The 243,793-nt window shown below is 37.7% G+C and overlaps 4 protein-coding genes and 1 pseudogene across 48 annotated transcripts; 4 read left to right on the top strand and 1 right to left on the bottom strand.

Moving 5' to 3' along the window:
• Positions 1-472: 472 nt before the first annotated feature.
• On the bottom strand, positions 473-118,788 carry ZNF382 (zinc finger protein 382). Of its 22 annotated transcripts, XR_007410704.1 has the most exons (10): positions 118,648-118,788; positions 100,165-100,244; positions 91,693-91,830; positions 86,130-86,461; positions 84,528-84,671; positions 62,120-62,182; positions 61,381-61,497; positions 60,020-60,145; positions 51,513-54,133; positions 49,578-50,756 (listed from the first exon to the last, which is right to left on the bottom strand). XR_007410704.1 is itself a non-coding variant. In XM_035703605.2 (5 exons), exons 3-5 carry the CDS (start codon positions 20,297-20,299, stop codon positions 1,003-1,005), a joined length of 1,662 nt encoding a protein of 553 aa, XP_035559498.1. In that variant the 5' UTR covers positions 20,300-20,312; positions 22,513-22,586; positions 51,513-51,640; the 3' UTR covers positions 473-1,002. The 22 variants fall into 22 exon arrangements, 18 of the variants coding, with proteins under 18 accessions (XP_035559498.1, XP_025277344.1, XP_025277350.1 ...); XR_007410707.1 differs by lacking the exons at positions 49,578-50,756; positions 51,513-54,133 and adding an exon at positions 36,189-36,374; XR_007410706.1 differs by lacking the exons at positions 49,578-50,756; positions 51,513-54,133 and adding an exon at positions 56,563-57,508.
• On the top strand, positions 52,063-140,734 carry ZNF260 (zinc finger protein 260). 10 transcript variants are annotated; one of them, XM_049110205.1, is made up of 8 exons: positions 52,069-52,144; positions 53,185-53,244; positions 55,867-56,090; positions 77,363-77,488; positions 79,905-79,999; positions 80,933-81,059; positions 86,867-88,254; positions 134,705-140,734. In XM_049110205.1, the coding sequence occupies exons 3-8, from the start codon at positions 56,051-56,053 to the stop codon at positions 135,824-135,826; spliced, it is 2,898 nt and encodes a 965-aa protein (XP_048966162.1). In that variant the 5' UTR covers positions 52,069-52,144; positions 53,185-53,244; positions 55,867-56,050; the 3' UTR covers positions 135,827-140,734. The 10 variants fall into 10 exon arrangements, with proteins under 10 accessions (XP_025277424.1, XP_035559779.1, XP_035559777.1 ...); XM_035703884.2 differs by lacking the exons at positions 55,867-56,090; positions 134,705-140,734 and adding an exon at positions 60,285-60,917 and having other exon boundaries at positions 52,066-52,144; positions 86,867-88,728; XM_025421641.3 differs by lacking the exons at positions 55,867-56,090; positions 134,705-140,734 and adding an exon at positions 60,762-60,917 and having other exon boundaries at positions 52,077-52,144; positions 86,867-88,728.
• A 14,212-nt stretch (positions 140,735-154,946) lies between these two features.
• On the top strand, positions 154,947-239,059 carry ZFP82 (ZFP82 zinc finger protein). Of its 10 annotated transcripts, XM_049110286.1 has the most exons (8): positions 216,357-216,483; positions 217,745-217,933; positions 221,557-221,803; positions 223,378-223,463; positions 224,538-224,616; positions 224,777-224,903; positions 226,403-226,495; positions 237,367-239,059. In XM_049110286.1, the coding sequence occupies exons 6-8, from the start codon at positions 224,786-224,788 to the stop codon at positions 238,722-238,724; spliced, it is 1,569 nt and encodes a 522-aa protein (XP_048966243.1). In that variant the 5' UTR covers positions 216,357-216,483; positions 217,745-217,933; positions 221,557-221,803; positions 223,378-223,463; positions 224,538-224,616; positions 224,777-224,785; the 3' UTR covers positions 238,725-239,059. The 10 variants fall into 10 exon arrangements, with proteins under 10 accessions (XP_048966226.1, XP_048966223.1, XP_035559695.1 ...); XM_049110293.1 differs by lacking the exon at positions 221,557-221,803; XM_049110262.1 differs by lacking the exon at positions 224,538-224,616.
• On the top strand, positions 155,113-187,264 carry ZNF566 (zinc finger protein 566). 6 transcript variants are annotated; one of them, XM_035703976.2, is made up of 5 exons: positions 155,113-155,178; positions 164,921-164,990; positions 167,781-167,907; positions 168,224-168,298; positions 181,790-187,264. In XM_035703976.2, exons 2-5 carry the CDS (start codon positions 164,982-164,984, stop codon positions 182,812-182,814), a joined length of 1,236 nt encoding a protein of 411 aa, XP_035559869.1. In that variant the 5' UTR covers positions 155,113-155,178; positions 164,921-164,981; the 3' UTR covers positions 182,815-187,264. The 6 variants fall into 6 exon arrangements, with proteins under 6 accessions (XP_035559869.1, XP_035559860.1, XP_035559855.1 ...); XM_035703967.2 differs by having other exon boundaries at positions 168,203-168,298; XM_035703962.2 differs by having other exon boundaries at positions 168,200-168,298.
• Positions 239,060-241,039: 1,980 nt separating the features above from the next.
• The window catches only part of LOC112643612 (ATP synthase F(0) complex subunit C1, mitochondrial-like), a 5,966-nt pseudogene continuing 3,212 nt past the window's right edge, over positions 241,040-243,793 (top strand).

Raw genomic sequence — 243,793 nt, 5'->3', positions numbered from 1 at the left:
TCAAAGCTATTATTCCCTGTTCCCTTTACTATACTCATAGAGTTTTTCTGCAATTAGAACTCTCTAATGCAAGGAAGCATACTAGGAGCCTTCCTTTCCTTAGTATGACTTTTGGATTTCAAATATGACATTATTGTGGCTAGATGCAATCACATATTTATTACATTTGTTTGGTATTACATTACAGTATGGGCTGGGGCTAAAAGCCTTTGTACATGCATTATAATTGGATTTTTAGTTTTCATATTTGCAGAGTTTCTCTCTTGCATGAATGCTCTGGTTGGAACCATCACCATATCACTAATATTCATAATTGTTTTCCTTCAGAGTAAATTATCTCATGCTATGAAAGTTCTGAGTTATTTGGTAGTATCTACCAAAACTGACCAAACACATATGCTCTAGAACCCAGCAATTCCACTCCTAATATATACACAAGAGAAACGAATGTATGTACACCAAAAGACAAATGTTAACAGAAGCATTATTTATTATGACCCTAAGCTGTAAACAATTAAAAAGTCCATCAAGAGTAGATTGGATAAATTGTAATTTAATCATATGATGGAATTCTATATAGAATAGAAATAAATGAACTTCTGCTGCATGCACTAATGATGAGTTTTACAGACATAATGATGAATGAACAAGCCATATATAAAAGAATACATGATGTATAATCCAATTTATATAAAGGTTCATAATATGCAAAACCTAATTTATAATGTTAGACATCAGAACTGTGGAAAATTTTAAGGAGGTAACAATTAATTTTTCTTTCATATTTGCAATGAGAAATACAGTTCACACTTCTTTTAAAACACTTCTGCTCAGTGTGGTCCACAGACCACTGCCTGTTGGTCAACTGTTTATTACTGGGTCACAAATAGTAGGTAAACTTGTGGAATAAAACCGTAAATGGTTGAATATTATTACACTTGCAAATTACATCATGTACAAGGCTTATGACTTTAAAAGTTTTTACCAAAAAAGTCATATCCTTTATTGAATTCCCATAGTTTCTACCTTGTGAGTTTTTTGATGTACAATGAGGTTTGACTTACAACTGAAGAACTTTCCACATTCTTTACATTCATACGGTTTCTCTCCTGTGTGAGTTTTCTGGTGGCGAATGAGATTTGATTTCCTACTAAAGGCTTTCCCACACTGAGGACATCCATTGGATTTCTCTCCTGTATGTATTCTCTGATGAACAGTGAGGATTGCCTTCTGGCGGAAGGACTTCCCACATTCATTACAAATATAGGGTTTTTCCCCTGTATGAATTCTTTGATGGAGAGTGAGGGTTGTCTTTTGGCAGAAGGACTTCCCACATTCACTGCAAATATAGGGTTTCTCTCCTGTATGAGTTCTCTGATGTACAGTGAGGGTTGTCTTCTGGATAAATGCCTTCCCACATTCATTACACTGATATGGTTTCTCTCCTGTGTGAGTTCTCTGATGATCAATGAGGTATGACTTCTTTCTAAAAGCACTTCCACATTGAGTACATTCATAGGCTTTCTCCCCTGTATGTGTTTTGTGATGTCTAGTGAGAGTTGCCTTCTGCCGGAAGGATTTCCCACAATCTATACAGATGTAGGGCTTCCCTTCTATATGTGTTTTCTCATGAAGAGTGAGGGCTGTCTTTTGACGGAAAGCTTTCCCACATTGATTACAAACATAAGGTTTCTCACCTGTGTGAATTCGTTGATGTTCAATGAGATATGACTTCCGTCTAAAGCTATTCCCACAGTAAGGACACTGAAAGGGTTTTTCTTCTGTTTGAGATCTTTGATGCATGATAAAAATAGACTTCCTGCAGAGGAACTTTCCATATTTGCTGTATGCATGGGGTTTCTTCTCAATAAGAGTTTGTGAGTGGGCATTGAGATTTGACTTTTCAATTAAGGCTATTCCATCTTTATTGTATTCAAAGGGTTTTTCTCCTCTGTGAGCTCTAGTATGTGTAAATAACATTCCTTTCATAAGGAAGGATTTTTCACATTCATTATCATCTAACGATTGCTCAGAAGTTGGAACCTTCTGATGCTGAATAAGCTCTTGTTTACTACTCAGACTCCTTTCTGTTTGTTTATAGAGGTTCACTGTAGAATGAATTTTCTCATTCTTAGTATTGATGAATGATTTCTCCCATCCATTACTTTCACCAGCAAATTTGTCTCTTACAGGGCTTATATTTCTACTGACTAATTCTGAAATATTTTTTAAAACCTTTCCATCAGACTTATATTCTCGTAGTGTTGTTTTTGAAATAATACGGTTCTTGCCTACAGTAAATGTTTTTCCAAAAATATTACTTCTTTCCTTAATTAGTCTTTTGTGGTTGATGAATATGACTGATCTAGAGTGCCTGTCTTGATATTCTTTGAACTTCACTAAAACATCTTCAGTTTTCCCATCTTCTTCTAGAAAAGAATAACAACACTGTAAGTTTTCACATAAATGTTATGAATTGGGTGTATATACAAACAACAAACAACCCATTGTGCAACTGTCTGCCTACTATTATGGTCTACACAAAGGCCAAATAAACTACCTCTGGGTAGGGAAAATTCATATGACATAAACACAAATCCTGCTACATAGTTAAAATGAGGAAAAATTGGAATAAGAAAACAACACTCATATCTTTGGCATATTGTAAATATGAGCTACATTGAGCAAATATAAAACACAAGGACAAGTAAACAGAAGCCAAAGGATGATGAGAGTGGGATTGTTCTGGGAATGGGCAGATTCAGAAATAATGGAGTGAGTGAGCCTATTAAGGGTACTAACCAGTAAGCAAGGAAAATGTTCAAGTAGAAATGAAAGCCTAAGTATTATTCTCTCATGACTAAATATGTGTTATAAAATATTTCTATTTGTTTCTTCCTCACTTGGTTGTAACCCATCCATGGCAAATGAACCTTCTCAAGCACTCATTTCCTAGTGTTGAGAGAAACACTGTTTATAGCCTAGGCCCTAACACACAACTTATTTTCTCTGGAAAGGGAAGACTTTGGGAAACCTATTTCCATTAGGAATGGTAAAATAAACCAGAGAACAAAGCATACATGAAACATGAATATAATCATTGTTGTATTCTGACTGCTACCATCAATTTATTCTTCCAGAGATGGTCAATAACTAAATTCTCCTGACCCTCAATTCTAACTTTTCCTCCTTTTTTTTAAAAAAGATTTTATTTATTTGAGAGAGAGAGAAAAAAAATGTAAACACAAGCAGGGGGAGAGGCAGAGGGAGAGGGAGAAGCTGACTTCCCACTGAGCAGGGAGCCTAACACGGGGCTTGATCCCAGGACCTGAGATCATGACCTAAGCCAAAGGCAGCCACCTAACCAACTAAGCCACAATGGCACCCTACTTTTCCTCCTTTCATTTGCTGAATTAATTTTTCAGTTTTCAGAAAGGATGGATTTAAGTTTTCTTCCAAATGCAGTAACATACCTTAACTCTGCTATTCCCTATGGTGGATGTGAAGGAGTAGATTCTTCAGCTGTATGCTTACAGCACTGATTGACCCTAATTATTATTTTTTAAAATAAATTCTTGGCTATGTCCGATTATGGCTACCTTACTACCACCCATGTCTAGTAGGACAATTTTAAATATGGATTCATCTTACCCTTGACGTGTGTCTTATTTACAATAGCCCTTAACTGGTAACTGCCCAAGTATCCATCAAAAGTTAAATGGTAATATTGTGTCATATGTGTATACAATGTAATACCAGTCATCAATTATAAAGAAAAAAATCTGATACACAATGAAAAGAGATGAATCTCCTTTTTCAGAGTGAAAGCTTTATGCAAAAGAATATATATTATACAATTCCATGTATGTTCAGTTCTAGAACACAATAAAATCAATCTGTATCAGTAACTAGAGTTACATCATCTTCCTAAGAACCTCAACCACTTTTAAGGACATATCCAAAAGCCTTCATACATTATTTCTATCCTTTAATGCCTATTTTGTCTGAAATTAGATTATAATGATAGTCTGGACCATTCATTTCAAAAACTCTTTCAACCACCTCCTATTTTAACATGAATATTATATGTAAAATTCTCAATTTGATAATATTGCCTTCCCAAATAAAACTTATGCTCTTGGATGTCAACATTTTATAGACTATCTTCTGAATATATGTTAACATGTGGTTATTTGAGATAAAGGGATGTGATCTTGGAATTTATATTTAAAATAACTTTTTAAAAAAATATTTTATTTATTTATTCATGAGAGACACACAGAGAGAGGTAGAGACATAGGCAGAGGGAGTCCCTGTGGGGAGCCTTCTATGGAACTTGATCCCAGGACCCTGGGATCACAACCTCAGCCATAGGCAGATGCTTAGCCACTGAGCCACCCAGGTGTCCTATATTTAAAATAACTTATCATTAAATTATTTCTCAATGGATGAGAAAGATGTCTTCCTTGCAGGATATCAAAGATAGGTAACTATTGAATGTGTAGCTTCTGTTGCAAGCTACAATAAGGAAAAGTAAAAGAGAGAAACTTATTTGGGGGCACTGTTAATAAGATGGGGAAAAATGGGGATCCCTGGGTGGTGCAGCGGTTTAGCGCCTGCCTTTGGCCCGGGGCGCGATCCTGGAGACCCGGGATCGAATCCCACATCGGGCTCCCGGTGCATGGAGCCTGCTTCTCCCTCTGCCTATGTCTCTGCCTCTCTCTCTCTCTGTGTGTGTGACTATCATAAATAAATAAAACTTAAAAAAAAAAGTTAAAAAAAAAAAAAGATGGGGAAAAATGTTTGATGATACCAGAGGACGTGGTGCAGCCCAGGTGGCTCAGCAGTTTAGCGCCGCCTTCAGCCCAGGGCATGATCCTAGAGACCCGGGATCGAGTCCCACGTCAGGCTCCCTGCGTGGAGCGTGCTTCTCTCTCTGCCTGTGTCTCTGCCTCTCTGTCTCTCATGAATAAATAAAATCTTAAAAAAATACCAGAGGATGTGTCTGCTTACAATTTACAGACATAAGTAGAGTATGAATGCAGCAAAAAAGGAACTGACATGATCTGGAGTAGTCAAGAAACATTTCACAGAGAAAGTAAAACTTGGATCTTTTAACTAAATAATATGTAGGTATTGTATAGCAGAGAATATAACCTTGCCCAAATAGGCATCTACATTTGCCTTTGGCTTCTGTGAGGTAATCTCTAAGCCCTTGGAATATGTATTTGTTTGCCTGGGAGGATTTGGCCAGCCAGAAAGTCACAATATAATTAATTTAGGGTGAGGTCTTTGGGCCACAGCAACAGTGCAATTTAGGGTGGGGGCTTTGGGTTATACAGTATCAGCTTTACCTCTTGAGGGGCTGAAAACTAAAATTGGCTACATGTATGGTTGGTTTATCATGCCTATGTCATAGAGCCCCAATATAAACTCTAGACAGTGGGCTCACGTGATGCTTCCCTGATTGGCAGTATTCTGTATGTATTGTCATACCAGCAAGGTAATGCTGTCCATGATTTTACAGAGAGAAGTCTACTAGAAGCTTCATGTTTGGTACTTTTCTAGACTCTGCCCTTTGTGCTTGGCTGATTCTAATCTGTATTTTTCTTCTATAATAAACCATAACTGAGTATTATAGTTTTTAGTAATTTCCATGAGTTCTTATAGCATATTATTGATACTAGCAGTAGTCGTGGGGACCCTTGAACTTACAATTGGTGTCAGAAGTGAGGGAGGTCTTGTGTATACTACTGTACATAAGCCAACCTGTAGTTGGCTAACTTTGCAAGTATCTATATGGGAATGTATTAGCAATTATATAATAAAAGGTCCAGTTGTGAGGAATAAAATCAATTGTATGGAGTACATCTGGGAGATCACAACAAAGAGAGATGAGTAAGAATTCTCAGTCACAGAGAGAAATAAATTTGGAATGATCAGATGGGATACTTTTCTGTCAGCCCTTAAAGGGATTTAAATTTCATATAATAAAGTGGTATCTTTTTGGTATATTGACAATATAAGCTGAAATAACTGAGTAAAATCATGGCAAATTCAAATTGTAATTAGAGCAGTTACTGCAATAATATGCTCTTATTTTGGAAGAGGTCAGTAGCAAATGGGGATATGAGAGGATGTAAAGATATTTCACAAAGTGAAATAACACAAATTGTGGATATATTATTAAGTATAGTAGAGATGATGGAATCAACCTGATACTAAAAGGGGCTGACTATGGGGAAAAATGGAAATAAAAATAAGTAAGGATGAGGTAAAGACAATGACTATTATTTCTGACAAATCAATATATCAAAAGGATGAGACAATTAGACAACTGGTTGTTGTATTGCTATAGGCAGATCAAAATATACACAATTGGGAGAAGTGGGCTGAAAATGTCTATTTGAAAGCCATTCACATAAAACAAGAAAATCACAACTTGAGAATGGATCAAATTATAACAGCTTATAGGACTTTTTTTTTCTTGTGTGAGAGAGAGAGAGCACACAGATATGCAAGCAGTGGTGATGGGGGTGGTCCAGAGGAGAGGGCGAGAGAATCTCAACCAGACTTTGCACTGAGTGCAGAGCCTGACACAAGGCTTGACTCCATGACCGGAGACCAAAACCTGAGTGACCTGAGTTGAAAACAAGAGTCAGATGCTTAACCAACTGCATCACCCAGGTGCCCCAACTTATAGGACTTTTATAAAGACAAGATCTGAGGTTGAAGAAAGAGCCTTGAAGGATACCAACAAGAGACCACTGAAATAAAATCCATTTATCCAATATTTATTTTCCTAAGCAATAAAGAAGGAGGGAGAAAAAACAATGAAGATATGAAAAGGCACTCAGGGAAATAGGATTAAAATGAGTTAGTGTTTTTTACCCAAATCAAGGTGGGTAGGTATCAGGAATCTGAACACTATGATATGGAACACAGAGACTTATTGGAAAGAAATTTATTGAAAAATGATACTAAAATTATCACTTGGGTCCAAGGCATATGGATTTTGATGAAACCTGATGGCAGGTGTCATGGTGAGAAGAGGATGTGAGTCTAACTGAAAGAAACAGTTAAGACTTGCGCATGGAAAGAAAGGAAAGAAAATGAAAACTAAGATGAAGGTAAATACTAGACAATGATTTCTCTATTTTTTGGATAGATTTAAGAATCTATTTAGAATAGATTTAGTCGCCTATAAATAGACTAAAAAAAGAAGAAAAGTAGATGACTAAAATGTTAAAGACACAAAAAACAAGAAGAAAGGCCTAAACCAGCAAAGTGTGATTCATGGACCTTAGTAAATGAAATCCTTATGTGGGGTCAGGGAGGGGGAGAGGTAGTTCACAAAATCAAAGCTATTTTTGTTAATAACAACACTCAATTTGTCTTTTTAAGGTATTTCATTTCTACTTATGGAATTTTAATTTATGAAGGTGACTAACTGATGATGTAGGCTAATGCCATTAAAAGAAGATTTTCATTGGGGCACCTGGGTGGCTCAGTGGTGGAACATCTGTCTTTGGCTCACATTGTGATCCCAGGATCCTGGGATCGAGTCCCACATCAGGCTCCCCGTGGGAAGCTTGCCTCTCCCTCTGCTTATGTCTCTGCCTTTCTGTGTCTCTCATGAATAAACAAATAAAATCTTTAAAAAAAGGTTTTCATTTCCTTTTTAGGCCACATGTAGGAGCAGCAGGCTCGGTCAGGAGGCAGAAAGAAAAGAGGGGAAGGCATAGGCCAGAGCCTTTTTTGGGACTTGCTTGCATGTGAAAGGCAAGGCATGGAAGGGGAAACAGTTTAGTATTGGCTTTTTTGAACAGTGTTAGAGGCTATGGGTTTTAGGGTGGTCTTTAGTTTTATGGTACCTGGCCTTAGGTGATTGAGGGCACGGGAAGTGTTGGTTTGGTGTGTGAGACCTAAGTAAAGGAGGTAGTTGAAGGTGGACTTGGGATTGGTTGGTTTTTATATGAAATGTGGGCTTACCAATAAGTTGTTTACTGTCTCTACAAATTAGCTAGCTCTGGGAAGAGCAATCTCTCTCCAGCTAGCAAGGCCCTCCAAAGTTTTCAAAACATCATAAAATATAGAATATAAAAAATATGATTAATACAGTGAGCAAAATGCTGGCACATCAGCATAAATGAAAGCACGGGCACCAATCTATAATAGTAATCACTACATTTCTAATCCATAAGAAAAAAGGTTTCATGTAAGACTGTTTTTGATAGAGCAGGAAAAAAACATTAATTTTATTAGATCTTCACCCTTCACCCATATTTTCAATATTCTGTGTGATAGTTAAAGACACATGCATAAGGGATTTCTGTTGAATACCAGAGTATAATGTTTTTTGTGAGAAAAAGTGCTGGTATAATTATTTGAGTTGAGAACTGAATACAGGACCCTCCACCCCCTCCTGCTACATCCACAAATAGAATGTTCCTGTGAACCCTTTCATAAGCTGAAATGGCATAAAGTAAAGAAGCAATTACCATTAATTTATACAGAAAAAATTTTGAGCCTTCACAGATCCAGAAAATAACCTCTCTTCAGCTTTTCTGACACATATTGCGGAGGGATGTGCAAAATAAATTGAGATAAAGCACAGATGCTCAAAGCTATGGCAGCTTGATGCTTAGATGCTTAGTGTAGTTCCAGGGAAAGAGCTTGGCAGTGCCTCTACAGCTTGCACCAAACACTAAGGGCTATTTTTGCTCTTCACCTTGTTTTGTAAAAGCAAACGTCGTCTTTGGATTTCTTTTGGTTAGTGAAAACAACTAATGGAAGTCTTTAGTAAAAACAAAGTAGCATAACATAAACTTTCCAAAAGCAGAGGAAATTTATTTTTTGTGGAACAGCATTTTTACTTGAGAGTATAATTGATTATTATTCAGATGTGGGTTATCTGGTAGACATTTTCTTGAACAATGTGAGCATGTTAATTTAAGGAAAATATCTGCTAATATTTGTAACCAATGATAAAATTCAAGCTTTAGAGTAAAGATCATTACGTTGGAAAGCTTGTATTTGTACTGTGAGCTTGTTATCTCCTCAATACTTATCCTTTCCTGAGGATATTTCGGATGATATTAACAAATGTGGGCTTTGGTGGGTTTTTTTAAAATTAATATTGTAGATGGGAATATGTCAAAATTTAGAAGATGTTAGATGTCAATAAACTGTTACTTTCTAAATGATTAATACAAAATATTACCCAAAACATGCATGGGTAAAATAGCCATTTAAATAGACCACTGGATTTTATGTAACAGTGTATAAAAGATCATAGTTTTCAGATTCTATATTGCAACTAACTGTTCAGGAACGACCAATTGTTATATTAGGTGTAGTATTAATGAAGAATATCTATGACAATCTAAAAAGATTTTAAAAATACTTCTCATTCGGGCAGCCCGAGTGGCTCAGTGGTTTAGTGCCGCCTTCAGCCCAGGGTGTGATGCTGGAGACCCGGGATCGAGTCCCATGTCAGGCTCCCTATATGGAGCTTGCTTCTCCCTCTGCCTGTGTCTCTGCCTCTCTCTCTGATGAATAAATAAATAAAATCTTTAAAAAAATAAAATACTTCTCATTCAAACTACATATAAAGCATGAAGGAAGGTTTTCTTTATATATTTCAATTCAAACAACATTTTGCAACAAACGGAATACAGAATCAGATGTGAAAATCAGCTATTTATTAATCAAGACATTAAATAAATTTCAATTACGTAACAATTCCACTTTTTTTCACTATTGTTTTTCTTTGGGGAAATAGTTATTTTTTGTAAAAATATGATTTTATGTCAACATGTAATAAATTTATTATTTTTATATTGTTTTAAAATGAATTAATAAGTGAGTAGTAAACATTTTAAAACTTCTAATAGGGTACACATACACTTATGCACAAAGTTCTCTTACTCCTTAAGAGTTTTAAGAATATTAAGAAGTCCCAAAATTAAAAAGTTTGAAAAACTGGACATCCAGATTCTGATAATGGCAAAGAAATTAGTATCAAAACAACCTTCCAGCTGATAACAATGATAAACTATGGCCAACTTGCTTGAAAGCACTAAAGAGTGATCAAAAGCAAGCAGAAACTGAAGTGGATATAACATTTGAAAATAAAGAAACCACACTACATAAGATCTGTATTTATCCAGGTTTTCCATTGTGGGCCCTAGTAATTTGTGCAGCATGCAGGGGAAAGATCTCTGGGAGAAAGCAGGAGCCATTCTGTGCAGAAAAATCTGAGATCAAGTGCAAGACTACTAGAGCAAACTGAGGAAAAAGTCTAAGAATGGAAAAGTCATAGAAGAAAAACCCCAGAGTTAGCGTAAACCCCTCCTCAAAACCTTGGCTGGTTAACTGCATCTGCAGGGCAAAGACTGCAAGAGGCAAAAAGAGAAAAAAAAAAGCTGGAGCACTGAAAGAATTGATTAAAGATTTCAGGAGCTGTTTAGCTCTGGAAAAATAGGTTTTTTTTTTTTTAAGATTTTATTTATTTATTAGAGATACAGAGAGAGAGAGGCAGAGACACAGGCAGAGGGAGAAGCAGGCTCCATGGGAGCCCGACATGGGACTCCATCCCGGGTCTCCAGGATCCTGTCCTGGACCAAAGGTGGCGCTAAACCGCTGAGCCACCAGGGCTGCCCAAGGAAAAATAGTCTTAGTATCAGTCCTGTGCCATGTCAGAGGAACCTGGTAAGAGGAACCTTTAGTCTTTCTACTGAAACCCCAGAATGACCAAATATAGGAGAAAAGGCTATATCCCAAGACTAAGAGAAACACCATAAAACTAAAGGCAAAATTGAAACAAATAGAAATCACCTAAAAAACCATAAAACCAATATTAAAAAGGAATCAACATGAGCCACCAGTAACTTAATTTCCTTCTAGATAAAAACTCAGCAATCTTCAGAGGAAGATAAAGAATCCAGCATCCTGACAACATATTATCTACAAGGTTTTTCTGAGAAGAAACAGGAAAATGTGACCAATAAAGAAGATTTTAAAAAAAGTAAACAGAATCAGACTGATAAATGTCCTCTATGTTGAAATTACAAGGTAAGGAATTTAAAATAATTATGATAAATATGTTTACAGAATCTACAAGAAAAGATGGAAGTACGGGTGAAGAGAGAGAATCAGAAGAGATGAGGAAATGCAAACTTTAAAAACTTTGTATCTTAAATGCAATACTCACTGGATGGGTTTAACAGCATAGGAACATAAGAAAATAAAGAATCAGTACTCTGGTAGTCTGGTTAATAGAAATTACCACCACCACCCCCGCCGAAATTAAACTACTTAATAAACTCTACAGAGAATAATAGGTTAAAATGATTTAAAATATAATTGAGAATAACGAAGAAAAATAATTGTAGAAATACTGGCCAACATTTTTTGAAATTTGCTCTGAAACAAGAACTGTGAATGTACTAATTTACTTATTACTTCTAACAGTTCTTTTTAGATTCCTTAGGATTTATTAGGTACACAATCATGTCATCTACAAATGAAGATGATTACTTTTTTTTTTTTTAAAGATAGTTCCCTTTCTAATTGGTAGTCTTTTAGTTTCTTTTTCTTGCCTTATTGTATTGACTTGTGTGTAGTACAATGTTTAATCGAAGTGGTGGTAGTGGGCATCCTTTCTGGTTTTGATCTTAGAGGAAAAGCATTCAGGCTTTCTACCTTGAGTGTGATGGTGGCTATAAGTTTTCAAAGATATCCTTAATGAAGCTGAGGAAATTTCCTTTGATTGCTAATCTGTTCTAAGGCTTTATAATAGGAACTGAATTTAATTATTGTCCCATGTCTATTGAGATACTTCTATGGTTTTTCTCCTTAATTTTTTTTTCTAGTTACTTTGACACCTTAGATCCTTGATTTTATACCCATTTTCACATTTATATGGAAAATTACATAGATGGATTTTTTTAAAGGATTTATTTATTTATTTTGGGAAGAGAGAGAGAGAGAATATGACAGAGAGAGGGTATATGGGGCAGAGAGAGAATCTCAAGCAGACTCCACCTTGATCACAGAACCTGACGGGGGCTCAGTCTCACAACCCTGAGATCATGACCTGAGTCAAAAACAAGAGTTGGACACAAATGACTGTGCCACCCAGGCACCCCTGATTTTGGAATACCAAATTATCTTTGCTTTCCTGGGATAAACTCTTTTTTTTTTTAAGATTTATTTATTTATTCATGAGAGACACAGAGAAAGAGAGAGAGGCAGAGACATAGGCAGACGGGAAGCAGGCTTCTCACAGGGAGCCCGATGTGGGACTCGATCCCAGATCCCAGGATCATGACCTGGGCTGAAGGCAGGTGCCCAACCACTGAGCCACCCAGGCATCCCGGGGATAAACACTTTTTAGTCATGAGGTTTTATCCTTTTAAAATATTGCTAGATTCTGTTTTATATTATTTTATTATAGGTTCTTTTTCCTAGCTTCATGAAGGATGTTAGTGTGTAGTTTTTTATTTTTATAGTGCCTTTGGTTGTGGATAATGCTGGCCTTATAAAATGAGTTGGGAAGTGTTCTCTCCTACTCTATTTGTTGACATAAAATTGTTTATTCCTTAATTGTCCTTCTAATGTCTGTAGGACATGTAGTGATATAGCCTCTTTAATTTTTAATATTGGTAATTGGTGTCTTCTACTTTTTATTAGTATATATAGCTATGGTTTATTAATTTTATCAATTATTTTAATGAATCAGCTTTTGGCTTCATTCATTTTCTCTATTGTTCTTCAATTATGTATTTCATTAATTTCTGCTTTAGTCTTTATTTTTTCCTTTTACTAACTTAAAAAAAGCTTTTCTTTTAAGTTCACTTATTTAGTAAATAATTTAACTTAATCTCTTTAACTTAATGTCCCCCATCCAACATGGGGTTTGTACTCATGACCCCGAGATCAGAGGTGCATGCTCTTCTGACTGAGCCAGCCAGGTACCCCTCCTTTTACCAGTGTTTGAGTTTAATTTATTTATCTTTTTCTAGTTACTTAGGGTGACAGTTTAGATCCCTGATTTAATAGGATAAAAATTTAAAAATGCTGCTTTAGTTGCATCCTATACATTCTGATATATTGTTTTAATTATCATGCAGTTCAAAGTATCTATAAATTGACTTTAGGATTTCTTCTCTGATTCCTGTTACTTGGAAATGTGATGATTAATTTCTTAATGTTTGGGAAATTTAGAGATCTGTTTTTAACTTTTTTTAAAAGATTTTATTTATTCATGAGAGGCACAGAGAGAGAGAGAGAGAGAGAGAGGCAAAGACACAGGCAGAGGGAAAAGCAGGCTCCATGCAGGGAGCCTGACGTGGGACTCGATCCTGGAACTCCAGGATCATGCCTTGAGTGGAAGGCAGATGCTTAACCACTGACCCACCCAGGGGCCCCTGAGATATGTTTTTTAAAAATTGAAGTATAGTTGACACACAATGTTACATTAGTTTTACATAGAGATATTTTTTATTGAATTATGGTTGACCCTTGAACAATGTGGATTTGGGGCACTAACCCCCCACACAGTTGAAAATCCATAAATTACATTTGACTCCCCCCAAAACTTAACTGCCAATAGCCTACTGTCGACCAGAAGACTTACCAATAACATAGCACATATTTTGTATGTTAAATGTATTACGTACTGTATTCTTAGAATAAAGTTAGCTAAAGAAAATCTTATTTAAAAAATCTTAAGGAGGGGATCCCCGGGTGGCTCAGTGGTTTAGCGCCTGCGTTCGGCCCAGGGCGTGATCCTGGAGTCCCGGGATCGGGATCAAGTCCCACATCAGGCTCCCTGCATGGAGCCTGCTTCTCCCTCTGCCTGTGTCTTTGCCCCTCTCTCTCTCTGTGTCTCTCATGAATAAATAAAATCTTTAAAAAAATAATAAAATATGTTTACAGTACTGTACTGTATTTATATATATAAATCCATGTATAAGTGGACCTGCACTATTCAAACTTATATTGTTCAAGGCTCAAATATAATTCTGTTGTTGTCAGAGTCCACTATGATTCTAGTTTTTTTCAATTTGTTGATACTTGTTTTATGACCTAGCATATAAGGTGCATCTTGGTGAATATTCCATGTAAAATACTCTATAATGATGAACTAGATACAAATGATTGATAGTGTTGACAAACATTCCATAGCCTTACCGTTTTCTTTATTCTCTCAATTACTGAGTGAGGGGCGTTTATATCTCAGGCTATAATTATAATGCTCCTTTCAGGTCTATCAGTTTTGTTTCATGTATTTCATGCATTCTCAATGGGGGTTTCTCCGAAGGATGCAAAACTTATTCTGGAGAAATGAAAAAAAGTTTCTCAGATGTTACAGTAGTTTGTGGCCCTCCAAATGGCAAAAGAATATAAATTATGGTATTAAAATTCATTGGGGGGAAATTAGAAAAAATATCTAAAAAGACTCCTTAGGGGAGTGATAATGATAAAAAGCTGAGAAATAATGATTTATTTTAAAGCTGTTAGGATTTTTATGACCTGATGAAGAGTCTCTCTTTACCACTGTACTGAAATATACTTGGGTGTATAGCTACTCCCATTTTCTTATGCTTAGTGTTTGCATGTGTCCTAGAATCTGATTCCATTTTTGAGATCTTACTGCTGACAACTTCCTAGTCCTGCCCCTATTTTTTCCCACCTGGGCAAGGCAATAAGAGAGCTTGTATGCGGGATCCCTGGGTGGCGCAGCGGTTTGGCGCCTGCCTTTGGCCCAGGGCACGATCCTGGAGACCCGGGATTGAATCCCACATCGGGCTCCCGGTGCATGGAGCCTGCTTCTCCCTCTGCCTGTGTCTCTGCCTCTCTCTCTCTCTGTGTGTGACTATCATAAATAAATAAAAAAATAAAAAAAAGAGAGCTTGTATGCTCACTCTGTTGGTGCTGGCAGGAAGTTTAAACTGCAATCACTGGCCCACATGTAGAACCCTCACCTGACCTACCTCCCAACCACAATAAACAAGAACTCCAGACACTCCCCCTTGCGCTCACAAGCCATTTTAGGACCAGCCTGGGAAACTTCCTTGCTCTCCCAGAAAGCCTCATTATATCAAATTTTAGTCTTGACATCTGAAATCAAATTTTGGATAAGTAGGGTAGGGTGTTAATCTCATCCTTCCATTGGGCAACTACCAGACAGTATAATATATTTTTTTCATCTTTTTATGTTTCACTCTCCTGTGTCTTTATATTTAATAGTTTTTATACACATCACATAGTTAGGGCTTCTTTTTCATTTCAGATATTAAATAATTGTCTTTAGAGGTTTCATTTGGTTATTTCTATCTTTGCTATCTTGCCTCATTATGTTCATTTTTGCTTTACATCCTTTATGATATTGAGATAATTTATAATGACTCTTAGAATCATTGTCTTCAAATTCTATCACCTCTACTTTTTTAGGGCTGATTTTATTGACTAGTTTTTTTGTTTTGTTTTGTTTTGTTTTAATTGACTGATTTCTCCCTATTTATGGGTCATATTTTCCTTTGTCTTCAGATGTTTAATAGCTTTTGGTTGGATATCAGACATTATCAGTTTAATGTTGTTGAGTTTAAGACATGGCTGTATTTTCACAAACAGTATTGACCTTTTTCCTGGCTTTCTGTGGCAGCCAGAAGAGTTGCCCACAGGACCTTACCTAAGGAAAGAACTTGCCATTCATGTGCAAGAAGTGTAGTTACCTGACAGCCTGCAATTGTTTGCATCTTCAGGATACTCTTCAGATGATGAATCAAACTAGAATTTCCCCCAGGAAGTTCCCATCCAAAGACTGGACACTAAGGGGGTACTAGAGGCTGGCTATTTCTCTCCATGGAGGATTCTTCAACAGTCTTTGCTTCAGAGTAGCTAGGTTGGTTGAGACTTTGCCAGGTTTGCCCAATGGTCTGAGACTCTCCCTGCCCAAAAGTGCTAGCCTCTCCCTTTTTCCATCCACAGGTACCAGATCTGTGTCATGATAATGGCTTTCTATGTTTAATCTTACTTTCTTCTCCTTTAGCTCTCAGATGTACCTCTAAGAAATCTATTACACTCCTAACTATCTCAGCATCTCCATCCTACAGGACCCAACAGACACAAAGAAATTATATTTGGGTTGGTTTAATCCTTTTGATGCTTTTGTTTAAGTTATTTTATGGCAAATCTTGCAAAGTCTTTAACCTATGGCTAATCCAGTCCTATTTATTAGGTATAGCCCTTCTAGGATGTCTATCTACCATCCTGTTTATCAACAAGTTCTCCCCATTCTGGCTAGAGAGAAATAAAATGATTCTTTGTGCAACAGGCTATGGAAATTGGGATCCCTGGGTGGCGCAGCGGTTTAGCGCCTGCCTTTGGCCCAGGGCGCGATCCTGGAGACTCAGGATCGAATCCCACGTCTGGCTCCTGGTGCATGGAGCCTGCTTCTCCCTCTGCCTGTGTCTCTGCCTCTCTCTCTCTCTCTCTCTCTGTGACTATCATAAATAAATAAAAAATTAAAAAAAAACAGGCTATGGAAATTGTTCATCTTACAATACCATGGTAGTTGTATTTTCCTCAGAACATGTCTTTGTCTAGTCTCACAGGGTTTCACCTATATAAGTGCAGGCTTATATTTAGCCAAAGACTCAAGGATAACCTCTTCCAGATTTGGGGAACTCTTTCTCCACAGCTCACTTCTTTTGGGAAGTATGTCCTCGAAATTTTAGCAACCTCAATCTCCTTGCATGCCAACATCAGTCCCCTCAAGTCAGTAAAATTGCCAGGTTCTTTTTGGATTCCTTTCTCTGTACTGTAGTCTGGAAGTTGCCTTCAGATGAAAGCCTGGAATGAGGTAGGGCTCATCTTATTTCTTTATCTTTTCTCAGGAATCCAGGCCTGTGCTCCCTGTTGTTCAACATCTGAAAATAGTTTTGTCCAGTTTTCTCGTTTCCTGTAGGAGTGTAATTCCAGACTCTGTTACTTTCTCAGGGCTGGAAGTAGTGGTCTTGATTTATAAAAATGCAGGCCCAGATAGCCTTAAATGTTCATCAAACATTTAAAGAAGTGGTAATGCCAATATTACACAAATCCTATAAGAAAATAGATGAAGAGGAAACACCCCGCTTGATACCGCTGACACAATTCTGATACAAAAACTTTTCAAGGACATTACAAGAAAACTACAGGCCACTATCCTTGGTAAAATCATGCATAAAAACTTAAAACTAAAAAGTTAGCAAACCAATTTTAGTAATCTAGAAGAAGGATAATACATCTTGTCCAACTGGGGTTCATCCCAGGAGTCCAAATTTGGTTTAAAATTCAAATAAATTTATGTCATACATATAGTAATAGATTAAAGAAGAAACATCATATGATCATCTCAATGCAGAAAAAGCATGTTAAAATCAACATTCATAATTAAAACATCAGAAAACTAGGAAAAATTTTTAGAATTTAATAAAGAGCACTTAAGAAAAGCCTATGTTAATATTAGGCTCAATAATGAAATATTAAATATCTTCCTTCTAAATTTAGTGAACTGATAAGAACGTTCACTCTATCCACTTCTATTCAACATTGTACTGTAGATCCTAGTCAGTACAACAGAGTAATAACAGGGTAGGAAAAAGAAATGAAAGCAATAACATATACAAATGTAGAAGTGAGATATCTTTTTTCTAGAAGGCATGTTTTGTATACAAAAAACTAAAGGAATATACCAATACAAACAAAAGACAACAGCAACAACAATAAAACTTAATAGTAGAAAACAATACAATAAGTTATGCAAAATCAATGTATAAGAATCAATTGTGGGTACATACATTAACAACAAACTGGAAAAAAATTTTAAATACCCTATTAAAATGTTAAAAGATTAGGCATAATAAAATATGTATAAAACCTCTATACTAAAAATAATAAAACATTACTGACAGGAAGTAGAGAAGCTAACTAAAATAGATATAGTGATGATCTGGAAGACTCAATATTGCTAAGATGTTATTTCTCACCAATAAAAATCCCAGCTCATTTGTTTAAGGAAATGAAGAAGTTGATTCTAAAATGTATCTGAAAAAGAAAATGACCCAGAATAGCTAAAACAATTTTTAAAAGAAGAAAGTTAGAAGACTTACTGTGACTTTTAAGACTTATTAGAAAATTCCAATAATCAAAGACTAGAATGGCAATGGGACTTAAAACATAGCAAAGGAAAGAATAGTCTAAAAATTTTTATAAGATCACCAAGCAATTCAACGTAACAAGTGGTGGGAGGAATTGACATCCATAAGGAAGAAAGACCTTCAGCCCTTAACTCACATCATAAGGCAAACTTAATGTGAGATGGTCTGCAGAATTAATAAAAATAGCAAAATACTCATGACATTTTTAGAAGAAAATATAGAAAACTATCATCACAACCTAGTATAAGGCAAATATTTGAGAGGTCAAAGAAGTAATAATAAAGAAAAATAATGATAAACTGGATTTCGTCAGAGTTAAAAATTTGTGCTTATTGAAAGACACTACTAAAATAAATAGGCAAGCTGAGGAATAGACAGACCTGAGGAAATATTCAGAATACCTTTATCAAACAAAAGACTTCTATCCAGAATATGTAAAGAATTCCTACTACTTGAGGAAAAAATATAGTACCCAATAAAAATGGGCAGAACATTTGAATAGGCACCTTGAAGAAGCACTTGAAAAAGTTCTCAACATCATCAATCATAAGAGATATCTAAATTAAAGCTGCAAAGATATACTACCATGCCCTTCGGTATGACCAAAATGAAAATACTGATAACATCAAATTTAGAAGAGAATGTGGGACAATCAAAACTCTGGTAAAAGTTTAAAATGGTACAGTAACTTTTAAAAACTGACAATATCTCTAAAAGGAAATATACACCTGCCTAATACCACCTGCTACGTGTTTACTGAGGAGAAATAAAAACATATGTCCAGTGCAGCCCAGGTGGCTCAGCGGTTTAGCGCCGCCTTCAGCCCAGGGCCTGATCCTGGAGACCCGGGATTGAGTCCCATGTTGGGCTCCCTACATGGAGCCTGCTTCTCCCTCTGCCTGTGTCTCTGCCTCTCTCTCTCTCTCTCTGTCTCTCATGAGTAAATAAATAAAATCTTAAAAAAAAAACATACGTCCACAAAAAGATGTTTACAGGAATGTTCACAATAGGTTTATTCATAATGGCCCCAAATTAGAATATTTCAAATGTCTGTGAACTGGAGATGTATAAACAATCTGGCATATTCATACAACCAATGCTATTCTGTAATTAAAATAAACTACTTGTGTATGCAAAAAAATATATTTGACATATTGAGTTAAAGTGGATATGAAAAAGGTCTAGAATAGACAAAACTAATATATGCTGGTATTAATCACACATGTGATTGTCCTAGTGGGAGGGACTGACTTAGAAGAGGCCTAAAGGAACTTAATGGGTTAATGGAAATGTGCTTTATATTGGGTGTGATATACATGGGTTTTTGCTTCTGTCAGAATTCAAAGGACTTCAAACTTAAGATCTCCACGTACACTGGGGCACCTGGGTTGCTCAGTGGTTGAACATCTATCTGGATGGTGGTGATAGCTGCACAATGTAAATGTACTTGATGACAGTGAGCTATATGGTTGAAAGTGGTTAAGATAATAAGTTTTATCTGATGTGTATTTTACCACAATTTTAAAAAGAGCCCTCAAAACAATCAAAGGTGTCTACCTGAGTCCACTGGATTTTATCTGTACAGACTCACCAAGGTAGCTTTGACTTGGAAAAATTCTTTCCGTTGTCCATAGTTCTTCTCCTTGTTCCAACTTGCGGATCATATCAGGCTTAGTCATGTGAAACCCTGGTAATAAAAAATGAGACTTGATCTAAGCTGCTTGGGCTTCAAAACTATTGAAGGAAGAAAAAGATATAGCTCTAAGGCAACAGACAAGGTATACATTAACATCTTACCAAGTTAATATTTTGCATTAGGCAAGTGAGGACATAATCACATTATCTGCTAACAGAAAGGGATTCATGATCTCTAAAATTCAAAGCTCCATATGCTTTAGAAATTCTTGAAAGGAGATGTATGATGCTGAAAGATTCAAGGAAGTGTCCTTACCAACAGAGATTAGGTGGCAATAGTTTTCCAGCATGACATCCCTGTAGAGGGCCTTCTGTGCAGGATCCAGTTGCTGCCACTCCTCCTGGGTGAAGTCCACAGTCACATCCTTGAATGACACTGATCCCTGTAAGGGCATACTCTAGTTCATCCTAAAGTGATTGGAACTAGTAAGAACTAGATATTGGAGACCATATTCAGTGGTCAGACTTGCAGAAGATTCTCTCTGATAATACATTTTATATTTACTTACTAGCTCATGCTAAAAATATATAAGATCATACTATTTGCCTTAAATATAACTGGTTGCCTGGTAGACCAAAATGAATAAAACCCTTTGTCGTGAGAAATTACCGATTGAGAGGCATACATATAAATACATATACCTAACAGATATTACAGAGGCAATGACAGAAATATGTACAAGGGAAAGTGCTACAAAGTGAAGAAAATTTTAATTTTGTATCCCAAGGCTTCACTGAGGACATCAAAATTTTGTACTCAAAATGAATGTTTTGTACAGGGCATCAGCTTTTAAAATTCATGGGGATAAGAAAATTAGTTAATAAACTTGAGGAAACCATAAAAGATACAGTATGTTAGGCAAGTCTCTGAGTTCTAAGAAGAAAAATGCCTATGGAGGTAGGCAGTGGGCATGTTTATTGAATAATACTAGATATTTTCCTATAGAGCAGTGGTTTTAAAAATGTACCGAGAACACTCTCTACATATTTATATTTATATCATTAGCATTAATGGCAATCCATAGAGTTAACAATCTGCTCTTGAATGCAATGTTAGTATTTTCTTCCCTTTCAATATACTGTCTTGTACATTCCATTCTAATGCATACTCCACTTTGCTTGGTCAGCTGCTTTATGGAATATAAAGAAATGTTAAAAAGCACATGTTATTTGATAAAATTTATACTTCAGAGGCAATTCTCCTGAAGACTAGAGAAGGCTTGAATAGATAAATAACCATTGTTAGAGATGTTTCCTAGATTAAGGTGGTATTAGTGATCTAGACAGGGGAGAACTGGTTAGTACATAATGGGTTGCAACCAAATTGGTCATAAATTGGTTGTAGAGTGGAAAAAAGATGTGTGGCTCTTGGGTTACCTGCATAGGCAACTGGGATGTGCTGAGACTAGAAAATGGAAATGGAAAACAGGAGAAAGAATAAGCTGGACCAAAGGAGGAAATGAAGTAAACCTTAAAAATGTACTTTAAGTGTCTATGGGACATTCAGGTGGCTATGACTTTTGGGGATTGGATATATGGTTCTGACACTCTGAATAGAAGTCTAGGATGGAGAAAGGTATTTGAGAGTCACTAGAATTAGATCAGTATAACCTTTAGAGTGGATCTGTGCATAAAGAAAAAGAGACCATGAAGAGAAGAGAACCACTTGGCATCTGGGGGAAAACCAATACTTTGAAGATGGGTAGATGAAGAAGAATTTTCTGAAAGACATGAAAACAGGAAAAAGTACTATGTCTGATTCAAAGTAGGATGTTTCCAGAATGGACTAGTATATGCATTTCATTCTGCTGTACCTACATATAAAAAATTAGAAGAAACTAAAAAGATAAGAATAAATCTGTAACAGGATTGAAATACTGGAAAGGTTTTCATGAGCTGACCACCATTTGTAAGAACTGGATACAATGGATAGGAAGATCACAGAGGGAAAATACAAAATCTCAGTTTTCTGTACAAGCTTACAAGCAGATCTCTACCTTGGAAACCTCCCAAAACAAGACATCTTACCACAAACTAATAATGTGATTTACCAACTCTACCTCCTGTTGTATCATTGCAAAACCTAGGGCAGTGGAGATGATCAAAGTTTTTCCATGTCTGCTCCTTGACTCCCCCAACTTAGATCTCAAATCAGTGTCTAGGCAAGATAGATTCATTAAAGATGAATAGATTCATTAAACTAATATATTCCCTTTTAAATCAAAATAACACATTTCTGTTCCAGCAGTACTTGTGTGAGAAAACTAAGAAAGGAGATGATGAATAATATACCGAGTCAAAATGTAAACACTGTCTACAATTAGAAGGTACACATGGGGAAGTCTTATGTTTATCTGGTTGGAATAAGAAAATCTGGGAACAGGGCTACAACTAGGTAGGACACGTGAGGAATGTAGGGTGCAAAATTTGGGGATGCACAACCCTGAAAGTACTCCTTACATTTTGCACTTAGGCCACTTGCTTGCCCCACTGGAGATCAGTTTCATGGAAGCAAATGCCAACATCTAGGAAATTTAAGAATAGGGAAGCAAATGTTTACATCACCTGAAAACAACTTATTTCAGAAAGAGAGGAAATATCATCTCACCTGAGGCATGGCTTTGAGATTTGCAAGAGATGAACCTTCTCTTTTGAGCCTTTCTTTTGGAAAAGGGAAGAATCCTGAGAAAGCAGAGATGGGAGGATAGAAAGAGCCATGTGAAATCATATTTGACTTAGATCTCCCAGAATAATTCCGTTAACTCTGCATCAATTTTCACTGTTTCAGCACTTGCCCACTATGTGCACCCACATATATCCAAGGTGGAGATTAGTGGGAAAAAGGACAAATCCTGCTCCCTCACCACCAGAAACCTAGTCTCTTTGTGTTATAATGAATCTGGGCAATCTGTTGTTGCTGGAGAGAGGGAACATTGTGCTTTTCTCTCTGCAGCTCTACCTTCCATCTCGTATGGAAGACAGGTTTATCATAGATTTCCAAATAGTTCTTCATGGACTTTCTACCAATTTACACTATTAGCATCAGTACATGGGAATACCTCCCCACACCCTGATGAATGCAGTTGACAAACATTTTTAATCCCTGCCTATCAGATATATATTGTAGTTCTAGTTTACACATTTCTTTTTTTATTTTTTTATTTTTTTTATTTTTATTTTTTTTTAATTTTATTTATTTATGATAGTCACATAGAGAGAGAGAGAGAGAGGCAGAGACATAGGCAGAGGGAGAAGCAGGCTCCATGCACCCGGAGCCTGACGTGGGATTCGATCCGGGGTCTCCAGGATCGCACCCTGGGCCAAAGGCAGGCGCCAAACCGCTGCGCCACCCAGGGATCCCTACACATTTCTTTTTTTAAAAAGATTTATTTATTTATCCATGATAGAGAGAGAGAGAGAGAGAGAGAGAGAGAGAGAGAGGCAGAGACACAGGCAGAGGGAGAAGCAGGCTCCATGCCGGGAGCCCGACACGGGACTCAATCCCGGGACTCCAGGATCACACCCCGGCCAAAGGCAGGCGCTAAACCACTGAGCCACCCAGGGATCCCCTACACTATTTCTTATTATGAGAGAATAAGCTCCTTTTATGTCTTTTCTATGATGGCATCTTAGTACAGTATGTCTATTTTTCTCATATGTTTTAATTTCCTAATTGCTTGATATTATCTTCTTTTATTTAGTAAACTAACCCCTTTTTAAAAATTGCAAATAATTTTTTAGTTGCTCATATGACTATTAAAGTGTTTTTACCAGGATGCCTGGGTGGCTCAGCAGTTGAGTGTCTGTCTTCAGCTCAGGGAGTGATCCGGGGGGCTCGGGATCAAGTCTGGCATCTGGCTCCTTGCAGGGAGCCTGCTTCTCCCTCTGCCTATGTCTCTGCCTCTCTCTCTGTTTCTCATGAATAAATAAAATCTTTAAAAAGTGTTTTTACCTTGTGAAGGTTTTTTCCTTGTACGTTTTCTTGTTTAACAATAGTGTATATTACATAACCCATATTTTTTTCAATTGGTGTGAAATGCCATCTCTATATCACATATCCCTACATGCTTGAGAATATCTGAACTTTAATTTCTTCTACTTAATCTTTGATTAATCTGTATCAACTAATATGCACAGTTATTGAAAATTAACTTATTTGTTATTAATTTACTAAGTTAATTTAAAGATTATCTATTGAACAACACTTTTTAGTTGTACAGTTATAGAACTAGAAAAGAAATTGATCATTCCACTCTGTAGGCTTCCTGGGAAGAAGAGGATATTGCGCTAAATGAAGTCTAAAGTACTGACTGCTACAGTGATATTTTAATTAGCAAACTATTTTAACTATAAAATGAGACTGGCCTTGTGATTAAAAGTATACTAAATACTTTTTTATTATCTTGGAGTGCCTGAAGAAGCTATTGACCATGCCACTAATTTCATCCAGAAGTAGGAAAACTCACTCATATATCAGTGTTGAAAGTGCTAGTTATGGGCAAAAATTGTTTACTGCTTGCTATTCATGGAACACTATTAATTTCAACACATTGGTTTTGCTTCACATAGTGTTTCCTTGTAATGAATCTTACCATCTAGGAAATGAAATCTTACCTCTTCCTTTCTAATACTATACTTCTATTTGCTTAATTGCTATTGAGGTACAATTTTGGAGGCAGGCTTAATGACGGCTCTTCAGATAATCACATCTTCAATGCCCAACTAGACAGTGATCATGCAGTTTCTCAATCACAAAACCATTACAAATAGTAACAGTAGGTTATAAACACATGCATACTTACATTCAATCAAACTTTTCAGAAAACCACCGTCTCACAGTATCCATATGTCATTTACAACCTCAGACAGCACATTACAAAATTCCAGGCAAAGTCACAAAATCACTTTCGCTTCTCTATAGTCGTCTACAGTGTCTAGGACTCACACCTAGTCCGAAATTAGACACAGGAGGAGGAAACCCCAAGCAGCAACACAACTCCGTCCACTTTTCACACACAATCGGTCGCAACATCTCAGAGTAGTAGGCACCCAAAACGCAGCAGGTTGGGCACCGGAGGCCGCCTCAATTCGGTACACACACACACACACACACACACACACACCGCTCGCTGTATGAGGCCCCGCTCCCACCGAAGGAGCTTCCTCGGGGTGCAAACCGTCAACTTCCCTCCCCCTCGCCCCTCCGCGCGGAGCTCGCTTTAGGTCAAACTCGATTGTCACCCTCAGGGTCACGCCCACGGGCCACGCCCGAGGCCCCGCTAGCACAGATCCGAGGGTCTGGTTACCGTGGGCTCGGCTCCGGTTCCCTCCTCAGAATTACCAGGTCCGGCTTGAACTCCTGTTTCCTCCCTGGCCTCCCCACCGGGACCCGCTCCCCAGTCTGCCCTCTCGGCGGGAGCCCCGGGTTCCCGCCTCCTCGGAGCCCCTAAGACCTACCAACCTCTCCCCCGGCCAAGGATCAGCCGTCTGCGCCTGCGCACTCCCGCGTGGGCCGGCGCTCCCAGGAGTCTACGGGGCGGCGCGTTAGCCGCCTAGCTGACCAGGCTACCGGCTCCCAGGACTGTGTCAGCGTCCGCGCTCTACCAGAGAGGACTGCGTTTCTCACTGGCCCTGGGGGGGCGGGGGGGGCGAGTGAACCTCACCCTCCGATTCATTTTCCGCTAGGCTTGCCGTCTCCGTTTTCCGTGTGGTGAGTTGAAGTGCGCCGGGTCTGGGTACGGGAGGAGCTGACCGCAGGAGGCTCGGAGTTTCCCAGGCGCGTGTGGAGCAGGTGCAGGCAGGCCTGCGGGGAGAAGGTGACTGTGGGTGTGTGCGATAGTGTGACCGCTTCGGCGTGGGAGTCATGATGAGAGTGTGTGAGTGTGTCAGAGTGTGTGTGTATGTGTGCGCGCGCGTCGTGGGGAGGACCTGGATGGTCCAGATTAGGCTCCAGGGACTGAGTGGGGGCGGAGCCTTTTTCATGACCATGGTCAGTTGTGACTGTGAGGTGTGTTGTACTGTGACCGAGGGATTCCATAACAGCGCTGTTGTGACCAACTGGAGGCTAATCAGAATTGGCCTAGTGTAGCTTTTTTATTTTTAGGTAAGGTAGAGCTTCATTTTTTGAAGTTTTGGTGCTGAAGAATCTGTGGACGAGATCCCGTGTGACTCAAATTGTGCTGTGAAAGACTTCGAGGCCCTAGTTAACCAACGAGGCCCCCTGTTCTTTTTTTTTTTTTTTTTTTTTTTGAGGCCCCCTGTTCTAAAGGATGGCTTCTTGTTGCCTTCATGCTTTCATCATTACACCCTGTATGTATTGTACAGTCCAGTGCTTAATGTATTGAAGGAATAGAGTACATTAAGTGTAGCCTATTCTGGATCCAATTGTAAGTTACACTTGGAATTTTTTTGTACTGGGTCTTCTTTTTTTAAAAATATTTTATTTTTATTTTTTAAAAATATTTTGTTTATTCATGAAAGATACACACAGAGAGAGAGAGAGAGAGGCAGAAACACAGGCAGAGGGAGAAGCAGGCCCCATGCAGAGAGCCGGATGTGGGACTCAATCCTGCGACCCCAGGACCACGCCCCGTGCCGAAGGCAGGCGCTAAACCGCTGAGCCACCCAGGGATTCCCTAAACATATTTTATTTATTATTTATTTGAGAAGGAGAGAGTGATAGTGAGTGCGTGCACAGCAAGGGGAGGGAAAGGGAGAAGCAGAGTCCTCTCTGAGCAGGGAGCCCAATGCGGGGTCCGTTGGAGATGATGAGCTGAGCCCAAGGCAGATGCTTCATCAACTGAGCTACCCAGGCAACCGGTGAAGTTGAACATTTGAGACCTAGAATGAAGGTTCTACACAACTAAAAAAGTACAGCCGGTGTTCATTATGGCGATTTTGGAGCTGGAATTGCCCCCAAGGCAGGGTGCTGGGAAGACCAGATACTGAGACACCAAGAGAAGGATTACTTCCTGGGAAGATTTCTGTTGGCTGCTCCCTGGGGGCCGGTTGCTTATTGCAGATCCACAGCATTTTTACAGCTCTGTTGATAGGAAACTGCTGTGAATATAGAAATAGATTCCAGTCCCAGGCTTCAGTGAACCTGGGTTTTCTGTATGATACAGGGAAGTCAGCAGTATTCCATTCTTTCTCATACTTCATTTAGTGTATGTTTAATATGTACCATGGGGGCCTGCTAGTGATGAGGAGATGTGTTCTTGTTTAGCTTGTCTGGGTTCCAGGAAAGGCCTGGTATGTTATGCTTCTCTTTTTCTTCCAATTTTTGTTTTATTCCAAAAGAAGAACAATAAGAGGAGAACACTGTTAAAGTTACACATCTCATAGCCAAGCTAGAAGTCATTTTGAGCTTTCTCTTTGTTCTATGAAATTTCATTTTTTTCAGGATATAGAATAACTTCATCTGAAATGTGCCTTGCCAAATAGTGACTTATACATTTGCCTGGTCTCTAAGCCTTCTTTTCCCAGTTAATGATGGTACCATGAAGATGAATCTCCTTTCCCAGTTCCTCATCAAATGCTCTCCCTACAGTTAATTTTCATATAACCACTTGCCAACACCTCCCCTTGTATGCTTTTGTCTAAATGTTTTCGTGATGCAGAAATAGTCCTTTTTTACTTTACAGAGTGACTTGTTAAGGAAGAGACCAATGCTTAGGTGGAAATACACATTAGATACTTCAGATATTCTTCAGACACATGAGTGGAAAAATGGCAAGGTAGATGGTTTGGATTGATTTCAGTGTACTATATAATGGTTTCTGGTCTTGAGCAGAGGTCAGATTCTGTCCCATTTTGGGAGTCCTGTGAACTGAGACTGGTTTTAATATTTTTCAATAATTAAAAACATCAAAGGTGAGTCATATTTCATGACATGTGAAAATTATATGAAATTCAAATTTCATTGTTCACAAAGTTTTGAATTTGGTCAATAAAAAAATTTGTGGAAATTTGTTATCTCTCTTGTTAAATAAGCATCTACATAATACCCTTGATTTTGCTTTTAGGCCCACAAAGCCTAACATATTTATTATCTTGTCCTTTACAGAAGTTTACTGACCCCTAGTCTACAGTATCTAAATTAAAATCTTAGCTTTGCCATTTAGTATTTGTGAGCTTTTTACTATTGAACATGTTTTGAATTTTTTATATTTTCCTCCAGTTTTATTAGATATAATTGATCATATTTTAAATTCTATTTTTTATAACTTTGCTTTGAATACCTTACTAATCAAGAATGTCAAGAATAGGGATTCCTGGGAGGCTCAGTGGTTAAGCGTCTGCCTTCGGCTCAGGGCGTGATCCTGGAGTCCCAGAGCGAGTCCCGGGATTGAGTCCCACATTGGGCTCCCTGTGAGGAGCCTGCTTCTCCCTCTGCCTATGTCTTTGCCTCTCTCTCTCTGTGTCTCTCATGAATAAATAAAATCTTTAAAAAAATCTCAATAACATAATTTATTTTAAACCAATCAACTATTGCTAAATCTGAATTTTACCTGGGCAATTCCTGCTACTTGATGTGTAACTCCTGTATCTTGACCAACTCTACCTCCCCTTCCAGTACCATCTGGGAATTTTTTTTATTTTTTAAATTAAAAAAAAATTTTTTTATTTATGATAGTCACACAGAGAGAGAGGCAGAGACACAGGCAGAGGGAGAAGCAGGCTCCATGCTCCGGGAGCCCGATGTGGGATTCGATCCTGGGTCTCCAGGATCGCACCCTGGGCCAAAGACAGGCGCTAAACTGCTGCGCAACCCAGGGATCCCCATCTGGGAATTTTTATGTGTGTCATTCAACAATGTAGCATTGGTTTCTACTGGGTAAATGCAGATGACAGCAACCTGGATAGATGTATTTATTCAAGGGAATAATGTTGGAACTGGATAGTTTGCCCTGTCAATGGGGTCTCACTGAATAAAAATGTCTTCTCTATGTACCTCTGCATTCAAAATCTGTTTTGAACTTCACATAAGTAAATTCATTTTTTTCCAACATCTTTATGAGATTCATATTGTTGCGTGTAATAGGCACCTTATTTCTGTGGTGTATTCCATGATAGGATGTAGCACAAATTATTTATCTGTTCTTCTGTTACTGGAAGTTGGGGCTGTTTCTAATTTTTTCTTTAGAGTTACTGCTGCTATGAACATTATTATACATGTACTTTGTGGACATAAGCATTCTTTTTTCCCATGGATATCCACAGAGGTAGGATTGCTGGGTTATATAATACATCTGTGTTTAGTTTTGTACATTTCCAGTGTGTCATGTTCTCACAAGCACTGCATGAGAATTCGACTTGTACTAGGTTAAGCATAATATTGCAGTCTTTATGCTAATCACTAAAAGAATAAGTTATGACAGTATAAATTAGTGGGGAAAAGTAGAATAAAATGACTAATACAACAGAAGGTAAGGATAGTGGAATAAAAGAACAAGGAAATCGAAGGGGACATAAGGCAAATGTTGATGTACTCAAAATTATTAGTAATTTAATCCAATTAAAGTGGGCTAAACACTCTAATAAAAAGAAAGCTGTCAGACTGGATGAAAAGAACAAAATCAACCACACTATATGAATTTAGCAGCTGGTACACTAAGTGTAATGACAGAAAAGTTGAAAATAGGAATATTAAAGATATAATAATGCAAATACTAACTAAAGGAAAGTTGATGTCTCTATATTAAGACTTTAAGGTGGGCAGCCCCGGTGGCGCAGCGGCTTAGCGCCGCCTGCAGCCCGGGGTGTGATCCTGGAGACCCGGGATCTAGTCCCACGTCAGGCTTCCTGCGTACAGCCTGCTTATCTCTCTCTGCCTGTGTCTCTGCCTCTCTTTCGCTCTCTCTGAATAAATAAATAAATAAATAAATCTTTAAAAAAAAGACTTTAAGGCAAGAAACATGAGAGATAACAGGGAGATATTTCATAATGATGAATGTTTAAATCTAAAAAGATGACATAGTAATCACAAATTTATGAATACCTAATAACGGGGCAGCTCGGGTGGCTCAGCGGCTTAGCGCCGCCTTCAGGCCAGGGCGTGATCCTGGAGACCTGGGATCAAGTCCCGCGTTGGGCTCCTTGCATGGAGGCTGCTTCTCCCTCTGCCTGTGTCTCTGCCTCTCTGTGTGTCTCTCATGAAAAAATAAATAAAATCTTTTTTAAAATCCCCTAATAACAGTTTCAGGATGTGCAAATCAAAGATTAACAAAAGTAAAAGTATGAATTAGGGACAGTCACATGTTGAATATCTTAGCATACCTTTCAGTAATGGTTAGAACAAGGAGATTAATGATAGAAATTAGCAAATGACTTTATTGACATGTATAAAATAGTATATCCAATAACTGGTGAAAACATATACAGTCACCTCCACTTAACTGAAATTTGCCTTTGCTTGACTTAATTTTTGTGTTCTGTTGAATGGAAAGACTAAAATTATGGAGCACTGATGAGAATTACACACTTAGATTTACAAAGCATCTATTACATAGAGTTTCAGTAAATAAATTTATATATATATTTTCATGCTGCGAGGGGCATGAATTTACTTTTCCGGGGGAAAGTAAAAGTGACAGATGATGTTACTGAAGAAATCCAGTGTAATTGGTTGGGATTAAGTAGGAAGTGCTAAATTTGAGATTCTGGGACTGGTGCTAGCTGCAGGCTAGGCTCCAAGAACAGCATTGTTTTTTTGCTTTTGTGTGTGAGATGAGCAGGCATGCCTAGTTTTTGCATAACAAACCATCCCAAAACTTAGTGGCTGAGCCTTATAAGGAATAATTATAAATAACATTTATTTTAATCTTTTCATTGGGCAGAGCTAGTCTTTGCTCTATTTGACTCCATCTGGGGTCAAATAGGTTGAAAGTTTGGGGCTGGAATCACCTGAAGGCTTGCTCACTTACAGTTGATGCTGGCAGTCAGAATCTCAGCTGGACTGGTGTTAGAATATCTAGCTGTGGCCTTTCTGTGTAGCTGGTTGGATGCTTCATGGCTAAATGGCTGGGTTTTAGGGTGAGCATCTTTAGAGGTCCTCTATTGCCTTTCCTAACCTAGCCATGAAGATACACAATATCATTTCCACAGCATTCTTTTTTTCTTTTATATTTTATTTATTCATGAGAGACATACACACAGAGAGAGGCAGAGACACAGGCAGAGGGAGAAGCAGGTTCCTCGCAGGGAGCCCAACGTGGGACTCGATCCTGGATCCTGGGATCACACCCTGAGCTCAACCACTGAGCCACCCAGGCATCCCCATAGCATTCTTTTCATCAAAAGAAGCACAAAGACCTGCTCTGTTTTAAGAGGAAGAGAAATAAACTAGTTCTTCATGAATGAGTAGCAAAGTTCTGGAAGAACATGGGGGACCTGAAATGTTCTGGGCCTTACTGCAATTTACAATATGTGATAGCCCCTGAGGCCGCAGAGGAGATTTTTGATGGCAGATGCTGCCATACCTTTGCAGCCCTGAAAAATAGAATAGAGGGAGGCGGGTGTGCTCAAGACGTGCTCAATCTCAGGTCCAGGCCTGCACCAGTAGAATCAAAGATGGTCCAGAAACTGCCTACTGAAGGGACAGATACGACTTTCAGACAGAAGGACCTCTGGTTGGTGTTTTATGCCTGTCTGTTGGATTCCCTGATATGGAAAGTTCCGATTTTTCCAGAATTTCCCTTACCTACTTCATTTTGCACATGTTCATAAGGTATTGTTTGCAGGTAGGAAGACGTAAGAAGAAAAGCTCACATTAATGTACATCATTATGTGAGCTCTATTATGGAAGCTAGAGATTTAATACTATATTAGAAAAGAAATTCCATGAATTACATTTTTTTCTTAGTCTGTAATGGAGAAAAGGATGTAAGAGGGGATTCCTGGGTGGCTCAGCGGTTTCGCGCCTGCCTTTAGCCCAGGGCGCGATCCTGGAGTCCCGGGATCGAGTGCCGCGTCGGGCTCCCGGCATGGAGCCTGCTTCTCCCTCTGCCTGTGTCTCTGCCTCTCTCTCTCTCTCTCTCATAAATAAATAAAAATAAAAATAAATCTTTAAAAAAAAAGGATGTAAGAATTCACATTTACTGATAATTTATGAGGTAGGTATATGGCATACACTTTGCTTATATATAAGCACTATAATATATTCACTATTTCACTTAATTGGCAAATTGTGGTTATTTAGTTCATTTCTAGACATGATTCTAGATATATTTGGATAATTAAGGAATCACATTATACATAGGAACTTTGGAGGTGCCTGGGTGGCTCAGTTGGTTAAGTGTCTTGGCTCAGGTTATAATCTCAGGATCATGAGATTGAACCATGTCAGGCTCCATGCTTAGCAGAAAGGCTGCTTGAAATTCTCGTTCTCTTTTTTCCTCTCTCTCTACCCCTCCCCCTACTCATGCATGCATGTGCACTCTCTCTAAAAAATAAATAAAAAAATAAAATAAAAAATAAATCTTTTAAAAAATACATAAGGGGACGCCTGGGTGGCTTGACCGTCTGCCTTCAACTCAGGGCGTGATCCTGGGGTCCCAGGATCGAGTCCTGTGTCGGGCTCCCTGCATGGAGGCTGCTTCTCCCTCTGCCTGTGTCTCTGACTCTTTCTCTGTGTCTCTGATGAATAAATAAATAAAATCTTAAAAAAAATACATAGGAACTTTTGTCTAAAACAACTAGATTTCTTAAAAATATGTAGAGAATCTATTTCTGAAATCCTAATTTCTATAACTCTTCTTACTATATTTCTAGTCACAGTGTATTTGCTCTCTATGTAATAGCCCCTTTTTGAATCTCAAACCTTTATCTACTTACTTTCTATTTTGAGAACATTTTTAAAATTTCACCAGTAATACCTGGGTTTGTGCTTTTAAAATTTATGCTCTCTGGAATATCAAGGCTATCTTTTAAGAAGCTAAGTGAATTTTTTACCCTGTTTTCAAAGGAATGGGTTAAGCTTTATATTGCAGATAACACCTCCTTTAAACACCTTCATTGTTGTTCATGATACTCAGATCTTTCTTAGGCCCATCATATAATTTCTATGTTCCTTGATTCTTAGGGAGCTAGATGTGACTTGTGGAATAACTAAGGCATATCCATTGTCAAGTAAACCAAGTGTTATACTGTGTTTGAACTCCAAATTGGTAAAGATGTTCTATGTTATTTTCAGACCCACCTTTAAAGAGAACAGCTGGATGAAAAAATTCTTCATTTGTACTGATTATTACAATAGTCTCTGCAATTTACATGGTCATAGATCGGAACAAAATGATTTATTTAAAAATAAAATGAACATATTCATTTCCTGAAACTAAAATTGTTTTATATCTACTCTGTCATTGAAAGTTATAATCCATAAATTTTGCATTTCTCAACATTTATTTAGCATTCTAGAAAGGACCTGTGAATGTTTCAAAAAGCTCTGTTTTTCCTCTTCGGAATTAACAAATATATAATAATCATAGCTAACATAGTTCTCCTTATACTTAACTTTATACTGTATTGCCTCTTAGGAAAAAGAACCAGGCTGGGTCTAATTAAAGTATGATCTTTTTTAACCCCTCTCATTTCCCTATTCTTTGTGATTCTGTGGTCACTGTAAAATTGCCCTACAATTCTTTTAATCCTCATACCTTTCTCTGAAGTATTTCATTTTTGCCTATAGGTCATTAGAAATGTAACTAATTTTCAAAGCATTTTATAGAATTTATTATCTTATAAGTATTTATATATCATTTCTTATTTACTTTTTTTTTTTTTTAAGATTTTATTCACCAATTCATGAGAGACATAGAGAGAGAAAGGCAGAGACACAGGCAGAGGGAGAAGCAGGCTCCATGCAGGGAGCCCGATGCGGGACTCAATCCTGGGGCTCCAGGATCATGCCCCAGGCCAAAGGCAGGCACCAAACCGCTAAGCCACCCAGGGATCCCCTTATTTACTTCTTATGTACCATTGTGGCCACCTTATTGGAACAAGGGAAGAAGGCTAGGAAGTTTGTCAAGAAGACAGCTCAGTTGAGTGAGGGCTGACCAGGCAGGGAACTTTAATTATATCTGTTATGCCTTTTTTTTTTTCTTTATTTATTTATGATAGTCACAGAGAGAGAGAGAGAGAGAGGCAGAAACACAGGCAGAGAGAGAAGCAGGCTCCATGCACCGGGAGCCCGACGTGGGATTCGATCCCGGGTCTCCAGGATCCCGCCCTGGGCCAAAGGCAGGCGCCAAACCGCTGCGCCACCCAGGGATCCCTGTTATGCCTTTTTAAAAAAAATTTTCACTTTTCAATTGTTATCTACTAGTATATCAAATTAGTTTATTATTTTGTAATAACTTTGTATCCAGAAATTTTACTAAATCTACTCTAAGTGCTAGTTCCTGTTTTACAGATTCTTTAGGATTTTGTAAGCAAACAATTGCCATCTATAAATTTTTTCCTCTTCTCAGCCAGTGTTTATATCCTTCATTTATTTTTATTGCCCCACTGTAATTGCTAGAACTTCCACTACAGTGTTGAGTAAAAGTAGTAAGAGTAGACATTGTTGGTTTTTTTTTTTTGATCATAGAAAGATAGTGTTCAATATATCATTATACATAGCTGGAAGATTTTCATAGATGCTCTATCAAATTTGGCAAATTCTCTTCTATTCCTAGCTTGCTGAGAGTTTTTATCATGAAGGGATATTATATTTTGTAAGATAATTTTTCTGAATCTATTGTAGTGATATGTCTTTTCTCCTTTATTCCACTAATATGATGAATAAAATTGGCTCTTGAATGTGTTAAATCAACTCTGAATTTGTGGGTCATGCTGTATTTCCTTATATATATTTCTAGGCTAAATTTGCATGAAGTAGAAAAATATATATTGGTTTCTGCCCCCTAGTTCCTGGTACAGAGCTTCTAAAACCCTTGTAATCGTCTAAGTAATGAGTACTAGGAGCATCTTTTGTTCTAATATTTGGTCTTTGACCCTGGTTTCTGAGACAGGGTTTCTAATGATCCCTGGATGGGGGTGGTCACCATAAATATCAAGATCTGACTAGAAGCTTGGAATTTTCAGCCCTATCCTTCCATGAGAAGGAGAGAAAGGCTAGAGATTGAGTTAATGATTGATTATGCTCATGCTGAAGCCTCATAAAAGTCCCCAAAATACAAGATTTGGAGAGTAGTTGGTGAATACATCCAGGTACTGGGAAGGTGGTGCACCCCAGCAACATGGGTACAGAAGCTCTTTGGCTCAGGACCCTTCCAAACTCTGCCTTATGTTACTCCTCATCTGGCTGTTCATTGGTATCTTTTATGATATCCTTTATTTTATAATAAATCGGTAAACATAATTGTTTCTCGGAGTTCTGCGAGCTGTCCTAGCAAATGCTCAGGAGGGGACATCGGAACCCAGATTTATGTCTGATCAATCAAAAGTACAGGCAATAACCTGGGACTCAGGATTAACATGTGAAAATGTGGGGGAGGATAGTCTTGTGGGACTGAGCCCTTAACCTCTGAGGCCTGATGCTACCTCCAGGTACATAGCATCAGAATTGAGTTAAATGGTAGGATGCGCAACTGATGTAAAGAATTACTTGGCGGGGTGAAATTCTCAAACATTTGGTGACCAGGAGTGAAATGTTGTAGTAGTGTAAGAGTAAAGAAGCACAGGAAGAGTATTTTTCCTACCCGATTTCTTTCTATTTTTTAAGTAAGCTCTAAGCCCAGCGTGGAGCTTGAATTCACAACCCCAAGATCAAGAGTCACATGTTCCACTGATTGAGCCAGAAAGGTGTGTCTCTTAAAAAAAAAATTCCAGTATAATTAACATACAGTGTTGTATTAGTTTCAGGTGTACAATATAGTGATTCAACAATTCTATACATTACTCAGTGCTCATCATGATTAAGTATACTCTTAATCCCCCTCACCTATTTTACCCATCCCCCCGCCCATCTCCCCGCCCCCCGTAACCATACCATGTTCTCTATATTTAAAAGTCTGTTAATTTGTCTTTCTTTTCTTTTCTTTTTTTTTTTAAAGATTTATTTATTTATTCATGATATATATAGAGAGAGGCAGAGACAGGCAGAGGGAGAAGCAGGCTCCATGCCGGGAGCCCTACAGGGGACTCAATCCGGGGACTCTAGGATTGTGCCCTGGGCTAAAGGCAGGTGCTAAACCGCTGAGCCACCCAGGGATCCCCTGTCTTTTTTTCTTTGTTTTGTTTCTTAAATTCCACATGAGTCAAATCATATGGTATTTGCTTTTCTCTGACTCATTTCACTTAGTATTATATCCTGCAGATCCATCCTTATTGTTGCACGTGGCAAGATTTCATTCTTTTTTTTTATAGCTGAGTAATATTCCATTGTGTATATATACCACATCTTCTTCATCCATTCATCTGTTGATGGACACCTGGGGTGCTCCCACATCTTGGCTATTGTGAATAATGCTGCAAGAAACATAGGGGTGCATATATCTTTTCAAATTAGTGTTTTTATAATCTTTGTGTAAATACCCAGTAGTGGAATTACTGGATCATATGGCAATCCTATTTCTAAAATTTCAAGGAATCTTTATACTGTTTTCCACAGTGGCCACACCAGTATGCATTCCCACCAACAGGGCAGGAATATTCTTTGTTTCCACATCCTACTAATACTTCTTGTTTCTTGTGTTTTTTATTTTAGCCATTCTGACAGGTGTGAGGTCCATTGTGGTCTTTTTAAAATATATACACATATTTTTATTGAAGTTCGATTTGCCAGCATATAGTATAACACCCAGTGCTCAACACTTCAAGTGCCCCCCTCAGTGCCCGTCACCCATTCACCCCATCCCTCTCGCCCACCTCCCCTTCCATTACCCCATTGTGGTTTTGATTTGCATTCCCTTGGTGATTAGTGTTGTTGAACATCTTTTCATGTGTCTGTTGGCCATCTGTATGTCTTCTTTGGAGAAATGTCTGTTCATGTCTTCTGCCCAGTTTTTAACTGGATTATTTGTATCTGGGATGTTGAGTTCTTTATATATTTTAGATACTAACCCTTTATCAGATATGTACGAAAATATGATTGATTTTGTGTGACCTTCTGTCCTGCAACCTTGCTTAATCACTTATTAGTTATAGAAGTCTTTTGTAGAGTCTTTGGGATTTTGTATAATGACAATCATGTCATCTGTGAATAAGGATAGTTTATTTCTTCCTTTCCAATCTACATGCCTTGTATTTTTTTTTTCATTGCATTACTGTGGATTTCCAGTATTACATTGAATAGGTTGAGGAGACAGATATTTTGGGGAAATTTTAACAGTATTAGTTATTCTGATCAGTGAACGTGGAATATCTTTCCATTTATTTGTGTCTTAAGTTTCTTTCAGTGTCTTATAATTTTCATTTAAAGATCTTTTACCTCCTTGGTAAAGTTTATTTCTAAATATTTTATTCTTTTTGCTGCTATGTAAATATAATTGTTTTCTTAATTTCTTTTTCAGATAGTTTGTTGTGAGTGTATAGAAACTGATTTCTTTATGTTGATTTTTAATTTTGCAACTTTACTGAATGCATTCATTGGGTCTAACAGTTTTTTTGTGGACTCCTTAGCATTTTTCTATATATAAGATCATGTCATCTGAAAATAGGTCCAATTTTACTTCCTTTCTAGATGCCATATATATGTGTGTGTATATATATGTGTGTACATATGTACATATGTATATATACCTACATATATATATATATACACACACACACACACACACACACACACATTGACCTAATTTCTCTGGCTCAGACTTCAGTACTATGTTGAATATAAGTGGTGAGAATGAGTATTCTCTTGTTACCGTTCTTAGATGAAAAGCTTTCAAAAAAAAGAAAAAAGAAAAGCTTTCAGCTTCTCAACACTGGGTATAATATTAGCTATGGCTTGTCACATATGGCCTTATGTTACATATCACTATAATAGCAGTTTTTCCAGGAGACTGTCCCTTGCTGGCTTTGATGAATCAAGTGGCCAAATTGGAGAGGTCCATGTATCAAAATACTGAAGATGGCCTCTGGGCAAGAGCCAGCAAAAAAACCAGGAGGCCCTCAGTCCAACAGTCTGCAAAATACTGAATGCTGCCAACAAGAATGTGTGCTTAGAAGTGCATCCTTCCCCAGTTAAGCCTTCAGATGAGACCCAGTCCTGAACCACACCTTGATTTCAGAACTGTGAAAGACCTGAAAGCAGAAGACCTAGGTAACCATTCTGACCCTGAGAAATAGCTCTAATATGCTTATTCTATTCCATCTTACCCAGGAGCAGCACCTCCACATATTCCACCACAATGTTTCTGTTTTTGAGCATTGGCTAGTTGAATGCTTTAAACTGATTCCTGTGGACATTTGATTTAATATTGTAATCTTTAAAATAATTCTTGCTTTCTCAAGATATGCCAGACTTATACCTTATACCTGCCCTACACATGGGCAGACACTTGAATTGAGACAGCTGCATTTTTCTGCATCCTTTTTCAGTATCATTAGATATTATTCTTTGTTTAAAATGTTTATTAAAAACATTTAAAATTTTTATTCTTGTGACTTAAAATACTGACTTGTTATAACTATTTCAAATGGTTCTGTAGCCTATTAACATGATCAATTAGTATTTGAAAGCTTCTTCCTTGCACAAAATGTTCTGGGCTCATCTTGTATTTTCCTTGCCAGAGATTCAGATATTTTCCCAGAGAGTTCATAAAATGGGCATTGGTATTTAGTAACTACAGTATGAGCAAAAAGAGGTGCTTATAGCTTTTTTTGGCTTAATTTTGTCTTTTTTTTCTCTTTCTTGAAATTTATCTCTTTCAACCTTTTATGTTTTCTGGGGCTTAGATTATTATTTTTTTATTTTTTTTATTTTTATTTTTATTATTATTTTTTTTAATAAATAAGATCTTTTTTATTTTTTTTACTTTTTATTTTTTTTAAAGATTTTATTTATTTATTCATGATAGTCACAGAGAGAGAGGCAGAGACACAGGCAGAGGGAGAAGCAGGCTCCATGCACCGGGAGCCCGATGTGGGATTCGATCCCGGGTCTCCAGGATCGCGCCCTGGGCCAAAAGCAGGCGCCAAACCGCTGTGCCACCCAGGGATCCCTGGGGCTTAGATTATTTACTAGAATTCACCTACATTTTCAAATTGATTGGCATAGGAATTATCATTTAAATGGAAATACATGGTCTGTGGTGGTTATTTCTCCTCTAATTTTATTCCTTTTAAATATTTCCCAACTCAGTACATTATGCCTCTATGTTTATTAATTCCTTCAACTTTTCTTTACTTATTTATCCCTAACTTGTTGAAGGGATGCTTCATTTATTTATCTTTATTATTTTATTTATTTATATTAATATAAGCATTTAAGTTCATGATTTCTTCTCTGACCACTGTAGTTGTATGCTCTAGGTACTAGTCAAAATTATTGAATGTTTTTAACACTGTGGTTTTCTAGAGGTTATTTATTTATTCATAAGTTTTTATTTATTCAATCCCAGTTAGTGAAAATACAGTGTTATATTATTTTCAGGTATACAATATACTGATTTAACAATTCGATACATCACTCAGTGCTCACCACTTAATACATATAGCTGGTCCAGCCAGCATCCATGATGTTTTCATGGTTTATGACCCCACAGTGGGGTAGCATTTTCTCTAAGGTATGTATATAAGGTAGCCATAAATCTGGAAACATGTGAATATATACAGTAAATGGTTTATTGATGTTACAATAAAATATATACTTGGTGACATTACATATACTTCATGTGTTATTTTTCACCATCAATATGTAGTTCCAGGTGCTGTACAAAACTACAGTATAACTTAATATGCTATTTCCATCAATCCCTTCATGTACATCTATGGTGTTTGTTACATTGTCATGGATGATTTGTGGATCTGATTTTCACTGAGCAAACCTGTACCTTTAGCATATCAGAGAAGTTAAGGGTGCAGTTCAGTTTCCAAAAATTACCTGGTTTTTTTTCCTTATTGCCATTCTTTACATAGAAGTAGAGTTACCTAGTCATGGGGAATAGGTACATTTAACTATACATCTATCTGTATCATTCCACTGCTGGTTGGGACTGTGATTTTATCTGGAGATAGAGATTTCCTTCCAAGATTACCCAAATTTACTTGGGTTGGTGGCACAATTCAGTTCCCTGAAGGTGTGTGACTGAGATTCTGGTTTTTTGCTTGCTGTTGGCTGAGGGTCACTTTCATCTCCTAGAGGCCACTCTCAGGTACTAGCCCCATGCCCCAAACTCTAGTTTACAACATGGTTGTATTGCTTTTTTCTAGGCCAGCAGTAGTGTATCTGCTACTGCTGCTTGTCTCTTTTTAAAAACCTCTCCATTTAGGTGAGACTCACTGGGATAGTGTTGACATGGTTGGATTCATGTCTGCCATTGTAAATGTGGTTTTCTATGTGTGACAAGTCCTTTTTCTTCCTCTGTTCCTAATTTACCACATCGTTTTATGTGAATATTTTCTAATATTTCAATGTATCTGATGACTTCTTACTATATTGTTTTAGTTTTTAGTTTTGAGTTACTTCCTTAAATCTTATTCTGGGGCTTATCAGAAATAGCTTCAGATTTATGTTAACTTAAATCCAGTAAGAACAATTTTACTCTTATATAGGCTTATTCCCTTTTCTCCTTTTTGAGGTATTACTGTTATACATACTCCATTTATATTATAAACTCTACAGTACTTTGCTGTGATTGTTACTTTTTTTTAAAGCTTTTTATTTATTTATTCATGAGAGACACAGAAAGAGAGAGGCAGAGACACAGGCAGAGAGAGAAGCAGGCTCCATGGAGGGAGCCCGATGTGGGACTCGATCCTGGATCTTGGGATCATGCCCTGAGCCGAAGGCAGACGCTCAACTGCTAAGCCACCAGGCATCCCTCCCTGATTGTTACTTTCTATAACTGGATGTTTTTTAAGATTTTATTTATTTAGTCATGAGAAACAGAGAGAGATGCAGAGACACAGGCAGACGGAGAAGCAGGCTCCATGCAGGGAGCCTGATGTGGGACTCGATTCCGGGACCCCAGTATCATGCCCTAAGCCAAAGGCAGATGCTCAACCGCTGAACTACCCAGGCATCCCTATAACTGGATGTGTTTTAAAGCTGATAGAATAAGTATATATAGATTTTGTTATATTAATTTTCTTACTATTCTGGTTCTCATTTGTTCCTATAGTTTTGAGTGACCATCTCGAGTCGTTTCCTTATCTCCCTACAATATTGCAGTATTGTTTCCTCCCACAGCTTTTGTTCTTTGTGCTGTTACTAGTATGGTAATATTACATATTAACATTTTACATTATTTTCCCAGCACATTATATACATGTTTTATACAGCTGCTTTTAAAATAGGACTATAAAGTAGAAAAATGTAATTTGTACTGTATTTTATACAGTAATTACATAATTTTATAAAGTAATTATATAATTACTTTTACAGGTGCTCTTTGTTTTAATGTAGATCAAAATTACAATTAGGAGTCATTTGCTTTCAGCTTGAAACAATTACTTTGGTAGTCTCCTAAAGTGGATTTGCTGGCTACAGATTCAGTTGTTGTTTATCTTGGAATGTCTTTCTTTAATCTTCCTTTTTAAAAAAGATTTTATTTATGTATTTATTTATTCAGAGTGCAGGTGGGGGGAGGGGCTGAGGGAGAAGGGGAGAGAGAATCTTAAGTAGACTTCCACCGAGTGCAGAGCCAGATGTGGGGCCTAATCTCCTGACCTTTGAGATCATGACCTGTGCAAAAATCAAGAGCCAGGCACTTAACCAACTGAGCCACTAGGTGCTGCCCCTAGCCTTCATTTTTGAAAGCTACTCTTGCTGGGTATAGGATTCATGGTTAAAAGATTTTTCTTTCAGGACTTTTAATGTTTCCCCACTCCCTTCTGGCCTCCATTGTTTCTGATATGAAGTCACTTGTTAATCTAATTGGGGCTTGGTGCTTCCAAGATGTTCTCCTTCCCTTTGTTTTCAGCATTTTTACCCTGATGTGTCTATGGATTTCTTTGTTTCTACTACTTTGAATTTGTTGAACTTCCTGGATGCATAAGTTATTTGTTAAAACTGTTAAATTAACATTTGTTAGTTGGAACACCAAGTGCTGGATGGTGAGTCATGGTTCAACAACAAAACACAAGAGAAATTGAAATAGAGAAGTATATTACATACAAGTCCTGGAGGAAGTACACAGCATATCCTGAGAGGCCAGATGGGAAGGTCAAGGCAGAGTGCAGACACAGAGAGGTAGCACCTAGGGCACATGACTTTATTAGAGTCTGGATGGAGAGCTTTAGGGTTCCTGGGCTGGGGCTGGACTGGTCAATACAAACCAAGAGTGGTATTTTAGTAAGCCCCACGAGGGTCATATCTAAGGAACACATAGGGATACAGATGCTGGGAGGCAGGGGAGACTTGATCAGAAAACTTTTGGGAAAGTCGTATCAGGAAATTTGACTTACTGTGACTCTGCAGGCTACCATGTAGGGCATGTGCTTATATGAGGGGGTTAGTGTCAGTTTAAGATTTTGGCAAGCCACTTAGAGAAACTGTATGCCAAAGCAGCAATACCACAGAGTAGTTTATCCAGACTCTCATCATTGTAAATAAATTTGGGAAGTTTGAAGTTTTTTAATCCTTCTTTCTCCCTCTCCCCTTATTCTGGTAGTCCCATTACACATATGGTGGCACACTTCACTGGTGCCCCACATTTCTCTGAAGCTCATTTTTCTTCATTATTTTTTCTGTCCTCAACTGGATACTTTAATTGCCTATCTTCAAGTTTGCTAATTCTTTCTTCTGCTAGTTCAAATATATTGTGAGCTCTTCTTTTTTTTTTTTTTTAAGATTTTATTTATTCATGAGAGACACAGATAGAGAGAGAGGCAGAGACACAGAGGAGAAGCAGGCTCCATGCAGGAAGCCCGATGTGGGACTCGATCCTGGGGCTCCAGGATCATGCCCTGGGCCGAAGGCAGGCGCCAAACTGCTGAGCCACCCAGGGATCCCCTATTGTGAGCTCTTCTAATGAAAATTTCATTTCTAGGATTTCCATTTGATTTTTTTAAAGATTTTATTTATTTATTCATGAGAGACACACACAGAGAGAGAGAGTGAGAGAGAGAATGGCAGAGGCACAGGCAGAGGGAGAAGCAGGCTCCATGCAGGGAGCCTGATGTGGGACTTGATCCCAGGACTCCAGGATCATGCCCTGGGCCAAAGGCAGGCGCCAAACCGCTGAGCCACCCAGGGATCCCCATTACATTCTTTACAAGAATTTCTATCTTTATTGATATACCTTATTTGATATAGCACTGTCATCATACTTTTATTTCTTTAATCATTATTCCTTTTAGTTCTTCGAATATATTTGTAATGGCTTCTTTGAAGTCTTTTTTAAACCTGACATGTTTGTTTTCATAGGCAGTTTCTTTTTCTTTTTGCCACTGTATGGATCATACCCTCCAGTTTCTTTGCATGTCTTACAAATTTTCTGTTGGCAAATAGATAATTTTTTTAATTTTTTTTAAGATTTTATTTATTTGACAGAGAGAGCACAAGCACAAGCAGGGGGAGTGGTAGGCAGAGGGAAAGACAGAAGCAGGCTCTCTACAGAGTAGGTAGCCAAATGCAGAACTCGATCCCAGGACCCTGGGGTCATGGCCTGAGCCAAAGGCAGATCTTTAACTACTGGAGCCACCCAGGCACCCCACAAATAGACATTTTAGATAATATATTATTTCTGCATGCACCAGCTTAGGAAAATGTCAGAGGAGAATGATGTTCTCAAGGAAAGATGGAAGTAGGGCCTGAACTGTTGTTCCATGGCTACAAAGACCAGTTAAGGGTGTTATATATAAATGGACCCAAACCAAACCAAACAAAAAAATAAAAGAGAGATTTTTTTTTTTTTTTTACAAAGTAAAATGGATACAAAGTTTGAGTCTGGGAAACGGTTTGGTTTCATGGCTTAAAACTTGCTCAAAAGAACAACATTCATTTGAGCTTTATAATAGAGTATTTGGTGTATATTGCATCACTTTCTGACCTCAACATGGAAATTAAAAAGGGAGGAATAGGCAAGCCAGGAATATAGAAGAGCTGACCTCTGCAGCTCCAGACACTGTCACCCCTAGCTGATGGGAAACAAGAACCAGAGAAGGAAAAATAGTTGTAAATGTTTGGTCTTATGTCTCTTTTGTAACCTCTCATTATTTTACTGTATTTTAGGGCTTTTTGATATAAAATGTGGATATACTGTATACATAGGTATGAAAAATATCAACTGACCATATTAAGTACCCCTCAATATGCTCCAGCCATAGGCAAACTTTAATTCACTTTGTCTATATATTTGCCTTTTCTGGATATCTCATGTAGGTGGAATTATACAACGTGTGGTCTTTTGTGACTAGCTTTTTTAATTTAACATAGAATTTTGAAGGTTCATGTTGTAACATGTATCAGTATTAATTTCTTTTTATTGTTGAGTAATGTATAGATATGCCACATTTTGTCTATCCCTTCATCAGCTGATGGACATTTGAGTTGTTTCTAGTTTGGGGCTATTATGAATAATGCTATCCTGAACATTCATTTACAAGGTTTTCATTGAGTACATGCTTTTTTTTTTTTTAAATTTTATTTATTCATGAGACACAGAGAGAGAGAGGCAGAGACACGGGCAGAGGGAGAAGCAGGCTCCATGCAGGGAGCCCGATGTGGGACTCAATCCCGGGTCTCCAGGATAACGCCCTGGGCCGAAGGCAGTGCTAAACCACTGAGCCACCTGGGCTGCCCTTGAGTACATGCTTTTAATTCTCTTGGATATATATGGAGAAGTTGAATTGGTGGGTCATATGGTAAATTGAACACGTTTTGAGGAGTTGTTATGAATAATGTTGCAATGAATATAACTGCATGTTTTTTATAGACAAATAATTTTCATTTCTCTTGAATATATACATGGAAGTGGAACTGTGGATCTATGTTTAACCATTTGACGACTGGCTAGATTATTTTCCACAGTAACTAACCATTTTATATTCTGTCCAGCAGTGTATGAGTTTTGCTATCCCCATGTCCTTGATAATATTCATTATCTTTATTTTTTATTATAGCCATCCTGGTGGTGGGTGTGTAGTATCTCATTATTATTTTGCTTTGCATTTCTCTCCTGGCTAAAGGAGGTCACAGGAATTTATTGTACCTTTATGCATAAAGAAATTAAACAATTCCCTTAACATAAAATCTTATGAGTATTTATAGGTTTCAGTAAAACACAGATGACAGTTTAAACATTATCACCAGGGTAGCAAATAGTGAAATAACTAATTAGATTTACAGATTTAGAAGGTACGGGACAGGAGAAAATATTCTCAATTGAACATCTTATTATATCAGGTTCTTTGAAATAAATTTTATGACAAAAATGGTATTAATTCCTCTGCAGTTCCAGAGGGAGAGGGAAGATATTTTTCTTTCTTTTTTTTTTTTTAAAGATTTTGTTTATTTATTCATGAGACAGAAAGAGAGAGAGAGAGAGAGAGAGAGAGAGAGGCAGAGACACAGGCAGAGGGAGAAGCAGGCTTTATGCAGGGAGCCCGACATGGGACTCAGTCCCGGGTCTCAGATCACGCCCTGGGCTGAAGACAGTGCTAAACCGCTGCCCAAGATATTTTCTTCATATTTCCTAAGATTTACTACTGTTCATTAGGTAGATCTGCACCCTTAGGCTAAGAGGTTTACTTGTTTGCATTTTAAGATGAAACAGGACTGAAAAGCTCAAAATATAAGAAAATGGAAAATCCAGAAGATAATTCTTTAAAGACACAATGTAATATAGAGCATATAATGTTCTACCCTAAGGATGAGCTTTCATGTTCCATCTCGCACAATCCTCTTTGCCTGATTTCTCACTGTTATCTCTTCTGCCTTATGACGAACATCTGAGCCACCTAAACAATGTGGCACGTAAATCAAGAAGCCACATATACTAATACTCAGACAAAGGTAACTGTAAGATGTTGCTTACAGATCCATAGTTACTGACCCAGTTGGCAACTGAGCTATGTGTTATAATTAACCATCACATTCAATGATGGATTCAGTCAGGATCCAGGCTGTCATTACCTCCTAACCCACTAAAACTCAACCTCTCATTTTGTCACTGCTGAAGAATAAAGGAAAGGGAGCATGTCAATGTGATTTAAAGTAGTTAATCTATTAACGAGAATTCATAGTGTGCATGGTGAGCCTCTGGTGTGCATAGTTCCTTATGTTATAGAATTTTCCAGGTATTTTTATGCCACGGAGCCAGGATAGTTGGAGGCAATGATATGAAGTAAAACTCGGAGTCTCGCTGACTTTTAATCTGGGGACGGGGGGACCGAGACTCAGACTTGGACTCAGACCAGACTCTGACCCCAAGGCTTTGTATCCTCCAATTTTTATTAAGAGAGCTAGCAGATTAGCTACAGGAATGATTAACTTTGGAAGCAGAGAAAAAACATGTTTACTTCAAAAGGTAAAAGAATAAGCTATTGACTCAAGGAGTGAGGGATTGGAGGAGCTGTATCTGGAGAAAAATGTGGTCAAGAGTCAGTGTGCTGACTCAGGACCTCCCGTATCCCCAGTGTGCCCAGGACTACAAGATTTAGTTCTCAAATAGGCTCTACAGCTGGTTCCCCACATTTTTAACTCTAGTTTTGTGACACACAAGTGGAAAAACACTAATTTACTGAATGACTACATTACAGGCACTTTATATTCTTTATAAAGTCCTTTATATACTTTGTAAATATCCTTTATAGAGGATAGGTAGAGTAGCAGCACGTCTGTCTTAGTATTTTTTATCTGAAGAGAATGAGTCGCAGTGATATTAAAAGATATATACAATTAAAAATGGTACAGGTAGGGACTGGATCTACATCTGTTTGACCCCAGAACTCATGAACATTATCCTGCAACTGATTGTCTCTACATGAGCTTGGGACTACCTGCAGGTCACGAGGCAGCCCATTTCTATATCAAATTATATAAAAACTTCACACTCATCCTTTAGCCCCCATTAACCTCTAAATTGGGAGTAATGGGAGGGCAGGAAGTGGAAAGTGACAGCCCTGAATCTTTAGCCAATTCTTTTCTCTTCTGCAGTCAGCATTGGGTTCATTTGCCCAAATACATAGACTAAGAAGGGCAACGACACTGCACTTTGGCCATAACAACCCTTCATCTTCCAAGAGTTGTTGCCCAAGTCTCCTTTTAGCTCCATATCCCATCTCCCTAGTCTCTCTCTCTCTCTTTCTTTTCTTTTCTTTTTTTTTTTTTTAATTTTTATTTATTTATGATAGTCACACACAGAGAGAGAGAGGCAGAGACACAGGCAGAGGGAGAAGCAGGCTCCATGCACCCGGAGCCCAACGTGGGATTCGATCCTGAGTCTCCAGGATCGCGCCCTGGGCCAAAGGCAGGCACCAAACCGCTGCGCCACCCAGGGATCCCGCTCTCTCTTTCTTTTTTAAAAGATTTTATTTATTCATGAGAGACACACAGAAACACACACTGGCAGAAGGAGAAGCAGGCTCCATGCAGGGAGCTTGATGTGGGACTCTATCCCGGGTCTCCAGGATCATGCCCTGGGCCGAAGGCAGGCACTAAACCGCTGAGCCATCCAGGGATCCCTCCCTAGTGTCTTTTAAATCAGGCTTATACTTGCTTTTTCTGTTACACTTCGAATTCTACTGCATCTATCAGATTTTCTTTATTCTTTTCCCTCTCCTAGATTAAAAACCATTCTATTGCTTTTAGAGGTTACCCTTAAATTTTTAACTTGTATCTTTGATTTATAATTAGTTGGCATCTCAAGAAACACCTTAGAATGCTTTAAGTATTGGGTGACCAGTTAAGCATTCAACTCTTGGTTTTGGTTCAGGCCGTGATCTCAGTGGTCCTGGGATGGGGCCCACATTGGCTTAGTGCTCAGCGTGGCCTCTGCTTGAGACTTCCCTCCCTTTCCCTCCCTCTGCCCTTCCCCACTGTGCTTGTGCTCTCTCTCTTTCAAATAAACAAAATCTTTAAAAAAGAGAATGCTTTAAGTACATTCTTACTATTGTTATCTGGTGATTCTAATCTGGTTTGAAATACCATTAAAAATAATCATTATTACTTAGTATATGCTTAGACTTCCCAACATATTTACCATTTTTATCTCATTCTATCTTTCCCGTTTTTTTATTTTTTTAATTATTTGTTTATTCATGAGAGACACAGAGAGAAAGAGAGGCAGAGGGAGATGCAGGATCCATGCAGGGAGCCTGACGCGGGACTCGATCCCGAGTACCGGGGATCACGCCCTGGACTGAAGGTGGCGCTAAACCGCTGAGCCACCAGGGCTGCCCTATCTTTCCCGTTTTAATTTACTTCTTGCTAATGCACATTCTTTAGAAACTCTCCAGTGAATCTATGAGAGAAAAAGAGTGGATAGTATTGAATTTATGTCCAAAATAAGGCTTAGGACACCATTTATTCTCTTACTGAGATTTAAGGCCTACTCTATTCCTAGGCACTTTGTGATCATGGACCCACTCCTCTTGTCCTTTCTCTTCAGTGCTTTGTGTATAGAAAGTAGGCTTTCCCATCTGATCTTTTCAGCCACAGATTACTTCCATGCCTTTGGTGCCTATTACTGAGTGGAGTGATATAAACAGGACAAGGCATTCCTTGGATATAACCAAGGGAGAGATGCAGAAACATGATCTAGAAGGATGAGTTGAGAAAAGAAGGAAGGGAAGGACATTGTAATATGGACTCCCTTATTGCCATATGCTAATATTGTAATCTGATTTTACCTCTACCTTTACTTAACTAGACAATCAAGTTCTGTGGACATGATGAAATCTTGCCTTTGTATGGGTTCTCCTAAGCACTCACTACTTAGACATCAAATCACTCTCTAGACGAGACAGGTTCATTCAAGGAATATAGAGTTATTTAATTAAAGAGAGTGTATTTATGTTTTGGGGCATGAGAAAGGAGATGCTAAGTGAAATACCCAATTCATTAAGTTAACATTATTTTAAACTAGAAGAACCTGGAGAAGGCACAGATTTATCTGGTGAGAATAAAAAAAAGTGACCAGTTTCATGAAAAGGAATCATATCTCCAGGGAGTTTCAAGATGGGAAAATGCTCATATATGCTAGAGAGAAAAAGAATATTTTAGAAAAGAGAGAAGAAATGTCATCTCACCTGAGGCATGGCTTTAAGATTTGCAGGAGAGCACCTTTTGCTTTTTTGGATTCTTTGTTAGAAAAGTGACCAAGGGAGAGAGAGGAGAGTTGAAAGAAGCCATGTTAAACCCCAATTACTGTAAGAGTTTCCATAATAACTTGGTTAAATCTGCCTAGGTAAGTAGTAAACATTTACTATTAAGTATTAATTAAGAATCATTATGTTAAATATTAGCTATTAAGTAATACAGGTTCAAGAAACAGATTATGTACTTTTCTGCACTTGTGGGCTCCAATCACATGGAAGAAATTTTTTCTTTAATGAAGTTCCAAAGAATTGAGTTTTACAGTAAATATTTTTATTAAAGAATAAGGCTGTGATTAGAAAGAAGTATTTTAGATACTCTTCCTTGACTTAGAGTGTCTGAAAAAGTTATTATTTCCATGATTTCATCTAGAAAAAGGGGGGAAACCTCTCAAATCTGTTAAAAGTACATAGAGATAAAAAGTATTTTTCTTGTGGGCTGATTGAATCCTGGTAATTTCTTTTTAAAAGATTTTTCCTGATGAGTTCAACACATTAGAATTAATTAATATGGTGTTCCAAGTATGTAATCCTATCTGTTATTTTACCTGCTACTTTCCAGTTCTTTTAAAAAAAATAACATGCATATGTTTAATGTGTACAATGTGATGATTTGAAACATAAATATTATGAAATGAAATGATTACCACCATAAGGTTAGTTAACACCTCCATCCTTTCATATGTTTCCTTTCATATGTTTCTTTTATGTTTTTCTGGTGATAACATTTAAGATCTAATCTCTTTACAACTTTCAAATACATAATACACAGTGTGTTAATTTTAGTTATACGGTACACTAGATTCTCTAGAACTTAGCATCTTTTATTTTTTTAAATTTTTATTTATTTATGATAGTCACACACACAGAGAGAGCGGCAGAGACATAGGCAGAGGGAGAAGCAGGCTCCATGCACCGGGATCCCGACGTGGGACTCGATCCCAGGTCTCCAGGATTGCGCCCTGGGCCAAAAGCAGGCGCCAAACCGCTGCGCCACCCAGGGATCCCGAGCATCTTTTATATCCTTTGACCAATACTCTCCATTTCTCCCACCCTCCCAACCCCTTGGTAACTACCATTCTCTATTTCAAGGAGTTTGGTTTTTTAGATTCCACATACAAAGGAAGATCATACAATATTTGTCTTTTCTCTGACTTATTTTACTTAGCATATGCCCTCGATGTCCATCCATGTTGTTACAAATGGTAGGGTGTACTTCATTTTAAAGGCTGAGTAATAGTCCGTTGGAGATATATATATCACATTTTGTTCGTTCATCCATCCATCAATAGACACTTAGGTTGTTTCCATGTCTTGGCTATTGTAAAAAATGCTGCAGGGAGTATGGGAGTGCAGATATGTCTTTGATACTGTTTTCGTTTCCTTTGGATATCTCTATTGGTATTTTCTTGATTAGAAACAGTCATAATTCTGCCAGCAGAATCAAAATGACACATAACTAGACACAGCGTTTCTCAATTCATTAATATCACTTACATAGTGATTTAATTTCAGTCACCATGAATAAATACACAAAATCATGATAAGAGTTTACATAGATACATTCAGTTTTCTGTATCTCGTCCACTTCACAAAGCCACAATACCATGGACATTGCATGATAACATTGCTAATTCCACTAAGCCTATCTCATAATTCCATGCAATACCAAATCAGTCTTAAAAACCACTTACTCCATTGTCCCATTGAGCCTCAAACACATGACTAACAACTAATACTGCAAGGTTTATCAACTTCTTAGAAAGTTAAATATAAGCTGACCTATTACCCAACATTTTTTTCTTCTAGGTATTTCCCCAGGAGAAATGGAAACATGCCAGCTTTATTTATAATATATAAAATCTGGAAATACAACAGATGTTCACCAAGAGAAAAAGAAATAAATTGGGTCATATTCACACAATTGAATGCTGTCCATAAATAAAAAAGAATGAACTACACATTAATAAACCTTATGAAACTCGGATGTGCAAAAGGAGGTATGTGTAATTGCAGTACAGACAAAACTAAATTACAGCGAGTATCTCAGAATTATGGTTGTCTCTGTCGTGAGACTGACTGGAAAAGGATACCAGACAGGCGTACACAGAATGAGAATCTGCTGCGTGCCAGATGCCATTATGGGTGCTGGGGCTTTTTCAAGGGGCAAAACTGAAAACTCCTCACCTTCTGGTTCACGACCACCGATCTGGGATCCCGCACATACAGGCCTGAGTGAAGAGAAGACTCGACGGGCACCGGCTCCCAGGTCTCGCTGCGGCCATTTCCGCCCAAACTACGGTTTCCTCTTCAGCCCTTCTTGGCTCGACCTCCCTCAGCAGGGAATTCCCGATTCCCTCCCAGGTTTCCTCGACCAGGTTCCTGATTCCCTCTTTTCTCCTCAACGCTCCTGGGTCTGGGATTCCGGTTCTCCCCCGGTCCTCCCGGACACAAGCTGCTTCCGTCTTCCCGCCCCGCCCCCAGCAGGCTTCCGCTTCCTTGTTTCCCTTTCTCCCGCCCAGGTTTGCGATCACTTCCTCGGCTTGGGCTCTAGGTCCGCCCGAGACTCCTCGCTTCCAAGAAACCATCACCCGGCCCTTCGGCTGCTGACGAAGCGCCAGCTGCAAGCCCCCGCCGCCGAGGAGGAGCGATCCGCGCACCCTGGGACTCCCAGGAGTCTCCGTCCGTTGCCCCACGGGCTGCCCTCGAAGACCTGGACATTTTCAGTGTTAGGTTACGTTTCCCACAGCTCCCAGGGCCACGAATGAACTTTGACTTTGGGTTCCCCTTCCGGCATCGTGGTTATTGGGTTATGCTTGGTGAGTTGAAGCGACCCAGGTGGGGTTGCGGGGGAGGCTCGCGGTGTGGAGGCCCTAAACTCAGGGGGCGCGAGGTGGAGCCAGGAGGCTCGTCCCAGGGTTTGCGTGAACCCGGACGAAGGTGGTTTCCGGTGCTATTGTCTGCGACGAGTTCATTGTGGCGTGTTAGTGTGTGTGCGTGTGCGTGTGCGATGGGCCCTGGAGTGCCCAGACTGGTGTACGATTGGACTAGCAGGACTATCAGTACAGTACACGGTGATGTGGGTATCCAATGCTGTGACCGAGTGATCCTGTGACAGCTCGGCTGTACCGATTTTAAGTTTGAATGAAATGGGTGGAGAGTTTTTGTTTTCCCCAGTAAACACATAGGAGTTTGAAGTTGTTTTTTTTTTTTTTCCAATGGGCTTATGAGTGTGTGAAAAACTTTTTTTTCACATGTAAATATATATATCGTCTTGTCCCCAGGGCCCAGACTGGTATTTAACATAGAAGGGACATTGGTAAAGTGAGCGTTGCCCACCCAGGGCCCACTGTAGGTTGCATGGAACGTGTTTCCCTGGATTCTCCTCTGTTGTTACAGCCTAGGGCCAGTTTGATCTAACTGTAGAGAAATAGACGTTAGAGGAGAAGTCCTTGATTTCACCTGAAAGTTGCAAGTAGGAAAGTACATCCTAAGTAACTCATGGAATGAGAATTTAGGTTTACACTTCACTTCAAGACAGATGTCTGGGAAGACAAGAGGTAGGGCATACAGTGAAGGATTCCTTCCTGGGTAAACCTCTTCTGGATACACTTTGGAGGGCATTTACGTATTTCAGAACCACAGCTGTGCTCCCTAGAAACTGTTTTGAACTTAGATTCCAGCACTGGTTATAGGTGATGCTGACCTTTTTCTCTGATACTGGTAAAAGTCAACAGTTTTCTAGTTAACTCTTCCATCAGAATGTATTTGTGATGGGTAATGCATTATGCCTGATGGTGGACAGTGTGGTCTTATTTAGCTTGTCCAGAGTCTCAAGAGTCTCTTCTTGGTCCTGTAGTTCTGCAAGAGAAGCCCCCTGAAGTGGAGGAGAGTGTTGCTACTTAAAAGCCCATTCAAGGTCAGTTCCTATTTACTTTTTATTGTCATATGTTTTACAGAACATAAAATATTTGCTTTCTTTCTAAATCATATGACCTAATTGTGACCTCGTCCCAGGTTACCCCTTCCCAATTAATAACAAGACCATAGGGATGGGTCCCCTTCTCTTCCAATGCCTTTCCAAATACCCTTTTTCTTCCCAATTAATATTCACGTACTTATTGGTAATTATTCAGCCTCCCCATGTTCTCTTTTCTTTCCAAAGTCTGGTACAGAAATAGAACTAGTTGAATTCTTCAAGAATAAACTAAGGACTTATGTTAGAATGTGTTTTGTCAAGGAAGAGACTGGTGGTTAGGTAGACTAAAACACATCAAATACCTTTGATTTTTTATTCAAAGACTTGATTTTCAATCAAAGCAAGGCAGGAAATGGTTCCATTGATTTCAGTCAGTAAGACATTTTAGAAGTAGGAATATGGTTGGAGTTTTGTGAATAGAGGTCTGTGAACAAGGGCAGGTTGTTTTCCTGAGAGTCCATGAGGAGATTTGAGCAGTGATAACTGTCTTGAGATCTGGCAGTGTGACTCTTTCAGACCACACAGTGGTATAGACCATGAGAGGCAGCATGATATGGTATTTGAGTCTAAAGCAGTACCCTCTGATGGAAATACAATGCAAGCCACTTGTGTAATTTAAAAATTTCTTTTGCATATATTTTATTTTATTATTTTCATTTTTATTTTTATTTATGATAGTCACAGAGAGAGAGAGAGAGAGACAGAGACATAGGCAGAGGGAGAAGCAGGCTCCATGCACCGGGAGCCCGATGTGGGATTCGATCCCAGGTCTCCAGGATCGTGCCCTGGGCCAAAGGCAGGCGCCAAACCGCTGTGCCACCCAGGATCCCTGCATACATTTTAGAAAGTTAAACAGTTGAAATTCAGTTGGATAAATACAACTTATCTTAACCAGTACATCTAAAATATCATTTCAACATCTAATAATATAAATAAGTTGAAATATTTTACATTCCTATCTTCATACTAAGTTTTCAAAATTTGATACATATTTTACTGTTACAGCACTTCTCAGTTTGGATGCTAAATTTCAGTGGTTATGGTGAAATATAACCAAACAATAAAGTTTTTTTTTTTTTTAAGATTTTATTTATTCATTCATGAGAGACACAGAGAGAGAGGCAGAGACATAGGCCAAAAGAGAAGCAGACTCCATGCAGGGAGCCCGATGCGGAAATCCATCCAGGGTCTCCAGGCAGGGGCTCAACTGCTGAGCCACTCAGGCGTCCCTAAAGTTGTGTGTGTGTGTGTTTGTTTGTTTGTTTGTTTGTTTGTTTGTTTGTTTGTTTTTAAAAGATTTTTACTTTATTCACGAGAGACACAGAGACAGGCAGAGGGAGAAACGCTCCATGCAGGGAGCCTGACGTGGGACTCGATCCCGGGTCTCCAGGATCACGCCCTGGGCCAAAGGCAACGCCAAACTGCTGAGCCACCTGGGCTGCCCTAAAGTTGTGTTTAATTGAAAAACATTTTATATTGCTTTTTTATTTAAATTAGAAGTTAAAATAATTTCAGTTCCTCGTTCACTCTGGTCACATTTCAAGGATGTGAATAGCTATTAATCTTTGTTTTACAATTTTATGTTGTAAAATGTAGATAATGATTATATTAATGCCTACAGTTTGTATAAGTATTGGATGGATACATTAATCTGGGTGCAACTCTAGAGCACTTAATAACACCCTTGCACTTAACAAGACCTCAAGAAAAAGGGGAACCTGGGTGCTCAGTGGTTGAGTGTCTGCCTTCAGCTCAAGTGGTAATCCCAGGGTTCTGGGATCGAGTCCTGCATTGGGCTCCCCATGGTGGGGGAGCCTGCTTCTCCTACTGCCTAGGTTTCTGCCTCTCTCTGTGTGTCTCTCATGAATAAATAAATAAAATCTTAAAAAAAAAAAACCCACAAGTCCTCTAGTAACAAATAAAACTGTTGTTATATGAAGATTCTAAGTATTCACCATAAATTTTCTATGAATCAAAAACAATGAAACTATAAAATTAATTTTCATGAGCATTTAAAAGCAATCTTTGAAAATCAGATTTGCTTACTGGGTGTTATACTATATGTTGGCAAATTGAACTCCAATAAAAAAAAATATACAAAAAAACATCAGATTTGCTAATGTCCTAGGATAGAACTTCTTAACCTAGGGGTGCCTGGGTGGCTCATTTCCCACCTTTGTTTCAAGGTTATGATTCTGGGGTCTTGAATTTGTTGAGACATGTTTTGTGTCCTAATATGTGATCTTCTTTGGAGAATGTTCTATGTCCACTTGAATGGAATGTTCTGAATACATTTGTTAAAACCATCCAGTATCTAGTGTGTAAGTCCAAGTTCCTTTATGTTTGTCTTTAACTTTTCAGGGAATTTGGGTGCTCATATGTTGGGTGCATAAATATTTACAATTGTTATATCCTCTTGTTGGATGGTTCCCTTTATTATTATATAGTGTCTTTTTTTGTCTCTTGTTACAGTCTTTGTTTTAAAGTCTGTTTGTTTTCTCTGATACAAGTATTTGTACCTCAGCCTTTTTTTTTTTTTTTTTTTTTATTTATTTATGATAGTCACACAGAGAGAGGAGAGAGGCTGAGACACAGGCAGAGGGAGAAGCAGGCTCCATGCACCGGAAGCCCGACGTGGGATTCGATCCCGGGTCTCCAGGATCGTGCCCTGGGCCAAAGGCAGGCGCCAAACCGCTGCGCCACCCAGGGATCCCTGTACCTCAGCTTTTTGTTGACATCCATTTGCATGATAAATATTTCTCCATCCCCTCACTTTCAATCTGCAGGTGATTTTCGGTTTGAAATGAGTCTCTTGTAGGCAGCATATAGATGGGTCTTGTTTTTTTTATCCATTCCATCACCCTATGTCTTTTGATTGGAGTATTTACTCCATTTACATTCAAAGTAATTACTGGGATCCCTGGGTGGCGCAGCGGTTTGGCGCCTGCCTTTGGCCCAGGGCGCGATCCCGGAGACCAGGGATCGAATACCACATCGGGTTCCCGGTGCATGGAGCCTGCTTCTCCCTCTGCCTGTGTCTCTGCCTCTCTCTCTCTCTCTGTGTGTGACTATCATAAATAAATAAAAATTAAGAAAAAAAATTTAAAAAAAAAGTAATTACTGATAGGTATGTATTTATTGCTATTTTGTTACTTGTTTTGTGGTTGTTTTTGTAGTTTTTCTTGGTCCTTCTTTCTCTTTTGTGCTTTGCTGGCTTTAGTGATATACTTGGATTCCTTTCTCTTTATTCCCGGTGTATTTGTTACTGTTTTTTTTTTTTTTAAAGAAAGTTTTTTTATTTTTTATTTTTTATTTATTTATGATAGTCGCAGAGAGAGAGAGAGAGAGAGAGAGAGAGGCAGAGACCTAGGCAGAGGGAGAAGCAGGCTCCATGCACCGGGAGCCCGACGTGGGACTCGATCCCGGGTCCCCAGGATCGCGCCCTGGACCAAAGGCAGGCGCTAAACCGGGGCGCCACCCAGGGATCCCTGTTACTGGTTTTTGATTTGTGGTTATCATTTGGTTTATATATAACATTTGCAGAGAGTAGTCTACATAAAGTAGATAATCACTTAGGCTTGAATTCATTGTTTACTCCTCTTTCATTATTCCCCACATTTTATATATATATAATGTTTTACATTCTTTTATTTTATGAATCCCTTGACTGATTTTTATAGATACATTTATTTTTATTGCTTTTCTGCTTCCTGATTTTCCTATTCTCACTTAAAGTCTTTCCTCTCCACTCAGAGATTTTCTTTAATATTTCTTGCAAGGCTGGTTTAGCGGTCATGAACTCCTTTTGTTTTTGTTTGCTGAGAAATTCCTTATCTCTTCTTTAGTTTTGAATGATAGTCTTGCTATGTAGAGTATTCATGGCTGCAGATTTTTCTCTTTTAGCATGTTGAATATCATCATGCTACTCCCTTCTGGCCTGCGTTGTTTCTGCTGAAAAATCTGATAGCCTTATGGGGTTTTCTTTGTATATAACTGTCTTTTCTCTTGCTGCTTCTGAAATTTTTTATTTATCACTATTTGTTGCCATTTTAATTACTTTGTGTCTTGGTGTGACTCTTCTTGTGGTGATTTTGTTGGGGGATCTCTGTGCCTCCTGGATCTGGATTTCTGTTTTGAGGTTAGGGAAGTTTTCAGCTTTTGTTTCTTCAATAAATCTTCTGCCCCCTTTTCTTTTCTCGGATTCCTGTAATGCAGATATTATTACGCTTGGTGGAGTTGCTGAATTCCCTTTGTTCTCATTTTGCATAATTTTTTCCTCTCTTGCTTAGCTTGATTTCTTTCCATTAGCCTGTCTTCCAGGTCATTAATTTGTTTCTCTGCTTCCTCTAGCCTACTATTCCATCAAGTGTATTTTTAATTTCAATTATTGGGTTTTTCATCTCTGTTTGGTTCTTTTTTTATCTCTGTATTCAGAGTCTCATTGAGGTTCTGCATTCTTCTCAAGTCCAATGAGTTTTTATGATCATTATGTTAAATTCTGTCAGGCATATTACTTATCTCCATTTTGCTTAGATTTATTGCTATAATTTTTTTTTTTTTGTTCTTTCATTTGGGACATATTCTTCTGTCTGCTCATTTTGCCTAACTCTCTGTGTCTCTTTTGTGTGTTATGAAAGTCAGCTGTGTTGCTTGCTCTTGAAAGTAGTGGGTGAAGCATGCACTTTTAATAAATTGGGGCTGGTTCCCTTCCACAGTTGGACTCATAGCCACGGTAGAGACCAGGGCAACCAGACCACTCTGCAAAGTCACTCAGGTCAGGGGTACAGTTGTACCAAGATGCCCACATCCTCCACAGGAGATCAGGATAGGCAGTATGGGCAAGGTCTGCACCATTCTTCTTGGGGAGGGGACCCACAGTACAGGGACTGAGACAGGCCCAGCTGGAGGGGGCAGGATGTCATGTAAACAAAGTAGGTAGTGAATGCCTGCAATTCCCAGGTTCCCACAATACTGGGGCCAGCGGAGAGAAATGGCATCTGCCAGCTTATGTTCCTGGAAAAGTTCCTCAGTATACTCAGATTAGTTACTTACTCTCCCTCATGTTTTGCCCAGGTGTTTCTCAAAATGCATCTCAGTGGGCTGTCTGTTGCGCTGACTCTTTAAGGGCAGGGACTTAGCTTCATGTCACCCTCTGGCTTCTGCCAAACCTGAGTTTGCTGAGTTTTAAAGTTCGAGACTTTAAGTACTACTGATTTTAAGAACTCATAAAATTTGCCCCCTCTGATTTTCAAAGCCAAATGTGGGGATTCATCTTCCTTGCGCAGGCTCCCCAGTTTGATAGTCTGTTCCCTCCCTACAGCATCCATCCTGCAGGGGTTAGCTTCCCACTGTTCTCTGCCCTTCCTGCCCTCTTCAGTGTGACCTCTTCTCTAGGTTAAGCTGTGGAGTTTGTTTTGCCAATCTTAAGGTTTTCTGGGTTATTTGTACTGATGTGTTATCTAGTATCAATGGGATGAGGTGAGATTAGGATCCTCCTACTTCTCCATTTTCCCTAGAAGTCTTCCCCAAGCTATTACTTTTTTGTTGACAGATTTTGTAAGAGATAATATGCACTTACTTGGCTAGTAAACTAGTAAACAAAATTTGTATATTTAATCCTAACTCTAAAGGCATGCCTGTTTTAATTAGACATCAACCTTAAAGTAGCTTGCATATGGAATATTTCCCCGATAACATAAACTTGAAAAACATTTGGGTTAGTTTCTGTCTTTCTGAGAGTTACAGAATGCCACATACTTTCAAGTGCGTCAATTGAATAGGGTTTTTACAAATTAATTTTAGTGATATCATCTGGAGATAGAATATCTCCTATATATCCATATACAACTGTATATGGACATAAGACATAAACACACAGATGTGAAGACCTTATAGTTATTAATATTTATGGAGAAGATTTTCTTTTTTAAGATTTTTTATTTATTTATTCAGGAGAGACACAGAGCGAGAGAGAGAAAGGCAGAGACACAGGCAGAGGGAGAAGCAGGCTCCATGCAGGGAGTCTGACGTGGGACTCTATCCCTGGTCTCCAGGATCACAACCAGGGCTGAAGGTGGCGCTAAACCGCTGAGCCACCTGGGCTGCCCCTGTGAAGATTTTTAAGATTGGTTTTCGTCCCTGGAATTAAACCTTAAAGAGATTGTGCTGGAGTTTGGGTAAAAGAGCCCTTTCAGCAGTTTGTATTTTTATTTTTTATTTTATTTTATTTTTTATTTTTTGTTTTTTTAGTTTGTTTTTAGTTTGTATTTTTAAAAGGCCTCTTTCCTTTTTCTTTCATTCAATCTCAGGTTTACATTTCAAAGACATGATAAGAGGTTTAACTTCTAGGGACAAAGAAAGAATAAAAGTGCTTCAAAGAAGGACTTTGGTTTCCTAAGGCCAATAGCCTTTATTTATTAGCCTTTTGAGATAAACAAGGGAAGTTTTGGAATTGGTAAAGGATTGGGTGAATTTTGAACTGCCTTTAAAGCTGACTTCTGTTGTGCAAAAAGATTTGTAAGGATAGTTCTCAATTCCTCAAAGAATTGGGGGGTAGCTTAAATTGACATCAGTTGATCCACCTATTCAACTATAGTATTCTCAATTTTCTTCTTTCCTTATGGGTAAATACTTCTAATTTTAAATATTTCTGGCAGTATTGAATAACCTGCTTGGGTCTAAAAAGGGTCCCCAAAGAGCATGCAAAGGATATTACCTTCCCAAAATCCAGGGCTGCTCCCAAAGATAGCCAGTACTAAGAACCAACAACCTGCGCATCCCAGGGAGGTAGAAAGCCAGGCCCAGTCACACAGTTAGGTAAACAAGAAGGCAGTAGCTATCCCTGGAAGACAAGGGATCAACACAATGGATTTAGGTTTGGAAAGGGAGACACGATGTGAAATTTTCTGGACATTGCAGAGATTCAGAAGAACTGATTCTGATAAGAATTTTCCTCCTTTACTGACTTCTGCTTTTTCTAGGATCCACTCTGCATGTTCTGATACCTACCGGATACCTACCTTGACCATTTAAAGGAAAATGTAAATGTTTACCAGAAAATCCTTCAGTTTTGTCAACCCTGGGAAGGGTCCTTTGAAGATAGAGATGGGGCGTCTGTAAGGCTGTTAACTTGGCAGACTTTTGTTTACAGTTATTATTCTTCAGAGTGGATAAACATTTCAGAGGATTGGGAGAATGAGTACTCAAAGGAGGATAGAGGGGAGCAGTAGGAGTTATGTCAGTCTTACAGTCTTTTGTTGTAGGTACCTCTTACATACTTAATTTTCCTGCAGCCTTTTGCAGGGAATCTTTTAATAACACTGTTTTGGTATTTTTAAACCTTTTGGAGGCTTCTCCTTGCCAATTCTGTTTAATTTGGGAAGCCTTGCATTCAGGTGCACTTAAATGATCTTACACAATTGCATTGTTCCCATCATGGCCATTGTATTTCCCATAAGGGTTGGCAGCAGTTCAACAGGACCCTAGCCACAAATGGAATTGACCCACGTGTCTGCCCAGCCATAGGTGCAAATGAACGTGTTTGTCCAGCCTTATTCTTGGGTTCCCAACCTGATGGTTACCAAGCCAAGTTCTTTAGGACACAAAACTGGCAGGTAGGTTTTTATACCTTCTAGGACCATAGATCTTAGATATAAATTAAATGTGCCAGAAGGTGGAATGCTTAACTCTTTGGAATTTAAAGATCCCTTTAGCTAAGCCTTTATTTACATGAACACAACAAACAAGTCCGCACCTTAACATATCAGCAGTAGCCAAGAGATGTCACTGTGAGCTGGCTATGTGTACCACCAGCAATTTCCAGTGTGGACTAAACTAGCAGACTCCTTTAATGGAGACTGCATATTAGAAATGGAGAAAGGTAGTGAATGGGGACTGTGGACTGGAACTGAGGAAGGGATTCCAACATGGAATTGAGGATTGAACCAAGGGCTAAGGAATAGTGCTGTTAGAGCCTCCTGTCAGTCCAGCCTGACCTGTTCAACCTGGACTCTAATGCCAATTAGATTGGTAGCTCAAATGCAAAAAGAGCAGAGCTCAAACTAAGAGAGGGCTTACCAACAGGCCTTGGAAATGGCAAGACAGTGAACTTAGAAGTGTTCAAGGGCTGCCACACTTTGTTCATTTTCCCCAAATGCCAGTAGTTCTCTTTGAATTCTACTGCTGCCACCAAATCTGTTAAAAAAACGAAATTCAAATAAATAAACTTGAAGATTTCACTGGTTTTGTTGAACAATTCATGAATCCATGCGAGGAATGTATTGCTTATGTAAGGTTGTGTTCTAAAGAGTGCAGAAGGGGTTTCTTAGTAAATTTCCTAGTATTGGCCAGGAAGTTCCATGTTGACTGATTAAAGTTCATCTAACAGTCTGAAAATGCCACCTCCCTGAATTTTGTTAATTCAGATATGTGAATAATGAATGTGCCCTATTACATTGTTGAGATACATACAGCAAAGGATGTTCACAAGTTTACAGGAGTAATTTCAATTACAGATATCTTTGATGATCCCATTCATTTTAGAGATATTTTTGCTCACAGGGTTCTTAATAGAAAGAAACTAGCCTCCAACTATTAAATCTTTTTTTTTTTTTTTTTTAAGATTTATTCATGAGAGACACAGAGAGAGAGAGGCAGAGACACAGGCAGAGGGAGAAGCAGACTCCATGCAGGGAGCCCGATGTGGGACTTGATCCCGGGATTCCAGGATCACACCCTGGGCCAAATGTAGGCGGCTAAACCGCTGAGCCACCCAGGCGTCTCCCAACTATTGAATCTGTTAAGTGGAAATAGCTACCTTATATATTTTTGATGATGAATTAATGCATGTTTGTTGCAAAATATTCAGTATTTAAGGAACCTGTAAAGAACAAACATAATAATTAGCCATAGTTCTGCCATCCAGAAATAGCCACTTTTTATAATTTCATGTACCTTCTTCTAAACTTTTTCTCCCTGGGTGGCGCAGCGGTTTGGCGCCTGCCTTTGGCCCAGGGCGCGATCCTGGAGACCCGGGATCGAATCCCACGTCAGGCTCCCGGTGCATGGAGCCTGCTTCTCCCTCTGCCTGTGTCTCTGCCTCTCTCTCACTGTGTGCCTATCATAAATTAAAAAAAAAAAAAAAAGAAAAGAAATAAACTTTTTCTCTCTGGGTATGTGGTTTTATTTTGTTTTGGAGATACAACTGATATGTTCTATGGAACCTCCACACTATTTTCCATACTGGCTGCACCCAATTTACATTTCTACCAGCAGTGCAAAAGGAAAGATTTCCTTTTCTCTTCATCCTTCTCAATGCTTGTTATTTCTTGTCTTTGGATAGTAGCCATTCTAAAGAGGTGTGAAGTGATATGTCATTATGGTTTTGATTTGCATTTCTCTGATGATTAGTGGTGTTGAGCAACTTTTCGTTTACTTATTGGCAATCTGCATGTCTTCTTTGGAAAATGTTTATTCAGACTCTACCCATTTTTTTTTTTTAAGATGTTATTTATTCATGAGACACACAGAGGCAGAGACATAGGCAGAAAGAGAAGCAGGCTCCCTGCAGGGCTCAATCCTAGGACCCCAGGATCATGCCCTGAGCCAAAGACAGATGCTCAACCACTAAGCCACCCAGGCGTCTCAAACTACCCATTTTTATTAAGATTGGTTTTTGGCTATTGAGTTATGGGACTTCTGTTCTGTTTTGTTTCTTTTAAATATTTTACTTATTTATATGAGAAAGAATGAGCCGGGGTAGGGGTGGTAGAAGGAGAGGGAGAAGCAGACTCCCACTGAGCAGGGTGCCCAACTTGGGGCTTGATCCCAGTACCCTAGGATCATGACCTGAGCTGAAGGCAGACACTTATAAGACCAACTGAGCCACCCATGCACCCCAAGTTGTAAGACTTCTTTATATATTTTGGATATTAACCCCTTATCAAATCTATGATTTGCAAATATTTTTTCCCATTCAGTAGGTTACCTTTTCATTTTGTTGATGGTTTCCTTTGCTGTGCAGAGGCATTTAAATTTGCTGTAGTCCCACTTATTTTTCTTTTTGTTGCTTTGCTTTTGGTGTCAGATCCAAAAAATCATTGCCCAGTCCAATGTCAAGGAGCTTGCCCTCTGTTTTCTTTTAGGAACTTTATTATTTCTTTTTTTTTTTAATATTTTATTTATTTATTCATAGAGATGCAGAGAGAGAGAGAGAGAGGCAGAGACACAGGCAGAGGGAGAAGCAGGCTCCGTGGGCCTTGATCCCGGGACTCCAGGATCACGCCCTGGGCTGCAGGCGGCGCTAAACCGCTGCGCCACTGGGGCTGCCCTTCAAGTCATATATTCAACTCCTTAATCCACTTTGAGTTGATTTTTGTGTATACTATAAAATATATTCCAATTTCATTTCTTTGCATGTGGTGGTTCAGTTTTCCCAACACCATGTCTTGAAGAGACTGTCATTGTCCCAGTGTATATTCTTGGCTCCTTTGTCATAAATTGACCATATGTATGTGAGTTCCTTTCTGGGCTCTTTGTTCTAGTCCATTGACTAATGTATTTTATGTTAATATATTGTTTCTTTTATCATATTACTGTAACTTTGTTTCTCAAGATTCTTTTGGCTCTTTAGGGTCATTTGTGATTCTATACATTTTTTAGAATTGTTTGTTGTATTTCTGTGAAAAATGTCATTAGAATTTTGATAGGGATATACTGAATATGTTTTATGATAGTCTAGATATTTTAGCAGTATTAATTCTTCCAATCCATGACTATGGATTACCTTTCCATTTATCTGTGTCTCCCTCAATTTCTTTTCACCAATGTCTTATAGTTTTCAGTGTACAGTTCCTTCACCAGTTTGATTAAATTTATCCCTAGGTATTTTATTATTTTTGATGCAATTATAAATAGGGTTTTAAAAATACCTTTCTGGGGATCCCTGGGTGGCGCAGCGGTTTGGCGCCTGCCTTTGGCCCAGGGCGCGATCCTGGAGACCCAGGATCGAATCCCACGTCGGGCTCCCGGTGCATGGAGCCTGCTTCTCCCTCTGCCTGTGTCTCTGCCTCTCTCTCTCTGTGACTATCATAAATAAATAAAAATTAAAAAAAATACCTTTCTGATCATTCATTATTAGCATATAGAAATGAAACCAGTTATGTCCACTGATTATGTATCCTGCACCTTAACTGAACCTAAGAGGGTTGTGGTTTCTGTTTGTTTTGGTGTAGTCTTTATAGAGTTTTCTATATATAGTCTCATGTTATCTGCAAATAGTGACAGTTTGACATCTTCCTTTCTGATTTGGGTAACTAATTGCTCTGGTTAGGTCTTCTAATACTGAATAAAAGTGGCAAGTGTGGGCATCATATCTTGTTCCTGATCTTGAAGGAAAAGCTTTCACCATTAAGTATGATGATCTTAGCTATGTGTTTGTCATATATGATATTTATTATGTTGAAGTGTGTTCCCTCAGTACCCGCTTTGTGAGTTTTTAACAAATCAATGTTGAATTTTGTCAGATGCTTTTTCTGCATCTATTGAGATGATCCTTAATTTTTTATCCACATTAATTTTTTATCCACATTAATTTTTTGCCACATAGAAGAGACAAAGGTAGAGTTTTATCATACTTCTAGGGATGTAGTTATTAGATAGTAGCAGTGGTCACCATGTGATTTGACACATCTAAGAATTCAAAACTTGGAATTTCAATTATCAGGGAACAAAGTATGAATTAAGACTGCTATTCAGAATTTCATATTTTTTAGAGATTGTGTTTTTTTTCATAGAACATAGGAATGATCTGGGCGATCCAAGTATCATACACACATCATTATTCACATTATATTTGAAAGGACAGATTAATAGAAACAAATAAATATGCACGTAACTCCTGTGTTGGACATAGGAACAAGACTGAGCCTTTTCTTATTATGCTCAAGTTGTGACTTATTAGATCAATTCTTTGAGCTAGTTTTATGTGTGCAGATCTATGTAGAGGACAAGAATATATATCTTCCTTTGCTTTTTGAGAATCTTTGTGACAAATATCATTAATGAGGAAGAACTGAAATCTGAAGATTGGGTCCTGAAATGAGGTAACATTACATGGAAATATAGACTTAAGAATGTCAAATTTTACTGTAAGAAAAAGGAGAAGCACAAAGGAAATTTAAAAAAATAATAAACAAGGGACCTTAATTATTCTTTATAAGTTCATTAATTAATAGGCGGTTTTTACTTGGTGTCATTAGGTGTTTATTATATGCCACTGAAAGTCCTTTATGTTTTATTTCATTTGGTACATATAGCAACTTTGAGGTAGGTCACTGTTGCTTTCCCATTTTACTGATGAGGAAATAAATCAGTTAAGTAATGTAGTAAAAAGTTACACAGTAACAACTAACGGTAAAGTTAATAACCTGAATTTTGGATGATGGATCCTATGTTCTTTATAATGACAGTATACAATCTCCAATCACTTTTAAAACCTGATTGTCAAAAAAATAAATAAATAAAATTAAATAAAATAAATAAATAAATAAATAAAATAAAAAATAAAACCTGATTGTCTAATTCATCAAAAAAATTTTTTTTTAATTTTTATTTATTTATGATAGTCACAGTTAAGTAATGTAGTAAAAAGTTACACAGTAACAACTAAAGGTAAAGTTAATAACCTGAATTTTGGATGATGGATCTTATGTTCTTTATAATGACAGTATACAACCTCCAATCACTTTTAAAACCTGATTGTCAAAAAATAAATAAATAAATAAAATAAAATAAAAAATAAAACCTGATTGTCTCACTAATTCATCAAAAAAAATTTTTTTAAATTTTTATTTATTTATGATAGTCACACAGAGAGAGAGAGAGAGAGAGAGAGAGAGGGACAGAGACACAGGCAGAGGGAGAAGCAGGCTCCATGCACCGGGAGCCCGATGTGGGATTCGATCCCGGGTCTCCAGGATCGTGCCCTGGGCCAAAGGCAGGTGCTAAACCACTGCGCCACCCAGGGATCCCCCAAAAATATTTTTCATCAACATTTAATATGAATCAATGTCAAATACTGCAGATATTGATAACATATAGCTTACCATACTTTAACCTATTGGCTACTCTTAGAGATACTTAGAATTATCATAAACTACTTTATAATATATATAGATCATTATAATAGAATTTTATCTGCTTTCATATCTGTTTCTTAGGAATTTCTAGAAGTTACATATAAGCCAAACATCAGATATTTATTAAGTGCCTACATTATGCCAATATTGTTCATGTAACTAGTGGAGATACTAGCATTAAAGAGACATAGCTTCTATCTCTTGTTTATAATTGATCATGTAAATATAAACTATGAATAGGACTAAAACTATGGTAGGTTATGGTAAAGACTATTTTTTAAAAATCAGACAATGCACCTTTGTAGTTGTTGAGAAGAGATATTACGGAGACAAACCTAAAGCTTAAGGTTTTGACTAACTTACACTAAAGCCATGGTTTGTCAAAGTTCTGCAAAACAACCTCAAATTGATGATGTTCCAGGACTACAGAATTAGGAAAAATGGTAGTTTAATCAGCGAGGAGGAAAGTCACATAGTGTGAATAGCATGAAAAACTAGATGTGAGCTTCTGGTTGAGTCACACAGTCAATGCTTAATTCTCCTAGCAGCAATTAGTAAAAACATATGTGAAGGTCACCTGACTTCTGGTGTCCAGGGTTTTTAGTGAGGGTCAGAAACATTGGCACAGGGCAACTATGCAGTTTACTTGAGCTACTCAGTTTCAAGCCCCTCCAGAGGTCAGATTGACACATTCATTCTGCCCGGGGCCCCTGGCAAACAAAACAGTTTACTGTAAGTCACATTGTTAGCATAAACTATCTGGTATAGCTCTGAAAAGGTTTTAAAAGGAGGATATTGTAAGGGCTCCCAGCTTATCTCACAGGAGCTAGTTAAGGGCCATTCCTTTCTTTGGAAAGTGCAGTTTGTGTACTTTAAGCCCACAAAGTTAATTTTTACTGTATCCATGAGATATCCATGGAGGTGAATTTATTTAATAATAACCCTTATGATTCTGTGTATTTTGGTAGGTTGTAAATTATTTCTAACTTTCCAGCAAGTTACTTATACTCAGATTTCACTCCATAATGAAATAATTCTGAACTGCACAAGCAATAACCAGAGTTACAACTTGCTTTTTAGTAAGAATATGGATTCTGTGGCACCTGGGTAGCTCAGTCGGTTAAGTGTCTGCCTTTGGCTCAGGTCATGATCCCAGGGTCCTGGAATCAAGCCACAAGTTGGGCTCCCTGCTCAGTGGCGGCGGGGGGAGTCTGCTTCTCCCTTTCCCTCTGCCCTGTTCACTCATATGCATGCTCTTTTGCAAATAAAATCTTAAAAAAAAAAAAAAAGAATATGGATTCAAAAGTCACCTCTGCCACCTTATCGTTACATGTTTTACATTTTTTCCTAATTGAAACATTAATATACACTATGCAAAAGATATTTGTTTTTAACATGTATATATTTATACCCATTTAACCATCACATACATAAGATAAAGCATATTTTTAACACAGCAGGGTGTTCTCTTCTGTTTCCTTCCAGTAATTACCAACTTGCCCCTACCCTCAACAAAGTTAACTACTGTTCTTACCACTATTATGATAGGTTAGTTTTAATTAGTAGATTCATATAAGAGTTCATATAAATGTTATTTTATATAATGTACTTTTTTTTTAAAGATTTTTATTTATTCATGAGAGGCACAGAGAGAAAGAGGCAGAGACACAGGCAGAGGGAGAAGCAGGCTCCATTCAGGGAGCCCAACGTGGGACTCTATCCGGGGTCTCCAGGATCACACCCTGGGCTGCAGGTGGCGCTAAACCGCTGCACCACCGGGGCTGCCCAATATATAATGTACATTCTTATCTGGATTCTTTTGCTCAATCTCACATTTATGAGAATTATCTGTTTATGCTATTTTATTATTAGGTAATATTCTGTAATTAGAATAAATTCCATTATATTTTGCCCTGTTCTTTTTTTTTTTTTTTTTTAATTTCTATGACCAATGTGGGGCTTGAAATCAATGACCCCAAGATCAAGAGTCACATGCTCTACTGACTGAGCCAGAAATAGGCCTCTGCCCTATTTCTTTCGATAGACATTTGTGTTAACAGTTTTAGGATAGTGTTGGAAGATGCAGCGAAAATAATTCTGTGTTTTGATGGACACAAATGATTGTTTCTACTCGGCATATATACAAGAGTGGAAGTGCTAAGTCAAAATGTATATACTGCTTTCATAGATCCTGTCAAATAGTTACCAGAAGTGGTTGAATAGTTCACATTCAACACCAGTAACCTTACTTTTGTACAGTTGTAACAAGTAAAAAAAAAAAAGTACAAATAAACTCTTAGGGCAAGGGTCAAGAAGCTTTATTTGTAAATGGGTAGATATTTAACTATTTTAGGTTTTATGGATTATACATTCTATCATAACTAGTTAGCTCTGCAGTTGTAGCACTCAACAGCTATAGATCATGTCCAAGTGAATATGTGCACTATATTTGGATAAAACTATTTACAAAAACAGCCAGATATGTTGGTCTTTGGGCTATAGTTTGCTAATTCTTTCTCTAGCACGTTTCTAGACATTTTTTCCTTACAGTCCTTCAGAGGAAACATTTTGAGACTTTTTTTTCCCCTGAGTACCCTGCTGTGACAATTTAGAACCACAGATGTACACATAAAGAAATATGTGCTTTGTGTATATTTGTCTTTATACATAAAAGCAGTAAGAGGGGATCCCTGGGTGGCTCAGCTGTTTAGTGCCTGCCTTTGGCCCAGGGCGTGATCCTGGAGTCCCAGGATCGAGTCCCATGTCAGGCTCCCTGCAGGGGAGTCTGTCTCTCTCTGTCTCTCGCTCTCTCTGTCTCTCATGAATAAATAAATAAAATCTTAAAAAAAAAAAAAAAAAAAAAAACAAAAGCAGTAAGACTCTCTCCCTCCTCCATCAATTTTCACTTATTTGGGGGAATTTTATTCTGATTGAGACTACATGCTTCAGTGTAAGTAACCACTAAAAGAATTATATGAGGATGTATAACAGAAATTTTAAAAGAGGAGTAGAATGGGATAATAAATATGATTAATCCCAAAAAAGTTGAGAAAAGAGGAAGAGAGTACTAAGTACAGATGGGACAGGTAGAAAACCAAAAGGGTAACAGGATTATTAAATCCTGTAAAAAGTACTTTAAAGGTAAAAGGATTAAACACTCCAAACTAAAGACAGTGTGAGCTTGGAATTAAAAAAAAAAAAAAAAAAAAAAAAGCCATTGCTGTTTACAATGAGAGACATATTTTATTTTTATTTTTATTTTTTTTATTTAATTTTTTTTTTAAATTTTATTTATTTATGATAGTCACATAGAGAGAGAGAGAGAGAGGCAGAGACACAGGCAGAGGGAGAAGCAGGCTCCATGCACCGGGAGCCCAATGTGGGATTCGATCCCGGGTCTCCAGGATCGCGCCCTGGGCCAAAGGCAGGCGCCAAACCGCTGCGCCACCCAGGGATCCCGAGAGACATATTTTAAATAAAAGGACCCTGATATATTGAAGTTTTAAAAATGCAAAGAGATATTGTACACTAATACTATGAGAAAGTTGATAAAAGCTATATTGGTATCTCTAAAGTACATTTGAGGGGATCCCTGGGTGGCTCAGCGGTTTGGCGCCTGCTTTTGGCCCCGGGTGCGATCCTGGAGTCCCTGGATCGAGTTCCCCGTCAGGCTCCCGGCATGGAGCCTGCTTCTCCCTCCTCCTGTGTCTCTGCCTCTCTCTCTCTCTCTCTCTCTATGTCTATCATGAATGAATAAATGGATAAATCTTTAAAAATAAAATAAAATTAAAATAAAATAAAATAAAATAAAATAAAATAAAAAAAATAAAGTACATTTGAAACCAGAGTATTGGGGCAGTGGTTGAGCATCTGCCTTTGGCTCAGGTCTTGATCCTAGGATCCTGGGATCCAGCCCGGCATCAGGCTCCCTGCAGAGAGCCTGCTTCTCCCTCTGCCTAGATCTCTGCCTTTCTCTGTGTGTCTGTCATGAATAAAGAAATAAATCTTAAAAAAAAAAAGTAAAGCAGAGTATTACAAATGATAAAGGAGCATATTTCATAATAAAGAGATTAATTTTAGAGTAAAATATTTTGTTTTGACAAAAGTATATAGCTTCAAAGTATATAAAACACATTAATAAAATTAAGAAGAAAAAATACAAATCCATTATCATGCTTAAAGATTGATCACACCTCTTTTAGCAGTATTTACAACAATGAGTCGAAAACTCTGTGTGGGTAGGTCTAAGTACAGGTATCAGTGTAGAGGCTTGCTAGTAGGCTTTGTTAGTTCTATTTTCTACTTTCTGACCATGGTAGCCAGGCAGGAGGGTCTAGTGTGGATGAGCTCTAGAAGGTGTGGATGGGGGGGTGGGGAAGATCATCTCCCTAGGGTATGTATGACTGTCATAATCCCACATCCAATCTATATCAACCAAATGGTGGACTGGCTAGAAACCTTTTTGCTACATTGTCTCTTCCCTCTATCAATGCAGATGTTCTCTGCTCTGAATCCATTATTGGAGAGCTCTGTTCCCTGATGTTTGTCCCTCTTGTTGAGTATACTTCGTGTGTGAGTTCAGCAAGAGGTGTTTGAAAGCAGAAGGACAGAAAAAAGTGGTGTCAACTCAAGTCATTTTAGTGGCTGTAAGCCACATCTAATCTAATAGTCTCCTTTATCTCTCCTAGACCTGGCTTCTTTGGAGTCTGCTTTTCCTGTCAATGAACCACCAATCGACTTTTTTCCCCTGCTGCCTTTTTTTTTTTTTATAACCGCTTTATTGATGTGTAATTGACATGCCATACAGTTCACCCATTCAAAGTATACTACTGTATTCTTTAGTATAATCAGATATGTGCACATATCACCATGACCAAAATTAGAACATTTCATCACCCCTGTATTTCCTTACCCCTGTATTTTCTACTTCACATCTCAGCCCTCAGAAAACACCAATTTAGTTTCGGTCTCTAGTTTTCCTTTTCTAGACTTTTCGTATAAATGGAATCATCTAATATGTTGTCTTTTGTGTCCGAGGTCTTTCACTTAAAATGTTTTCAAGGTTCATGCATGTTATGAAATATCAATCAGTGCTTCCCTCCTTTTCATGGCCAAATAACATTCGACTGTACAGATATACCATATTTTTTTTTAAGATTTATTTATTTATGATAGACATAGAGAGAGAGGCAGAGACACAGGCAGAGGGAGAAGCAGGTTCCATGCCGGGAGCCCGACGCGGGACTCGATCCTGGGACTTCAGGATTACGCCCTGGGCCAAAGGCAGGCGCGTAACCACTGAGGCACCCAGGGATTCCCAGATATACCATATTTATCTATTCATGCTATTAAGGACATCTGGGTGTTTTCCACCTTTTGATGATTATGAACAATTCTGTGAAGAATATTGTGTTCAAGTTTTTGTGTAGATGTACATTTTTGTTTCTCTTTTCTCTATGCCTACCAGTTGAATTGCTGTCATATGGTAACTCTATTTCGAACATTTTTAAAAACTGCCAGACTATTTTCCAAAGTGACCACACTACTTTTAATTCCAATCAACAGTGTATGAGGGTTCTGATTTATCCACATCCTCCCAACACTTATATCTGACCTTTTCTTTGTAGATATCCTAGTAGGTATAAAGTTGTATCTCACTGTAGTATTTTACCCTGCAAAATATATTTAAGTAAGTTTATCATATTAATAATTTTTAAGGTTACAATTCAGTGGCACCAAGTACACTTACATTGTTATGCAACCATCATCACACATCTCCAGAACTTTCTCACCTTCCTAAACTGTGAATCTCTGTACTCATAGTGATACTTTTTGACTCCCTCTTATTTTCCTTTATGTTTTATAGATATCTTGGTTGTGGTTACCATGGGAAGAACATACAATAAAAATCTATTTTAAATTGACATCAACTTTGATCACATACAAGACCTCTACTCCTTTTCAGTTCCACTTTAGATTAATGAAGTCATGAATTATATTTTTATGTATTGTGTACATATTGTAAATATATAACTTTTTTACTCATGTATCATTTATATTCTGTAGAAAACAAAAAGTGGAGTCAGAAACCAAAATTACAAATATACTGGCTTTTATATTTTCTTCATGTACTTTCCTCTGCTGTTTTTCTTTATATTTCCATATAGCTTGAGTTACTGTCTAGCTTCTTTTCATTTCAGCCTGAAAGTCTCCCTTTGGCATTTCTTGTACAGAATGTCTAGTGATAATGAACTCCCTCAGTTTTTCTTTATCTGGGAAAAGTCTTAATTTCTCCCTCAGTTTTTGAAGAACAGTTTTGCCACATATAAATTTTTCAGTTGACAGTTTCTTTTAGCATTTTAATTTTTTTAAAAGATTTTATTTGGGGATCCCTGGGTGGCTCAGCAGGTTTAGCGCCTGCCTTCAGCCTAGGGTGTGATCCTGGAGACCCGGGATCAAGTCCCACACCGGCTCCCCACGTGGAGCCTGCTTCTCCCTCTGCCTATGTCTCTGCCTCTCTCTCTGTGTGTCTGTCATAAATAAATAAATAAAATCTTTAAAAAAAAAGGTTTTAACTGACAGCACAAGTGAGGTGAAAGGCAGAGAGAGAAGCAGACTCCCCACTGAGCAGGGAACACAACATAAGGCTTGATTCCAGGACCCTGGGATCATGACCCAAATGGAAGGCAGATGCTTAACTAACTGAACTACCCAGACACCCCTGATTTTTTTTTTTTTTTAAGTAGGATCCAGACCTGAACTGAGATGGAGTAAAAAACTTTAATTAACTGAGCCACCCAGGTGCTCTTTTTTTTTTTTTTTTGTCTATGTCTATGTCTATGCCCAGTGTGGAGCTTGAACTCACAACCCCAAGATCAAGATATTCTACAAATTGAGCCAACTGGTGCTCCTCTTTTAGCATTTTAAATATATCATCCCACTGCCTTCTAGACTTCAGAGTTTCTACTGCAAAATTTGATAATCTTATGGAGGATCCCTCATACATGATGAGTGTCTTTTTCTCTTGCTTTTTAAACATTCTTTGTCTTTCAACATATTGATGTTAATGTATTTTGTGTGGGTCTCTTGGGGTTTATGGTTCATTGAGCTTCTTGGATCTGTAAATCCTTGTTGTTCCTCACATCTGGGAAGTTACTGGTATTATTTCTTCAAATAATCATACTGTTTCTTTTTCCTTTTGTGACTTCCATATTGCAGGTATTAATCTGCTTGATGTTGTCCTATAAGTCCCTTATGCTTCATTGGCTTTTAATCATTTTTTTCTTTTCACTTCTCAGACTTGATAATTTCCAACAAGCTGTTTTCAAGTGTGCTGACTTGTTCATCATCCTTTTAAAGTCATCTCTGGAACCCCTTTATAGAATTTTAAAATTCAGTTACTGAATTTATCAGGTCCAGAATTTCTTTGGTTCTTGTTTTTTAATTTGTTTCTTTGGGGATATTCTCATTTTGTTCATGCCTTTTTTCTAATTTCCTTTACTCCTTGTCTATTTTCCTTTAGTACTTTGAGCATATTTAAGACATGCATTTTAGACTCGTTGTCTAGTGATGCTAATGTTGATTTCTTCAGGAGATTTATTTTGTTCTATTGATTGGACCATGTTTTCCTGTTTCTTTGCATTCTTTATGAATTTTGTTGAAAACTGGGAATTTGATAGAACAGCCACCTCTCCCAGTCTTTGCAGACTGGTGGTATAAACCTTCATTTATTAGTAGGGCATGTTCTGAGCCTTGAATCAGCCCAGGATGAAAACACATGGTCTTCGTTTTTTTTTTTTTTGCTAGGTATATACTATGCCTGTGCCTGCATATGTGCTTTTTGCTCGGTGTTCCTTATACACCACTTGCTTAATTTCTATGGATGCCTGGGTGGTGCAATTGGTTAGGCGTCCAACTTGGTTTCGGTTTAGGTGGTAATCTCCAGGTCCTGGGATTGAGCCCCGCATTTGGCTCTGTGCTCAGTGGAGAAGTCTGCTAAAGTTTCTCTCTCCCTCTGTCTGTCTGCCTCCTCCTCCCCTGCCCATGCTCACTCTCTCTCAAATTTTTAAAAAGAATAATGTCTTAATTTCTAAAAAAAAAATCTCACCACAGGGCACCTGAATGGCTCAGTGGCTACGCATCTGCCTTTGACTCAGGTCATGATCTCAGAGTCCTCAGATCAAGTCCCACATCAGGCTCCCTGGAGGGAGCCTGCTTCTTCTTCTGCCTATGTCTCTGCCTCTTTGTGTCTCTCATGAATAAATAAAATCTTTTAATAAAAAAAAGAAATCTCACCACATCTTCTGTGGGCCTTACAGGTTCTATTGTGTTTTTTTCCCTGTAATCTCCTGCCCCAGGCATCCATAGGTCTGTAGTCCCCCTGCAGATTTTGTGAACCATGGTGACTGCCACAAAATTCTGTGGCTCTTTACAGCAAAACATCTGAGCTATGCCATCATTACCTGTCTGAACTCCAACTCAGGTAAAAGAGAGAAAAGTCCATTGAGCAGCCCAAAGACCAATTGGAATATTACAAATGAGGTGTGTTACTACTTCCAGCCGAAAGGAGGGAACTATGAAATAGAACAATTCTTCCAAATTGTGCCAGCACTAGGGTAAGGGGAAGTAAAAGCCTCACAAAGATTTCCTACTGTTTTCACTGTGGTTTTTACTTGATTGAGCATTTCCTTGTTGCCATAGGTCTAAGATTTCTAAAATCTGTATGAAAATATTTTAGGGATCCCTGGGTGGCTCAGCGGTTTGGCACCTGCCTTCAGCCTAGGGTGTGATCCTGGAGTCCCGGGATCGAGTCCCACATCAGGCTCCTTGCGTGGAGCCTGTTTCTTCCTCTGCCTCTCTCTGTATCTCTCATGAATAAATGAATAAAATCTTAAAAATTTTTTTAAAATTTTAGCCAGTTCTAGAATGTAATTTTTAGTTTTTAGTTTTATTCTTTGATTCTGAAGGGCCTGGAGCTTCCAAGTCTGACATCTTGCTGCTTTCACTTTCTCATTGTGGTTCTGATACTTATTTCCCTCCCTGATCAAGACTTTTAGAATTTTTTTCCATGTGCTTATAACATTTGTATATCTTCTGAGAAATGTCTACTGAAATCTTTTGCCAGCTTTTTTGTTCTTGAGTTGTAGGAGTCTTTATATAATGTGGCTATTAAACCCTTATCGAGTGTATCATTTACAAATACTTTCTATCCTGTAGATTGTCTTTTTAGTTTTTCCAGTAATTTTCTTTGATACACAGAAGATTTCAATTTTTATGAAGCTTAATCTGTCCATTTTTTTCTTTTCTGCTTTGGTGTCTTAAGCACCCACTGCCGAATTTAAGGTCATGATGATTATTCCTATAGTTTCTTATATGAATTTTATATTTTTAGGTCTTATACTTAGGTTGTTGATCGATTTTCTTTTAAATTTATTTATTCATGAGAGACACACAACACACACACAGAGGCAGAGACACAGGCAGAGGGAGAAGCAGGCTCCTTGCAGGAAGCCCGATGTGGGACTCGATCCCCAGGACTCCAGGATCACACCCTGAGCCAAAGATAGTCAACCGCTGAGCCACCCAGGCGTCCCTGTTGATCAATTTTTAGTTCATTTATGTATATATATTGTATATATTGTAAGGAAAGGGTCTATTTTCATTCTTTTGTATGTGGATATCCAGTTTTCCTAGCACCATTTTTTTTTCATTTTTTAAAAATTTTATTTATTTGACAGGACAAGCAGGGGGAGCAGCAGGCAGAGGGAGAGGGAGAAAGCAGGCTCCCTCCTGAGCAAGGAGCCCTATTCAGGGCTCAGTCCCAGGGCCCTGCAATCATGACCTGAGCTGAAGGCAGACACATAACCAACTGAGCCACCTAGGCGCCCCTTCCTAGCACTCTTTGTTGAAAAGACTGTCCTTTACCCATTGAAAGGTTTTTGCAACTCTTGTCAGAAATCAGTTGCAGGGGCAGCCCCGGTGGCGCAGCGGTTTAGCGCCACCGGCAGCCAAGGGTGTGATCCTGGAGACCCGGGATCGAGTCCCACGTCGGGCTCCTTGCATGGAGCCTGCTTCTCCCTCTGCCTGTGTCTCTGCCTCTCTCTCTCTCTCTCTCTGTGTTTCTCATGAATAAATAAATAAATAAATCTTTAAAAAAGAAAAAAAGAAAGAAATCAGTTGCAGTGGGATGCCCGGGTGGCTCAGCGGTTGGGTGTCTGTCTTTCGGTCGGGGCGGGATCCTGGAGTTCCCGGATCAAGTCCTGCATTGGGCTCCCTGCACGGAGCCTGTTTCTCCTCTGCGTGGGTCTCTACCTCTCTCCCTCTGTCTTTCTCATTAATAAATAGATAAAATCTTAAAAAAAAAAATCAGTTGCAGTGCCTAGGGTAGCTGAGTCAGTTAGGCATCTGACCCTGATTTTGGCTCAGGTCATGATCTCACCGTCCAGCCCTGTGGCATGGAGATCCCCACTCAAGTGGGAGTCTGCTTTAGATTCCTGCTCTGCCTGTCCCTCTGGCCCTACCCCCACTCCCTCAAAAGTAAATAAATAAATCTTTAAAAAGTCAATTGACTAGAGATATGTGGGTTTAATTTCTGTTCAGTTCCATTCTGTTTATCAATATATCTAATACGGCAATGTTCAATTGGTTTGATTATTGTAGATTTGTAACTTTTGGACTGGGAAATGCTAGTCTTAATAATTTATTTTCCAGACTTTTGGTTATTCCGAATCTCTTGCAGTTTCATACGAATTTAAAAGCATGTCAGTTTCTACAAAGAAGCCAGCTGGGACTCTGACGGGTTGCATTTAATATGTAGATTGTTTTGAGGAATATTGCGATCTTATGGTCTAGTAGTCCAGTTCATAAACCTGGGATAACTTTCAACTTAAGTTCTTTCACTAGTGTTTTGTCTTGTCCCCAAGATTGTGAATCCGAGAAACCACCATTGAGCCGACACCAATGTAAGCACACGAGGGTGCTCAAGCTTAGCAAGCTCGAGCTTGGTCCAAGTATACCCATCACAGCGGAGCAGGAACTTGGACCCAGAGGTGGGTTACAGCTGGATTTTTATAGGCTGGTCTAGGGGATTTCCAGTAAGGGTTGGGGGGTTTCTCAAGCCCTTGTTTCCTCATCCCGATATGGAACTTCCCATTAAGGGCATGCTGTGCGGTTTTTCTTGGAATTGACTTGGGCTAGAGGCCACAGTTGTTACTCATCTAGGGGCCAGGGGTGGGGGACATTTTCTGAATTTCTTGGGTCCCACATTTTGTATTTTTTAAGGTACACAGTTTGCATTTTTGTTAAATATTTTATTCTTTTGGACTGTTACAAATGGAATTCTTTTTCTTTAGAGAGAGAACATATGCATGCAAATACAGGTGGGGTGGGGGTGGGGGATGACAGTGGAATCTGAGTGCAGGGGCCTGAGGCAGGGCTCAGTTTCATGACCTGAAGATCATGACCTGAGCCAAAATCAAGAGTCAGACACTTAACTGACTGAGCCATTCAGGTGCCCCAATAAATAAATAAATCTTAAAAAACAAAACAACCTTTCTTTCCTCAATCATGTCATTTGTTTTGGGGCTTTAAGGATATATCTTCCGAGTCTTATCTTCTTGATAGGCTGACCTTTATCAACATATGAGAGGTTTCTTATCTTATAAAAAGATTTTATCTTTTTGTATCTTTAGATATAAAAGTTTAAGTACATTTGTATCATATTTTCATTCTTTCAATCTCTTTTAGTTGAAGAGTCTAATCGATTTGCATTTAATGTAATTACTGAGGACTTGCTCTTCTACCATTTTTCTACTTGTTTTCTATTTATACTGTATCTTCTTTGCTTTCTATCCCTAATCAATGACTTACTCTTTGTTCCATTGATTTTTTTTGTAGTATACCATTTCATTCCTTTTTTATTTACTATTCATTATACCATTTGGTCACTAGCACTTATCCTGTAGATTTGAATTAAAGATCTGTATTTATGATGAACTGTTTGAAATAAAGCCAACTTTATTCGGAGATCTTAAGGCCATTCTCAGGTTCAGTGATTTGCTAGAAGGACCCACAGAAGTCAGAAAAGTGTTATATTCAGTTATGTTTGTTTCCAGTGCAAGATAAAGATTAAAATCATTAAATGCCAGATATTCCAGGGACTAGAGGTAATCTACCAGGAGCTGGTTAAGGATCTACACTTCTGTTTGGAATGGGCAGGGCTTAAACATTTCAAACCTGGTGAGTCAAACCTTCACTGCATAGCAATTTAGGTCATGAGGATTATTCCTATAGTTTTTTTTTTTTTAATTCAGTTTATTTTTTAAAGATTTATTTATTTACTTATTTATGATAGACACAGAGAGAGAGAGGCAGAGACACAGGCAGAGGGAGAAGCAGGCTCCATGCCAGGAGCCCGACATGGGACTCGATCCCGGGACTCCAGGATCGCGCCCTGGGCCAAAGGCAGGCGCTAAACTGCTGAGCCACCCAGGGATCCCCTATTCCTATAGTTTCTTATAGGAGTTTTATATTTTTAGGTCTTATACTTAGGTTGTTGATCAACTTTTATTTTTTTTTAATTTTTATTTATTTTTAAAGATTTTATTTATTTATAGTATGGAAATATTTTGCTCCTGTAATTGCTCCAATCTTCTTTTCTAATATGGTTAGTCCCAGATTATAACTTTATATATCATGTGCCCTTTAAATATGTTTCTAATTACATTTTATGAGGTCTTTAAAGACATTGCAAAAAAGGAGGAACAGCAAACACAAAATACAATACTACTGGCTTATATATTTGCCTTTTAGTTGCCTTAACCACTATTCTTTATTTCTTTTAGCTTTATTGAGATATAATTGGCATATAACCTATTAGTTTTAGGTGTACAATATGATTTAACATAGGTATATACTGCAAAATGATTACCAAAGTAAATTCAGTGAACATCCATCACCCTGAGAACCTTTTTTCTTCTGATGACAACTTTTAAGATATACCATTTTAGCCACTTTCAAACATGTAACACAGTATCATTAAGTATAATTACTATCCTGGACGTTAACATCTCCTTGACTGACTTTATAACTGGAAATATGTACCTTCCTTGAACACTTTCATCCATTTCATCCCCAGTATTCTCTCCAGTGCCACGCCCAAGGTACATATTGCATTTTGTGTGTGGCTGCTAGACAGAAGAAAATCTCTGTCCCTTAGCTGCATTTTCCTGATGAGCAATGTTGATCTATTGCTTCTCCCAGAAAGATAGCCATCTAACTAGTAGTGAGGAAGCCTGAGTTCTTGACTGTACCAATATGGAATGGAGTATTTGTCTCACTAAGATGGGATGAACAAGGGAGTGTTTGGTTCAGATACTGCAATCTCTCAGCTTGCAGTAAGTTTTAGATTTGCCTGAACAAATGTTTTTTCATTTGCTATATATTTTTATATATAATTTTCACCAGTTTTGACGGGGGAGCATGTCATCAGAGTTCCTCAGGCTGTCATGGCAGAAATGGAATTCCCTGGCCGATTCTTTACAGTTCTAAGCATGGACCATGTAAGTTGCTGGATCTGTCTCCTTTGTGAACATTTCCTTTTTCTGAACCTTCCTACCAAATAGAGCCTGCCCCACATTCTCAAGTTTTCACTTTCTAGTGGGAGTTGGAACTGTGCATAACAGTAAAACTCCTATGTGCCGGTCTATTCTCCAGAAGATGTTCAGCGGTCTTACTTGTTCAGTTTTTTGTCAATAGCAGCTATAGAGTAGAAATGGAATCCCTAGATGCAGGCATTTACCATACTTCTTGGATAAAGAAAAAGATATATCCATTTGATTACATATGGGCAAACTGTACTTCTCCTGAAGAGATGTGAGTTTCCAGTAGACTGGATTTAATCTTGACTGGTCTCTGTCATAGATAAATAGAGGATTGTAGAGTTTCAGAATTGGAGAAGACCTTATCCAGTGTAAATGTCTAAATAAAATTAAGCCGGTATTTTTTCACCAAATAGACTACTCTATAGCCACTAAAAAGTACTTATTAAATAGTCTGTCATTAGAGGTAAAAGTTCTGATCAGGTCATGTTAAATAATTACTTAACATAGTATTGAACTTGGGTCTGCAAGAAATTATAAAGTAGTGTTCACATCTCATTTTCTAAGATATTTCAACTCACTTTTATTAACTCATGCAACAGGCATGTAGTATGTGTGCAATGTGCATGAATACATTTTTTTAAATTTGTAAACTTTTTATTTCCAGACATGCTTACCTAATTTAAAAATCCTATAGTATTCAAGATTTCTCTGAATCAAATGGATTAAGTATAGTTCTGTTTCAGAGCACTTATTTCCTACTTTCCATACCATAACCTTCCACCCATGGCCTACTTTGGTTACTGTTTAGTTTACTTGCCATAATACAATTGTTTTCTTTTTTTCTCAAAAATATTTCCTTCAATTTCACCTATATATGGTTTGTTGTTTCAGGAATTGGTGACATTCAGGGATGTGGTCATCAGCTTCTCTCAAGAGGAATGGGAGTATCTGGATTCAGCTCAGAGGGACTTATATTGGGATGTGATGATGGAGAACTATAGCAACTTGGTCTCACTGGGTAAATTTATCTGCTTAATAGAATTTAAAATATGCTCTATTGAATATCAATATCAGTTGCTTTTTAGTAAACCCAAGGCTATCTTTTAAGAAAATAGGTACATTTCTTCTTCCTGTTTCCAGAGGCATGGGTTGAACATTGTGTAGGAGATGACACCTCCATTAAACACTTAAACACTTTCATCATTCTTTATGATGTTTGTACCTTCTTAGGACCTTCATATTTCTACTTTCTGTGATACTAGGGAATTTAATTTGAATTGTAGAACAGATACAGCATATTGTGATTGAAGTCAAAATTGCTATAAATGTTTTGTTATTTTCTAAACCACCTTTTTGAAGAATAGCTAAGAAACTCTGTCCTGATTTATTATGATTATTAAAAGAATCTGCATAATTTATGTTAGATGGGTGAACAGAATTCATGTTCATGGCCTCACATGTACTGTCCTATACCCGTTTTGTGGTTAAAGAACTTTGCATTTAACAGTATTCCAGCAAGGATCTTTTAATGATTTAGAAAGCTACCTGTTTTTCTGTCAGATCACATAGTTCTTGCCATGTACCAGGCCCTGTTCTAAGCACTTTTAATATACTGAATCTTTTAATTCTTAAGTAACCCTTTAACTTGAATACTAGTTATATTATTTTGCTAAGACAAAGAGTAGTTAGGCAACTTCTCTTGGATTACACATCTAATTCGTGTCAAAAGGAGATTTTCTACCCAAAGTAGTCTGACACAAAAGCTGATGTTGTTAAGTAGTACAGTAAATTGCCTCACAAGACAAAGAATTGGAATGTGTTTCAATAAAGGACTCTTCATACTTTGTAATTCTGTGGTCATTCTAAGGTGAATGGTCTTTCAATCTCACATTTCTCTTCTCTGAAATCTATCAGTATCATTTCAACTTCATTTATTAAAAACCAATTCTCTTAAGTGTTTTTATAATTATAGTTATTTTTTAAACCTTATATTTCTTTGTTGTAAGCAGGTTGTTCCATTTTTAAGCCATTTGTGATCACCTAATTGGAGGAAGGGAAGTTGTTCTGGAGGGTTGTGAGGGATATGACAAAAACAGAGGGCCAGGTGAGTGAGGGCTGGTAAGAGGAAAAGCCATCACCAGAGTAAAAAAGCCCAGGCTTGTCTGGGAGGTGGGTTCCTATGATGTTTTTGGGAAACTCCCTTTAAAGCCCTGTGGGAGAAAGCCCAACACCTGTGGAAGCCAATTAAGATCTTCCCCAATGCAACCAACATTTTTTCCACGATGTTTTGTATTCAGATTTATAAGTTATCTTGACAAAAAACTATGGTCATTTATATACTCAACATTTAATCACTGTCCACACTGAGATAAATATGGTGGTAGCCCTATGGTGAGAAAAAAATGGTACAGATCTTGCTGTTATGTAATTGATGCACTAGTGAGACGTATCATAAACAGGAAAACAAATAATTAGAAAATGTATCATATATAGTGATAAGTGCTATAAGGAAGGGTAAAACAAAAAGAATAAAGAATAATGGAGAAACAGCGAGTTCACACAGTATAGTAAGAAAGAAATCTCTGTGAGGGGCACTTGAGTGGCTTAGTTGGGTAAGCATCCTGCTTTTGATCTTAGCTCAGAATTTGATCTCAGGGTTTTGAGTTCAAGCCCTGTGGGAGCCTACTTAAAATTTAAAAAAAAAAGAAAATCTCCATGGTCTTACCTTGTCATCCTATAAATATGTAGTTCCTTATTATCAATTTACCTAATGATTTCTACAATTAAAAATCTTCATTTATATCATTTTTTAAAAAGATTTCATTTATTTATTCATGATAGACACAGAGAGAGAGAGAGAGAGAGAGAGGCAGAGACACAGGCAGAGGGAGAAGCAGGCTCCACGCAGGGAGCCCAATGTGGGACTTGATCCCGGGACTCCAGGATTACACCCTGGGCTGAAGGCAGGCGCCAAACTGCTGAGCCACCCAGGGATCCCACTTTTTTTTTTTTAAAGATTTTATTGGGGATCCCTGAGTGGCTCAGCGGTTTAGTGCCTGCCTTCAGCCCAAGGCGCGATCCTGGAGTCCTGGAATGGAGGGAGTGCCACGTTGGGCTCCCAGCATGGAGCCTGCTTCTCCTCCTGTGTCTCTGCCTCTCTCTTTTCCTATGTCTATCATAAATAAATAAATAAATAAATAAATAAATAAATAAATAAATAAATAAACAAACAAACAAATAAATCTTCTTTAAAAAAAATAAAATAAAAAATAAAGATTTTATTTATTCATGAGACACACACACACACACACACACACACAGAGAACATTTATATCAATGCTTTCTAAAGCTGTCATTCCTTCTGTATTTATTAGTTGCCCACATGTTCTGTTACTAGCAAGGGTATTTATGTTCTTCATCCAATTATAACTAGTGACTTAAAATGGTGCATCTGAAATTTTCTGACTTTTTCTTGTTTATGTCTCATGATGGATTAATTTTCATTGGTTCAGTTTACTTAGGCTCACCAGTGTGGATTCTTGATGCCCGGTTGTATGGATATCAAGAAATTTCTTATGGTGATTTTTGCATACCTCTGACTCCATTCTTTAATCTTTTTTTTTTTTTTTTTTAATTTATTTATGATAGTCACAGAGAGAGAGAGAGAGAGGCAGAGACACAGGCAGAGAGAGAAGCAGGCTCCATGCACCGAGAGCCCGACGTGGGATTCGATCCCAGGTCTCCAGGATCGCGCCCTGGGCCAAAGGCAGGCGCCAAACCGCTGCGCCACCCAGGGATCCCTCCATTCTTTAATCTTTAAACTTATTCTTGCTTGTTGAGAATTTCCCAGGCTCACTCTATATTTTCCCTATTCCAGATCAGACACTTGAATTGATGAAGAGTGTATTCTTCTGCTCTTTTAAGTCTTCTAAGTTTTACGGTTTCTGTTGTAGTTTTAAAAATCAATACTAGGTATTATTTTTACTTATTTACTTAGCATTTTAGTACATAAAGTTTTTTTCCCCTTCCTTTGATTTTTGTATTATCAAAATGGTGGTCTCATTAGCTCCTTCAGGTGATTTGTGTGTCCTCTACGAATAATGCAACAGTTAAATCATGTCTCCATGCCTTCCACCCTCACACTGTAGTAGTGTGTATATATTCAGATTTCTTGCTTACTGTCACAACAGTCAAGGGCATATCTTCTCCCTTCCCTACAGCAGATCATGGCTTGGATCTTTGTTTTAGGAGCTTTAGCTCATTACATGTTTTATTACCACACCTGAGCAACAGGCATGCTTATGATTTTCTGTTTCATGGGAGGTGAGTCTCTAACAGTTTTATCTGTCTAGCAAATTGCTCTTTTTCAATTGTTATGGCTTTTGGGGTTTTTAATATCTATTTACCTAGAAAATAACTCACCATTTGTCAACATTTTCAAATTCATTAGCATAGCCATCTTAAAAAGTATACATTACTGGAATACCTGGGTGGCTCAGCGGTTTCGCGCCTGCCTTTGGCCTGGGGCGTGATCCTGGAGTCCCGGGATCGAGTCCCGCGTCGGGTTCCCAGCATGGAGCATGCTTCTCCCTCTGTCTGTGTCTCTGCCTCTCTCTCTCTATATATATGTCTATCATAAATAAATAAAAATAAATCTTTAAAAAAAAGTATACATTACTTACTTTAATTTTTTACAACTGACCCTTCAACAACACAGGTTTGAACTGTGTGGGTCAACTTACACATGAATTTTTTGATGCAGGTAGTACAATACTGTATTTTTTCTTAAGTTCTTAACATCTTCTTTTTTTAGTTTATTGTATGAATATAGTACATAATATGTATAACATGTAAAATATATGTTAATCAACTATTTGTTATTGGAAAGGCTTCCAGTCAATAGTAGGCTATAAATAGTTTTGGGGGGAGTCAAAAGTTATATGAAGATTTTTGATTGTGCAGGGTATCGGCACCCTATCCCCAGTTTCAAGGGTCAGCTGTTTTCAATGTGATTGTTTTCTGAAATTTTTGTAATTTCAATTATATTTCTACATTTGGTAGACAGTTTTATCATTTCTAGGTAGAAGTGCTTTTTTATTTACTGATACTGGCATTCATTTACAATTTTATTATTCTGATCAAATACTGATTATACTTTTGTTTCATATAACATAATTGAGTCACAGGAAATTATTTTTGCCCTATATCATGCAATGTTTATCATTTGTTTTGGATTTTCCTCCGGTTATCCCATTATCTTCCTGCCAGTCTCTAGCCAGTGTTCAACAGATACTTTATTACAAAGTGCCTTCCATTCTTGCCCATCTATACTGCCAACTTTTCTATATCATTCTGTTAGCTTATTCCCCTTTCAGGACTGTGTAAGCCTTATAGTATGATTTATACCTACTATAGTATCTAAAATACTGATACTGCCTTGTGGAATATGACAATGATTGGGTTTGAGTACAGATAAATGGAAAGGTATCTGGGAAAGAGCATGAAGGAAAACATTTAAATATAGACTAGGATTTCAGCAGGATAGATATATGATAGTGAAAAAGCTAATGAAAAACAGTAAATAAAATTCCTCATCTTTATTAACATGTGAAGAAAACCATGGTTCTGCACAGCAAGGAACTAACAGCAATGATGAGACAGTATATGTAAGTGGAGAGTCCATTAGAAAAAACTGTTCATAAGAACTACTCGTGTGTGTGTGTGTATAAATCACTGTGTGAGAGTTGGAAGGCATGGAGACATTACTAAAACCACTGCATTTGTCTTATACTTACATAATATTTTTATGATCAATTGTGTTTACCAGTCACTGTTATATTCCTTTTTTGTCTTATTTAGATTCCTTTCATCTAGTGATTTATTTTCCCTGTAATTATCAACTGTTATGTCCGTTGGGGCTTGTTATTTCAGTGTCATATAATGATTACATTTTTCCTTTTGGAATTTAAGGAATAAGGCTAAATAGTATAACAGAAAATTACTGAATACATAATTAAAGAATGAAGAATGTGAGGGCAAGCAACTAGATATTGGAACAGAAACATAAATATGAGCTTACAGTCAGTACCTTGTTTTTGAGGGTAGTAACTTTTAGATCACAGTAAAATGTGAGTAGTATATAAAGAACCCATTTCTGAGAATGAAACATCCTATGGGTAGGAACTGTATTTGCTGTAAGAGCTGAAAAAAAGATTAGGTGAAAAGGGATAATGGATTAAGACTAGGTCTTACAAGCTCCTTATCCACAGTAAAGCATTTGGATTCTGTTGTTAAAAAAATAAACCTGGGGTCCCAGGGTGGCTCACTCAATTAGGTGTCCAACTCTTGATCTCAGTTTAGGTCTTGATCACAGGATCATGAGTTTAAGCCCTATATTGGGCTCCACAATGGGCTTGGAGCCTACTCAGAAAACAAAACCAAAATTGTTAGTACGTATAGATTATCAAATTGTGATTTGCATTAGTTGTATCTATACATGATATTGGTAACAAATTCTACATCTATAGATATAGGTCAGTTTATTTGGATTGGTTCCCAAACATTAGTACTAGACAAGCTTATTAAGTGATGATCAACACCTAAATGTCAGACCCACTGACTTCATCTGTTTCTCTTATCACAAACTTCACAATCTTACATTATGCTTTCATCATTATCTAATCTTTCTTAAAACTTAATTGAGATATTTTAATCATTTACTTGTATTGTTTATACTTGGGAGTTTTTCTCCTCTGCATTGTATAAATGTTTCATTTTTATGGCACATGAAAACAAAAATTGTTTTTCATTTCCCCTCTCTTTCAGATTTGGAGTCCAAATATGACACCAAGTGTTTATCTACTGGAAAGGACGTTGAAAACAATGGCTCTCAAGGGAAAGTAACAGAAAATAAATTCATTGGTCTTGAGAGCTGCATTTTCAGAAATGACTGGCAAAGCAAAAGCCAGACTGAAATACAAAGACCTGAAGTGGGATATTTCAGCCAAATGAAAATCATCTCTGAAAAAATGTCCAATTATAAACATAAGTCTCTTATATCACATCAGAGAATTCATGATAGCAAGAAGCTCTATGAATGTAAGGACTATGGGAAGGTTGTTAGCTGTGACTTAAATTTTGATGAATATGAAAGAATACATACTGGTGAGAAAACATATCAATATAATGCATATTGGAAGACCTTTGAAGATGAACCACATGCCCTGCAACTGAGTATACACAGTGATGTGAAACCTTGTAAATATATAGAATATGAGAATGCATTTAGTTTTTATGAAGACCTTACTATACACCGTAAAATGCATGATGATCAAAGGTGCTATAAATGTAAGGAATATGAAAAGACCATTAGAAGAGTTGAAGAAATAACTCCACTTCAAATAATTAATGATGGTGAGAAACCCTATGAATGCACTTTCTGTGGAAAATTCTTTAGAGTGCATGCACAACTTACTCGACACCAGAAAATCCATACTGATGAGAAACCTTACAAATGTATGGAATGTGGCAAGAACTTTAGGTTCCATTCACAGCTAACTGAACATCAGAGAATTCATACTGGTGAGAAACCATACAAATGTATACAATGTGAGAAAGTCTTTAGAATTAGTTCACAGCTTATTGAACATCAGAGAATTCATACAGGTGAGAAACCTTATGCATGTAAAGAATGCGGGAAGACCTTTGGAGTCTGTAGAGAACTTGCTCGACATCAGAGAATTCATACCGGAAAGAAACCTTATGAATGCAAGGCATGTGGAAAGGTCTTTAGAAACAGTTCATCCCTAACTAGACATCAGAGAATTCATACTGGTGAGAAACCCTATAAGTGCAAGGAATGTGGGAAAGCTTTTGGAGTAGGTAGTGAACTTACTCGACATCAGAGAATTCACAGTGGTCAGAAACCTTACGAATGTAAAGAATGTGGAAAATTCTTTAGACTTACATCAGCACTTATTCAACATCAGAGGATTCACAGTGGTGAAAAACCTTATGAATGTAAGGTATGTGGGAAGGCTTTTAGACATAGTTCAGCCCTTACTGAACATCAGAGAATTCATACTGGAGAGAAACCTTATGAGTGCAAGGCATGTGGGAAGGCCTTTAGACATAGTTCATCCTTTACAAAACATCAGAGAATTCATACTGGTAAGAAACCCTATGAATGTAAGGAATGTGGGAATGCCTTTAGTGTGGGAAAGCACCTTACTTAATAATCAAAAAAGTTGTACTGGTGTTTTGTCTTTTGAATGAAAGACACATACCAAGAGCCTTTTGTTTCTGAGTTTCACTGGGAAAGTCCATGCAGTATAAGAAGTAATCAAGGGGATTATGTTGCTTTTTTTTTGTTTCCAGACTTCCTGGCCACTCTATTTAGAAGTAGAAGTACTCAGTGATAGGTGATGTGTACTTTGTTTTGTTAGATAGTGCCAAATATTTCTCCCTTATGTATCAGTTAACAGTCATTATCAGTTTAAATAGGATGGTCCCTATTGATTTCTGATACGTATGGAAAATGTGTTTCACTAATTATTAGAGTCAGTTTCACATGAATTTCTTTTACAGGCATGTTTTGTTTACAATTTTGGTGTTCTTTTGTTTATTCAGCTTTTTGCTTATTAATTTGTAATATTTTTCAAATAAATCTTTTGCATTATAAATTGTTTTATATGATGTACTTTTTCCTCTCTAGAGAGTTTAAACTTCCAGTCACATCCTATGTGGTTTTAAAGTCTTATGGCCCTGCATGGTATTTATGTAGATTTTTTGTTTCATTTCTATTGTCTGTTTTAATGGTACATGAGTAAGCTCCTTTCCATTGTCATCAAATGATTTCTTTTAAAATTTGTTTTGACATGACAGACTTGCCTAAATACCTGCTACAACACAATTTCTTTAAAAAGCCTTTGACCTCTAGGCAGTATCAATGAGGATCCAAAGTAAAGAGGCACTTTTAAATATTTTGTAAAATTAAGCCATTCTTATCTGTCTCTTAGGTTTATTAAAGAAAGGGGAAGTCTACAACTATTGGCAATAATTATAAACTTAGTGGCTCAGTTGGTTAAGTGTCTGCCTTCAGATCAAGTCATGATCCCAGGGTCCTGGGATTGAGCCCCACATTGGGCTCTCTGCTTGGTGGAGAGCCTGCTTTGCCCTCTCTTCGGCCTGCTACTCTGCCTACTTATGCTGTCTCTGTGTCAAATAAAATCTTTAAAAAAAACTCAGAGTATTTAAAAAATAAACAGTAAACTTGTATTTAGAGAGTTTACAACTTTATTACCACCATGGTTTCAACTGGATTTTATATATTTATACTTTTTTATTCCCTGCCAGTGTTACCTTGCTGGGTTTTGGCAGCTTAATAATAAACAGAACTTTCATTTTTAGAAAGGAAAGGAAAAGCAAAAGAAAAAATTAGCGAACAGAGATAAAGTTGCAATCTTAACTGTCTACCTATTTCTTTACTAAGGAGAGCTAACCTAGTTATGCAGTTAATGTTAATTATGAGCCACACTAGTTATTAGATTTTTATAAGAAAAAAAAGAAAAAAAAGATTTTTATAAGAAAATTTACCTATTGTTTAGATACATTTATGTCACTATCACATATTAGATTTTTACTTTTCAATTTAGTCTTCCCTAGAATTTTTGGACTTTTTAAAGTCTTGCATTACCCAGTAATAGTAAGCCATTTTCTTACTGGATATATTTAGCTGTTTTCTTTATTCCTGATTAGTATTTTACTTAAATTAGCACTTTTAAAACATATATACTCGGTAGGTATTTCATATGCTACAAAATAAGAGAATGAGTCTCTGTTACCCTTTTTATTAGAATATATGCTATTTCATATCTTTTAAATAGTTCAACTCTATTATAGTCATTATTAATATTCATTCTACTTACTGAAATATATAATGTGACCACACTGCTGATTTTGCTCTCTCATCCCATTATATTTTGTTATTCTGAGTTACCATCAATACTGATTGAATACCATCAATCTCTTCTTGGTGTAATACTTTAGAACTGTGTGCCTTACTTTTTTTGTGTTTTTTTTTTTTTTCTTTTGCTGGCTTGAACAGATTAGATTAAAAGAGTAAGCTGTCTAAACCTTACACAGACACTTAAAAATTAAAAACAGAAACAAAATAACCATGTACTTTGGCACTTACTTTTTGAAATGATTAAAACTTAATAAATACAACAACATATCCTTATTATGCCTCCCTTATTGTAATTACAACTATATTTTGGTCAAATTACATTAACATTTTTCTTTACCCTTGTTAAGAACTCCTGTCATTTCACAGACTGCTGGTACAATAAACAATTATGCAATTATTGCTGCTACTTTTTTTTCCTACTTCTATTTGGTGTTCAAATTAATAAAACTTACATTTCCATTCTCATTTGGTCCTTCATCCTTTTCACATTTTCCCAAGTCTACTTAGAAGCTTTGGTGGCTTTTCCCCAAAATACAAGAGAATATTCCAGACCTATCCTGTTTATTGATGCAGTGAACTATGAAATTATCTTCCAATGATAAAATCCTTTTTCAGTTTAATGGTGAAGAATTCTAGTTAATAAGTGTAAAGGGAATGAGGCAAATAGGAAATCACTCTAATAACAGTTAAAATTATATGCAAAATTCATCAATGGATACTAAATCTGAAGGTGAAAATTTAAAGAGAAACAGGCAATTAGAGAATTGTATCAAAGTATCTATCTCAAATATATAATTAAAAGGAGAAAACATTCCATATACCTACCACCTTCATCAAATGATAACCAGTAGTAAGATATTGGGATATATACTACCCAAAGTGAGGCACTAGGAAGGGTATACCACATGAGTAGTATTCTGACTTTAAAAAAGTGTAACTATAATGTAATCGTGAAGGAAACTGCAGACTAAGAATGAACCTTCCAGAAATCCATGACCTTCAAAGGTCATGAGTGGCAAGGGTAGTGTGAAAAACTCTCAAAAGATTGGAGGAGACTAAGGAAACTTAACAACTGAAAACAGTGCAGGAATTTAGATTTGATCTTTGGAACATTAGTAGAGAAAGCTTTTGTGAAATCTAAATAAAGCCCGTACTTTAGGGGTGCGTAGATGGCTCAGTCAAGTGCCCAACTCTTGATTTCAGCTCAGGTCATGATCTTAGGGTTTTAGGACTGAGCCCCACATGGGGCTCTGTGCTCAAAATGAAATCTGGTTATCTCTCTCCCTCTTCTCCTGCCCCCTGCTCTATCTCTAAAATGAATAAATAAAATCTTAAAAAAAAAAAAAAAAAAGAGCCAGTACTTTAATTGATAGTAGTGTGCCAATCAATGTTAATGTCCTGGTTTTGATCATTGTACCATAGTAATATGTTAGTATTACACAAACTGGGAGAAGAATATATGGAAATTTTTTTCTTAAAAACTTTCTGTATGTCTAGAACCTTTAAAAAATATATTATTTCTAGCCAAAATGGAAAATAGAGACTGGATTTACCTTCCTGCCTAACGTAACAAAACACTAGGTAAAATACAAGCAGCAGTTGTTTCCAGATACTGAACATCAGATGACAAAATGCCTAACAAAGTATAAACAAATGTCACATCCACACTTTTGACTCCACTTACTTCCTAGTAGGCATTTCCACATGTCAGCACAGGGAGAAGGAATGCAGGGGGGAGCCTCGTGATGCCAAGGTGAAGATGAGAGTCCAGGGAGGCAGAGATAGCTAGTTTGCAAGGCAGACTACTAGAGCAAGTCTTGATCTGTGCATGGAAGTAAACACCTGAGATCAGCAAAAGAAATGCTTAGAAAAAGTACAGGTAACCCTTGGGAACCCATACAGCCAGGAATAGTTTGTGTCCCCATCAGCCAGAGTGGTAAGCTCTTCATAATATACAGGGCACTGGTTAGATTACTTAAAAAGTTACTGCCTCGGTAGAGAAGCAAGTTAGTACTAAAGGCTTCTTGGTCCCACCTAATAAAGTTTAAAGTAAATCTTAATAGGAACAGGTAACATAGATTAAACTGTTACCAGGTAATATAGATTCCAGAACAAACCTTGAGTATATTTATAGAAATACAAAAATATCAAGCACATAGAAGGTAAATTTTAAGATGTGCGCTTGATAAGAAAACAAAAACAGGAGTGTCAAAATGCAGGAAAGCGTGAATATAATGAGAAAAATCAATATAAACACATCCAGAAATGACAAAAATAGGTTTTATATTTGATTTGCTAGATTTTGTATTTGGAAATAGACTGGCAGTACGACCATCAACTATTTTCCACATGCCCAAGAAGGAAGAGGAGATTGATCATGTTAAGATGTGAAGGATATTAAAAAGACCTAAACAAAATTCTAGAGATAAAAATTCTAAGATTTATAAATACAATTGGTGAGATTGAAAGAAAACATTAGTAAACTTAAAAACATAGCAACAAAAACTACAACTTGAAACAGAAAAACAGACTAAGAAAAGTAAATTAGATAACAGAAGACTACGGGATAACTGCAATCAATCTAATTATGCATAACTGGGACCCCTGGAAGAGAGCAAAATGAATGAGCAGGAACAAAAAGGCATTTAAAGAAATAAGTTTTCCAAATTTGGTGAAAACAACCTAAATATCCAAGAAGTTCAACTCATCCAAGCAAATCACACCAAAACAATCATAATCCAACCAATTAAAATGAGTAATAACAAAAGAATCTTAGCAGCAGGAAAAAAAAACAACCCCCAAAATTCCTACATGCAAAAGAGCAGATACAAAAACCCCAAAACATCATTCTGGATATGATGAAGTACACGTATTTTGCCCTATTCCTCCTCACTTATTAAGCATGAAGTCTATGGGGATAAATATATGAAACACACTTAAGAATCTGAAACTTGGAGAAATGAGGGTAAACTATTTATGGACCTTGGGACTTGAGGAACCAACCTCAGTGGTGACTTCCTTGGAGGAGAGTTGGGTTTTGTTTTTGTTTTAGACTCCAGCCTGAATACCAAAGAACCTTGCAAAATGAAATGCCACCAGATGCAAACTACCAAATAAACACACCACTCACTAATAACAAGAAAACACCCTCCACAACCCGTTTTCCTCACACAAAGGGCTGAAAAGGCTGTGGCCATGTGGAACAAAAAGCCCTATTGACAATGCCAACTCTACATTACCTGAACATCTCCCACACCATTCTGCACAATAACCAGCAGCATCACTCCCTTGCCAGTATATTCAAAGACTTTGTGTGTGCACAGCCCTATAATCCCAGCCCAGGAATAAGGAGGCAATGAATGTCCCTTTTCCCGAACAATCAGTACATTCAGCTGCTGTATAAGAAATTTGACTACCAATCCAGGCGCATCAATAGTGTGTAGCCTACAAAGATGTGAATGGAACACTGCCATTATAGCCCAGAAATAAAGCCTCATCTCCTGGCTGACAGTTGCCCTGGGAGGGTGTGAGTGTGATTAGGTCCTTGACTAATTGTGACTATCATTGTGGCATTTATTAGCTGTGGTCCACTCTATACTAGTTGACAGGCATTTGCAGAGGCAATGTATAATCAGACCCTGACTACCACTCAACACAGCAGGAACAAAAGCTCTTCCCCCTTACACCTAGTGGGAGCTTGCACATACCATGCGTGTGAATAGAACCATGACTAAATTCCAGTTCACCAAGTACCCAAGAACCAAAATGTCAACCACAAATTACCAGAGAACAATAAAAACTTATTCATCCTAACAAGAATGAAGGATATTCAACTTAAAAGAGAAAATACCATAAAAAAAAAAACACTAATAAGATGTCAAAGATGTTGGAATTATCCTACATGAATTTTAAAGCTATCATAAAAATGCTTCAATGACATAAAATGCACCTAAAAACAGAGTTCCAAAATACATGAAGTAAAAACTGACAATTTAACAGTAATTAGAACATTCAAACCACTTTTGGTAGTAGATAAAACTAGGAAGATGTTCAACAAAAAGCAGAAGATGTGAACAACATTATAAACCTCCCAGATCAAAGACATCAATAAAAACTCTAACCAGGGATCCCTGGGTGGTGCAGCGGTTTGGCGCCTGCCTTTGGCCCAGGGCACGATCCTGGAGACCCGGGATCGAATCCCATGTCGGGCTCCCGGTGCATGGAGCCTGCTTCTCCCTCTGCCTGTGTCTCTGCCTCTCTCTCTCTCTCTCTCTCTCTCTCTGTGTGTGACTATCATAAATAAATAAAAAAAAAATTTTAAAAAATTAAAAAAATAAAAATAAAAACTCTAACCAGTAATAGCAAAATACATATTCTTCTCAAGTACATAAAACATTCTCCAGAGGAGAACACAACTTAGGCTATGAAATAAATCTCAATAGATTTACAGAAATTAAAATCATATAAAGTGTATCTTCCACCCATGATACTGAATTAGAAATCAATAACAAAAACATGGGGATCCCTGGGTGGCTCAGTGGTTTAGCACCTGCCTTCAACCCAGGGCGTGATCCTGGAGTCCCAGGATTGAGTCCCACATCAGGCTCCCTGCATGGAGCCTGCTTCTCCCTCTGCCTGTGTCTCTTCCTCTCTCTGTGTCTCTCATAAATAAATAAATAAATAAATCTTTAAAAAAAGAAAACTAGGGGGAGAAACAAAGGGAATTAAAGAAATAAGGAATAGATGCAAAATAAAAGAGAATAGAAAAAAGAATATACATAAAATCAAAATTTTTTTTAAAAGATCAACAAAATTAGAAATGTTTATCTAAAACAACCATTAAATAAAAAAGGTTCAAATTACTAAAATCCATAATGAAAAAGAGCTTAACTACTGACCCCAAAGAAATTAGAAGTATTAATAAGAAAATGCTATGAACTGTATGAAAGCAAATAAGATAACAAACAAAATCCTAAAACATCAGATTTGCAAAACATACCTGTTAAACTGAATTCGTAATAATCTCCTAAAACAGAAAGCATCAGGCACAGATGGTTTCACTTGGTGAATTCTACCAAACATTTAAATAGGAAGCGATACTAATTCTCTACTATGTCTTCTAGAAAATACAGTAACAGGACAGAGTTCCTAACTCATTCTATGAGGCAATACCCTACTACCAAAATCTCATAAAGACATTATAAGAAAGGAAAATCACATAGTAGTATCTCTCATGAACATAAAAGCAAACATCAACAAAACACTATAATATCAAATACAATAATGTATGAAATTATACAACATGATCAACTGAGGTTTATCCTATGCATGCAAGGCTATCTCAACATTGCAAAATCAGGTAATCTAAGCCATTACACATCAACAGGTTACAGAAGAAAACTCATATTGATCATGTCAGTAGATGCAAAAAAAGTACTTAAAAAAAAGTTAATACCATTCACGGCAAACTAGGAAGAAAAGGAATTTATTCAATTTGATAGGAACATCTGTCAAAAACATATCTGTTCTCACTGCTATTTTCAATATTGTACTGGAAATCCTAGCTAATGGAACAAGTCAAGAAAAATAAAAGGTACACAGATTAAAAAAGAAGAAATAACACCATCTTTGTTTGCAGATAACATGGTTGACTATGTAAAACTCCGAAAGAATCAACAACAAAGAACTCCGGGATCCCTGGGTGTCGCAGCGGTTTGGTGCCTGCCTTTGGCCCAGGGCGCGATCCTGGAGATCCGGAATCGAATCCCACATCAGGCTCCCGGTGCATGGAGCCTGCTTCTCTCTCTGCCTCTCTCTCTCTCTCTCTCTCTCTCTCGCTCTCTCTGTGACTATCATAAATGAATAAAAAATTAAAAACAAAAAAAAAAACAAAAACAAAAAAAAAACCAAAGAACTCCTGGAATAAGTGATTATAGCCAGGGTTGCAACTACAAGGTTAACATAAAATAGTCAAGTTCTTTCCTATATACCAGCAATGAGCAATATAAAATTAAAATTAAAAAACACATAACCATTTAGCATATAAAGAAGCACTAATGAATAAATCTTTAAAAAATGTGTAACAGTAGGGATCCCTGGGTGGCGCAGCGGTTTAGCGCCTGCCTTTGGCCCAGGGCGTGATCCTGGAGACCAGGGATCGAATCCCACGTCGGGCTCCCGGTGCATGGAGCCTGCTTCTCCCTCTGCCTGTGTCTCTGCCTCTCTCTCTCTCTCTCTCTCACTGTGTGCCTATCATAAATAAAAAATTAAAAATTAAAAAAAATGTGTAACAGTTATAAGAAGAGAACTAAAAAACTGATGAAAGAAATTAAGGAACTAAATAAATGAATATTCCATATTCATAGATAGGAACACTCATACTGTTAAGATGACAATTATTCCAAACTCAAGCTATAGAATCATTGCTGTATCAATCAAAATCTCAGCATGTTATTTTGTAGATATTGCTTGATTCTGAATTCATATAGATAGGCAAATGACCCAACATAAGTCAACACAATACTGAGGATGAAGAAGTTGGAGCACTAACACTCTTACTTCAAGATTTACTACAAGGATAATCAAGACTCTTTGTATTATCAAAAACAATAAATCAGTGAAATAGAATAGAGTGCTTAGAAACAGATCCACATAAATAGAGCCAACTGATCTTTTACAAAGGAACTACTATAATATAATTCAATGAAGAAAGGTATCACTCAACAAATGTAGCTAGAACTACTGGATATCCACATTAAGAAAATGAATCTAGGGACAAGCTTTAAATTTTTAAAAATATTCAAGATAGGGATGCCTGGGTGGTGCAGCGGTTTAGCGCCTGCCTTTGGCCCAGGGCACGATCCTGGAAACCCGGGATCGAATCCCACGTCGGGCTCCCGGTGCATGGAGCCTGCTTCTCCCTCTGTCTATGTCTCTGCCTCTCTCTCTCTCTCTCTCTGTGACTATCATAAATAAATAAAAATTAAAAAAAAAACTTAAAAAAAAATTCAAGATACATCATAGACCAAACTATACAATGCAAAACTAAAAAACTTCTAGTAGATAATACAGAAGAAAATCTACGTAACTTTGGGTTTGGCAATGATTTCTTAAGAAACCTCAAAAGCATGATCCATGAAATATAAAACCTGTTAAGTTAGACATCATTAAAAATTTCTGCTATGCAAAAAATATCTTAAGTGTTAAAAAGTGCTAAAAAGACTGGCCACAGACTAGGAGAAAATTGTTTGCAAAACACATATGCAAAATACTCTTAAATATACAAAGAATTCTTAACACTTAACAGTAAAAGGCAAACACTCCAATCAAAAAACAGATGTAGGGATCCCTGGGTGGCGCAGCGGTTTGGCGCCTGCCTTTGGCCCAGGGCGCGATCCTGGAGACCCAGGATCGAATCCCACGTCGGGCTCCAGGTGCATGGAGCCTGCTTCTCCCTCTGCCTGTGTCTCTGCCTCTCTCTCTGTGTGTGTGACTATCATAAATAAATTAAAAAAAAAAAAAAAACAGATGTAAAATCTGAACAGAACACCTCATAAAAGATACATAGATAACAAGCATATGCAAATTTGCTCAACATCCTATAGCAATTAGGAAATTGCAAATTAAAATAATGAGATACCACTATACACCTATCTGAATGGCTAAAATTCAAAATGCTGAAAAGATGTCTAGTAATAGGAACCCTGAATATTCATTGCCAATAGAAATGGAAAATGGATCAACCACCTTGGAAAATAATTTGGCAGTTTTTTACAAAGCTAAACTTAGTCTTACCATATGAATTAGCAATCTTTCTTCTATGATATTTATCCAAAAAAGTAGAAAACTTATGTTCACAGAAATCTACACTTGGATGTTCATAGCATATTCTTAATTTTCTCAAACTGGAAGCAACCAAGAGGTCCTTAAAAGGTGAATGGACAAACTGCTATACATCTATATAATGTATCATTGTGCTATGACATAAAAAATTAAGCTATTAAGCCACAAAAACACATGGAGGAAACTTAAATGTACATTGTGTAGTGAAAAAAATAAGTGCCTTTTTATTTTCTGTATTTCTGATTCTTTCATACCTGGAGACTTCCTGACTCTGGAGAGACTGCCTCCTAGGGTAGCCAATTCCTTACAAATAGTAAAAATTCAACTGGGAGCATGCAAATTAACCAGCCAGAGCACAAACTTAAACAACCTCATTTATTGGGCACATATTCAGGGCCACTATTCCCTTGCCCTAATTACCCCAGGGCCATACACTAGCAACTGGGGATAGCACTTTTCCACAAAGCCTTCTGAGATTGTTCAAACTAATCAATCCTAAACCTACTTACCCTATCCCAACCCATTGCTTCCTGCAGAAATCACAGTAAAGTCTCTTGCCCATGTTTTTTTCTTATTCTTTCTACTTCAAAACAGATGCTGGTACACAGAAGCCTGTGTTGTATGCTGTACCTCCTATAAGTATAAAAATGTCTTCCTCCCTTTCTCCCTCCATCCCCCCTTCTTTCCTGCCCCCCTTCCTCCCCTCTCATGTCTGTGTCTTACCATACCTAATTAAAACAAATCCTGAGTCAGTTTTTTATAAAGCCACTCTAAAGAGGCTACATATTGTATGATTTCAACTATACGACATTGTATGAAAACAAAACTACAAAGACAATAAAAGTATCAGTGGATCCCATGCAATAGGAGGGAGAGGGGAGAGATGAGTAGCTGGAGCACAGAGGATCTTTAGGGCAGTAAAAACGATTTTGTGTCATGTTGTAATGGTGTAACATGATGCTGTAGGACACATGACATTATGTACTTTACAAACTCATAAAACTATACAACACAAGTTGTGATCCCTAATGTAAATTATGAACCTCAATTCATAATATATCAATATTGGGTTCATCAGTTATAACAAAAGTACCATACTCCCATATAAGATACTAATCCTAGGGGAAAATGATCAAAGAAAAGGGTCCACATCATCTAAAGGATAGATCAAGTTCAGTGTTTCCTTGCGGATTTTCTATCTGGATGATCTATCCATTGTTGAAAGCGGGGTAATGAAGTCCATTAACTATTACTGTATTTTTGTCTATTTCTCCTTTCGTATTTATTCTTTTAATATATTGAGATGCTCCAATGTTGAATACATATATATTTATAATTGTTATGCCTCTTGATGAACTGACCTACTCTTGTAAAAGCTTTTGATTTAAAGTATATTTTGTCTGATGTAAATGCAGTTGCCTTATATTTTGGTTTTCAATTGCATGGAACATCTTTTTCCATTCCTTCACTTTTATCCTATATATGTCCTTAATACAGAATTGAGTCTCTTATAAGCAGCATATAATCAGGTCTTATTTTTATAATCTTTCAGCAATGCTATGCTTTCAGTTTGAGAATTTAATCCATTACATGTTAAGTAATTACTAATAAGTAAGGTCTTATAGCCATTTTATTGTTTCTGGCTGTTTTATAGTCTCCATGTTCCTCTCTTCTTCTTTAGCCATCTTCTTTTGTGAATTGATGATTTTCTGTAGTATTATGCTTTGACTCCCTTCTCTTTATCTTTTCTGTATCTGCTATTGCTTTTGTTGTTTGCTTACCACAAGGCTGGTCTAATTTATACTGATAAATCAATTTAGATTGCATACACACTCGACCCCCTACCCCCATGCACACACTTCATTTTGTGTGTCATCTTTGCACAGGGACTATGCGAATCTCTGTATCATTCCAATTTTTTAGTATATGTTCTAAGTCATTTCATTTTTTCATGTCACAATTTACCATTTTTTAATGTTGTGTATTCATTAACAGATGATTATAGCTATGGTTATTTTCTTAACCTTTTTAAAAAAGGCTTGAGAGAAAGAGAGAGAGAGCATGAGCAGAGGAAAGGGGGCAGAGGGAGAGGGAGAAATAGACTCCCCACTGAGCAGAGAGCCTGACATGGGGCTCAATCCCAGGACCCTGAGATTACGACCTGAGCTGAAGGCAAAAGCTTAACTGACTGAGCCACTCAGGTACCTCTTTGGTTATTTTTAATATTTTTGTCTTTTAACCGTATCTAAAGACAAATGGTTATAAAAGCACCATATTATAGTATTCATGTAATGGAATTTGACTATATACTTACCTTTACTAATGTGTTTTATATTTCCATGTTACTAATTAGTGCCATTTTATTTAAGCTTGAATAACTCCTTCTAGCATTTCCTGTAAGGCAAATATAGTGATAATGAATTTCCCTAGGTTTTGTTCATCTGGGAAAGTCTTTCTTCTACTTCTAAAGCAAAACTTGGCTAGCTAACATATTCTTAGTTGGCAGCTTATTTCTCTCACCATTAGAATATACACACCCACTCTTCCATGGCCTGCAGGGTTTCTTTTTAGAAATCCACGATTGCCTCATGTGTGTTTCCTTGTATATAACTTTTTTTTTCCTATTCCTGCTTTAAAATTCTCATTGTCTTCGTTAATAGACAGTTTTATTATAATGCATCTTGAAGAACATATAGTTGGGTTAAATCTGGGCAACCTATGAGCTTCCTAAACTTGACTGTCCAAACTATTCCTCAGATTTGGGATGTTTATGTTATTATTTCTTTAAATAAACTTTCTATCGCGCTCTCCATCTCTTCTCCTTCTAGGACTCTACAGTGCTTTTATTTATTTATTTTTTCTACAGTGCTTTTAAACTGCTTTTCAGGAACAACCTGCATTTTATAAAATAATTATCAGATTTGGATCATATTAAAGTTTTTTAAAATTGAGGGTTTTTTTTTTAGCTTTTATTTATTTATTTGAGAGAGAGAGAGGGTACACAGGAGCTGGTGGAGAGGAGCAGTGGGAAAGGGATAGAAAGGAGGAAAGAATCTCAAGCTGAGCACAGAGTCAAATGTGGGGTTTGATCTCACAACCCTGAGATCAAGACCTGAGCCAAAATCAAATCAGATGCTTAACTGACTGAGCCACCCAGGCACTCCTAAAAAAAATTTTTTTAAAGATTTTATTTGTTTATTCATGATAGACACAGAGAGAGAGAGTGAGAGAGAGGCAGAGACACAGGCAGAGGAAGAAGCAGGCTCCATGCAGGGAGCCCAACGCAGGACTCAATCCCGGGACTCCAGGATCACACCCTGAGCCAAAGGCAGGCACTAAACTGCTGAGCCACCCAGGGATCCTCTAAAAATTATTTTTAAATCTTTAATTGTTTGAGGCTTTCTATCCTATGTTTTTTATTTATTTTTTACTTATTTTCTGGTTGCTTCCTCTCTATTCAAGTTTCCTCATAAGATGATGATCATTCTTATTGACTTTATTCACTACTATCATATTTTTTGTGTCTATTATTCGAGTCTTTTATGTTTTTGTCCATTAATCTCTGGTTATAGTTTTCATATATATATCCATGTTATATTTAATGTATATTGATTTTGGTGTGTTATATCCAACCAACTTGAAGTTTCTACTTGCTTTGGATTTATAAATTGAATGTTGAACTAAAATTCATTCTGTATGTTTTGCCTGAGCAATCAAAGGAAAAAAAATAGGTGCAACATACCCTACATTCTAAAATGAGGTTCTGGGGGTCCCTGGGTGGTGCAGTGGTTTAGCGCCTGCCTTTGGCCCAGGGCACGATCCTGGAGACCCGGGATCGAATCCCACATCGGGTTCCCAGTGCATGGAGCCTGCTTCTCCCTCTGTCTATGTCTCTGCCTCTCTCTCTCTCTGTGTGACTATCATAAATAAATAAAAATTAAAAAAAATAAAATGAGGTTCTGGATATCTCCACAAAATTTGAAAACTAAGAAATGGCTATACACAAATTTTGCCATGCTCAGTTCAACATATTTCAAGGTATTTGAGAAATTGGAGAAACTGGAGAAGATGAGGAAGACGACTGTTTTTGTGAGGCAGGACTATTTACAGATAGAGTTGTTAGTGCTTCCCAGCCCCCTGGGGAAAGAAGGTGGGTTTTTCCTCATCTCTTCAAACCAACCAAGTGGACCCTATAGATCCCAGTGCCTCTAAGATCCAAAATGTAGTGTAGCGAAGGGAGTTCTTAGGAGAAGAAGGAGTTCTTAGGAGAAATTTCTCTTTTTTTCATGCCATCTGGGGAAAATATGCATCTGAGAGATGGGAGACTAATTCCCACCTGGTGACTAGATGTGGACTACATGGAATGCTACTAGATCTGCCGTGGGGCAATCTTTTATCTTGTCCTAAAGAAACTCTGAAGGAGCAATCTGATCACCAGAGAAGGTTAACCACTGTATTCCTGGATATCTGAGGGTAATGTAAGGATTTTAAGTGGTCTCTGTGAAGAGGATGTGCCAGCCTCATGGCTTCCCCTTACAGATGGGTATCTTCAGCCAAGTATTTACTTTGAAACCCGGACAGGCAACAGACAATAAGAAAAAGTCAGCTTTAAATATGCACCAACACAGGAGAAAACCAAAAACTGATTACAACAGCAAGAGTCAATAAGAGACAGGAAAGCCTGTCTCTTTCTTCCCTTCCAGTGCTCCAACTTTAGGGAGGTTAAGACAATGTAGTGTTAGGCAAAGATTAGAAGAACATGAAGGGGAAATAAACTGTACACATTCTCCTTCTTCCATAGGCATTTTTTTTTTTTTAGATTTATTTATTTAGAGAAAGCAATCATGTGGGGGAGGAGCAAGGGAGAAAGAGAAAGAAACTCAGGCAGACTCCTCACTGAGCTCGGTGCCCAATGCAGGGCTCAATTTCACAATCCTGAGTTCACAACCTGAGCAGAACCCAAGAGTCGGATGTTTAACCCACTGTGCCACCCAGGCACCCTATAGGCTTCTATCTTTAAGAGTGAGGTGCTAAGAAGTTGTGAATGTTAATTAAATTGTTAATTAACAGTTGCAATAAATACAAAGGAAACTCAATTAAAAAAAATAAGTAAGACTGAGTTGTAGGAAGAGAGAAGTTTTCATTTTAAATAGTTTACAGTCCTAAATCAATACAATGCATTAGGCATTTTATTTGTCAAATTGAGGGTGATCCATCTGGTCCACTAGGTTTTTTTTACTAGTAAAGACTGTAAAAGCACTTGCCAAACATTTCATCCATGGGTTAGAGAAAAAATATAACCTCACAGAGAAGGGCTAACAGAGGCAATACTGGAAGAATATGTTTTTTAAAGATTTTATTTATTTGAGAGAAAGAGAGTACACAAGCCAGTAGAATAGCAGGCAGAAGGAAAGGGAGAAGCAGGCTCCCCGCTGAGCAGGGAGCCCTATACAGGGCTCAATCCTGGGATCACAATCTGAGCCAAAGGGAGATGTTTAACTGACTGATCCACCCAGGCACCCTGGGAGAATATGGGTTTTTTTTGAAAATACAAAACTGGAATGGGCTAAAGACCTAAATGTGTAAGATAAAACTACAAAGTTAATAGACAAAACTGGAGAATTTCTTTGTGATCATAGAGCAGAAAAACAAACAGCAATTTTGTACTATAAACCACAGGGGGAAAATATGCAACTGTGGCATTAAGATAAAGGCTTTCTGTTTAATAAGTAACAGAAAAAGAATACATATAGAATAGGATTATTTGCAGAATCTGTCAGGAAATTAATACCTAGAATATTTAAGAAACACTTGCAAATCAGCAGCAAAAAGGCAGCAATCTGAATTGAAATATGAACACAAGGTACAAAGACGAAATTTATAAATAAACTCAAAAAGCTGAGAAGCATTAAAGAATACTCAAAATCACTGGCAATCATGGAAAAGCAAATAATATACTACACAATATACTACACAGATGTAATTCTTTAGACACTTTACACTCATAAATATGAAAAAGCTAGATAGTGCTGTGTTCTTTGCAGATTTAGGGTTATAGGAACACTCATATGCAATGCTAGTAGAATTGTGGACTTGTACAACTAATCTAAACATGACTTGACACTACTTAGACAAGTAAACTCATATCCTGACCCAGATATCAATGGCCTTCAAAATTCTCAAACGGGTCCATAAAGGAATACATATATATATAAGGATATTCACTTAATTTCTTATGGTGGTTGGGTATCGCAGGTAACCCAAGGGTCCAACCCCTGGAAGACTAGATAGGCAAAGAGTGGTAGATGTCCTGACATATGTTTACATAGTGACAGAAGGATTGTAAAAACATGGTGGTTAGTGAAAAACAAAAAAGAGAAGATATATTATTTGTATAGCTAAAAAATACATGCAAGTAAAATATATGACTTTGTAAGAACATATTCAATATAAAGATATTTTGAATGACTCTATAGAGGAAGAAGGGAAACAGGGTGGAGATTGAAAGAAGACAGACCCCCTCATGAATTAATGATTAGTGAGGCTGTTTAACTCAATTTCAGTTTCAGAGATTGATTAAAAAAAAATTAAAAACATTTTTTCCCCTCTGCATACTCCCCCATGGAATCAAGCATTTAATGATATTACTTTTCAGAATTTTTTTTTACCTCTAAGTTTTTTCTTGTTTACTCTACCTAGCACCTCTAAAGAAATGTTAACTAGTAGTAGAAAAAAGAGACTCAAAAAAAAAAAAAAAAAAAGAGACTCTTTTTGTCTCTTTTCTGACTTAATAGGAATGCTTCTAATATTTCTCTATTAAGAACCACAAACTGGGCAGCCCCGGTGGCCCAGTGGTTTAGGGCCGCCTTCAGCCTGGGGCGTGATCCTGGAAACCTGGGATCGTTGGGCTCCCTGCACGGAGCCTGCTTCTCCCTCTGCCTGTCTCTCTCTTTGTCTCTCTCTCTCTCTCTCTCTCTCTCTCTCTCTCTTTGTCATGAATAAATAAAAATAAAATCTTAAAAAAAAAATCACAAACTTGTCATTTATTTTCTTGTGTATTTTCTACCTTTAGTCACTGCATTTCTACAGTTACTCTTATGAAGTCAGAACAGTTAATAATCTGAATTGAAGTGACAGTAAATTTCAAGGTGCAATCAGTACAGGATGCAATATAGTCAGGGAGAAGGAAGTTAGAGAAGTTAGAGCCTCTCAACATAGATTAGGACAGAAAGGACTGGGTAAAATAATCCATGTCCAAAGAAATGAAGGTGGAAAGGCTGTAGACTCAATGGTACTAGGGAAAGATTCTCATACTGCTTTTCACTTCTGAGAAACACCAGCAAACACCCAAATGATTTTAATCACATTCAAAGCACCAAGTCCTTATCCTCAAAAAGATTCTAACTAGTCTGTTACTTTCTTACTTTCAATATTTTGTACCTTCATTTTTTACATTTAACTTGAAAGGATAGATCAGGTGATAATCAATAGAAGGCCCAAACTCAAGACTGAATAATGTGACAAGTTATTTCAGTCTCTCATGCCAACAGTCTTCTCCTGGGGAAAATGGCCCCAGCAGGTGTAATCTGTATGTTTCTTTGGCTTGTGCTTCTCTCAAGTCTGAACAGAAATTTCAGAGTCATTTTTCATTCTTCTCCTCCTACATAAAATCCTTCAGCAAATTCTAACATTTTCCCTCTGAATGTATCTCCAGTCCATCTATTCCTGTCTCTACTACTAACACACTAGTTTTTTAACTAGTTTGGGGCATCGTTAGCTCTTCCTTGAATATCACAATTTCCTTTTTAAAAATATTTCCCCACTTTTTAAATCTCCCTACTTCCAATGTTGTCTGCTCTTTTCATGTTTAAAGTATCCAAAAGAGGGACGCCTGGGTGGCTCAGCAGTCTGGGCGGCTGCCTTTGACCCAGGGCATGATCCTGGGGTACCGGGGTACCAGCATCGAATCCCACGTCAGACTCCCTGCATGGAGCCTGCTTCTCCCTCTGCCTGTGTCTCTGCCTCTCTCTCTGTGTCTCTCATGAATAAATAAAATAAAATCTTAAATAAGTAAATAAATAAATAAATAAATAAATAAATAAATAAATAAAATAAAATAAAATAAAATAAAATAAAATAAATAATCCAAAAGAATAGTAAACTATTCTGACACGTTTCCAAGTTGGGAACTTATAGGGACTCCCCTTACCACCAAGCACTTCTCTAGCACCCAGCTAGATGCCCTACAATTTAATTCAATTCTGACATGATCTACCTGGAAATAGTATTAGATTCCACAGGTTAAAGTCTCAGTCTTCTGAGACTATCACCTCCCTCCCAACATCAGTTCTAAGTCCAGGTCGTCACCTGTACTTCTGACCAACCAGTTTACAGACTGGAGGTTCCACTGACCCCTCCTTGTGTTCGATTAATGTATTGGAGAGGTTCACAGAACTCAGAAAACCATTTTACTTACTAGATTACCAGTTTATAAAAGGATATAGCTCAGGAAAAGCCAGATGGAAGAGCTGCACAGGCAAGGTATGGGAAAAAGGCAAAGAGCTTCCATGCCCTCTGAACTTGGCACTCTCCTCACATTTCCACGTGTTCACCAACCCAGAAGCTCTCCGAACTCTGTCCTTTTGGGATTTTTATGGAGGTTTCATTACAGTGTTAAAAAGTGTGAGAATGACACCTGAAACTAATATAACACTGTATTTTTTTTAACATGAAAATATGAGTAAAAACCTCATTTAAACCTCCCATGAAGGGGAAGCTCTCATGTACCACTCCTTGTAGTCTGCATAATCAGCAGGAAGAAGAAAGATAATCCTTATTTTGACAAGGGAGGACACTTTTCAGGTAGGAATTTATCTCCTGCTTTTAATAACAAGAGGGAAGATCTCTTCTGCCCTGGCAACAATGTACTAAACACTTTTTTGCAGCCAATAAGAAAACTCTACAATGTCAAACTCTCATTCTCTTCCAATGAACTTGTGTTCAAAACACCCAATTTCCTAGTATATTAAAAAAAAATTTTTTTAAGATTTTATTTATTCATGAGGCACACAACACAGAGAGATAGAGAGAGAGAGAAAGAGGGAGGGAGAAAGAGAAAGAGAAAGAGAAAGAGAGGCAGAGACACAGGCAGAGAGAGAAGCAGGCTCCATGCAGGGATGCAGGACTCCAACCCAGGACTCTAGGATCAGGCCCTGGGCTGAAGGCGGTGCTAAACCGCTGAGCCACCCGGGCTGCCCCCTATTTCCTACTATAAACTAAAAAAAAAAAAAAAGACCTTCCCTTTGTTTCTTCAGACTTGTCTGTGATTTGCCATGGCTTGCTTGTACCAAACTGTGATTCCTCTGCTATTCCCAAACAAACTCATTTTACTAGTAAAATAACTATTTTAAAAGAAAACCAGGCAGCCCGGGTTTTGGTCGCACCAAAAAGAAAAAAATAAAGTCACGGATAAAGTTATCCGTCACATAGTGCCTCTCTATCTCCCCAAAGGAAAGTGAGGAAATCCACCTCATGAGATGCTTTTTTTTCCCCAAGAGGATGGTGACTTTGATATGGAACTGGGCCCTTGGGCTCTCTAAACAACAGAAGTTATTTAGAGGCCAAACAGCAGTTCCAGGCAAGGCTTTATTGGGACTTAAGCTCAGCACAAGGGAGACAGCACAGAGGGAAGATCCTCAGGCTGTCTCCCCAGAGGTCAAGGAGAGCTTTAAAGAGACTTAAGCAGGAAAAAGGTGATGGCTAAACATGTAGGGGCAGTGATTTTGGGGGGCACTTGCACACTTAACAGTCATGCTTCTTTATGTGTCACATGTCTAATTCCACCCTGGGCATGATTTTTAGTATTTTAACAAGGGAGAAATTTGGTGAAAGGTCAGCACTGGGTCCATCTTGGTGCTGACTGGTTTGTTCCAGTTCTTGCAGCCGTGCTTCACTTCTTTTTTTTTTTTTTAATTTTTTTTTATTTATTTATGATAGTCACACAGAGAGAGAGAGAGGCAGCCGTGCTTCACTTCTAAACATATATTGTACTTCTGCATTCCCGTGAGGTATGTTACTCACAAAGCCTTGCGGCTCAGGTCTTCCTCTACAGACCTAGCCAAGGAACACTGGATTTGTGTTTAGGGGGGAGGAGACCCAAGTCCAGTCCCTGCTCTGTCTCAATCTCACCTGAAATAATCCTTTTGTCTTTTTATGACTCCCTCGTTCTGGTTTTAAAAACTTCCCTTTCTGTAGCTCTTTGTGGATTCCCCCTACTTGCTAGACTGTAAACTTATACTTTACTCATGTAAACTAAAGTCCTCTGAACAACTAAGCATATTCCTCCACAGCCTTGTAAGAATTATGAACTTTGTTCTTTTTTCCCAGGTACAGGAAATGGGGAGGCAGGCTCCTTGATAACTGATCAAGGATAGAAGCAGAAAAATGTTTTCCTTTAAACCCTGAAAGCTGACCTATAACCCGCATAGTTCCGATAAGGATCAAATACATGCTGGTTGCTACATTTTTTTAAAATACTTTTTTTTTAAAAGACTTTATTTATTTATTCATGAAAGACACAGAGAGAGAAAGGCTGAGCTGTAGGCAGAGGAAGAAGCAGGGTCCAGGCAGGGAGCCTGATGTGGGACTCGATCCTGAGACCGCAGGATCATGCCCTGAGCCAAGGGCAGGTGCTCAACCGCTGAGCCACCCAGGCGTCCACGGTTGCTACATTCTTTTTTTTTTTTTTTAATTTTTATTTATTTATGATAGAGAGAGAGACAGAGGAAGAGACATAGGCAGAGGGAGAAGCAGGCTCCATGCACCGGGAGCCCGACATGGGATTCAATCCCGGGTCTCCAGGATCGCACCCTGGGCCAAAGGCAGGCGCTAAACCACTGCTCCACCCAGGGTTCCCTGGTTGCTACATACTTAAAGGGTCTCATGACTGCCTGTAAATTTCACTGATAGTTAATATTGAACTGAATGATAAACACCAGAGAAATTGTGCAAAAATAGTTTTACAAGTAGAAATACAAGGAAGATATTTATAATACTCCCTGCATGTCTCCTGTCCCTTGAGTACTAAGCCTATAACCACCAGCTTCATACAGCAAAAGTGAAGCTGAATAAACTTACTAAGTTGCACTATATGTGTCAAGAATTCTTCCTTGACCATTGTGCTCCATGACCCTCCAACAAGAACATCTCTTTTGCCCACACAATGGCAACATGTAATAGGACTACTGAAAGGCACTAGGCCAAGATGCAGAGAATAACTCGTAACCTGGAGAAGTTTTAAGACCTCCATAGGTTTCAAGGCACATCCAGTCCCTGCTCTAACACCCACATGCTTCTGCTAATATATAAACTGTCCCTAGGATCAATAAGGCAAGGTAGATTTGGGACCTATGTCTGCCTTCTCATTGGGTTGTCCTTTAATAAATCTTTCTCTGCTTCAAACCGGATGACTCAGAGATGGGCTTACTAAGCATGGGGCAAACAAATCCAATTTCAGGGCTCAGCAACAGCGCAATGCTGCCACATTCATGAATCATTTTATAAAGCTAATTGAATCTTTAAAATTTACTGAGTGTAACTTTTAAAATTCAACAATAGTCACGATTGATTAAAACATTGGCCATTGGCAAATGATTCAACCTCTAGACATTTTACCCTCTCCAAAAGTTGGAGAGGGATTGAAAGTTCCAACCCTCTAGTCACCTGGTTGGGGCCACTAATAACCAGCCTACACTTTGGTTACATAAGGGTTTCCCAAAGTCATCTCATTAACATAACAAAAGACATCTTTATCGCTCTCTACACTTAGTAAATTCCAAGGGTTTTAGGAGCTCAGTGCAAGAAAAGGTTTTTCCCTTTTTTCTTTATTTAAGTTATGCACAATGCTCCTTCAAACCAAGTCAGGATTTTTATTACAATAAACGAGTGAATGAATACTGGGTCAATCACACATCTGACAAAACAATAGTATCTAATATTGTAATATTCTTAAGGAGAGAAAGATGGTGGTGAAGTGGGAGAACTCTAGAGTCTCTTTGTCCCATGAATACAACTGGATAACTCTTAAATCATTCTAAATACACCAGAAATCGATCTGAAGATTCGCAGAACAAACTCCACAACTAAAGAAGAGGCCACACTGAAGAAGGTAGAAGACTGGAGATGTGGCTTGGGAGAAAAGCAGATCCTGGCCACTGCAGTGGAGAGGGAACTGCTGTTGCTGAGAAGGATGAGAGACAGAATAGCACACAGAGGAGCACATGGGGAAAATAAATCCCCATAGTAATTGGCATGGAAAGCGAAAGGACCCAATTTTGTGAGTTCCTACCACCAGCAGGGCTTTTAAAGATCAGTGTGCTTGACTCTGGCAGAGCTTGGAGGACACTGGAGCTGCTCTTGGAGAAAATGCAGGGCAAAGAGACTCCAAACATACAGCGTGGAGGCTGTGATCTGAAGAGCACCTAGGGCACACAGTGGGAAGGTTAGTTACTCATCTCAAAGTGTGTCACAGAGAGGTAGCCTTTGCATTCACAGAGAGACCCCTCTGGGAACAAAGAAACTGTCAGGACCTATTTCCCTCCCTTAACCCTCAGCATGAGGACCGGCATGAGGCACTGGGCCACCTGTGGGAACTAGTTTGGTGACCACACTCTGTACCTAATTGCTTACACCAAAAGCCACAATCCAGCCCCAGCACTTCAGATTGGCCCTGCCCATTCTGCTTGTCTCTGTTTCAGCACAGTGAGCCCCCTCCCCCAGAAGACAGTCTCTAACCTCTGTCAACACCATGTCTCCTGACTGGCAGTTTTGTGAGGCCTCGGTTCCAGGGGCAGTAGTGACAGGTCAGATTTCACAAGGAGACCAAAGCATACCTGGTAAAAACATACCACATTCAGGCCAGGGACCAAACACTGCCCACAGCAGGCAAAGAGAGTCTCTGCAGATAACTGGCCTGAAGGATATAGCAGCCAGCAAATAAGAGCAGAGTGCATAAAGCACACACTGGAGACACTCCTAGAAGTGACAGGCCCTGGGGAATAGGGGACATTACACTGCAGAGCACTGTACGACCTCTTCTTCATAGAGCCATTGTAATCAAGAACAGAAGACACAGCTGACATTCTTAACACCGAGAAACAGGTACACAGACTTAGACAAAATGAAAGGACAAAGCAATTTGTCCCAAATGAAAGAATAGGACAAAGACATGGAACAGGACAAGGCCACAGCTGCAAATCTAAGCAAAAGTTATAAGTAACATGCCTGATAGAAAGTTATTTTTTTTTTTTTTTCTGATAGAAAGTTTAAAGCAATGATTATAAAGATACTCACTGGTCTTGACAAAAGAGTGGAAGACATCAGTGAAACAATTAACCCAGGGATAAGGAATAACATAGCAGAGATAAAGGGCTAAATAAACAAAATAAGACACACGTTTGATGTAATGAACAACAGGGTATGTATAAGAATCAGAGAAACAAAAAAAATAAGAGAAGAAGAAGAAGAAAAAGAAGAGAAACAAATAAATGACCTAGAAAACAGTAATGAAAAGTAATGCTGAACAAGAGTGAAAAAAGCATTATGCAAACGAAGAACAGACTTAGAGAACACAGTGACTCTATCAATAACACTTGTATTATAGGAATCTCAGAAGAAGAAGAGAAAAAGGAGCAGAGAATTTATGTGAAGAAACAATATCTAAAAACTTCCCTAATTGGGGGAAAGAAACAGGTATCTAGACCCAGGAGGCACAGAGAACCCCCAACAAAGTCAACAAAAGCAGATCCATACCAAGACATAGTGTAATCATACTGGCAAAATATAGTGACAGAGAAAAAATATTAAAAGCAGACAAAAGATAGCTGCATACAAAGGAAACCCCACAAGGTATCAGTAGATTTTTCAGCAGAAACTATCCAAGCCAGAAAGGAGTGGCATGACATATTCAAAGTGCTGAATAGGAACAATCTGCAGCCAAGAATACTCTATACAGCAAGGTTATCATTCAGAATAGAAGAAGAGATCAAGAGTTTCCCACACAAACAAAAACTAAAAGAACTCATGACCACTAAGTAAACTCTGCAAGAAAATAATAAAGGGGACTATCTGAGTGGAAAGGAAAAGCTAAAAATGACAGTGTGAAGGTAGGAAACATAAAGGTAGTAAAAATATTTCTGTAAAAATCAGTCAAGAATTTCACCCCCTCAAAAAAGATGTAAAATATTACACCATATAACTAAAATGTGGGAATGGGACAAGTAAAAATGGGTTCAAACTTAAATGGCCATCAACTTAATACAGACTGCTACATGTAGAAGTTATACATACCTAATGGAAACCACAAATAAAAAAAACCACTAATAGACATGCAAAGAAAAAGAAATCCAAATATATCGCTAAATAAAACCAGCAAAGCATGAAAGAGTGAAAGACAAGAAAGAATCAGAGAAAATATTCAGGAACAACTACAAAACAAGTAATAAAAAGGCAATAAATACAAAACAAAAATTTTTTTCAAGGGCACATGGACTGTTCTCCAGAACAAATCACATACTAGGCCAAAAAACAAAACTCAACAAAATCCAAACGAGTGAATGAAGTTGGAGGTGCTGATTGGCTCAGTTGGTTGAGTGTTCGATTCTTGGTTTTGGCTCAGGTCATGATCTCATGGGTTGTAGATTCAAGCCCGAGGTGGGCTCCACACTCAGTGGAGAGTCTGCTTGGGATTTTCTCTCCCTCTCTCTCTCTGCCCCTGCTTGCACTCTCTTTCTCTCCCTAAATTTTTAAAAGAAAAGATTGAATGAAATTATACCATACATTTTTTCTGACACCATAAAACTAGAAGTCAACCATAAGAAAAAATATGGAAAGACCACAAATACATAAAGGCTAAATAACATGCTACTAACTATGAATGGGTCAACCAGGAAATAAAAGAAATTTAAAAAAATACATAGGAGCAAATGAAAATGAAAATACAATGATTCAAAACCTTTGGGATGTAGCAAAAGTGGTTCTAAGAGAGAAGTTTATATCAATACAGGCCTACATCAAGAAGCAAGAAAAATCTCAAATAACATAACTTTACACCTAAAGGAGCTAGAAAAAGAACAATAAACAAAACCTAAAACCAGGAGATGGACGGAAATAATAAAGATCAGAGCAGAAATAAATGGTATAGAAACTAAAAAACAGAATAGATCAATGAAACCAGAAGCTGGTTCTTTGAAATGATAAACCTTTATCCCAGATTTACCAAGAAAAAAAGAGAAAGCACCCAAATAAATAAAACAAATAAGAGAGAACTATCAACCAACACCACAGAAATTCAAGAGAATATTATGAAAAAAGATATATGACAACAAACTGAACATCCTAGAAGAAAGAGATAAATTCCTAGAAACATATAATCTACCAAAACTGATGCAGGAAGAAAATTTGAACGACCAATTATCAGCAATACAATTGAATCAATAAACAAAAAACTTCTAACAAACAAAAGTCCAGGACAAGATGGCTTCACAGGCAAATTCTACCAAACATTTAAGTAAGACTTAAGAGCTATTCTTCTCAAACTATTTCATTTTTTTTTAAAGATTTATTTATTTATTCATGACAGGCACAGAGAGAGAGAGAGGAAGAGACACAGGCAGAGGGAGAAGCAGGCTCCATGCAGGGAGCCTGACGTGGGACTCGATCCCGAGTCTCCAGGATCACACTCCGGGCTGAAGGCAGCACTAAACCACTAGCGCGCCGGGGCTGCCCTCTCAAACTATTTCAAAAAAACGACGGAAGAGGAATGAAAACTTCCAAATTCATTCCATGAGGCCAGCATTACTGATACCAAAACCAAATAAAGACACCACAAAGAAAGGGAACTATACGGACCAATATCTCTGATGAACAGAGATGCAAAAAACATCAACAAAATACTATCAAACCAAATCCAACAATACATTTAAAAAAATCATTCAGCACGGTGAAGGGGGATTTACTCCTGGGTTGCAAGCGTGGTTAAATGATACCTGATACACCACATCAATAAGAGAAAAGATAAGAACCATATGACCATGAAAATAGACACAGAAAAAGCACTTGACAAGTACAACACCCATTCATGATAAAAACCCTCAACAACAACAAAACCCTCAACAAAGTAGTGTTAGAGAGAACATACCTCAACATAACAAAAGGCCACATGTAAAAAACCCACAGCTAACATCATTCTCTATGAGGAAAAACTGAGACCTTTCTACTAAAGTCAGGAATAAGACAAGGATGTCCACTCTCACCACTTTTATTCAACACAATAATTGAAGTCCTAGCCATAGCAATCACAGAATAAGAAGAAAGAAATATAAGGCATCCAAATCGGTGAGGAAGAAGTACAACTTTCAGTACTTGCAGATGACTGGATACAATATATGGAAAACCCAAAACACTTCACCAAAAAACTGCTAGAACTGATAAATGAATTCAGTAAAATGTCAGGATACAAAATAAACCTACAGAAACCTGTTGCATTTCTACACACCAATAATGAAGCAGATGGGAAAATAAGAAAACAATATCATTTAAAATTGCACCAAAAATAGTAAGATACCTAAGAATAAACCTAACCAAAGAGGAAAAAGAGCTATACTCTGAAAACTACAAAAGACTGGTGAACAAAACTGAAAACAAAAAAAGAAGTGGAAAGAAATTCTTTGCTCATGGACTGGAAGAACAAATAATATTAAAATGTCTACACTACCCGAAGTATGCAATCCCTATCAAGATACCAACAGTGTTTTTCACAGCACTAGAACAAATAATCCTAAATTTGTAAGGAACCACATAAAATGCTGAATAGCCAAATAAATCTTTTTTTTTTTTTTTTTTTTTTTTTTTTTTTTAGCCAAAGAAATGAAAACTTGATAAAGAAAAGCAAAGCTGGATAGGATGCCTGGATGGCTAAATCGGTTAAGCACCTGAGCCTTTAGCTCAGTCAGTTAAGCACCTGAGCTCAGGTCATGATCCTAAGGTCCTGGGATCAAACTCCATGGCAGGCTCTGTGGTCAGTGGGGAGGGATGTAGGGATGCCTGGGTGGGTCAATAGTTGAGTGCCTGCCTTCTTCCACCCAGGGTGTGATCCTGGAGTCCCGGGATCGAGTCCCACATTGGGCTCCCTGCGTGGAGCCTGCTTCTCCCTCTGCCTATGTCTCTGCCTCTCTCTCTGTGTGTCTCTCATAAATAAATAAAATCTTAAAAAATAAAATAAAATAAATGGTAAATTAATCTTTGATAAAGCAGGAAAGAATATCCAATGGGGAAAAAGTCTCTTCAACAAACAGTATTGGGAAAACTGGACAACATGCAAAAGGAGGAAACTGGACCACTTTCTTGCACCATACACAAAATACGTTCAAAATGGATTAGAGACCTGAATGTGAGACCTGAAACCATAAAAATCATAGAAAGGAACACAGGTAGTAATTTCTTGAACAATGGCCATAGCAACTTTTTTCTAGATAGACACCCTGGGGCAAGGAAAATGAAAGCAAAAATAACTACTGGGATTACATCAAAATAAAAAGGTTCTGCACAGTGAAGGAAACAATCAACAAAACCAAAGGCAGCCTTTGAAATGGGAGAAGGTATTTGCAAATAACATATCCTATAAAGTGTTGCTATCCAAAATATATAAAGAACTTATAAAACTCAACACTCTAAAAACAAATAATCTGATTAAAAAAAAAGTGGGCAGAAGACATGGACAGACATTTCTCCAAAGAAACAAAGATGAGGCAGCCCTGGTGGCTCAGCAGTTTAGCGCCGCCTTCAGCCCGGGACCTGATCCTGGAGACCCAGGATCGAGTCCCACGTCAGGCTCCCTGCATGGAGCCTGCTTCTCCCTCTGCCTGTGTCTCTGCCTCTATCTCTCTGTGTGTCTCTCATGAATAAATAAATAAAGTCTTAAAAACAAACAAACAAACAAAAAAACAAAGAAACAGAGATGGTCAACAGACACAAGAAAGGATGTTCTACACTACTGATCATGAGGGAAATGCAAATCAAAACTACAGTGAGAGAACACCTCACAACTGACAGAATGGCTAAAATCAACAACACAAGAAACAAGAGGTGTTGGTGAGGATGTGGAAAAAAAGGAACCCTCGTGCATTATTGGTGGGAATGCACATTGGTGCAGCCACTGTGGCAAACAGCATGGAGGTTCATCAAAAAATCAAAAATAGAACTACCCTATAATCTTAGAATCACACTACTAGATATTTACCCAAAGAGTACAAAAACACTAATTCAAAGGGATACATGCACCTCTATGTTTATAGAATCATTATTTACAATAGCCAAGATATGAAAGCAGCCCAAGTGTCCACTGACTGTGAATGGATAGAGATGTATATATATATATATATATATATATATATATACACAATGAAATATTATTCAGTCACAAAAAGAATGAGACATTGCCATTTGCAAGGACATGGATAGAGCTACAGAGTACAATGCTAAGTGAAGTCAGTCAGAGAAAGACAAATATCACACGGTTTCATTAATGTGTGGAATTTAAGAAACAAAACCAGGAGCAAAGGGGAAAAACAAAGACAAACCAAGAAACAGACTATTAACTATAGAGAACAAACTGAAGGTTACCAGACAGCAGGTGGATGGGGTGATGGGTGAAATAGATGATGGGGATTAAGGAGTGCACTTGTGTTAAGCACTCCCAAGTGATTAAAATAAAAACTTAAAAAAAAAAAAAAACAAAAAAAAAAAACTTAAAAAATATATATTCTCAAAGAATTTTCAACTATGTGATGTTACAGTATCACTTAAATGAATATGTATATATACATGTGTATATGAATCTACATGTTTATTTAAGTAAAACCAACATACTCAATATAAAATGTACTATTGTGGGGGCCTGGTGGCTCAGTTGGTTAAGGAACCAACTCTTGGTTTCCCTCAGGTCTTTTGTTGTTATTGTTGTTAAAGATTTTGAGAAAGAGAAGAGAGAGCACGCACGCACGCACGCATGAGCAGGAGGAGGGGCAGAGGGAGAAGCAGACTCCCCACTGAGCAGGGACCCTGACACGGGCTGGATCCCAGGACCCCGGGATCATGACCCCTGCCCAATGCAGAGTCTTAACCACCTGAGCCACTCAGGTGTCACTGGCTTCCCTCAGGTTCAGGGATCGTCTCCTGGCCTGTGCTTAGTGGAGAGTCAACTTGAGATTCTCTTCCTCTGCCCCTCCCCCACTCAGGCTGTGCCCTGCTTTTCTCTCTCAAATAAATAAATCTTTAGAGGGATCCCTGGGTGGCGCAGCGGTTTGGCGCCTGCCTTTGGCCCAGGGCGCGATCCTGGAGACCCGGGATCGAATCCCACATCGGGCTCCCGGTGCATGGAGCCTGCTTCTCCCTCTGCCTGTGTCTCTGCCTCTCTCTCTCTCTCTGTGACTATCATAAAAAAAAAAAAAAAAAAAATGTTTTAAAAAAAAAAAAATAAATAAATCTTTAGAAATAAATAAATAAAATGTACTATTTGGGGGATCCCTGAGTGGCGCAGTGGTTTGGCGCCTGCCTTTGGCCCAGGGCGCGATCCTGGAGACCTGGGATCGAGTCCCACATCGGGCTCCCGGTGCATGGAGCCTGCTTCTCCCTCTGCCTGTGTCTCTGCCTCTCTCTCTCTCTCTCTGTGACTATCATAAAAAAAAAAAAAAAAAAAAAAGTACTATTTGCTCTGTTCATTAAAACAATTGGGAATGCAATTAAGATATTTTCTAGGAGAAACAGTAAGTTTTGGTTACTTGCTGGGTCTTTGTTAAGCATTTGACAAGAAAGAAAAAAATCACATCCTGAAAAAATAAAGCATTTCAGAAACAAAGAGAATGGAACCTGGGTGGCTCAGTGGTTGAGCGTCTGCCTTCAGCTCAGGGTGTGATTCTGGAGTCCCGGGATCGAATCTCACATGGGGCTCCCTGTGTGGAGCCTGCTTCTTCCTCGGCCTGTGTCTCTCCCTCTCTCTGTATCTCTCATGAATAAATAAAATCTTTTAAAAAAGAAAAATACTAAGTCACCTTAAACATAACTTAATTGTCACAATTATTTCCTCATCCAATGAAGACCTTTCTTGGAGAAGGACAGAGACAAGAGTAGGATGAGGGCCCAGATGAGGTCAACTGGCTTCACTAGCCACCAATCCCTCTGCCCCATCAGGGGACACCAGGGCTTCCAAAACAATCTCAGGGTGAGAGAAAAGTCCAAGCCTTTACTGTCAAGGAGCAGAGCCGTCTTGTGCTCCCATTTATGATTATGTGTGACACAGTCACCAAACAAATTCCCCAAATGCTTTACAGCCTGGCATCCACTACTAGACCCAAAGTAACACCCTAGTCAATAACACCCTCCCTACACAGGGCTCCAGTCACAACACCCATGGCGGTTCAGTCACAAAGCTCCCTACACCAGCACACAAAGTGGAATACACGATCACACCGTCACAACCGCATGCCCACTACAGGGACACAGTCACAGGTGACCCATAGCCCCCCACCCCCACCCCAGTGTTATACATGGTCACACATTAACAACCATAACACAGGGTCTCAGTGTTATGACAAGCTAATCCACACCCGCACACAAGGTATCACACACATTCACAAATGCATATATACACATCACTGGGCAGTCACAAATTTCACCACCGCTTCTCCTCAGCCCCTTCTGCCCCAACAGACTTAATACTTAGTCTCCGTCCCGACGGCGGTACCTGGGCTTTTTTCAACCTCCGTCTCCTCTCAGTCGTGTTAGCGGCTGGGACCAGAGACCGAGAGACCGCGGCTCGCGTCTGAACACAGCTCAGCTCAAAGCGCCCGCTTCGCTGTGGGAGAGGAGCGTCGGGCGCGATGCCTCCTGGGAAATGTAGTTAAGCTCTGCCTTCGCGATGCAGAATTCGGCGCCCGGCGTGAGCCTTGCCAGAGACCTCCATCCTCGCCCACCCTGAGGCAGAACTGCGCCCCGAAATGTTTCGGCGCTCCGTGGGTAGGGAGCCTTATACCCTGGCTCCTACAAAGGAGTAATCCCGGCGTGCTTGAACTGAGTTTATTATAACCCAAGGCACACCACTGCCCTCTCCCAAAGGTAGAGTTAACACAGGTAGAGTATTAAACGGAGTCGTGAGACTCGGTGTACTTACACTCCTCCCCCTACCAGGCCGACAGTCCCACAAACTCTGGCGCAGGAAAGAAAACGCTAAAAGCGGACTCGAACTACTGAAAATTATGGGAAATGTAGTCCGCAGTCAGAAAAGTGGGAGACCTGCCAATACCAACAGATTCTGTCCAGCTCTGAGCCCGGCTTGGCAGAGCCCAGGAGACCTCTGGGAGAGCCAGCCAGCCCACGGAGTGCGCAGGCGCAGACTTTCTGGCTCGCCATAGTCGTCTTTGTCTGCCGGTGAGTGTGGTTTCTGCCTCGCAAGGCGCAGATCTGGGCGTGGGACCTGGGTTTCTGGGCTCCGGATCCGGTCAGGGAGGCTGCAGGGGAGGATTCTTAGAGCCTGCGACAGGGCTGGGGAGGCTGACGGGGAAGAATCGCTTTCTGTGACGTGGAGTGTTCAAAGCCTGTGTGGATGGGGGCAGGGGTAAAAGAGGAAACGGGCGGGTTCGCGGGCGGGTTCGCGGGTGGGCGACGGACGGTGTGAGAGGGGTGTAAGAGGTCCAACTTGGGTGAGAATTGTATGGTTCCAAGTTTGTGAGGATGGATGGCATGGTGAGCTTTGAAGGGTAGTAACCTCAACCTCACTTTTCTCGTTTCCAAAATAATGATAATAAAGATGCATCTTTGTGGAGTATCCGTTTTTCTGAAAGGAAAATGGCTAAGACATCCAGAGATAATTTTTAAAACGAATTTTATATAAAGGCAGAGTCATTGTAGAATAGAAAACAAAATCAGGATTAACCATTTTTTAGATGTATTTCCGAAAAACTTGTTTTTGGACATCTAGGACACCCCCCACCCACCCCCCGCCCCACCCCCGGTGTACTGACTTTTCTTAATTCTTTGGAGGAACTTTGGTGAGGCAGCTTTGAGAGGCCCTGGACTAAGGAGGAGCTTTAAGAGCTAGTCTCCACTACTGTAGACAGCACAGAATTGTGAAAGATGCCCTGTCTTTGGTGCAGAGATATCAAGTAACAGATTTAAGGCTCCCTTGTTTCTGAGTGACGTGGCAGTGACTCGTAATTTGACCAGGTTTTCCCCAGACCAAATGGCCTTTGTAAATGTAGGGAAACAAATTTTCTTCTATCTATATTTATTGACGCATGCTTCCAGTATTCTATCACACCAAACATTTTTCAATAAAATGAAAAGGTACCACGGTACAAAAATTCATATATGCAAATAATAGCTTTGACATATACAAAAAGTATCAGTAATAGTTATGAAGATGGTACTTTATTTATAATAGCGAAAAATCAGACGAAACACCTAGGGATAAACAAGAAATGTATAAAGTCTATATGAAAATTATTCTTCAATGTTAGGGCAGCCCAGGTGGCTCAGAGGTTTAGCGCCGCCTTCAGCCCAGGGCCTGATCCTGGAGACCTGGGATCGAGTCCCATGTCGGGCTCCCTGCATGGAGCCTGCTTCTCCCTCTGCCTGTGTCTCTGCGCCTCTCTCTCTGTCTCTCATGAATAAATTAAAAAAAAAAAAAAAACTTAAAAAAATGATTCTTCAATGTTAACAAAAGACCAAAAGAAAACTTGAACAAATGTAAATATACGTCATATCTTAAGTGGGAATAAGAATGTATATTCGAAGGTACATAAAGAAGCTTTTGAAGTTTACACAGAAAATAAAGGTTGTCAGAGAAGGGAGATGCAATAGCTAGGGCAGGGGTAAGAATCACAGTTTTGCTTGTCTTGTTTATTTCCATTTTTAACTAGGATGGAAGAATTAGATTTCTATGTTCACTCCATTATTTTTCAGATATTTATCACTTTCTCTCACTTTTTTTAAGATTTTATTTGACAGAAAGTGACCACACACAAGCACAAGTGGGGGGAGGGGTAGAGGGAGAAGGAGAAGCAGAATCTCCACTGACCAGGGTACCTGATGCTGGGCTTGATCCCAGGACTTTATAACCTGAGCCAAAGGCAGATCCTTCACCAACTTGGCCATCCAGGTGCCCCTCGCTGCCTCATTTGAATGTTTACTTGACTTTCATTATACTACTGTCATTTGTATAATTCCAATCAACACCAAGGAATAACCACCCCCCCTCCAAAAAAAAAAGCTCCACTAGTAATTTATGTTTCTGTTTGTCCCTTAACCACTACTATTCCTAAGTTTCTGACTTTGATCATATATATATATATATATTTTTGTTTGTTTGTTTGTTTTTACCTCTAAGAACAAAATTTGACTGCTGTAGCTTCACCAACAGGTAACTAACAAATGTCCATTCCTATTTGAGCCATTTCTTGAACTACTTATTTATATATCTGATTGCCTAATGGACAGCTCCACCTTGAGGTTGCACAGGAACTTCAAACTATGCACAAAATGTTATTACTGATAACTCCTGCCTCTTGTGGTTTGCCTTCATCCATTTCCCCTTTGTACTACCTGTTTTGTCAGTTCATAACACTGTCCAGCCAGATTCAAAGCCTCTTATAACTGACCAAGGGAAGAGCTTTTGAGTTTGACTCTTATCTGTCACACCCCATTACAAATTGGGAGGGCCAGATTTCTTAGTTACACATAATAAATGATAAATATGTATATTTGTTGAATCAATGAATGACAATAAAATTATAGGGTACTTATAATGCTTAATTTCTCCTAGAGTAACATGACCTAGGTAAAATACTAAGCTGCTAAAAAATTTTAAGAACTCTAACCATGAAAAATACATGGAACAACATCCTTTACATTTTATCCATATCATTTAAAGTTGGTGACTTCAGATTTATAAGAAAAATTATTTTATGGGGGAAAATGATATTCAAAACTGTGTTCAATCAGGAGCAAGGCCACAGGTGACACTTCCTCAGAGGTACCAGTTCAGGTTGTGAATCTGTAGAACTCTGACAACTTGGTCTCATGTAATTTCTCTGTATCACCTAAATTCTGAAAAGAATATTTCCCATTTCTGAAATGTATGGACCTTTAAATGGCATAATGGGTTTGGCCTGGGATGCAAAATATAAATACTTTTTTTTCCCATGTGATCACACGTATGCATGTGCTCCAGCTTCTAAGCCAAAGGGTCATCATTACTTTGTTCTTTTTTCACAGGCCAGCTTCCTTGTGCATCTACAGGAAATGCACTTGCCTTATCCTTCAAAACCTCCAAGAGTCCTGTGGCTTCAACCTGAATTATAGGATGCTGCTTTGACCCTCAACAGTAATGTCCAAATCCTGTGTCACTATTTAGAAGTGTAAGGGTACCGGTTTAAACAAGAAGAGCAATGGAGAGAGAACTGTAAAGGAGGTGCTCTTCAGGTGAGCAAGAAAGAACCTAGCAGGTATCAGTGGGATAAGGGCTTGTTACAATTACTCAACCTCCAACCTCTGAAAAAAAAAATTTTTTTTAAAGATTTTATTTATTCATGAGAGACACAGAGAGAGAGGGAACCAGAGACACAGGCAGAGGGAGAAGCAGGCTTCATGCAGAGAGACACAGAGGGAGAAGCAGGCTCCATGCAGGGAGCCTGACGTGGGACTCAATCCCAGGTCTTCAGGATCACGCCCTGGGCTAAAGGCAGCACTAAACTGTTTGGCCACCGGGGCTGCCCTCTGAAAAATTTTTTGAGGCAGTTTTCTTACCAGCCCTTTTCTTTTGGAGTAACAGTTGCTGGAAATTCTTTAGATACTTAAATAGCATTTCCAGATAACTCTTGCTTGATCAGTGCTGGTTTTTTTCTCAGATTCTGGGTGTCTGGTTGTCCTTCCAACCTCTATTCTGGATGCCAGCCTCTTCATTTGCAGTCTCAGTTTGATAAATTTTACAACCTACATGTTGTGTTCTCCCTTTCACTAACATTCTCCATTTTTCACTTTCCCCTGGTTGTTATCTTGCCAAGGATTACAAAATCTGTAATCTTTCAAATCTTAGCATATAGATTTTTTTCTTTAAAATTGAATTTTCGGGATCCCTGGGTGGCGCAGCGGTTTGGCGCCTGCCTTTGGCCCAGGGCGCGATCCTGGAGACCCGGGATCGAATCCCACGTCGGGCTCCCGGTGCATGGAGCCTGCTTCTTCCTCTGCCTGTGTCTCTGCCTCTCTCTCTCTCTGTGACTATCATAAATAAATAAAAATTAAAAAAAAAAAATTTAAAATTGAATTTTCTAGGGGCGCCTGGGTAGCTCAGTCAGTTAAGTATCCAACTCATGATTTCAGCTCAGGTCATGATCTCAGGGTCATGGGATTGGGCCCACATTGTACTCCACACTGGGCATGAAGCCTGCTTGGCTCTCCCTCTCCATCTGCCCCTCCCATCCCCCGATTGTACTCTTTCTCTCTCTTAAAAATTTTCTTTCATATAAAATTTAACTTTCTCTCATTTCTCCCCACTTCCATCGTTATATGTCTCAGAGTTGAGTTTTACCCCTTTATCCTCATTTCTTATTTTCTTCCTACCTCCAACTATCATAGCACAACATTTCTCTCCCCTCTTGTTTTTTAACAATATGGCTGGCTTGGAAATTAGTCCTGATTTCCTACATGTTCACCTCTCTGTTACTTTTAAAAAGAAATAATACTACTTTTTAAAAAATCCAGTACACATACTTAATAGAAAAGTAAAACAATGGGCAGCCCGGGTGGTTCAGTGGTTTAGCACCACCTTCAGTGCAGGGTGTGATCCTGGAGATCCAGGATCGAGTTCCACGTCAGGCTCCCTGCATGGAGCCTGCTTCTCTTCTCCCTCTGCCTGTGTCTCTCCCATTCTCTCTCTGTGTGTCTCTCATTAATGAATAAATAAAATCTTTTAAAAAAAAGAAAGAAAAGTAAAACAATGGGTATGTCTTCTAAATCCTGGCCCTCACTTCTCCATATCTGTTCCCCGGAAGCAGTCACTAGTAACTGTGTATTCTTCTAAATCTTTATAGGAGTATACAAGGAGGCTTTCAAGCAGAACAGTGACATGATTTGACTGTGACAAGAATACACAGCTGTTGCTGTGTGGAGAGGGGCTATAAAGTGGCAAAGGCAAAAGTAGGAAGAACACTGAGGAGCCTGTTAAATGATCTAGGCAAGACATGATGTGGCTTACGCCTTGAGGATTATGAGAAATGGCCCGATGTTGACAGTGTTTTGAAATTAAAGCTAACAGGATGTGGAGATGTAGCAGGTGTATGATCTAAGAGACAGTTGTTCAAGGCTTGAGGAATTGTGAAAATGAGGTGGCTATTTAACAAGATGAGAAGAATTTGGGAGGAATTCATTTGGGAGAACAAGAGTTTGGTTTGGGGCAGGGAAGATTAAACCCTATTAGACATCCAAGTATAGATTTTGAGTAGCAAGTGGATATGTGAATCCGTTGTGGAAAGGGGTCCAGGCTAGTGATTAAATATTTTCAAAATATGGGATGGCTAGGTGGATCAGTGGTTCAGCTCAGGGCGTGATCCCAGGGTCCTGGGATCGAGTCTTGCATTGGGCTCCCACTAGGGAGCCTGCTTCTCCCTCTGCCTAGGTCTCTGCTTCTCTCTGTGTGTCTCTCATGAATAAATAAATAAAATCTTTAAAAAAATATTTTCAAAATATTAATATCAGAGTGCACAAATGTCAAGGAAGCTCTTAACTATATTCTGTGGAAATAGTGACCTGTTAGAACAGGGCTTAGCAAACTAAAACCTACTGTGTGTTTTTATGAAGAGTTACTGAAACATGGCCACATTTAGTACATCTTGTCCATTCATTCTCTTATTGTTTGTGACTACTTTCTTTCTACAATGCCTGAGTTGAGTAGGCATCTGCAGATACATGATGTTGTAAAGCATGAGACAGAACTAAAAAGTTTATCATGGTAAAGCTAAGTGATTATAATAAACCCTAAAATGTACTGCTTTAAGGAATATAGGAATTGATTTCTTGGTCACATACCAGTAATGTATTGAATAGTGAATAGTGTATTGATTTGCATGGTTGCTTTGGTCTTTGTGGTCCTTTAAGCATCCAGATTTTTTCCAGATTGTCTATTTATCATTCAGTTGTGGTTGAAACTGGATCCAGCCTGGCAGAGGAGAGAGAAATCACCACTGTAGGGCAAGAGGTCAATAAACTTTTTCTGTAAAGGTCCCAATAATAAATATATAAGGCTTTGTAGACCATAGGATCTCTGCTGCAACTCCTCAGGTCAGGCATTATAGCACAAAAGTAGTTTGCTTCACATTAGACTATCTTAATTTCTATTTTGAAAATATTTTTTAAACCACAAGGTAAATGCTATTGAAAGAACCATTTTGCCTGATTTTCAGATGGTGTTGCCTAGTTCTGTTTAGAATTTTATAGTATGAGGGGCACCTGGGTGGCTCAGTCAATTAAGCATCTCTTGATTTTGACTCAGGTGATGATCTCATGGCAGTTCGTTTGAGCCCTGTGTTGGGGGCTCCACAATCAGTGAAGAGTCTGCTTGAGATTCTCTTTCCTCCTCCCCCCTCCTCTCTCTCTCCCTCACTCTCTCCCTGTCTCGCTCTCTAAAATCAATAAACCTTTCAAAAAAATTTTACACTATGAAAAATTCAATTCTGATAAATAATGTATGAAGTATGTTGATGTCATACCTATAAAACTACAAGGAATTTTAGTTACCAAGGAGATGTCATTTCTCTGTTTTCTTTTACTAGTAATATAATGGGCTAATCCTGATCTGTTCTCCATCATGCTTTTGCAAATGTAATAAATTTAAGAATTGGAAATCTTTAAATAAATGCTATTACTGTAATTTGTAAAAGTTTTATAAAATCCACATGTTGAGCCATTTATGCCTTGGGCTTTAGGGTAATAAAATACTTTAACAATTATCTATATTTTTTTTCCATGTTTACTTGTTTGTTTAGGATTTCTGTGTTTTCTGGTCTCAGTTTTCTTTTTTCCCCCCCAAGATTTTTTATTTATTTGAGAGACAGAGGGAGAAGCAGACTTCCCACTGAGCAGGGAGCCCAATGCAAGGCTTGATCCCAGAACTCTGAGATCATGACCTGAGCCAAAGGCAGACTCTTAACTAGCTTAGCTACCCAAGCACCCCTGGTTTCAGTATTCATATTTGGTTTTCAATTTTATTTGCATAGAGTTGAGCAAATAATCTATAGTCCTTTTCTATTTATGATTATTTCCAAATAATCATTTTTTATTTTTGTAATTTTGCTTATTTCTCTTTAGTTTTTCCCTAAGAATCAACTTATGAATTTATTATTACTTCTGTTTTGCCACTTGTAATAATTAATTTTTCTTTTTTTTTTTTTAAGATTTACTTTTTTGTTCATGAGAGACACAGAGAGAGAGGCACAGACACAAGCAGAGGGAGAAGCAGGCTTCCCGCAGGGAAGCCCATATGGGACTCAATCCTTGATTCCCGGACCACACCCTGCACCGAAGGCTGATGCTCAACCACTGAGCCACCCAGGTGTCCCCCAGTAATTAATTTTTCTTATCTTTAATAATTTTTATTTTTGTTTTTATTATTTACTTTTTTAGAGAGAGAGAGAGAGAGCATGTGGTGGGGAGGGGCAGAAGGAGAGGGAGAGAGAGAATCCCAAGCAGGCTCCTTGCTGGGCACAGAGCCCAATCCAAGGCTCAATCTCATAGCCCAAAGATCATATACTAGGCTGAAATCAAGAGCCAGACACTTAACTGAGCCGCCTAGGGGCCCCAATTTTTCTGTTTTTCTTATATTTACTTATTGTAATTTCTTAGTTTGAATGCTTAGTTTATTATGTTATTTCTTTTTAAAGTAGTGTAAACATTTATATTAAAAGCTATCCAGGGGATGCCTGGGTGGCTCAGTGGTTGAGCATCTGTCTGCCTTTGGCTCAGGGCATGGTCCCAAGGTCCCGGGATCGAGTTCCACATCAGGCTCCCTGCATAGAGCCTGCTTTTCCTCCCACTGCCTATGTCTCTGCCTCTCTCTCTCTCTCTGTGTCTCTCATGTATAAATAAATAAAATCTTTAAAAAAAATAAAACCTATCCAGGCATTTTTCACATGTGTTCTGTGGGATCTGATATATATTTTTTCTGAATTTTTCTGAATATTTCTGAATATTCTGCAATTAATTTTCTCTTTAATATTTTTGTTGAAGCCAGTACATTTTGAAATTTAAAGCAACAAATTCTGTTTTTCTGTTGTAATTTTTTTTTAGATAAAGTATTTTATCTGCCCTTTTCCACATTGTGGAATAGTTTTGTAGGTTTTATTTTATTTTTTTTATTTATTTATTTTTTTTAATTTTTATTTATTTATGATAGTCACAGAGAGAGAGAGAGAGAGGCAGAGACATAGGCAGAGGGAGAAGCAGGCTCCATGCACCGGGAGCCTGATGTGGGATTCGATCCCGGGTCTCCAGGATCGCGCCCTGGGCCAAAGGCAGGCACCAAACCGCTGCGCCACCCAGGGATCCCGTTTTGTAGGTTTTATAGGCAAACTGTATTGGCTGATTTTAAGAATGTTCTTTGAGCCTTTAAAAAGGTGGTTATAAAACTGATTAGCTCTCTGTTATAAATTAGTATACATTTTTATTTAATGTTCCTATCTTTAGTATATTCAACTTTATGGATTTGATGCTTGAGGAAAGGTAATCTTCTCAGTTACTAATGTGTTTTTGTATCTTGGATGTCTTTGTTTTATGTATCATGATTATCTTTATTCTTTATTTTCAGTATATCTGATACTGTTTTAGATGTGTATATAGTTTAGGTGCATTTTGTTATATCAGTTATTAAACATTTGCATGTGTCAAAATCATCGGGAGGGCTTGTTAAATACAGATTACTGGGAGACACCTGGGTGGCTCAGTGGTTGTGTCTACTTTTGGCTTAGGGCATGATCCTGGGATCCTGGAATCAAGTTCCGCAGCAGGTTCCCCATGAGGAGCCTGCTTCTCCCTCTGCCTGTGTCTCTGCCTCTCTCTGTGTCTCGAATGAATGAATGAATGAATAAATAAATAAATAAATAAATAAATCTTTTAGAAATGCAGATTACTGGGCCTTATCTGCAGATTTTCTGAATGAATAAATAAATAAATAAATAAATCTTTTTTAAAAATGCAGATTACTGGGCCTTATCTGCAGATTTTCTGATTTAAGACATATGTACGGAGCCTGAGAATTTTCTGTATGAGCCTGTCATAGTCTTTTTCTTTTAGTAGTTCTTTTTATCTTAGTTGTGTTTATTGACAGTCACAGTATGTTTAGTATTGGTTTTCTTATTTAATATTATGCATTCTGTTTTAAATTTGACCTCATCTTTTTTTATCCTTTTTTGTAGCATCTTTGATTTGCTTGTCTTGGATATTATGTCTTCGGAAAATTTGGAAAGCTTATTATATTTTATTATAATATGTATTATTTTATAATATTCTCTCTTTTTTTTTTTATAATATTCTCTTGGTTGACTTTATATTCATAACTTCCTTAGTCTTCATCTTCTGTTTCTTTAGTCCCCACTAAGGAATGATGTATATCTTATACATTAGTATGTTTTTAGTCTCCCTCCTCTCTCTACCACACAGTTGGTGATTACAGTAATTATTCCAGTTTTAAATAGGATTGGCTGTACCCTTCTTACCTCCCCTCTTCATATATATGGAATTATTTGTGTCTTTGAATTTGATTGTGCAGTGACCCATCTGTCAAAGACCTATCCATTGTTTATCCTTGAGCTTCATTTTTAATAAAATGTCTCATCATTTTAGCCCAGTTTCTCTAATCTTTCTACTCCTATACCATATTATAGCTTCCAGAGCAACTTGGTCCTAGGTATGTACTCTCTCATATTTCTGTTTTTCACTTCATGTTTAGGACATACATTGAAGCTCATTGAGAGAAAGGCCAGTATTTTATCCTTCGTATCTGCGTCTTGAGCATAATGTACAAGATGATTATTAAATAATTAGTGATTGTTGTAGACCTTCAGGTGTGTATTTACATTTTCAGCTTTATTAAGGTATATTTTACATTAAATAAAAGTCACCCCCTTTAAATATATTATTTGATAAATTTGGTATTTGTATAGTCATAAAACCTAAACCAAAACAAACATACAGAATAGATTCATCAACAGTTCTGCCCTTTTGCAGTTGAACCATACCCCTCCCCCATCCCTGGTGATAACTAATTGGCTTTATGTTATTATAGCTTGCTGTTTCTAGAATTTCATAAAAATGTGATCATATACTGTATAATCTTTAGCATTAATTTCTTTGACTTGGTTTTACATTTTTTGAATTCATATTATGTATGTTATTTCATACATTTTTATTGATTATTATCATATATAATTTGTCTTTTCACCAGTCAGTAGACATTTAGATTATTTCTATTTTGGGCTATTTTGAATAATGCTATTATGAACATTCATATACAAAGTCTTTGTGTGAACATACTTATTTTTCTTGAATAAATGCCTAGGAGTGGGGTTGCTGCATAGATAAGTGTATATTTAACTTTATAAAATACTCTGTGTTCCAAAGTAGTTAAACCACTTTTCATTTCCACCTACTGTTACCATTGAGAGTTATACTTGCTTCATATTCTCATACTTGGATTGAAAGTTGCTTTACCTTTAGCCATATTAGTGGATGTGTAATGTATCTCATTAGGGTTTTATTTTATTTTATTTTATTTTATTTTATTATTTTATTTTTAAAGATTTTATTTATTTATTCATGAGATACACGGAGAGAAAGAGAGACATAGGCAGAGGGAGAAGCAGGCTCCATGCAGGGAGCCTGATGTGGGACTTGATTCCGGGACTCCAGGATCACATCCTGGGCCAAAGGCAGGCGCCAAACCACTGAGCCACCCAGGGATCCCCTCATTAGGGTTTTAATATGCATTTCTGATCACTAGTTAAAATGAACATCTAATGTACTTATTGGCCATTCACATATCTGATTTTGTGAAATGTCTATTCTAGTCTTTTACCCATTCTAAAAACTAGATGATTTATCTTTTTTAGTTTTAGGAATTCAATATATTTTGGATATGAGCCCTTTATCAGTTTCTACCAGTTTGGCTTTTCTTTTTGTTAACTGTGTTTTTGAAGGGCATTCATTTTTAATTTTGGTGAAGTCTACCATTTTCTCTTTTTATATTAATAGTTTTAATACTTACGTTAAGGTTTTTTATTCATTTTGAGGGAATTTTTGCATATGGCATGCAGTGATGATAGAGGGCTTTTGTTTTCTAAGTATGTATTATAGCATTGATATGGGTGAGAGCATATTACTAGAGTCAGTTCTTGCATAAGGAAATGAGGAGGGGCACCTGGCTGGCTCAGTTGGTAGGCCATATGACTTTGATCTTGGGATTGTAAATTTGAGCCCCATGTTGGGTGTAGAGATTACTTAAAAAATAAAATCTTTTTTTTTTTTTTTTAAGGAAAGAAAATGAGGATAAAATTTTGAGAGGGACAGGACAGATCACATAGGAGACTTCTAGTTAGTGACTAGAAAACAATTATAACAGAAAGAATTCAGAAGGGGGACAAGAAAAGGGCTCTTCACAAAAGAGAGCTTTGGTACCAGTTATTTCAGACATAATGAAAGGGAAACATGAAAACTGAAGTTGATGGCAATGACAGTTTCTATATTTAGAAATGATAGTATCATAATCAAAACACTGCAGAAAATCAAATTTCAAAGCAAGAATGGCTGTTTTCTAGCCTTTGTTTCACTAAATATGTACTTTGCTGTTTAGCCATGTAAAATTCAACTGCAATCAGATAAAGAGACCATCTATAGATACTATACAATTCTAGATCAGTTAGAGTTGAGAGGCCCAAATCAAGTACATCTCTGAGAATATAACAAATAGGGGCTTTTATTTATTTATTTTAAAGATTTATTTATTTATTCATTCATTCATGAGAGGTAGAGACATAGGCAGAGGGAGAAGCAGACTGCCTGCAGGGAGCCTGATGTGGGACTCAATCCCAGGACCCTGGGATGACATCCTGAGCCAAAGGCAGACACTCAACCACTGAGCCACCCAGGCATCCCAAATAGGGCTTTTAAAAGTGAAATAGGGGATGCCTGGCTGGCTCAGTTGGAGGAATGTGTGACTCTTGATCTTGGAGTTGTGAGTTTGAGCCCCACATGGGATGTAGATATTACTTAAAAAACTATTTTTAAAAAAAGTGGAATACTATTAGCCCAGTTCCTATTCCACATAGGCAACCACTTTCAACTCATTTAACTGAGTCTATTGGTGTTTATTCCCACATTTTATACAGCTATTTTATCTACTTTTGATTTAAACATTTTAAGATAGTATCAGCTTAGGAGCACTTGGCTGGCTTAATTGATAGAGCATGCAACTCTTAATCTCAGGGTTGTAAATTCAAGCCCCACATTGGATATAAAGATTACTTAAAAATAAAATCTTCTAGGGGGAATCCCTGGGTGGCACAGCGGTTTAGCGCCTGCCTTTGGCTCAGGGCACGATCCTGGAGACCCGGGATCGAGTCCCACATCCGGCTCCCGGTGCATGGAGCCTGCTTCTCCCTCTGCCTGTGTCTCTGCCTCTCTCTCTCTCTCTCTCTCTGTGACTATCATAAGTAAATAAAAATTAAAAAAAAAAAAAAAATCTTCTAGGGACACCTAGGTGGCGCAGTTGGTTAAGCATCTAACTCTTGGTTTCACTTCAGGTCTGATCTAGGGTCCTCTTCAGTGGAATCTGCTTAACATTCTCTTCTCTCTCTGCCCTTCCCCCTTCTCTCTCTCTCTCTCAAACAAAATCTTTTAAAATATGTAATTTATGGGCAGCCCGGGTGGCTCAGCGGTTTAGCGCCACCTTCAGCCCAGGGCTGAAGATTCTGGAGATCCAGGATCAAGTCCCATGTCAGGCTCTCTGCATGGAGCCTGCTTCTCCCTCTGCCTGTGTCTCTACCTCTCTCTCTCTATGTCTATCATGAATAAATAAATAAAATCTTTAAATAAAAAATAAAAAATATGTAATTTATATAATCAGCTTGTTAACATGAAAGATGGAATTGAGATAATTTCCTGCATTCATTTTCCTTTGTGTTTTCTCTGGAACTCCTTTAAGAAATGTTGAATCTCCTGGATGCCTCCACTAACCCACTAATTTTCCAATCATCATTTCTTTCTCCCTTCCTTTTTTTTTATTCTGGGAGGTTTCCTGGACCTTTCTCTCCCAAGCTGTTGAATTTTTTAGGTAAACATCATATTGTTTATTTGCAAAAGCACTTTTTATAGAACCCTGTTAATATTTAAGTGTTATACAAGCTCTTAGCTTTCTGTAGTACTAATTATAGTATTGTATGTGTGTGTTCTTTTATTCCTTTCCTTATTTTTTCCTTCTTGTTTTGATCTTTCACCTTAGAGCTTTCATCACATTTTTGTGATCTTTAGTGCTATATTAATATTTAACACTGAAGTATCAGAAATATTACTGTAGTAGGTATGCATGGTTGGAGCTTATAAAATGGTGGGCTTTGCTGTGCATCATTCAATCAGATATCTAGATATTTCTTTTATAGGACTCCAAATGTTAGTATCTATAAATGTTCTCATGGTCTTCTCATTTTTTTCAGAAAAGAACCCTTCTGTTGTCTAACACCAGTAACCCCAGCATTTCTAACAAGCATCACTAGAAAGGGGTTAGGACCCTATTCTGCATAAGAACTTTTACTCATTACCTTGTTTTCAGTATTATAATCTTCTTTGCCTATCAGTAAATTTGGAGCCTCCTATTTATACTTTGGATAACAAATTCCTATTTCCTTCCAGTTAAGAAGATTGGGTACATCGGCTGCTTTTTTTTTTTTTTTTTAAAGATTGATTGATTGATTTATGATAGACATAGAGAGAGCGAGAGAGCGAGGCAGAGACACAGGGGGAGGGAGAAGCAGGCTCCATGCCGGGAACCCGACATGGGATTCGATCCCGGAACTCCAGGGTCACGCCCTGGGCCAAAGGCAGGCGCTAAACCGCTGAGCCACCCAGGGATCCCCCCGGCTGCTGCTTTTATAATCATTTTTTATAAGTCTCACCTTCCACTCTCACCTAGTCTATCCAGTTATAGAGCCTTTGTGTTGACAAATTACCTTGTTTCTAGGTGGCACCATCTTCTGTGGGCTTTTAAGTCATTCGATTCTGCTGTTAAATTATAATTCTTTATTTTCTGTCCTTCCAAAATTTCCTAAAACATCTCATCCACTGGTGTCTCTCCAGCCTCTTAATGCTTATGAGTATATGCCCTTCATCCTCTTAATGTCATTTTAATGGACTTTCAGAAAGATAGAGATTATCTTATTTAACCACACATCCTCTTTAATAATTCTTCTATTCATATTATTTTTTATCCTTTCACCTGAGGCTCTCCCAATTTTATGTGTTTGTCCTTTCATCCTGTTTGTCATGGGGTTTTTATGTTTTATTTTACTTATTTATGAAGTGTACAAAGTTACATTAAAAGCTGTTTAAGGGGGGATCCCTGGGTGGCACAGCGGTTTGGCGCCTGCCTTCGGCCCAGGGCACAATCCTGGAGACCCAGGATCGAATCCCACATCAGGCTCCCGGTGCATGGAGCCTGTTTCTCCCTCTGCCTGTGTCTCTGCCTCTCTCTCTCTCTCTGTGTGACTATCATAAATAAATTTAAAAAAAAAAAAAAAAAAAGCTGTTTAAGGGGCACCTGAAAAAAATAAATTTAAAACATTTTTAAAGGGGGGGGTGCATCTGAATGGCTCAGTCAGTTAAATGTCCAACTCTTGATCTGGCTCAGGTCTTGATCTCAGGGTTGTGAATTGAGCCCCACATAAAAAAGCAGTTTAAGCTACATGCAACTGTAAATGTTACTTGTGTTTAAGCTTTCTCTTATACTGGTAAACTAGGTTTGAAATAAAGAGTCTGTTTTACAATATCACATTTCTGAAATTTTATTAATAACATTGGAAAAAATCACAAGTTTTAGTGGTATTGATGATGACAGCTACTTTACTGGATTTTTACTTCATGTGAGCCACTAAATATTTTAGTTATAGCTCTTTTCAATTATGATTTTTTTTGTATTCCTTTTTAGAAAAGGACTGGGAAATTTATAAATAGATAAAGACACAACATGGAAGACATGTGAGTTGAGTCTCATTCTTCTCCAGGAAAATACAGCTAAGAAAAAATTCAGAAAACCTGGGTAACAGAAAGTACTTCCTCTGAGCACAGACACTGTTTCTTTAAGACTATATGTATGGGACTTAAGGGAATTTTGAACATAATATAAACATATAAGAGAAGCTATCTAAGAAAGAACCATTAAGAATACAGTGATGTCATATAGTTAATCCCAGTCTGTAATTGTCTAATCTCAGGATAAGCAATGTGAAGTCTTTGAACATAAATTCAACTTCATTAGCTACCTGGGGATTAATTTTGGAGAGAAACCATATGAATCTGATGAATGTGGAAAATCTTTTGTCTATGTCACATGTCAAGAGCTACTGAGGAATTCTTGTTGGAAAAAATATCTGTACATGATAAAAATGTTAGAAAGCCTTCAGCCTGAAGCAGATCTCCTTCAGCATGATCAAATTCATAGTAGAGAGAAACCTCATGAATGTGATGAATGTGGAAAAACCTTTAACCTGAAGCAAAACCTCATAGAACATAAGAAAATGCATACTGGAGAAAAGTCACATGAATGTACTGAATGTGGTAAAGTTTTCTCTCGAGTCTCATCCCTTACTCTACATTTGAGAAGTCATATGGGAAAGAAACCATATAAATGTAATAAATGTGGAAAAGCCTTCAGCCAGAAAAGAAACTTCCTTTCTCATCAGAAACATCATACTGGAGAGAAACTTTATGAATGTGGGAAAGCTTCTATTCAGATGCCAGGCCTCATTAAACACCAGAGAAATCATACTGGAAACAAACCCTATACATGTAAGGAATGTGGAAAAGCCTTCAATGGCAAATCATATCTCACTGAGCATGAGAAAATCCATACAGGAGAGAAACCATTTGAATGTAATCAATGTGGAAGGGCCTTCAGCCAGAAGCAATACCTCATTAAACATCAGAATATCCACAGTGGAAAGAAACCCTTTAAATGTAATGAATGTGGAAAAGCCTTTAGCCAGAAGGAAAACCTTATTATCCATCAAAGAATACATACCGGAGAGAAACCTTATGAATGCAAAGGGTGTGGGAAAGCTTTCATTCAGAAGTCAAGCCTCATTAGACACCAGAGAAGTCATACGGGAGAGAAGCCCTATATATGTAAAGAATGTGGGAAAGCCTTCAGTGGCAAATCAAATCTCACTGAGCATGAGAAAATTCATATTGGAGAGAAACCCTATAAATGTAATGAATGTGGAACAATCTTTAGGCAGAAGCAATACCTCATTAAACATCACAATATTCATACAGGAGAGAAACCCTATGAATGTAATAAATGTGGAAAGGCCTTCTCTAGAATCACATCACTCATTGTGCATGTGAGAATTCATACGGGTGATAAACCTTATGAATGTAAAATATGTGGGAAAGCCTTCTGTCAAAGCTCATCTCTTACTGTTCATATGAGAAGCCATACAGGTGAGAAGCCCTACGGTTGTAATGAATGTGGGAAAGCCTTCTCTCAGTTCTCAACTCTTGCTCTACATATGAGAATCCACACTGGAGAAAAACCTTATCAGTGTAGTGAATGTGGCAAAGCTTTTAGCCAGAAGTCACATCATATTAGACACCAGAGAATTCATACTCACTAAAACTCTGTGAATGCCTTGAATTTAGCAAAACTTTCATCAGAACACACATTTAATGTTACACTGAAGATTTGTTTTACAATAAAGTGACATGAATGTGGGAAATACTTCACCAACAACTCAAAACTTAAATACTAACAATTTTAATAAGTATCTTAATATCATGAAAACTTAGGTACTCCCAGAACTGCCACAACAAACATTGTTAATGATGTACTGTTAGGAGCAATCTAATTGAAGTAAGGATCCAGTCATGAACACCAAGTAACATGGTTCTGGAAGGTCTACCTGATGCATTAAGAGGTATAAAGATTTGACATTAAGTGAACTGTCATTTTAAAAATGTTTTGCTACATATGTAATGAAAATTACTTGTTGGTGCATTTGTAGAAATCAGAAATTGGAACAGAATATTATCTTCAGAAACATGCATGCCTTTATGGGGAATTGTTAACTGATAGAGGTGGTATCACCAGTTTGTAGGGAAATCATGGATGATTCAAAAAATGGTCTCAGGGTAACTGATTCTTCATGTGGAAAAATATTAGATCTCTGCTGTAGTAATACATTATTTATTATAAAACCCAAAAGTACTGAAGATTAGAATGCAAAAAGCAAAACTTAGTAATATAAGAATTTTATAGGAGAATGTTTTTAAAACCTTGGAGTAGGAGGGAATTTCTAAAATAGATTCCAGAATACTCACTCTTGAGTATACATGCATATCCCCACAAAACCGATACATGTACCTAGGGAGTCATGTACTTCTGTGTTCATTGAAGCACGAATTATATTAGCAAAAAATTGGAAATAAATATCTGTTGCTTGTGAAATGGATAAATAAAATGTGATAAGAGCACACAGTAGAATATTCTGAGTAAAGTATAACAGGTTTTTTATACACACACACACACACACACACACACACACACACACATAGAAAGACCTGAAAAATCATGTAGAGTGAAAATGAAGGGATAAATATAATCATAACTGAATTTGAATGAAATCAACACTAACAAACACTAGTATTAAGCATTGATTATGAATAAATATTTTTATGTAAAGCTAAAGAATGAATTGGAAGGATACACACTCAATTTCCAAAAGTGGTTGCCTCTAGAAAGAAAGGTAGTGGAAAAGAAATAGCTAAAAGATACTTCAGTTTTGTATCTATATAACTATGATTAAAAAGAAATAAAAGACTCCAGATAACTATAACAAAATGATAGTTATGTCTGAGTTGTAGTAATGTGTTTTATTGTTTGTATATTTCTGAAAATTAAAAAAGATAAAGATAGGACTAGGAAAGGTGTACATGGAGTACGTGTAATATAGACTCACAGTCCAGATAGATGCTAATATTTTATAGGAAATATTTCTAAAATCATACCTTTACTATAAGTCATTTTTGAAAATTGGGATGGTAGCTTAAATTATTTAAATTTACTCTTGCATGTAACGTCACTAATCTGTGTGATCTCTTAGAAGTTATAGCATGATTGTGCAACAGGTTGGTTGGATTACATTCATTTAAAGATCATTTAATAATATATGCACAGACTTGATATTAAAAATTGGTTTCTACTGAAATATTTATTAGAAATCTTAAAAGTCCACATACTAGTGTTGGCATTAAGAATTTGATATTTTTAAAATAAGGAAACTAAGTTACTCTCAAACTTTTAAACATGCCACTAAGTAAAATGTCAATTCTCGTGTATCTCACCTTCAATTTTAACCTCAGACTTTTTTTCCTTATCTGCCAGATACACTCAATCAGTACCCCCTGTTTGTTTCTTTGGGGAAAGTAGTGCTAAAAAAGATCTGAGACCTAAACAATATTGTTTTATTTGAAGCAAATCTTTCTGAGGATTTTTGTTTACTCAATCTCTTTCCACAACAACTTAACATAGAAAAAGTTGTTAGTGCTCTTTTTGAATAGTGATAAAAATGCATACACAACATTTAAACCTTAGGCATATTTCACATATATCAATTTCTTTTAAATTCAAAATAATTAAATGCTAATAGAACTGTATCACTATACTACTTGTTGGAGGTTTTGAACATTGGTCTTGAGAGAAGATTATAAATGCCAGGGATTGGTTTTCTGGGGTAATGTACCCAAATAACCTGTATATCTACATGAATCTAAATTATCCTTCATTTTCTTCCATTCCTCATTAAGCATTCCCCTCGTGTTCCTTAAGTGTTTCACCCTTGAGCTTGTGCAGTTTTGAAGTCACCAGAGCAACTGAAAACTCTTCATTTTTTTTTTTAAATTTTTTTTTAATTTTTATTTATTTATGATAGTCACAGAGGGAGAGAGAGAGAGAGGCAGAGACACAGGCAGAGGGAGAAGCAGGCTCCATGCACCAGGAGCCCGATGTGGGATTCGATCCTGGGTCTCCAGGATCGTGCCCTAGGCCGAAGGCAGGCGCCAAACCGCTGCGCCACCTAGGGATCCCCATTTTTTTTTTATTAAAAGATTTTATTTATTCATGAGAGAGGCAGAGACACAGGCAGAGGGAGAAGCAGGCTCCATGCAGGGAGCCTGATGTGGGATTTGATCCTGGGACTCCAGGATCACGCCCTGGGCCGAAGGCAGGCGCTAAACTGCTGAGCCACCCAGGGATCCCAAAAACTCTTAATTCAAACCAAACTAGGAGGGATTACCTTTTGGTGCCAGTAGTTGGCTAGTGCCAAGGTACAACAATGATTAGGATAGTCACATAGAGTAAGATGAGTAATATCTGTGATACTGCACACTTCAAATTTACTCTGACATTCCCCCTTACTGATTCAACTTGTTGCTAGTTATTTGCCACCACAAAGAACACTACAATTAAAATTGGACCTTAAGTATCAGATATGTTTATTTCTAGGGGATAGATTACAGGCAAGAGATTGTTAGATCAAAGGACATATGCTATTTTTTTAAATTTTAATAGATGCTATCAGTCATTTTCAAAAACAACTCTCCTCTAACACTGCAACAGATATATTACTTAAATTCATGTTGACGAGTATAACCACCTGCTCCTAGATTTGCTTCTTTGTAAATTTTTATAATGTTAGCTCATTTTCCTATAGGATTATTTATCTCTGTCAATTTTTAAGACCTCTTTAGACATTAAAGACATTAGGAATTTGTCTAATTTTTGTCTAATTTGTCTAATCACAAAAAAATGATTTTTCCATTAAAATACCCTAAATTTCTGTGTAACCAGATATGTATTAATTTTTTCTAAGCTTATGAATTGGTTAAGATATTTTAATCTTTCGATTGTATATTTCTTAGGTTTTCCTTGCAAGTTGTTTATTTGCTTTTTTCAATATGTAAATATCTGATCTATCTAGAATTTAATTTTTAATGTCATATAAAAATGAGGATTCCTTGTTATTTTCTTCCATATGGGTTTCCAGTTATACAAGCACAATTTGTTAAAATAATCTATCTATTCAGCAGCTGGTCACATTGTTCTGACCAACTTGTGGTGTCCACCAACAGCAATCACAGATTTGAACCACCAATCAAAAAAACAAAACAGGCTTTAACCCAGTTTATTATTAGCCTTGCCCTGACCAAAAAACCAAAAACACCTTCATAGTCCTGTGACTGCCCAAGTAAGCACAGTTTCCAGGGCCTCCACACTGTTCAGGGGAGAAAAGGTCAGAATGGATGTGGTTTACCTAAGCATTGGGAAACATTAACATTCTCATCCAGGACATCTTATGGTAACCCAGTACTGCATCTGCGTGGTGTGATATACACACCCAGTTGTGAAACTGATACCCACTTAAGCACAGGGAAGCTGCTGCCTTGGTTTCCCAAGACTTATGATGCCTTAGTCACAGACTATTGATGTCTACATGCCAATTCACAGCTTCCCCGCAACCTGCCTCAGTCCAGGTACAGGATATAAATGAGAAATCTACAATAGTATTTTCTTCAAGGAAACCGGTAGAAAGGTCATCTTTCCAGACATGGGTCAGTGGGAAAGGCCTATTCTTAATTCTTTACCAATACCATCCTTTTCTGTTCAACTGAAATTTAGCTATGTAATCCTTTAACCACATGATCTTTTCTTCATTCAACTGAAACTGCCTTGTACTTTCATTTATACCAAGACCTATTTCTGTATTCTCATTTCACTAATCTATTTTTCTACTTCTATATTAATATATTAGTTGATAAGCTGATTTAACATTAGCCTTATTGTATTTTGATATTGCATAAAAGACCAAGTCCTCCTTGCTGCATAATTTTATTGGCTATTCTAAGTTAATTTTCTTTCTATATAAATGAAGACTGTGTTCTTGAAATAGAAAAATGCTTTGATATTCTAGTTGGAATTGCATCAAATTTATATTATTTATTTTGGGAGAAATGACATTTCTGATTTTAAGTCTGACCCAAATTATAGTGTGCCTTTGCATTTTTCAAACTATGATCATGTCTTTCAGCATGAGGCTCCTGAACAAAGTACTTTGAATGCCATCCCTGCTTAACCTATTTTTTAAAAGTCTGTTAGTTGGGTGAATGAGAAAAATCCTTATTAGGAACTGTTGTACCCCCTCCCCACCCCCCCAATTCATACATTGAAGCCCTGATCTCTAGTGTGATGGTATTTGGAGATGGCACTGTAAGGAAATAATTAGGTTTAGATTAGGTCATGAGGGTAGGACACTCATGATGGGAAAAGTACCCATAAAATGGAAAAGAAAGATTATAAGAGGTTGCTTTGCATGTGTATATACCAAGGAAAGGTCATATGAATGCAGCACAGAGAAAGCAGCTATCCACAAGCCAGGAATTGGACCTTCACCAGAATTTTGCCAGCACTTTGATCATGGGATTCCCCAGCCTCTAGAACTGTAAGAAATAAATGTCTGTTGTTTAAACCACCCAGTCTATGGTATTTTTTTTACAATGCCCAAGCTAAGACAATCCTTTTCCTGCTTAATTATGTGCTCCTAATATGTGGTAAGACAAAAGCACTTTTCATTGGAGAGTAAAATCCCAATTGTATTTTTGATAAGGTCTGTAATTTTTAGCAGTTTATAAAGCTTCCCCGACCTTACTCATTTAAAAGTAAAAATTATTGGAACAGGAAATAAAAATACAGTTCCTGGAGTGACATCTTAAAAATGCAGAACTAGGAATCTCCAAGCTATTGTTCCCTTACAGAAACTGGAAAAACAAAAAAACTTTCTGAGCCAATTTTGTAATACCTCTGGAAAACAGTCAATGGTTTATAGAAACAAGCAAATGCCCAAACAAGCCAAAAGCCATCTTCAAAATGTTAGTAATGTTTTGTGGCATTTTTACTCTTGTCCCAACTCTCCCTTGCGTGGTATTGATATGGGCTGCCCAGTTTCACCCCTCAAACTGGAGGAAGCAGACTGGACCATGTTTCCAAATTGTATACATCTGTTCTAACCTGTCTTGAGGATACATGAAGGAACAATGAAAGCATCATCTGTTTCACATTACTCAAAGTGCAGGTGGAAAAGGAGCAGGTGCTGCTCCTAAAACTTACAAGGTAGACTGCAAGTTCACAGTCTGAAGATTGGATAAGTGGAAATGTATAGTCAGGGAATAAGGTGAGGGTCAGTGCCTGAAAAAATTCTAAGGAAACACCAGGGGTAATGGTGTTCTGGTTAAACCAACCAAACAGGATCCCTGCTGAAGGCAGGCCAGCCTGATCACACAGCACCAGGTGAAGGCAGAGGGTGAGGAACCTGATCAGGTAGCAGGGGTGATCACATATTAAAGGTAGAGGGTTCTAGTTAAACTGACAGGGTTCTTACTAAATCTTATTTTATAAGTAAAGGCGCAGATCTAGAAAGTTCAAAAGTGACTAAAGTTTGGTCAAAAAATCTTTGTCACTGAATTGTTGGCACTTGGGCAAAAGTAAGACCTTGGGGTTAATTTTACTAATGTGCTATTAATGACCCATTTCAGAGACTTCTGAAAATAAACTATACATGTCGATTAGCAGTTCAAAAGAATGTCCTAAGTCAAAAGAGTTAGTATGGAAGTACTGGTCTCAAGAAGATGCAGGCAAAACTGTACTAATAAACTATTGATTTCAGAGGGTTACGGCCAGATCCATGGAGTTATAGGAAGAAAAAGCTTGGGAATGTTAATGGAGTATGCATCTTCCTTACCCATCTATTCCCTAAATACTCTTTTTTTTAAAGATTTTATTTACTCATGAGAGACACAGACTAATGTAAGTATACTATCTTATGTTTAAGTCTTCTATCCATTTCTGGTTGGTTTTTGTGAGTGACGTATGATAGGAGTCCCAGTTCATTTTCCTGCCTGTGGTTATCCAGTTTTCCCAAAATCATTTGTTGAAGAGAGTATCCGTTTGGTGTTCTTGGTTCTCCTTTTGAATATTAGGTCCTTGTATATGCAGGTATTTAATTATACACTCCATTCTGTTAATCTTTCTTGTTTTTCCTTTCCCTCTTTTTAATTTTTATTTTAATTCCAGTTTAGTTAACATACAGTGTTATATTAGTTTCAGGTGTATAGTGATTCAGCAATTCCATACATCACCCAGTGCTCTCCTTAATCCCTACCATTTCACCCATGCCCCAACCCACCTCCTTTCTGGTAACCAACAGTTTGTTCTCGATAATTAAGTCTCTTTCTTGGCTTGTCTGTCTGTCTTTCCTTTGCTCATTTGTTTTATTTCTTAAGTTCCACATATGAGTAAAAACATATGGTATTTGTTTTTCTGATTGATTTACTTCACATTATATTATCTAGCGCCATCCATGTCATTGCAGACAGCAAGATTTAATTATTTTTTAATGGCTGGGTAATATATATATATATTACATATATATATCATATCTTTTTCATCCATTCATCTCTATCAGTGGACACTTGGGCTGCTTCCATAATTTTGTGTTTCTATGTCAGTATCATACTGTTTTATAGCTTTGTAGTATAGTTTGAAATCAAGATGTGTGATGCGTCTGGCTCTGTTCTTTCTCACGACTGCTTTGGCTATTCAGGGTCATTTTGATTCCATACAAAATTTAGGATTATTTTTTCTATCTCTGTGAAAGATGTCACTGGAATTTTGAAAGGGATTGCACTGAATCTGTACATGGCTCTGGGTAGTGTGGACATTTTAACAATATTAAACTTTACAATCATGAACATGAGACATCTTTCTATTGGTATCTTTTTCAATTTCTTTCAACAAAGTCTTATAGTTTTTATTGTACAGATTAAATTTATTCCAAGGTATTTTCTTGTTTTCAGTGTTATCCTGAATGAGATAGCTTTCTTCTATTTCAGATGTTTCATTGTTAGTATGTAGACATGCCACTGATTTCTGTAGGTTGATACTAGTTCTTTTTTTTATTTAGATGCCTTTTATTTCTTTGTTTTGCCTAATTGCTCGAGCTAGGAGTTCTAGTACTATATTAAATAGGAGGGATGAAAATGGGCATCCTTTTTTTTCTTTATCTTAGAGAAAAAGCTTTCAGTTTTTCATTGTTGAGTGTAATGTTAGCTGCGGTTTTCATGCATGGCCTTTATTATGTTGAGGTATGTTTCCTCTATACCCAGTCTTTTTAGTGTTTTTCTCATGAAAGGACATTGTACTTTGTCAGATGCTTTTTCTGCATGTACTGAGACGATCATGTGATTTTTATTTATCTCTTACTTAATGTGATGTGTTGTATTTATTGGTATGTGGACCTGGAAACATCCTTTCATCCCAGTCGTGAATTCCTGTTGGTCATGGTAACCATCAGTTACCTTTTTAATGCATTCTTGAGTTCCTTTTTAATGTATTCTTGAGTTCAGTTTACTAATACTTGGTTGAGAATTTTTGAATCTATATTCATTGGGGATATTGATCTACAGTTCTCTTTTCTTGTAATGTCCTTATTTGACTTTGGCATCAGGCTAATGCTGGCCTTATAGATTGAGTTTGGAAGTGTTCGCTTTTCAGATTTTTGGAAGATTTTGAGAAGGATTCGCATTAGTTCTTTAAGTGTTTGATAGAATTTACCAGTGAAGTTGTCTGGGCCTGGTGTTCTGTGTTGGAAGGTTTTTGATTATTGATTCAATTTTTTTTCACTCATTATTGGTCTGTTCAGATTTTTTATTGCTTTCTGATATAGTTTTAGCAGGTTGTGTCTTTCTAGGAATTTATCCATTTCTTCTATATCATCTAATGTGTTGGCATATTATTGTTCATAGTAGTCTCTTATGAACCTATGTGTTTCTGTATAAGTTGTAACGTCTCCTTTATCAATATTGATTTAATCTATTTGAGCCCTCTTTTTAGTCTAGTTAAAAGTTTGTTGTTTTTGCTTAGGTTTATAAAAACCAGCTCTTAGTTTAATTTCTCATTCTATAGTTCTGTTTCTGGTTTGATTTCATTTATTTCCAAAAAGAAAATATAAAGATGCTCCTCAACATTTGCCTTAGCAATAACTTTTTGGATATGACACCAAAAACAAAAGCAATAAGCAAAAATCAGTGAGTGGGACCATAGAAAACTTAAAAGTTTCTGCACATCAAAAGAAACAATCGACAAAATTAAAAGCAACCCACAGAATGGGAGAAATTATTTGCAAAGTATACATTGGAAAAGGGTTTAATATCTAAAATATATAAAGAACGAATACTATTCAATAGCAAAACAAAGAAATCCCTCAAATGATCCAATTAAAAAATGGGCAGAGGCACTATATAGAAATTCTTCGGGATCCCTGGGTGGCGCAGTGGTTTAGCGCCTGCCTTTGGCCCAGGGCATGATCCTGGAGACCCGGGATCGAATCCCACATCAGGCTCCCAGTGCATGGAGCCTGCTTCTCCCTCTGCCTATGTCTCTGCCTCTCTCTCTCTCTCTCTGTATGACTATCATAAATAAATTAAAAAAAAAAAGAAATTCTTCAAAAGAGGGCATCCAAATGGCTAGCAGGTACCTGAAAAGATGCTCAACATCACTACTTATCAGGAGAATGCAAATCAAAACCACAACATGTCACTTCACATCTGTTAGAATGGCTATCAACAAGACAAGATAATAAGAACTGGTGAGGATGTGGAGAAAGGGAACCCTTGTACACCGCTGATGGGAATATAAATTTGTTCAGCTACTATGGAGAACAATATGGAAGTTCCTCAAAAAATTAAAAACATAACTATCATATGACTGAACAATACCACTTTGCGGTACACACCCAAAGGTAATGAAAATAGTGTATTGGTGAGATGGACACATTCCCATGTTTATTACATTATTCACAATAGCCAAGGTATGGAAACAACCGAAGTGCCCTTCAACAATGAATAGATAAAGAAAATGTGATACACACAGGTATACACACACACACACAAATATTATTCAGCCACGAGAAAGGAAATCCTGCCATTTGCAACAACAGGGATAGACCTTGAAGATTTTATACTAAATGAAATAAATCCAACAGAGAAAGACAAAAACAAAAAACAAAATAATAAGAACAGAGAGTGAAATGGTGGTTACCAAGGGTTAGGGGCTGGAGGAATAAGAGATCTATTGTTTAAGAATAAAAGCTTGTAATTAGTAGATAAATAAGTCTTGGAGATGTAGTGCACAGCAGAGTGATAACAAACAATATGGTATTATAAATGTTTAACTTTTTAAGAGATGAAATCTAAATTATTCCCACCACAAAAAAGAAATCATTATTATGTAATATGATAGAAGTGCTAGCAATGCTACAATGGCAACTATACCACAATATATGAATATACCAAGTCAACATGTTATGTATGCTAAACTTACATAATGATATAACAACTATACTTCAATTGACAAAAGAAGAAAATTGAATTCATAGTTAAAAACATTCCAAAAAATAAAATTCTAGCTGAGATGGTTTTGTGATTGTAATCCACCAAATACTCAAAAGGATACATAATGTCAATTCTGCACAATCTCTACCAAAAAAACAGACGGGGGGGGGGGGGGGCGCGGGCGGGGAGGGGGAGGAATGTTCCAACTCCTTTTATGAGGCTAGCATTACTCTGATACCAAAATCAGACTAAGGCAGTAACAAAAAAAAGTACAGACCAATATTCTTTATTCATATAGGCACAAATTTATCCAGACCAGTATTCTTTATTAATATAGGCACAAATTTGCTCAACAGAAAGTTAGCGATCAAAGCCAGCAATATAGACTGCATCACAAGCAAATTGGTTTTTATCTGAGTAATGCAACAGTGGTTTAATATATGGAAACTAATTAATATACCATAGTAATAAACTAAAAATAAAAATATATGATCATATCAATTAATGTAGAAAAAACATTTGGCAAAATTTAATGTCTATTCATGATGGAAACACCTAGCAATCTAGGAATAGAAATGACTTTTCTTACATTAAGAGAAGACCTAAAAAAAAAAAAAAAAAGAGAGAAGACCTATCACTCATGGTAAAAGACTGAATGCTTCCTGTCCCAGATCAGGAGCAATACAATGATGTCCACTTTCATCACTCCTATTCAATGTCATACTGGAAGTCATATCCAGTGAAATAAGAAAAAGGAAAAAAAAAGGCATCAAAATGGAAATGAAGAATTAAAACTGTCTCTATAGAGATGATTAGAACATTCCAAGCAGTCTAACAAAAAACTCCTAAAACTAATAAGTGACTTTATCAAGACTGAATACAAGGTCAGCCTATAAACATCAACCTTATTTCTATACTCTAGCAAATGAAAACTACAATTGATAATTCTCCCAAACAAAACACTGATGCCTATATTTAAAAATACAAGTGTAGGGGGAGGGCAGGGTGGCTCAGTAGGTTGAGTGTCTGACTTCAGCTCAGGTCATGATGTAGGATCCTGGGATCCAGCCCTGCAATAGGCTCTGGGCTCAGTGGGGAGTCTGCCTGGGATTCTCTCTCTCTCTCTCTCTTCCTCAGCCCATCCCTGCACTTGTATGCTTGCAGCACTCTCTCTCAAGTAAATATATATATTTTTTTTCAAGTAAATATATTAAAAAAAAAAAAGTGCAGAATCCATATGCTGAAAACTATAAAACTGAAGAAAGAAATTTAAAAAGCCAAGATTAATTCATGTTGATAGACTGGAAGACAAAATATAGTTTATGAGTAAGTTACCTTCATGTTGATGTATAGAGTCAATGTAATTTAATCAAAATTCCAGCAGTATTTTTGTATAATAAACAACCTGATTCTTTAAGATTTTATTTATTCTTGAGAGATGAGAGAAAGAGAGAGAGAGAGAGGCAGAGATGTAGACAGAGAGAAAGCAAGCTCCTCACAGGGTTCATGATGCAGGATTTGGTTCCCAGACCGGGATCACACCCTGAGCGGAAGGCAGATAGATGCTCAACCACTGAGCCACCCAGGAGTCCCTAAACAACCTGATTCTAAATTCATATGGAAATGCAAAAAAAAAAACAGAGTAGCTAAAGCAAATGTGAAGAATAAAGTTGTGTGACTCACAATATTGATTTTTTTAAAAGATTTTATTTATTCATTCATGAGAGACAGAGAGAGAGAGAGAGAGGCAGAGACAGGCAGAGGAAGAAGCAGGCTCCATGCAGGGAGCCCAATGCGGGACTGGATCCAGGGACTCCAGGATCACGCCCCAGGCCAAAGGCAGGCACCAAACTGCTGAGCCACCCTGGGATCCCCACAATATTGATTTTAAGACTTATTGTAAACCTACTTTATTTTTTTTTTAATTTTAAAGACAGAGAAGCAGAGACATGGGCAGATTTTAAGACTTATTGTAAACCTACTTTATTTTTTTTTTAATTTTAAAGAGAGAGAAGCAGAGACATGGGCAGAGGGAGTGTTGTATTGGTGTAAAAATAAACAGAACAGATTAGAATACAGAAGTGTACATATATAGTCAAATGATTTTTGACAAAGATGCAAAAGCAATTCAACATAGAAAAAATAGTCTTTTCAACAGATGGTGCTAGAAAAATTGGACATATGCAAAATAAATGAACAAACAATAAAACCTTATCATAAACCTCATAGAAGAATTAACTCCAGAACATCAGGGTGGCTCAGTGGTTGAGAGTCTGCCTTTGGTTCAGGTTGTAATCTGGGATCCAGGGATTGGTCCCACATCAGGCTCCCATGGGGAGCCTGATTCTCCCTCTGCCTGTGTCTCTGCCTCTATGTGTCTCTCATGAATAAAATCTTTTTTAAAAAAAGAGAAAATTAACTCAAAATGGATCATAGATCTAAATATAAAATGTAAAACTATGGGGCCGCCTGGGTGGCTCAGTGGTTGAGCGTCTGCCTTCGGCTTGGGGCGTGATCCCAGAGTCCTGGGATTGAGTCCCACATTGGGCTCTTTGCATGGAGCCTGCTTCCCTCTCTGCCTGTGTCTCTGCCAATCTCTCTCTCTCTGTCATGAGTAAATAAATAAATATTTTTAAATGTAAAACTAAAACTTTTAGAAGAAAACAACTTGACTTTGTACTCAGGTAATTATTTGCAAAACTATCTGAATAATTAAAATGGTTAAGTTTTACTGTGAAGTATACCTAAATAAAGTTGATTTTTTACAAAGCATACAGAGAATGTGGCTGGGAAAACAAATGCAAAAGAGCAGTGGGTCTCTCAACCTTCCCAGAAAGATGACTGTTATAATTTCACTCTGTCAGAATACAGATCTGTTATCTAGAGAAACCTAAATCACAAAGAAAACTCACTTGGAGAGAAGAGGTTAAGCAGATAGCAGATGAAAACACAGATTAAAGGGCACCTGGGTGGCTCGGCCAGGTCTGTCTTCACCTTAGGCCATGATCTTGGGTCCTGAAATTGAGCCCTGCATCAGGGTCCCTGCTGAGCAGGGAGACTGCTTCTCCTCCCACCCTCCTCAAATAAAATAAATAAAATCTTAAAAAACCACCACCACAACAAAACAGGCTAAGTTACCTTCCCAGTCCCTTTCAACCCATGGGCTCAAATATTATTATCAATTTTTTAGGTTATATTAAATTAGAAAGAACAGTCAAGGATCACAAAATAATTCAGGAACACCTCAAACACAAAAACTAGATCTACCACTCCAGGACCAAAAGAAAATTTCCAAACAAATAAGCATTATCACTGAAAGCCAATAGCAAATACTTCAGTAATGAAGCAATGAAAATAATCAGGTTTTACATGCAAATATGTTTCAGAAATCATCAATTTAAAAGGTTTTTCGGTAGGGGGGATGGGTTTTAAGGAGGGCACTTGTGATGAGTGATGGGTGTTGTATTTAGGTGATGAATCACTAAATTCTACACCTGAAACTAAGATTACACTATACATTAACATTAACTGGAATTTAAATAAAAACTTGAAAAACAAAAATAAATAAATACAATCATAGAGTTAGAAAAGTAGGTGAAAGGAATCTATTCAATTCCCCTCCCACACTTATAGACAAAACTCACAGGTGTCTGCATTTGGCCATAACTCTTTGTTTTTCTAGGTCATGGGGCTGTCTGAATAGACTACAACTACAGAACATATTCTCTTCTAGCCTGACCACAACCCATATCCCAGATGAGCCCTAGACAGAGCCACTCAAAAACCTGCTACCTCCTCTACCTGGAAGAGAGTCCACCCCCTCCCCATGCCTACCCCCATAGGCACAGCTGCATAGATATATAGATGGCCAATAAGTACACAAAAGATGATCAACATCATTAATCATTAAAAAATACAAACCGAAACAATGAGACACTCTTCACACTCATTAGGATGGCTATTATTAAAAGAAAAAAAAAACAGAATATAACAAGTGTTGGTGAGGATATGGAGAAATTGGAATCCCTGTGCATTGCTGAAGGGAATGTAAAATGGTACAGCCACTGAGAACTGTATGGCAATTCCTCCAAAGATTAAAACTTAATTACGATATGGTCTGGTTTTTCCATTTCTAGGTATACACACAAAAGAACTGAAAGCAAGGTTTCTAAGACATAGCTGTACAGCCATGTTCACAGCAGCCTTATTCACAACAGGCAAATGATGGGAACAACACAGCAGCATTATTCACAACAGGCAAAGGATGGAAACATCTCAAATGTCCTTCAACAGATAAATGAATAAACAAAATGTGGTATAAATATACAGTGAAATATTATTCAGCCCTCAGAATGAATTAAATCTGATACAGAGTATAAGGATGAACATTAAAATATTATATGCCGAGTCAGATAATCCAGACACAAAAAAATATTGTGTACTTTCATTTACATGAGCAGTACCTAAAACAGTCAAATTCATAGACAACAGCATAAGGGTTACAGAGGAGGGACACCTGGGTGGCTCAGTGGTTGAGCGTCTGCCTCCCCGTCCAAGTCAAGATCATGGGTCCTGGGATTGAGTACCGCATCAGGCTCCCTGCAGGAGCCTGCTTCTCCCTCTGCCTGCCTCTGTCTTTGTGTCTCTCATGAATAAACACATTTTTAAAAAAGGATTTCTATTTCTTTAAAAAATGAAGGATTACAAGGGATGGGGGTGGCTAACTATTGTTTAATGGGTTCAGAGTTTAAGTTTAGGGTGATTAAAAATTTCTAGAAATGGATAGGTTGCACAATAATGTGAATGTACTCATGCCACTGAACTATACATTTAAAAATGGTTAAAATGGTAAGTTTGATCTTATGTATAATTTACCACAATAAAAAAAAAAAGATAGGCCTAGAATGGAAGCAAATTTGTCGCTCATGAGTCAGTATATGTTGAAGCAATGGTAAGGACGTGGTTGCTAAAAAAAAAAAAAAAAGAAAAGAAAAAGAAAAAAAAAGTGCAGATTAAGGGAAGATGGTCAATGACAGAATCCTAACTTTAAAAAGACAGTGGAAAAACAATTCATGAATGTTTTTGTTGCTGTTATTATTTGTTTTTGTGATCAGAAGATTGGAATTAGAAAAATGAAAGAGTGATCTCAAGCCAAGGAAACTGTGAAGAATCCAGTTGTGATAGGTTTCTGAAAAGAAATGTAAAGAACACAACTCTTCCTTTAAAAAAAAAAAAAAAGATTTTACTTATTTATTCATGAGAGACACTGAGAGAGAGGCAGAAACAGAGGCAGAGGGAGAAGCAGACTCCATGCAGGGAGCCCAATGTGGGAATTGATCCTGGGATTGCAGGATCACGCCCTGAGCTAAAGGCAGACGCTCAACCGCTGAGCCACCCAGGAGCCCACAACTCTTCCTTCTCATGTAAAGATAACAATGAATAAAAACATAATACAATATTTATACATAATAAAGAGTATGTCCCAAAAGAGTATATGGTGAAAAATTACTCCCTTCTTTGTCCCTATTCATCTTCTTGCCCTCAAAGGCTGCCAAAGAAATAACTTATTAGTTTCTTTTGCAAATTTGTTCTTTATGCAAACACAATACTTATTCTTATCCATTCCCCCCTTTCTTATACAAAAAGTAGATTAGTACAACATAAGGTTCTTCATCTTGTTTTTGTTTTTATTTAATATATTTTGGAGACTTTTTGTACCAGGCCATAGTGTTCTCAGTTTCTTCTCCCATTACATAATGTTGCACTATGTCCAATTGTTTATTTATCGCTAGTTTTTGCTATTGTGAAGACTGCTATATGAATAATCTTGGATACACATCATCATGACTGTAGGATAAAATCCTAGAGGTAGGATTGCTCAGCGAAATAAATGCAATTGGAATTTTGAAATATGTTGCCAAATTGCCTTCCAAAAAGTCTGTACCAATCTGCAATCCCTCTAGCAATATAGTTTTTCAAATTTGGGGAAATTTCTGCCATTCTAGTCCATAAGAATCAATATCTCTATATAGTTTTAACGGAATTTATTTGATTATGGATGAGGTTGAGCATATTTCCACACATTTGAGAACATGTAGACTTTGTTCTGTGTATTATTTGCTAATCTCTTTCTTTATTCTTACCAGGTTATTAGTCCTTTAATCAATTTTTTTGGTGCTCCTTATATATTAGGGAGGTTAGCCATTTGTTTGTAACGTAAAATGCAAATGTTTCCAGTTTGTCACTTCAACTCTTTTTTTTTTAATTATTTATTTATTTATTTATTTATTTATTTATTTATTTATTTACTTACTTACTTACTTACTTATGATAGTCACACACAGAGAGAGAGAGAGGCAGAGACACAGGCAGAGGGAGAAGCAGGCTCCATGCACCGGGAGCCTGATGTGGGATTCGATCCCGGGTCTCCAGGATCGCGCCCTGGGCCAAAGGCAGGCGCCAAACGGCTGCACCACCCAGGGATCCCCAACTCTTTTTTTAATTCATGTAGAAGGGATAATCAATCTCTTATGTTTTGATTTTTTAGATTTTGAAGTTAGAAAGACCTTTCCTCCCTCCATGGTTATAAAGTAATTCACTCAAGTTTGCAGTCTTTGTAACTTAAATTTTTTCAGTTTTAAATTTTGACCTCTTTGGAGTTAATTCTGGATTCAGTACATGGTGTAATCCACTTTTTTCCCTAGAAAACCTATCAAGTTGTCCTATTACCTTTATTGAAAAGTCCACCTTTTCCCCAACTGATCTGATATGTTCCATTCACATGCCCCATTTTTGTTTTTATTCTATTTTTGGATTCTCTATTTGGACCCACTGGTCTGTTCAGTCAGATGACAATCCCATATTATTTAAAATTTTGAAGTTTTAGAATATGTTTTAAGATTAGTCCCATTTACCCCACATGGCTTTTTTCTTCCAGTTTATTCTTGCCTTTGTTTTTCCATTTGAACTTTACTTTTTAAAAAATATTTAAGTAATCTCTACACCCAATGTTGGGCTTGAACTCATGACCCTGAGATTGAGTTCTGAGATGTTCTTTTGACTGAGCCACCCAGGTACCTCTCCATTTGAATTTTAAAATAACCTCTACCTATCTAGAGAAAGATATTATCTTCAACAGGATGTTAAATTCATAAATTAATTTAAATAACATGTTTAGCATGAAGAATTTCTTTTTTTTTCTTTTTTTTTTAGAATGAAGGATTTCTATCCAAGAATATGGTAAGGCTTTTCATTTAAGTTTTTGTGTACCCTCACAGGGTTTTAAACTTTTTCTTAAATAGGTTTTATTTATTTCTTGCCTAGATTATCCTGAAGAATTTTATCCAAGATTTTGTTTGTATATATAAAATTTACTTACACAAATTTTTAGACATGACTATCTTACTTTCTCCTTTTATTTAAAATTATGCTGGGCACCTAGCTGGTTCAGTTAGTGGAATATAAGACTCTTGATCCCTGGGTTCTGAGTTCTGGCCCCACCATGGGTGTAGATTACTTAAAAAACAAAATCTTTAAAAAAGTAAAATATAATAAAATTATGTTAAAAGCAACTGTAGTAAATTACTTGGAGAATGCATCCTTGCAATTAGGAGCAATCTATTTTTACACCCAACAAAATCCACCTGGCCTAGGGGTAACCAGAGGGGATTAATAAATTAGCTAATCTTAGTAGGCTCCTTGAGAAACTAAATTTACAATTCTTGATCTCTCTAAGCCCAGTTTTTCCTTCAGAAAATAACACTAATTCACTTCTCTGCTATTTGCAGTAGTCGACACCACCCTTCACACTCTATTTCTTGGTCTAGGATCTCACAAGTCAGCTCCCCCAGACCTACACCCCTTCCCCAGGACATTAAAAGAACACAAGACTGAACTGCTTTGTCTCCAGGATCTGTATTCTAAGCAAGAGCCAGCACCCGACTAAAAAAAAGATCCGGGGGAAAAAAAAAGAAAAAAAAAGAAAAAAAAAAGACTTCCTTTCTTTTTCTTTTTTTTTTTAATTTTTTTAATTTATTTTTTTATTGGTGTTCAATTTACCAACATACAGAATAACCCCCAGTGCCCGTCACCCATTCACTGCCACCCCCCGCCCTCCTCCCCTTCTACCACCCAAAGACTTCCTTTCAAACAGACTTTCTCTTTTAAGAAAACAATGCAGGGCGCCTGGGTGGCCTCAGTTGGTTAAGCGTTTGCTCTAGTCGTGATTCTGGGTCGTGAGATCTAGTCCCCCAGAGGGCTTCCTGCTCTTCGGGGAACTTGCTTCTCCCTCTGCTTCTACTTAACCTGTCTTATGAATAAATAAAATCTTTTTTAAAAATTTAAGAAAACAATGCTATTTTTATTTCAATTCCATAAAAATGCTAATTTTTACACAAAAGTCAAGCTTTAACTCACTTGTCAGCTCAATTATGCAAATTTTCTCCCATCATTTTTTTTTTTTTAATGTTCCAGGAAAATCTATCCTTGTTTTACCATTGTGGCTCAGCGATTACTCTCCAAAACACAATCCCAGTCATTCATACAGTGACTATCAATTATCAATTACACACCCACACACAAAATTCCTGAGTCCCACTTCTCCCTCTCTCCACGACTCTCGACATCCTAAATCACACACAACACCAGGAATCTCTTTAGTTGCTTCCTGCAAAGGCTGTCTCACTGCCCCATCATTCTCCTGAGGCCCTGACTTTCATACAGAAATCGGTAGCACAGAAAAATACCAGCCCCCTTCGCAATATCATAAACCCCTCCTTTTTGGCCTTTTCAACCCCGTTTCCTTTTAGCAATTCCCCAATCCCGTTGCAAGGTTCTAATCTCCTCCCTTTCGGCCACCCTAGCTTTGATTCTCAGAAGCTCAAGTTCCACAACTCCTCCGCATTGACGAACCCCAAACTAAATTCACGCCCCAACAAAGGACGAAGGGGCGACCCAAGAAGCCTGCGCACTCCTTGGGCTCAGTAACACTCCCAGCAGTCTCTGGGGGTATAGCCACGCGCAAGCTGTTAAGAATCAAGACGAATTTCAAACGGTCCATCCACCGCTTTCCCTGCTCCAAACTACATTTCCCAGAAGGCTCAATGGTGCGAGTTATCTTACCTAGACCAAACTAGCCCTCCTCTTCCTGAGCCCGAACAACTCCTGGGATAGTAGGGTGGGTCCGAGAAGGATCCCTATTTCACACACGTCGGAGTGGTCTTCTTTGGAAACCATTGCCTAAGACTGCGCCAGGCTCTGCATGGCCTCCGGTGCCCGGCTCCATGAAGGGGAGCAATCCTTTAAGCCAGGCCGCAGCTAAACCCTGAGAGAAATCCGGGCGATCAGGAGCCATCTTGCTCGCCGCAGGTAAGTTTCTGACTACATTTCCCAGAGGACTCCTCGGCATCATTGTGATTCTCGCGTGAATTCAGCCTTAAAGTCACGCGCTGGCGGGACCCTCAGGTCTACACCGGCAACTGTTGCAACGCTGTGGAGAGGACTGCTGTTTTGGAAGCTTGGAAGGCCTGAGGTGAGGGTCCCCAGGAGAGGGCGGAGCCAGAGGCTCGGCTTTATACCGCGTAGGAGGTTAGATTGAAATTGTAGGATTTTGTCTGGTGGTGTGTGGTGAATGACCGTGTGTTGTGACTAGCTGTTCCTGTGGTGTGTGCTTCCAGTGATTACTCGTGTGTAGCATAGTCTGGGAGCCCGTGACTGTGCTGGTGTGATTGGGTGCGACCCTGTGATATATATGTGTGTGTGTGTGTGTGTGTGTGTGTGTGTGTGTGTGTGACTGGGACCACGTGCGGCATTGTGTGTGAGGGTGTGCGGAGCTTGTGACTCGGTGGATGTGATAAGGGTAAGGGTGGTGTGTGGTTGTGCGACATTGTGACCGTGTGCTGAGAGTACAGGGCGGGGGAAGTACCTGTGAATACTATGTGGTTTTATCTGTGGTTAATGTGATTGTGACTGTGCGACCATCTGCAGGCGTGTGGTGCTTTTGGCAGTGCGGTTGTGACTGTCTTCTTGGTAAATGTGTGGTTTTGCTTATGTGACCATTTGAGTTCCTGGATGTGTGGCCCTGTTGCTTTGGTTGTGGGTCACCTCTAGCTGTGTGTCCCCGTGGTGGTCGTGTGATTATGTTTGGGTGACTGGATAAATCTATGAGGTTTTTTCACTTACATTGTCTATCATTTATACCGTAGTTTAACGTCATTTTAAAACTTTTGCAAATGCTATCATATTGTCTTTTTTTCTTTTGTTTAGTTGTGCAATTATGTTTTTGAGAATTGTCATATTAAATATAGTAATGGTTCATTTGTTTTCTTTGCTATATTGTATTCGGTCCTTTGAAGTATCCCACTGTTCTTAATCCCTTCAATTAGTGATGGGCATTTGAGTTATTTCTAGTTTCTGACTTTATAAACAGTGCTGCCACAGCATTCTTTTACAGAGGATACATGTGCATGAACTTATCTACCTGACAGTGGAATTTCTGGGTCATATGATATCTTGCACTTTACTAAATAGTACCAAAATAATGACCTAAGTGGGTGTACAAATTTATGTTGCACAGCAATGTTTGAGACATCTCATTGCTCCATGTCCCTATAAAAACATGATTCTGATAGTTTTTTAAAACATTTTTATGAGATACAGCATATATAAAGTGCACAAATCTGAAGTGTACAGGTGTATCACGATTTCCTAAATCAACATAAAGAACTTTACCAGCACCCCAGAAGGCTCCTTCATGCCCCTTCCCAGTTATTTCTCCCACAATCATTGTTCAGAAGTCTATCACCGTTAATTCGTTTTTTTTTTTTTACCATTAATTAGTTTTACCCATTCCTGAACTTCATATATAAATGGAATTGTATAGCATGTGCTCTTTTATGCCTGGTTTCGTTTTTTCCGTATTATGTCTGAGATTCATCCATGTTGTTGAGTGTCATTGTATTCCTCATTACATATGAGAATGTGCTGCAATTTATTAATTCTTTACACTATTTATAAAAATATTTATTTGAGAGAGAAAGAAAACATATGTGAGAAAGAGAGAGATAGAATCAGCAGGGAGAGGGGCGGAGGGAGAAACAGGCTCCTGAGCAGGGAGCCAGGACCTTGGGATCTGACCTGAGCCGAAGGCAGGCATTTAAATTGAGCCACACAGGCACCCCAATTGCTTACACTATTGATGGATATTTGATAGTTAACATTTTTTTTTTGCTATTATAAACTATATTGCTGCTATGAACATTCTATGTTTTTGGTGAACATGTAAATATTTTCCTCTTGGCTAAATATTTAGGAATGGAATTGCTAGATCATAAAGTGGGCATATGTTTAATAGATACTACCAGTTTGTCAGGTGGTTGTGCCAATTCATCCAACAATGTATGAGAGTTTCAATTGCTCCTCATCATCTCTCTTATTTGATATTGTCAGTCTTTTATTTTAACTGTTCTGCTGGTTGTATAGTGGAATTTCATTGCAGTTTTTTTTTTTTCATTGCAGTTTTAATTTGTGCTTCCCTGGTGGGTAATGATGTTCAGTACTTTTTCATGGGTTTATTGGCCATTTGGATATACTGTTTTTTAAAGTGTCTGTTTAGGTCTTATTGCCCACTGCCCTTTAAAAATTTTTTTTTCATTTTAAAAAACTTTTTATTTTCATATTGTAAATGTAGTGCAAAGAAGTCCTATATATTCTTCACTCAGGTGCCCATGGTATAATAATGAAAACCAGGAAATTTACTGGATACAAGACTTTTGACTAATTTACAGAATTATTTACATTTTGCTATTTGTCTTATCAGTCCCCTGTTCTTTTCCAGGATCCAGTTGAAGATCCCATGTTAATTTAGTTATCTTGTCTCTTACCATAAAGCATAGTTCTTCAGTGTTTTTTATCTTTCATGACCTTGATACTTTTGAAGAGTACTGGCCGGTTGTTTTGTAGAATATCTTTCAATTTGGATTTGTCTGCCTTTTCCTTTAAATTTTTTTTTTAAGATTTTATGTATTTATTGACACACAGAATACAAGTAGGGGGAGTGGCAGGCAGAGGAGAGGCAGAAGCAGGCTTCCTGCTGAGCAGGGAGCCTGCTGTGGGGCTCAATTCCAGGACCCCAGGATCATGACCTGAGCCCATGGCTGACACCCAACCCACTGAGCCACCAAAGTGCCCCCTAATGGTTAAATTTAGACTATTCATTTTTTGCTGAAAGATCACAAAAATTATGTTTATGTTCTTCTCAATGTGTTATATAATGTTATCAATATATCTCACTACTAGTAATGTTAACTACAATCACTTGGTTGAGGTGGTACCTGCCAGGTTTCCCCTTTGTAAAACTATCTTTCTTTTTTAATTGATAAGTATCTTGTGGGGAGATGCTTTGTGACTATGCAAAAATACTTTTCTCGTGGAGGTGGCTGGCTCAGTCAGAAGAGCACCAGATTCTTGATATTGGGATCATGAGTTTGAGCCCCATGTTTGGAGTAGAGATTACTTAAATAAACTTTTTAAAAATACTGTTTTCATTATACTTTAATATGTTAATTTTAACATTCACTGATCATTCTTGTCTATAATTATTACTGTGATGTTTGCCTACTGGTGACTTTCATTCCTTCTGTATTTTTTTTTTTAAGATTTTATTTATTTATTCATGAGAGAGAGAGAGAGAGGCAGAGACACAGACAGAGGGAGAAGCAGGCTCCATGCAGGGAGCCTGATGTGGGACTTGATCCCCGGTCCCCAGGATCACACCCTGCGCTGAAGGCAGCACTAAACTGCTGAGCCACCAGGGCTGCCCTACTGTTTTTTTTTTTTTTTTTTTTTTAGGGTTTTATTTATTTATTAATGAGAGACACAGAGATAGAGGCTGAGACCAAGCAGAGGGAGAAGCAGGCTCCATGCAGGGAGCCCGATGTGGGATTCCATTCCGGGACTCCAGATCAGGCCCTGGGCTGAAGGCAGGCGCTAAACTGCTGAGCCACTCAGGGATCCCTCCTTCTGTATGTATGTATGTATGTATGTATGTATTTATTTATTTATTTATTTCTCCTTCTGTATTTATTAATTTAAATTCTGTAAAGAGCTGTCCCTTATTCCTCATGTGTTTATTCAATTATTTCTTAACTCATGGGTATTTATTTTACACTAGAGTTTTAAACCATTATTTTTGTTATATACTTTGCTGTTCAGATTCTGTCCCAGATTTGGCCATTAGGAACTCCTTAAAATTAGCTCCTATGCCCTTTTAACATGGCATCATTTTTTAGTACTTTCTTAGCTTATGTTTGTCTTTTCCCATTTTCCTAGAGGGATTTTAACCCTTTGTGTTTTTTTAAATGATTTTATTTATTCATGAGAGACACAGAGAGAGAGAGAGAAAGGCAGAGAGAGAAGCAGGCTTCATGCAGGGAGCCCAACGTGAGACTCGATCCCAGGTCTCCAGGATCACACCCTGGGCCAAAGGTGGTGCTAAACCGCTGAGCCACCCGGGCTGCCCTATCATTCATATTTAAGTCTGTGGTCCATCTTGAATTAATTTTTGTGTATGGGGAGGGCCCTGGGTGGCTCAGTGGTTGAGCATCTATCTGCCTTTGGCTCAGGTCGTGATCCCAGAGTTCTGGGATCGAGTCCCATATCAGGCTCCTTGCAGGGGGCCTGCATCTCTCTCTGCCTATGTCTCTGCCTCTCTCTCTGTATCCCTCATGAATAAATAAAATATTTTAAAAATAATAATAATTGTTGCATATGGTATTTATTGAAAATACCATCCTTGCTCATCTGAATTGCAGGAAGCTGTTATCATAAGTAACATATATGTGGTCCTCCTTCTGGACTGTATTCTGTTATTATCTTTTTGTCAGTGCCACTGTCTTGAAATATATAGTATTACTCCTTCAACTTTTTTTCTTTTCTTTTTTAAGACCGTCTTGGCATATGTAAGTCCTTTTATTTATTTATTTATTTTTATTTTTTATGTAAGTCCTTTTAATGGATGTCAGAATTAACTTGTTAATTCTCACCAAAAATGAAAAATCCTTTCTAGGGTTTTGTTTAATGAGTCTTTATGTTAATTTGGGGAGAATTGCTGTCCTATCAATATTGAATCTTCCAATTAATAAATATGGTATATGTCTATATTTCTTAGTCTTTAATTTCTTTCAACACTTTGTTGTAGTTTTCAGTGCACATCTTTTGTTAGATTTGTACCTGGATATTTGATGTTTATTGTTGAAATTATACATGGTATTTAACATTTTCCAGTTGTTTGTTGCTAGAAGTACAATTTTTTTTGTATATTTTGTATATTGTCCTTAGATCTAGCATCTACAAATACCTACTGTAGATGCTATTTATCAAATTTAAGAAGTTCTCTTTCTCAGTGGTAAGATTTTGACATTAATGAGGGCTGATTTTGGCAAATGCATTTTCTCTGTCGAGAGTATCATTTTTTTACTGTTATCATCAATGTAATAAATTATGTTGTTTCATATCTTGAACCAACCTTTGATTTCTGAATTAAACCATGCTTGTCCATAATGTATCAAACTTTTTACAAATCTGGCTCAATTAGATCTGCTAATATTTTATAGAATTTCTGCACATATGTTCATTAGAAATATTGGCCCGTGATTTTATTTTCTTTTTATGTCTTTGTTTTGGCATCAGGCTTATATTAGTCTCATAAAATGAGTTAGGAAGAATTCCTTTTATTTTTCTATTCACTACATATAAGACCAAAGGTTTTCCTTAAATTTGGAAGAGTTCACTGGTGAAATTGTCTGGGCCTGAAGTTTTCTTGATAGGAAGATTTTGATTTGATTTGATTTGATTTGATCTGATCTGATTTATTTGGAGAGACTTAAGCAGGAGAAAGAGCAGAAGGGTAGGGAGAGGAGGGCAGAAGAAACCTAAGCACACTCATGCTGAGCACAGAGCCTGACAATGAGGCTCAATCTCAGGACCCTGAGATCATGACCTGAGCTGAAACCAAGAGTCAGATACCTAACTGACTGAGCCATCCAGGCACCCTGGAAGATTTTTAAAATGTGGAATCAATTTACCTCTTCACATGTTTCAGGTTTTTTGTTTGTTTTGTCCATTTTGGTATGTTTTTTTAAAGAATTTATCAGTTTGATCTACGCTTTCAAATTTAATAGCAGGGCAGCCCGGGTAGCTCAGTGGTTTAGCGCCACCTTTGGTCCAAGGTGTGATCTCGGGGACCCGGGATCGAGTCCCACATCAGGCTTCCTGCGTGGAGCCTGCTTCTCCCTCTGCCTGTGTCTCTGCCTCTCTCTCTGTCTCTATGAATAAATAAATAAAATCTTTAAAAAAAAACAAATTTAATAGCATAAGGTTATTGCTATTCTTTTGTTATTTTTTAATGTCTATGGCATCTATAAATGATGTTCCCTTTTTCATTCCTGATTTGGTTTATTTGTGTTATTCCTCTCTTATTCATTAGTGCTATTGGTAATGTGTCTTTTCTTCTAAATACTTTCTTTTTTTTTTAAGATTTTATTTATTATTCATGAGAAATACAGAGAGAGAGGCAGAGAAGCAGGCAGAGGGAGAAGAAGCAGGCTCCATGCAGGGAGCCCGATGTGGGGCTCGATCCCAGGACTCGATCCCAGGATCACGCCATGAGCCGAAGGCAGATGCCCAACTGCTGAGCCACCCAGATGTCCCATCTTCTTAGTACTTTCAAGACTTTTTTTCTCTGGTTGTGGTTTTGCTTTTTGTTTTGTGCATTTTTCTTTTTATTTCTTATTCAGGTTTGCTGAGCTTCGCTAAAACTCTTTTTGAGGCTTTTTATCAGTTAATCAGTTCAGATATTAATTATTCTCCAATCTCTTTTCTTCTTCAGAGGCTCCACTTGCATATATGGTAAATCTTTTGACTGTGTTCCTTTTTTCTTCTACTCACTTCTGTCCTTCTGTTCTATTTTTCCTCCGCACTTCATGTGGATATTTTTGTTTTTGACTTGCCTTTGAGTTCAGTAGTTCTATCTTCTGCTTGTCTGGTCTCATGTTAAAACCATACAATGACCTCTTAATTTCTTTTTTTTTTTTTTAATTTTATTTCATTTTGTTAGTAATCTCTGTACCCAGTGTGGGCCTCAAACTCACAACCCCGAGAGTCACATGCTCTCTTCTACCTGAACCAGCCAGGTGCCTCAACTTCTTAATTTCTTAATTTACTGTTCTAGGTTGTCTGAGTCTTTTTTATAGATTTCAATTCTATTTAATTTCTTCATCTTATCCATTTGCCTATATATTTTTAGTTTTTAACATTTCAATTATAGCTATTTTAAATTGTTTGCCAGTTCTCATATCTAAATTATTGGTAGTTCTGCTTCTATTTTTTGGTTTTATCTCCAAGCATGTCTAACAGTTTTTAGTTGGATGATAGATATTGTGCTTAAAACAACCATGAAGGCCAAGGGCAACCACTGCCTACATCTAGCCTTCTCGCTATATAAGAAAAATTAGTGTTTTTCAGGTCTCTGTTACTAACAGACAAATACAATTCTTAACATACAGGGAATTTTCAGGATAATGTTGGAAATATTTTAAAACATTTAATTTTTATTAGAGAATTGGCTTATCATTTAGAAGGGTAGAAAATTCTCAAAATTTTTATTTATTAGGTTTCAAAGGACTCTCTTGTCTGTAGTGGTATCTTTTGGCTGTGCTCCATGTCCAAGGTGTGGTTATTTTGCAAGCGTACTACAGTCTTGGCCACAGAGATCATTGGCTTAAAAGAGAGGAGCAGATTCCCCAGATGGCAAGAATTAAGCTAGAGAGGATATACTCTAGGAGCAAATATGAAGAGAGGTGGGAATGTATAGCATGGAGCTATTGAAGTAAGAATGTTTCCCGCCCATTCTACCTGAAAGGTGCAGCACTTGAGGATGTCCCTTTAACCAAGGAGAGGCCATTACGAGAGACCAGAAAGGGGGACTTAAAGTGAGAAGTATGGGAGAAGAAACTCTGTTTCCAAGTTTTTCTGGATTTCTGTTGCTTCTCTGTTTTTTTTTTTTTTTTTAAGGCTTTATTTATTAATTCATGAGAGACACGGAGAGAGAGAGGTAGAGACACAAGCAGAAGGAGAAGCAGACTCCCTGTACGGAGCCTGATGTGGGACTCGATCCTGGATCCCAGGATCACGCCCTGAACCAAAGGCAGTTGCTCAACCACTGAGCCACTCAGGTGTCCCTACTGTTGCTTCTTTAGTATCTAGCATAATCCCTGACACATAATAAATTATGTTGGTTTATTTTTTAAAAATACTAAAATAATAATAATAATAATAATAATAATAATAATAATAAAATACCAAGAGCTTAATAAATAGTAAAATAGTAAAAATATTAAAGGAGTACTTTCAGATTTTAAAGAAGAGACATTTGTGGATTACTTGGATTTTCATTTCCTGAAATATGTATACCCCAGGGGAAATGCAATGAGTGCTTGAGGATCACGCCCATTAAATAATTGATAACAAAGTTCTACTTCCTGGGTGGTCAGTTTTTGGTTTTGGTTTTTGGTTTTGTTTTTGTTTTGTTTGTTTTGTTTTGTTTTTATTCATAGAGTTACAGAGATAAAGGCAGAGACACAGGCAGAGGGAGAAGCAGGCTCCCTGAAGGATCCCAGGATCCCAGGATCACGACATGAGCTGAAGGCAGATGCTCAACCCTGAGCCACCCAGGTGCCCTCCTGGGTGGTCAGTTTTACAGGAATTATTGATAAATTTTTTAATGATCAAGCTTTGTACTAGGAATGCTCACTAGCCTTAATACTTTTATAATGCTCTGTTTATTATATTCCTATATCTAATTTAAAAAGACTACATATTTTATTAAACATTCACCATTGATCTCAAATTCAATTACTCCCCTTAAACAATTTTGATGATTTTTTTTTTAAGATTTTATTTATTTGAGAGAGCAGAGCAAGAGAGAGAGAGAATGAGTGGGGGTAAGGAAGGAGCAGAGGGGGAGGGAGAAGCAGACTTCCTACTGAGCAAGGAGCCCAATGTGGGATCATGACCTGAGTCAAAAGTAGATATTTAACCAGCTGAGCCACCCAGGCGTCCCACAATTCAGACTTTGTTACTATTTTAGTATAACGTTCTTTTGGACATTTTAAACATCTTAAGCACACAAAATATATCCAATTATTACAGTTTTATTACTACACTTAAAAGCATTCTAAAGCATCAGTAATACAGATTTAGTCCATTTGTACATTAGGTCTACACTTTTTAATTCCTTCCTATTGTTATACTAATTTAAGTATCTTCCTAAAGATTTTACAATATTGCTTTGTTTGCTTCTCTGGATTTCATTTTCTTAAGATATGATTCATTAATCCTAAAAGTCTTCTCAAACTGGGCAAGATAAGAGGATCTGGGTTATCAGCCAGTTGTTTCTTGGTTAGGACCTGGGACCTGATTGTACAATCAAAGATCATTAAAAATGTTTTGACAAATGTATATCTAAACTAAAATGTATATGAATAGGGATCCCTGGGTGGCTCAGTGGTTTAGCGCCTGCCTTCAGCCCAGGACGTGATCCTGGAGTCCCGGGATCAAGTCTCACATCGGGCTCCCTGCATGGGGCCTGCTTCTCCCTCTGCCTGTGTCTCTGCCTCTCTCTCTCTATCTGTGTGTGACTATCATAAATAAATAAAAATTAAAAAATAAATAAATAAAAGTAAAATGATATATATACAAGGATATTTATTGCAGCATTGTTTGTTATAGTAAAAGATGGGAAACAACCTAAATGGTCATGGGCAGCAGATTGGCAAAATAAATTAAAATGTATCTATTTAATGAAATAAATGTAGCTAAGGGAATTAAGTAGCTCTATATGTACCATTTGGGATCCAGTTCAAGATTCATTAAGTAAAAATAGCAATGTGTATAACAGTGTGTATAATATGCTATCATATGTGGAAAAATGTATATATTTGTGTATATATATATATACACACACACACACACACACACACACACTCTATATTCTCCAAGTCACATCAGATTGTTGAAATCTCTTCTACTCCAGTCAAAGCCTGAGGTCTCTGGAGTAGGAGATAATGAAAGATTTGCCCGTTTTTCTCACTGATAATAACCCTCGAGTGTTTATCAGTGGGATGAAGTGTTTATATGTGGGATGAATAGAAGGGAATGATCATTCTGTGAGGTATGAGGCAAGTGGGATCTTATCTAGCTTCTTTTGTTTTCCCCAGCTTTGCCCTTTTCCAAGAGGAGCCCAGCAGAGGACTGGTCTTGGCTGCAAATACCAAAACCATGGCTCAGGTGAGATGCTGTTTCCTTTTGCTCAAATAGAGTCATTTTTACCCCTAATAAATGTAAACATTTGTTTTCCTCGTCATGGTATTCTTGGTGTTTAAAAAAAAAAAAAACTTCAGACAGTTTAGTTAAAAGCAATGTCAAGGGGCACCTGGATGGCTCAGTTGGTTAGGCCAGGATCCCAGGGTCCTGGAATCAAGCCCCACATGGGGCTCCTGGCTCGTGTTCTCTCTCTCTCTCAGTCTCTCATTCACTCTCTCAATAAAATCTTTAAAAATAAAATAAAAGCAATGTCAAAGTCCTCTTACCCTTGCTCTAAAGAAAAAAGTCTCCAGTAAGTCAATTCAAAACTGTCTTTCTTGGTTGAGATATTTATAGAAAAAAGAAGTGGTTCCATAATCACTGTTGGGAAAAAGCCTCGTCAAAAATTTTTACACTCATGGGATCCCTGGGTGGCGCAGCGGTTTGGCGCCTGCCTTTGGCCCAGGGCGCGATCCTGGAGACCCGGGATCAAGTCCCACGTCGGGCTCCCGGTGCATGGAACCTGCTTCTCTCTCTGCCTCTCTCTCTCTCTCTCTGCGACTATCATAAATAAATAAAAATTTAAAAAAAATTTTTTTTACACTCTTAAATTATAGGTAACAGAGGGCCAAGTGGTTGGATGAGGAGTCTCTCTAAAGAAGTCTTAATCAGATTAAAATCCATCAGAAAATTTCATACAGGTTCCATCAAGAATCCTTATTTGTTCCCAGAAAGATATTGTTAATGACAAAAATGATCTGACTGAGACCTGGTTTGGAAAAAAAAAAAACTTTTCCCCTGGTTAACCAATCCCCATTCAGAAACCTGACCCCTATTTCTTTATAAACAACCCAGGGCCCTCCCTAGTTTCCTATTCTTTTAAGCAATGTTTACAAACTCATTTAGTAAGTCCTTCAGCATCTTCTATCTTAGACTTCTGCCATAAATCTTAATAGAACGATATTGTGTTCCCCATTTGTTAATGAATCTAATTTGCTTGGTATGAAGATAAGTAAAATTAGGGGGACCTCATAAGGAAAAGCCCTGATCATTACCGACTTAGGTTTTTCAAGAAGAAAAATATGTGGAATGGTTTTGCTCTATTTCAGTCTTGGTATGTGGAAAGATCTCCCGGTTTATGAGCCTTTTGGGTTGGGGATATGACTCACAGTTAGTAGAAAGCTCCAACACCTCACCAGATCATCCGTGATAAATAGACTTCAGTAATGCTATTGTGTGAATCTAGATCATCTTCCATCACTTTCCTATAGCACAGGAACAAAGGGAATTTACAGTTGAGCAATGGTAGTTATAAATAAGATTAGGCCGATACTGAGATTTTTAAAAATCCCCTTCAACCTCAGTGTCTGAAAACCAAAGAAAATTTGTTTTATATCCATATCATAGACTATTACTCAGTGAAAAAATATGCTTATGAAAAGAATTTGTTGTAACAAGGAATTAATAAATAACTCTTATTATGTAATAGTGTGATGTGAGAATCAGTCTTAAATTTTATGCAAGTTTAATTTTCTAAGATAAAATATTTTTAAAGTCATTTGCATATTTTACAAGTAGAGTGCCATTCCAATCTTGCCCCATCACCAGACCCACTCCTAAAAAGTGACTCAACTCTCTTGAATATGGTTTGCTATCTTTGGATGAATCAGTTTTACCCTCTTGATTTACTACAGAGTGGAGGGGACATTGTACTCTTGTATTGCACTATTCATTCCTCTAATTCTGTTATTAAAATTTTTTGTCAAATCAGTAGTGTACAGAATATTATGACTACAAAACTGCTCGCTGCTGAGCCAACTCATAGCTCTATTCTATTACAACATTTCATTTTTCCTGGAGCAATTAAGCTTTTTTTCCCCATTTGCTTAGTTGTCGTTGTTTTCCATCTGGTCAAACACATGAATTCATTTTGAGTGTGGAGGCTTCCATTACCATTTTCCCTTTTCCCTGCTCTTACCTGGTCTGGTTACTCTCCGGGCCTACTGCATAGCTTTCCCAAGGCTTCCTTTTTTTGTTTGTTTTCCTGAGATTTTCCTTTACTGTTCTCCTGTGTTCATTCACCTATTTCTTGAATACTACATCTTCCCTCTTTTTTGGTTTATTCTCTTCCATCTGGTGGAACACATCTTCTGGTAGTTTCCTAAGAAATTGTGCTAGAGTCCTTTTATGTCTAGAAATGTCTTTTTTCAATCCTCACAACAGAATGATAGTTTAGTTATAGAATCTAGGTTAGAATTTCTTTTCTCCATCAGCATATTAAAGAATTATTCTTACTATTTCTTGTTTTTAGTAGTCTTCTTGAGAACTTCATTGCATCTCTGATTCATGATGTCTTTTATGTAATTTGCTCCCCTTTGGTACTTTAAATGTCTTCTCTTTATCCCTTATTCCGTAACTTTACTCTTAGCTATTTAGGAAAAGAAGAGAGAGAAAGAGCCTCACATGTGTTGATGACTTATTGTATGGCAAGTATGATGTTAGCCATTTGTATATACTACTTCATTTAATTAGGATATCCCTCTTAGCAGGATTTTGCACCTTCCCAGTTTTATCTGGGGGAAACAGAATGAACATGGAAACATGAGATTCAGTCCTGCTTGTATGTTTACAGTCCTCCACTTGAGTCCCAAACATCCACACCACTCTATATGCTTGCTATTTTTCACTTCTATCTTTATTCCTTTCTTCTTTCTTTCCTTCACAAAAAAACACTTCTTTTTATTAATCAAGTCATATACATGGTTGTTGTTCCAGGAGTCAGTGATGTTCAGTGATGTGTCCATAGACTTCTCTCAGGAGGAGTGGGAATGCCTGAATGATGATCAGAGAGATTTATACAGAGATGTGATGTTGGAGAATTACAGCCACCTGGTTTCAATGGGTAAGGACATCTGTCCATAATAATTCAGATTCTGCCCTCAGAAATCTACTTTCTCCCATGTGAAATGCCTACCTTTCAATAGGTATTTCTACATCCTGTGCTTAGAAGAATGTTTTTTAATATTGTAGCATTAGAAAAAAGAAGCTGCATTGACTTATGGGGGAAGTTTCAAGCCCTCTGTTATGTTTCATAAATCTGATTTACCTTTCTTTGACTCTTTCTTAATGAAGGGACTAAATTTGAATCCTGGGATATTCTCATCATAAACTTATCTCATTACTTCTTTTGTAAGCAGGACATTCTGTTTCTAAACCAGATGTGATCTCCTTCTTGGAGCAGGGGAAGGAGCCCTGGTTGGTTGACAGAGAACTAACAAGAGACCAGTGGCCAGGTAAGTGAGGCGCAGCAGGTAATGACCCTCTTGGTCAGTGGAGAGACTGCACCTTTGAGGTGCTATCTGGGAATCTCCCCTAAAAGCTTTAGGCCCGTTGTACAAAAGTAAGCCTTTTCAGCATGAGCTTTCAAATGACCTTACCTTTTCTCCTTACTTAATATACTCTACCTGCTTTACTCTTCCTACACTTCTTTCCAATTCCTCTTATTCTTGTCCATTTCTAATCAGCCAGTGCCCTCCTCTACCCTCTGTATTGGTATTCCTTTCTATCCATATTTTGGATCAAATTCCTCATCACTTCTCATCCTCTTCTGTATTTAGTCTTAAAAAAAGCATCACTGTCTCCTGAAATACTTTTTTTTTCCTACATTGCCAAAGGCTTCTTTTCTTCAGAGTTTTTTAGGTAAAGTAGCTCATATAATCATTGATTGATTCACACTAATAACAAACATTTACTGATTTTCAAATGTATAAGGTACTCTGCTAGGTACTGCAGAGATTAAAAGAGTAAGCGATTTCAGGGCAGCCCAAGTGGCTCAGCGGTTTAGTGCTGCCTTCAGCCCAGGGTGTGATCCTGGAGATCCAGGATTGAGTCCCATGTCGGGCTCCCTGCATGGAGCCTGCTTCTCCCTCTGCCTGTGTCTCTGCCCGTGTCCCCCCGCCCCCCAACCGCCCCCGTCTCTCATGAATAAATAAATAAAATCTTTAAAAAAAAAAAAAGAAGAAGCAATTTCAGAATATATAGCTTAATGAGGTACTAGAACACATCTATATATAACTTTATTAAAGTAAAACCATCATAAGAGAGGTTAAAATAAGGAGCTCAGAAAAAATGAGGCCTTAGTATATGGAAGAGATAGTGATGTCATAGAGGGAGATTTGAGTGTACCTGTCATTAACTATAGATGGAATGCTGGAAATAAAGGCTCTGTGCCTCCATTAAGAACTTAGAACTGGCCACGATAAACAGAGTTGGTATGAAGGAGTTTAAACAGGACAGTACATTCATTCATTCAGTGTATGTTTATTGAGTACCTATTGTATGCCCAGCACTATTTTCAACACTGACATTATAGCAGCAAACAGAACATGCAGAATCTCTATTCCCAGAGCTCATCCTCCAATGCGGAGAGAAATACTAAAATAAATAAATATATATCATGTAATGGTGAGTGCTGAAAAGAAAAAGAAAATAGAGAGGGGATGGAGGATGCTGTTTTATAGGATGGGGTAAGAGAAACTTTTCCAATTAGGTGACATTTGGGTGGAAACTTGAGATACAGCAGTAAATCATTGTATGTGGTTACTAGAAGGAAGAACGTTCCAGAGGGAGGAAGCCAAACATTCAAGGGCCCTGAAGCAGGTGTGCATCAGCTGTGTTCATGGAGCAGCCAGGAGGCCAGTGCTTTATCCTGGTTGTTTAAGTATTTTCAAGTAAATCCAAGACTTAATGCCATTCCACCTTTGCATAATCACAGTTTATAGTTCTAAAAAATATGGACATGTTTTTCCTTCCATAACTTTAATGCCATTGTCACCCCTAATAAATTTTACAATTTCTTCGTACACTGGATTGTTTTCATGTTGTCATATTGGGTACTAGTGAGAGTGAACATTTTCATCTTAATGGTCCTATTGTCTCTGACTTGTCCACTACTAAATTTTATCCTTTTTATCCATTACTATCCTTATTTTCTCAGTCAATTTTTATGGACTTTAAGAAATAAAAACATCCGTTTACTCATTTCAAGAAGGTGCTTTTACTTTTTAATTTTAATTTGCATTGGCGTCTTCCATATGTATTTTCAATTGTCTGTAGCTCTGTAGTGATTATTGTCATTTCTCATTTTAGAAAAATAACAATCCTCTACAAATTTTATAATACTTGGGGGTTTTTTTGTAAATTTTCAGTAATTTATACGATTTAAATCCATTTTAAGGGTCTTTTGCAGTACGGTATAAATTGAGAATCTAAATCAATTAACCTCCCCCCAACACACACTTTTTAGCACCATATCATCATTTAGCTGATTTCATCATTGTTTTATCTACCTGTTCAGTAGTAAGTTCTGATTTATGCTGGTTTGTATTTCAGGGCCTCTTTTTCTATTTGTTTTATCCATCTGTCCACTTACGCCTACAGAGATAGATATGCCTAGCAGAAGTTAGTATATTGTCATTCTTCTTATTAGAAATTATCACAAATAATGTAACAAAAATGCAGGTGGGCATTCCACCAGTTATGAAATGAAGTTTCATGGAACCCTCACTCAGGTCAAGAACTACAGCACTACCAGCACAGATCTCTTTGTGTCTATAATATCTTTGTATCCTTTCATAGTTTTACTATCTAAGAGTGCCATCCACGATATATAGTTTAGTTTTACTTGAGTTTGAATTTTATATATATGGAATCATACTATATATATATATCCTTTTATGTCTTTTTTGTGGAGCATTTTGCTTTTAAGATTCATACATACTGTTACTTGTAGTTAGACTTGATTCATTCCATTATATGAATATACTGCAGTTTATTTAACAGTTCTGCTATTCATAGACATTTAGGTTGTTTCCAGTTTTTGACAATTATAAACAGCTACTATGAACATTTTCTTGTGTTAGTAGTAGGAGAGAAGGGAGTGGATCAGAAGACATCATGTCTTCAGCTGCCAATTTTTCAACTTTTCTTTAATGCCTATACTAGCTTATAATCTCACCAGCAGTATATGAGAACTTTGATTATTTCATGTTTCCTGTTTAATATATAGTATTGTCACGCTTGGATTTTTTCCAATTGGTGAGCGTATAATATAGTTCAATATGGTTTTAATTTGCATTTCCTTTTTTATTGATGAGTTTAACACATTTCATATCATTATTGGTTTCTTGAAATTCTTCTTTAGTGCATTGCCTATTCAGGTCTTTTTAAAATGTCTTTCTGTTAGATTGTCTCTCTTTCGTAATGACATGTAAAGATTCTTTATATATTTTGCTTATAAGTACATCCAGTTTTCTAAAATTGTCAATTTCTTCTGAAATGTCTTAACCCTCTTTATGGTTTCATTTTGTGAACAGAAGTTCTTATTTTTAATCAAATTTATCAGTCTTTTGTGCTTCACACTCACTGGATCTTATGTAAGAAATTCTTCCTCAGCTTATTTTTGAATCTTATATAAACAGAATCACATTAACCACTTTTTTGTCCACTTTAAGAAGTCTTTGCTCACCATATGACCATGAACAGAACATATTCTCCTATGATTGTTGTTCCTTTATAATCTTTTCCCTTAATGGACTAAAAGTTTTACTATGATGTATTCAAGTTGTTTTTGTTTTTTTTTTTTTGTTTTTTTTTTTACCTATATTCCTCATATTTTTCTTCTGGTAGTATTTTTCAATAGAAAAGCTTTGGCAGCCATCTCTTCTGATGTTACCTGCTACTGTTAACTTTTTTTCTCTTATTATTCTTTTAGACATTAAAACATATAGATCATTGTTAGTATCTTTTTTTTTTCAATTTATACTGCCTTTACATGCAATTCCTTGGCTTATTTTGTATTGTTTCACTAATAAATTCTCTAGCTATGACCATTTGACTCTCCAACCTATCCATTAAGTTTTGTATTTATTTATTTTTTTTAAAGATTTTATTTTATTTACTCATGAGAGATACAGAGCGAGTGAGAGAGAGGCAGAGACACAGGCAGAGGGAGAAGCAGGCTCCATTCAGGGAGCCCGACGTGGGACTCGATCCCGGGTCTCCAGGATCACACTCTGAGCTGCAGGGGGCACTAAACCGCTGCGCCACCGGGGCTGCCCGAGTTTTGTATTTAAAAAAATAAGTATATTTATTTTAAAAAATTCTGTATAGAAAAGGGGCCTTTGGGTAGCAGTCAGTTAGGTATCTGACTCTTGGTTTCATCTGAGGTCATGATCTCTCAGCGTCCTGGATCAAGCCCCATATTGGGCTCTGAGCTCAGTGAAGTTTGCTGAAGTTTCTCTCTCTCTCTCAAATAAATAAATAATCTTAAAAAAATACCATATACACAATAGGCTATATATAACATAATGAACATAAAATTATAAGATAATAATGTATAAATCTCTAGACTTGCATATGCAAGAGATTTGCTAGGAAATATACCTAGGAATGTAATTGTTGGGTCTTGGCATACATACTTACCCAGCTTTACTAGGTAATACCAAACCATTTTCCAAGTGTTTGTATCACTCTTTCCCTGTAATTGATACTGAAAGATTTTTTTCATTTTTTAATCATCTGATGAGTATAAAATCTTATTTCATTTTTTTAAAATAAATTTTCTGGGACACCTGGGTGGCTTAGTGATTGAGCATCTGCCTTTGGCTTAGGTCGTGATACCAGGATTGAGTTCCATATCAGGCTCCCCATAGGGAACCTGCTTCTCCCTTTGCCTCTGTGTGTCTCATGAATAAATAAAATCTTTAAAAAAAAAAAATCTTTTAAAAAATAATAATAAAATAAAAATAAATTAAATTTTCCTGGTTACTATTAAAGATGATTGCCTTTCTTTATTTGGCCATTAGTGTTTCTTCTGTGTGATGCCATTTTGATCATTTTTGTATTAGGCTATTTGTCTTTTTCCTAAGATTGTAGGAATTTCTTACTTTTTTTGTGTATACTATTTTTTTTTAAGATTGATTGATTGATTGATTGATGCATGCTAGACATAGAGAGAGAGGCAGAGACACAGGAGGAGGGAGAAGCAGGCTCCATGTCGGGAGCCCGACACGGGACTCGATCCTGGGACTCCAGGATCACGCCCTGGGCCAAAGGCAGGTCCCAAACCGCTGAGCCACCCAGGGATACCCTGTGGATACTAATTTTTGGTCAATAACATATTTTGTAGAAATCTTTTCCAATTGTAGGTTCTTTATTCACTTTATAATATCTTTTGATGAACAATACAATATGTTAGCATGGTTAAATTATATGATTCTAATATAAGTTATATACAGTTTATAAGACAGTCTAGTTTTTTGCTATATGCTTCCTATCTTTAGGTCTTTTTTTTTAATCCTTTTTTCTCTTCAAAGATTTTATTTTTTAGTAATCTCTATACTCAACATGGGACTCAAATTCACATCCCCTGAGATCAGGAGTCATATGTTCTACTGACTGAGCTAGCCAGGCTCCCCCATATCTTTGAATCTTAAACCCTTTCCTAGCCCAATGTTCCCAATTTTCATTCAAGAATTTTTATGTTTTGACTTATTAAAGCCCTATTAACATACCCATAATTGATTTTTATAGATGGTCTGAGGTAGAGATCAGTTGTAATTTTCTTCCTGTATAAAAATCAAATTATCAAAAAAAAAATCAAATTATCAAGAAAAAAAAAAACATTATCTTTTCCCCATTGGATGAAAAGTCCATTTGCCACTGATCCACCAGGCCACATATTCCTTCTGCATATATTAAAATTCTATGTATATACAGGTCTCTCTTGTCACATTGGCCTTTTTATCTGTCTCTCCTAATTAGTCTTACTTTTATAAAAAGTCCTGATCTCTGACAAGATAGAACCCACTACCTTTTCTTTCAGAAGTGTTTGGTTATACTTTGTCTTCCATGTAAATTTAAAAATTTACATTAAGTAAAGTTTCATTAAAAATTTTTTTGGGGGGGTGGCTGGGTGGCTCAGTCTGTTAAGCATCTGACTTGATTTCGGCTCAGGTCATAATCTCAGAATTGTGAGACTAAGTCCCATTGAGTGTGGAGTTGGCTTAAAATTCTCTCTCCTACTCCTTTTGCCCCTTTCCTCCTCTTAAACAGTTTTCTTTTTCAACATGCATCTATGAATAAAACTTGCAACAGGGATCCCTGGGTGGCGCAGCGGTTTAGCGCCTGCCTTTGGCCCAGGGCGCGATCCTGGAGACCCACGAATCCCACGTCGGGCTCCCGGTGCATGGAGCCTGCTTCTCCCTCTGCCTGTGTCTCTGCCTCATTCTCTCTCTCTCTCTCTGACTATCACAAATAAATAAAAAAAAAAAAAAAAAAAACTTGCAACAAAGTGAATGTAGAGGGAATGTACTTACAACATAATAAAGGCCATATATGACAAACCCATAGCTAACATATTCAACTAAAAGCTTTTTTTCTAAGATGAGTAAGATAAGGATGCCTACCCATGCCACTCTTATTAGCATAGTACCAGAAGTCTTAGAATAATTAGGCAAGAAAAAAGGCATCCAAATTAGAAAGGAAAAAATAAAACTTTCTCTATTTGCAAATGACATGATATTTATATAGAAAACTCTAAAGATGCCACCAAAAAACTGTTAAAATTAATAAATGAATTCAGTGCAGGCCCAGGATACAAAATCAATATACAAAAGAGTCAGTTGCATTTCTTTATGCTAATAATCAACACTCAGAAAGAAATGAAGATAATCCCATGTACAACTACATGAAAAAGAATAAAACACCTAGGAATAAATGTAACTAAAGAGGTGAAAGACCTGTACACTGAAAACTATAAAACATAAAAGATTGAAATGATACAAACAGATATTTGTGTTCATAGAGTCAAAGAATTAATGTTAAAATATCCATATTACCCGAAGCAAGTTGCAGATTCGATGAAATCCCTATCAAAATTCCAATGGCAGTTTTCAGAGAAATAGAACAATCATAAAGTTGTATAGAACCACAAAAGAACCAAATAGCCAAAACAAACTTGAGAAAGAACAAAGCTGGAACCATCACACTTCCTCATTTCAGACTATATTAAAAGCTATCAAAATGAAAACAGTATGGTATTGGTATAAAAACAGACACATCAATCAATGGAACCAAATGGCCCAGAAATAAACCAACATACATATGATTAATTAATTTATGACACAGGAGCCAAGAATATACAGTGTGAAAGGACCTCTTCAATAAATGGTTTTGAGGAAACTGGACAGCAAGAATGAAACTAGACTGTTATCTTACACCATATATAAAAATCAGCTCAAAATGGATTAAGGTCCAGAACATAAGACTAAACCACAAACCTAGAAAGAAATGTAGGCAGTATGCTCCTGCATCCTTGATACCAGTTTTGGCAATGATTTTTTGCATTTGATACCGAAAGCAAAGGCAAGAAAAGTAAAAATAAACTAGTAGGACTACATCAAACCCAAAATCTGCACAGCAAAGGAAATTGTCATTTTGTTGACCTACAAAATGGAAGAAAATATTTGCAGATCATATATCTGATAAGGGGGAAATATCTAAAATACATATACAGAACCCCTAAACTCCATAGCAAAAAACCTAGTTAAGAAATAGAAGATAAAAAAAGAAACTTGGAAATTTTAGAACTAAAAAATATAATGGCAAAATTCTTTTTATAATGGCCAAAGTTTTTAAAACTCACTGGATAAGCTCAATAAAATGGAGGTAATGGAAAAGTTGGTGAATTTGAAGGTAAATCAAAATTAGTTCACATAAAATAATGGAGAGAATAAATATTGAAAACCTGAAAATAGAGTTTCAGAGACACCTGAGACAACAGAGGTTTAACATTTTATCAAAGTCCCAGAAGGCGAAAGTTTGGGACTGAAAAAAGTATTGTAAGAAATGGCTTACCAAATTCAGTGAAAGATATGCCAATTCAAGAAGCTCAAGAATCCCAAACAAGATAAACACAAATCCATACCAGACACATCATAATCAAATTGCTGAAAATGGATGACCAAAAAACAATGAAAGAACCATAGGAAAAATAATGCATTCCTTATAGGGAAACAATTACTTGAATGACTGGGTTTCTCTTATTTTTTGTAAACCATAGAGGCCAGAAGATAGTGGAACAATATTTTATTGTGCTAAAGAATTGTTAATCTAGAATTTCAAATTCCACAAAAATCTATCAGGAATGAAAGTAAAATTAAGAAAAGCAATACTTGGTAACTGAGACCAGAGGATCCCTGTGGGACCAGGCAGTAGTGGGGAGACTGGCCAATGAGAAAGAATTTATACCATCTTAAAGGACTTAAAGTACTTGTTAAGTCTAGGAGACAGCTGTCCTATGAGAATGCAAGCCAGTGTTTCCAGATAGTGTTGTCTTTCAAGGAAGTCAGAAATCCAGATTTTTATCGTAAATCTGATATCTCACGCCTGATAACTAATTCAAAACTTCGGAGAACTGTTGGGGGCAACATCAAACATAAATGCATGAGTAGGATATGTCCTGACTCATCAGGTTTCTACTTCTATGGAGTTTTCTCTTTTTTTGAACCTCAGAAATTCTACCAAGATGGATCTGCTTAAAACTCCATAAATTCTGCTCAACACAGAAGGGAACTCTCTAATTACTAAGCATTTTGTTCATCCCTGGAAATTTGTTTTATTGTTATATCTTCATCACTGCCGAATTATCCTTCCAGAATTCATATTTTATGTTTATTTTCTTTTTTTTTTTTAAGATTTTATTTATAGAACCACAAAAGAACCAAATAGCCAAAACAAACTTGAGAAAGAACAAAGCTGGAACCATCATACTTCCTCATTTCAGACTATATTAAAAGCTATCAAAATGAAAACAGTATGGTATTGGTATAAAAACAGACACATCAATCAATGGAACCAAATGGCCCAGAAATAAACTAACATACATATGATTAATTAATTTATGACACAGGAGCCAAGAATATTCATGAGACACACACACAGAGGCAGAGACACAGGCAGAGGAGGAAGCAGGCTGCATGCAGGGAGCCCAGCGTGGGACTAGATCCCCGGTTTCCAGGATCACACCCTGGGCTGCAGGCAGCACCAAACCGCTGCGCCACCAGGGCTGCCCTATGTTTATTTTCTATATAATATTCCTTCCCCATGACTCCCACCACTTTTTTGTCACCATTTCTGTCCTTCCTCTGAGAATTTTTTTCACGATTTCTAGTTTTAATGATAATTGACTTTTCATGGTGGAATTTTTAGATTAAAATTTAGCACACACCTTCCTTTATCCTCTAAACATAATTATGTCATGACTTCTAAATTATTGTTCAATTCACTTAATGACTATGTAAAACAGCTTTCATTGCTGAGCTCTGTAATCACATTTCACTTGTATGATTTGTTCTTTTCCATGCAATTAATCCTTGTTAAGTTTTTAATTTTAATTCCAGTATTTTCAACATACATGTTATATTATTTGTAAGTGTCTAATATAGTGATCAATAATTAATCCTTGTCTTAATTGAGAATTGCTTAGTTTTCTGAGTAGCTCTCATAAATTTAACTCTTCAGACACATCAGGTAACTGGTTTATTTTTTTTAAGAGATATGTCTCCTCTAACCCTCTGTTCTTCTGCCCTAATTGAGACTGTTACATAGCTATCATCTTAGAATTTCTCTTCATTATCATTGATTCCCTTCACCATGCTCCTTTGAATTTATTTTGATTCTCTTCTGTATTTGGATGCCTCAGATACATTTGTATACCCCAACTCTTGGGTCTCTTGCCTTTCTCTTTCTGGGTTTATTCCTTTGTTATTCTGAGGCACATGTTCCAGAAGCAATCAAGGAAAGTATGCAAGAAAAGTAAATAGAAAGTGTATTTTATGAATCATTCTATGTCTGAAAATGTTTTCACTTCACACTCATTTTTCATTGATATTTGACTGGAAATATAATTTTAGGTTGAAAAACTTAACTTCAAAAATTTGAAGGCATTGCTCTATGGATTTTTAAAATCTAGCATCTAGTGTTGTTGAGAAATCCAAAACACATTCAGGTTCTTAATTCTTTTCTGTGATCTATTTAATCTCTTTGGAAGCTTTTAGAATTTATTCTTTATTTATAATGTCTAATATTTCAAGTTGAGGTATTATGATGTTGATTTTTATTCTTTCATTTGTCTGGACACTGAGACATTTCATTCTGGAAACAAAATATCTGAAATTTCTTGTATTATTTTCTTGATTATTTATTCCCCATTATCTTCTCTGTTCTCTGTATTTTTAACTTTGAATGTTCAGTTTTTCTTTCCAGTGCCTGGCACCATGTCTGACACATAGTATGGGCTCATTAAATTTTTTGAACGATTAAACGCTTATAATTCAGATCTTGAATTTCTTGTCTTAGCTCTAGAATTTTTTCTATTTTTATATTTTTTGTTGTACTTTCTGTGAGATTTTAGTAAGTTCTAATTCTCATTCTTTTAATTTTTAAAAGATTTTATTTATTTACTCATGAGAGACAGAGAGAGGCAGAGACATAGGCAGAGGGAGAAGAACGCTCCCTGTGGGGAACCTGATGTGGGACTCAATCCCAGGACCCCAGGATCAGGACCTGAGCCAAAGGCAGATGCTTAACCACTGAGCCACTCATGTCCCTCATTAATTTTTGTAAAGGATGTTTTTCTCTGAATATTTTTTCTGACATTATTCTTTTATGAGATTATATATTTTAGAAGCATTCTTCTGAATTTTAAATTTTTTCTCCATTGTCTCTCTTTCCTGAGTTTTTCCCTTTGTTCATTTTAATCTCATGTTTAAGATTGTTCATTTTAATCTCTCATGTTAAGATTTTCCTGAAATTGCTAGTTATTCAAGGTTTTCTGCTCATATAAAACTGTGGTAGTAAAAAGCTGATCTGAGCTTATTTGTATCCAAGGATGTGCAGATTTATTGGTGGTAGTCACTGTAGAGTGATCTACCTAGAAGAATTCTTTGACTGACATCACCTATCTGATCTTTTCTCTTGGGCTGGTTTTCTCTGGAATGGAATCCTGTACTTTCTTTCCTGGGAATCAATAAAATGAGCTTGGCTGCCAGATTCTGACAGTTTGCTGAGGATATCAGCTGGGGAATCAGCCTGCTCTATGGGGTAGGTTTGAGAACCTGAGGTCTGTCTGTTTCTTAAAGATTTTCAATTGATCTTCCTTTTTGCAGCCCCTCATATACCCTGCTTTCAAAGGTACCTGTTGATTGCAATTTTTGGAAATAACTGAATTGTGCAGTGGGACCAATATGCAACCTAGGTTTCAGAGTGTTCATGGTTAACACATTATTACCATTACTTCTACTGTAGTTTCCAAAATTTTGTTGCTGCTTTTTCCTCTTCTATTTTTTGTCCCTGTGGAGTTTCTTCTTTCGTTTAATCTCGTCACTATCACTTTAGTGGGGCTTCTTGAAGGAACAATAGTAAATGTGTATATTCACTGTGTGAATTTTTTAAGACTTCTTTTATTAAGGACTATATATTCAAATACTTGTTAATCGAGTCAGTTAATAAATATTTGTTGATCTTCCAGTATGTAACAGATACTGTGCTTAAAGTTGGATACACGTTGATGAAAACAATAGACATTTTACTTTTAAAATGAAGTAAACACGAAGACCTTAACACCTATTCAGGGAAAATGATATTAAGCGAACAAATAAATATGTAATTATGAATTGTGAAGATACTGATAAGGAAAAGAAGAGAGTGCTAAAAGTGTAATTAATTACAAAGAGGGTATAATCTGGTCATGGGATCAGAGAAGGCCTGAAAAAGTATGACCTTTAGAGATTTAGAAAATGGGCAATAGTTATCAAGGCCAAGAGTGGAAAATCCATCTACTAGACACAAAGAAAAATTTCTGAGAAGACCTGAAGAGGAATTAAAACCTGGGAGCATTTGAAGAACTGCAAAATAGGGCAGTGTGGATAGAGCTTAGTAACCAAAAGGGAGCATAGCTTGAGATTTGTTGGAAGAGGCAGGCAGCAACTAGATCATTCAGAGCTTTGTAGACCATGTTCAGCAGATTGGCTTTTATTGTAAGAGAAACATCATAAGGGATGGATTCCGGATTGCAAACCTGAAGCAGGGAACCTAGGGAAAGAAAGAGGTTGCCCTGATAGTTCAAGAGATGTATTAGATATTGTATTTAAGATAGGAAGAGTTTCAAGATATATTTAGAACCAATATTAGGCAGTATTTGCTGACTAATTATATGAGAGAAAAGATGGTATTAGAATTTCACTTTTTTGGTTTGATGCTTACCCACCATAGTGTGGTCTTCAAAACACTTCACTTGCAAAAACAAAACAAAACAAAACAAACAAACAAAAAAAGCACTTCACTTGCCTAGTAGCCTCATTTTTGTGTAGAAATTCTTTTGAACTATCTCTAAAATACTAAGCACTTACTTTATGCCAAATACTTTTTATATATTCTTTATAATCCTTATAATAAGTGTTACTACTTCTATTGTATAAACAGAGAATTGAGAACTTAGGAAAATGAACTACTTTGGCCAAGAAAACAAAGCTTATAATTAACTTGAGTGTGAGTTCAAAATTGACTGAATCTGGTAATTCTGAGTTTTCAGTACAAAACACTGCCTTTATATTCTCTTCTTTCTCTTTAAGCCTACAAATGCCCTTCCTATCAGTTCTTCATCACTGTCATAGTGCTTATGTGCTTAAGTCCTCTTCTCTTCTAAGATCAGCATCACAGAATTCCAAGCCAAAAAGTATTTTCATCAACCCCCAGATATATTCCATATTTAGTCACAAAAGAATCCTCACTATCTACCACTCATACTAGATTCATTCATTTTCCCATCTGGATTGCTACCCTCTATTTCTTTATCATTTGTTAAAGAGACGCTGGGCCTCCATTTACAAAATCTAGACCAGTACTGTCCAATAGAACTTTCAGTGATAATGGAAATGTCCTATGTTTGTCATTTCCAAAATGGTAGTCACTAGCCACAATTGGCTATTGAACACTGGAAATGTGGACAGTGCCACTGAGGAATTAAATTTGTTTTTTTAATTTAATTTTAATTATGTTAAATTTAAATATACATATATGCTCATGGCTACTGTAATGGACAACATAGATCTAACCAGGGGCTGGCAACATTTTCCTAAAGGACCAAATAATAAATATTTTAAGTTTGTGGTCATTGTGGTCTCTGTTACAACTACTCACTTCTGCCATTATAGTATAAAAGCAATTATACACAATACATAAACAAATAAATGTAGCTATGTTCCAGTAAATCTTTACTTATAAAAATTGGTACAGTGCTGCAGGCCATAGTTTGCCAATCCCTGGAATTTTTTCTTAGACATACTCATTTAATCCTGATAATAACTCTGTTTGGGTATGATCATTTCCCTTGTTTTACAGTTCATGCTGGGGGATGCTCCTATAGGTGTGTGTGCATATGCTGTGAGATTTTTTTGTGAGTATTTATGATTAGAGTCATTTTGTATCAAGGGAGATGAGACTAAGTCATCCTTATGTTCAGCAAACTCCCCTAAGTAATTCTGATCAGTAGCAATGTTTGGAAACCAATGACGTACTTACTGCTCTCATCTTACTATATAATCCATCCTGACTCTCTTGTTGTCTGTTTTTTTAAAGTTCAGCTTAATTCTCCCATTTTAACTGAAGTTTTATTTTTCCCAAACAAGAAAAATGTGAGTGATTACTTTCATATTTTCTTTCAGTCCTGGAATCAAGATGTGAGACCAAGAAATTATTTCTGAAGAAGGAAATTTATGAAATAGAGTCAGCGCAGTGGGAGATAATGGAAAGACTTACAAGACATGACCTTCAGTGCTCTAGTTTCAGAGATGATTGGGAATGTAATGGCCAGTTTGAGAAACAACATGACTCTCAGGAGGGACACTTCAGTCAACTGATATTCACCCATGAAGGCATGTCCACTTTCAGTCAGCATCCATCCTTTACTTTACAGCAAATCATTAATAATAAAGAGAAATACTGTACAACTAAGGAATATAGGAAAACCTTTAGACATGACTCACAAATTAATACACATCAGATAATTCATACCATTGAGAAACCCTATGAATGTAAGGAATGTGGAAAGGCCTTTAGACATCCTTCAAGACTCAGTCATCATCAGAAAATTCATACTGGCAAGAAGCCCTTTGAATGTAAGGAATGTGGGAAAACTTTTATTTGTGGTTCAGACCTTACTCGACATCACAGAATTCACACTGGTGAGAAACCCTATGAATGTAAGGAATGTGGAAAGGCCTTTAGTAGTGGTTCAAACTTCACACGACATCAGAGAATTCACACTGGTGAAAAGCCCTATGAATGTAAAGAATGTGGGAAGGCTTTTAGTAGTGGCTCAAACTTTACTCAACACCAGAGAATTCATACAGGGGAGAAACCCTATGAATGTAAGGAATGTGGCAATGCCTTTAGTCAGAGTTCACAACTTATTAAACATCAGAGAATACATACAGGTGAGAAACCCTATGAATGTAAGGAATGTGAAAAGGCTTTTCGTTCTGGTTCAGACCTTACTCGACATCAGAGAATTCATACTGGTGAGAAGCCCTATGAATGTAAGATATGTGGGAAAGCCTATTCTCAGAGTTCACAACTTATTAGTCATCATAGAATTCATACTGGTGAGAAACCCTATGAATACAGAGAATGTGGAAAGACCTTTAATTATGGCTCACAACTTATTCAACATCAAAATTTGTACTGGTGATAAACCATAGAATATATGAGATCTGGGGGAAGGCTTTTAATTACAGCTCAAAACTATTCAACATAAAAAAAAAACTATTCAACATTAGGGAATTTATCTTGATAATAATCCCTTTAAATAGAATAATGTAGGAACATCTTATTTGTTGACTCCAGCTTATTCAGCCTGGGAAAAATCATGTAGGAGAAACACCCTACAAGTAGAATATATTTTAGAAGCCCATTAATAAAAACGTATTTTTCTTTTGACATCAGATAATACAAGCTAGCAAATACTGAAAGTCACAGCACTTTTGACACCTTTTTAACCTTATTTTAAACCTCAGGATTCATGCTGAAATAACCTAATTTTCATTTCCCCTAATTTGTATATAGTTGCTATATTTTTAATGTTTTAACCCATCTTAAGTTTATGTGACTGTAAAGACCATCTCTTTACATCACGTTCTGTAAAACACTTTTAATATCTGAAAGAAGTGACTTCTTTATTCAAAGATGGCTTATTTTTGTTATTTACAAAACTTAGGCTTTCTTGTAAAAACATTGATAACAACGTTCCACACAGTAACTAGAGATCCTTTCATAGCTTCCTGGTATTTCCTTATGTTGCTGTGATATCATTTTATCAAAATCTTATTGATAGACATTGTAGTTTCCCAGAGTTTTTGCCATTATACACAGTGCCCTAATGGAAATTCTCCCTAAGCATATCTTTGTATCATGTATTTTAATTGCAGAAATAATGCATGAACATATTTTCCTTTTAAAAGATTTAAACATTGCAAAAAAAGGCAAACATACCCTTTGACTACCATCCTTGTATCCATTTCCCTTTTTGAAGGATAGTCATTATCTGTTTAGTATTTATCCTTCCTGAGCATTTTTCTGTGTTTTTATACATATTTGTCTCAGTAGAAATTATAAAATGGGGATAATTATAATACCTACCTCAAAATTTTGTGTGAGGATCAAATTAAGATACATAAAGTGCTTAGAATTGTGCCTGTCATATAATAAATACTCAGTGAATGTTGGTCCTTATTTTACTCCTTGTTATTAGTATTTGTTGAAAAACAACAGTTTCTGCAGAACTTGCTGAACACCAAGCAGGACATGTAATTGAAGAAAGACACACACACTCAGTAATGAATTCAGAAAATTTTCCATTATCACTTATTTCCTACGGAACGTGAAATAATCCTAGGTGTTAGTGGGGATAGTAATGTATGGCATGTGTGGGAAAGACTTTACTCAGACTGGCATCCTTTTTACTATATAATATAATACCTAATATCAAAACAAACAATATAGACAAACATTGTGACACTGATGAAAAAGTGTGGAAAGACAAATAGAATTATGTTTTAAAAATGGATATGCAATGAAACCATATAGTTACTGATTTAAAATGTTAGGGGTGCATTGCTGGCTTAATTAGTGGAGTATGGAACTCTATATCAAGTTTGAGTTTGAGCTCCAAGTTGGGTGTAGAGATTACTGGAAAATAAAATCTTTAAAAAAAATTTAAAGACACCTGGTTGGCTCAGTGGTTGAGCATCTGCCTTCGACTCAGGGCATGATCCTCATGAGGAGCCTGCATCTCCCTCTGCCTATGTCTGCCTCTTTCTGTGTCTCTCATGAATAAATAAATACTTTTTAAAAATAAAATGTTAAATACAATGCTGCTTCCTGGTAGATTTGAAAACCTAAAAATCATTTTTAGAAACATAAAAATTACAGTATTGACTCAAAGAACTCTAAAAAGACTTATAAAAACACAGAAAATGAGAAATTTAGTGTAATACAATAACATTACTACTGACAAAGCACCAAACCAAATTTATTTTTAAAGCAAAACATTATCAAGTATTTGTTTTTTTCTGTTTTGTTTTGTTTTAGAGAGAACATCTCAAACAGGCTCCATACCCAGCTCAAACTCAACTGGGACTCCATCACAACCCTGAGACCATGACCCAAGCTGAAAACTAGAGTTGGACACTTAACTGACTGAGCCACCTGGGTGCTCCTAAAACATTATTGTTTAAGGAACTATTTGTTATACAGTTAGACATCTCATAACATACTCAAATATAACTTGATGTTAGAATAATCTTAGGACACCCAAAAAGGGAAGCTATTTTTTAATATCATCCATGAAGATATATGCAAGCATACTGAAGAAACTAGCAAACTGTAGGTACTATTAATAATAGAAATGAAAAAAAAATAATAGAAATGAAACTGGTTGAGCCAGTACCTAAGTGAATACCCAGTGCCCTGTTCCAGATAACTGATGTAAGGAAATGAAGGCCCCATTTTGCCAGCTCTTCTGATTTTGGAGGGAGAAACCAGATTTTGTGTGTGTGATAGCTTTTTTTTTTTTTTTTTTTTTTTTTTAAGATTTTATGTATTCATTTATGAGAGACACGGGGCGGGGGGCGGGGGTTGCAGAGACACAGGCAGACGGAGAAGCAGGCTCCATGCAGGTAGCCTGACCTGGGACTCGATCCCTGGTCTCCAGGATCAGGCCCTGGGCTGAAGGTGGCGCTAAACCACTGAGCCACCCAAGCTGCCCAGCTCTTGATTATTAAATGGTAGCTCAGATTTTTAAAGACCCCCTGAAGACCAAAGGAGATATGTCAACTGTACAAACAGCCTGTGACTTACTTTTGCCCTGGAGACTAAAGCAGTGAATGTGAGAAGGCTTGCAGGAAGAGGTTTTATTTTTTTATTTTTAAAAAGACTATATTTATTTGAGAGCACAAGCAGGGAGCCCAATTTGGGACTGGATCCCAGGGCCTTTGGATCATGACCAGAGCCAAAGGCAGATGCCTGACCAACTGCCTAACCAGGTGCTCCATCGGAGGAGTTTTTAATAGTGCAAATTCCTTGGTCCCAAGCAAATTTAGGGTTGCAAATGAATGGTACAACACAAAAGAATTTATTTTGTTAGAATTTCTTAGTTGTGAATGGGTTTAGATTAAGATATTTCCAGAGATGAAGTAACTAAGCTCCCAAGTGTAAGGATTTTTTGAAGGACTTGACCTAGCCCCAATATTTTAGAATTCTTTATTCTAAACATCATACTAAGATTAAAAATTCGTTATATTTTGTATCTTGCATATCCCATTGTTGAGCTATATACACACTGAAATTTTCAAAAATAGTTAACCTGTGAAGAGGAAAACTAACCCGACCATCACAATTTTGAACTAGCACCAAATATGTTCCTGGCATTATGTATTGTGTTCTAGATGAAAGGTTAGCAGACTTCCCATTAAGGGCCAGGTAGTAAATATTTTAGCCCTGTGAGCCATACTATATTTTAGTAGTTTGCAACTACTCAACTCTGTCATAACTCCTAGATTAAGCATTCTGAAGTTAAGAAAAGGTCCCACATCTTAGCTTTGTTTAGGTTAGATTAGTTTTGAAATAGATCTTTTCTATGCCTCAGTTTTCATGCTTAGCAACCAAATTCCTGCATTGGATGGATACCAGTCTTGGAAGGAAAATCTCCTATATCCATATTTACGGGTCTGTCCTTCCATTCCTCCAACCCTCACTCCCCACTTCCTTTTTCTTAGATCCTATGTTAGAGGGTTAAAAAAACAAAACATTGAGTTATTTGTTACAGGCATATGCCTGTGAAGTATTTTATGATCAATTTTTAAAAAGTGGAGTCGGGTGCATGATGGCTCAGGCAGATGAGCGTCTAACTCTTGATTTCAGCTCAGGTTATGATCTCAGGGTTGTGAGATCAAGCCCTGCAGCCAGCTCCACAATCAGCACAGAATCTACCTGGGATTCTCTCTCCCTTTGCCCTTCCTCCACCCCCTACTTTCATGTGGGTGCTCTCTGTCTATAAAATAAATTAATTTTTTAAAAAAGTGGAAGTGAGCAAAATGTCTGCAAATGGGAGAATTAGTAAAAACAGGTATTAGTAAAAACAGGTATTTCACATATTTTCCATTACTATCAAAATGAGGACTGCTAAATAAAATTTTATATTCTTTTATGACCCAGTTTTAAGTCATTGAGTTCCTCATCAAAAATTAGAGGTAATGCATTTGCACCCAAAGCAATGAAGCAATACCAATAAAAAAATCAGTCTTTCGTTATTCCTCACTCTCTTAGCCTGTCCATTTCCTTCTGAGTAATGTTTGAACCTTATGTATATCCTCCATATGGTTCTTTATGCTTAAATATTAACACTTTTAGTATTTATCTAAAAAATCGATGATACCCTTTGTAATGTGTTTTTTAAATTCAACTACATTTTGAATTTCCCTAGTCAGTAAATAATGATTTAGTTTTTTAAATGGTTACATTATATTTCATACCCAAGTGTGCTTCTATCAATACCTAATCAACTATTCCTCCACTGTGATATTTCAGACTATTTCCTCTCTTCCATTTAAAACTAGTGCTTCAATAAACATTCTTATTTTATATTCTTGTCTATTTCATTTCTATAAAATTAGTTTCCAATATTTTCTGTTTCGTAGGATGGTATTGCTTATAGAAACTTTCAGAGGGAAGAGGATAAAGGAATAGAGTGCAGTTTTTCATATATGTGGGTGTGTATACACCCACACAGATTTTAACAATACACCTGGAATTCATCATTATATATGGTGTAATAATATAGGACGTCAGCTCTATTTCCATTCAGAAATAAACCCAATTATGCCAGAAACAACTATTGAACTATTCCTCTTTCTCCTACTAGATTAAAATACTTTTATTATATATTAAATGCTCATTTCTCAGATCTATTTCTGTACTCTGTTTTCCAGCAATCTGTGACTTAAACTTTCTTTAGTAACTTATTACTTGGAAATAGAGATATGTATATTCTTTTTTTTAAGATTTTATTTACTCATGAGAAACACAGAGAGGAGAGAGAGAGAGGCAGAGACACAGGCAGAGGGAGAAGCAGGCTCCATGCAGGGAGCCTGACATGGGACTCGATCCCCGGTCTCCAGGATCACGCCCTGGGCTGAAGGCAGCGCTAAACTACTGAGCCACCCGGGCTGCCCGAGATTTGTATATTCTTAACATAATTTTTACTTGAAAATAAAGACAAATGCTTCTTTATTAAAATTAATTATTTTACCCAGTTCCAATGAAAAATGATTTGGGATTGCTTTTTTTTTTTTTTTTTTTAAGATTCTGTCCATCCATTTGAGGGAGAGAGAGAAAGTGTGAGAGAGAACATGAGGAGAGGGAGAGAGGGAGGTGGAGAGGGAGAGGCAGACTCCCTGCTGAGCCGGGATCGTGGTGTGGGGCTCCATCCAGGACCCTGGGATCACGAGCCAAGCCTAAGGCAGACATCTACCCAACTGAGCTACCCAGGTGCCTCTGGGATTATATTTTGAATTTTATTCGATTTAAATATTACTTAAAAATGAATTCACATTGAATTGAACTTCAGTGAATATTAATACACATGTTTCAAATGTTTTTGACAACTTTTCATCTTTCTGATATCTGTATGATATAGTGCTTCATAATACTTAAGATATGCTAGTAATATTTGAAAACTTAGTATCTTTTATTAGGGTATTGATTATGATAGACTCTTTTGATCTTTATAATCTGTGGATAAAGTTATATCTATCTCACAGTATTTATACCTATTTCACTTTTTTTTTATGTTGTAGACATGAGAACAGTGGCAAGACTTTTTTTTTTTAAACCACAATTCCTGCATTTTAACAGACTGAAGGGTTGGATTTTCAGGATAATTTCTGTTTTCTGTTTTCATCTCTTATTTGTGTGTTGTAAGAGAAATGATTTATTTCTTTGGTGAAATGTGTTAAAATACATAAATCACCTCCCTTTATGTGACTGAATTTCTCATGTTCCTTGGGGCAGGCTATGATTCTCTATACCTACTCTGCAGGCCCATTCCTCTGCTTGTTATGTCTCCCAATTTCTAGAGTTTAAGTGAAGTATTAAGTTATACATTTTAACTCCAGATTGAAGCTGCCTTTTTCAATAAGGTATTACCAACAAAAATAGTCTATTTCTCAATTAGTCCAGAAATCAGGAAGAGTTATGATTAATTATCACCCACAGTAATTTCTACTATAGCCATCTTTGTTTTATTTCCCATTTTAATGGAAACATATTGGTTACAGTCAATGTTCTATCTTTTTAAAATTTGAGTAGATAAGAAATTCAAAGAATACTGAGTTGTTCATAGAAAATCTTAGTATGCTAAGGAACAAAGATGCAGAGCCCAAAACAAGGCTGCATGTGATGACACAGAACTTGTGAGGTCTCTACTGCTGCTGCTGCCACTACTGGACCGAATCCCCAGCTTACACTACTAACAACATGGGTGGTAGACTCTAGATGTTTCTGCTACTGCCACCTGTGTACATGGGGTTACCCATTGCCCAGGTGGAATTTCCCATCCTTGTTACTTTGTATTGTCACCTTGCTGTTCTGATATGGGTGCGTTTGAGTGCCAAAGCCCAGGTTCCATTCTTGTACCTTAGCTGCTGAAGAGACAGATGCATTTTCAGTTTAATGAGAATCAACCTCGGCTTCTTAAAGATGGGTATTAACCGTAATAGCAGAAGCACATAAATACTGCATAGCCAAATGAGTGACCGATATTCACAAGATGGCATCCCACCAATATACATCATTCTTCCCATAACTAAAAATTAAAACCTCATCTAAAAAGTTTCTCATTTATTCATGAACTGTTTCTCATTCAACCAAAATTGAGTTGGGTGATGTTTATACCTACTCTGTCTGTCAGAATCCTGTGTGGACATTCTATGACTTTTTGTCTAAGTTGTAACAAGCTACATAAAAGGGGAAAAAGAAATGTAATAATAATATATAACTATATATAAATTAGGTAGATGTTCCAGTCTTCCTTTCTATCAATAATAGTTGTGACACATTCCCTTTTAATTACCAAACCGCGAAGTTTTTATGGGTAAAGTTACCCAAACCTTCTTCATAAAAGATCAGAATCTTTGTTGGTTAGCTTTCTTTCAGGTTTTTTTGTTTGGGGTTTTTTGTCTGTTTCTTGTTTGTTTTTACAACTGGAAATGATAGGGATAAGACCCAAGGAAATCTTTGAATTCTATCCATGTTTCATTTGGAAATTTCACATCCCACAAGAGCCAGGATCAATCCAGCCCAGCAAACACTAATCTATTTCTCCCTTATTATCATCCCAGCCTTTGATCTGTTGCCATGGTCATGAGAAACTCCAAATAGCGAAGTTATAGTCTCACTTTACATTTTTTTTTTTATTTATGATAGTCACAGAGAGAGAGAGAGAGAGGCAGAGACACAGGCAGAGGGAGAAGCAGGCTCCATGCACCGGGAGCCCGACGTGGGACTCGATCCTGGGTCCCCAGGATCGCGCCCTGGGCCAAAGGCAGGCACCAAACCGCTGGCCACCCAGGGATCCCTCACTTTACATTTTATTGGAATCACTGCTGTGTCTACTGATGAATGTATTCCTTCATTTATCCTCTACATTATTATTTTTTTTTTAAAGATTTTATTTATTTATTCATGACAGTCACACAGAGAGAGAGAGAGAGAGAGGCAGAGACATAGGCAGAGGGAGAAGCAGGCTCCATGCAGGGAACCCGACGTGGGATTCGATCCCGGGTCTCCAGGATCGCGCCCTGGGCCAAAGGCAGGCGCCAAACCGCTGCGCCACCCAGGGATCCCTCCTCTACATTATTCTTAATCAAAGTTTCAAAATTTGGTAATGTTCTTGATACTTAGGTTTGACTTTATAATCGTCCTTTCAGAGTATGCTGAAAATTTTTTTTATGGTTTATGGTTTCAATATAAGGGGAGAAGAACATGAAAAAAATTAACTACTTCAGACAAGGTAATTATAAGAGCCTCAAACAAGGCACCTCTAATAATACATGTTGTCTTAAAGTTTCCGTTGTGTGCTAGTAGTACAATTACAATGAACATTCTTGTTTATTGTCAACATGATGTAGTTTTACCATCTTCAATTTCAACCTTTTTGTATCCGTAAGTTATAGATGTGTTTTAAAAACACAATATAATTTTTTAATCCAACCTGACAATGTCTTTGTCTTTTAAATAGAGTGCTAGGTCCATTTGTAGTCTGTAATTACTAATATATTTGACTTTAAATATACCATCTTAAATAAATAAATAAATAAATAAATAAATAAATAAATAAATAAATAAACCATCTTGGGCAGCCCCGGTGGCTCGGCGGTTTAGCGCCACCTTAGGTCTGGGGTGTGATCCTGGAGACCTGGGATCCAGTCCCCGGTCGGGCTCCCTGCATGGAGCCTGCTTTCTCTCTCTCTCATTCTGTGACTCTCATGAATAAATAATTAAAATCTTTAAATAAATAAATAAACAATCTTAATTTGTGCTTTTCAGGTTATCTTGCCAGTTCTATATTCGTTTCTTCCTTGTTTTATTCAGGATTTTTGAAAATTACCATTTTGTTTTTTACCTCTACTAGCTTAGAAATTCCATAATTTTTAAGCTTTTCTAAAGGCTACCTCAGAAAAACTGTGCATACTAAAACCTATTAAGTTCCAAAACAGTTCATATCTTTACTCATCCCGGTACCACTAGAAAGTATTTAGGGTACTTTAGCTACATTTTTCCATCCACCTCCCAATGTAAATTATTGTTCTCTTATATTTTTATTATCTTTTTTTAAACCAGAAGGACATTACTGTTTTACATAGTCAATGTTCTTTTACATTTTCCCCCATAGTTCCTATATTGTTTTCTATTCCTTTGTCTCTCTGTGATAGATTCTGGGCAATTTATTTTGATCTGTCTTTCAGTCACAGAGTCACCATACAGGTAATGCATTGTTTTGTTTTGCTTTGTTTTTCCCTCACTTGCTTATGTTTGGGGGTTTATCTGTATTAATTTGCTGGGAGTGTCATAACAAACTACCACAGACTTGATGCCCTAAGCAACAGAAATTTGTTTTCTCACAGTTCTGGAGTCTATTAGCCCAAGATCAAGATGTCAACCTGTATTTTCCTGAGGCCTCCCCTCCTTGTCTTGCAGATGGCCACCATCTCACTATATCCTCACATGGCTTTTCCTCCATGCCAGCACATCCCTAGTTTGTCACAGTAAATTGGAATTTCCTTTTCTTATGAGGACACCAGTCAGTTTGGATTAGATGCCACCCTTGTTCTAATTTAATCACCTCTTTAAAGGCCACATCTCCATACATTGTGACATTCTGAGGGACTGGGGGTGAGGGTTTCAACATAAAAATTTTCAGCCCATAAAATTGTCTCATCTAGTTTTGCTTATGTGTTGTTAACAGGGTTTTGGTTTTGCTGTCTGATTGCTCTATTTTATGATTCAAAATTTGTGTTGCTACCACCACTACTTTTCTAGAATCTTTGTTAACCAGCATTAGAGGTAAAATTTACATCCAATAAAATTCACAAATTTCAAGTGTATGATTTAATGAGTTTTGATAAATGTATACAATCATGTAATTGTTATCACAATCATGATATAGAACGTTTCCAACACTTCCAATAGTTCCTTCATGCCATTTTGTAGTCAATCCTCTCTGTCAATCCTTGGTAGCCACTGACCTACTTTCTGTCCACAATAGTTTCACCTTTACTAGAATTTCATATAGAAGGAATTATATAGTATGTAATCTTTTATGTAAATCTTCTTACATTATTACATAATTATATAATTCTTAATTCTTTTGAGATTCACTCATGTTGTTCTGTGTATTAGAAGCTTACTCTTGGGATCCCTGGGTGGTGCAGCGGTTTGGCGCCTGCCTTTGGCCCAGGGCACGATCCTGGAGACCCAGGATCCAATCCCACGTCGGGCACCCGGTGCATGGAGCCTGCTTCTCCCTCTGCCTGTGTCTCTGCCTCTCTCTCTCTCTCTCTGTGTGACTATCATAAATAATAAATAAAAATTAAAAAAAAGAAGCTTACTCTTTTTTTCTTAATATTGCATTATATGGATATACTTTCATTTGTCTAATCTGTTCTCCAGTTAGACATTGGTGGTTTCTAGTTTTTTGTGCAGTGTGAATAAAGCTACTATGCACATTCAACTACAACTTTTTGTTTAAGCAGGTATTGAATTCTCTTGGGTAAATATTTAGAAGAGTCACATCTGAGTTATTCACTGAGTATATATTTAACTTTATAAGAAACTGCTGTTGGGGCACCTGGATGGCTCAGTCTGTTAAGCGTCTGCCTTCGGCTCAGGTCATGATCCTGGAGTCCTGAGATTGAGCCCTTTGTTATTGGGCTCTCTGCTCACCAGAGTCTGCTTCTTCCTCTCCCTCTACCCCTCTCACCTGCTCATGCTCTCTCTTTCTTGGTCTCTCTCAAATAAATAATAATAAATAAATAAATAATAAATAAATAAATAAATAAGTAAGTAAGTAAGTAAGTAAGTAAGTAAGTAAGTAAGTAAATAAAATCTTGTTTTAAAAAAGGAATTCAAGGGCAGCCCGGGTGGCTCAGCGGTTTAGCGCCACCTTCAGCGCAGGGCGTGATCCTGGAGACCCGGGATTGAGTCCCACGTCGGGCTCCCTGCATGGAGCCTGCTTCTCCCTCTGCCTGTGTCTCTGCCTCTCTCTCTCTCTCTGTGTCTCTCATGAATAAATAAATAAAATCTTTAAAAATAAATAAAAATAAATAAATAAAGGAATTCAAAAAAATAAAATAAAATAAAATAAAATAAAATAGGGAACCCTGGGTGGCGCAGCGGTTTAGCGCCTGCCTTTGGCCCAGGGCGCAATCCTGGAGACCCGGGATCGAATCCCACGTCGGGCTCCCGGTGCATGGAGCCTGCTTCTCCCTCTGCCTATGTCTCTGCCTCTCTCTCTCTCTGTGTGACTATCATAAATAAATAAAAATTTAAAAAAAATAAATAAAATAAAATAAAAAAGGAATTCAAGGTTGACAAATGAATAAAAAAAGATGCTCAAGTTATAAGTTTTAGTTATATATCAATTATAACAGAAAAATGGGGGACGCCTGGGTGGCTCAGTGGTTGGGCATCTGCCTTTGGCTCAGGTTGTGATCCCGAGGTCCTAGGATTGAGTCCATGAATAAATAAATATTTTTTTTAAATGGAAGCCAGAGGAGAAAAGTTCTCTCAATAATCACTGACTATATTTCTTTCGTTTGTTTGTTTAAAGTTTTTATTTATTTATTCATGACAGACACAGAGAGAAAGAGGCAGAGACATAGGCAGAGGAAGAAGCAGGCTCCATGCAGGAAGTCTGATGTGGGACTCGATCCTGGGACTCTGGGATCACGCCCTGAGCCAAAGGCATATGCTCAACCGCTGAGCCGCCCAGGTGTCCCTCATTTGAATTTGTATAACTTAAAAAACACTTGTTTTGAGAAAAAAAATTTATTCTTTTCATAAAAATTAACATAAAACATAACATGAAAGTTAATTGATTTTTTTTTAATTTATCCAACTCAACTATAAGAGTAAGTTAAATTTTATTTGCTTCTCCCATGGATTGTTGATATTTGAAATGAATATACTACTGTTTTAATGAATATTCCTCTTGGTCATGGTCAAAATTTATAATCTCATTAAGTATCATTATTCCACCTTGGTTTCAAACGATCTCAGATCAAAATTAAGGGGGGAAAATTAACATTAAAAGTGAAATTGTAGGGATGCCTGGGTGGCTCAGTGGTTGAGCTTCTGCCTTTGGCTCAGAGTGTGATTCTAGAGTCCCAGGATCAAGTCCCCACATCAGGCTCCCTACAGGGAGCCTGCTTCTCCCTTTGCCTGTCTCTGCCTCTCTCTGTGTGTCTCTCAAGAATGAGTAAATACAATCTTTTAAAAAAAATAAATAAAAAATAAAAGTGAAATTGTAGACTATTTTCATAAATTTTCTAAGTTTTAGCATTATGCTCAGGTAAGTGGAAATTGTAAAGAATCCATAATAAGGAATACAAGGAACTTAATTTTACTGTTCCATATTGTCATGCAGTTAAAATTTCCTTTGGTAAAAGATACCCATGTAGCTCAGTATAGCATATCAGTTTTATATAGCATCTACAGTGATAGTATAGTATAGTTATAATCAATCGTATGTAGAATCTACAGTGATAAATCATATTCCCATATAATCCATAAAGTTTAAATTCTTAAAATTCCTTATTTTGAAAGAATTTATGATTCAGGAACTTAACTCTAGGATAAGATTACTTTAATCTGTTTTTATTATCTTGATTAAGTTTCACTTTTTGAAATGGGTTTCATGCTATATAAAACCTTAGGGGTTGTATTTTTTCCCCTTTAACATTAGATTGCCAAGATTTAAAAAAAAATTTTTTTTTAATTTATTTATGATAGTCACAGAGAGAGAGAGAGAGAGAGGCAGAGACACAGGCAGAGGGAGAAGCAGGCTCCATGCACCGGGAGCCCGACGTGGGATTCGATCCCAGGTCTCCAGGATCGTGCCCCGGGCCAAAGGCAGGCGCCAAACCACTGCGCCACCCAGGGATCCCGATTGCCAAGATTTTATCCATATTATTGCTCGATACAGTCCGTTCATTTTGACTATTCTATAATAAAGTAGTCCCCTCTTATCCACAGTTTAGCTTTCCATGGTTTCAATTACTTGTGCTCAACTGTAGTCCAGAAGCAGATTATCCTCCTCCCAATGTATTATCAGAAGGTCAGTGGTAGCCTGACACTGCCTCATAATGCCTATATCAGTCACCTCACTTCATCTCCTCATGTATGTATTTGATCATTTCACATCATGAGAAGAAGGGTGAGTACAGTTTAATAAGATATTTTGTAAGAGAACACATTCACATAACTTTTATTACAGCATATTGTTCTGATTGTTCTAGCTTATTATTTAGATGTTATTGTTAGTCTCTAACCGTGCCTAATGTACACATTAGATTTTATCATAGGTATGTATGTATAGAAAAAAATAGTATACATAAGGTTTGGTAGTATCTGCAGTTTCTGGTATCCACTGGGAAGGGTCTTGGAAGTATCCCCCATAGATAAGGGAGTACTACTGTATTCCATGGTATAAGCATGTCAGGGACGCCTGCGTGGCTCAGAGGTTGAGCATCTGCCTTCAGCTCACCGCATGATCCTGGAGTCCCAGGATTGAGTCCCGTATCAGGCTTCCTGCATGGAGCCTGCTTCTCCCTCTGCCTGTGTCTCTGCCTCTCTCTCTCTCATGAATAAATAAATAAAATCTTTAAAAATAAATAAATAAACGTCAAAATTCATTCATCGACTTTTTTTTTTTGAGACTTCAGAGTTCTTTTACTACATGGAGTTGTTTCCCTCCACACCTTCCAACACTAGGCAAACACTTATCTCCTGTCTTATTTTTTTTTTTAAGATTCTATTTATTTGAAAAAAAAAAGATTCTATTTATTTATTCATGAGAGACACAGAGAAAAAGGCAGAGACATAGGCAGAGGGAGAAGCAGGCTCCTTTTGGGGAGCCTGATGGAGGATTTGATCCCAGAATCCCAGGATCATACCATGAGCCAAAGGCAGATGCTCAACCACTGAGCTACACAGATGCCCCTCCTTTCTGTCTTTATAGATTTGTATAGATTTATACATTTAATATAAATGTAATTATATAATGTATTGTCTTTTTTGTCTGGCTTATTTCACAGAACATGTTTTCAAGGGTCATCTCTTTTGTAGCATGTGTCGGTACTTCATTCTTTTTCTGGCTGAATAGCACCCTGTTGTGTGGATATACTACGTTTAATTTATCCATGCATTTGTTGCTGGACATCTAGGTTTCCAGTTTTTGGCTACAACTATTAATGCTGCTATGAACATTCTATTTTTTTTAAAGATTTTATTTATTTATTTATGAGAGACAGAGAGAGAGAGAGAGGCGCAGAGACACAGGCAGAGGGAGAAGCAGGCTCCATGCAGGAAGCCTGATGTGGGACTCGATCCCGGAACTCCAGGATCACGCCCTGAGCCGAAGGCCGGCACTTAACCGCTGAGCCACCCAGGCGTCCCATGCTAAAACATTCTTGAAATGTTTCTGTGTACATATACTTCTCTTTCTCTTGGGAATATATATCTAAGAGTGAAATTACTGGGTTATATGATCATATACCCTTAACAGTTTGGGGAACTTCCAGACTGTTTTCTAAAGTGCTGCACTATTTTATATTTTCACCAGCCATAAATGAAGATTGATTTCATTTTTTTTAAGGATTTTTATCTATTTATTCATCAGAGACACACAGAGAGAGGCAGAGACACAGGCAGAGGGTGAAGTAGGCTCCCCGTGGGAAGCCCAATGCGGGACTCAATCCCAGGACCCCGTGATCACAACCTGAACCAAAGGCAGATGCTCAACCACTGAGCCATCCAAGTGCCCTGAGGATTATGATTTCTTCACATCCTTTGGACCACTTGTTATTAAATTTCTTTTATATTAATCACCCTAATGGGTATGAAGTAGTATCTTACAGTTTTGACTTGCATTTTACTGGTGACTAGTGATGAGCATTTTTTCATGTGCTTAATGGCCATTTATATACCTTATTTGCAGAAATGTCATTTCAGATACTTTGCCCATTTTGAAACTGGGTTATATGTCTTTCTACTATTGAGTTGTAAGCATTCTTCGTACTAAGTTTTGGCTTTAGGAAATGTGAGTCCTCCATCTTTGTTCTTTTTCAAGATTATTTTAGCTATTCTAAGTCTCTTGTATTCCGATATAAATTTTCATATCAGCTTTTCAATTGAAAAGGAAGCCAGATGAGATTTTCATAGGGATTGCACTGAATGTGTAGATCAATTTGGGAAATGATTCCCCTCTAACAATATTGTTCTGAACCATGCTGCAATGAACTTGGGGGTGCATATATCTTTTCCGGTTAGTGTTTTCATGCTCTTCAGATAAATAGCCAGAAGTTGAATTGCTGGATCATATGTTCAATTTGTAATTTATTGAGGAAACTCCATACTATTTTCCATGGTGGCTATACCAATTTACCTTTCAACAACAGTACCCAAGGGTTACAATTTCTCCACAGTCTTGCCAACTCTTGTTAAATTTCTTGTCTTTCTGATAATAGACATTTTAATTGGTATGAGGTGATAATGTGGTTTTGACTTGTATTTCCCTGATGATTAATGATGTTGAGCATCTTTTCACATACTTATTGGCCATCTGTATGTCTTCTTTGAAAAAAATGTCTATTCAGCTCTTCTGCCTGGGTTTTAATCAGATTGTTTTGGTTTTTTTGCTAGAGTTATATGAGTTCTTTATATAATTTGGATATTAACCCCTTATTTGATATATGACTTACACATATTTTCTCCCATTTAGTAGGTTGCCTGTTTCTTTTTTCTTTTTTCCTTTTTTGATGATTTCTTTGCTGTTGGAGCTTTCTAGTTTGATGTAGTCTCATTAGTTTATTTTTGCTGCTGTTGCTTTTGTTTTGGAGTCGGATACAAAAAATCATCATTAAGACTGATGTTAAGGAGCTTAGCACCTATGTTTCCTTCTAGCAATTTCATGGTTTCCTGCTTACATTCAAGTTTTTAATCCATTTGGAGTTAGTATTTGTGTATGGTGTAATATAATTGTTCATTTTCATTCTTTTCAGTGTGACTATCCAGTTTTTACAACACAAATTTATGGAAGAGACTGTCTTTTCCCCCATTGAATATTCTTTGCTCCTTTGTTGTAAGTTAATTGAATTGACCATATATATGTGGATTTATTTCTAGACTCTTCAGTTTATTCTGTTGATTTGTGTAACTGTTTTTATGCCATTACCATACTGTTTTGGTTAACATATCTTTGTAATATTTTGAAATCGAACCCACTGATTATTTAGGAGTGCATTTTTAACTTTCACATATTTGTGAATTTCCCAAATTTCCTTATCCTACTGGGTTTTTTTAAGACTTTAAAAAATTTATTCATAGACACACACACACACAGGGAGAGAGAGAGAGAGAGAGAGAGAGAGAGAGAAACAGAGACACAGGCAGAGGGAGAAGCAGGCACCATGCAAAGAGCCTGACGTGGGACTCCAGGGTCTCCAGGATCACGCCCTGGGCTGCAGGCGGCGCTAAACCGCTGCGCCACTGGGTCTGCCCATCTCACTGGTTTTTAATTTCATTCTATTTTAGTCAGAGAATATAATGTGCATGAGATAATCCTTTTAAAAATTTGAGGCTTGTCTTACAACCTAGCATATTATCTATCCAGGACAATGTTCAATGTGTACTTGGAGAGAATATCTATTTCAGAACTGTTGAATGGTGTATTCTATAGATGTCTGTTAGGTCTAGTTGATTTATAGTGTTGGGCAAGTCCTCCATTTCGTGCTTATCTTCTACCTAGTTTTTCTATATATTATTAAAAATGGGGTACTGTACTCTCCAACTGTTATTGTTGAATAGTTTATTTCTCTCTTAATTTTTCCCAATTTGCAGGTCATTTATTTTGTTACTCTATTGTTAGGTGCATAAATGTTTCTTTTTTTTCTTCCAAGTTTTTATTTAAATCTCAGTTAGTTAACATACATTGTAATATTAGTTTCAGGTGTAGGATTTAGTGATTCATCACTTACATACAACACCCAGTTCTCATTATAAGTGCCCTCCTTAATCCCCATCATCCCTTTAACCCATCCCCCCACCAACCTCCCCTCCAGCAACCCTCAGTGTCTGTTTTATGGTTTGTCTCTTTCTTTTCCCTATGTTTATCTGTTACATTTCTTTTTTTTTTTTTAAGATTTTACTTATTCATGACAGACACAGAGAGAGAGGCAGAGACACAGGCAGAGGCAGAAGCAGGCTCCATGCAGGGAGCCTGACATGGGACTCGATCCCAGGTCTCCAGGATCACACATCGAGCTGAAGGCGGCGCTAAACCGCTAGGCAACCAGAGCTACCCATCTGTTATATTTCTTAAATTACACATATGAATAAAATTATATGGTATTTGTCTTTCTCTGACTTATTTTGCTTAGCATAATACTCTCTAGCAAATTTCATTCTTGTGGCTGAATAACATTCCATTGTGTGTGTGTGTGTGTATAGATAGATAAAGAATATGTAGTACCATCTGTGTGTATATATATATATATATACCAATTTACCCATACCCAAGGATCCCCATATATATGGTATTACATATTCTTTATTCATCAATCAATGGACATTTGCACTCTTCTCATAATTTGGCTATTGTAGATAATGTTGCCATAAACATTGGGTGCATGTATCTCTTCAAATCAGTATTTTAGTATCCTTTGGATAAATACCTAGTAGTGCAATTGCTCATTCATAGGGTAGTTCTATTTTTAACTTTTTGAGGAACTTTCATACTGTTTTTTTTTTAAAGATTTTATTTATTTATTCATGAGAGATACAGAGAGAGAGGCAGAAACACAGGTAGAGGGAGAAGCAGGCTCACCACGGGGAGCCCAATGTGGGACTCGATCCTGGAATTCCGGGATCATGCCCTGAGCCAAAGGCAGATGCTCAACCACTGACCCTCCCAGGTATCCCCATCCATACTGTTTTCCAGAATGGCTGCACCAGTTTGCATTCCCCCTTTCTCTGTATCTTCGCCTAAATCTGTTGTTTCCTGTGTTGTTAATTTTAGCCATTCTTATAGGTGCAATGTGATATTTCATTGTAGTTTTGATTTGTATTTCCTTGATGATGAGTGATATTGAGCATCTTTTCATGGGTCTGTTGCCCTTCTGTATGTCTTCTGTGGAGAAATGTCTATTCATGCCTTCTGCCCATTTTTAACTGGATTATTTGTTTTTTGAGTGTTGGGTTTTATAAGTTCTTTATATACTTTGGAAACTAACCCTTTATTAGATATGTCATTTGCAAATATCTTCTCCCATTCTGAAGGTTGCCTTTTAGTTTTGAATTATTTTATCTTCCTGATGGATTGACTTCCTGATGGATCATCATTATAAACCATCCCTATCTTTTTCCAGTAAGATTTTTGTTTTAGTCTATTTTAACAGGTATTAGTATAGTACCAGTTTTGTTGTGGTTGGTGTTTGTTCTATATATATATATATATTTATAACTTTAACTTTTTTGAGGCACCTGGGTGGCTCAGTGGTTGAGCGTCTGCCTTTGGCTCAGGTCCTGATCCCAGGGTCCTGGGAGTGAGTTCTGCATTGGGTTCCCTGCGGGGAGCCTGCTTCTCCCTCTGCCTGTGTCTCTGCATTTCTCTCTGTGTCTCTCATACATAAATAAATAAAATCTTTTTAAAACAGCTTTTAATATTTTTGTATCTTTGAATCAAGAGTGTGTCTCATATAAACAACATATAGTTAGATCTTTTAAAAAAGTAGTCTAACAATTTGCCCTTTGCAATCATTATTTAATCCATTCACATTAATGTTACAGATTTGTTTAATTTATTGCTGCCATTTTATGTTTTCTTATGTTTTTTTCTTTTTCTTAATTTCTCATGTCTTATGTCCTTTTTGTTCCTCTTAGTCTTTACTTCTTTTACATTAAATGAATATTTTCTAATATAAAATTTAAGTTATTTTAATAACTTTTTACCTTTTTCAAGTTATTTTCATAGTAGTTGCTCTAGGGCTTACCATATTTATCCTATATTATCAAAATCTACTTTAGATTTAGTCCAGTGAGATATACTTATTATTCTTTTTTTTTAAGATTTTATTTATTTAATCATGAGAGACACAGAGAGAGAGGCAGAGCCACAGGCAGAGGGAGAAGCAGGCTCCATGCAGAAAGCCTGATGTGGGACTTGATCCTGGTACTCCAGGATCACACTCTGGGCCAAAGGCAGGTGCTAAACCGCTGAGCCACCCAGGGATCCCCATATTATTCTTTTATAGTTCTATTCCTTCTCCACCTGCTCTGCTCTTTTGCTTGCTATATTTATGTATTATAACTACGTATGCTACAAAGCCAACAATGCATTATTTTAGCTATTACTGTATATAATGTTGTATCTATTCAAAAAGCTAAGATAGAAGCTTAAAAAGAAAAGAAAGACAAGAAAAGAAGACAAGTATATTTTTATAGATCTTACAACATAAACCTTCTTATTGACCATGTATGGTTGTCTTTTCTTCCTGTGGATTCAATATATCATCATTTATCCAGTGTCATTTCCTTAACCCGATACAGTTTTGCTCCCATTCACTTTCTTTATGCTGTTACTAATAAATATTTTATATTTCTATATTATATCAGTCCTCAAATATTATTGTGTATATATTGTTTTATTCAATTATTTTTAATTGAAAAAAGAGAAAAGTAGAAAAGAAATATACATTTATATACATTTATAATTACATAATTATCTTCACTGAGTTCTTTGTTTTTTTTTTTTAATGTGGGTTTGAATTTACTGTATGGAATCACTTGCTTTCAGCCTGAAAAACTTCCTATTGTAGTTATTGTAAAGGTATATCTGCTAGCAAATAAATCTTTCTGTTTTTGTTTTTCACCTTTATTTTTTTTTTAAGATTTTATTTACTTATTCATGAGAGACAGAGAGAAAGAGAGAGAGAGAGAGGCAGGCAGAGACACAGGTAGAGGGAGAAGCAGGCTCCATGCAGGGAGCCCGACGTGGGACTCCATCCTGGGTCTCCAGGATCAGCCCTGGGCTGAAGGCGGCGCTAAACCTCTGAGCCACCGTGGCTGCCCTCACCTTTATTTTTGAAAAATAATTTTGAGGGATATAGGATTCTTCCTTGACTCTTTTTCTTTCAGCGGTTTGAATACATCATTCTACTGCCTCTGGCTTCCATTTTTTTCTATTAATAAGTCAGCTGTAATAACTCAGGAAACAACAGATATTGGCAAGGATGCAGAGAAAGGGGAACCCTCTTACACTATTGATGGGTATGCAAGTTAGTGCAGCCACTCTGAAAACAGTATGGTGGTTCCTCAAAAAATTATATGTAAGTGATGAATCACTAAATTCTACTCCTAAAACCAATACTACACTATATGTCAGCTAACTTGAATCTAAATAAAAACTTGGAAGAAAAAAAAAATTTGGGATTCCTGCGTGGTGCAGCAGTTTGGCCCCTGCCTTTGGCCCAGGGCGTGATCCTGGAGACCCGGGATCGAATCCCACGTCGGGCTCCCGGTGCATGGAGCCTGCTTCTCCCTCTGCCTGTGTCTCTGCCTCTCTCTCTCTCTCTCTCTCTCTCTGTAACTATCATAAATAAATAAAAATTTAAAAAAAAGAAAAAAAACTTGGAAGAAAAAAATTTTTTAATAAAATTAAAAATCAGTTGTTAACCTAATTGGTGTTTTCTTATACATCACAAATTGGTTTGCTTTTGCTGCTTTTGATATTTTTTCTTTGCTTAACTTTCAGTATTTTTATTATGATATTTCTCTTTTTGAGGTTATCTTTCTTGTAGGTCATTAAGCTTCTTAGGTGTATAAATTCATTCCTTTCGTTGTATTTAGAAAGTTTTCCAAAATTATTTCTTTGAATTTTTTCAGCTCATTTCTTTCTCTGCTTCCCTTGTCTATCCCCATTATGCACTTTTGGTGCACTTAGTGGTGTCCCATATTTCTCTGAGGCACTGTTTATTTTTCTTCATTCCTTTCTTTGTTCTTTGGATTACTTGATCTCTATCAATCTATCTTCAAGTTTGCCAATTCTTCAAATATAGTATTGAGACCCTCTAGTGCATTTTAAATTTTGGTTGGTATTCTTTTCAACTCCATAATTTCCATTAGGTTTTCTTATTTCTTTCTCTTCATCTATATTATCTATTCTAATCTAACATTTCATCATTACTTCTCTTACTTCCTTCAGTATGGTTTTGCTTAGTTACTTGAATATATTTATAATGACTACTTTGAAGTTTTTTGTCTGTTAAATATGACATCTAAACTCCTATGGTGACATTTTCTATTACATTTTCCTATGTGTGTGTTACACTGTCTGGTTTCTCTGCATATGTTACAATTTTTTTTATTGGAAACTGAACATTTTAGAGACTGAAGTCATCATCAAAATGGCAGCATAGATCATTCCCAATTTCAGTCCCCCTCATCAAGACTCGCTAGGTACTATGCACAAACAAGATGCCATGGAAAATATCAGAATCTAGGGATTAAACTGAAGCACATCCAGACTCTACAGACAGCAAGAAGAACCACATTAGTAGGGTAAGAGGAACAGCTTCACTATGACTGCATTGCCCCATTCCCCAGGACAGCACAACATCACACTGAGATGGCCCCTCTGAGCCTACAATTTCTTCAGTGGAAGAAGAAAACCCAAGTGAACATGTAATTTACCCAGCATTGTGGGACACTTCCTGGATGACTCATCCAGTTCTCACATCATGGGGATCGTTGGAAGAAATCTTTGGAGCTCTACCACTGAGGATCAGATAGAAGAGAAGTGAGGATTTTAGCAACCAGCACTTAGATCTTGGCAGTTTGCATTCCTCTTTACAGCAGTGACCAAGTAGAGGTCCCAGCCAGTGGCTTTGCCCATCTGAAAGCCTGGGCTTGTGGTCCTGTCTAGCCAGTGAGCTCAGTTGGCAGTTCCATCTGATCTGCCTACCTGGACAGGGTAGCAAGTTTTCAGTCCCACCCAACAGTCCTGTCGTTCTGGGAAATATGGCCATTGATGCCCAGAAGATGCAGAGCACATCCTATAGCCTACCTGAGCAGGAAGCCAAGCCAGTAGCCTGCTCAACTCTTGAGCATAACCCCTGGCCATGCATAATGAAGGACCCTGAACAGTGACCCTGAGTGGCTTTGAAGACCAGTCTATGGTGCCCCTTAACTGCAGACCCCAGCCTACAACTCCACCTAGCAGTGGAGCCTGGCCGATGGCCCTGCTTGATTGCTGAAAATATTCTTTGATTTTGCCCAGGTAGGAAGTTCAGCCAGTGACCCTACCCAATCACAGAGCATACACTGTGGCCCCACCCAGACAGGGAGCCTGCAATGGCTGATCTGATTATGGAGCACAGTTTCTAGGCCACCCAAATATGGGGTAGAGCAGGAGTCCCTGCCCAATGAGAGGGCATGACAGTAACCTCTCTCAACAGTGGAGCACAGCTAATGGTATATCCAATCACCAAGTCCAGCCTATGGACCTACCCATTTTGAGGTACAATGTACAGCCCTACCTGATCACAGAGCATAGCCTGGGGCCATGTGCAACCACAAAGTCTTGCCTATGGCCGACCTGAACGTGAACTCCAGCCAATAGTAAGAACCAGAGCCTGGTGCCCCACCCAAAAAAAATCAATTATAGAGTACAGCCTGCTGACCTGTCCAATTATGGAATCCAACCAGGGGCACCGCCCTGTCAGAGAACACAGCTTGCTATCTCATGTGACCAGGGATGATTGCAGAACCCAGATAGTGGCCCCATCTGACCATAGAACACAGCATGCATCCCCCACCCAACCAGGGATCCCACAAGTAACCCCACTTAAATGCAAAGCCCAGGCATCAGCTATCCCCTGATCTCAGAGCATGGGCAATGGCCTCCCCCATCTAGAAACTTTGATAGTAAGCCCACCTGCCCATGGACACTACCAGCTGACCAATCTAGTACCCCAAACTGAGCAAACTGGTAAAGATCTTTCCTTGTTGAAGCAAAGCCGTCATCTGGAAGAGCAACCATTTACTCAAATGCACAGTTACCACGACTACAAGGGTCATGAAGAATCAGGTAAACCTGGAATGACTAAACGAATCTAATAAAATTCTAGTAACTGACCATAAAGAAGTGTAGGTTTACAAACTGTCTGAGAAAGAATTCAGAATAATCCTATTAAAGAGGTTCAGTGAACTACAAGAATACACAGATAGACAAGTAAACTAAATTTGGAAAACAATGCATTAACAAAATGAGAAAATCAACAAAGAAATAGAAACTATAAAACACACACACAGAAATCCTGAAGATGAACTATACAATGACTGAACTCAAGAATTCAATAGAGAGCTTCAACAGCAGATGAGACCAATAAGAGGAAAGCATCAGGAAACTCAAAGACACTTTATTTAAATTATTCAGTCAGAGGAGTGAAAAGAAAAAAAGAATGAAAAAGAGTGTAGAAAGTCTATGGGACTAACAGGACACTATCAAAAGAAATCCATTGAGGCAGAAGACACATTACTGGTTGCCAGTGGGAAGTAGAGATGGGAAGTGACTATGTAATGGGTACCTTTTTTTTTTTTCTTTGTTGGGAGGCATGGTTGAGTGGTGATGGAATGTTCTGGAACTAGATAATGGTGTTGAAAGCACAGCATTGTGAATGTACTAAATCCCAGTACATTTTAAAATGGTGAACTTTTTGTTACATATATTTGGCAATACAAAAAATAGTTTACTTTCTTCCTGGAACTTTTTCATGTGGCTTTTAATTCAAGCTTACCCAGCCTTTACTCAAGTTCTACCTTGGCACTAGAGCCCTCTTATACCTTATGTTTGTACTCACACATATAGTCTTTTTTTTTTTTTTCCACACATATAGTCTTATGGTCCAGGCGTACAATTCTATGACTCAGCTTTGCCTGCTTCTCCTGGGATACACTTTTTAATATTGCTTTTGATCAATTTGCCTCTTTTATTTTCTTCCAATGAGTATTTCCTACTTTTTCAGGCTATCTGTAATTGTGATTCATTTATTATCAGATCCACAAAGGACATACACAAGTGAATTTTGCATACAAGAATTATATGTAAGACCAATTGGAATTGGGGAAGAGATTATCATTCCTGAACTCACTAGGAAATGTAGAAGGTGGGCTTTTTCCTCAGTTTCAAGGAAATACTCATCATGTGTTACATTGAATGGTCTGTGAACCAAGAGACCACATGTGGCTTGGAATGACTATAGCAAACCTCTTCCCACAGAAAATAACTTTAGTCCCTTATGATTTCACTAGAAATTTTGACCAAATGTTCAGATTAAAAATAATAAGTACATCTTTACATAAGTTTTCCTAGAGAATAGGAAAGCAGAAACAAAGGCTTCTTTATTTTTATTTTTTTTATTTTTATTTTTAACAATGGCTTCTTTTATGAAAATACAATCACCTCAGTTTCAGAATTTCCCAAGGACAGCATAAGGAAAGAAAATTTTAGGAAAGGTTATATAAGAAAATTATAGGCAGGCTTCATTCATGAAGATGGATGCAAAATCCTTATCCAGATTACTAGCAAATGAATTCAGCAATTTTTAGGCAGCTGGATCATGACCATTTGGGATATTTACTCCAGAAATGCAAATTTGATTTAATATTAGAAAATCACAAGACCATCTCAAAAATGAAAAAAAAAAAAAGCCTTTGATTAAATTAAAGATCCACTCATCATCAAGCCTCAAAAAGATAGTAAAAGAAGGGAACTTCTGAGAAAGGATATCTAAGAACCTTAAGCAAACGTTATACTTAAATGATGAAATGTTGAAATCTTTCCCTTTGAGATCATGACTAAGGCAAGAATGCCTGTTACCATCACTGCTAATCAACTATGTACTGGCGGCATCACTTGATGACCAAACAAGGAAGCTTCTAGTTCTGTCCTAATAATAAAATGTTACTCCAGTTTCACACTGCTAAGTTCATTCCAGTGTGAAGATACTACATAAATATAAAATATTAAAGTCACCTGTCTGTTTCTAAATAGTTATGCATTTGTCAACTCTTTGGTGACTAAGTGATGAGAGCTTAGCCTTAAATCCTTATTATACTAACGGTTGTCAGATTTCTCTTTGTGAAGAATTGAGTTGCACTCAATACATTTACTACATTTCTAACATACAGCTTTTCTCTTATTGACTTGCTTTGGAGATTGTAAAGATTTGGCTTTTAATGGAAATAATTACTATATTACAATATTTGTTTGGCTTCATTCTTCCATACTCTCCATTTATAAGTTTTATTCCCCTATGAAGACTTTCTGAGCATTTTGAAGCATTTATTGAAAGCCACACACCTCAATACAGTCATCAAATTTATATGGCTTTTTTATATCTTGCATGGATAAGCCTTAAGCTGTTTCTAAATTTCTTGCCATAGGGCAGCCCCGGTGGCGCAGCGGTTTAGCGCCGCCTGCAGCCCGGGATGTGATGATCCTGGAGACCCAGGGTGGAGTCCCACGTCGGGCTCCCTGCATGGAGCCTGCTTCTCCCTCTGCATGTGTCTCTGCCTCTCTCTCTCTCTGGGTCTCTGTGAATAGATAAATAAATAAAATATTTTTAAAACGTAAATAAATTTCTTGCCATACATAAAGATGTATTAGGTTTCAGACTGATGTGGACACTTCGATGTCTAACAAGGTTTGACATTGACAGAAATATTTTCAACACTTGGAATGAACATGTCCTTTAATTTCCTATTGTAAATGTCCCTTGTATTGTCACATCCCTTGGTATCTTCTCTACAGCCTCTTCTGGGTGGCAACTTTGTGCTTTGTGGGAATTGCTGCACTAGATAGAAGCTATAACCAAACACCTTCTCTTAACCTATATCAATGGGAAGATTGTTTTACATATAAAATACTTAGGAACTTTATGGTTTATTAATTTTTTAACTTGAAAAAATATGCACTTCTCTGACACAGTAAGTCTTAGAATCCTATGCCCCTTTGTTCCTAGGGAATTGAAACAAAAAAATGTGGTGAAGACAGAAGTGTTCAGTTGATCATATAGCTGTACAAAATTGTATTGAATGTTATGAGTTATGTACATAACCATTATTTTTGTCAGTTTATAGAAAAAGAATAAACACAAGGCCAATGTTTCCAAAGTAATAAAAAACATCTTTGCACATAGGATAGATCTTTCATATACATTAAATGTTTAAGAATGCATACAAACCAATAGGAGATAAATGACAAAGGGCTGTTCTCAGCCCTCTTCCCTCATGTAGATTATAACATTTAAAAAAAAAATCTTTAAATAAATAAATAAATAAATAAATAAATAAATAAATAAATACTTTTCAGGGCAGTCCTGGTGGCTCAGCGGTTTAGCACCACCTTCAGTCCAGGGCGTGATCCTGGAGACCCGGGATCGAGTCCCGCACTGGGGTCCCTGCATGGAGCCTGACTCTCCCTCTGTCTGTGTCTCTGCCTCTCTCTCTCTCTCTCTCTGTGTCTCTCATGCATAAATAAATAAAATCTGTAAAAAAAAATTCTTTTCTTACAATACTACTCAGCCACACACACAAAAGTGAAACTGCCATTTGCAATGATGTGGATGGAACTAGAGGGTATTATGCTGAGTGAAATAAGTCAATCAGAGAAAGACAATTATCATATGATCTCACTCAAATGAGAAACATACGGAATTTAAGAAACAAAACAGAGGATCATGGGGAAGGGAGGGAAAAATAAAATGACAAAATAAGAAAGGGAGACAAGGGGATCCCTGGGTGGCGCAGCGGTTTGGCGCCTGCCTTTGGCCCAGGGCGGCGCCTGCCTTTGGCCCAGGGCGCGATCCTGGAGACCCGAGATCGAATCCCACATCAGGCTCCCGGTGCATGGAGCCTGCTTCTCCCTCTGCCTGTGTCTCTGCCCCTCTCTCTCTCTCTCTCTCTCTCTCTCTCTCTCTCTCTCTGTGTGTGTGTGTGTGTGTGTGACTATCGTAAATAAATAAAAATTAAAAAAAAAAGGGGGGAGACAAATCTTGAGACTCTTTTTAAAAAGTTTTTATTTATGTACTCATGAGAGAGAGAAATGGGATAAGGAGTGGTAACAATATTTCTGATTGAATATGAAGAATGGCCAGTCGTCACCCCTCTCCAATGAATCTCCAAAGAAGAGAGGATGAATTATACAGCTGTAAAGGGACAATATGCTATATTAGCTTAGAAATCAATTGCTGAAACTGACCACCACCAACCTGAAATCCCCAGTCCCAAACTAAAAAATTTTCTATCTTCTCTTTGGCATCTTACCATCCATACCTAATGATATATATACAAAACTTTGCTCTTTGAAATCGGCATCTGTATTTGAGAAATGAAATGCAGGCCAGGATAAAATTCAGAACCCAAAAAACTCAAGCAGGAGATAGAGTCATATTTTCTTTTCAGGGATTATGATCAATATCAAAAGGTACCTCATAACTTTTCCTTTATTAGAAAGAGTGAGACCATCTCTGTCCCAAGGGAAAAAAAGTATTTAGGAATATAATGAACATAGCCATCCAATATGAAAGAATATGATGCATCCATTAAAATATTAAGGGTATGTAATAAATTAAATGTTCATAATGTAATTTTAAGTGTGTTGCTCCTAATACTTAAGAAAATGTGAAGTATATTTAAATGCTGGTTACTTGAATAGATTCTGTAGAGCATATCAAATAGATTATTTTTGTCTTTTATTGTGGATGTCTAGGAAGTAAATTTTCCTTGAGAACAATATACTAAAGATCATACTAATCTAGGTGATTTGCACATTCTAATTTAATCTGGAAATAATATGTACTTATATATCATTCATCTTTAATCAATCTCTACCTAGTATGTTCTGTCTAGATTAATAACATACATATGGAACCCCCCAATTTAACTACTTCCCTGGTAATGTATTACTTCTAAGATTATAAACATCCTGTGGTGAACAAACATTCCCACATATTTGTGTGCATTTACTCGACTATTTCCTTAAGATAACTTCTAAAAGTTGAATCTGTAGTCTTTGATATATTACTAAACTGCCCTCATGAGCATGGCTGTTTTCTACTTCCATGCCTACCCTGATATTTATCTTTTAAAATGTTCTCTACTTGGGATCCCTGGGTGGCTCAGTGGTTTAGCGCCTGCCTTTGGCCCAGGGCGCAATCCTGGAGTCCCGGGATGGAGTCCCACGTCGGGCTCCCGGCATGGAACCTGCTTCTCCCTCCTCCTGTGTCTCTGCCTCTCTCTCAATCTCTGTGTCTATCATGAATAAATAAATAAATAAATAAATCTTTAAAAAAAAATGTCCTCTACTTAATTTAAAAGAATTCATTTTATTTTATTTTTATTATTTTTAGAGAGAGAGCACATAGACACTTGAGTACAAAGTGGGGGTGGGGAGGGAGAGAGAATCCCAAGCAGGCTCCGTGCAAGACATGAAGCCCAACACCAGGTTCGATCTCATACCCCTGAGATCATGACCTGAGCTGAAATCACAGCGGTTTGGCGCCTGCCTTTGGCCCAGGGCGCGATCCTGGAGACCCGGGATCGAATCCCACGTCGGGCTCCCGGTGCATGGAGCCTGCTTCTCCCTCTGCCTCTCTCTCTCTCTGTGACTATCATAAATAAATAAAAATTAAAAAAATTAAAAAAATAATAAAATACACTTTTTTTGAGATCTTTCTTCTCACTAACTTGATTAAATTTGTATGCTTAATAGTAATATATTTTTCTTTGATTAACTGCCTGTTCATATGCTTTCTCCATTGTTATGTTCAACTAATTTTTACTGTTTTCCATCACTGTATTAAATAATATGTAGATACAATGTTATAAAGATACAAATACATTTGCAGTTTATCATAGGCTTTGAAGTCATTAAGGGAATGCCTTGGCCTGCCACTACTGAGGAGCACTTTACACTCAGAAGCCTACCTGCTTATGACAGCGATGATGATGGAGAGTAAGTGTAATATTGTGATTTATAATAAGAAATATATATTTGGTCTTCCTCTTGTTCCTGGAACAAAGCTCCTAAAACAAATGAAATTTCTTGTGATGAGAACAATCAAAGAGTCTTTTGATGTTTTTTTTTTTAAGATTTTCTTTATTTATTTGACAGGGGGAGAGAGAGAGAGAGACCACAAGCGGAGGGGAAGGGAAAGGGAGAAGCAGGCTCCCGGGGAGTCAGATGTGGGGCTTGTTCCCAGAACCCCGGGATCATGAGCTGAGCTGAGCAGACACTTAACCTACTGAGCTATCCAGGCGCCCTTGATGGGTCAAAAAGGTGATTTTTGGAACACTCAAGGATGGAGGTCTATACTTTAGAAGCCTTATGCTTCTCTTCCATCTGTTGTTCCTGAGTTGTATCTTTTTATAATAAACTGGTACTCCAGTAAGTAAGTACTGTACTCCAGTACTTACTTAGTAAGTAAGTACTCCATTTTACTTACTCCAGTAAGTAAAATGTTTCTGTGAGTTCTATGAGCTACTCTAGCAAATTAATTGAACCCAAGGAGGGAGTCACTAGAACCTCCAATATATAGCCAGTTGGTCACAAGAACAGATGATAACTTGGACATATGACTGGCATCTGAAGTAGTTGGTGGAAGTCTTATATGATAGAGATCTTAATCTATGAGTTCTGATGCTGTCTTAATGTAGACAGTGTCAGAACTGAGTTGAATTGTAGAATTCCCCAACTGGTGACCTAGAACTGCTTAGTGGTGTGGGGAACCTCCCCTCTCTGACAAACACATTGGAATTGGATATAGAACCCTTTAGTAAGCAAGTATGAGTTTTGACCCAGGCAATCTACACCTAAGGAGTGACCAATGCAGCAGGACCCTCCCTCCCTGGACAGGTACCCAGCAATCATATGGGCTTAAGCCAGCTCCCCAGTAGTAATGCACTTGAGGGTGCACACAAGCTACCAGCACTGCTTCTGTAATTAGAATTCATTCACCCAATGTTTGCCCAGCTTTAGAAAAGCTATTCCCTGGGTACCTTGTTTCTACCAATGCAACTGACACTGTGAATGCCAAGATTCTGTAAATAACCAAAAGAGTTGGTCCCTAACAGAGAAGCAAACACGAGGCATTGAAGAAATCAGATAGAGACTGACTTCAAAGAAAATTCAGTGTTCCCTGATAAATTGTGTTATATTATCTCACCACTGGCTAGCTTTCAAGCCATGTTGTATCCATTCTAAGGATATTGCTGCTTTATTTAAATGCAGGTGAGAGCTGGCATGAAAGGATATAATAGAAATGAACATGAACTTAAAGGAAAACACTATACTGTACAAAATCCTCTTCAAAACCAAATATATTTGAAACTGAGTTCATAAGCCACATGAAATCAGACTTACTAGCTGACATTCTATAAAGAAGAGCTTCCATTTTCATTCCCCTTTGTCTTATTTATGGATTTTTATTTATTTAGAAGGTTTTTTTTAGGGGCACCTGTGTGGCTCAGTCAGTTGAGCATCTGTCTTCTGCTCAGGTCATGATCCTGGGGTCCTGGGGTTGAGCCCTATATCAGGTTCCCTGATCAGTGGGGACATACTTCTCCCTCTCCCTCTCTGCCTCTCACTGCTTGTGCTTGCTCTCTGTCAAATAAATAAATTATCTTTAAAAGAAAAAGAAAGGGAGCACCCCTGGTGGCTCAACAGTTTAGCGCTGCCTTCAGCCCAGGGCCTGATCCTGGAGACTCGGGATCGAGTCCCGCGTCGGGCTCCCTGCATGGAGCCTGCTTCTCCCTCTGCTACTGTCTCTGCCTCTCTCTCTCTCTCTCTATGTCTCTCATGAACAAATAAATAAAATCTTTTTTAAAAAAAGAAAATAAAAGAAGTTTTTTTTTGTTTTTTTGTTTTTGTTTTTGTTTTTTTTTTAGATTTACTTATTTATTTGACAGAGTGACAGAGACAGTGAGCAAGGGGAGGGGCAGAGGGAGTGGAGGAACAAAAATCCTCAAGCGGACTCCCCCTGGAGCATGGAGCCCAACTCAGGGCTTGATCCCAGGACCCCAAGAACACAACCTGGGCTGAAAACAACAGTCAGCTGCCCAACCAACTGAGCCATTCAGGAGCCCAGATTTTTATTTAATTAATATGTTGTAATCAGAGGAATTATTGATGGCAAAGGAACAGAATTATTTCAAGTATTTTTAATTTTTATTTATTTATTATTTATTTATTTATTTATTTAAAGATTTTATTTATTTATCATGAGAGACACACAGAGAGAGAAGCAGAGACATAGGCAGAGGGAGAAGCAGGCTTCATGCAGGGAGCCCGATGTGGGACTTGATCTTGGAACTCCAGATCACACCTTGAGCCAAAGGCAAGATAAGATGCTCAACTGCTGAGCCACCCAAACGTCCCTCATGCATTTTTAAAATATTCTAATTGTAGGGCAGCCTGGGTGGCTCAATGGTTTAGCGCTGCCTTTGGCCCAGGGCATGATCCTGGAGACCTGGGATGGAGTCCCACATCAGGCTCCCTGCATGGAACCTGCTTCTCCCTCTGCCTGTGTCTCTGCCTCTCTCTCTCTCTGTTCCTCATGAATAAATAAATAAAGTTTTAAAAATATTCTAATTGTATAATTAAGAGGGCTATATTCTAAAACAGGAGCAGGCAACCTTTTCTGTAAAAGGCCAGGGAGTAAATTTGTTGATCCTAATTATTTGTGCATTCCATATTTGTAAACTTACCTACCTGGTAAAATGTATTTGTGATTCCAAAGTCAGTACTCGCAGCACTTTTGTGTTCATTGATGGACATGTGAGGAAAAATGAAAAATAAGTCCCCTGACAGACATGTTCTCAGCTGAAGTCAAACAAGGCAAGCCTCCATTTTCTTGTTTCAGCTCTTAATACCATAAATGGTTTTTTTTTTTTTCAGTTTCTTTAGCATCATGGATTTTTCCTTTCATTTTTTTGTGCTTTTTATTGGTGACTTTGCTGTTTAAAATGACCCCAAAGCACAGTGCTGAAGTGCTGCCTACTGTTCCGAAGCATAAGAAGTCTGAAATGTGCCTCACAGAAAAAAATACATGTGTTAGATCAGATTCATTCAGGCATGACCTATAGTGCTTTGGGCCATGAGTTCAATGTTACTGAATCAACTGTATATAAAAAGGATCTTTAAATAGAAACGCATTAAATAGGGTATATATTGATTGGTTGAAGAAAATGTCATCAGATGTTTGCAGGAAACCCTGTATTTCCTTTAGGAGCAATGGTTTGCTAATTCAGTGTTTGCAACAACTTTATAGAACTCAACTACTGTGAATAAGGAGAACTGACTGTATTTTAGGCTCTGCAGGTTATTCAGTCTGCATTAACCAGCCAATTCTGCCCTTGGGCTCAAATGCAATGATACACAATCATAAATGAAAATGGTTATGTTCCAATGAAGCTTTATTTATGGACACTGAAATTTGAAATGCATGATTTTCACACTTCACGAAATATTCTTTTGATTTTTTAAAACCACTTAAAAGGATAGATATTATTTTTTATTCACTAGTTAGGCAACAGGCAGCAGGCCATATTTGGCCTCCAGGCTGTAGTTTGCCAACCCCTGCTTTAGAATAAATACAATCTAAAATTTTATGTACTAGCTTTATTGTTAGTAATAATATTGGCATTAGCATTTTAAACTATTTTATGGCCATTCTAGGCTACTGCAAATATATAAATATGCTAATATTATAAGAACCAGGATTTCTAGAGAAAGATTATTAGAGAAAAAAAGCAAAAATATAAAAGGTAAGAATAAAACCTTGTAACATTAAATTTGAACTAGTAATGTCAACATAAACTGAGTCTAAGTTTCTTGCCCTCCTTTAACAAGGAAGACTGTCTCATCTAGAACCTGAGATATCTGACTCCCTAACCTGGATTGTCTGCTCTAGCTATACTGCTTCTATTTTCTGTAAAAGATGTTTTTTTCTTAGTCTAGGGCTTCTTAAATCTTCCCAACAAAGTCCCCTTAACACTAAGAGGAACAGCCTACTCTAGGAATCTAGAGGAGAAGCAAATAAACTATTCCACCACAGGAATTTCCTTTGAAATCTTATTTTAAAAGTTATGCTTATTTACATTCTTCTCCACAGTGTGCCTGTGATTAAATGTAAATACATAATTTGCCAGAAAAATCAGGGTGTTTTTTTTTTTTTTTCACCAATTCCTTCAGTAAAGATGATGCTCCTTGAAGATGCAACCTTCCTTTATTTCAGGGTTGAGGAGAGTGTGCGATCCTGGTCACAGCCAATCATCCTGCCTCCTCACAGTCCCGCAGGAACACACCAGAAGCACACACACTCACCACAATTGGCACACACTGAGCGACTCCCATCCATGGTCTGTAGGAAAGGCCTAAGGAAAACAAATCAAAATCGCGCCACCTAAATCTTCAGTCAATTACAGACACGTTCACCGAAACTGTAAAACCCATTATCTCACAGGCCACAACATTCTCAGCCAGTCCTACACAGTTTGACACACAATTCCAGTCAAAATCTCCTTCCCAAACCACGTTCCAGTCCTCGAAGTAGCACCTCTCAAACACAAACCGGCCACACCCCATGAAACAACCGCACCCAGAACCACGCCAGGACACACAGCGCCATCCCAAAAGGCCCTAGAGGCAGTCACATTCACGCACACCCCCCTTTACTGCGCCCGTCGTTTGTCCCCGCCGCGCTCCAGGACCCGCCGGGCCTCTCCAGGCAAAGCCCCGGGAACCCCACCCCGGCTGGAGCGCGCCTAGTCCTCCGCCTCCCTCCGCTAGCGGGCGGGGGGGGATGCTCCCCTCCCGGGGGCTGGCCGCGCCGGCGCACTCAGCGCCTACAGCGCGAGCTCCCGGCAGCCTCCGCGCGCGGCCCGTTAAGCCCCGGGGGCTGTGTGGACTTGCCGGTTCCGTTGCATTCTCGCTTACACTGAGCATCACCGTGAGGCACGTGCGACGCCCCAGGTGAGCAGTTCTGGTCCGGAGCGTTGGTTCCGGCCATCTGTAGGAAAGGCGTTGCGGTCTGGAGATGAGAGGGAAGGGAAGCGCTGCAGCACCGCAGAGCGTTGCGAGCCGCTCACCTCAGGCCCGAGTGTGCGTGAGAACGGCGGTGGTGTGGTTGTGTTTCTGGGTGACTGTGGGCGTGACGGGGCCCGGGTGTGGCATCAGGACTATGTGCGGTTGTGAGGTCGGGACTGGTGGGTGATGGCGTTTGTGTGACCGAACTGGGTGTAGAGCCTGGACTGTGTGACTCCGACCCTAGCGTTACAGCGGAATCTTCTGCCCTCTCGCCCCTCGCGTCCACCCGCAGAGAAGACCCCCCTCCCCCCCAGTCAGATATCTGAGCGCCAGAGAAAAGATAGCAGCAAAAAGCCTCAGAGCCGATCTTGGGAGTGAATGTTAAAAGAACCGACGGGCCCCTTAGTCTGGCCCCGGGGAGTAACCCCATTGCGCTACATCCTCGGGCGCGCTCGGACGCAGGCTCTCCCATCTCTTGGGGGTCCAGCTGCAGGTTTCAGAACCACGGAGTTTCCTCCAGGAAACTGCTGTGAAGGCCGATTCCCGTCCGCCACATCCGCGACCCTGGCCTTCCTCTAATACTAGGAAGGGTCAGTAATGTTTTCCCTTTTATGTTCTCCGTTTATGTGTGGGTGGTTGGTGGGGACAGGTGGGGGTCGTGGCGTGTCCTAATTTAGCCAGACTGGGCTGGACTCCAAGAAAGGCCTGTTGTCCTAAGATTCCCTTCTTCCTCAGTCTTGTCAAACTCTAAGGAAGGGCTCTGAGAAGGAGGAGGAGGAATGAATTGCTCTTGCCCATTTAAAAAAAATCAAGGTCAAGGAAGTGAGTATTTCCTCTTATAATGTGAAATGCATTTTTATTTTTTAGGACATGGGAACATTTGCTTCCTTCTTCTTAAATGTCCTGTCCATTTAATTAATACTTAGGATCCCCACCTAGTGCCTATATGCACATACCTATTTGATAGATAGTTCCCATTACTTCTATGAGCTTTTTTTTATGTATAAAACTCATAGAACAGCTCTTGATATTTGATAAGTATTTAATAAACATTAGCTATTTGTTACATAACGTGGGGGCAATTCATCAACCACCTCCAATAGATCAGGAAAAATGAAAATACCAAGCTAATTGTGATAGGTATTTTCTAGTTTTAAAAAAAATAAGATGCTCAAATATTTAGAACAAATATTTTTTTTTTTTTAAGATTTGTATTATTGCAGAGAGCATAAGCAGGGGAAAGGGGCAGAGGAAGAAGAAGCAGCAGACTCCTCGCTGAGCGGGGAACCAGCTGGGGGCAGATCCCAGAACCCTGAGATTATGACCTGAGTGGAAGACAGATACATTATGGACTGAGCCACTCAGGCATCCCTAGAACAGAAATTCTTAACCAGAGGTAATTTAAATCTATTTGGGTCTTTCAGAGAGCCAGAAACCCCGTGAAATTGTATTTAAATTATTGTAGATATTTGCTAAGATGCCATTTTTCCGGGGAAGAAGTCTGTAATTTAATGAGATTATCGAACATGATCCTAAAAAGATTTAGATCTACTGCCTATAATCAAAGACTGTAATGTCTGAGAATGCTCTTTGAGATAAATAAGTGTCTAACAATGGGAAATTGTTAAATAAATCACACTCCATCCATGTGATGCAATTTTATGTCATTAAACACGTGAATCCTGAGAAGAAAAAAGTAAATGATAAATTTTAAGCAAAGTCATAGTTTTGAACAAGATGACTCAAGTAAATTTTAAATTTGTATGAATCCCTTTTAGTAAACTAGGGATTTGTAAGACATTTTGCAAAAATTATATCTAATGTGAAACTTTATTTATGCAGTAGAGAAAGGCAGAGAAAAAGCCTCTATTGTGTACCATATACTCTTCTGTTTTCTTTGGTAAACTCTTAATGAATTTAAAAATGCTGCTTACCTTAATTGTGTTCAGTTACAGAAGAGAGTAAAGGCAGCTCATTGTTTTGTTGAAGAACAATAAAAAAAAAACTGATGAATGTTATTTATTTCTGCCATACTGATTTTTTTTTTTTAGAAACCCACTTATGTCAGAGGCCTATAGACTGATTTCTCTTAGCATTTGAAAGGTGCTCCCTCTCCTCAACTCTTTTTTATTGTATTTAATTTTTGTTTCTGATAGAATTAATGCTGATTTATTGTAAACAAGAAAACAATACAAACCTAAGGAACCTATAAAAAAGAAAATCTAATTTGCTCAGAGTCCCATCATCTAGAGTTAGTGAATATTCCTGTTGTTTGTTTTTCCAAAATTTTTTCTGTGCACTTGTGTACATATGTTTTGTAAAATAGAATCACAATAATTGATTGTTTAAGAAGATAAGGATTCTCTAACACTTTGAAAAGAAATTTGGTGCAGTCAAATTTATTATATTGCTGTCTGTACAGAGTAAAGGAGAGTACCATGTTCCCCTCTAATTTGAAAAACCTTTGAAGACTTTATACCTTTTAGGATTATGAAAACATTTACTGGGAAACAGATTATCAAGTAAGATACCTTTTAAGAATCAGACCTTTTTTTTTTTAAGTGATCCAAGTTTGCTTCTAAGTGGAGATTTATAATAATGAGGAAGAAAGTGGTAGAAATTATAAGTATTCAGATACGTTATCCAAAAGCTTTTAATGTGTTCAAAATGATCAAATGTTTTTAATGTGTTCAGAATGATACCTTATCAACTCAATTTCTTGAGTTTTATGATGCCAAATGGTGTCTCTTCAGAACTACTGCGGATGGAGAGCAAAAGAGGCCTTGCTCTACTTGATTTTTATGAATCTTTTTTGCTAATATTAAAAAGAATTACATTCTCAAACTTAGTTCTAAAATTTAGTGATGTTGTAAGAAAGAGCAGTCTGAAAATCTCAAAAAGTTTACTATGGGGGGGGGGGTGCCTGGGTGGTTTAGTTGGTTAAACTCTTACTCTTGGTTTTGGCTCAGGTGTCATGAGATTGAGCCATGCATTGGGCTTAGGCTCAGCACAGAAGTCCACCTGAGATTCTTTCCCCTACCTTTTCCCTCCCCCTGCTATTCCCCCTGCTCTCTCTCTCTTTCTAAAATAAATAAATAAAATACTTAAAAAAAATAACGGGATGCCTGGATGGCTCAGCAGTTGAGCGTCTGCCTTTGGCTCAAGGCGTGATCCTGGGGTCCTGGGATCGAGTCCTGCATCGGGCTCCCTGTGAGGAGTCTGCTTCTCCCTCTGCCTATGTCTCTGCTCTCTCTCTGTGTCTCTCATGAATAAATAAAACCTTAAAAAAATAAAGTTTACTGTAAGAAAAAGAGGGCATCCTAGTATTAAAATTATTAAAGATAATTTATCAAAGATTTGAAGTTTTTTATTAAATATACTTTTTAAATACATGGAATATGGGGCATGTAATGTTTTCATTTTATTAATTGCTTATAATTAGGTATTTTAAGTGCTTTGTATGTATTATTTAACTTTCACAACTTTAAAAGGTTGATACTGTTACTTTTCTCCAGTTTATCTGTGAAGAAACAGTGGCACTGAAAACTAACATGTCTGAAGTCTCCTAGTTGATAACTGTCAAACCTTAGGTTCATATCCTGGATCCTGACAATACAGCCTGTGTTTTTTATATATGAGCGTCAGTTACCTCCCAACATTGTGGATGTTCCTTTTAGTCTGCCTGTTGTACTGGGTGATTTATCATGGATATCTTCCTTCATGAATTAATATGAACTAGTACCATTATTATCAATAATTGTGTAATATGCCATCATATTGTGGAACCTAATTTATTTAGTTGGTTGTCTTACTGGTAGGTACTCTGACTTTTGGCTATAAAATATTCTTTGATGAACTTCCTTGTATGTATCTCTTTGTGTACTTTTTTTTTTTAAATATTTTATTTATTTATGACAGATACAGAGAGAGAGAGAGGCAGAGACACAGGCAGAGGGAGAAGCAGGCTCCATGCACCGGGAGCCCGATGTGGGATTCGATCCCGGGTCTCCAGGATCACGCCCTGGGGCAAAGGCAGGCGCCAAACCGCTGCACCACCCAGGGATCTCCTCTTTGTGTACTTTTATAAAGATTTTCTAAGGATAAATTCCTAGAAATGGAATTTCTAGGTTGAATTACTAGACATTTTATAAAATATTCATAATATGCCTGATCCTATGGTAGTACTTGGGGAATTAGAGTTACTAAAATGACATGGTTGTGGATTTTAAGTTGCTTATTATCTATCTAGGTAGATAAACCTCTATAGGAATAAGACCAAGTGTAGTATCTGAAGAAGTCAACATAGCTTGTGAGTTCCTGTGAAAAGACATCACCTGATTATAGCAAGCACTGTCAGGTTGCCAAAAAATAACCAAAATCCTGGGCAGCCTGGGTGGATCAGCAGTTTAGCGCCGCCTTCAGTCCACTGGGTGATCGTGGAGACCCAGGATCGAGTCCCACGTCGGGCTCCCTGCATGGAGCCTCCTTCTCCTTCTGCATGTGTCTCTGCCTCTCTCTCTCTGTGTCTCTCATGAATGAATAAATAAATAAAATCTTTTTAAAAAAATAACCAAAATCCAGAGGTTTTCTGTGTAGGTAAATGGATTTTATGTAATAAGTGTTATGCCTTATGGTTTTTATTCTCATGATGTTGATGCAAAGTGAGACCCAATAGGACAAGAAGATTCAGTAGCTCTTTGGAGGGCATTGTGGCTAAAATAACTGGTTCAGAAGCAAGATAAATGCATCAGTTAAGAAGTTAAGAGAGGCAGCAGCAGTGAAACCAGGCATTATTTGGAGATGTTTAACCATTCTTTTCTAGGCAAAACTCCAGCACACACGAACAAACTTATAAATCATAGAGTTGGATCAGATATTGGAATCTAGAAGAAGAAAAAATATGGCAGCTTTTTTCCTCTAAGTTCAGGAGATGACTGCTTTAAAAGTCTCTTCCACCTAGTTTAAGAAAAGTTTCCTATTTACAAAATTTTAAAAATATATTTCTCTCTTTTTTTTCAGATTTTATTTATTCATGAGAGACACAGAGAGAGAGAGAGAGAGAGAAAGAGAAAAAGAGAGAGTGAGAAGCAGAGACACAGGCAGAGGGAGAAGCAGGCTTCATGCAGGGAGCCTGACGCGGGACTTGATCCTGGGTCTCCAGGATCAGGCCCTGGTCTGAAGGTGACACGAAACCGCTGAGCCACCTGGGCTGCCCTAAAAATATATTTCAAGAGTATATATTGCCATATAAAATTGTGAAGTAAATGTAAGTAAAAAGAAGAAAATTAATATCACAATGGGAAATGAACAATTTTTGCATATTTTTTCTCTTGATGCCTCTTAGTGCCTCTTTATGCTGATGTGTATGTATATATTACAAATATATTTGTAAAGTCCATTTTATTTTATTTTTCATGAAGACTACACATCTTGAATATTTTGTATGTCTTTATATATTTTTAAAAGCTTAGGATTTGGTGATTACTATGCACATACAGGATCACAGCACTCAAAATTGTGATTATCTACATTCTTCACTCAGCAACATGTAGTAATCATATTTCCCTCTTTCCAATTAAAGGTCTATATTATAGTTTTTAAGTGACAAGCTTTTTTACTCTGTGGGTGCTTTATAACTTATTTAATCTACTTTCTACTGAAGGATATTTAGGTTCTTTCCAGCTTTTTTCCATTATGAATAATGTTTTTTTGTCAGCGCCCTTACATCTTGTGCACATATACAGAGTAGAGTTAACCCCCACAGTAGAATTTCTGAGTCAGAAGATGTGCATGGTTTAAATGCTGTTTGGACATACTTTTAAATTTACACAATCTGCAGGTTAGAATATTCATTTCCTTATAAACCTGCTAAAAAGGCATCAATACTCTACGATTTAATGTCTTTTGGTGGTTTCATTAACTTGTATATTTTTTAATGAGTCAAGCATGCTCATGTTTCTCCCATTGGAACAAGATATTCTGGGTTTTCGAGACGAGCTAGAGTTGATTGAGAGCTGACTTTGGTTAGAAAAATAATGACTCCAAATTTAGCTTTGCTATGTAACTGAATTTCTGCAAGTGGTTTTACTTCTTTTAGTATGAATATTCTGATCCAGCACATAGATAATTATTATACCACATAGCAATCTGGACGACTCACTTAATCCATATAAAAGATGAAAGTCTGATAAATAGTTATGTGTGTTGTCTACCTGTTGAGAGCATGTATCCATACCTTCTCAGCCCAGATTGTAAAAAAAGAGAATGACAAAGGCATCTAGGAAAGCAGTGTGGTTGATTCTGATTGAAAAGAGTGATGAGCCCAGAAGATTCTGGAAGTTTTTGTCTTGGCTATAGGCTAGCAGGCCAGCAGGGCTGCCAGTGTAGCAGTTTCACAATGGTTAATGACTGCCAGGGTTACTCCTAATGAATTTCTGTCTTTGTACCTGATGATCCAAGCATGCCTGTGAGGCTTTGAAAAATACTCTCGTTTAGATGATATGGCCCTTTATCAGCCCTGGAATTTCTTTTTTTTTTTTCCCTAAGATTTTTTTCTTTTTTTTTTTTTTTTTTAAGTAATCTCCATACCCAATGTGGAATTCAAACTCAAACACTGAGATCAAGATTTGCACACTCTACTGATAAAACCAGCCAGGCATCCCTGGCCCTGGAATTTCTGAAGAGGGGTTAGATTTGTTCAGACTCCCTCAGATCTCCCTCAGTGTGTGTGTGTGTGTGTGTGTGTGTGTGTACAGAGAAGGAAATGGATATAATGGACTCCTGCCATTTTGGGAGTTCTGAGGCCTATCTGATCTCATGGCCTCCTTTGCATCCCCCTAGCTCTGGCCTTTGTGAACTCTGCTTCTCCAGGCAAGTAAACCCCAAGGAGGACTGACCAGTTCTTGAATTTCTAAACCATGGCACACGTAAGTTACTGTTTCTTTTTCCTTCTGAAAATACATTCATGTTAATGTCCTATGAACATTTTTTTATCCTGAAACTTCCTACCTATCAGAGTCCCATCTAGTAATCTTCTCCCAGTCCTCCAAATCCAGTGAGGGATTAGGCTATTTAGCACAACGCCTATCCCGAGTCCTCTTTTCCCCAGTCATTATTCATGTATGCTTTGAAAAACAATCATTCAGCATTTCCTGTATGTGTTCAGTCTTCTGATAAGTGCTGTGGTGGGGCAGAAATGAAATCACTTGAGGGGGATGTTTGACTATCTCTTGTGATTTGCTGAAAGAGGATGGGTCCATTTGACTACTCATGGGGAAACTGGACGTTTCTGGATTTGAGTTTTCCAACTATATAAGATAAGATTTGCTGTTGGTTGGCCTTAGCCTCAATATGATGAAATCTCATGTTTTGTGAGGCTTTTAGGACTGGGTAAAGATGTAGTTAGGTCTTGCATGCAGAAAGATCAAAGATCTTCTCTGGGAATCCCTAACATTTGTACACCAGGAACAGGGTTTTATTTGTAGTTGGACAGGATATGCTGGTCTAGAATATCTTTGTTATTCTGGATCACCAGTATCCAGAATCTATGTCCATATCCTTTAAGTCAAGAACAAATAATGGATACAGTGAAGGGTGGAAAATGATAACAAGTAGGAAGATTGTGCAGATACATAAATAGTTGTGGACCTTCAGAACTGGGAAATATTTTGTATAGACCAAAATAGAAGAAGAAGAATGATTAAGTCTCATATTCCTCACATAGACTATTATATATTTTTTGAAAGTTCATTTAAGAATCTGTCATAAATGGAAAGATGCTTACATATGATCTGATTCAATGATAAACTTGGAAGAAATTCTTTAACTGCATTCAGATCCTTTTCTAACATATTGGAAGGAAACTTTAAAAATCTGTTCTTTAAGGGGAAAGGGTGGAAGAACTCACATTTCTTGAGAATTTATGAGGGAGACATATAACAGGCAGAAGGCTTATCTACAATATTTCATTTAATTGGACAACTGATTTTTTTCTTTCCCAGACATGTTTGGATGACCAAGATACGCCAGAGTATTCAAGAGGCTGCACCTGTAGCAACAGGATTCTTCAAGAGCACATAGGCATGCTGCTTCAGGCACACTCATTTCCTAACTCACTATGTTAAAGGCTTCTAGCCTAAGCCTTTTTGTTTGCCATATGGTCCATTTCCTGCAGTATCTCTTCCATCTTAAAAACAAATTTTCTTTAATTTCAATTATATTATATGGTTTGTCATTGCAGGGATCAGTGATGTTCAATGATGTGTCCATAGTCTTCTCCCAGGAGGAGTGGGAATACCTGGACTTGGAACAGAAGGACTTGTACAGAGATGTAATGTTGGAGAATTATAGCAACCTGGTCTCACTGGGTAAGATTATCTGCCTCTAGTAATTAATACCTGTTCTCTGTAATGTCTGCTTTTTTCTCTGGAAATTTCAAGAATATCTTTCAAGAAACTATTTAAATTTCTGCTCCCTGTTCTCGGTGAATGGTTTGAGCTTTGTTTGGAAGTGAATACCTCAGTTAAGCTTATTAATCTTCCTCATCCTTAAGTGGCCTTCAGGCCATCCTTAATGCTAAAAGAAAGGGCTGGATTTGAATATAGCCTTACTTGTGTCAAAGATTGAGGTTTCACTTTGTGTGAACTCAGTATTGCTATAGATATTTTTTATTTGTTGGTGTACAGGTAAGGAAAATAGCTAGACCCTGTATCTTGGTTTTTAATCTATCAAAAGTACACATAATATTTGCAGTGGTAAGTTGGATCAACAGGATTTATTTACAGTTCAAGAGAACTCATTCCTTTTGTTAATAAACTTACTTACTTTTACCTACTTTTATGATTTAAAATTAAAAACCCAAGAATGTTGCACTTAATATTATATGACTATCCTAAGAAATAACAATAAATGCCTCTGAAAGCTTTTTGTTTCCTCATAGCAAAATAGCAATGACAATTAATAGCTAATACAATACAACATAAGGGCTAGGGATGCCAACCCCCTACACAGTTGAAAAGCTGCATATAACTTTTGACTCCTCAAAAACTTAACTACTAATAGCCTACTGTTGATCAGAATTTACTGGCAACATAAACAGTTGATTAATATGTATTTTATATATGTATTACATACTTTATTCTTAGGATAAAGTAAGCTAGTGAAGAGAAAATATAAAGAAAATCATAAAGAAGAGAAAATACCTTTACGTACTGTACTGTATCAAAAAAAAATTCACATATATATGGAACCTTGCAGTTCAGTCTTGCATTGTTCAAGGGTTGACTGTAAACACAGTACTGAGTACGTATATACAATGTTTAGATATAGATATATGTTAATATAACTATCACAACAGTTGTGTATGATAGGTACTATTACCGTTCTTAAAACAGATATGGCAGGGATTGCTGGGTGGCGCAGCGGTTTAGCGCCTGCCTTTGGCCCAGGGCGCGATCCTGGAGACCCGGGATCGAATCCCACATTGGGCTCCCAGTGCATGGAGCCTGCTTCTCCCTCTGCCTATGTCTCTGCCTATGTCTCTCTCTCTCTCTCTCTGTGACTATCATAAATAAATAAAAATTTAAAAAAAAACAGATATGGCAGGGATAGGATTTGAACTCAGGCAATCTGTACTCAACCACTATTGCCTGTCAAGAAGGATTACTTGTATGAATATAAATTAATCTATTTATTATGTAACCTTAATGTGAATGTTTTTTAACTATTTTGCCTTTCTTTGTTCTAAAGGCTTTATCAGTTACCATTTGACCTATAGTTTATTAAAAATTTAACCAAGACTGAATCAAAGTAATTTTGAATGTATTTTTTATTTCCATTTTACCTCACATTTCTTTTCTCTAACCAGGATGCTTCATTTCTAAGCCAGCTGTGATTTCCTTATTGGAACAAGGGAAAGAGCCCTGGAAGGTTGTGAGGAAAGGAAGGAGACGATATCTAGGTGAGTGAGAGCCAATTGAGCAAGAGGAAGCCATCACAGAGGAAACCACTCAACTAATTGGGGAAAAGAGGCACACTCTACTGATGTTGTTTAGAAAGTCCTATTTATTTATTTATTTATTTATTTTAAGGATTTTATTTATTTATTTGAGAGAGAGAGCAAGAGTAGAGGGGGAGGGGCAGATTCCCGGCTGAGCAGGGAGCCTGATGCAGCTGGATCCCAGAATCCTGAGATCATACCCTGAACTGAAGGCAGATGCTTAACCAACTGAGCCACCCAGGTACCCCTAGAACTCTCTTTATCCCATTTACCACTCTTTTGTTGTTTCAAATTTTCCTTCCCTTTGAAAGGGTCATGGGTGGAGAGGTGTTTTCTTTGTTCCCTATTGACAAACATTCTATATATATTTTGAATCCGCTGTTTCCTTTTTGCATTCATAAATAGTAGATAGATAGACAGTCTGGCTGACTGACTTTATCTACCTACCTCTGAGCTGGACACTGTGCTAGATACTATCAATATAGAGGTAAACAAAACCAATAGCGTTTCTGTCCCCATGGAATTTATCTTGTAATAAGAGACAACATAGTAACTGTAAATAAATAGGAAATATAATTTCAGGTACTATGAAATAAACTAAGCAGAATAAGGGAATAGAAAATGGTGTGGGGAAAAAAGGCTATTTTAGGTATGGTCTTAAAAGCTTTATTTATTTATTTATTTATTTATTTATATTTTTCTAAGATTTTTTATTTTATTTATTCATGAGAGACAGAGAGAGGCAGAGACATAGGCAGAAGAAGAAGCAGGCTCCATGCAGGGAGCCCGACATGGGACTCGATCCCGGGACTCCAGGATCATGCCTTGGGCAGGCACTAAACCACTGAGCCACCCAGGTGTCCCTAAAAAGCCTTTTTAGAAAAAATAAAAGACTATGAAGAAGAGTATGCTTGACATTGTAATAATATATGTTTTATCAGCAAAGTTTCATACGAATTGCTCTAGAAAATAGATCCTTAAATGACAGAATATCATTCTTTGCTTTTTTCCGTGTGTGTGTGTGTGTATTTATATATATCGGCCTTCATATCAGGAAGAAATGTGAGTGTAATAGACTATACGGAGAAAGATCCCTTGATGTAGCTTCTACCTACCTTTGTACTATTTTCATCTCTCTTTGAACATCATCTTCAAAAAAGATCCTTGGGGCTCCTGGGTGGCTCAGTCAGTTAAGCAACCAACTCTTGATCTCAGCTCAGGTCTTGATCTCAGGATTGTGAGTTCAAGCCCCACATTGGGATCCACACTGGGTATGAAGCCTACTTAAAAAAAATTCCTCAAAAAAAAAATTCCTCAAAATTCTTTATATAGAGGCGTATGTTCAGTTTGTATTTTGTTCTCTGTACATTCAGGTCTGGCTGAGGACACTCATTTTAGGCTAAGAGTTCTTGTTTTGTAACAGGGCCATTTCATGGCCCGTACTGTCTATAATATTATGTCTTCTGACTCACTTTCTATCACAGGAAAGAAAAACATGCTTTTTGTCCCATTCCTACCTTATTTTCTTTTTCACAGTTAGATAATTAAGTGACATTTACCACTGTTAAATGTTGGAAAAACAATGAAATGTGGAAGTTCCAAATGAATAAAACAGTATCAATTTACTAAGGAAGTATTTAGCCAAAATGACCACTGTTGATTTAGACATTTTAAACAAGATCATTTTTTCTTTCATTTTCTTTTCTTCCTTTGTTTCTCCTTTAAGTAATTTTTATTGAAGTATAACATGCATACAGAAAAGTAGATAGATGAGGGAAGGCTTTTTTGAGGATGTGATATTTGAGGAGACATGTGAAGGCTCAAGCTATGTGATTCTCTAGGGCAAGAGCCTTCTGAGCCAATAGAAAAGGCCGAAGGAGGGCAGCCCTGGTGGCTCAGCGGTTTAGCGCCACCGTCGGCCCAGGGCATGATCCTGGAGTCCTGGGATCGAGTCCCACATCGGGCTTCCTGCGTGGAGCCTGCTTCTCCCTCTGCCTGTGTCTCTGCCTCTCTCTCTCTCTCTCTGTGTCTCTCATGAATAAATAAATAAAATCTTTAAAAAAAAAAAAAAGAAAAGGCCGAAGGAGGAAGCTAGCTTTGTACGTTTGAGGAGTAAAAAAAAAGCCATTACAGCTAGAAGAGGAAAAAGGGGAAAGGAAAGTAACAAAAAATGAGATCATTAAGAAAAATTGAAAGCTATAGCCTGCTCTATGATCTAAAATGATCCCTCTGGGGGACCCTGGGTGGCTGTCAGTTACGCATACAACTCTTGATTTTGGCTCAGGTCATGATCATTGCATCAGACCCTAGCTCAACACAGAGTCTACTTGTCCCTCTCCCTCTGCTTCTCCCATAGCTTGCATGCATGCATGCTCTTGAATGAATGAATGAGTGAATGAATGAATGAATGAATTTTAAAAATCTTAAAAAAAAAAGATCTGTCTGGTTGAGCACATAGCAGAAAAGACCACTATAGGGGCAATTTCAGCTGTTCGACTAGAAGTAATGATGGTTTAGATAAGAATGGCAACAGTAGGAAGTAGTAAGAAGCTCTTAGATTTGTGATATGTATGAAAGTGATGCCAAAAAGAACATGCTGATCATAAATGGATCATGTGGGAAAAAGACTTATCAAAAGAGGAGATAAGGGTGTTAGCTCAAACAGCTAAGTGAACGGAAGTACATTTTTCTGAAATGGGGAAGATAAGAAGAGCAGGAAACACTGAGTTTCTGTTTTGGATATTTGACTCTGAGATGTGTGTTTCTCTTTGAGATGTTGATTAAGCAGCTGAATATGTATACCTAGAGCTTAGGGAGAAATTATGGTCTGTTGTATATCTGGCGTCTTTCTGGTTGGAATTTAAATCCATGCATCTGAACTTGATCATCTAAGGAAGGCATGCAGAAGGAAGAAAGCAAACAAGGGAAATGGGCCTAAGGATTGATTTATGGGCACTCCACCATCTAGACCTTTGAAAGAGGAGACAGCAAAGAAGATGTAGAAGGAGCAGCTGCTGACATAAAATGTTGCAAAATGAGAGGAGTAGACAATGAAGATGGAGAATGCTGGTTGACTTCAGTGAACTAAATCTAATGGCAGTGAAGTCAGGGTGAAAACATGATTGAAATGACATAATGAGAGGAGGGTAGGTGAGGCAGTGATGAGAATGAGTATAAGACAACTCTTTGGAGGAATTGTGTATGAAAGGAAGCTGGGAAATGGAGTTCAGGGGCACCTGGGTGGCTCAGTTGATTAAGCTTCTGCCTAGGCTCAGGTCATGTCTCAGGGTCCTGGGATTGAGCCCTGCATCAGGCTCCCTACAACGGGGAGTCTGCTTCTCCCTCTCTTCACTCATGTCCTCTCTCTGTCTCTCTCAAATGAAAAAATAAAATCTTAAAAAAAAAAAAAGAAATGGAGTTCATAGTTACACTGGGGGTATGAGTTACAAGCAGTGTATCTTGTGATATGAGATATTAGAGCATGTTTTGTGTGCTCACGAGAATGATTCTCTAGGTGTGGAAATTGATGCAAGAGAGAAAGAATATAATGGTGGGAGCTATGTCCCTGAGGTTGGAGTGAAAGAAGGGGGATAAGATCCAGGGAATAGGAGGGTATAAAAAAGAAAATAATATAATTATGAATGCAGGTTGGTCAGGGTGTTGGAGAGAAAATAGACTATTCTATCATTGTTATTTTCTCAGTGAAATAAGAAAGATGATCATGAATAGAATGTGAAGATTATTCAATATTAGCTTCAATATTTAGCATTCAGTGTGGGCCTATCCAGTGTGATAAAAATTGATTCTCAGAAGTACAGTTTCTTAAATGTCAGGTTTTATTATTTAGAGATCTTTGTACATTGTCCCCAGTATTGAAATGCAAATAGGACTTCCTTGGGACCTAATCTTTTTTTTTTTTTTAAATTTTTTTTAATTTTTTTTATTTATTTATGATAGTCACAGAGAGAGAGACAGAGACAGAGACACAGGCAGAGGGAGAAGCAGGCTCCATGCACTGGGAGCCCAATGTGGGATTCGATCCTGGGGCTCCGGGATTGCGCCCTGGGCCAAAGGCAGGCGCCAAACTGCTGCGCCACCCAGGGATCCCTGGACCCAATCTTTTATGTCCCAGACCTTGTATCAACAAAGCAGTGTTAGTTAATAATAAAATGTCCATTGGGATGCCTGGGTGGCTCAGTGGTTGGGCGTCTGCCTTCGGTTCAGGTCTGATCCCGGGATGCGGGATCGGGTCCTGCATCGGGCTGCCTGCAGGGAGCCCGCTTCTCCCTCTGCCTATGTCTCTGCCTCTCTCTCTCAGTCTGTGTCTCTCATGAATAAATAAATAAATCTTTTAAAAAAATAATAATAAAATAAAATGTCCAGGGGCACTTGAATGGCTTAGTCGGTTAAGCATCTGCTTTCAGCTCCAGGTCATGATCCCAGGATCCTGGGATCAAGCCTTGCATTGGGCTCCCTGCTCAGTGAGGAGTCTGCCTCTCTCTTTCCCTCTGCACCCCTCAAGCCCCCCTTCTCAAATAAAGTCTTTACAAAATAAAACTGTCCAAAGTAATAAGTACAGGTGATATATATGACATTGTCTCTCTTTTTTTAAGATTTTATTTATTTGAGAGAGAGAGTGAGCACAGAGTGAGAGGGAGAAGCAGACTTCCTGCTGAGCAGAGATCCTGAGGCAGGGCTTGATCCCAGTACTCTGAGGTCATGACCTGAGCCACCCAGCTGCCCCTATATGACATTTTCTTTTCATTAAGGGTGCTTCTCTACAAAGCATATTTATTATTTTTATATTTATGTTTTTAGCTGATAAAAAAGAAATCTTATATTTTTCTATATTCTCATTAGCAGTCTTCAATAGAATAGAAATCCTTAGATCAATAGAATTGGGCCTGGCACTTGGTCTATTAATTGGCATATATATATATATATATACGCTGTAAAAGTGTTATTTTAGCTCTCAACATTAAAACATATTTGTCAATTCTTTTGAGATATGTCCAAGCCTGCCTTTTTATTGTGTCTCTTTGTATTTAATTTTTCATCTAAACCACACATAGTGCATTTTTTATTTCTAGTTTTAAGTTTTTTAAGTAGAACAAGAACCAGACTTGCAGTGTGAGTGCAGAATACTCCTTGATTGTCATGTTTTCCCCCATCTTTTACTCTTGTCCAACAATTTTTGACAGCTGTGATTTTTAACAATATGTATTTATGACCAGTTTTTCCAGTATTCAGTTTCATTTTCATAGAGTCAGTCTCTTCTCATAGTTGCCTAGTTGCCCACGAGTTTATATAATATTTAATTAAATTAGATACCTTAAGGGAAAAAGTAAAACTGACCTAAACTTGTTTGGAACGAACACTCCCTTGTAAGGCAAAAGTGCCTTGTCACCTGGACCTGTGGTTGTGACTCTATCCCCAAGACATGAGCAGCTATTAGTTTCTCTCTCATGCCTTAGTCCTCATGTCCATTGCCAACTCTGGAAGCAGGTAATAGTAGTTACTGTCTGGCCTAAGGGAGATAATCTGCAGGATTTGATCTACCTGGCCATTTTGAGCATAATGTTTACCCCATTGTCAGCCATGGTCTCCCTACCTGCTCAATTTCTCAGCATAAACAGACCCTCCATAGGCCACTCACCTTGTACAGAGTAATCTCCAACTGTGATTTGGTGTGTCATTTCTTTAGAAAATCTAATGTCAGGCAGCCTGAGTGGCTTAGCAGTTTAGCGCACCCTTCAGCCCAGCTCGGGATCCTGGAGACCCGGGATCGAGTCCTACGTTGGGCTCCCTGCATGGAACCTGCTTCTCCCTCTCCCTGTGTCTCTGCCTCTCTCTCATGAATAAATAAATAAAATCTTTAAAAAAAAAATCTAATGTCAAATACTTCATGAGTATTTCACAGTTTTCTTCATTACTATCATGACTGGGATCTTCTTTTCTCCATTATATTTTATTGTTAAATGAATATATGAAAGTTACCAGCTTTTGTATTTTGATTTTTATGTCCTACTACCCTACTTAAATTGTGTTTTTTTTTTTTCTTAAATTGTTATCATTTAAATTATTTAAACCTCTTAAGTTTTCCAGTTATGTAATCACCATCTGGAAATACAAGTTTACCTCCTAAATTTTTCTACCTCTGGCTTTTTTCCAAACTCCCCCCCCCTTTTTTTAAGATTTATTTATTTATTTATGATAGACATAGGAAGAGAGGCAGAGATATAGGAGGAGGGAGAAGCAGGCTCCATGCCGGGAGCCCGACACGGGACTCAATCCCGGGACTCCAGGATCACGCCCTGGGCCAAAGGCAGGCGCCAAACCGCCGAGCCACCCAGGGATCCCCGCAAACTCCCCTTTTGTTAAAATAATATATATTTTATAATTTTATTTTATTTTATTTTTTTATATTTTATCGTTTTAGAGAAGTAATCATTTCTATTTTATTTTGCCATTCCTTTTAAATCAGGAATGGTTCTTATTTTAGTTGCCTTTCAACATCTGTGGAGTTGATCATGTGATTTTTTCCCCTCTCCACAGCCTTATTAACATGTTGATTTATTTGGGGACACCTGGGTGGCTCAGTTAGTTAAGCATCCAACTCTTGATTTTGGCTCATGTCATGGTCTCAGAGTCTTGAGATCAAGCCCTGCATTGGGCTCCCCCTGTTGAGTCTGCTTCTCTCCCTCTCTCTCTGCCCCCTCCCTGCTCACGCACTCTCTCTCTCTCTCTCAAATAAATAAGTAAAATTTTAAAAGTATGAATTTATTTTAATAGATTTCCCCATAATGGACCATTCTAGCATTCTTTGAATAAGCAGTACTGGGTCTTTCAATGTGCTCTTTTATTAGATGTTTAGAATTTTTATATCAGTTTTCAGAAAATTGGTATGTGGTTTTCTTTTTATGAATAGTCTTTGTTTACTATGGTATTACTTTATGAAAATAGTTTGGAAGTCCTCCTTTTTCTTAGCTCTCAGTCTAATTGAATTTGAATGGCCTGTTCTCTAATGCTTCTTTCCTAAAAGAAGGATATGGTAAGTGTGACCACATTCTCTGTTTGCTCTATGGAAATTAATGTTTAAACATTGTATCTCTTCTGTGGTCAGTTTTGGTAAATTACTTTTTCCTAGAAAATTATTCATTTTGGCTGTGTTTTATAATTTATCGGCAAAGTTGCCCCTTTTCAGTTATCCTCTGTATTCATGCTTAGTTTCATTTTGTTATGTCTTCTTTTTTTTCCAAAGATTTTATTTATTTGAGAGAGAGAAAGTATGCACCTGCATGTAGACACAGGTGGGGGCAGAGGAATAAGCAGGCTCACTGCTCAGCAGGGAGCCTGATCCAGGGCTGGTTCCCAGGACCCTGCTATTATGATCAGTTAAACATCTGTTTAACCAACTGAGCCACCCAGGCGCCCCTCACTTTGCTATTTCTTGTGTGCTTGCCTGCTGTTTATATTAACTAACACTTTATCAGTTTTGCTACTTTGTTTCTTAAAAGAATGTTTTGTGGGCATTTTTTAAGATTTTATTTATTTATTCATGGGAGACACAGAAAAAGGCAGAAGCATAGGCAGAGGGAGAAGCAGGCTCCCTCTAGGGAGCCTGATGTGGGACCTGGTCCCAGGACCCTGGGATCATGACCTCAGCCAAAGGCAGGTGCTCAGCTACTGAGCTACCCAGGTGCCCCAAATGGTTTTGTTTTATGTATTAGTTCTTTTTTTCTAACTAACTCTGCCTTTATATCGATTAATTTCTTCTGCTTTGTTTCAGTTTACTTTAACTTTTTTCTTTTTCTGATTTATTTTTAATTAATTTTTTCTCATGTTTATAGCTGTAAATAAGTTTTTATTTTATTTTTTTATTCTTTATTTTTGTAAATAAGTTTTTAAATTTTGTTCTAAGCACTTTGTTTATATTCTGTAGATATTAATTTGGATTTTAAAATTATCACTGTTTTTTTTTTTTTTTTTAAGATTTATTTATTCATTCATTCAGAGAGAGCTAAGAGAGAGGCAGAGACACAGGCGGAGGGAGAAGCAGGCTCCATGCAGGGAGCCCGATGTGGGACTTGATCCCGGGTCTCCAGGATCACACCCCAGGCTGCAGGCGGCGCTAAACCGCTGCGCCACCGGGGCTGCCCTAAAATTATCATTGTTTTCTAAAAAACAGAAATCCTGTTTTGTAGTTTATTTCCCTATTGATCTAAAAGTTATTTATTTATGTTAAGATTTTATTTATTTATTCATGAGACACAGAGAGAGAGAGAGAGAGGCAGAGACAGGCAGAGGGAGAAGCAAGCTCCATGCAGGGAGCCTGACGTGGGACTCGATACAGGGACTCCAGAATCACGCCCTGGGCTGGAGGCACACGCTGAACTGCTGAGCCACCCAGGGATTCCATTATAACTTATTTAATATAGACTTCTAAAATTTCAAGTGGATTTACTTTTGGATTTTAAATTTTATTATGTCTAGCTTTAGTAGAAAATGTCTGTGTGATTTTAACCTTTTTTATGCAGACCATATAATTTAATTCATAACATCCTCCTTTTTCTCTCATACATAACTCATTTAGCACTTAAATATTTCTCTAGCTATTTCTCCTTCTGGTTTACCATCTTCTCTCGAAATCTAACATGACCTTTGTTAGCAATTCTTCACACTCAAGTGACGGCAAGACCCTTTGTCCCTATTAGTGAATTCCTTGCATATCTGTCTTTTTTTTCTTTTTTTGTTGCTAAGGATTTCATTAAAAAATCAGTAAAGTATAAACATGTTTTCCTGTGTGGAAAATCACTGGCACGTATTTCTGGAAATACAAGAATGGCTCTAAAGGAATGGAAAGGAGACCTAAGCAAGGGGATGAGAGAACAAAACCAGTTGAGCATTTATAAAATGGATGAGTAATAGAATGAGCTTGGACAGAGGGATTAATGAATAGAACTCTTCAGTACTTTTATTGTGACGTTGAGACAAAAGGTAACTCATGGCTATGCGATGATAGATAAGGGGTTTAAGCAATGAAAGGATATATAAGAATATACAATCACCATTTTCCATTTCTATATTTAGATGGACTAGCTTGGAAGAATAAAGGGAATGTTTAATCATTGTTGTAAGATGGGAGAGATTAGAGACAGAAATATATTCCAAATAAGTATTAACCATGGGAATTAGTGAAACCTATTAAGTGCTATGGATGTATTTTTTAATAGAGAGTAAAATAGAGATTGCTTCTCCCATTGAAGAGATTTAGGAGTGGATGCCTGCATGGTTCAGTGGTTGAGCATCTGCCTTTGGCTCAGCCTGTGATCCTGGAGTCCCAGGATCAAGTCCCACATTGGGCTTCGTGCATGGAGCCTGCTTCTCCCTCTGCTTATGTCTCTGCCCCTCTCTCTCTGTGTTTCTCATGAATAAATAAATCTTAAAGAAAAAAAAAGGTTTAGGAGTAAGAAAAGGAGCAACAATTGGAAAAAATTATAAATATGTAATTTCAGCACAGATGTTGATATATAATACATGTATAAGAACAGAGGTTTATATACTGACAGTAGAATCAGCCTTAAAGGAAGTGACTTTTGACCTAAGACCTCAGGATGAGAAGTAGCCACAGTGCAAAAAACCCAAGGAGAAGATTTGTGGGAGATAGAGCAGACTGAGATGATGTGTTAAAGGTAAGTTGAGGCCTTTTAACCACAGCAAGTTTTATTTTAGTTTAAGAATAAAGAGAAATTGTTGAAAAAAGTTAAGTATGATTTCTTAACCTTTCCATTCCATCAGAGTTGTGTGAAGAACATTAAATATAGGACTGGCCAGGACTGTAGAATCTGATCCAGGTGTTTTATTTATTTATTTTTATTTTTCTAAAGATTTTATTTATTCATTTATGAGAAACCGAGGCAGAGACACAGGCAGAGGGAAAAGCAGGTGCCCCATGGGACATGGGACTCAATCCTGGGACTCCGGATCATGCCTGAGCTGAAGGCAGACCTCAACTCCTGAGCCACCTAGGCATCCCTGATCCAGGTGTTTTAGGTGGCATCTAAACCTCAATATTTAGGGGCACATGCATGGCTCATTCAGTTGAGTGTCCAACTCTTGGTTTCAGCTCAGGTCATGATCTCAAGGTTGTGGGATTGAGCCCTGGGTCAGGCTCTGTGCTCAGTGCAGTCTTCTTGGGAATCTCTCTCTCCCTCTACCTACCCCTGCTGCATATGCATGGGTGTGCTCTCTCAAATAAATAAACCTTAAAAAAATAATCATCATATTTATAATATGATTTTAATAATCATATTAATGATTTAATAATCATCAATATTTATCCCTATGATTCTACTTCACATCTCAATTTGAGATCCACTGATTTAATATGTTTATTAATCACCAGTCTCACTTTTTTCTTTTTCTTTTATTTTTTTTTACTTTTTTCTTTTTAAAGATTTTATTTATTTTTTCATGAGAGACACAGAGAGAGAGAGAGAGAGAGAGGGGGGCAGAGACACAGGCAGAGGGAGAAGCAGGCTCCATAGAGGGAGCCCGATGTGGGACTTGATCCTGGATCTCCAGGATTATGCCCTCGGCTGAATGCAGGCGCTAAACTGCTGAGCCACCCGGGCTGCCCACCAGTCTCACTTTCTTAACATCAACTTTCATTTTTCCTGGTGTTACCTTATGCTTTTTTTTTTCCAAGTTGTATAACTATATTTTTAAAATTTCATTGAGCATTACTTTAGTTGTCTTTTTATTTCTACTGTAGAAATTTCACTTCTTTTTAAAAAAGGAAACCATGTGTTTGCTCTCTTATTTTCTTTCAGATTTAGAGAACAGATATGAGACCAAGAAGTTATCTTCAGAGAATGACGTTTATGAAATAAACTTACCCCAATGGAAGATAATGGAAAGGATTAAAAACCATGGCCTTAAGGGCCTAATTTTAAAAAGTGATTGGGAGCCCAAAAGAAAATTTGAAGGGCAGGAGGGATATTTCAGTCAAATGAAAATTGCATCTCAAAAAGTGTCTTCTTACCAAACACACACATCTCCGACTCCACATCAGAGAATTCATTTTGTGGAGAAACCCTATGAATGTAAAGAATGTGGGAAATCCTTTAGAGTACGCCAACAGCTTACTTTTCATCATAGAATTCATACTGGTGAAAAACCCTATGAATGTAAGGAATGTGGAATGGCCTTTAGACAGACTGCACACCTTACTCGACATCAGAGACTTCATTCTGGTGAAAAACTCTATGAATGTAAGGAATGTGGAGAATCTTTCATATGTGGCCCAGACCTCAGAGTACATCAGAAAATTCATATTGGTGAGAAGCCCTATGAATGTAAAGAATGTGGGAAGGCCTTCAGAGTACGCGGACAACTTACTCTTCATCAGAGAATTCATACTGGTGAGAAACCCTATGTATGTACAGAATGTGGAAAGGCCTTTAGACAGTATGCACACCTTACTCGACATCAGAAGCTTAATATTGCCGACAAGCTCTATGAATGTAAAGAATGTGGGAAGGCCTTTTTGTGTGGCTCTGGCCTTAGAGTACATCACAAACTTCATACTGGTGAGAAGCCCTATGAATGTAAGGAATGTGGGAAAGCCTTTAGAGTGAGACAACAATTAACACTCCACCAGAGAATTCATACTGGAGAGAAACCCTATGAATGTAAGGAATGTGGAAAGACCTTTAGTCGTGGTTATCATCTTATTCTTCATCACAGAATTCATACTGGTGAGAAACCTTACGAATGTAAGGAATGTTGGAAGGCCTTTAGTCGTTACTCACAACTAATTTCACACCAAAGTATTCATATTGGAGTTAAACCCTATGACTGCAAGGAATGTGGGAAGGCTTTTAGATTACTCTCCCAACTTACACAACATCAGAGTATTCATATTGGTGAGAAACCCTATAAATGTAAGGAATGTGGGAAGGCCTTTAGATTGCGCCAAAAACTTACTCTACATCAGAGTATTCATACTGGTGAAAAACCTTTTGAATGTAAGGAATGTAGGAAGGCTTTTAGACTTAATTCATCCCTTATTCAACATCTGAGGATTCATTCTGGTGAGAAACCCTATGAATGTAAGGAATGTAAGAAAGCCTTTAGGCAACATTCACACCTTACCCATCATCTAAAAATTCATAATGTAAAAATATAGTTTTTCAATCCTGTGTTGTAGAACAGTCTATGGATATAGTAATTAATCCCTATTGCTTCCTTTATATAAGCAACTGACTTGGCATGAGAGGTTTTATATCATTAAAAGAATGTTAATGCATTCCACATCACTTAAACCTGATAAACTTCACATTTATTCTAAAAACTAATCCTATCAATGTAAAAAATGTGGAAGACACTTATCATCTCTGTCCTGTCACTTTCCCATTTGAATTATGTTGACAAGATGCTTTACTGCTATGTGCTATAATTTTTTAATTTGTAAAATGGTAATATAATACTGTGGCAGAATAAAGATTGCTGTAAATTCTTTGACATTTCTCCCCCACCATCAAGAGCTGGAATCTGCATCCCTTGCCCTTGAGACTGAGCAGACTGTGACCACTTTGATTAGTAGAAGTATTGCTGTGCCAGTTTCAGGACCCAGGCTTTACTGGTAGATTTTACTTCATCTCTTGGGATGCTCTCTTAAGCTTAGGCCCTGAATTATGTTAAAAAGTCTGGCTGCTGTGCTGGGGAGACCACATGGAGAAGCCCTAAGACTACAAAGAAAGGAAGTGCACCCTTCTGAGCCCAGACTCCACACATGCCTACCAAGACACCAGACATTTGAGTGAAGTAGTGTTGAATCCTCCAGACTAGCCAGCAGCTGAATGCCATTGAATGACTTGAGTTGATACCATATAAAACAGATGAATCTACCAACTGAGCCCCTGCCCAAATTCCTGACCCATATGATCATGTATAACAAAACAATTGTTGTTTTAAGCCACTAAATTTTGTTTTCTTATTATCATTAATATTACTCCTTTGCAAACTCATATGTAAGACTATGAGTCCAATGAATATAGAAATGCCTTCCACCAACATTCATCCTTATTGAACTTTAGGTAACTTACTCTTTTTAAAATAGTGGAAGTAAAAAAAAAAAAAAAAAAATAGTGGAAGTAAATTCTTTTTCAATTTGTTCATTGAAAAACAGGTATTCTACAGTCTACATTCTCTAGCCCCAGTCTAAATTTAATTTAAAATTGGGACGTCTCTGTGGCTCAGCAGTTGAGCATCTGCCTTTGTTCCAGGGTGTGATCTGGGGTCCCAGGATCGAGTCCCACATCAGGCTCCCTGCATGGAGCCTTCTCTCTCTGTCCATGTCTCTGCCTCTGTCTCTCATGAATAAATAAATAAAATCTTTAAAAAAAATAGTAAATTTAATTTAAAATTAACTAAGTAATGTAAAAAGAAACTATTTGAAAATTAAAAATCACTTGTCTTATAATTCCTGCATTGATTCTTTAAAATACATTGTAGCTTTTTTTATGTACAGATAATCCTATCTTTGGCCAGTGAGAATCCCCTCAGATTGGTTCTTGTGTCTTTTTGTCATGACCACTACTATAGCCTTTGATAGCTTCCTTTTTTCCTGACCAAATGCAGTGGTCAGGTATGAAGCATACTAGGGCTCTTACTGGTAAATAAAGGGGAAAAGTGGAGCATTTATTTTGTCCTTCCTTTATTACCTGTATTTTAAACAACCAAAAGTTGAAGAAAAGTTCTTTATTATTAGAGAAGCCTAGTTAATAAATGTCAAAGGAATAACAATTTTGAAAAATCACTTTTTAATTTATGAAATAATCTTGGTGGTGATATTGATGAATCCAAAGATCATTAGGTGAAAAAGATTCGTAGGAAGCTTTTAATGGAACGGAGTGACAGAAACCACTAACATACATTCATATCTCAATTAGTCAGCCAGGCTGTTTGCATCTTGGTGTTATGCAATGGCTAAATCACATTTGTTAAGTGTTCTTGCCCCAAATGTTGATCTAGACTTTTAAATTAGTCTCTAAATCTAATTACCAGGTTACAGGAAACTTGGGAAATAAAAGAATGATTAATGATACAAGGAAGCAAACAACCAATGTGCAAAATTTCACAGAATAAATGTCTTGTTTCTTAATATATATTAAGACAAAATAAAAACAATGTTGCAAATTAAAAGAGACTTAAGACAATTCTATGATCTCATATGGAATTTAAAAAACAGGATCACAAGAGAAGAGAGGGAAAAATAAAACAAGATAAAATCAGAGTGGGTGACAAACCATAAAAGACTTAATCATAGGAAACAAAGAGGGTTGCTGGAGGCGACAAGAGCATGGGGATGGGGTAACTGGGTGATGGACATTAAGGAGGGCATGTGATATAATGAGCACTGGGTATTATATAAGACTGATGAACATTGAACTCTACCTCTGAAACTAATACACTATATGTTAATTAGTTGAAGTTAAATTTAAAAAAAGTAAATTGCATTACCAAGTTTTACACTAAAGAAATACATAAAAGAGACCCAAGAGACCTAAATACAGTGTGTGGAGTGTGTTGGGATCCCTGTGTTAAAATGTACCCAGGATTTGTTCTAATCAAGTATGGTAGGACATGCAGACATGGAAATGATTGTCATGAAGGAAGAAGTTTATACTGAACGATCTCAAAAATTAGGCACAGCATGCCTGCAGAGCCACTTGGGAAAGTACCCAGTTCTGTTAGGAGGCACAAGTTGGGAGAGGGCAGAGTAAAGCACAGAGCCTTTACTGAAGGTTCTCCCCTCCAAGGAATGGGTGACACTGGATAAGTACACTGAGAAAGTTTGGGATTGGATAGTTTTAACAATTATGGCAGGCTGAGTTATTGAGGTGATCCCTAGTTTTTTGGTACTTGGCCCTGGGGTGATTTGGACAGGAGGAATATTGGCTTGGTTCGTGAGAGTTTGATAAAGGAAACAGTTGGGGCTTTGGTTAGCTGGTTTGTAAATCAAAGGCATGGTATCAGAAGACTTGTTTGGGGCACCTCAGTGGCTCAATTGGTTAAACATCTGGCTCTTAATTTCAGCTCAGGTCATGATCTCAGGATTGTGAGATCCAACCCTGTGTCTGGCTCTGCACTGGGTATGTAGCGTACTTAAGATTCTCAGTCTCCCTCTCCCCCTACACCTCCCCACTGCTCCTCAAGCCTCTCCTCTCTCTAAAAAAAAAAAAAAGAAAGAAAGGAAAAAAAAAAAGGTTGTTGGCTATTTCTAGGAATTTGCTACCCCTGGGAAGGATAGCCTGTCCAGGATCAAATCCCCAAATGCCAGAGCATAAGCTTGCAGAAAATAAGAAGATATAGTCAATACCATCCTGATTTGGATAGCTGAAAAAAAAAATTTTAGATCGTTGTGAAAACAGTGTGGATTATATTAAACAATTGTTCATTTTTTTAGGCATGATCATGGCATGGGTGTGGGGGTATGCTAAGTACATAGGGTTTGAGTCACTTTGAGCCAGGCAAACGCTGTGGTCGGATTAGGGGCCGCAGGGCTGTGGGAGTGCAGACTGAGAAAATGCAGACCACCGGGGCATTACTCATTCCTCCGGCTCTGATCCTCTGCTGTACCAGGGATCTAATCAGGCCTTTGCCTCCTACTTGAGTAGACCAGAGATCCCACCTAAACAGCCATCCTAATGCAGCTCCTCACTCCATATGGCCCGACAGGAGTTCCAGACCAGTGTTGTCTTCTGGGACATTGACACAGCAGCCAAGTTTATTGGCACTGGGGCTGCCACAGTTGGTGTGGCTGATTCAGGGGCTGGTATTGGGGACAGTGTTTGGCAGCTTGATCATTGGCTATGCCAGGAACCCGTCTCTTGAGCAGCAGCTCTTCTCCTATGCCATTCTGAACTTTGCCCTGTCTGAGGCCTTTGGGCTCTTCTGTTTGATGGTTGCCTTCCTCATCCTCTTCACCATGTGAGGCTCCCTGAGGGTCACCTACCCGTCCCTGCTGCTTCAACTTCAGGCCATGCCTGGTGCTGGAGTGTGTTAAGCTTTACCATTAAACACAATGTTTCTCTAAAAAAAAAAAAAAAATACATAGGGTTTACTGTGCTATCCCTACTATTTTTGCACATATTTGAAAATTTCTATAGTAAGCTTTTCTTAAATAGAAAATTAAATCTAGGGACATATGAATGGCTCAGTGGTTGGGCATCTGCTGCCTTCAGCTCAGGGCATGCTCCAGGGTCCTGGGATTGAATCCCGCATTGGCTCCCCGCAGGTAGCCTGCTTCTTCCTCTTGCCTATGTCTCTGCCTGTCTCATGAATAAATTTTTAAAATCTTTAAAAAAATGAAATCTGAAAATTTAGACCACTCAGTGATGATAATTTGATGCCTACAAATGAAATTTTGTGGGAGGGATGCCTGGGTGGCTCATTAGTTAAGCATCTGCCTTTGCCTCAGGTCCTGATCCTGGAGACCCAGTATCAAGTCCCATATCGGGCTCCCTGCATGGAGCCTGCTTCTCTCTCTGCCTGTCTCTGCCTCTCTCTCTCTGTGTCTCTCATGAATAAATAAATAAAATCTTAAAAAAAAAAAAAAGAAAAATTTGTGGGAAATCACCAAAGGTCTACTTGTTAGGAAATTAATAACCTTAATGCATTTAGGAAACTTGGATTGAGGAACTAGTGTTTGTCTTATATACCACTCTGTCCCCACCCAGAGTGCCTTTTGTATAACAGGCAGTTGGTTTTTTCATTTTTTAATTCATTTTTTATTTATTTAAAAATAAAATCAGGGATCCCTGGGTGGCGCAGCGGTTTGGCGCCTGCCTTTGGCCCAGGGCGCGATCCTGGAGACCCGGGATCGAATCCCACATCGGGCTCCCGGTGCATGGAGCCTGCTTCTCCCTCTGCCTGTGTCTCTGCCTCTCTCTCTCTCTCTCTCTGTGACTATCATAAATAAATAAAAATTGAAAAAAAAATCGAAAAAAAAAATAAAATCAGTAGTTTTGCAGGAAATAAAAAGTTTTAAAGAATAGATAACCTCAGGGCACCTGGTGGCTCAGTGGTTGAGCGTCTGCCTTTGGCTCAGGTCATGATCCCGGGGTCCTGGGATTGAGTTCCTCATGTCTCTGCTTCCCTGTGTCTCTCATGAATAAATAAATTAAATCTTAAAAAAAAAAAAAAAGGATATCCTCTAACAAAATTCTGCTACATCATTCTATAAGGCAAATA

Source organism: Canis lupus, chromosome 1, assembly GCF_003254725.2.
Source record: "Canis lupus dingo isolate Sandy chromosome 1, ASM325472v2, whole genome shotgun sequence".
Lineage (NCBI taxonomy): Eukaryota > Metazoa > Chordata > Mammalia > Carnivora > Canidae > Canis > Canis lupus.
The sequence above is the reverse complement of the archived record's forward strand: the minus strand, read 5'-3'. Positions and strand labels throughout refer to the sequence as shown.

Excerpts from the sequence above, each read along its gene's own strand:
- ZNF382 (XM_025421547.3), bottom strand. The coding sequence starts at position 25,769 with ATGACTCCCACGCCGAAGCGGTCACACTATCGCACACACCCACAGTCA. Across the intron at positions 22,587-25,567 it reads AGCGGAAAATGAATCGGAGG|GATTCTTCCCTTTTCCAAAA; the intron begins GTGAGGTTCACT and ends CTGCTTTCTCAG. Across the intron at positions 19,897-20,160 it reads TTGCCACCTAATCTCTGTTG|GGTTTCACATGACTAAGCCT; the intron begins GTAAGGACACTT and ends TTTTATTACCAG.
- ZNF260 (XM_049110205.1), top strand. The coding sequence starts at position 56,051 with ATGATAAATATTTCTCCATCCCCTCACTTTCAATCTGCAG. Across the intron at positions 77,489-79,904 it reads GCAGGAACTTGGACCCAGAG|TTTTGACGGGGGAGCATGTC; the intron begins GTGGGTTACAGC and ends AATTTTCACCAG. Across the intron at positions 80,000-80,932 it reads CAGTTCTAAGCATGGACCAT|GAATTGGTGACATTCAGGGA; the intron begins GTAAGTTGCTGG and ends TTGTTGTTTCAG.
- ZNF566 (XM_035703962.2), top strand. Across the intron at positions 167,908-168,199 it reads CAGCCACCTGGTTTCAATGG|CAGGACATTCTGTTTCTAAA; the intron begins GTAAGGACATCT and ends TTCTTTTGTAAG. Across the intron at positions 168,299-181,789 it reads AACAAGAGACCAGTGGCCAG|TCCTGGAATCAAGATGTGAG; the intron begins GTAAGTGAGGCG and ends ATTTTCTTTCAG.
- ZFP82 (XM_049110269.1), top strand. Across the intron at positions 224,904-226,402 it reads TAGCAACCTGGTCTCACTGG|GATGCTTCATTTCTAAGCCA; the intron begins GTAAGATTATCT and ends TTCTCTAACCAG. Across the intron at positions 226,496-237,366 it reads AGGAAGGAGACGATATCTAG|ATTTAGAGAACAGATATGAG; the intron begins GTGAGTGAGAGC and ends ATTTTCTTTCAG.